At 38.6% G+C, this 243793-nt stretch overlaps 12 protein-coding genes and 1 long non-coding RNA gene across 24 annotated transcripts; 10 read left to right on the forward strand and 3 right to left on the reverse strand.

Annotated features, from left to right (window-relative positions):
* The first annotated feature begins 6583 nt into the window (after positions 1-6583).
* Positions 6584-20430, forward strand: spopla (speckle type BTB/POZ protein like a). The gene is made up of 12 exons (XM_061053751.1): positions 6584-6772; positions 8198-8278; positions 11381-11484; positions 13973-14094; positions 14393-14544; positions 14675-14802; positions 15962-16139; positions 16541-16596; positions 16715-16837; positions 18133-18275; positions 18376-18429; positions 18951-20430. Exons 3-12 carry the CDS (start codon positions 11407-11409, stop codon positions 19093-19095), a joined length of 1179 nt encoding a protein of 392 aa, XP_060909734.1. The 5' UTR covers positions 6584-6772; positions 8198-8278; positions 11381-11406; the 3' UTR covers positions 19096-20430.
* Positions 20431-21760: 1330 nt separating this feature from the next.
* On the reverse strand, positions 21761-38716 carry LOC132986999 (neurexophilin-2-like). Its single transcript, XM_061053756.1, has 3 exons — positions 38132-38716; positions 37860-38009; positions 21761-24463 (listed from the first exon to the last, which is right to left on the reverse strand). The coding sequence occupies exons 2-3, from the start codon at positions 37902-37904 to the stop codon at positions 23717-23719; spliced, it is 792 nt and encodes a 263-aa protein (XP_060909739.1). The 5' UTR covers positions 37905-38009; positions 38132-38716; the 3' UTR covers positions 21761-23716.
* A 2848-nt stretch (positions 38717-41564) lies between these two features.
* On the forward strand, positions 41565-46529 carry LOC132986983 (UDP-glucuronosyltransferase-like). Its single transcript, XM_061053726.1, has 5 exons — positions 41565-42481; positions 43363-43494; positions 43847-43934; positions 44077-44296; positions 45978-46529. Exons 1-5 carry the CDS (start codon positions 41621-41623, stop codon positions 46258-46260), a joined length of 1584 nt encoding a protein of 527 aa, XP_060909709.1. The 5' UTR covers positions 41565-41620; the 3' UTR covers positions 46261-46529.
* Positions 46530-46569: 40 nt separating this feature from the next.
* Positions 46570-46980, reverse strand: LOC132986984 (uncharacterized). Its single transcript, XR_009675571.1, has 2 exons — positions 46866-46980; positions 46570-46763 (listed from the first exon to the last, which is right to left on the reverse strand). It is a non-coding gene; the product is annotated as an uncharacterized LOC132986984 (long non-coding RNA).
* A 3094-nt stretch (positions 46981-50074) lies between these two features.
* Positions 50075-60449, forward strand: LOC132986986 (UDP-glucuronosyltransferase-like). Its single transcript, XM_061053728.1, has 5 exons — positions 50075-51027; positions 51923-52054; positions 52407-52494; positions 58539-58758; positions 59898-60449. The coding sequence occupies exons 1-5, from the start codon at positions 50167-50169 to the stop codon at positions 60178-60180; spliced, it is 1584 nt and encodes a 527-aa protein (XP_060909711.1). The 5' UTR covers positions 50075-50166; the 3' UTR covers positions 60181-60449.
* LOC132986985 (uncharacterized) lies at positions 54299-57180 on the forward strand. Its single transcript, XM_061053727.1, has 4 exons — positions 54299-55693; positions 56072-56280; positions 56385-56579; positions 56996-57180. The coding sequence occupies exons 1-3, from the start codon at positions 54312-54314 to the stop codon at positions 56408-56410; spliced, it is 1617 nt and encodes a 538-aa protein (XP_060909710.1). The 5' UTR covers positions 54299-54311; the 3' UTR covers positions 56411-56579; positions 56996-57180.
* A 359-nt stretch (positions 60450-60808) lies between the features above and the next one.
* On the forward strand, positions 60809-65864 carry LOC132986988 (granzyme B-like). The gene is given in 7 exon segments (XM_061053732.1): positions 60809-63687; positions 63926-64073; positions 64367-64505; positions 64750-64790; positions 64792-64993; positions 65139-65300; positions 65607-65864. Coding segments are annotated over 6 exon segments (735 nt in total). The 5' UTR covers positions 60809-63635; the 3' UTR covers positions 65292-65300; positions 65607-65864.
* rabl3 (RAB, member of RAS oncogene family-like 3) lies at positions 65040-72440 on the reverse strand. 2 transcript variants are annotated; one of them, XM_061053731.1, is made up of 9 exons: positions 72356-72440; positions 71971-72062; positions 68995-69124; positions 68796-68910; positions 68169-68319; positions 66475-66546; positions 65868-65906; positions 65607-65696; positions 65040-65300 (listed from the first exon to the last, which is right to left on the reverse strand). In XM_061053731.1, exons 1-8 carry the CDS (start codon positions 72399-72401, stop codon positions 65640-65642), a joined length of 702 nt encoding a protein of 233 aa, XP_060909714.1. In that variant the 5' UTR covers positions 72402-72440; the 3' UTR covers positions 65040-65300; positions 65607-65639. The 2 variants fall into 2 exon arrangements, with proteins under 2 accessions (XP_060909714.1, XP_060909712.1); XM_061053729.1 differs by having other exon boundaries at positions 68169-68322.
* Positions 72441-73466: 1026 nt separating this feature from the next.
* Positions 73467-81256, forward strand: gtf2e1 (general transcription factor IIE, polypeptide 1, alpha). The gene is made up of 5 exons (XM_061053733.1): positions 73467-73781; positions 73877-74034; positions 76603-76798; positions 77182-77408; positions 79298-81256. Exons 1-5 carry the CDS (start codon positions 73492-73494, stop codon positions 79750-79752), a joined length of 1326 nt encoding a protein of 441 aa, XP_060909716.1. The 5' UTR covers positions 73467-73491; the 3' UTR covers positions 79753-81256.
* Positions 81257-95563: 14307 nt separating this feature from the next.
* stxbp5l (syntaxin binding protein 5L) lies at positions 95564-205939 on the forward strand. 11 transcript variants are annotated; one of them, XM_061053737.1, is made up of 30 exons: positions 95564-96274; positions 115177-115274; positions 141850-141931; positions 145992-146092; positions 155355-155489; positions 159317-159380; positions 163539-163622; positions 167471-167594; positions 170087-170162; positions 170570-170724; positions 172303-172375; positions 172584-172731; positions 173082-173149; positions 173643-173683; positions 173774-173988; positions 174282-174457; positions 174876-175001; positions 177001-177152; positions 179639-179707; positions 180810-180875; positions 185153-185257; positions 189310-189363; positions 192032-192211; positions 197797-197898; positions 198986-199231; positions 201003-201366; positions 202731-202896; positions 203547-203658; positions 203861-204081; positions 204654-205939. In XM_061053737.1, the coding sequence occupies exons 1-30, from the start codon at positions 96107-96109 to the stop codon at positions 204693-204695; spliced, it is 3813 nt and encodes a 1270-aa protein (XP_060909720.1). In that variant the 5' UTR covers positions 95564-96106; the 3' UTR covers positions 204696-205939. The 11 variants fall into 11 exon arrangements, with proteins under 11 accessions (XP_060909720.1, XP_060909722.1, XP_060909725.1 ...); XM_061053739.1 differs by having other exon boundaries at positions 198989-199231; XM_061053742.1 differs by lacking the exon at positions 197797-197898.
* Positions 205940-208059: 2120 nt separating this feature from the next.
* Positions 208060-216619, forward strand: poglut2 (protein O-glucosyltransferase 2). Its single transcript, XM_061053734.1, has 11 exons — positions 208060-208207; positions 208352-208637; positions 209908-210113; positions 210244-210449; positions 211206-211283; positions 212563-212735; positions 213556-213793; positions 214218-214427; positions 214594-214683; positions 214963-215067; positions 216466-216619. The coding sequence occupies exons 2-11, from the start codon at positions 208441-208443 to the stop codon at positions 216481-216483; spliced, it is 1521 nt and encodes a 506-aa protein (XP_060909717.1). The 5' UTR covers positions 208060-208207; positions 208352-208440; the 3' UTR covers positions 216484-216619.
* Positions 216620-218145: 1526 nt separating this feature from the next.
* nepro (nucleolus and neural progenitor protein) lies at positions 218146-223518 on the forward strand. The gene is made up of 9 exons (XM_061053750.1): positions 218146-218299; positions 218442-218596; positions 218692-218780; positions 219533-219661; positions 219791-219868; positions 220076-220362; positions 221817-221875; positions 221973-222187; positions 223061-223518. The coding sequence occupies exons 1-9, from the start codon at positions 218215-218217 to the stop codon at positions 223398-223400; spliced, it is 1437 nt and encodes a 478-aa protein (XP_060909733.1). The 5' UTR covers positions 218146-218214; the 3' UTR covers positions 223401-223518.
* A 4944-nt stretch (positions 223519-228462) lies between these two features.
* On the forward strand, positions 228463-243007 carry ralba (v-ral simian leukemia viral oncogene homolog Ba (ras related)). The gene is made up of 5 exons (XM_061053735.1): positions 228463-228588; positions 238138-238345; positions 239968-240176; positions 241072-241249; positions 241338-243007. The coding sequence occupies exons 2-5, from the start codon at positions 238232-238234 to the stop codon at positions 241458-241460; spliced, it is 624 nt and encodes a 207-aa protein (XP_060909718.1). The 5' UTR covers positions 228463-228588; positions 238138-238231; the 3' UTR covers positions 241461-243007.
* The last annotated feature ends 786 nt before the right edge of the window (positions 243008-243793 follow it).

Here is a 243793-nt window from a genome sequence, read left to right on the forward strand (position 1 = left end):
ATGATGAATTTGATATTACTAGATCAAGAACAATACTTTTTTGTAAGCTTGTGCGTGAAATTGTCAGTGTTGCAAGACACAAGTGAACAGCTTGACTATGTACTTTTTTGCTGTGAAATATTACCTCCATGTTTCCTTAAAATAAAGAAGATATAGAATAAATACTCTTTGGAATAAGGGAGAAAGAACCATCATGTACAGAGCAGACATTTAGTTAACACTGATGCTGAAGAAGTGTGAAAACACCAGAAAGTGCGGAGTTAAGCAGTATCAAATAAAACCATGCTAGGATTCTCTCAAATTATCATGCTATGCTTTACGGCAATTCTTCTCTGCTTGTGTTCTAAATAATGACTTCACCTTTATATCAGTGTTATTTATGCAGGAACTGGATGAAAGGTGTGCACATTTCATAACAGTGTGATCTATACAAAATTGTGATGCAGACATGGGACACACTGGATGTCACAGGGATAAAAAATAGGGGGGGGGGGGGGGGGGGGTTATTTTCCACTTCCACTGTTTTTTCAATAAATCCTTACATTTTCAGCCAACCACTGATTAGTTTGGCAAGGGGATGTAGGTGACACAGTAGACAATGTTAATGACAGTTTATGTTGGGATTAGAACCAGGAATCATGTTTTAGGGCCATAGACAAATGAAAGATCAAATGATGCTGTGTTTCAGTGCTTATGTCATTGTTGTGGTGTATTATTTCTTATTTAATGATAAACACATGTAGACAGTAAAGGGCTTCTTTAAAATCACAATTTATGCCAACATCTAACCATTATCCACAGATAAAGCAGTCACATGGACACATTTCTTCAATGGAAAGGGTTTTATTAGAACAGATTTGAGTCATTCAAGATGTGTTTTGCATTAGGTTTTAATTTTATATGATTTTGATGAAAGTATAGTAAAAAAAAATCACTTTCTTTAAGACTACTGATAATTTGATGAATCCACCTTTCATCAACTATATCTGCTCAACATTTGGCCATTTCCATATATTTAATTACATAGATGTAATCATTTCAGAATAAATTTGACTCTTCTGGGGTTTTATAGCTTTCCATTGTTCAGCATTGTGATATAATTTCCAAGTGCTGAAAGTATGTTACTGATGTCAGTCCTAATATGTTCCTCAACATCTGTACCGCCATGTTCTATTAAGGTCACTGAGTCTCGTTTTATGACTGTAGCCCTTGTCTTTGTGTTCATGAGTTCTGTCTTTATCAGTCATCATCATTTAAGGCATTGAATACTTGTCAGGCCTTATATCACTGGTATTCTGAGATCCACTTAATTAGAACAGTATTGTAGGCTGAGACTGCCTCTGCCATTGTTGGAGGATATTCATGCAGTGGGCTACGGTGTTCATACTCGGGGACCATCTCAAACAGGACAGAGCAGGCATTCAGTGCTGTTCATTTCAAAGCAAAACATGCAACAGTCATATAAATCTGACTGAAGTTTTTTTTTAAAGATACAGTTCCACAGGTGCTTGAACCTGCTCCTCATCCAATTATTTATTGTTAGCATTTTATCTTTTATTAAATACAATTAAATGATCATTCCTGAGCCTTCCTTTTTTCAGAATTGTTGTTCCATCTTGTTTGTGGACACATAGAAGGAACCTTTTTTTCTCTGACCTTAAATTAAACCGATTTAAATTCCTGATAGGTATACCTGAATATCTGCAACTGGGATCTTATAATCCATCCCTTCTTCTTCAAGATGGCTCAGTGTATCATCACTGTGATATTAAAGATATTTGATGTGGGCTGCAGTTTCAAAATGTGACATTTTGCTGCTGTGTTTAAAATATATTTAACCAATCCCAACCTGGTTTACAGGCGTTTTGGTTTTTGTTGTGACTACACTGTATAAAAATTCACAGATTTTACTGTAATTTGTTAATTAATAGACTGACTGGTGCAGAGGAGCCAAATATCCTTTACTCAGCAGAACAGTGTCCATCCATCAGTAAAGGAATTATTTATCAAGCTTTAGGTAAGCCATTGTAGAGTATTGTTTGAGAGAATTGTGTGTTAGCCAGACAAGAAACCGAAAGAGGAGACAGCATGGCACCAAGAGTGAGCAGCAGCCAGAGTTTGATGTGTCTTGTAGCTACATTATATCAAGACTCTCTTTGTTTTTTCTCTCCTCTGAAGATGGACTACTATGCAGTAATATGCATATAAAAGCTGATAGTGAGCACAGCTCCCCCCTATTACTGATTGTTTGCATTTCTTCCCTTACATATAATGTAAATAGTCATATGACAATTCTACCTAAGCTATCATTGCTCCATATTGAAATCAACTCTTTTCCAATTGTTCAAATTTTAACAATAATTTAAAAGATGTATTTTTTTCTAGTGGTATTAACTTTATCATCATCAGCAGCATTTATTTGAATTGCACAAATCTTAAGGAAGGGAGACATCCTACGATAGACTGTGTATAAATATGGACAGAGGGGATCTGGCTGGTCAAACAACGCCTCACCTCTTCTTCTTACCAAAGCTCACATTAAACTTACCAATAAAATGGGAAAAAATTCCTCAGGTCAACAGTAAGGTCCACAGCAAAACAAGTTATTTTGTTAGATTAAAGGCTACACAGTTAAGGAAAGTTGAATGAATCTTGTGATAGTATATCTTAACGTTTCCTTGTTCTTCCTCCTTTTTTTTTACATTCCTCCTCAACTCTGCTTATCTGGTAAAGTCGGTGGAGGAGCAGCATCTGACAATCATGACATTAAAGGAAGAATATGCAACTTTTTGATCCAGCAGATGTCGCCCTAGAGCACCAGCATGAAACCAAAACAACTTGCGGTGCATTGTTGTGTTAGCATGCTAATGCTAGCGATCTTTATTATGCACATATCTTCACACTGCATGTAAATTTACCCGAAATGACCGTGATCTAGAAACGCAGTTAAGCAGTGAGTACAGTATGTTATTCTTCTTTTCTCTAGTCCCTCAATTAAACAACTTTTATACGCGAGGGGATGAGCCGGCTGGCCGTCCCGACGATGTAAACAAACTGAAGATAGGACTCGGAAAACTCAGAAAGCATCACAGACAGTGGGACTCGGGTGTTACACTCATTGTAGACAGTCATGACTCATTGTCAGTCATGAGTTATTTTCAGAGGATATACTTGATTTCTGCTACATTTAAGTGTGAAAAATTGCATATTCAGCCTTTAAAGTTCTTTTATGCATCAAATAACTACTAAACTCCTAGGAAAAAGTGAAAAATTTGATATAAGGTAAAATAAGGTGACATAGCTACTCTCTCCCTCAGTTGTGCTGCTTCCAGTGTAGCTTGTTTTAATTACTGTAAAGCTATTATCCAATCAGATTTCGCCCCTGTGTTGTCTCCAGGTTAAAAAAATGCCCTCTTGCCTTCAGAATTTAAGTGAATCCATTTGCATTTTAAGTAAATGAGGACAACATTGTTGTCATAGTCTTTGACCAATCATGTTTTGAATTTGACATACAGTATATGGGGTATACAATGAATCAAAGTGAAGGGAAATGGAACTCCACAACAAGCATATTGAATTATTCTAAAGAAAGAAAGAAGACTGGATGTTGTCTTTAAATAACAAGCAGTACATATCTCTATTAGCTTTAATAGTTTTCTGTCCATTTTTTAAAAAACTTATGCCATTGCTTCTGTGTTAATGATGTTTCATTGGTGGCATGTGTGTTTTAACGCAGCAGTTTGGCTAGAATGTGCAGAGGCTTGTTGAAATCTGTTTTGGGGGATTTTATGGAATTTTTCCCTTTGCTTGATTGTCATGGAGTAAATATGACTGGGTATTGGGATTTTTTTTCTTGTTACTCTGGTAATGACAGATTTTGGCTGTATGCGATGTCTGTTTGTGATGCAGCATCATGTCATGAATAAATAGTGATAGGACTTCATCCTTGATACTTTCTATATGTATTGTTATGGATCTGCAGTAAATGTATTTGTAGCCCTCACAGGTGTTTAGCCAAGTGGTACATCATGTTGATTCCCTTGTCAAAGTTACAGTGTCATTATGGGCATACCACTGTAAGCCAGAATGATATGAACAAATTACGACAACTATCAAGGATGAAGTCCCATCACTATTTATTCATGACATGATGCAGAAATCATGTTTGAGAAAAAAATGTTGACTTGTATTTTAATTTTGAAGTTGTACCCCGGTTCCATCTGTTAAAATGAAGGAGATTGGGTTTATGACCTAGGCCTACTGCAGTCAGTCATCAGGAGAAGCTCTAAATATTTTGGCTTCTCTTCTCTCCCCTCTTTAGTTGTCCATTCTAAGTGGGTTTTACAAGAGGATGAAAATGTTTCTTCAAGACTAACATTTAAAACAGTATCTCATTACCTATTTTGTGTCAAAGTATAAATATACACAGTGAACTGTACTTATGTACAAAAAGAAGGAAGTTAATTAAAATGATAACCCTTTTAAGGTTGGTAATATGGTTCTTTAAAGGTCCAATATACGAATAAGATATTTACTGAATTAAATCATAAAACTAGCTAATTGTATCATCAGACATTAAGGAAACATGCTATGTTGAAGTGCTGGCTTCTCTGTCAACAATGCAGCAGCCAGTATGTCCTCCTTCTGTGTTTCGGTTCCGATGCAGAATGGTTCGTTTTTGTTTAGACCAGAGAAGAAGGTGGCTACCCAACACGGCCATTTTATCCCTAAACCCTGGATTTACCTGGCGAACAGCAAACCAACAGGTGTTGCAGCGATTAAACTGGAAAAGCAAACCGGGTCAGATATAACTGATTTTACCCGATCTAAAAAGCCTCGGCATTTTTGGAATAAGCTCCATGACCAGAAACGTGGTACAAAGGATAAATACTTAAGATTCTTTTGGAGAATGGAGAGAGGTTGGAATGCAAAAAGGTTTCAAGATGCAGAGCTGACTAAACATGGAAGCTTCAGTTTCTGTGACATATGGGACTTGGCCAGAGGGGTGGTCAGGGATGGCATGGGCCACCCCTTTGAAATTGCCATGCTGGAAATGCTGTCTCACCATAACGTTCAGTATTTCAGAGATCTGGAGCTGAGGTGGGTTTTATTCCCGGGTTTTATAGCGCCCATCTGTAAATCATGTCAACTACACGCCTATGGATAACACATATTGTTTCAAAATCAAAATGTTTAAATTGTTTTTAAAAAATCAGTGATGTCAATAACTAATCATACTTATTTCGTTCATTGTACCAGGCTGTAAACATGTTATTTTATGCTGTAAAAATTGCTATTTTCCTGTTGTGTGTATGTGACTTTCAGTGTTCCTTGAGCCAGCTTCAAGCGGACACTCGACGTACTGCAGGATTTTGCACTTCAGTATTGCCTTCATTTTTCACAACTGGAGGTTGCCACTTGGTGCCACCCTGAAATCCAAATCGATGATTGGCTATTTAGCTAATCAGTGACTTAAAGGTACGATCTACTTCTGGCTGTATTCAACAGGCTTTTTTTGCTCTTTCCATAAAAATGACCAATTGTATGCAATTTTCTAAGTACTTTAAATTGTGGATTTTCACATAAATCTTTTTAGAGTCCCTAAAGAATCAAGCTACAAAGTTTTATATTTTGCAAGACAAAATATCTTTAGACTTAGACTTAGACTTAGACTTTCTTTATTGTCATTCAAACTTGTACTTTACAGTGCAGATAAGAACAAAATTTTGTTGCATTTGGCTTGTTGTAGTGCAGGATAAAAAACAGCAGCAAGTATTTACATAGAAAAATAAGGTGCAGATATAAATAGATATAAAAAGAAAAGCTATGAGTAAAATTACTATACAGATAAATATATTGCACGTTTGTGATGTATGTTATATTGTATTTTACAGTCCAGTGAGGTAGTCCTGTGTGGGGGTTTGAGGGGGAATGGAGGGATTATAAACATTAGTTGGGATAGAAAGGGTAAAACCTTTTTTAATTCATTTGCTTGTGTGCACTCAAACTCCATGACAACCCTACATACTTACGTCCATGCTTCAGGTGAGCCACCACAGTCAAAAAAAAAAAAGTCTGGACACGCCCCTGCATGATGGCAACCTGCCTGCACTGACTCTAGGGAGGAGGAGGCGGGGGGAGACGCTCTCTCCAATGTTTTGAATTTAGACTACAGTACCCATTTTAAACGCTAGGGTGTCAGAGTTACATATTGTTCATTTAATGTTCAAGTAGAAAACGGACAAACTGTCTGCTTTGTGTAGGGTAGTGTCTAATAAACAAACCACCACATTTAATGCATGTCATTATGTATATCTATGCCTAAAAGTGCAATTCCCCACTGAATATAGATGAGGAACCTTTGCGTTTTTGAAAGATTTTGTTAATTTGGGTAGGGTAATGTTTGGATAAAAGAAACAAAAGTATCATCAGAAAGTCATACTACACGCCACTTATTAATTATAATTGTCGCATTTAAGTTTATTATAATTTTGCATCACCAGTAGCTGTTGCAGCATGATTTTATTTGTTGAAATGAAAGCTGGATGTTGTCGAAATTTCACGCATGCGCATTTGATATATTTTTTTTAGCCTGTTTAAGCTACCAGCTTGCTAGACAGATGTAAGCTAGCAGCGATAAATATTAAACAAAGAAAACCCTGGGAAAAGAGATTGTGTGGAAACGAGTTCAGAGTGACAGAGGGTGACAGGAGCGACTTTGACACGAAGCTTTATGCGTTATTCGATATATATGGAAGAATGAAATTGAAAGGTACGCCGTCACCATGTCTTTTTCAAACTTTTTTGTGAGCTGTCAGTGCTGAGATTAGCTTTTTTGCTAGATGCTAGTTAGCCGCCGTTGTCTTCCCCACTGCCAAAACGTGAGCACTACCGCTAGCTGTCTTAGCATCCTGTAGGCCCTTTGTTTTACACAGGCTAATGCAGGTTTGACACACCACCTTATCTCTTTAACATTTAATATCATAAAGGTAGTTTAATTGAAAAAGACGAGGCACGTAACTAATGTAAAAAAAGCCTGTTTACGATATTATGTAAACTGATTTGGCACCATGTATGTGTTAGCTGCATTTGCGGTGTAAGCCTGAAGTTATCATTATTGTGGCTAGTGAGAACAAATGTTAGCTTCAGTAACGTATTGGAAAATAAACTTGGAAAGATTTAGCGCAATCCAGTTCATCTTCTTGGTTTAAATATCTCACATTTCAAAATAAGAAAGAGCACTTTGAAGTGAAGTCGCACTGTGAGGTTTGTTGATAGTTTCTTACTAACGCTGAGCACTTGATTATTTGTGTGTATTGTTTTTTTTATCATCTTGAAAGGTAGCTGAATCACACAGTCAAACCTAGAGGAGCACACAGGCTAAGTGGGATGTTCAGCTTCTCAAAAAGTTGTTTTACTTTCAACTATTTCAAACCAGGTGTGTGCCAGCATGGAAAGTATAATTCCTGATGAATCTTGAGGCAAAGGTGTCAGCTGGTGAAACAATTATTCATCAATTTAAGTTAGCAGACTGGTTTATAGGCCGACCAGCATGTTTCACATGCATTATAAGAAGGTTTTACATTTAATATGTTCTGTACTATAGGCCTACACCACCAATGTTGTCTGACACTCAAATTACTGAACTCTAATTGACGCCTTAAATTTTTAATAATTTAGCTTTGTGAAGGGCAAACTTTTCTTTAATTTCCAAATGTGTGTTTGATAGTTGTGGCTTACTTTACTTTACTTTTAGAATTGTTCAGATACTGCATCACTGTGGTACAACACTGCCTCTCTTCTCTGCTGTTTACATTAGTTGCTGCTATTTATCATACCATCATCACTTTAATCACTTGTCACTTTATCTTGTCATTCTCTGCAAATACTGTCTCAATTCCCCCTAGTTAACTTCATCATTAATTTTGTACTTGTATATACCCCCTGTTTTTATTTTTATTTATCTTATCTATTCTGTTTAATGTGTATTTTCGAGCTTTCTTGTCCGTGCTGCTGTAACGCCCGAATTTCCCCTCTGGGGATCAATAAAGTACTATCCTATCCTATAACATTTCATACCCTTTCCAGAGAAAATTGTTACTGCTCAAGTTTATGGCAATAATTGTAGTTGTGCTTTTAGATATGATCAGATACATTTTCAAATCCTCATGTCTGTTGTTGTTTTTTTTTTTTGCAGAATGGAACATGAAGATCGGGTCATGGGGGATCCTGTGATAACTTAGAAAACTGCATCGTTGTTCTGTCAAACATTCAAGAGGTAATGAAAAAAAGATTTGAATTTTCCGTGCTTGTGATTCAGGTTTAACGTTGATCTTTTCTAGCTCAAGGTGTCAGTGCTTTGCCTTTCCTGGTCCTGGCCCATTGCATTCAGCCCCTGGTGAGCCGAGCAAAGTGTGCAATTTTTTTTAGCCTGAGCCCTTCCTAATCAAAACCGTCACCACCCTCTTGGAGTTGTGCTCTCTATGATGGGTATGTTGAGAGACAAAAATCTGTTAAAATATGAGCAGGTGTTTCAGTGCGGTTAAAGAACTATAAATTCACCCCCCTGCTATACTAGTACCCCCCCTAATCTGATATCAATCAATGCACACTGCTTAATGTTAATACTGCAAAAACTTTCAACCTCATGTATTTTAATCTATTGGTTACATAATTACATATTCTATTGTTGTGTTTATTTCAGCATTTTTTTGCACTGCTCACTACTGCACTATTGTCTATTTTAGTCTTTGCTTTAGTCTTTCGTTTTTGCTTATTTTGCGGTTTCCGGTAATATTAAATGTTGTACTTTTGTACATAGAGAGCACAGTTCCCCAAAGTCAAATTCCTTGTGTGTGTAAGCGTACCTGGCCAATAAAGCTGATTGTCATTGCTGAGTCTGGTTGCTCAGTCGTGTGACATGGTGACACATAAGGGTTTTAGCCTATTACTGGGACTTTCTTAAGCCTGGTTTATACTTCTGTGTCGAATCTACGCCCTATCTATACCGCTAAGAGCTACGCTGTGAGTGATACATACTTATACAAAAATGTCAAAAAGGCACACGCATCCGAGAAAGTTCAAGAACTGGATCCTGGACAAAAAACATCCAAAGATAGAAAAAGTGCTGAGTCCGCACACCAGACGCTGCTCCAATGAAATTGAATTTAATGGAAAAATCACGTGTTACATTTCTGGCCTCGCTCTTCATCAGACATGTCTGGTGTGTGGACTCACTACTTTTCTATCAATACATACTCATACTCTGCCTACAAACTCTAGTTTGGTGGTGTAAAAGATTTCTGTGCTTGTTAAATCGCTGGCTTTTCGTTTCGCCAAATTCTCTGCTAGTTTATGGACAGGAAACCATGGCGACTGAAACTGAGCATATTATTTTGGAGTTGGAGCTGATACATATGGAGCAGCAGTTGATGATACTGTCTTGAAGAGTTCCCCCTTCATAAATCAGGCTTAATTGTCAACATGGCAATCACTATGTACCCATTTGCCTACTTTATTTGCAACATGTGTCTCCATGATTTGAGAGATTCGATATGAAACCACTTCAATTGTTAAGATGCCATAAACTCGAACTTCATAATACACTTTAGATACTTTCCTAAATTGCATGCCACATTGAAAAAAGCCAAAGTTAGCAAGATAGGTTGAAAGTGTAATGCTGAAAGGAGTGTGTTTTACAAATATTGTGATGTCAATTTTTATTAGTGCTTTAATAATTCCACAAAACTCCTGAAAACTACTTAAGTTTTCACCATGAGCTGCATGTGTGAACACAGCCACCTTTTTCTCCTGCCATCCCCCTAGTATTTTTTCTGAATGAGCTGATGTGAGAACACAGCAGGATATTATCATTGGGAATTCACCTTGAGGGATGCAGTGGTGACATTTATTCCTTGGGATTAGTGCACGACCAGTTGCATGCACACGGTTAGTATGATCTCTGCATGTAATTAAACTGCTGCGTAACATTTTCTGTTGGCCAGTTTGTTCTTCTCCGCTCTTCTGTTGATATTGTGATTCTGTCAAAGTACACAAAGCATTGATATAATAAGGCAAATATGCTGTGTATAACCTCATATAGCAGATTCTGTTGCTTCGTCCACCACTTCCGCGTCATTCTTTTTACTTCATGTCTTGTCTCAGGGGACCCCCTGCCCCCTCTTCCCTTAAATCAGGATAGTCTACTGCAGTGGTTCTCAAACTATGGTATGCCGGTGGTATGCGGGCTCCCTGTGGTGGTACGCAAAGAAATCTCCACAATATTTTAGAAAAAAACGTTCAGCATAAAACATTTTTTGTTGTTGTCATACTCTTATCTGTTATCTGTCTTGTATCTATTGGGTTGTATTTATATCAAATGTGTTTCCCCCTCTAAATTAATCTAGTTTTTGCAACAAACGACTTTAATCTGCTCAATTTATTCCCGCGCGCACAGACATAAACAACAACAGGAGTACGCCTCGCGTTTTGAAAAGTTCCACTCGATATTCCGTTATAGTTCAGTACTGAAACAACAGCAAGCAGCTGTAGGCCTACATTAACAGATATTCTGTTATTTATTGGTGATCAGCTGCAAGCAGCTGTACATTTAAATTTTTTAAACAGAGCCAGGAGAAGCTTCTGTTGTGATGCATTTACAAGAGTGTACGGACAGTCGCTCACCCTCTCTCTCTCTCTTGCACTGAAGCTGATGTGATTCTGCTTTATTTTGCTGTCTTAACTATGCGCAGCAGTCGAGAAGGATTTTTTTTAAAGGGAGTTTTACTATGTTGAACGCAGAGCCTTATAGTACAAAGGCTCTGGTTGCACGGAGCCTGCACTCTCTCTCCGCTCTCTCCCCAGGTCGGAAATATACTTGGGCCCAGGGATCGTATAGACTAAATATTTTCAAACAGGTTGTTGGTATGAAGTTGTCATTTTTATTGTGCTGCACTTTTTTTGATTTGGGCAAATGTCAGAGTTGTGCGAAAGTGCCAGTTCTAGCGCTAGCACTTAGTAGTCCTATAATGTGGCTGTCAGCAGTCAATAATAAATAATATTCTTTTTATGAATTAATTTGCCTCCTGCGTAAAATGTGTGTAGAGATAGGCCTACAGTGTATTTTAACATCTACCATAATGGTGGTACTTGGAGAGCCAAATATTTTTGGAGGTGGTACGCAGTCTAAAATGTTTGAGAACCACTGGTCTACTGCATTGAGGTGCGTGTGTGAACAACTAGATCAGGAGGATTTCAAGGGGAAGTCCTACAATTCTGTAGAAATTTTCAGGAGTGCATATGTGAAAATTGCGTATTGAATAATGTCACAAGGTGTGACTATATATATATTTATTGTAAAAAAAATGTGCTTTAACTACAGGAGTAAGTGGTACCCCAAAGCCAGTGATGTCCCGGGTACCCACCCCTCCTCCTCCTGGGGAGATGTCAAGTGGACCTGTGGCAGAGAGCTGGTGTTACACACAGGTAAGCTTATCACTGTATCCATTGAATTATAGTAAACAGGAAAGTGAACCAGTGTTTTTTCTGCATGCTAAACTTGGCGGCAGCTACCTCTGCCTAATTTTGTACCGACACCGGCCCTTGTCAAAGTCTGACAGGCGTGTACATGGAGTACAAAGAAATGATCAATTCACCTGGTGCTGTAATTGAAAAATGAACCGCAATTACAGCTATATGCCGATATAATGTCAGCTCTGTATGGTAAAGAATCCAGTGTGCCAGAAAACGCTCTGCGAAACAACAAAAGTAGAAGAGAAGTATCTATAGAGGAAGACTTGAAGAGTTTTTAGCAAGAGCCTCTGTGTGTTTCTTTCACTACGCTGCTGTACAGGCATGCCCTACACAAACATATGACTAGCACTGAACTGTCCCTATCAATGATTTTGTCCTTAAATTATAAACACCTACGCTGATCTCTGAATGCACCTTCAGCCTGCGGTCATTTGTTATAGACACGTGACCGCTAGAGACATCAAAATGGAGCAGATTTCCTAAACTTCACTGATGGACCTGAGAGACACACAGTGATGTCATGTGCCGTTTTCATTTTGTGTCTGCACTTCTGTTTGTAAGCACATGCTCTCAATTTAAAAACATTTTTTTTTTTTTTGGCTAATGAGTCACTCCCTGCTAAGGCTAGCTCTTTAACGCAGTAGAATGCCAAATAGAGCAACAAGAAATTCAGACAGCCTCACAGATGACTTGAGTAGATCCTGAAGTAAATTTACCAATTCATAAAAAGACTTTGAATCCATGTATCCAGAATCGTTTTGAATCGAAAATCGATTCTTAATCGAATCGTGACCCAAAGAATTTAGAAGATAAGAAGTTTCCTAGCCCTAAGTATCATAGAATGAATGTTGTGATAAACAGATAAAACTAGTTATTGCGACAAACAACATTCACACTGACAGCCATTTCCCACTCCATGCGAAACAGTCTGTCAGCGGAGCATGTTGCATGGAGTATGATCTACTTGCATGTAATTAAACTGCTGCATTATTTTCTGTTAGCCAGTATGTTCTTTGAACTGCCTTACAGTGCCGTTCACTCCCAATCTAGTCAATACTTGTATTTCCACAGCACGCTCTGCAGTCTGATTCTCCGTTGCATGCCAGCAGCACCAGAGCAGATAGTTTCTGACAGGATAGGAGTTATGGGAATGCACAGAGTGTCCGGTCATTTTCAAAATAAAACACATTTTACAGATGCCCGATCGTATATCCCATCACTTTATCAACGTTACATCAAAACAGGCACCAAACAAAAAACGGATCAACCACGAAAAGAGAAAGCAACATGTTGTTTCCATGTTGTCCCCTTTATTCCCGCGTGATCTTGTAGTTCTCCTGTGATCTTGAGAACCCATGTGTACAGCTGCAAATGGCTGTGTTCCACAGACAGATTCAGGATCAACAAGCCATGGAATCAGCTTAACATTTGAAAAACTGTTTTCCAATCCTGGGAATGGATAAAAAAAAGTAAAATGTTTGGTTATTTTTATTTAATACGGACAGTAATAATGTTGCAACATTTTGTAAGTTTTTTAATTTTCTTTAAATTTTGTATTATCATATTTTACTTTTCCCCCTTATTTTATAAATGTGTATATATGTGCATGTGTACACATATATATATATATATATATATATATATATTTTTTTTTTTTTCCTTAGAATTTATTTACCGTAATTGTGTGTCTTGGAAAAATGTTTAAAACTCAATAAACATATTGTTAAAAAAAAAAAAAAAAAAAGTCAAATGTCTGTAGTGGAGAAACTTGAAGACAAAAAGTCTCACTGCAGTTAAAATATAGAAAGTGAATAGGGTTAAAACCTGGCCGATTTATAATTTTGTAAGGTGTAAATACAGCTTAAGTGCTCATCACCAGACTCCATGTGAATGGTAACGCTTTAAATATGCTAGATTGAAATATTTGACATCCATTCAGGAAATACAAGAAATATATATATATATACATATATTTACAAATAATTGTGTAATTGAAGAAGGAACAAATCTCAAATTAAAACCTTATTAGAATAATTCCTAATGCTGTTTGTAAACATGTTTAGCCATGTGCACGGTTCATATGTACAAGGTAGGAAGGAACCACGACCACCTCATTTTGAGTCAGGAAAAAACCTGTGAAATAAGTTCAGTTTAAATAAACTGTAAAAGTCATACCAAACTCATATTTCTTTTTCTCTCATCGTACATGATGATCAATGTCTCCCCTACCTTTTATTTGAATTGGCGGTACGCTTAAATGAAGCTCGGTTATCATTGCCTTTATTTACTCGCACATTTGTTTTCCAAATTATGTTTTTCTGTATTGTATTGATGTAATCTAAATTTTACTGTAATTTAGGGTGGCCATGGTTATTTATTTTTACTGCATTTTAAAATTGTATCAAAAGATGTTCTTTGTGTTTCTTCTTCTTGTTCCAAGGTCAAAGTTGTGAAGTTTTCCTACATGTGGACCATAAACAATTTTAGCTTTTGCAGAGAAGAAATGGGGGAGGTGCTAAAGAGCTCAACCTTCTCCTCTGGCCCAAATGATAAGATGAAATGGTTAGTACACTAAAGCTAAACCTACTGTGGGATATCACATTTGGGCAAACTACTATGTATTTGCTTTTTGAATGTATATTTCTATTCAGTTTTCTCATCAAGTTCATGTCCTTGATTTTCCCAAAACACAAACATGACAGTCAGTAAAAAATCTGTATTCTTTTTTTTTTTTAATGTAAGAACTCTTTACATAACTACACAGTCGCTCTAAGCAAAGGGGAATTACAAGGCAATAATTACTGTATATCTCATATTTTGTTTTGTTACTGATGTTCAGTGTTATCTGTTCTCTTGCCAGGTGTCTGCGAGTCAATCCAAAGGGACTTGATGATGAAAGCAAAGATTATTTGTCATTGTATTTACTTCTTGTTAGTTGTCCAAAAAGTGAAGTCAGAGCAAAGTTCAAGTTTTCTTTGTTGAATGCTAAAAGAGAGGAGACAAAAGCGATGGGTGAGTACAAGCATAACACCAAGTTATACTTTGTGTATATTTGGTGTTCCTTTGATACCTCACCCTCTTTTTTTTTTTCTTCTAACTTGCAAAGAAATTAAGGAAACATCAAGACTTTTTTGTTTTACAGAAAGCCAAAGAGCATATAGATTTGTCCAAGGCAAAGACTGGGGCTTCAAAAAATTTATAAGGCGAGATTTCCTACTTGATGAAGCCAATGGACTCTTACCTGACGATAAGCTCACCCTGTTCTGTGAGGTAATATTCACCGTTTTTTTTTTGTTCAGCTTAACAAATCTAAATACAGAGCAACTTTGAATAGAATTGTGTTAGGAATGCCACTTCCATTGATTTCAAATGTTGAAAGTTGTGAAAATGACATCATGGTGTCTCTTTTCATTACAGTTGGCCTGGTGAAATATAGTCCTGTAGCTTTTTTCTTTCCATCTATATATATCCAATGGTATTGGAGTATATTGAAGTATGCATACAAAATAATTATTTGTTTAATATTGTTTACTTCGAATTATAAGTTGTATCTTGTGTCTTTATTGTTGACATGATCAGTCTACACCATGACTGTCACTTTATCTACTGACGTAGGGTCCGCATTTGCTTGAATTGACACATAACTCCAAGGAGGTGATATACTTCCTCTAACTGACACAGTTTACAATGAGACTGATTTTTTTTTTTTAAACAATTAAATAGAATAACTCACCCCAAAATGTTGCTAATAGTGACAAACTAATAAAGTGTCTGTACATTTTGTTGTACAGTCAATCAGCCAAGTAATGCCAGGAACAGACAGTCCCTAAAGATTTTACAATTCCAGGCAAAATACCATTTTGACACAAGAATTACATTTAATTTGAAGGCAAAATGCCTTTCTAATCTAATCAATTAGAGGCATATTTAATTTTCAATCAATCAAGGTTCATTAATATTTATATAGCAGCTTTTCGTTTTTAAAAATCAAATGCAAGTGCTTAACAGTGATTGAAAACAAGAGAAAGACGAAATAATGACAAAACGGTACGATTAAAATGGATTTAGAAGTAGAGAATAATGCACACAAAAACATGAAATTAAAACAAAAGATTTAGAGTAAAAAAAAAAGTTAAAGCATCCAAAATAACAAAATATAAATAGTTAAAATATAGAAAAAATGGAAAGATAAAGGCACTCAAAATAGTGGTAAAAATAAGTAATTAAATAATAATAAGATAAAGAGGTAAAAATAAAATAAAAAATATTTAAAGAGCATTGATATCAAAATAAAACTAACAATTAATGAAATGATAAAACCCTGCCTAAAAGCTAGACTGAATAGATATATTTAGAGTTTACGTTTTTGGATTTGTGTGGATGTTTAGCCTTGATAAGACTACTGAAGTGTCTCTTTTCTCCTTTACAGGTAAGCGTTGTCCAGGACTCTGTTAACATTTCAGGCCAGTCCAACATGAACATGCTGAAGGTACCAGAGTGTCAGCTGTCTGATGACTTGGGGAACCTGTGGGAGTGTTCGCGCTTCACAGACTGCAGCCTCTATGTGGGAGGGCAGGAGTTCAAAGCACACAAATCTATCCTTGCAGGTAAGACTATCGAGGTCCAAAAGCACGTTTATCTAGCAAAAGCCAGGAGAAAAGCAGCAATATGGTTCTAGCAAGACATTTTTATATCTTGTCTTTAACTGCAAGTGAAGGTCCTTGGCTATGACGGTTTTGTAATCCTGGCTTGATTTTAGCTGCCTTGTACTGCAGTAGACTTATCCACCCTACTGCTTCTCCTTGGCCCTGGTTGACCCAGATGACTTGAGGATCCAAGAGATTGATAGGCTGACTCTCCTCCACAGCTTGTCTCCATTAGACTTGGTGGCAGCTGCAGGGGTTATGGGGAAAAGCTGACACAGTGGCACCTGTACTGTCATAGTTCAATGCTGATGTGCTCACATTCTTAATATGGTCATCTTTTTCAATGTTTGTTTTTTTTACAGCAAGGTCTCCAGTCTTTAATGCAATGTTTGAACATGAAATGGAAGAGAGTAAAAAGGTAAGCAGTGTTTGTAACGTCTGCTTCTTATTATCAGCCATGTTGCTTAACATGGCACAGTGCTTAACTATCTATGGCTTGATCAAATCAAACAGGAATCTCTCTCCTTTCCTTTCAGAACCGTGTTGACATCAGTGATGTAGACCCCGATGTCTTTAAGGAAATGATGGGCTTTATATATACAGGAAAGGCCCCAAACCTGGAGAAGATGGCAGACAATTTGCTGGCAGCTGCAGATAAAGTGAGTACCAAAGTACTTCATATTTAAATGTGAGTATTATGAAGACCTCTATGCTTTAGTTTCTTATGAAAACAGAAAAATGTATCCCTCCTGTATCTCTGCTTTGTCAATCTCCATTTGCAATTTTTAGCTATGCGTCAATTAGTTCAATAAGTTCAACTGTTCTGTCGTTGAATGTTATCTGACATTATTGTTGTCATTATTTCCATTATTTCAATTTTAGGCTTAAGGTTCACCAAGATCATGTCCAGATAACGAGACATCTGGTCACTGAAACACTGAGAAACAAATCCTGAAACTGTTCTATAATAATATATATATATAATGTAATCTCATATAGTCATGTACAGTTGATATGATGTTACCATTACACTTGGGTCACTAGTTAGTTAGTTAATTAGGGGTGGTTGACTCAGTTGGTAGAGGCGGTCGTCTCTCAACCGGAAGGTCGAGGGTTCGATCCCCAGCTCCTGCAGCAACGTGTCCGATGTGTCCTTGAGCGAGACGCTTAACCCTGAATGAGTATGTATGAATGGGATTAGTTACTTCTGATGGTCCCACTACATAGCAACGTCTGCCATCAGTGGTTGAACGGGTAGAAGTGACATGCGGTGTAAAAGCGCTCGAGTAGTCAAAAGACTAGAAAAGCGCTTTACAAGATCAAGTCCATTACCATTTACCATATTTCTTCCCTTATCTTTCAATTGAATATACATGTTTTGTAGCATTATTTTAACGCTTGGATAAGTTACATTTATGGTCTCATTAGCTGTAAATTTGTGAAGCAATATATATTTAGAACCTGTGTAGGAAAATCCAACCACATATCATTAACATTTCATGTGTAGTGCAGAGGCATGTCGAGGCATGTCAGATCCAGGAAAGCACACAAACTCTGGTGACACTTGTCTGTAAAGTGACGTAGCTGGTGCTACTTGGCCATATGTTGTCATTGTCAAATATGACGTTTGGCATCATGTTGCCAAAACGTTTATGATTACTCTAATTTACTCTTTTTTCCTTAAAAGTAATGCAAATTACTGACTTAATTCATTTACAAGCTTATTTGTGAAACCCATTAGGTTAATCCTTTTTCATTTGTTGTGATATTGGATTTTCAACATATTGCAGGTGCATTTATTTCCCCCCAAAATGAGATGATCATTAAACCTTTTATCAGCACATCAGAATAGTTTCGACAAAACCTCAAACCAAATGGACCCACTTTGCATCAAGGTTGTAACCACAGTATTTTTCTTTATTTCATTTGTTTCATTTTCAACCCCCCACCCCAGTACGCTCTGGAGCGTTTAAAGGTCATGTGTGAAGAGGCCCTGTGCAACAGCCTTTCAGTGGAGAATGTGGCAGACACCCTCATCCTAGCAGACTTGCACAGTGCTGAGCAGCTCAAAGCACAAGCCATAGATTTTATCAACAGGCAAGTATCGAGAAAAAAAAAAAAACCTCTGGTGATAAATTCCTGCTGCCATTTCTGTTTACCAGCCCTGAATGCTTACCTTTTTATCTCCTTGCCATAGGTGCAGTGTCCTGAGACAGCTGGGCTGTAAAGATGGAAAGAACTGGAATAGCAAGTATGTAATTAGCTGATATGTGTGACACAAGATTAATAACACACTCTTATCTCTTCCCCCTTCCAGATGCATTAGAATTCATTGTTTTAGCCCAGGCAGACAGAGTGTTTTTTGCCTTTCAGTTTGAAGCGTCATATCTTTGTATCCAAGTTATTAATAGACTCGTACCTGGATAAACCCTGGAAATGGAATATTTGTTGAATTTAAAAAAAGGAAAGGAGTGGTCACTATTGTAAGTTAACCCCCAGATGATTTAGTGTGTTGTTACAGGGCCACTTGAAATGTTGACAACATTTCAACTCGTTTGTGCGTTTATATTCAAAATGTGAAAATGCTTTAATTCTACAATAATTTTAACCTATGGACAGAAAGCACTAATGGCCCTTTTCAGATGTTTTATGCAACTGGCAAATCAAGTTTCCCTTCTTTGCTTTGTCATTACAATCTCATTTATGTTTATAGGTTTTTAATGTGCTTATTCTCATGTCTTGACTGTAACTTCATTTTAACTGTGCTTACAGTCATGCTACAGACATAATGGAGACTGCAGGCTGGAAGTCAATGATCCAATCCCATCCTCACTTGGTAGCAGAGGCCTTCCGTGCCCTGGCTTCAGCACAATGCCCACCCTTTGGACTTCCCAGGAAACGTCTAAAACAGTCCTGACTGCCTGACTTCACACCAGAGATTTACTGGAGGTGTGAAGCATGGGTTTACAAAGGAAGGACTAGTGTGGGTACCACTCTTATTTCAACCAAAACTGAACACACTTGAATAATAAAGAGTGGGGCTTTCTGGCCAAGTGTTGGGAGGCTGGCAATTGGACGACTGACATCAGTGGATTGGGAAAAAATTGGTAAAATTGGTGTTGCTTGCTTGCTTTGCTGCCCTGCCCTAACTGAATTCTGGTCAGCCGGGTAGCAAGTCAAGCTATCTGCTACTGTTTTTTTCCTATATTTTGAAAATGGCCTTAATATATCTGCCATTGCTCTGGAGCTGCTCTAGAGTACTTTGTCTATTTTACTCTGTGCCTACCTTGTCACAAAGACCAGGCCACCTCCAGGTTGCACTAGTTCCCATGAATAGACATTTTGATATGGAGTTCTATAGGAACATAACAAAGGTTTAACTGAATGGGAAATATTATATATTTGTAATGTTTAGCCCATTTTGTGACTAGACATTAAAAGCATGAACACTTTCAGTGCAAGGTCAGTTCTTTACACTTTTTAAAAGATGTGTATGCCCCATATTGATGGCACCATTTCTATGTAAATGACAGTTGAACTATCAGCAGAAGACCAGTGTACAAGAGAGTCTGTTCTATTGCATATTTGTGGGGAAAATTGTATTCTGCCATTATAAAGACCCAGTGTCAATCCTTATAATACATGTAAGAAGGAAAGTGTCCACACTTTTACCCTAACATATAAAAAAAACATTGGAAGTATATGGAAGTATTTAGTCTCCCATTTGAATGACATATTCCAGATCATACGTCTGTGAACCGTTATAGATACAATTTTGAGAACCTCTGTCCTTAGTATTGCCAACTTTCTAATAGTATATATTCTCAATATATTGTGGTTAACAAAAAGTGGAGAAGAGACTAATGCATGGTCATGTTATTGTCACTGAAAGTGTCCAAGTACAAATTATGTGTTTAACTTTTTTTCTGCAATTATCTGACATTTGTGCAGAATTAAATGAATTGAGTATGTGCAAAATTCCTCTAACATGCTTGGATATATTTTTAGGATGCTGAGCATCACTTCCACTGGCAATGTTATTCCGTGTTTGACTGGGGGGTTGTCATGTTATTCAGTCTGTCTCGTATGTAGTGTGGTGTGACCAACACTTCAGAGAATTTTGTAAATTAAAAATGAAGTAGTAATCATTTTTACATGATATTACTTATCATTCAGCGTGTTTGAAGCAAAAAATGAAGTTGTTGTCTGCAAGAATGCCTGCATTAACCCATTAAACCATTTTCCAGCTGTCTGAAGCAGCCTAGGTTTGTTTTATTGATATTTTTTTTACAGTTTCTTCTCATGTCATGTGAATTGACATGGATTTCAGTTAAGTGTTTTTCTTTTTTTCTCTCCTGTTTTTTTAGACATTTCTATTTAAGGCACAAAAGCACGACTATGAGCAGAATAAAATGTGCTTAAACTGTGTTGGCATACTAAAATATAGAATGTTGAACCATTTTCAGCTCATGAAAGATACTTTTGCTCGCAGTAAGAGCTCTAATTAAAGTATGCAAGACTGCTCTTTGCAGCTGCAAAAATGTCTTCATCAGAGGCTTTCTGATCCATGTCTGCCCCTTTTAGCATAGACCCAAGGAAAAGACCTGATACTATCAATGCTTAAGGACGCCTCTGCAAATCCTTATCTTTGTCCCTCCCGTCTCTCTACTTACTGTAATGCTTGAAAAAGAAGAAGATGCCAATAGACATACTAAGAGCATCAAAATCATAGTCTGTCCAAAGATCAAAACAATTTAGATTTTAAAAAGTGGACAACGGTCGAGAACTACACTTATCTACATATACACAGCCTGGGTCTTTCAAAACACATTTTATGCCTTGGAAAACCAAATTAACAAATACAGGCTGTATTCCAATGTTTCCCAGAATGCATTTTAACACTGAACTGTCAGGAACTTATATATTAAACCACGGCATATGTATATGTGTGTTAAGATAAATTAAAGGCATTGTTAGGTTACGTAAATGTAACATGTCTTGACATTGTGGTTTGTTTAGGTGGGAGATTTAAATAGTGTTTCAGTTTTTCCAATTTAATAGTTTTTAAAAAAGCAAGAAGACCGTTTATAGTTGACGTAACAAATTGTTATCCTGCTTATCTACAATGTCACTTAAGCTCATGTACGAAGGCTGATGGTAATTTTATGTGGTTCAGATCAAAATGTATAAAACATTGAATTGTTGTCTGAATTTTAGTGTTTATAATGGGAAGCCTCCCCGTTGAAAATCATGGTAAGTTTAAACATTTCTCACAGTTTGTCAAGGATCCGGTTATGTGCAGCAGCAGACCTTCAGGACTTGATGCCTGTAGAGTGGGTGCCTCACCCTGATCAGATAAGAGTAATGGAAGCGAAAGAAAAGACCCCTGTCACTGATGGCCACAGCAAATGGATGTGCTCCCTAAGGTGTACCTCTGGTATCCATGCCTGTGGACATAGATTTATTGCCCATTATAAAAGTATCTCTTGAAAAGTTGTTTATCCCATTGAGAAGTCCTTACATGAAACAAACAAGATCACTGAGAGACTGGATGAGACTCACTGTGACAATATGCTTTGAGCCAGGTTTGAATAAAGTTTAATGCCATAAAAACCTAAATTGATCTTTACAATTTCATCTTAACAAAATGAACCCTAAATGTATTAAAACGTCCCAGAATGTCTAACTTGTACAATGGACACAGACGCATTGCTCTTTCTTTTTTAACAGGGAAAACTTAGTTTATCAAGCAGGAAATCAAAATAAATCAAATCTGCATTGATTACAAATATGTAAATAAAACAATATATCACCTTAAGCAGTAAAGTATGACAGGTATTTACATGATATCGCTTAACAAACACCAAAAATAAGATACATTTTACTTCTTGATATATCATTCTCTGGAAATGTGTGGATAAATCGACATTGTATAGCAAGTAAAAAGGTCAAGATTTAGAGTTACACGTTAATACACAGCAATTGCACAAATGAGGAGAACTAAAACATCAACCTAGATCACCTTGAATTTAGTAAGTACCTTATCATACACCTTTTGATTTGTTTAATTTGATGGTTGTTTACAGCTGATGGGATAAGACATGAGGTACAGTATTAAGGTAACAATGATGGAAATGATTGGCACATGACCTAACCCCCCACATGACACTATTTTTGTGTCTTGATGATTTTCATTTGAAAATTGGATAGCTGAGTCAAAGCACATTTCATTATTGATGTTGTCCAACTTTTCAGTCAGTTCACTTTAGTCTGCTGTGAAATCTTGAAAGGTTTATTACTTTCAAAACAAGTCCTGCTTCCCATTAATATTCCAGACCAATTCTTTAGTGTTCTCCTTTTTTTCCTTTATTTTGTTTATTTCACTTTTTCTACTTTTGGTTCCTTTACCCTTGCTCTAAACTAAATCATATGGAAGGTAATGTTAGCACTGGTGGCAGGACCGGTAAAAAGTGCTGATAATTGTCTTCCACACTCACTAAATCTTAGTCTTGCAATTATCACTTTCCCCCTGCCTCTCCTGACATATTAATCCACTGCTCTTCTGTTCAGTCCGCTGATGCCTCAAAGTGCATCCTGCAAACACGGATGTTGGATTTCCTACCGGTTAAGCATACACATCCTGTGATTGCAGCAAAAAAAAAAAAAAAAAAAAAAACACATTTAAAGAGTAAAAAGACAGGAGTCGGGTTGCACATATTTTGTGTAATGATTTACGATCCTTTGCCTTTGGATTAGATGTGCTTGAGCAATAATTTGTCATGGGCATATAATCTATCAACTCACTCCATTAACATCCCTATAAGAGATAGATAAGGAAAACACATTTACAGCCATATTAATTGTTCTGAGACATTTGGGAAGGGGGGGGGGGGAACATTGATGAGACTAATCTTAAAAAGCTCTCCTGCCTATGTCTGTACAAATGGATGTTAATTTATTTCAAAAGCAATGAAGAGATTCTTTTGATCTATAAGTGAAAATGTAGCAACACTTCAATGGGTTATATATCATTTCAACACCAAAGTGAACAACAATTGTATTGTGTTTGTATTGTAACTATTGTCATGATTTCAAGTCTTGTCATATTTTATCCCATAACTGACTTTTTAAATGAGCTGAGGAAATTGTTTGAAAAAGTAGAAGCCAATTATGTTCTCTTCCACTTGGGAGACAGCTTGCCTATGGTCTAGCCTTGGAGAAAACATCTGGACAACATGCTAATTACACCAGTGGTTTAAGGAGAACATGTGGTGTTGTGATGTGGAGGAGTCATCCAGGGTTGGTAGCAATCTCTGAATCCCAAGTCAACCCCTAAAACCGAGTCCCTCAACACCTAACTATCCCAAGGGTTAAATCTGTATATCTGTCCGCAGTATGTTCAAAAGTTTGTAACAATGCATCCAAATCTCTCCAGAGCATGTCTCACTTATTTAGGTGTTTTGGGACAAAGAGATTAAAGGTTGACGTTGACATATTTGAATCAAACTAAAAGTGAATGCACACTTACAACAGCTAGATCATCCTGTGGAGGAGTAAGGTGTGTCACTATGGTAGTTGTAGTCAGGGCATACCTTCTGCACCAATTTATAGTCTACACTGTAAAAGGCTATATAGATGCATATGACTTTGAAGGGTTTTGAGCACAACCAGGACACATGGCTCTGCGTCTGCTCCTGGTAGCACACCTTGGATGAGTCAAAGTTGCACAGGGCAGTCTTCTTATTGCGGTCCGTCTTCTCATACTCAATGCGACAGTTGAATGATTTGGTGTCTTTTGTCTCCAGCGTGGACTGCTGGGCAATCTCAAACTCTACAACCTTTGATGGCGGCACCAGGCTGACTGACACATTCCCCAAGCCAGTGGAGTTGTGGCGAAAGTAAACGCTAAAAGTCCCATTCCCATGGTCCACGATCTTCCCTGTAATCAGCAGGTTGAGTTTTACAGTCTTGATGTTTGAGTGGAAATCCCCCCACCCAAACATCTTTTTGAACTTGCCGGTCTTGACGATGGGCCTGCGTTTAGTTCTAGCCTGTGCACCCTGAACATCTGTCTGGTTAGATAACCAGTCCCAGAAGTCCTCCATGTTCTGTAAATATGTGATTTCCCTCATGTTGCTTTTGAACCCAGGGGAGCCCTTGGCAAACAAACGCAGAGGATTGAGGATTCGTGGACTGGCCCCTGTGGGAGAAATCTTCTGCACATTATCGCTGTCTCCCCACTCAATAAGCTCTGAGGCTCCTCCATGTGCTTTCCTGCATGTGACCTTTGGAGAAGGCAGAGGAAAGAAAACATTCAGTGAAATAAAACATTCCAGAAATCTTTATTATCCATACCCAAAACATTTTTGGCATTATAATTCCTATGATTATTAGGAACATTGAGTGTCTGGTGTCAGAGGACAATAATGGACTAGTGCAAGTAATGCATGTTGTATTTTTATTCTTGCTTGTTGAAGAAAGTAAAATGCTATGGAGTTTAGATTGGGAGTAAAACATTTCAGTTTTTTATTGTGTGTTCACAAAACTAAACTAAACTAAAATAATAGGTAAAATGTCCTTAGTTTACATCTCTGACACAAGCATACTGAGTGAGAATACTGAGTTACAATTTGTCTCAGGCAAGTCACATTCAATTTTGAATCAGCTTAATGACTGTGGAAAGTTCACTATAAGGTCATGTATAAAGAATGTGCATGAGATCTTTCCTCTGATCCATTTACGATACAGACACAAAATAACTAAAATATATTTGATTCCGTTAAACCACGGGCCTGTCATTTTAAATGTCAGCTATTGGATTGATCTAAAAATCTATTATTGTAAGGAATCTATTGTGTGTGTGATGACTTGAGAGTTGTTGCAGGCATGTCCAGTATTGTCTTTGGCATAACATAAGAGCCATCTAAAAATGAAATGAACGGTGTAAGATGGTGAAAAGACACTAAATTAAGACAGAACCATTAGTTAGGACTTTTCTTTTTTCAGGTAGAAGTCCTCTTGCTCTATCATTTTATGATACGACTCATCTCTCGTCAAAAGCTGTTTGTGCAAATGTGACCAGGAAACAGCAAAGTGAAAAAAAAAGGAATGCTTAACTTAGAAGGGAAATCTTTTTAGATACACTCATCAGCTTAACTTACATTTACATAAAATGCTTCTAATATGTTGAGACGACTTGTCAGATTACATGACTATGTAAATCCCTTGTATTTAACATGTGAGTTGGTTTCACATCGTTTTATTCTTGAATGCACCATGCATATGAACTTTAGCTTGAAATGGATCCCAATAATGACACCGGCTTCTACTTCGAATTGTGCACTAAGTGGTGATCCAGACGCGGCAATAAACTGTGATCTGCCCTCGAACCTCAAAGCCTTTAGCTTTAGGAGTGATTCCTGGTCCATTTCAGATAAAGCTTTAATAATTCACGGCAATAAGCTAAGCTAGTTTTATTAGTAATTAGTAGTGCCGGCTTTCCTTAGGCCTGGTTACAGGGATCTCTGAGAGAAGCAGATGTTGAAAGCACTAAGCAGCGGCTGTTTGAATTCTCACTGAGCTGCAGTATTTCCAGATTAATTATAATTTCGCTTTAAGCCTAACTGAGGCACATGTGAACAAGGCTAACAAACCAGGTCTGGCTGCTCCAATTTGTTTTTCCACAGTCACATTTCTATGAACCTTTCGACATAAAAGTGCTGCATATGTCTTCCCCTGTCAACTGAGTAGCTTTCAATTGAAGCTTTTCTTTACTATGATTGTGTCCCAGGCAGTAGTTTTACCTTGAAGTTGATCAGGATAAGGTAATGGCTTAGTTATTTGGATCATTGTGAATTCCATGTGTCTCCCACTGACAGTGCATCCAGCCCATTCATCAGCCATTAAAAAGCTCAATTAAGATTGTCACTCCCTGTTAATGTGGATGAATGAGACCACACTGTAAAAATGTCTTTCCATGTAGCTAATCACATCTACATTCATTTCATCTAGCCAGTATTCCCTCAGTGATACTTCCACTTAATAATACCTCTTTGAGCTCAGATGATTATTTGATTTGACTCTTACATTACAATAACAGGGGATGCTGAACATCAAATCTGTACCAACAGTACCATTTGTCTCTGCAGTGAACAAAGAAGATGTGGCACTTGTCTTCCCTACATACCGGGTTGTTAAATCCATTACACATTTTGTGTCATGCAGCACAGCTTCAGAGGTAAAACAAAATTTTGTATTTCAGTGTTACTCTCAGGTGAGCTTTGTATGGGATGATTATAATGGAAATGAGAGAAGAGTTTAAGTATGATGAGCAACTGGGGAAATTGCTGTGACAACAAGGGGATCAGCAGAGGGATATCTAATACTTAAATGCCCCAAGAGAGATGAGGCATTGGGAACTTGAAAGCTTGCACTGACACCGGCTTTGGTTTTTTGTTTTTTTTCCCCTCTCTGTCTCGCTGCGCACACAAGGCAGCAATACACACACACATACACTCCTTGTTCATACAGGCAGAAGTGGTGTCTCTTTAAAACAGACTTAAGGAAGCTGAGTTTTTGTACAACAAGAAGCTGGAAAAAGAGGCAAGGTCTAATGAAGGAGAATCCACAAAAGCTTAATTAAGATTTCTTAATCTGTGCTGCTATGCTAGAGGCATTGCGGGGCAACTTGAAACAAGACATTATTATGATAATAACTGCAGAATTAACAGAGCGGAAAACACCAGACCTCATTTCCCCGGCATCAGGTAGAGAAGAATAGTACTAGGGCAGGCAGTAAACATAAAGGTGGTGACTATAAATGCTGTCTGTAGTCTTAATAGTATAATCCACCGCAGTAATAACAAACACAGTGAGGTTGGACTGACACAAGATTCTTAATATTTAAAAAAGAAAATATATGTTTAAGCTGCTTATGGCAAGTGTTTCCAGTTAATTTACATGATCTTCAAATGACATGCTTTAAACACAATTATTATTATTTTTTTACCACCATTAAAATCTCAACCATGCATTATAAACACTCCTCAGTTGACAATATATCAACTTTAGTAAATTGTTGTTGCTTACACTCAAGAGTTGCACAACTGGGATATTTAGAACATTTGTTACTTCTAAGGCATAGAAAATCTAGATGAACCACTGAATAAAAGAAAACAAAGTACTATACTGAGCAACTAGGGAGACATTTCGGACTAGCGTAGTTTCTGGAAGACTGATACCCCATAACAAATTTAATTTAATTGTAAAATTCATTCACATTTTTCAGAAAATGTCAAACTTTTTTCATAAATTAAACATGATATAAAAAACGTTTAAGAACAGTATTTGGGTCCTGATTTAGTATTTGCGTATGAGAGCACTCCACAAATACTAGATCTATATGTGAGTAGTGTTGATGTGAACCGTCAGCTTTAGTTTGTCACAGATATATCTGTAACAGTTTTAATATCTTTAAGTTGCAGTAAAGAAAAGACTGGATTTCAAATTAAATATCTTAGCCAAAATGCTTCATAAAAATAAAATAGGATAGATATAGAACATTATTACTTTGTTATTTTATTTGTTTTATTAAACATGTTCAGCTGATGTATCAATGTAACATTTTTGCTCCTACATATATTATTGGTTCCATCGGCATTGGTTGAAGCAATAAGATAAATGGAACAACGAGCTTCCACAACATTATAACCTACTCACACTTAGCTTGGTCCTCCTAATTTCAGAGAGGAAAATTCATTTGTTATTTTTGAGGGATATCTGGGTTAACAACATTCCTAGGCTTCTATCTTGCTTTATCTTTCCTCTGTCATGATGCTTTTGATGTCTTGCGTGAAGCACTTTGAATTGCCTTGTTGTTGAAATGTGCTATATACATAAACTTGCCTTGCCTTGCCTTACTTACTGTGAGTTGCACTACATTTTATTGTCACATTATTTTACTCATTACTAATTCACAGCTGAATAAAACTATCTCTGTGCACCTCTGCTGTAGGATTAACTACAAAATATTGTTAGTGCAAAAGTACTTTCTTAACTTTTATCACAAACTAGCTTGAAGAAAACCTGTTAAAGCTGAACGAAATCTTCTTCAAAATGAACTATTTAAGTTATTGTTTCAGCTTTGATGTAAAACATTTTCTTGTTTTGCGTGTCTAAAGCTATAATTTGCAGTTCATAAGATTTTAATTTTTATAGTAATGATATGTAATAAAGCTATTTAGGCTAAATAAAGAAAAAAGAAAAACTGAACAAAGCTGCTAAGTTAAATGACTATCTGTAAAGACTCCTTCTTTATGCCACCCATTCTGTAATTTGATTTGATGTATGTCAATCAATGGTATCCTGAGAATTGAGCTTGAGCATGCTCCACTCAGAGTCAGGATCCGTCTTGACATCTATCTGTAATAAGCGCTTTCAGAGCCCGTTGCCTGCTTGTCCCGTGGGTAGACATATCTTTTAGAGGGCTGACGTAAAGGTAATTGCCTGGGTGACCAGAACTAGCCTCCAGAAAGTTATTAAGAAGCAAGTGACATCTGGCTTCTAGATCATCTGAAGAGATGCCGTAAAAGTGCATTGGTAGTTAGCAGCCGGAGACATTGTGCTCAGCTATGATGGGTTCCAGGCTTCAGGCAAGGCAAGAGTGTTGTTCTGATGGCAGCGAAGGAATCTCTATCATCCTTTTCTTGAGAGTCTCTGTGTCATCCTCATTACCATGTTTCCTGTATCAGTGAGCTAAAATAATAGTTTTTTAGATTTCCATAGTTGATTTTTCCCCCCTGTACATAAGGTCAGAATTTGGCTCTTCGGAAAATTGGATTCAGACCTTTCCCTCACAAAAAACAAAATGGGCAATTAACCTGCTCATTAGTGCAAGCAGAGCAGTTCCAATGATGCACTCTACTGTTTTTCATGGATTTATCTGTGCAAATTGACCCCACTTTGGTGGTGCAATTCATTTCTCTGCTAATTTTCTGTAACTGAAGCTTCATTAACTTGATGCGCTTCTGAGTACTAAAAATCTGGACAGCTAATGGAAATTACACAGGCTTGACCACTGCCTACTTCCTAGCATTATTGCAACACAGGACCAGACCATATTAGAGCTGCTCAGCTAGTATGATTAGCAGTAAACCACAGAGCTGCTGTCGCAGAGCTTGATTGACTGCAGCCTCTTACTTTCAAGCGTTCAACATGACAAGCGGCTTCACTCGCATTCGTAGCCCGCAATCCCTTTGCCCTGCATTCTTCCCCAGCCATCTTCCTCCTGATGTTACAGGGCATATCATTTGTAATGATTCACACCCTGAACCGGTTCCAGGACAGAAGGCCCTTGAGGCGTTTAAGCAGCCCAGAGACAGAGTCTACACTCTGCTGAAAAATAGATTGGTGCTCTGATCGCTGGAACAGCCTCACGCTCCAGAGCCATCACTTTTAATCAGAGGCCGTCCAGGGAAACACATGGCAGGTGCTTCACAATGTGGTGGATCGTAACAGAAAATCCACACCGGGGGCCCCTTACCAATCACAGACAGCTACAGCTCATGTGTACGTGTGTGTGTGAGTGTGTGTGTGTGTGTTTTTGTGCATGTAGCATATCTACTCGGCTCCAGTATAATCCTTAAGGCCATTAACACCTGACCTCTGTGAAATGAAACAGCAGCCTCTAATATCTTAACACTCCTACTTAAGACGCTCTCCATCAAATGAATTTGTGACTTGATTCATATACTTGGTCTAACTTGCGCTGATATTAAAAGCAGCCAGTATTAAATGCCTGGTAAACCTTGTGCCCATAAGGTCTAGATAGACAGATTTTCACATTAAAGTACATGATAAGATCATGTCAATAATAAACATGTCAACATTCACAAGCTTAAAAACTCATCCTGTTGATACCTCTTTACATTTAGAGCCGAACCGCCTTAGACTGTCTAAACATTTTGTACAGGTGTTGATGGTGTGAGGAAAAGGAAAGACAAGTTTAAAGTGCTGCAGATATTTTCATGACGACAATCACAGTTTTATCACCTTGTCTGCATCTCTGCAGGATATCACTTCTAAATGTTGACAGATGTGCTGGAGGAAACCTGCGACACATCACCATAATGAGGTAGAATGTGTAAGTAGGCTAGCACTATCAAATTACACAATTAGAAAGAGAAGCGGGAAAGCTTCTATCAAAAATGCAATAATTGGGGCCCTAGTTTATCCCAGTCAGTATAGGCTGTCCTCGATGGAACGGCCACAGGCTCAGCCGCCGCATATCTACCTCACTCTCCCTTTCCACATTTCCTGTCCCTCCTCAGCTGTCCTATCAATAAAGACTAAAAAAAAAAAAAAAAAAAAAGCAGTAACTGTGAAAGGATGTTTTCATACTTTAGATTAAATGTTCTTATTATGTAAACCAGATTAAAAACAATAAAAAATGTATCAAGTTGCAAGTATTACGTAAACTGTGACTGTCCAAAATTGCAACAGTGTGCTGCTGTATCATGCCTCTTCAGTTATGTCTGCCTTCTTCTGTTTATTAGGGTAGAGAGTGAAATGTTGTGTTCAGGTGTGCTGTCAATCATCATCATATAACATGAATGCAGAAGAACACAAGGGCTGCAGTATTACTCATTCCCCTTCCCACTGCGAGGAAAAACATGGACCAAGTAAAGCCTAAGGTGTGCTTTCTTTTTGTGCTGTGAAATGAAAGGAGGCAATTGTTAATATTAGAACCTGCTACTGATCATTTTCTACTCATTGCTTCATTAGACATGCTTGAAGTCTTTAGTTTTCATAAAAAAACGTGAGGCGTTTTACGTTTTCTCTCTTTTTGTGAACAGAGAGAGCACCAACGAACACACCTACTTCCCTATTTAAGAAGTTCAAAACATGCAGCCAACTTGTGTTTTCTATTAATATCCTTTTATCATACAAGTCCAATTTCATCCTGACTCAAAAATATCCCAACAAACAAGCTGTCAAAGTTCAAATGTATGTCACCCATGATAAACCAAAATACATGATGTGTAGGAGCCCTTTAACATTTCCTGGATATTGCCAGCAAATGCAAAATAATGTATATAATGAACACCTTTATTATTATTTTTTTTTTTTCCTTTTTCGGTTACTCGCACAGTCTTTTCGTTGTTTTTCTTCCTATCAACGGCTCCGCCACACATCATTTTTTTTTTGGGACATCTTGAGTTTTCTATATGTGTCAGTGTTTTTGCATGACTTTTTACTGATTAACAGGAACAGAAATAAACTAAACTGCACCGCAAACAATTATTCACAGTTACTTCTACTGCAGTGTGGAAGCTGCCAACACAGAAATATAGAGATGCATACATTTCCTCTAATAAATGTGTAAATTACAGAATATCAAACCCTACAATGCCATACCAAATAGAACCTTGTGCTATTGTTCACAATCACAAACTGCAAACTTCAGCTAGAAATCATTTTGAAGGCCAATAACAGACAAATCTTTGAAGCTGTTCTACTTAACTGCTGACTACACATTGATTTGTTGTTGTTTTTCAGATAATGACGGAGTAACTGAGGCTTGTGAATACACTTTAATTCACAACTGTGTTGCAAATTTTTGCCATTATTCAATAGATCCATTGTTGTTGCTGTAAAATGTAAATTCTATTTTTTAAGGACAACTATTTATTTTAAAGTTGCAATAAAATAATAATAATAATAATAATAATAATAATAATAATAATAATAATAATAAAGGCTCAAATCTGCACCACCGTATTAAACCTGCACAGCTATAAATAAAGATTTCCATTTTCATTTAGTGTGCAAATCAGTTCAAATGTCTCCCTCTTGACCAGGTCTCATGCTAAACTGTATCATTTTGGGAACATTTACAGTGGATCAAATGACTGAAAGTGATAGAAAAATTACAATAATGTTTCATTTCATTAAGAGGCCCGTCTTGTGAATTAACGGCAGGAGATTTGATGTTCACCTACAACAGTGTTGGAGACGCCCATAGGGTGAGAGTGAGATGTTCGGAACTATGACTCAGAGGAGAAATTTCATATAGAGTACAGCGATGGTGTCAGGTATTCAGCGTTAGATCCCACTAGGAGAGAAGGAGGAGAGCGAAGGGAGGCTCTGTGGCGAGAGCCTCCAGGTAATCGGCATACTTGTGTTATCTCAGCACCTGCCACAAGTGACAGCAGCAAAGCCCTGAACACTTCACATTTAGGCAGGCGTTACCTTTCAACGCATCATCAGTTTCATAATCCCCTTACATGGTCAAAGTGCCAACTCCTGTACCGGCTCCTGACACCTGCAACACACCTCTGTATGTGTGATAGCAGGGATTCAGGCGGATAATACCATGAAGCACATTGGATTGAATGTAATTATCATTTTCTTGACCACTTTTTGACACTTCTACTTACAGTACAACAGTACGAACAGGCTTGTGAAACTCCTCGACTTAAACATGTTGTTCTAAAATGAAATGTAAGGGATGTGGTTTGAGTTTTTCCGCCTGCGTCTCACAAAGACATAATCTACTATGTGTTTCTGAGGGAGCTTTTTTTTTTGTGTGACAACTTCAATTAGTCTTTTTCTTAGCTTCAAATCCATTCTGGAAATGACATGGGTGCTTCATTCAAAAATGTTTTGTGCTTGATTTGCTCAAAGGTACATCCACCAAATTTTGACAGAACAACTGTTTCTATTTTGAAAGCAGATTGTGCCTTGGCTGATTTCACAAAAACAGCTCCCTTTGAAGAAGAAACAAGAGCAGTAAAGACGTTGCTTCCTTTCTTTCTGAGTACCTCTGAAGACAGGTACTTCACAAGAAATATACAAAGACAGAGGGGCGCTGACAGTGCTTTGTTAGGGCAGGAAATGACAAGCTGAACAGAAAGGCCTCAAAGCCCACAGGAAAATGAGAGTGCAAAACTGAGAATAATCAGAAAGGAGATTTAGTGTACTTGTTCTAAAGCTGTCACACATTGCCTTTAAAAGAAAAGGAAAACAGTTTTAATTAAAGAGGTCAATCATTTACCTAAGCTGTGACAAAGTGGGCTCCAAAGTAATTAAGAACTTCATATGTCAGTGTTTTGGAAATACACGTTCAAAGGCAGAAACTCTGCTAATTTGACAAACAGAATGTTGGTTTATGCTATGAGACACGTCGTGTCCTGACATATGTGAAGAAATCACAGCTGTACAGCAACAAGACAACTGTTCCAATCATCTGAAAAGATTTCGACAGAAACCTGTCCTTGACTAAACCTAAAACTTTGTATTTTATTATGAAGCAGAGCAGCAGCTATGCAGACAGTAAAAGAGACACTAAACAGGGAGGCTGTGCATCAGAGAGCGCTGGATGGTTCTGACCCTGCAGAGTGGTGATGAAAAAGCTATAAGGTATAGCGGAGCCTCCATGTCTAACATCGCCTAAGGCTGCACGTCGCTCCATAAAAATTCATAGCTGTGGACCAAGATCAGCAAACTCAAAATTATATTAAACTGAATGTTTCCTGCAACAAAGATGCCAAACTGGGTGCTCCTCGGGATTCTCACCTCATCCAAACATGACTTGTCTTAAATCTAAAAGGGTTCATTGGAAGCCAGATTATGAGTCATTTCGATGCAAAAGGCAGTTGTCTCGCACTTATCTTGTAATTATTCTTCGTCATTTCGAGACCTTAGCCCTGGATTAATTGCCTTAGCACGCACAATTATGATTGGAGAAGGAATAGGTTGCAGGGCTTCACACTGTCAATACAACCCTGCAGTGCTCCGAGCTACATTTTAGGGATATGGCAGCCAGAAATTACAACCTTTTTTTCAGAGGTTCGAGACAACATATAGGCTGAGGACCGCAAATGTCACAGACAGTATTGTTTATGAGGGATTATCTAGTCAAGCCCTCTGGCTAGAAAGATTGCGGCCACTCTATGAGCACAGATACACATCAGCACCATGTAAGCTCCAAAAAGATTCCTGCAGGCAGCACGGACAAGGCCCCTTCACTCTGTCAATGCATGTTTAATCAATCCCACAGAAATTTCTCTATGGCCTTCCTGACATTTTCTCCCATATTTTTCTCATTCCGCAACAAATTTCTGTGGTGTTTTTTTTTTTTTTTTTGAAGACTTAAGTTCCACTCTTTTTTTTTCTCTATTTCTAACAAGGCAAATCCTGGAAGAGGTTGATGTGAAGACCAGGCAGAGCAGGGATGTGAAGAATATAAACACAATTTTTTTATTGTCCAGAGGGAAAAAGGGGGGTACAGGGGGTTGGGCGGCGGGGTCTGTAAAAGAGACGAGGACCTTATCACAGCCCAGCAGCTCTGTAATTCGCCACCATGATAAAGTGGCAGCGCGGAAAACCTTACAAGGCTGGCACAATCCAAAGACGGATTAGGTTTTTCTGACATAAGCTTCCTGAAAAACTAATCAATCAGCCCATGCAGTATTATCAGAAGCGTGAGATTAAAGAGCTGCTCCTAATCCTCCCACTGTACATTTTATTACACTTCCCAATGTTAGCTGCCTTTAAATATACAATAAATAAATAATAAAACCAAACCTAATTGAGCATGGGGAAGGGGAAATGGGTTAAAGAGCCCTTAGAGAGGGAATTTATGTGGAATTTGTGTTTTGTTATGAAGAAAGGGATAAAACTGTTGTCCTTGCCAGGACCCCTTTTGACTTTGAATAGAGCCTTACTGTCTCACTCCAGCACTGCAAAGAAGAAATGCAAGCAGGCAAAATGCTCCTGCAGATTTCTAAAATAATGTTGGTCTCAAAAACTGTATCAAAGCTCTTACTTTATTGCTCTAGTAATTTCATTCTTTAATTGATGCACAAACAGATAATTCATCAAGTGACTAGATGTTTATAAATTAATAAATAACTGTTGAAATGAATGCTAAATCCTTTGAGAAATGACTTGTAATCCCCTAAATCAGTGCACATCACAGTTGCAGAGCTGAACTTCAAACATGAAACGGAACCAGAGGACAAGCTTACTGGTAAACAGCTAAGCTTTGTCTCTTTAATGCGTCACACCCATCTATCAACATGCTGGCTCCATCCCTGCTCAGTCCGACCTGTGGCGGTACTTATAGATGCTGAAGAGGCTGCTATACATTTAACACAACATCTGACCCTCTTGGCATAGGCCGTCTAGATGACTTAACATACCCACTTAGCTCTCACCTCAGAGATAGGAAATGATCCCTTAATTGACTTTGTCAATGTCTTCTCACGCTTAATTCCAAACAGTACAACAACAACAACAAAAACCACTCACTGCATGCAATCTGTGGAAGAGAAGCAGAGCAGGACAAACAGGGAGCATGGCTCAAGTATGTTTTATCTTCATCTACATTGTTCTGCTGTCATCGCAGAGAGGATAACTGCAGCAGATGTCATGGGTAAGAAATGGATTCTCCCAGGATGGCTTTGACCCTCTTATTTGTCCCTGGGGTATGGCACAGATGCTGGACTGGGGTTACACTGCTTGATTCATGTTCTGGGTAATTTCTGTATGGATGTGTATAAAGGCGCAAAGTGAAGAAAAGCATTTTTTTCTTTTGGGTTTGTTGAGTTGGATAATTTGGCTACATGTGAGAATTAAGACTATATATTTAAACTGAAAATCTACAAATATGTATTTCAGTAAAAGGGGATTCGTATGGCTCAGATGTGTGATGCGATCATGTAATATCATCAAATATAATCTAGCCTTGCGACTTTGCTGCATGTCATGTATCCCTATCTTTACATTATCTACTCATAGAAAAGTGTTCTATGAAGCGGACATGTAAAAATAAATTAAAGACTTTCTGCAGTTCAATAAGTTTTTTTGCATATTTCACGCTTTCAGTAATCGTTGTCCTAGTATTTAAGCATTTTTCACACTTAGGGGCAGGGGGGTGAGGGAATATTGATAAGGGTTAATATGTCCCTGGTCAGACAGTGGTGAGTCTGCTAGGAGGGAAGCCACAAAGGCATAGCAAAAGGGCCTCTCCAGGGAGGCAGCCTCTCTCTCCTCCTCTCTCTCTGGAGGCAGAGCTCCCAGAAGGCTTAAGGCTGATTACAACAGCAGCCGGAGCAGACAGCTCTTTGCTGCTGCATCTGCATAGTTCAGGGCTGTCCACAAAGAAGCACCATTTGAGAACAGCACAGATATAAAAAAAAAAAAATAATTTAATCAAATCTAATCTTCAGGTCTGATCACAATAACAGTTTGTGAAGTGAGAATGATCAAGATAAAACATATCCCCTCCCTTTAAAGAACATCAGTAACTGTTGAGAAAAAGCAGGAAAAGACCTTTAAATTTCCCGAAAGATTATGTTCCTTTGAGAGCTTATTCATGCAATAAAAACAGAATTACTTTAAAATAAGATTACGCGCAGAAGCTTAAGACAATCGGTCTCTGGTAAATACTTAATAATTCCCTGCGCATTCACAGGGACTTGTGATTTCATGAAACTGTAAAAGTTATTAAGGAGGAGCAAAGCCTTCAAATACATGCACATTCAGTTTTTTCCTGTTTTTCTCCATTTTCTTCCTTTTTGAACCCTGGCCCCATTTTGGCATATAAGAAAAACCCTTCCCAGGGTCAAACGTCTACCATGGAGGTCTAATCTTGCCTAGGCCAAGAAGCAAAATAAAAAGCATAATAAAGCACAAATATCTATGAACTACAGCTGAAAAAATCAAGGGGAATTAAGAATTGTTGTTTTTCTGAGGCTTAAAGGGAAAGAAGAAAGATATGAAAACCGTTCATAACCAAACCCCACATGAAAAGAAACATTGAAGACAGTCCGGCATACTGATAGATACTAATTCAAAGATTCATAGAAATAACAATTTAAAATCATATTAAACCCCCTCCTAATGATTTAACTGTTGATGTTTGATAATGAGAATTATACATATTAACTTGGAAGATAGGCCTATTTGTACATGTTGTAATACAAATGTGTTCTGTATCCAAATCTTTCTGAGAAAAACGTCAACCAAAGGATGGTGAATGGATGAGAAAACAGCTACATGTGCCTTCATACAATATGGCAGATGACACATTCACGGTATTTTTTAAGTTAAATCCAATCATTTTGCTGATTATTTTCTTAATAAACCTTATTTAGGCTGGAAATTGAAAAGTATCAACATCATTCAAGAGTTGATAGGGCATCCTTTTAAAAACGTAAAATTGTAAAGCAATTTAACATCTAAATGTTGCCTATCTTATTCATGTATTTGGGTAATTATAACAAAACAAGATTATCCAGACTAAGCGAGTTCATGACGGCCAACAAGTGTGTTAATGATGACTGTGTCAAATGAAATTTCATGCAAGGAATTTAATAAATTGTGATGATTGACATCATGTGGTGGATGATGTAGCTATATTATTTTTTGACTTAGATGATGTATAAATCATTAGTATACACACTAACATAACTCATACATTTATACAATATACAACATATATAATACAACAAAATGGAATAAGAAATAAAGACTGTCTGATTATGGGGCCAGCGAGATTATAAGAATAAAGGCTGCTATAAAACTGTATCTAAGTTTCCTTTAAAGCCTTTTGGCCACGGGCATCTTTCTACATATGTAATCTAAGATCTGTTCTCATTTAATAATCTCACACCTTACCTGGTGCAGGACGAAAAGAAACAGGAATGTTTGCACAGCTCTCATCTTCAGTGACTTGTCGACTTATTCAAAAAGAGCAGCGCTTAAATCCTCTCTGCGAGATTTGGAGAGGGACGGACGAAGATGCCGCTGAAGCATTGCTGGGATCACCTGCAAAATAATTGGTAATACGTACAATTTTAAGTCACTTGAAAGCCCCTTGTTTAACCCGACAGCAGCTTAGTAAGACACATTCAAATCGTATTTGTAGGAGAGAAAAAAGTGGTTCTTACCGCTTTTCAAATGTAATACCTCAGTTGGTCAGTTAAGGCGGTTGGGATCATCCTTGTTCAACCCACTTTGGGAAAATCATTAAAAAAAAAAGATCCTCTCAAAGGTCTTCTGGGATCTTGTTTGAATTCTCCCCGAGTAGATGGGACACTTTGGAGATCTTTACAAACAAAGTAAAACGGCTACATTCAGTGACTCCGTTAAAAAAAAAGACTTCTTCTGTAAGTTGCGAATCAAACCAAAGCGAAATAAAGTGATAACTATGTCCCCCTGTTCAATCCCGAGCAGTTGTGTTAAAGCACTGACAATGTTCTCACACAGCAAAAGCAAACGAGCCCGTATCCCAGCGATGGAGCCGCGGTCAGTCAGACAGCAGTTTGCTCGCTGTGCGCTCACTTCAGCTCTACTCGATTTCAGTGCGCAAAATCCTCTGCTGCGCGTCTGGAGACTCCTAGGTCCATGCGCATCCTTGCTGAGAATCAGACCGAAGATCTATCGTTGGAGTCTTTCCCTATCTGTCTAGAGGACAAATACAATGCTTGATGGCACTGTAAGCAGTTTTTTGTAGAGTTACACTTCCACGTTTTAACCCTTTCGACGTAGTTTCATTTGAGCACTAAACGTTTTCAGTCTTTTTTTTTTTTTGGGGGGGGGGGGGGGGGGGGGGCGGTGAGGATTGTAAGCAAAGCCTAAAGCCTTTATTCAGTCACCTCAGACTAAACATTGCAATGATAAATCAAGCTCTTGAATGTTCGTATAAAACTGATAAAACTTGAGTATTTTTGATCATTATTTCATGCTACACAAAATTGACCTCCAACTTTGCAACACAACCATTTCGAGAGGACAGTTTTGAATCTTGCCGGTTAGGAACAAAAACGTGAGGGATCTTTCTACATTTCAGGTATCAGTCATGTCCACACAGTGCAGACAGCAAAAGGTCAAACGTTTGTGCTCATGACAACAACATTTACTAATGTGTAAAAGGCTGGAATTTAGGGATCTGCGTGACCATGGCACCACCATGTGGTTACAGAGGTACATCTAATGTGTGCAGACAAAATGTTTTGCCAGCTCATGCTTTTAAACCTGTGTATCTGGCAGATATTTAAATAATCAGATTCTGAGCTGATGAATAGAAAACTGAAATATATCATGTTTCATGGATTTATGATGAAGTCCAGCAATTTAAGAGTTTTTTTTTTAACTAAGGCATTTAGCTGTTTCTGTATAAAATCAGATTATGCAAAACACACATACATCCTTTATGTCTGTCATCTTGGAGTTGGCAAAAATATAATTTTTCATATTACAGGTATGATTAATAACACCTGATTATTACCACACACATTAACATACCCACTAGATTTTAAAGCCTTCATACTTTGTTTTCAGTGCAATATGGGGTCACTTGTTAGTGTCACCCGGACCCTCTCACTTTACAGGGTATATATTCATTGAAGGCTGATTGCAACATTTCAGCAGGGGGGACTGTGGTGGTAATCCAAATGATTCTCCAAATAGGATTATCAGCAAAATGTCCCCGTAAGCAACTTGCCCAGATTTAATCTGATGTGTTCAAGTAAAAGCGGGTGAAAGATATCTGAGAGAACGCACAGTCATGCTTATCATCACATTTCTACAATGTATAAATGTAGAAACCACACTTTTTGTAACCCTATTCTTTTGTCTCAGCATGACTCTGCAGATACTTTTTATGGTAAAATTGGTCACACGGTTTATGACTGACATTAGATTAACCCTGAACTCTGATCCCTGATATTGTGCTGCTAACAATTTATGAAGTGCACTTCACCTGTATAAAGATAAATGTTGCTTGATAGCATTGTGTAACGGATTAATTTGTATTTGTCTATAGATAACCTTGATAGTATTAATCAGGGTTTTTAAGACTCCATAAAAGAATCAGTAAACTAGTGAAATGCATTCAACTGGATTTACACTTCAAAATCTGAGATAAAAAAAATGGTGGAAATCCCCACACACATCTGTATAACACCATCAAATTGATAGAGAAAGACAATATTCATAGTTTAACAGATCATAATATATGCTGTGGTCAGAGCTTAAATGTGAAATGGTACACCTTCGTGTACAGACAGATGATCCTCAGGTTGGCTTTGGATGGTACAATAAAGCAATAGAAAATACCCACATTAGGGGGCTTTATGACTTTTGCACCACCATCTGGTTAAAACGTATAATCACTTTATAGTTTGCAGCAACAACAAAACTTCACTTACACTAGAGATTTGCATGGAATGCTCTTTTTGCTCTATTTATCTGAAATCATTATTTTTGGGGTTGTTTTGTTTTTTTGGTTGTGCCGATAGACAACTTGGTGTGTCTGATCCGTCTGCTTTTTGGGGTGGCTGTGTCCCAGTGCTAGAGTTGGTTGTCTCTCAAACGGAAGGTCAGGGTCCTTTGTAAAAGTAGCAGGCAACACTTCAGTCATTGTACAGACCTTTCAGATATCATGATTGGGAATCTCATTGGGTGGGGGGTGGAGGGGGTGCAAGGTAAGATCAAACCCCCATCCTTCTGTTTGAGATCTGATCATGAACCAACTTTGAAACAACCATAATCAATATTTTAATCATATCCTAGTGTCAAATAACAATGTGTAAAAGGGGCCACTAGTTCTGATGAATTTCAAAGAATACTTAAGGTTCTGCAGACACTATGAACTGGATACGGGTGTAACAGACAGGAGTAGTCTGGTAATGAAGGCAGTACAAGCCCCTGCAATTTCGACAGGCATCTGGAACTATTTAGAAGTTAAATTCCACAAACTGCATTGTTGCTCTGATTCTATCACTTCTCAGGAGGAGGCCTTGCGTGTCTTATTACGGCTTGCGTGAGGAGGTCAAAAGAGCACACACGCGATGGACCCATTAATCATGCTTGTGCCTGCCTTTCGATGGATTGAGAGACAGAACATTCAAAGTAAACAGGGAAGACTTTGTACAAATAAGTAAGCTGCAAACACATGTAACCAAAATTACATGCAAGTCATACTGACCACTAGAGTCCATTGCTACGGATAGGAAATTACAGTTGTTACAGAAAATAGGAATTACATGATTTATAAAAAAAAATGGAAAAAGAAAAACAGCTTTCCTTTTGTTTGATATTTGACTTTTTAATTTTTTACAATGAAATTGGATAAACATACTGTATGGACAATGCTGCAACTATTTATGTCTTATAAGAGTAAAACTAAACACTTATGTAGCTAAAGTTGCATTTTGTTATATGTATGGAATGCATATTAATACACTTAAACAAATGTGGTAAAAACTAAAAAACACCATCTTCCGGTGGTTACATAATAGCCGGACAGCAAAGGCAGTGACTTCCTAAAGAATTTACACACAGTCCCTCCCCCAAACAAACACATAAAGCTGCTTCTTCACAACCACTACCACAAGCTCTGACAGCAAGCCAGCTTGCAGAATAACAAGGAAGAAATGAGCGTCGGGGTGTGGTTTCCTACTCTAGGGCTGCTGGCCTGGCTGTGCTGCCTCAGTCTGGGGCCCGTTCAGGGGGGGAAGGTGCTGGTTTTGCCTGTTGATGGAAGCCACTGGCTTAGCATGAAGATACTGGTGAAAGAGCTCAACCAGAGGGGGCATGAGGTCTTGGTGCTGGTGCCGGACAGCAGCCTGTTGATCCACAGCTCAGAGAGCTTCAAGACTGAGGTTTACCCAGTGTCCTTTACCAAAGCTGACCTGGATGGACGATTCAAACAGCTGACGGATGGACTATTTCTCAAGCCACCACAAATGACAGACATGTTCCTCAATGTACAGCGTTTGGTCAGCTTTACATCATTACAGGTGGAGGGTTGTGAGAGTTTGCTGAACAACCAGCCTTTGATGAGTCGGCTGAGGGTAGGGGGCTTTGATCTTGTGCTTACTGACCCCTTCCTTCCCTGCGGCCCCATCCTGGCTCATCTCCTTTCCATTCCAGCTGTTTATTTCATGCGTGAACTTCCATGTGGACTGGATACAAAGGCAAACCAATGCCCCTCTCCTCCCTCCTACGTTCCTGCAGCCTTCTCTGGCAATACAAACATCATGACCTTCCCACAAAGAGTCAAAAACATGCTCATGTCTGGTCTGGAGTCCTACATGTGCAGAATAATCTACAGCAACTTTGACGATCTAGTCAGCAGGCATTTAGAAGAAAAGATGACCTACAAGGAACTTATTAGTTATGGCGCTATATGGCTTCACAGATATGACTTCATGTTTGAATGGCCTAAACCTATCATGCCAAACATTGCTTTTATTGGAGGTATCAATTGTGCAAAGAAAGCTCCTCTGCCAGCGGTGAGTAGTAAAAATGTATGCCAGAGTAAACATCTGTGATCACTTAAGACAAATCACTCATACTCACTCTGTGTTGAGTCAGGCTAAGAGCAGGCTCACACATGCAAATCTTATGACAAATTATTATTATTATCTGGTTCACTTTCATTCTATATGAGTGAAGAAGATAAAACATTCACATTTAATGGCAAATAAATCATGAATCATCACTTAACATAGTAATTGAATTTGGTTAACTCTGACCTGCAAAGTTTCAACCAACTTCAAATGAGTGTGTGGAAGTAAGAAACCTAAAGATGCTACTTTATACTTTTAATTTAAAAACTGACAATGATAGGGATCACTCAAAGAACATGTCAAACAAGGTATTTTAGTAAACATTACATCATTGTTTTGGTTTCACAGCCCCCCTCATCACTTTTACAAATAGGATTTTGAAACTGTTTACAGTACAAAATGCTTTGGAATAGTAAGCAACCACTTCATGAAAATCATAGATCATAACTGCTAATATGCTATTTATTTCAGTTAATTCTCCAAGATTAAAACTTTGACAACAATTGTGTTTTGAACTACATTAACATAAAAAGCAACGTCAGATTATAAATAAGGAACTTCCAGGATAACAATTTTTTTTATAGAATAGAATTACTTTATTGATCCCAAACTGGGAAATTGTGTTTTTTACGTCATTTGTTGATGTAGGTCTAACAATATATTAGGAAAACAAATGTGTGGCAACAGCTTTACAATAGAAGAGAACTTAAAAATATGCTGGCGGGTATTGAACTGTGTCCACTAGATATTGTATGGAATGAACATAAATCCATAAACATTATGAGCTGAGTTTTTTAATGTCATTTTTCTGTGTTTCCCTGCAGGAAATAAAGGAGTTTGTGGATGGCTCTGGAGACGACGGGTTCATTGTCTTTACCTTAGGCTCAATGGTGTCCAACATGCCAGAGGAGACAGCAAAACAGTTCTTTGAGGCCTTCCGGCAACTGCCTCAAAGGGTAACGACAAACTAAAAAGATTCACCTCATAGATTCAATCAAACAGCCTCAGTCTAACCAGTCAATGTTGACTTTGCTAACTTTTGTTAGACTTCTATTTACACTCTTCAAATAAAACACTCAAGGCAAACACAGATTGGCAAGAGAGTTTTCCACACTCAGCATAAACTAAAGTCCTAATCAGTTTTAACCATAGGACTTTGTTCCCTGTCCTACCTTGTTGTAAGTCTGCAGAATCCTCTTTTCATTGCAAAAAGAGTTCACACATAACATGTTACAAATATTAAAAGTTGTTATTAATGTTATGTTAAGTTAGTATTAGTTATATTGACAGTTATTATTTATGATTCAGGTATTGTGGAGACACACTGGAGTCCCACCTAAGGATGCACCCAAGAATGTCAAACTTATGAAGTGGTTACCTCAGAATGACCTCCTAGGTAAGCAATCTTTTATCCAGACAGATGTGTTAGGAGCATACATAAATCACAACATTCAGACTAATTCAAGTTGATTCTAACAAATGTACCTGCAACGGGCGTGCCGTTGCATGGATCTTTAATTGTGTCTACTCCTTCTCAGCCCATCCCAAAGCCAAAGTCTTCATCACTCATGGAGGAACCCATGGCATCTATGAAAGCATCTGTAATGCAGTGCCCATGTTGATGTTTCCACTGTTCGGGGACCAGGGTGACAATGTAAACCGCATGGTGGCGCACGGTGTTGCAGAGAGACTTGGTATTTATGACGTGACCACTGAAAAACTATTGGCTGCCCTAAAGAACATCATCCGTGACAAAAGGTAAGATCATAAAATGTTAATGCACAGGAACATATTGTTTTGCCCTGAGCTTTTCTGTAACATATTGAGTGAATTTCCATCCCCAGTTATTCAACACACCAATCATCTGTAATCCTGAATTTTTTTACAACCCTGTTAACAAGCCGTCAGCATTCCTCTCCCTCTTTTCTTGGCACTTGTCAACCCATTAAAGATCATTTGAATAACTGAATCTGTCGACAGAACTGTATGCACATGTGCACCTGATAAATGAAGTGGCCCCAAATGCAGAAAAACAAAATATTTCTATAATGAAAAGACAACTCCACATTAAACATTTAAGAACCCAATGAACCAACATTATTTGGAAAAAACACAATGCCCTAATTTCTTTATATTTGATTATTACTTCATTCTTCTTAAAAAAAAGTATTTGTTTGACTCACACACTTCTGCTCACACCTCTTATCTGGGCCATGTGGGTGTATTTAAAGGGCCCATATTATGCTTTTTCTGGTTTTATATGCTCTTTAGTGTGTTTTCCAAGTGTCCTGTGCATGTTTAGGCACATCTATTTGCAAAAATTCAAAGTCTGCGGAAACGGGGCTTCTCCTACGTCCTCCTGTTAGCCGCAGCATTAGCTGCATGTAACGCTTGGTTCTAGCCCCCCTCGAAAAAAAAAATGTCAGTGTGACGTCTTGTCAGTGTGAGATCACTGATCTAAGCCCATTGGCTCGTTGTCCCGTTAACTTCTGTGGCACGCCCACGATATGCCATAGCCTGCGGTAGCACAGTAGTGCTAAGGTGCTAATGTTTTTGGTCCCCGGCCCTCGGAGCCAGAGTGGCTGAGCGACTGACCAATTACAGCAGAGCCGACAGGCTGACCAATCAGATCAGACTTGGCACACGTGGGGACTCTGAACATGGGCACTTCAGAGCCTTAGAGAGAGAGTCAGAAGCGAGCCGGTGCATGAAAACATTAACTTTTTTTCGAATTTTAGCTATTTTGAACATACTTTAGCAGGTACATAGATTAAATATACGAACCCCAAAAAGGGCATAATATGGGCTGTTAAAGAGGTGAACTGTAAAGTTTCATCAAACAAAGAAAAGCTGTGTTTACATTCAGTGTATTTTAAGAAAATAGTTGACTTTAGAGTTAAAAATATGTTGCATGCATTTCCTTTAACATTTACAAAGTTGTTTTTTAAATGTTTTAAATTCCACTGTGGTAATACCCTAGTGTGCTTTCTAGGGTCACTTATTTATTGCTATGTTGTTTTATTATTGCTCTGTTTGCTAACAGGCTATCATCATCAACTATCAATCTGCAGAGTAGCTTGAAACTATGCACATGTTTGGGACTGTTGACATATGGACCACTAGCACCCTCTATTGTTTGAAAACTCCAGAGACCACCCTTTGACTATAAGGCAACTTACACATTCATTAGGCTCAGTGGTTCATGGAGTCTGGTTACCTCATAATTCTTACAAAACTCCATCCATCGTTGACCTGCAAGATGGCTAGAAATGTCTAATGAAATGCCCTGTAAAGCAATACAAATCCTTTAAAATGGCCAATTATGAAAACCTTTGTTTCATCTTTTTAATTTTAAATTTATAAGACTTTACTGTTTTAGTATTGTTGTAGTTTAAATGTTTCAGAGCATCTTTTAATCATTATATCCCCATCTCTGCAGTTACAAAGAGAAGATAGTGAAGATGTCTGAGATACACCTGGACCGTCCCGTTCAGCCTCTGGAGCTTGCTGTTTTCTGGACAGAATTTGTCATGCGACACAAAGGAGCCTCACATCTAAGAGTTGCTGCACATGAATTGAACTGGATTCAATACCATTGCTTGGATGTCATCGGCTTTTTACTTATGATTCTCGTTACTGTTCTGTGGGTAACGCTCAAATGCTGCAAGTTCTGCTTTAGAAAGTGTTGCAGAAGGGAGAGTGCAAAGAAGAAGAAACAGTAGAGGTTTTGTAATTCAACTTTCACACTTTTTTTTTTAATTCTGTAATGAAGCAAACAATGAATGTTAAAACTTGACAATAGCTTTTCACTCTGGTGTACTGTATTGTGACGGTCACTGTGATTGTACAGAATGGTTTAAATGTGTCTATATGTGCATTGTACTGGTGCATTACCTTTTTCAGGTTGTCTATAACATATATGTAACATAATGCCAAAAGCCACCCTCTGTTAAAATAACTTTCAAACACACTTTTAAACATGTGCAATTGATTGGAGTTTTAATTTTTGTGGTGTCAGATTTATGTCTGAATTGAGATTTATTTCTCTCTGTTGTATCAGCTGAATGTAAAGGGTCTATGTATCCTTATTGTATTTAATTTGGTTGGCTGGGGCAGCTATTATTTTCCATAATTATTGTATTAATACGATGATTCACTTATATAGATATATGATTTTAAAAAAGTGAGACATAAACCCTCAATCGTGCAAGCTGTGAAAAAATGCCTTTTTTTTGTTGTAGAGCCATACAGATGACGTCTAAGACCAAAGTAAAAATTCACATCAAATCAAAGAATCTCTGCAAGACAGGGGTTATCTTTCCCAAACACAGAGTCCAGTGGCACATTGTTAGGAAAGTGGGAAAACATCTGTAAGACACGGCAGTCATGCTTATCATCACATTTCTACAATGTATAAATGTAGAAACCACACTTTTTGTAACCCTATTCTTTTGTCTCAGCATAACTCTGCAGATACTTTTTATGGTAAAATTGGTCACACGGTTTATGACTGACATTAGATTAACCCTGAACTCTGATCCCTGATATTGTGCTGCTAACAATTTATGAAGTGCACTTCACCTGTATAAAGATAAATGTTGCTTGATAGTATTGTGTAACGGATTCACTTGTATTTGTCTATAGTATTAATCAGGGTTTTTAAGACTCCATAAAAGAATCAGTAAACTAGTGAAATGCATTTAACTGGATTTACACTTCAAAATCTGAGATAAAAAAAATGGTGGAAATCCACACACACATCTGTATAACACCATCAAATTGATAGAGAAAGACAATATTCATAGTTTAACAGATCATAATATATGCTGTGGTCAGAGCTTAAATGTGAAATGGTACACCTTCCTGTACAGACAGATGATCCTCAGGTTTGCTTTGGATGGTACAATAAAGCAATAGAAAATACCCACATTAGTGGGCTTTATGACTTTTGCACCACCATCTGGTTAAAAAGTATAATCACTTTATAGTTTGCAGCAACAACAAAACTTCACTTACACTAGAGATTTGCATGGAATGCTCTCTTTGCTGTATGAACACCTGGAAAAACAAAAAACAAATATCCATTTCTATTTATCTGAATTTATTATTTTTGGGGTTGTTTTGTTTTTTTGGTTGTGCCGATAGACAACTTGGTGTGTCTGATCCGTCTGCTTTTTGGGGTGGCTGTGTCCCAGTGCTAGAGTTGGTTATCTCTCAAACGGAAGGTCACGGGTTCGATCCCCAGCTCCTGCAGTCACATGTCGAAGGGTCCTTGGGCAAGACATTGAACCCCAGATTGCGCCCGCATCCGGAGCATATGAATGTGTATGATAGGATTAGTCAATACTTATAGACACTTTACATTGCAGCTTCTGCCATCCGTGTGTGAGTGTGAATGGATAGGTGTGACCTGCCGTGTAAAAAGTGTTTCGAGAAGACTAGAAAAGCGCTATACAAGCTCCATTTCCTTGTCTATAACTGACTCACCCCAGCTTTACTAAAAACTCTAAAAACTGTTTTCTCAGCTTTTATGAGTAGGTTAAAATGTCAGTCTTGTTGAGCTTGTTGTTGTTTTATTGACAGCCTGTCTATGACTGACACATGATACTTTGTTGTTTGTAGCTTAAAATGTTCATTAAATGTGATCTGGCTCAAACTGATGGCATAAAAAATGGCAAGACTTCCTACACTTGAAGTCAAAATTATTTTTTAAATATAGCCTGTAGTTTAATAATGCAGCACCTTTTTAACCATCCTTTGTAAAAGTAGCAGGCAACACTTCAGTCATTGTACAGACCTTTCAGATATCATGATTGGGAATTATTATATTTTAGGATAACATGGATGCATGAATTGTATTCTTCATTTTTGTTGTTGTTGTTTTAATATTTATTTTTATTTTATTTATTATTTTTATTCATCAATTATTATTGATTGATATGTATGTATGTATAGGTTTGTGTGGATATATGTATGTATGTAACTGGGAACATGCGTGGGGTGGGGGGGGGGGGGGGTGTGGGTGAGTGGGAACTTACAGGTAGGCTTGGGAACACATAGCCTCTGAATAATATATGTTTAGAGTTTTTCCTTGTAATTTTTTCCCATTGCCTGTTTCTGTTTTAATTAAAAAAAAAAAAAAAACATTCAATAAAAAAGAGAATAAAAAAAAAAAAATGATTGGGAATCTCATTGGGTGGGGGGTGGAGGGGGTGCAAGGTAAGGTAAGGTTCTGCAGACACTATGAACTGGATATGGGTGTAACAGACAGGAGTAGTCTGGTAATGAAGGCAGTACAAGCCCCTGCAATTTCTCTAGATAGTCGACAGGCGTCTGGAACTATTTAGAAGTTAAATTCCACAAACTGCATTGTTGCTCCGATTCTATCATTTCTCAGGAGGAGGGCTTGGGTGTCTTATTACGGCTTGCTTTGCATGCCACTAGTTTCTTTACAATGGTAATGTTTGTGTGTGTTGTCAGACTACAGTGGGAGATAAAGGAGGTCAAAAGAGGACACACGCAATGGACCCATTAATCTTGCATGTGTCTGCCTTTCGAGGGATTGAGAGACAGAACATTCAAAGTAAACAGGGAAGACTTTGCACCAATAAGTAAGCTGTAAACACATGTAACCAAAATTACATGCAAGTGTTGTGGATTTTTCTGTTGGTTATAAAATATCTCAATTCAAAGTCTTTTGTCTTTGTGTATTTTATTGCATATAGTAAAACGTTCTTTTGCAAAAGGGGTAATCAGCTACAAAAGTAACATCAGTCACAAGTGCATCAAAGATTCCCGGGGCAGTCCAGGTTGCAGAGCATATTTATACTTTCACAGGGTGTAGGTATTTTGCATATACATGAGTGATACATCGTCATTGGTTTCAGCTTGCCCTAGTGACTACGCCTTCTGCTAGTTTGCCTGGTGATTTAGCTATGCAAGCTTCTTTCTATAAGGCACATGGTACAGAAGAACACCAACAGAAACTCCTTTGTCAGGAGGGCACTGATTTAGGGTCATGCTGTACCCAGATCCTGAGGAGTGTTCCTGTTGGAGATACAGACCAAGGCCATACAGAGAAACAGTTTTTCATTGCTAAATGATGCACGAACATCCTAATCTTTTAAGGTCAAATGAAGGCAACAGACAGATAGTATTTTTCCACTACACAAGTCATACTGACCACTAGAGTCCATTGCTACGGATAGGAAATTACAGTTGTTACAGAAAATAGGAATTACATGATTTTAAAAAAAAAATGGAAAAAAAAAAACAGCTTTCCTTTTGTTTGATATTTGACTTTTTTATTTTTTACAATGAAATTGGATAAACATACTGTATGGACAATGCTGCAACTATTTATGTCTTATAAGAGTAAAACTAAACACTTATGTAGCTAAAGTTGCATTTTGTTATATGTATGGAATGCATATTAATACACTTAAACAAATGGTAAAAACTAAAAAACACCATCTTCCGGTGGTTACATAATAGCCGGACAGCAAAGGCAGTGACTTCCTTAGAATTTACACACAGTCCCTCCCCCAAACAAACACATAAAGCTGCTTCTTCACAACCACTACCACAAGCTCTAACAGCAAGCCAGCTTGCAGAACAACAAGGAAGAAATGAGCGTCGGGGTGTGGTTTCCTACTCTAGGGCTGCTGGCCTGGCTGTGCTGCCTCAGTCTGGGGCCCGTTCAGGGGGGGAAGGTGCTGGTTTTGCCTGTTGATGGAAGCCGCTGGCTTAGCATGAAGATACTGGTGAAAGAGCTCAACCAGAGGGGGCATGAGGTCTTGGTGCTGGTGCCGGACAGCAGCCTGTTGATCCACAGCTCAGAGAGCTTCAAGACTGAGGTTTACCCAGTGTCCTTTACCAAAGCTGACCTGGATGGACGATTCAAACAGCTGACGGATGGAATATTTCTCAAGCCACCACAAATGACAGACATGTTCCTCAATGTACAGCGTTTGGTCAGCTTTACATCATTACAGGTGGAGGGTTGTGAGAGTTTGCTGAACAACCAGCCTTTGATGAGTCGGCTGAGGGTAGGGGGCTTTGATCTTGTGCTTACTGACCCCTTCCTTCCCTGCGGCCCCATCCTGGCTCAACTCCTTTCCATTCCAGCTGTTTATTTCCTGGGTGAACTTCCATGTGGACTGGATACAAAGGCAAACCAATGCCCCTCTCCTCCCTCCTACGTTCCTGCAGCCTTCTCTGGCAATACAAACATCATGACCTTCCCACAAAGAGTCAAAAACATGCTCATGTCTGGTCTGGAGTCCTACATGTGCAGAATAATCTACAACAACTTTGACGATCTAGTCAGCAGGCATTTAGAAGAAAAGATGACCTACAAGGAACTTATTAGTTATGGCGCTATATGGCTTCACAGATATGACGCCCCATTTGAATGGCCTAAACCTATCATGCCAAACATGGCTTTTATTGGAGGTATCAATTGTGCAAAGAAGGCTCCTCTGCCAGCGGTGAGTAGTAAGAATGTATGCCAGAGTAAACATCTGTGATCACTTAAGACAAATCACTCATACTCACTCTGTGTTGAGTCAGGCTAAGAGCAGGCTCACACATGCAAATCTTATGACAAATTATTATTATTATCTGGTTCACTTTCATTCTATATGAGTGGAGAAGATAAAACATTCACATTTAATGGCAAATAAATCATGAATCATCACTTAACATAGTAATTGAATTTGGTTAACTCTGACCTGCAAAGTTTCAACCAACTTCAAATGAGTGTGTGGAAGTAAGAAACCTAAAGATGCTACTTTATACTTTTAATTTAAAAACTGACAATGATAGGGATCACTCAAAGAACATGTCAAACAAGGTATTTTAGTAAACATTACATCATTGTTTTGGTTTCACAGCCCCCCTCATCACTTTTACAAATAGGATTTTGAAACTGTTTACAGTACAAAATGCTTTGGAATAGTAAGCAACCACTTCATGAAAATCATAGATCATAACTGCTAATATGCTATTTATTTCAGTTAATTCTCCAAGATTAAAACTTTGACAACAATTGTGTTTTGAACTACATTAACATAAAAAGCAACATCAGATTATAAATAAGGAACTTCCAGGATAACAATTTTTTTTTATACAATAGATTTACTTTATTGATCCCAAACTGGGAAATTGTGTTTTTTACGTCATTTGTTGATGTAGGTCTAACAATATATTAGGAAAACAAATGTGTGGCAACAGCTTTACAATAGAAGTGCGGCAATAGCTGCAACTTAAAAATATGCTGGCGGGTATTGAACTGTGTCCACTAGATATTGTATGGAATGAACATAAATCCATAAACATTATGAGCTGAGTTTTTTAATGTCATTTTTCTGTGTTTCCCTGCAGGAAATAAAGGAGTTTGTGGATGGCTCTGGAGACGACGGGTTCATTGTCTTTACCTTAGGCTCAATGGTGTCCAACATGCCAGAGGAGACAGCTAAACAGTTCTTTGAGGCCTTCCGGCAACTGCCTCAAAGGGTAACGACAAATTAAAAAGATTCACCTCATAGATTCAATCAAACAGCCTTAGTCTAACCAGTCAATGTTGACTTTGCTAACTTTTGTTAGACTTCTATTTACACTCTTCAAATAAAACACTCAAGGCAAACACAGACTGGCAAGAGAGTTTTCCACACTCAGCATAAACTAAAGTCCTAATCAGTTTTAACCATAGGACTTTGTTCCCTGTCCTACCTTGTTGTAAGTCTGCAAAATTCTCTTTTCATTGCAAAAAGAGTTTACACATAACATGTTACAAATATTAAAAGTTGTTATTAATGTTATGTTAAGTTAGTATTAGTTATATTGACGGTTATTATTTATGATTCAGGTATTGTGGAGATACACTGGAGTCCCACCTAAGGATGCACCCAAGAATGTCAAACTTATGAAGTGGTTACCTCAGAATGACCTCCTAGGTAAGCAATCTTTTATCCAGACAGATGTGTTAGGAGTAGGGGTGTAACGGTACACAAAAATTTCGGTTCAGTACGGTTCCAAGTTTCGAAGCTTCGGTTCGGTACATTTTCGGTACAGTAAAGGGACCTGATGCAACACTTTTTTTTTCTTTATTAGGAACACTTAGAATTTCCCTTTTACAAATTGGGCTAAGTGCAGCATCGACAGGTCAGACTTGTATACCTGCTCAGGTTACTTTTTAATAACATTTGAAATTAAACATTGTAAAAAAATAAAAAGTAAACTTATGCTGCATCCTTCAACCAAAAGAGTCTCCAATAAATAAAAGATATGAATGAAATAAAATATTTTAGAATGAAATGGAGTAATTTATTTAGCCGATATGTAAAAATATTTCTTTTAAATTACACTGACACTTTTTAGTTCATGAAGGCAACTGTTTTTTGAATGCCCTTTGAGCACATAATAAATCTAATCACATCTGGGACAGTATAGTTTCATCGCAGAACTATTAATATTTCCCTCTGTCGATATAAGAACTTTAACGGCATTTGTTATGGCTTTGGCCCGTTCAGAATTACTAGCAAAAGGCTGTCTGTTGGGGAGGGAGGGTGTTCATTCTATCATGCTGCATGTTCTCTTTCAACATTCGTTTCGGTATCTCACTATGGGACACGCCCCTCGAGCTGTCCCCAGAAGCAATATTACATTACGCCAGTCTTGACTGGCAGACAGACGTGACTTCCTCCTCCTCTTATAAAAGCACAATGTAACGTCACTTCTCCTCGCTCCTAGAAGCAACCTCTCAGACGGCAAGTGTAGCTGACGGACTAGCTAAACTGTTCACAGAGCGAGTTAACCCCTCGGCCGCCGACCACTACCTTTAAGCTGCACAAGCCAACTGAGCTAGTAGCTGGTCTGTTCCCAAACAGCAGCTGCCACAGTTAGCCACCATACTAACTACCACAGTTAGCCACCATACTAACGGCTTCTCGCTTCTCAGCTTTTATTGACGGAGCATTCCTGACTTGGAGCTTAAACTTTTTTCTCACCATGGAAAAGGGCAAGCTGCCGGCCAGGCTGTGTACATGTGGTAACAAAACAAGATAGCGGGGGCAGACACCCACTCTGTATGCAGTGCGTGCCTCGGGCTGCAACACGCCCAGGACGCACTGACACCCCAGGCTACTTGTGAACATTGTGCTCGTTTTTCACTGAAAACTCGCCGACGCAGGCTGGCACGCCAAGCTAGCCTGTCGACCGAGGATCCTATGATGGGGGTGTCTGCGCCACCACATCAGGAGATTTCAGAGAGCTCCCAGGGTGACGCCATCCCTCTGGGCACTACCACTAGCTGGGGCGAGCAGCTCGACGCCGTAGCCCCGTTAGCCACCCTGATGATCTTGAAGCAAGCCAGAGGGCAGAGCAGGAAGACGTCGAGGTTAGATACTCCGACTCCGGAGAAGAGTCCCTTAGCCTTGGTTCTGACAAAGACGATGAGGACTATGCGGAATCTTTCATTACCTCACCGGCTGAGGTTTGTGCGTGCAACGGCCCTCCAAACCCGACTGCCAGCACTGACCTGCACGAAGCCCGCAAGAGAGCGGCTGCAAAGCTGGGCATTGCGTGGCCTGAAGTCTTCGCCGAGACCACCACGTCTCGCTACGTGGGAAAAAGGCTGCCTAAGGTTAAACTCTCTGCCAGGCAGGTGCTCCCGATCATTCTGGAGTGCCTGGAGGAGGCTACCCGGTCCTGGAGCAACCCCTTGACCGCTAAAAACCCCGTCCAGGGAGGGTCAGCGCTGGACTGGGCCGATATGGAAGAAAGAGGTTTCTCACACCTTCCTCCGGTCGAGCCTCTGTTAGCGGCTTACCTCCACCCTTCACAGAAGTCCACCATGACTTCTGCGAGCCCCTCCCTGCCTTCTAAAGCCGATTGTTTCCAATCTTCACTGACTGAGAAAGGCTATAAGGCAGTGGCGATGTCGGTGAGGGCCCTGAACGCATCGTCGCTTCTCCTAGCCTACCAGGCGGAGTTAGAGGACAACAATGGCAACCTCACCCTCGCCCTGTGGGACGAATTGTGCGTGGTTACGGACCTCTGCCTGCGTCTTCACAGGTGCGCTGTACAGACCTCTGGGAGCGCTATGGCCCTGATGGTCTCTCAGGAGAGAGCGAGATGGCTCAACCTGTCCAGCCTCTCTCACAAGGAGAAGACCCAGCTTCTCGATGTGCCTGTGGACCCGAAAGGCTTATTTGGCCCAGCGGTAGCCATCATGCAAAAACGCTGCGAGGAAAGTAAAAGGGAGGGCGAAGCACTGCAGCTGTGTCTGCCCAGAAAAGTGCCACCCTCCCAAATTCCTGCAGCACGGCAGACGTTTGCCCAGGCAGTAGCGAGACCAGCTTACCGCATTCCCAAACGCCAGCCTCAGCCTCAGACAAGCGGCCGAAGCCAGAGCATACCGCCTGAGCTAAAGGGTGCTTGGGCTAAGAAGCCCTTCGCTGCCAGTGTGACGCTAAGGGACCAGGTGAGTGGCCCGGTGACTCTGGGGGCAAAGAAGAAGCGACGTGCTACCTTACGCGGTGTCGGACAGGTGGGACAGCGGGCTCAGCCAGACGCTCGCCCCGTCCCACTCAGAAAATGTTCTGTTCCAAAAAATGTTTGGAGTGGCATGTTCCAGGCCCTTCAAGAGGTGCGCAGAAGCCATGACGGCTCTCACAGTTTGCAGCTGTATGAAGAGGAGGAAGGTCGGACCTGCAGGGAGCACCGAGCTCAGCAGTGGCGTGTGTGTGGTGTGTCAGATTGGGTATTAAAGACTGTAACCAAAGGCTACAGGCTCCAGTTTGCATGCACTCCACCCCGTTTCAACGGGATACTGCAGTCGTCTGCACATGGAGAAAAAGCTCAGGTTTTGCAGGAGGAAATTGCCTCCCTGCTAAACAAAGGGGCTATTCAGAAAGTACCGTTAGAACAGTGTCAGAACGGATTCTATTCAAGGTATTTTCTAGTTCCGAAAAAGGGGGGAGGTCTGCGGCCGATATTAGATCTGCGCACTCTGAACGAGTACATGAGGAAGTACAAGTTCAGGATCCTGATGTACACAGCTCTACTGCGCTTCGTGCATCATGGAGACTGGTTTGCTTCAATAGATCTAAAGGACGCCTATTTCCATATCCACTTATATCCCCCTCACAGAAAGTATCTAAGATTCTCTTTCCGTGGCATAACGTACGAATACCGGGTGCTCCCATTCAGACTTTCTCTGAGCCCGTGGATATTCGTAAAATGTACCGAGGCGGCTATTGCACCCCTGAGGGAAAAGGCAATGCGCCTTGCAACATACATAGACGACTGGCTTCTGGCGGCACAGTCTCCCCGGCAGACTCAGGCACAGATCAGACTGCTCACGTCACATCTGGCAGTCCTGGGTTTTACAATAAACCGGGAAAAGAGTGTTTTGTCCCCAACTCAAAACATCACATTCATAGGCTTGTCGCTGGACTCAGCCACACTAAAAGCACGCCTATCTGTGGAAAGGGTGAAAGCCTTTCAGGCTTGTCTGGCACTTTTTCACAGAGGGGCGATGCTAAAATTCAAACTTTGTCTCAGGCTGCTGGGATTGATGGCGTCGGCACTAACTGTCATCTCTCTCGGCCGCCTACACGAGACCATTTCAGCAGTGGGTTGCGTCGCTAAGATTGAGCCCCACGCACCACTGCCATCGCCAAGTGTTGATCTCCTTGGCGCTGCGCCCTTGGAGACGCACGCCTTTTCTGACTACAGGCGTTTCCATGGGAACGATCCTAACAAGAAAAGTTGTTACCACGGATGCCTCCCGTACGGGCTGGGGAGCCACGCACGAGGGCAGGATTGTGAACGGCATATGGAGCTCGCAGATGCAGATGTTTCATATAAACTACCTGGAACTCCAGGCTGTCTTTCTGGCTGTGAAACATTTTCTGCCCCTTCTAAGAGGGCAGAATGTTTTAGTCATGACGGACAACACCACAGTGGTGGCATATATAAACAGACAAGGGGGACTGCGCTCACGTCATCTGCACACATCAGCAAGCAGACTGATTTTGTGGAGCAGCGCTTGCCTGTTGTCTTTGTAAGCTACCCATGTGCCGGGAATATTGAACAGAGGTGCGGCTCTAATGTCCAGAGGCAATCCTCGCTACAAGGACTGGAAGCTCCATAGCGAAGTAGTGGCCCAGGTATGGACGATGTACGGTCGAGCGGAGATAGACCTCTTTGCATCAGAGGAAAACGCTCAGTGCCCGCTGTTTTATTCCCTGACCGGTCAACATGCTCCGATGGGACTGGATGCTTTAGCGCACGAGTGGCCGCATGTCCTTCTGTACGCTTTTCCCCCATTAGAGCTGATCACTCCTACTCTCGCCAAAAGCGTAATTGCAACCATTTAGGGCGCCAGAGCATCATTTACACGTTGTGCTTATGATGGCAAATGGCGTGCGTTTGATGACTGGTGCGTAAAAGCCGGGGTGGTTGCCTTCCAGAGTTCGGTGTCGGATGTTTTGACATTCCTTCAAGGGCTGCTGGATAAGGGCTTGGCCTTCTCCACTGTCAAAGTGTATTTAGCCGCGATATCGGCTTGTCACATAGGCTTTGGGGATGAAACGGCAGGTCAACATCCTCTCATATGTCAATTTATGAAAGGAGTGCGACACCTTAAGCCGGTGTCTAGAAACTTGACTGCTCCCTGGGATTTATCCTTGGTGCACTGTCTCACCCACCTTTTGAGCCGTTGCAACAGGTAGAGCTGAAATTACTCTCCTTCAAAACGGCCTTTTTACTCGCACTGGCCTCGGCGAAACGTGAGTGATATCCATGCGCTGTCGGTAAATCCGTCATGCATGCAGTTTCAAATGGGGGATTCCAAGGTTTTATTGAAACCTAATCCCGCTTTTGTGCCAGTAAGGGCATACAGGCCCCGGCGGGTCTGCGGGCTCATTCTACTCGTGGTATGGCCACGTCATGGGCACTCTTTCAGGGTGTAACTGTTGAGGAGATTTGTGCGGCTGACAGCTGGGCAACGCCTCACACTTTCTCCAGATTCTACAAGCTTGATGTGACTGCACGCACACTGTCTCATTCAGTGCTGAGCGTAAGTGCGCATAATATACTTGTTTAACTACCTTTTAACGGTCTTCGAGGTAAGCCTGTCTGGCAATATGGGAGTCTCTATATCCCATAGTGAGATACCGAAACAAATGTTGAAAGAGAATTTTAGGTTAAGAAATTAACACCGGTTCTCTGAAACATGAGTGAGGTATCTCACCAGACCACCCTCCTTGCGTGGAGCGAGGAAGAGGTGTGTTTACCAAGACAGAAGAAGTGATGTTACGTCGGGCTTTTATAAGAGGAGGAAGTCCCTCCTCTGGAGAGCAGACATCACGTCTGTCTGCCAGTCAAGACTGGCGTAATGTAATATTGCTTCTGGGGACAGCTCGAGGGGCGTGTCCCATAGTGAGATACCTCACTCATGTTTCAGAGAACCGGGGTTAATTTCTTAACCTAAAGTTATGCTCCCACACAGACGTGTCTCCCCCTTCCCTTTCAGCGTTGCTGGAGCGGGATCATCGCTGAAAATGAAAACGAAACTTAAGGCCGGCCAGTCAGTCCGTAAAAAGAACTCCATCCCGGTTATATGAAACTGTCCAAACCGACAGGACTCGAGGAACTAGTAATCTGCAGTTTGCACAGTTTATGTTTGAACTTTTTAACAAGTTACTAACTAAAAGGTGTGTCCCATACCAGCGGCCGCAGCCTTCCTCCACCCTGAGGTGTGCTCCCGCTTTGCGGTCCGTGTGGGAACACAGATTAAAGCACTTCTGATCCGCACGTACTCGGATCGGTCCCTGTACCGAAACGGTCCGGTCTGAGTATGTGTACCTTTACACCCCTAGTTAGGAGCATACATAAATCACAACATTCAGACTAATTCAAGTTGATTCTAACAAATGTAGCTGCAACGGGCGTGCCGTTGCATGGATCTTTAATTGTGTCTACTCCTTCTCAGCCCATCCCAAAGCCAAAGTCTTCATCACTCATGGAGGAAGCCATGGCATCAATGAGGGCATCTGTAATGCAGTGCCCATGTTGATGTTTCCACTGTTCGGGGACCAGGGTGACAATGTAAACCGCATGGTGGCGCACGGTGTTGCAGAGAGACTTGGTATTTATGACGTGACCACTGAAAAACTATTGGCTGCCCTAAAGAACATCATCCGTGACAAAAGGTAAGATCATAAAATGTTAATGCACAGGAACATATTGTTTTGCCCTGAGCTTTTCTGTAACATATTGAGTGAATTTCCATCCCCAGTTATTCAACACACCAATCATCTGTAATCCTGAATTTTTTTACATCCCTGTTAACAAGCCGTCAGCATTCCTCTCCCTCTTTTCTTGGCACTTGTCAACCCATTAAAGATCATTTGAATAACTGAATCTGTCGACAGAACTGTATGCACATGTGCACCTGATAAATGAAGTGGCCCCAAATGCAAAAAAAATATTTCTATAATGAAAAGACAACTCCACATTAAACATTTAAGAACCCAATGAACCAACATTATTTGGAAAAAAAAACAATGCCCTAATTTCTTTATATTTGATTATTACTTCATTCTTCTTAAAAAAAAGTATTTGTTTGACTCACACACTTCTGCTCACACCTCTTATCTGGGCCATGTGGGTGTATTTAAACTGTGCTTGATTCACTTCATCAGTTTCAATATTAACACTGTTAAAGAGGTGAACTGTAAAGTTTCATCAAACAAACAAAAGCTGTGTTTACATTCAGTGTATTTTAAGAAAATAGTTGACTTTAGAGTTAAAAATATGTTGCATGCATTTCCTTTAACATTTACAAAGTTGTTTTTTAAATGTTTTAAATTCCACTGTGGTAATACCCTAGTGTGCTTTCTAGGGTCACTTATTTATTGCTATGTTGTTTTATTATTGCTCTGTTTGCTAACAGGCTATCATCATCAACTATCAATCTGCAGAGTAGCTTGAAACTATGCACATGTTTGGGACTATTGACATATGGACCACTAGCACCCTCTATTGTTTGAAAACTCCAGAGACCACCCTTTGAATATAAGGCAACTTACACATTCATTAGGCTCAGTGGTTCATGGAGTCTGGTTACCTCATAATTCTTACAAAACTCCATCCATCGTTGACCTGCAAGATGGCTAGAAATGTCTAATGAAATGCCCTGTAAAGCAGTACAAATCCTTTAAAATGGCCAATTATGAAAACCTTTGTTTCATCTTTTTAATTTTAAATTTTTAAGACTTTACTGTTTTAGTATTGTTGTAGTTTAAATGTTTCAGAGCATCTTTTAATCATTATATCCCCATCTCTGCAGTTACAAAGAGAAGATAGTGAAGATGTCTGAGATACACCTGGACCGTCCCGTTCAGCCTCTGGAGCTTGCTGTTTTCTGGACAGAATTTGTCATGCGACACAAAGGAGCCTCACATCTAAGAGTTGCTGCACATGAATTGAACTGGATTCAATACCATTGCTTGGATGTCATCGGCTTTTTACTTATGATTCTCGTTACTGTTCTGTGGGTAACGCTCAAATGCTGCAAGTTCTGCTTTAGAAAGTGTTGCAGAAGGGAGAGTGCAAAGAAGAAGAAACAGTAGAGGTTTTGTAATTCAACTTTCACACTTTTTTTTAAAATTCTGTAATGAAGCAAACAATGAATGTTAAAACTTGACAATAGCTTTTCACTCTGGTGTACTGTATTGTGACAGTCACTGTGATTGTACAGAATGGTTTAAATGTGTCTATATGTGCATTGTACTGGTGCATTACCTTTTTCAGGTTGTCTATAACATATATGTAACATAATGCCAAAAGCCACCCTCTGTTAAAATAACTTTCAAACACACTTTTAAACATGTGCAATTGATTGGAGTTTACATTTTTGTGGTGTGTCAGATTTATGTCTGATTGAGATTTATTTCTCTCTGTTGTATCAGCTGAATGTAAAGGGTCTATGTATCCTTATTGTATTTAATTTGGTTGGCTGGGGCAGCTATTATTTTCCATAATTATTGTATTAATACGATGATTCACTTATATAGATATATGATTTTAAAAAAGTGAGACATAAACCCTCAATCGTGCAAGCTGTGAAAAAATGCCTTTTTTTTGTTGTAGAGCCATACAGATGACGTCTAAGACCAAAGTAAAAATTCACATCAAATCAAAGAATCTCTGCAAGACAGGGGTTGACAGGACAGGGGTGGGACATTGTTAGGAAAGTGGGAAAACATCTGTAAGACATGGCAGTGAAAACAACTCAGGTTATGCGAGCAAGTTTTTTAGAAGAGCAAAACGTAGGAATGGAGCTTTAGTTGCAGCCCACTAATTGATATGAAAACATTACAGAAAATAAGTTACAGATAATAGCCCCGCAAAGGTAGCTGTCATAGCCAGGCATGTTTCTGCCGACTATTAACTAAAGAGTAATTCTTTAGAGAAATACTGAAAGAAAACGGTAAACAAAAGTCCTCACAGCAGCTTTAATTGATACATTCAGATTTGTTGCCCTGACATTAAACCATTATTCCATTCGATTATTTGTTTTATATTATTAAGAAATGAACTAAACCAAGCTCTGCACATTTTAACATGATATAATATTGTGTTGTTTTTAATCAACAGAGTTTAACTAACTTACAGTTCTATAACATCTATGTTCTTCTTCTTCATTTATTTGACTGAGGATTTCACACCAGTGGAACAGTTAGCGTCACAAGAGGTTTCCTAAGGTCAGGCAAGTTATAACTGAGGGTAAGATTCCAGGGATTACATCATCTGTTTGATGTTATCACCACCCTCCAAAGAGGAGGGCGTTGTTTTTCTCATAGGTCTGGCTTTGCACGCCATCACTCTCTCTACAATGGTTTTTGGTTCAGGTGTACGTGTAGAATGAGAAGGAGGTGGAGAAGTGGAACAGGGAACAGCCAAAGTAAACAAAGAGCATTTTGCACTCGTCAGTGCACATTGTAAACGGCACTAAAGCAGATTAAGTATGACTTGCAAGTCTTACGAACAAGAAAAAAAAGATTGTGAAGGAGAAATTAGAGCATGGCAGTAATAAAATGACTAAAGAGAATAAAGAAAATATTTTGTAAAACATGGGCTTCATTCATGTTGCATTATGTTACAAGTACAAATATTTAAATAATCTAGTAAGTATGGAATATAACCCTTAAGTGGAGAGAAATATGTAGTTTCCGACTTCATTGGACCTTGCCACAAATTCCCCTGCCAGGTTGGCAATTTTTATTCTTGTTACAGAGGAGTGATGTCTACGGGGAAAACTCAGGGGGGGCTCATTGCATTTAAAGAGACACACACACCAAAACGGAGCGTTCTGAGAGAGCTGGTTTATACAGGGTCACAAACCTCCTCTGGTCAAAATATAACATGAATCAAGCACCAAAGCACAGCACAGATGTTTCATTTAGAGCACAGGGGACTGTTTGAAACGGTGGAAAAGGGGGATAATATGTCCTCTTTAAAGCAAGCAGGCTTGCAGAACAATAAAGATAAAGTCAGCTTGTAGTAAGGAGATATTATCTGGATTGTATCCCCTCTATGGGGGAACGGTAACACTGAACAAATCAAATGCTACAGATATGAGCAAAGTAAAAAAAGAAGAAGCAGTTGCTAGTCCTATGAAGTGAAGCTAAATAAAATGCTGCTGCACTTTAGTGTTGGCAGGCTGAGCTCACAGTAAAATGGTGTGATGTCTTTAATGACTCAGGTGTCAACCACAACCACAGGTGTGGTAAGTGAATGAAGACTGACTGGAAAACAGTGCTCTTACTGCAAATGCATTTTGTACTTTTACATATTAATGAAAAGTATACCAATACTTGTGTAATAAATAAATGTTTATTTGTACGTATATAAAGGAATAGGTTATGTCATCAGAATCTAATCCAAGCCTTACATTCGGAGCAATTTGTGGCTAAGAATCTTTTCCTGGAACACTGTTTTGTTAACAAGGTCCAGCTGGTGCAATTGTTTCGTTTTATAAAATGAACTTTTAGCTCATTTGACCCATCTCATACTCTGTTTCAACATCCAAAAACATTTTAGTAGATGGCATTTTTTTAGTCTTCAATTTTCTATTCTTTTTAAAGGTGCACTACGGAGATTTGGTAGTGAAATTTGTGTGAAACAATTCTATGCTATATTTTCTGAACTAAATACACAAACTTTATTCAAAGGAAAAAATAAGTTCCTGAACACTGTTTGGAGCTAAAAAGCTACCAGGAGAGTTACAGTTTCACTGTTGTGGACCCCCCACCATAACTTCTCATGAAGCATTTTATATTCAATTCAGTGTTCCAGGGACCAAATTTTCCTCTGAGGACAGTTTGTGTATACAGTTATGAAATAAACCACAGAATCTGTACACTTCTCCAACTTTCACATTTCTCTACCAAAACTACATAGTGCACCTTTAAAATATTCTAATATATATTGTACCGTGGAACTATTATATCGCTACATCACTAGTTGTAGAGAATCAAGACCAGAGGACCAAATCTTTCTCAGTTTGTCTTTTTTTAAAACAGAGGACACCAAATAACCTTTCATTTTTGACTTAAGAGACCCACAGTACAGGTACAGAAGAACTTACAAAGACAATTAACATGATCCAATAAACATTACCTAACTCAAATACATGAAAACAGCACCAATTGAAATGCTATTTGCTGTGCAGCACAGCACAGGGGACATTTTTCCACACTAAATGTGTTTTAAGAAAAAGGCTATTGCTTTGTCTCCTTTCTACACATTGAGTGGTCATGAATACCATCCAGTCCTTTTTTAAAAAAAAATTTGGCCTAGAATGTAAAAACACAGTACAGTATCCTACATTTAGATAATTTATCATTTAACAATAAACATGTTCCAAATAAATAACAAGTATCTCTTACATGCTACAGAAAAAAAAAGGTGTGATTTCCCCCTTCGCTTGACTTGGATTCCTGCCCACCTAGTTTCCGTTAAGCTACAAAAGGTTGTAGATAGAGTGCTACTTGCAAGATAGTTCATCCTTTGTTCAGCAACCATGAAAATCACATACTGCATTTTAAGTTTCTTCCAGCTGCTCTCCCTAACTGGTAAGATGAGAACAAATTTATTTCAAATTCATTGCATTAAAAGATAGGACAATATAATATAATATATAATGTATATTTTTGCAGTTTTATTCTTCTATTTTGAAATAGCCTGTGTAGATTAGTTTGAAATAAACATCTCTACATGGTGCTCTGATTCTGAAGAACAGTAATACTCATTTGTTTGTTGATAAATTGTTTTTTGTAATGTGTAGATATTTACCTTCTCTCCTCATGTTAGGCTCTTCTGAGAGTGGAATAGTAGGTGGTAGGGTTGCAAAACCTCATTCTAGACCCTACATGGCATCTCTCCAAGTCGATGAAGATCATAAATGTGGTGGGATACTCATTCGGGAGGACTTTGTTCTAACTGCAGCACACTGCAAACAGTGAGTTTATTTTGTGTCCATGAAGCATCACATCTTCTTGATGTTTATTTGAAACAAAGTAAACGTATATTCACGTTACTGCCTTCATGCCTTTTGGAAAGAACATTCATTTAAATAGCTTTTACCTAAACTAAACTAATTCTAAAATGGTGTACATTTATCATAAGTTTGTTAGTTTCCTAACATTGTTAAATTGCACCTTTTTTGTCATTAAATTAAGTCCATTTTAAAGTGTTGAGTGATAATTAGTATTGTTGTGTTTATCTAAATATGATCTTTTCCATGTATGTCAGATCGGATCACATGACAGTAGTACTTGGAGCACATGATATAAACAAGAGAGAGAAAAGTCAGCAACGGATTCAAGTGGCCGAGTTCTATCCACACCAGAGATTTATTGGAGAGTATGACTATGACATCATGTTACTCAAGGTAAACTAAAGCAGAGTATATTTAATATCAAAACGTACATAAAAAATGTCTCATGTAAAGCTGCACAATGCAACACCTTTGCACCAAACCTCACTGGGTGAGAGTGTGGAGATGAAAGGCTTTTTTTCTAAACCCCATGGAAAGTTTTTATGGATTAGTTAGATCAAGAAATACTCTTTAAAAAAACTGATAGAAGAAGATACTAACTTCTGTAATTTCAGGATGTCTCGTTTCTCTTTTGCAGTTAAAACACAGTGCCACTCTGAACAAGTACGTAAATGTCATCAGACGAAATCCTGGCCAACATTAACTGTGCTGTTGCTGGATGGGGCTATACAGAACCAGATGGACATCCCTCAAACGTACTGAAGGAGACCAAGGAAAAGATGCAATTCCCCTTTGAGTGCAAGAAAATTTGGGCTGATTTCTTCAATAGTCACCACATGATATGCACTAAATTTGACAAAAAGAAAGGAGGGATTTGCCAGGTAATCAAACAATGTTAGAAAAGATCAGACCTTTAGAATCCAACCGTTATATTTCAAAGAATACATCAAAACTGTTTCCTCTTTATTTATGACAAACAAGTTTATTTGCCATTTTTCTGACTAGTATTTCTGTTGCCTTTTTCAGGGGGATTCAGGGGGACCACTTATCTGCAAGAACAAACTTCAGGGTATGACTATTTTCACCTCAAGAGGTGATTGTAATAATCCCAAGTATCCTCATGTCTTCAACAAAATCCAGTTTTTTCTTCCCTGGATTGAGAAACGGATCACTGGATAGTTGAACGTGGCAAGAGCTTCTTTTGCGATGCTGAGCATATTGCCCTTTCTTGGTTATTAAAGGAGCAATATGTAATAGTGCGCAGTATGTACTTTTGCCTTTCATTCTCTTTAAATCTTCATTTCTCAATTTTGCTTTGCTCCTCTCTTTATGCTTTATGGATATGTTTTAATGCACAAAGTTCATTCTTAATATAAAAAGGATGGATTTTTCAGAACATTCGCATATAGAAGAAATATGAGTTAAGAACGAGTGTGCAGTATAAGTGAGCATCAGTTATGTTGGTAAATGAGATGGTTTAGTTTAGGTGTTATAGCTCATAAAGGTTATAGTTTCAGACCACAGAGGTCAGTCATAATGCAAACTTTTGAAGTTGAACCGCTTCCTGTCTGTGAAACCCGTCATCTGCGGAGAAAGTGAAAGTAATGTGTTTAAAGGAACATTTTAAATTTAAAGCCAAGTACTAGCTACTAACAATGTCATAATGTATTGAAGTTAAAATATCTATCCATCAAAAATATGAATGTCATTGTTTTTTGTTTTACAAGTGAAATAAAGATGAGATGAAATACACACCTGACTGGGATCTCTTGTGAAATATCTCTTTTCTATCACCTGTTAAGAGACAGGATGGATTGTTTTAAAGTACAAAATCCACATTCCCTATAGTAAATTAAAAGAGGAAACTTTGTAAGATTAAAAAGATTAAAAATAAAACAACAAGCTGTTGTAAATGAAATAACCCCAGGCTATGAAGTAAACAGGAAATTACACAATTGCTTCAGTTCCGTTTAACAAGTTCTTCATTTACTGTGTCAAAGGACTGAATTACATTTACTCTAGAGTTTTTTAATGTTACATATAACACTTTGATTTTTAACACAATATGAAAACCTAATGATTCAGAAAAAATGATTCATTTTACCGTCGGATATTACTAAACATTTCTTGGTAGAAGGAGGCTCATGTCATTAGTCGATTCACACCAGAGAAGTGGAAGTATAATGTATAAGTGTAAAGTGTGTGTGTGTGTGTGTGTGTGTGTGTGTGTGTGGGTGGGGTCATTGTTGCCTAACCAACCAGTCAATGTATATTTCCACAATATCTCTTTTTGTTCTACCAGTCAAAAAGAGGCTGACAATTGATTAAGTTCAAATCACATTACAGATCAAGAAGTTCTTACCTTGTCAAAGAACCTGCTCAGCTTCACAGCATTGGACGTTCCTGCAGCCAGGTATCTCGGGTTGGTGCAGTCCTGCAAAAACAAAACAGTACCTCAGCAATGAACCTCAGATAAAGTCAGCCTTTATTCTACTTAAACCAAACAACTCTCTGTGTTTATTTTGATTTTGATCATTTAAGAGTTCTGATGACTTGATCAGCCATGCTCTATCTTGAATACCACCGCAAGGTGCCATGGAAGACTGATTTTTTTTTTTTAAAAAGGGGAATTTTAAAGTTATAATACATTTCTTCAATTAGATTTTTTGTGTGCCAGATTTTAAACAGATGTTTGATTGAACCTCTGTATGAAACTCAATGACAAACCTTTTTAAATATATATTTTTGAGAATTAAGCAAACCGACACATTACAAATATGTCCCAAGAATTTTATATACATCATATTAAAACAATATAAATAACTTGATCAGTCTGACATGACGATGATTATTTCAATAGGAGAACATATCACATGAGACTCTGTCCGTTGTATAAATAAACAAGTTAGAAACGTTTTTTTATTTGATTTTTTTTGTCTCAAACATAAAATTGAAACTTCATATTTTCATCTCAAATTTGGATGCTTTGTCATGCCACTTCGGCAATTTATTGACTTCTGGAGAACTATTGGACTTAATCCCTAACCTGAAAGGCACGTTACTCTTTTTACTACCCCACCTGACTTGCCTTGACCTGGAATGTGGCATTTCTCCCAGTTGACAGTGGTTCTGCAAATGTTGTTGTGCAACAATTGGTAAGCGATGTGACTATCACATTAATGATCACTGTTCATGTGACGAGTTGAGCAGTCACAGTTGATTATGTTTCACGTGAAACTTTGATCCTTTCTTAAAGCCTAACCATGTGTGTTTGGTGCTGTGACATAACCAAATAGATTTATTGTCCACATCGAAACTGCAGCAGAAAGACAGTCCTTTTGTTGTTCGGACCTACAATTAATGAACACAGCTTTTTAATTTGAATTTTTTGAACATTTAAAACCATTGTGATGATGGACAGTTAAGACCTGTCATTGATCATAGCTCCTCAGAGTTTGCTGCTTGCTCCTATGTGGAGACATAGGAACTTTAAGAGCATAATACTGTAATGTGATGTGTAATACTAAGGTGCTATTCCAGGATGGCACCAGCTGGAAGCCATGTTGCCTGTCCAGTTGAAGGTATTGTCAAAGAGTTTTGTGTTGTCTTTATTGTATTTGCACCTTTCTAAAAAAACAGAAACAGAACTAGAGTTCAGTCCAAATTAGAAGAAACAACACAGCTCGGCTTGACTAGAATGAACAAAATGAAAACAAGCATTTTGGAAGATTATTGTAGTAGCTTGAAGAGAACATATCATGCTATCAGTCATGAAGATAATTTTATAATGGCAAACGAATCTGGACCATATTTTTAAGTTTGTACTGGCTCAATCAGTAACAGCTGTTTTTGGTTTTCTGAATGGCCGGTCATTTATCAATCAATCAATCAGTTACCATTACCTATAATGTAGACATTTTAAATAGGTTTAGTACTTTTGACATGTTAAATCACAAAAACAAAAGCCTATTATTTTTCAATTCTTAAAAGATCTTATGTTAACAAAAAAAATAAAGCCAATAAGTGGATGAATTTAGAAAGAACACGTTGACTTACAAGATTAATCTCCTCTGCATTGAAGTCTTCGGACAGGAAGGCGGTCCGAGTGAGAACTTCATTGCGTTTGGTCTCTGGGATCTGGTCAAACTTTGTTCCAATCAGCAGCAAAGGAACTGGGTTCTCAGCAAACTGTTCTCTATCATAGTCACTGCTGGGAGAAACCATAATTACCGGTATTTACTACTGAGAAGATAAAGATACATATATCATTTCACACTGACAACTTTGTTAGTATGCATATTGTGCGCTTTCAAAACAAATAAAACCAATTTAAATTTATTCTATTTGATACGGACAATACGTTTTAACATAGTTCCAATACAGAGCATGAAAGTGATATGTTTCACAGAGCGTTTATAGCTTTTACTTATTTTGAACTTTTGTCCCATGTTGCGCCTTACAGCTATAATAACATATAGATAACATTCAGTCACATAAAACCATATCAACACAACAGTTATTAAGATACAAAATAATAAACAAACCAAAACTTAACACTACACTACACACAAAATACATCAAGCTAAAAATAAATGAATGGAGCTCTAGTCTGCTTTTAGACAGTACTTAAACTTTGTTGTGAAGCATTTTATATCTGGAATTCATTTTAAGACATCAACTTACCCATTTGACACGATCACTCCGGTTGGAGACGAATCCTTGTTTAATGCTTCTAGTGACCAACGGTAGAGATTCTGAGAGGACTTCTTATTGGTTAAATCATGTACCAACATTATTCCTGAAAAGGGGAAAAACATGTTACCATATGTCACAACTGAATAACAGAGATCCTAAGGTTTTAAGATTTGATTTATTTATTCACCATTTACTGAATTGTAAAAGACGGCTCTGGTGCTTTTGACACTGCTAGCAATCCCAACAGATCCTCCAACATCCCAGAGTTCAATGTAGTAGGTCTTCTCCTCCGGGGTTCCCTCTTTGTAGTCTTGGACCTGCAGGTAAAAAAAGTGATTCGATCTTTTCAATGAGTTTAAATCTCTAAGCATTTGAAATATGTGCGTTACGGACTGATTTATATCGTCAACATTTTCTGAAGTATGGTACATACAGTATGTATCAGAACGGCATGCAGTCTAGAGCTACTTGTACTTTACAACAATTTTACTTTTTGAAATTTAGATTAGGTCTGTCAAATGATTCATTCTTTGAATTTCAATAATTAATTGCGATCAATAACTCACATTTTTAAAATGTCTTTATTTGCATTTAAAAACCCATTTAGGTCCATTTTTAAAAGTTTAAAGTAACTTATTACTTTAATAGATACAAACCTTGTTACTCCTGAACTTTTATTATAGATTGAAAGATTCAGTTACACAAGAAGAAGAAGAAGAAGAAGAAGATGAGTTGAACCCCAACAATGAGTTGGGGTTTAAGTGACCTTATGTTTATTGAAGGGATCACAAGATTGTTCAGGATCATATCACATATTGTATCGAGGCCTTAAATAAAAACTAAACTTTTGATTTAATCTGTAAGAATGTATTTACACACTCAAACACAGATTGACTCTACCCCTATCTATGATCGGCAGAATAATTTATATAAAAATGGTGTCTCTACTAAAAAAATATTTTTTCCCCAAAATTTTCCATTTGGATCCCAATTGTTAAAAAAAAAAAAAAAGAAAAACTAGACACAAATCTTAGACTCGTTTGAGGTTAAAAGTTTAAACTGTGAAAAAAGCACTTTTTTAGGCCCACTAAGGACGGTGGCCTGAGTCTTCCCATATTAAAATATTACTATTTGGTCATTAATACTAGGTCACTGGCATACAGGCAATGGGGTTCTACAGAACATCAATGACTCAATTCTGCCACCCTCTGGCTAAAACTGGAGCTTACGTCCTTAATAAAACCATATACCATATCCTTTCTTTACGCCAATCTTTCATCTGCTGGTATATCAGTTTTGTTTGTCTTAGTCAAATGAAACATTTTTTTCGAAATCACTGGTATTTCAGTTTAAACCAGTTTGTCATAACCATGTCTCTACTCCAACGTTTTGGGGGGCTAAAGGGCTGAAGTGCATAAATGATTTCATTTAAACAACAAGCTTACATCCTTTGGTCAATTTAGTTTAAAGTATAATCTACTTCACTCCAATTTTCTCAGTAGAAGCAACTAAGGCACTTTTTCATAGAAAACATTCCTGATTTTGTTTCCACTGGTACGAGACACACTCTTTTAGAAATGCTTTCTCTCTCACCAGGGAGTTAAAAAGCTCATCACCAAATTTGTGATTTACTTCTCAGAATCTGTAACTGCTTGGAGAAGGTTTAGGAAAGAGACATCAATGCAGAGATGTGCGATAATCTATAGAGGACTGCACTTCCCGTAATCATAGTTGTATAATATAGCAGACATAGGTAAATTCAGTTCAAAGTGATTCTAACCTTACGCTGTCATTATTCCAAAGTCATGCTTCATATTTTGTATCCTTTTGTGTCTCCAGTAAATGTAAATCAAATTGTGATGGCATTTATTTTGGGACTATCCTTTCATTTATATGGTCTGGTTAAGAACTTTTTGTTGTTTTGAAAGGATAACATTGTCACACACCAACAGGGATAGCTGTGGCTGGTAGAGACGGTTGTCTCTGAGAGAACTTTGATCCACAGCTCCTGCATGTCAAAGCTTCCTAGGGCAAGACACTGAACCACAATCGCTACCTCAGCAGCATATGAATCTGAATAAATGGGGTAAGTTAATACTGATGGACCTGTGTCGTCCCAACCGCCGCCTGACGCCCAGCCACCTGCAGCGGACTGTGTTGTCCCCCACAACCATCGCCGTCCTCGTTCATGCACGGCCTGCTCCGACCCTACCTTAGGGGCAAGGAAGTGTGGACAATGTGAAGGCGAGGAATAGAAATCCTGCCTGCATATTATCCCATATTCTCAAGATAACACTTATACGCTATATAAATAATGATTGATTGATGGACCCTTTACACAGAGGCCTCTGCTTTGTGTATATGTGACCTACGGTGTAAAAAGCACTTTGATCCCTGGCCAATGCAACAGCATTTGCTTTCTTTTCAGGAGTTACAGTTGAGTTGCTTTTCTGCATGCATGAAACTATTGTTCCCTGCGATGTCCAGGCATTTAACTGGTCACAACATGCCTTTGAATCTTCCACAATATTGAGCGGCCTTGTAGTCAGTTGCCACCCATCCAGCAAGCACCGTAGTTAACTTCTTCGTTCAGGTTTCTTCCACGTCTGTGGTGATTTGCGCACATCCAAACAGTGCTCTGCTGGCTTTGGTGATGCAGTTGCGCGCTGACATCTGTCTGACTGACTGCGTCTGTATGCACAGCTCGTAAGTCGAAGCTCAAACTCAAAGTACTACAGTGACATGTTTGTGTCCTAGGTTTTTTTTTGACTTGTTAACTGAGCTTTCTGGGAGTTCAGTAGGCACAAAATGAGCCATCAGCCATTTAACTGTGCGTTGATGTTGTTATTACTCATCACTGCTTAATTACAGGGCCCCAAAAGGGATAAAATACCACGATTACATTTCTGATTCTTATACCGCTACATGACCCTAATCCTATCCCAATCAACTACTACCTTACTGAAACATACTGATCCTTAACTGAAGAGGTTTTAAACTGGATAAGAAGACACAATATAATACTGCTGCATCTTTACGACCAACAAAAGACAGAGAATGTCTGTAATTGTTGTACTTTGGTAGTTGTCCTTTAACCTGAGCAAAAGATTTGTTGAACCAGTTATTGTTCATGCATTTCATAAAATGTGTTCAATCTACTCACCCGAACATCCACGGAGCAACCCACAGTCCATGACGGATTTAATAACACCTGGTTCTGACAGAGCAGGTGGACCAAGGAAGACTTGCCAACCCCTACAAAAAGACAAGAAATGTGGGTTGATGATTGACAATGAGATGGTCGTTCACTTCTATATGATATGAAGCACTAAGAAGTAATGTTGAACGCAAATGCATCACATAAAGCTGTCCAATGTCAAAGTTATACAGTAATACATGAACACACAATTGGAAAATAGTCGAATGACAAAGGCTTTGACCACTAATTAACATACAATTGAGAGCACGCCGAACGGTATTTGTCTCTAAAATTCACTTCTAGCTTTACAAATAAGCAGACATATTCATTAACAGTGTACTTAGCTTACCGGAATCTCCTAAAACTAACACTTTCACCCTGTCAAGAGAAGCCATTTTACGGACAAGAAGTATACCGGAAGTAAACAAAGAAAAGCCCGCCTCCTTACAACTTATTTTGATTTTGATTGGTTCAGAAAAGCCCGCCTTCTTACAACTTATTTCGATTTTGATTGGTTCAGAAAAGCCCGCCTTCTTACAACTTATTTCGATTTTGATTGGTTCAGAAAAAATATAATTTAATTCACGAAGCAGAACACAAAAATTACAATCTATTAAAACTAACTTTGCTTTTAGTGGCTTATGGGTTGTTTCTACAGCTCAGCCAATGTATTCTTATCAAACCTTTGTAGCGTGATTCGTATATTAACTGCTTGGGGAAATAAGGGAAATTAAAAGCCGGAGGGTGGCAGTAATGCAAGTACTTGGATGAATCCTTTCCAAATCTTCATCGTAGAAGAAGAAAAAGAAGAAACAGGAAATAATAGACGCGAGGTTGTGATTTATTTCCGGGGGTTGTATTCTCAAACGCGATGCAGTATGCTAGTTTACATAGCAGTGTGAAGAAGCAGAAGTTTAAGTGTTAAGTGAGCTTTATCTTTTATTCGTTTGGACTAAAATGACATAAGAAAGCACTGGTTTCTCTTTCGTATCGGTGGAACATAAAGTTAAAAAGTATCAGGTAGGTTTACGTTGCCATGCCGACGGGTTTTCTGCAAACATAGAGAAACTATAAATCTAACTTACTAATTACTTTGTGGTACCTTCCAAAACAATGCAATACAAACATAACCTGTATATTCTCTAATAAAAAGGAGCAGAAAATATAACAATATAACAATAACAAGAATCATAAATGAAATACTGTAGCTACAGGCCAACACATTTATTACCATTCAGACACAAAACAGAAGCCTCATTAACACATATCATTATTTTCCACAACATACTGGCTTTAATTATTCTTTTAAATCTAAAGTTTAAAAATGTCTATTTAAAATGCATGATAACCCTTCAGCATTATCTCAGTATTCATTCTACTAAGGTATCTTTTTGTTCCCTAACAATGTGTCTGTGTCTTTAAATGCCCGTGGTGTCTCACATCTTTTTTCACAGGACTTTTCCCTCTTCCTCTCCAGAGCAGACCATGATAGAACCAGAACTACTGACCGAGGTCCCGGCAGCACTTAAACGGCTTGCCAAGCAGGTTGTGAGGGGTTTCTATGGAGTTGAACACGCCTTGGCTCTTGACGTGCTCATCCGAAATCCCTGTGTGCGAGAAGAGGACATGCTGGAGCTGCTCAAGTTTGATCGTAAACAGTTGCGCTCGGTTCTAAACACCCTGAAGTCTGACAAATTTGTGAAGTGCCGCATGAGAGTGGAGACAGCCCCTGATGGCAAGACAACAAGGCACAACTACTACTTCATCAACTACAGGTACGTTTCTATTTTGTTTGGATTTAATGGTGTACTCAACACATCTCTTCACTATGTTGTATACAACAGTGCTTCTACCGTGCATATTCTTTTAGGTTGCTGGTAAACGTGGTCAAGTATAAATTGGATCACATGCGACGGCGCATTGAGACGGATGAGCGGGACTCCACCAATCGTGCCTCCTTCAGGTGCCCCTGCTGCCACTCCACCTTCACTGACCTAGAAGCCAACCAGCTGTTTGATCCTATGACTGGTAAATATTGACCAAAATGACATGTAGCAAACTAGTAATGATACCCTCTAACGCAGGGGTTCCCAAACGTTTCAGGTCGTGACCCCCAAAATAAGGGTGACAGAAACTGGGGACCCCCCCCACTGTTCTTAAAGGTGGTTAGTTAGGTATATAACGTAGCGACAGCCACGCACACACTAATAAACCTATCCAAAAACTAGGAACACAAACTAATAAAACAATAAAAATGTACACATTCATTTCACTTAATGATACTGTCTTATATGACATTAGACTACTTTTTGTATATTTACAAAAATGGGTGAACATATATACTTATGCACTTTTAAATGATTTTTTATTTTTTATGGAAGGCATCTCGCGACCCCCCTCTTGGTGGCTGGCGACCCCCCTGAGGGTCCGGACCCCCACTTCGGGAACCACTGCTCTAACGTGTCTGAATTAACTGAATCCTGGCATGATTGTTCACATTTCAGCAAAGAATATGCAGTTTACTTATCTGTGCAAGCATACATCGGCAAAATCTCAAAATGCAAAATCTGTAGGCAGCAGTGAGTTCTAGTGTCCACGTGGGATGTGCAGAGTTAGTTTGCTAAACGTTTGAATGCCTTACCTTCGCTGGTTGGCACCAGTAATACTAGTCGATCAAACTAATTGTTAATATTTTAATTGATGTAGGCCCACAATGCGTGTTAAATGTTGTGATAAAGAAGTAACACAACCACCTGGCACCAGCCAAGACTGTGGCTCAAAAATCTTGGCTGTTGCTCCAAGAAACTGTTGTTGTCAGACTACAGACAATCTGTTGTGAAATAAATTGGTTACAACATAAGTTATATCTATAACTTTTGTTTACTGACCATTTCACTGATCGAAATGTCTTCATGAGATTTTGAATGACTTACTGACCTCTTAGGAGAACAAGAAACAAACTGCAGAACTCCTGCCAGTTATTTAAGAAGTCCCTTTCATTTGCTTGACATTACCCTGAAAGCCAGTGGCTTAATAATAACATTGGGTTATATATGTCACTATTGGTCAAATCTAGTTGGAGTCAAGAGATAACAACTGAGCCCGACATCGTCTTTACAAACACACACGGACTCAACATTTTTAGTTATTTGAGAATCAAGTATACCTTACACAAATATTGATTTTTACCATATTTAAGTTTATCTTTGCATGTTTTTTTTTTGCTGCTTTCTTGTTTCTTGTTTCTCACTTACGAGATGACAGTGGTCAGATTTAGTTTCTAATAAGGGTGTGGAGTGTTGGAATTATGAACTGACTCTTTTTTTTTTTTTTTTATAAATACTTTTTATTTGATAGTTTTGAAGAAAAATAACATAAACTGTCAGAATGAGCATAGATCTACATATAAGTGCATCATCTATACAGGCATGGATAAATATTTCTGTTAGCTCATTCTATGACAGAAGAGAAGAGTGAGCAAAAAGGAAGGAAAAAATAAAAAAAGAATAAAATAGAAAAAGAGCAAAAGAACAACAGAGCATATTAACTTATCAAAAAGAATAAATAAAAAATGAAAAACAAAACAATAAAAAAAGCGGGCCTTGGATTGTTCTACTCTAATAGAATTTAAGATATATATATTTTTGTCTGTGTTCTTCACCACCTGCTTGTGGCTTAAGTTCAATGCTCAGGTATACGCAAAACTTTGCTCTTTGTTGATCTTCGTTTCGCCCCTATATTAAATCTGTGTCTGTTAACATCTTCCATCGTAACTCAAAGACGTCACCTAGATTCCTTATCCTATGTGTAATTCTCTCCATATTATAAACATCCTTAATTGTTTCTTTCCATTTAATTATTTGTGGTGGGGTTGGTTTAAGCCAGTTTTTAGTTATCTGTTTGATCGCCGTTATTCTTAAAATTCTATAGAGGTATTTATCTGAACCGGCTCTTAATGAAACTGTGACTTCTTCTGCTTGTGGCTACGCCTCCCTTGGACAGCAACAACAGCCATTTGGCTTCACAGCTGTTCAGGTGCAGTATAGCAGGTATGCTGTTGGAAGACAAGACATCAACTACTCAGGGCTTGATACAATAGCTAATCATGTTCGGGTTTCTGTAGTGCTGAAGTGCATTTCAAGTTCAATAAAAATTGCCAACAACAGACAAATATACTCAAATTGGTTTTCCATTTATTATATTATTTATCAATCACTCTGATGATTCCCTGCCAGCCTCGACTGGCGGCTGATTTTACATACTGTGAGTTTGAGGAAGAACCAACATGAACCAACATATCTATACATCTGACACACCGTGATAAAAAGGGGAAAGGAATCATTGGCAGTGAACTGGTTAGCTATAATACCAGTAACTGTGGGGTTAGTGGAAAAGTTATCATCTTTTTGCCAATCACTTCCATGCTAGATATTTGATAATGTGATGGTTTTACTGATCCATTCATAAACTCCCAACGGCTGGCAGACTCATCCGTTCCATCATGATAACTTCAGACTTGACATTTTCAGTGTGGATAACAAAATGTCTGAAGTTGAACCTCTCCGTAGATTTTTAAATCTTCTCTACAACCAATAGGTACATTTCGCTGCACGTTCTGCCAGACCGAGGTAGAAGAGGATGAGTCTGTTTGTCCTGATGCGAGGACACAAGTGGCACGCTTCAATGAGCAGATTGAACCCATCTATGCACTACTACGTGAGACCGAAGATGTTAACTTGTCCCATGACTTGTTGGAGCCCGAGCCTTCTGAGATCCCTGCCCTCAAACAGAGGTAAGCTTCTGAGAGAATTCCACAAATTACAACACTCTTCCTCCACAGTCAGCATCACATACAGTACAGCTTCCCTTAAGTGTGTGACAGAAATTAGGAGATCTATTCTGTAAACAGTAGTAGTAATTAATGGCCTTGGTGATATTGTTTAATTCTCAAAACTTTCTGTGTGCAATGCCATGTCTTTTCTCTTTAGTCACAGTAGGAGTTTAAACTTTTTAAAATTTTTATTTAACCAGGAAAGAAACTCATTGAGATTAAAAGTCTCTTTTTCAAGAGTGTCCTAACCAGAACATAAAAAAATCTGATATTGTTTGAAACTTACGCCAGCTGCTGCTGCTGTTGATGATCTTTTGAGGGTAATGATTTTGTCTTTCCACCAGCCGTGAACGTTCTGCGGCATCAGCGAGTGGGCCACACCGCGAAGCCTGGTCAAACAAAGGCTCGTCATACGCTGACATGTACACCCAGAACGTGGTTATCAGCATGGAGGAGCAGCAGGAACAGCAGAAGCAGGCTAATGAGGGCAAGGCTCCCAAAGAAAGGCCCGTCTGGTTGACTGAGAGCACTGTGCAGGGTGCTTACAGCGAGCCTGACCACCTCAAAAACAGTAAGTGGTTACTAACTAGTGCTACATGATTTGGTGAATATTGTTGACAATATTTTTGAAAGTGATATAATATATTATAAGCGCGTACATGCAATAATTTACAGACCAAGCATTTTTTTATGTCCAAAATAATAAATTCTGTTTTTGTTTTACATTCATTTCAGTACATTGAATTTAGAAAGATATTATGTTCAGTTGGATCAGATCACGGATTAAAGTCAAAGATCATTTTATCAAATCAGGAAATTGAGAAATAATTAATTGTTCGCCTTTATTTATTAGACAGAGTAGTAGGGCCCTGGCTAAAAGTATGGTCAATGACGCATTCAAAAGTGGCAAAAACTACTGTTACTAACCCACAGGGTTGTTTCCTAAAGCAAGTCAAAATGCCAAACTTCACAGCAGAAAAAACATTATTACCTGCTGACCCCCATAGTCCCTGGAAGTGGTTAAAACATTTAATGTTGCGCACAGCTGGGCACACTATTATGCCTATCCAAATAGAGGCATTAGAACAGCCCAATATTTTATTTTAGTAATTTATTGCAGGAAACGCTAGAAGCAGAACACCTGTTATCTCTTGATCTACTTTTTTGTTTATGTTTTTACAATAATGGACACAATGTTTTGATTTATATATGGTTTTTTGGAAGGACTCTCACGACCCCCCAGGGGGTCCCGACCCCCACTTTGGGAACCACTGGTCTAAACATCACCTGAGCTTATTTAGGTTACTCAATGTAACCTTTTTGTTGAGATGCACTGATTGCAATATCCTTGGCCAATTTCAGATTTGTACCTGTTCTGACCTGCAGATGCTGATTTTTGTCCAAACAGATTTTCTTTCTTTAAATCACTAAAATAACAGCAAAAACAAATGATTTTAAAAACTTTCCTGCAATGTAAATTAACTTTATATTCACAATAAAACAGTCTGTTTATTACAGCTACTCCACCTTTGTAAATAACACTTTGATTTGCATTCAGTTTTCACATTCTAGAAAAGTTCAACAGCCATAATTCAAAATCTTAAGCCTGAAGTTTTAAATGTAACTCTTGAATAAATCAAATGATATGAACAGAGAAGTTTACTGCTTCACTCTCTTCAGCTGAAGGAATGATCACTTACAGAGTCTGACCTGTCTGCCTATCTTTTCACTGCCATGGTAATCACTGTTTGTGGTTGTAAATGGTTTTAATACCATATCTGATATCTTTGCTGTAAAGTGATTCTTCTCAAATCAGGTTAAAAACAATTTAATAATTCCGGTCCCATGCCGATCTATCAGACGCCTTTTAGCAGTCTAAAGTGTAACACAAACATTGAACAAACAAGCTTGCTGTGAGGTCTATATTTTTATTTTATGGAGCAAATCTTAAGTATTTTTTTTAATGTATATGTATCATCAGTCTAATAATTCCTTTACGAGCTGAAAAGGAGCTAGATGTAATCGACCACATAGTAATTCAAGTTTTACAGTTGGAGGACCTATGCCCAATTTTCTCTGCTGAGTATTCTTGTACTTTTGGATCTTAAGAAAACATGATGTGGCTGCCAAACGCCAAAATGTATACCTAAATATGACTGTACTTAAACCAGTTTGAACAAGCTGTCAAAGGTTTCTTTGGCTTTTTCAACTTTACTTTTCATTATGTCCCCTAAGCTTCACAAAAGAAATACTTTATCTACTGATTGGCTTCCTATCTAAGGTAGCTAGGTAGCATTAGCTTGTGATTATGGGATAAGCAAGAGTTGAGTGTCACAAATGGCACAACATTAGGTAAAGAACAACAAGCTCTTGAAGCAGCCTACAGTCAAGAAGTCGTCATCTATCAATTCTTTTCCATTTCAAAATATTTATTGATATGTTTTTGGTTTTTTTTGACAGGTGGAGACATAGTACACAAACCCATGGATGGAGAAGCCGGTCTTGGGATTGGTCAGGCAGATGAGAATGAGGAAGTCATGCGTGCTTTGCTCATCCATGAGAAAAGGGGTGCGGCAGCAGCAGGTGGAGGTGGAGCGAGCGTCGCTACCAGGGGACTCACCTCCGCCACAGGAAATGCTAGTGACTCTGACAGTGACACCAGTGAATCAGACGATGGCTCTCCCTCAGCTCCTCCCACCACCACAGCTGCTCATAGTCGGGCTGACGAGGACGACGAAGAGGACGACGGGGAGTTTGAAGAGGTGGGGGACGAGCCCATGGTGACGGTGGGGGGCCGACCGTTCTCATACCGAGAGGTCAGCCAGAGGCCAGAGCTAGTGGAGCAGATGTCTGCACAAGAGAAGGAGGCCTACATTGAAATGGGAAGAAACCTCTTCCAGGATATGTACTTCTGAACACATTTACACACATAACATAGATAGTAGATTTGATGAATTGGCTTTAAATTCACTGGTAATATCTGAGGACATATTTGTACACAGTACAAAAACAAAACGTGCTTTTTTTACAGTATACATTATACTTTTCATTACAAAACCAAGGGCATGCTTTGACAGTGTTCAATAACTGATCATACCTTTTAGTATTCTCTCAGTATTTTTCTCTTTTTGTCAACAGACCAAAAGTAGATGACGAGCTTCACTTTGTGTGAAAGTTGCTGTCAGTTTTATTTTTGTTACAGCTATAAAAGGCCATCTGGACCAAGTGTGAACATATGGTTAGCTAACTTTTGTGACGTGTGGGGCAAAATGCATTGTTTTTTGTTTTTTTTGTAGCTACAGAGAGGAGACAAATTCATCAGCGAGCAGAAAACTGTTTTTTTGGCTTACAATGTAAGCGTTCACATTGTTAATTTCTGAGTCTGTTTTCAGTTTAGTTCATGGATTATGGAGGACTCATAGTTAAAGAACTTTAGTCTAGATAAGCCTACAATTTGAGCTTGAATTTGAGAGAAAGTTTGGCTGAGTGACATAAAGATGTAAAAAAAAAAAAGATGTGGAAAATAAATTGTTCAGACATTTAAAATAAAGATTGAAGATCATCAAAGAAAATATTCAGAAATAAAGATGTTTAAAAGTGGAAAATGTGTTTGAAATCTTTAAAAGAAAAGAAGAAGATGCACTTAAACATTTTTTAGTTTGATGGGAGAGGGAGCTGTTTCCCCGCCTGCTTTTTATTCTTTTACCAATCACATCTATGCTAGATATTTGATAATGTGATGGTTTTACAGATCCATTCATAAACTCCCAAATGACTTGGAGTCATCTGTGCCATCATGATAACTTCAGACATGAGTGGGAGAAGGAAATAGTGCTGCTAATGTCGTCTCCAAGCAACAGTAAAATATCTAGCCCTTAAGCAAACCTTACCTGGCATACAACTGTTGACTTTAAACACCTCAAATACTAGCATTATTTTTTTTAATTGATTTCCTGATGAGGGCAGAGTGTATGTGTCACCTCTATGAATACTTGAGCAGTCACCACCACCAGCTGCAGACTGTGTCTCTTTTACTCAAACTGTGTGTGGCTGTTAGTGCTAGTGTTTATTTGAATGAGATGCTTTTTGCAATGAAGACAATTTGCCTTTAGAGTGGTCAATTTCCCCCCAAATGACTGCATAACGGCTGAGCCACTCAGACACACAGAAGCAGTTTACTCTCTAGTGCTGTTAGGGCTGCATTAAAACCTTTGTGTGTGTTTTTGAATTAGACGGTCTCTAGTTGACTGATTTGCACAAGTTCAGTGGGTGTAAACGCCAAACAATCCTTTTGTGAATCAGGACCTAGGCTTTTAGAAAGCAAAATGTTTGGCTGCAGAGGAGCTGACAGACACTCTATTCAAACATTAATGTGGATCACTTGTGCCGTTTGACAAATAGCATAAAAACTGTATTTAAGCCCTGATCTCTCAGGGAATGTCTCTACATCAAAGTGTGCCACATTTCTCTCTGATAACATGTGCAGGGAGAGCATGTTTCCCATCTCTCATCCCAGACAAACCAGAACATCAGAACTTTGTCTCATTTATGTTGTACTGTAGCAATGCTAAAAACCGCCTGCTGCTCCCAATCCAGACCTTTAGCGCTCACTGCTTTCATTTGATAACTTGTGAAAATGCAATGTCCTTTAAGACTGAAGGTTATACTCAGATTAAATATTGTAACGAGTGACAAGGTGTCCAATATTAATAAAGTGGAGTAAAAGTATAATTTCTTAAAATAAAATGTCAATCCAAGTAATATTTACCTCATTTAAGGTCAAATAGTCTGCATTTTATCTCTGATAATGTCAGTTTCCTGAATTCAGCAGTGCATCAACTATTCACCTAAAAAACTTAATGATTTAAATGGTATCCTTTTAATTCTTCATAACTGAATCAGAGGGGCAGGCAATCTAATTTGAATCGGTCTTGGGCACGGTACGGATCGCCTAGTGTTAGACTTCTTTATTGTCATTCAAATTGTACCTTACAGCGCAGATAAGAACCAAATTTGGTGCAAACAAATAGGTATGAAAAGAAACTGTATAAAATACTATAAAAGATATCAAATAGTTAGTGCTCCCTCAAAGGGACATTTTCATAGGATATACTTGGATATACTAAAATGTTGCGCGCTCTTCCTTTAAGTCCTTGTATGGATGTGGTCTGGATCATGTACTTCATAAACATTATTTATACTTTGGACCACTAAACATTAGGCTTGTCCTGATAACAGGATAAAACAGGAATTACCATTTTGCATTTTATGGCCATGATCGTCTCCTGGTCATGTTATATTCAGGTGAAAATGTCAAGCTCTGCTGAGTTGCTTGGTGTGTTTGACAGCTGTGGGGTAGCCATATAAGCACATACATTCCTTTTAAGTTAGAGGATGGACACCTGTAGGGCAGAGCCTTAAAGGTCAGGATGAAAACAGGACCTGGCCTCATTAAAACATCCCCCATGCTTCAGGATAGCTCAATTAAAAACCTAACCTCTCGCTGTGCCATTGATCTTCCATGGCAAGCCTGAGTATGGGGAGATAGGCTGGGTCACAGCAAGGGCGAACAGAACTCAGAAGGGAATCCACAAAGCTTTTAAAAAATCATGGGACCTTAAAAACAGATATAGCATGGTGCGGGTGGATGCTGAAGTCTGAATACATCTGTGATTTCTTAATCACTATGTTTGTATTCCATGTTTTAATGTCTATTTATTTGAAAAACAAAATCTTCATGCGTGTTTGCTATTTAATTTGTGAAATAAAAAACAATATTATAACAGCGAGGGAATTAAGGTTTACAGGAGCAAACTGAATTGTACTGGGAAAGAAATTGAACTAGTTTTGGTATAACGCTTTAGGCATATAGCTGTGTGTGTGTGTGTATGTAACTGTGTGTGAATACATGTGGGTGGAGTCTCAGAGGGGGCAAGTTGTAATGACTGATGCCTTGCCTGAGGAGATTACATTATGGATTGATTACTTTGAGGTAGCACTGTCGCTCTCCCCTCATTAAAGCCCGAAGATTAACAACTTAATGATTGATCCTACTTGTCTGTCTATCATTCTGTCTGCAATTCTCTTTCATCACCTACTTTAACATCTTTGTGCTCTTAAGAAGCTGCATTTAATCTATCTCTTTTTTGTATTCATTTATCTTTATGTGTGTTGGGCAAAATAAGACGCATTATTAATAGTTTCCATTGTAACTGGGGGGGACACTGCAGATCCCACAGGACTGATTGCAAATATCTTGTAATATACATTACAATATATTGTTTAAAGGACCTTATTGATTTGAACACTGACTCAACAGAGTTAAATGGTAAATGGACTTTCTAGTCTTCTGACAACTCAAAGCGCTTTTACACCGCATGTCACACCCACACATTCACACACTGATGGCAGATGTACTGAGACCATCAGAAGTAACTAATCCCATTCATACACATTCAAACGCCACCAAAGAAGCAGCGGGAGCATTTCGGGGTTAAGTGTCTTGCCCAAGGACACATCGGACATGTTGCTGCAGGATCTGGGGATCGAAAGATCGACGACGACTCTACCAACTGAGCCACAGCTGCCCCGAGTTGAAGGTTCTGGTGTTGGTTTTTTAGAGTCGAAACTATGTGAAGGTTAGACTACATAATGTTGAAGGCAAATATCATTAAATGTTTCCAATGTTGTAGTTACAGATGTATTCATACTAGGATCAGATACCATTTTGTGTTATTCAGAGAGTTTGACAAGCGAAAAAGAGCAATTTCTAAACTACATACCCACCAGCTTTACTTCCCAAATGAGTATTTTGGTGCCTCAGAATACATTGCAGTGTAGTATACGTTTTAAATGTTATGTTCATAAATAGTGTTTTATATTTTTAACAATCATTAAAATAACATATAAGATATTTGATATTGTCCCTTTATTATAGAAAGCAAAATGAGTAAGTCATTCAGACTGAGTGGGGACTATTATTATTTTAATTTATTTATTAAGGACCAACAAATTAACACGACAACAACATACAGACACATTACAACAAAACAAAAAACAACAGCAGATTAACAACAGCAGTTTTCACAACCAGTAGAGCTAAATAAAATCATTCATATTCTATTCAATTGTATTTGATGTTCCTACACACATTACACTGAACCATTCCTCTTTTAGAAATATTGCCAATGGGGACCATTCCCTTACAAAAACCTCAAGAGTACCTCTGAGTACATGAGATAATCTCTCCAAAGGCAAGATGGACATCAGTATTTCATACCACATTGAGATATCAGGAGGATCTTCGTCTAACCATTTCTGTAACACTGTGAGGCGTGCAGCATACAAAGTAACGCTAAGAATGTACCGGTGCCTACGGTCACAGAAGTCCAGTCCAAGAACAAAATGATGAGGATTTAAAGGAATATAACGCCCAAATATTTTCTTTATCTCATTTTGGACCGAGAGCCAGAATTCTGTGATTTTAGGACACGACCGCATAAGATGACCATGAGTGCCACAACTACTTTTGCTTTTCCGACATAATGATGAGCACGTAGGGTCATATTTACATCTGATAGCCGGGGTCACGTGCAGTCTGTGGATGATCTTATATTGAGTCTCATAGGATTTGTTCGAACATGTAATCTTTTTTGCATTTAGTAAAATCTCTCTCCACATCTCATCATCGAGATGGTACCCAAAATCTTCAACCCAGGAAGCTCTGCTACTGATAGTAGGGATGTTGATAAACATTTGATCATATAAAAAAGTTTTTTTGTTTAAAGACGACGCTTTTAATAATATATTTTCCAGCTGAGTCATATACAATACAGTATTATGTGCTGGATTTGATATAACTCCTAAATTGTAGATAACGAAAAAACTGTGTTTGAGAAAGATCAAATTCATTCATGAGCTGGGAGAAAGATTTTAGAGTCCCATATTTGTGAAATACCAGCACTCTTCCATGTTTTCAGCAAGACTGTACAAAATCAGGATTACATGAAATAGGAGCCAAAATAGAGTATTGAGTCACAATCCCAAAATGCAAACGCACACGCTTCCACGTTTTCAAGGTGTTTCTGACAATAAAAGTATCTTTCATTCCTTGTAGACTTATTGCATTGTTTATGAATGGCATATCGCAAAGGGCGGCTTCACATCCAGTATTTTCTAAATCCAGAAATGTAGAATTGGCATCATTTTTTATCCATTCAGTAATGTATGTCATTCGTGAAGCCCAGTGGTAGTACATCACATTTGACTATTATTATGATTCAAAGACTTTCCGTGTGAAGTTGTTTTTCAGCCTCATCGGAGAGCTATGTTTTCCATCCGTGAGAGTAAAATCACTGTGGAAAATAATGGGTTTAGAAACGTTCACAGAATGATCCACCTTTCAAGGTGTCATGAGTTACTCGTTTAGTTTGTATTCATTTGTGATTCAGTTGTCATACCCTGTTTGTATTGTAATATATTCCTGAGTTAAGTCTTTAGTGTTTCCTTTTTTATTTTGCAGTTAATAATAATAATAATAATAATAATAATAATAATAATAATAATGAATAAGACATATAGAGCGCTTTTTTAAATACGAAATAGGAGGTTTGCGTCAGAAGACCTGAGAGTGTGCCAGTGGAGGAGCTCAGACAGGTAGGGGGGAGCCGGGCTATGTAGGGTTTTGTATGTGAGGATGAGGAGTTTGAAGTGGATACGCTGGGGGATGGGGAGCCAGTGGAGGTTATGAAGGACGGGGGGTGATGTGGTCTCGGGTGTTGGAGTGCGTGAGAAGACGAGCAGCGGAGTTCTCGATTGTATTGAAGCTTCGTATTGAGTGTTCTGGATGGTGAACTGTGGAGGAGACTGTTGCAGTAGTCTAGTCTAGAAGTGATGAATCCGTGGGTGAGGGTCTTAGCAGCTGAAAAAGAGAGGGATGGGCGGAGGCGGGCGATGTTTCTGAGGTGGAAAAAGGATGTTTTGGGTTTGGGTCGAAGGAGAGGGTTTGGTCAAAGATGACACCAAGTTCACGGATGTGGGGGGAAGGGAGCACTGTGGAGCCATCGATGGTGAGGGAGAAATTGTTGGTGGATTTAATGATGGATTTAGGGCCGATGATCATGACTTCTGATTTCTCGTATAGGTCTTGGTCTTTGCGTGTCATGGCTTGGTTAACTTCCTGCTCTTACATGGTATTATTCCTCAGTGTAGTCTTAAGGGTTTCCTGTTTATTTCGTAGTTCTTGACACATTTTTTATTCTCTCTACTGTAGTATTATTTTCTAGTCCCTACCTTTGTGTTTTTCCCATTGACTGTAATTATTAATGGACAAAGCCTGAGTGAAGTCATCCGTCTGTTACTGCAGGGGGCTCATCCATGACTGTCGCCATGCTGGAAACTTTCAATCAACCTAACCACAGGCTTAAAGCTGGAGCTGAACATTACATCGTTATCAATAAATTCAGCCCCTTTGTGTGTGCCGGTGAAGACATAAGCAAACCAGACCGATTTTGTTCTTTGAACCAGGATTTACACTTGTTCATTTCTGCTGCTGTTTTTTTTTTTTTTGGCTGGGTGTGTGATTTCCAGTACTTCCGCAGCCAGCTTCAAGGGGACACTCGACAAACTGCAGCATTTTGCACATCCCCATCAGCGTCATTTAGTCACTCTGGAGGTTGCCGCTTAAGTGAGACAGCATGGTGACAGCCATTGATGGGACTCAAAAGCCCCCTACAGTAATAAATGAGTGACATCACTTAGGCTTCTCCGATTTTTATTTACAGTCCAGGGCTGAGAAGCAGAATGTTACGTGCCGTAGTTTTGTGTTTGTGTTTTCTCTCTCTCCTGTGTGTGCTCCCCAGGTTTTGCTCCTCAGCCTCAGAGTGCCCAGCCACACCTGTGGCTAATTACTAATCAGGAGCAAAACTAGAACGAGCAGGAGAGGAGGCTGCCAGTGAGTAATTTTTCTACCTTTGTGCTTGGCTTTGACGTCAAGAACCTGTGATCCTTCTGTGGAAGGATTGTGTTCCGATTAAGACCTTATTGTTATATCTTGATTGTTAGTTTTGAATAGTGTGTAAGATTGATTGGCTTCTCTTTTGTTTGGTGTTTTTTAGAAGAAGTTTGTTTTGTGTTGCACCTTTTGCTTTAGTTTGTTAATAAATCCCTTTTAACTTTGCTTATATTTAGTTCCTATTTCTTTTCCCTGGGTTTTAATTTATTGTTACTCCCCTCATCGCCTAGCCATCTTGGGGAACGTAACACAGAACTAGAGCCATGGTTGCTAACTTGGAAGATTCTAGTCTTGCCGACCGTCCACTGCTTGTTGACAAACCAGATGCATGGAGTAATTGGCAAAAAAATATGGCATTATTTCTACTCGAAGCGCTTTTACACTGCAGGTCACACCCGTTCATAGCCACTCTAGTCAATGCTCCTGTTTCCACAGCAAGAGCTGCGGTCCTTCTGCTGAGCGTGCCAGCAGCACTACTACCCTCTGCTTTGTTTCAAATACGCTGCAAGTCTTTTTCCTACAGAGCCCGCTGCAAGCACGCGTCAAGGTAGACTAAATAACCAAGTTGGGCAGGGCGCGCGCCGTCCAATGGAGCAAAACCATGGCGCTGACGTAAATAAAAATCCTCAAGAAATGAAGACAGGGAACTGAATGTTGTGTATGTTGAAAGCAGATCCGAAATGAGATGCTACAGCTGTTGGCTGTGTTGGCCTTTCAAAGTAAACATGAGAAACATCCATTCTTATTTGAAAATGTTTAACCTTTTGTGAAAGCATTTCACAGACAATTTTAAATCAGCAGCCTATCACCCTGTTTATGAGTCACCACACATTTCTATTACTTTCACCAGCCAAGCATATCATGGTTCTCTGAGGAGGTGTTTCTGTGTGTCTAGCACACATTACAGCCGTTTTTACACCTGCTAGTGTCTTTCCTCAATAATTGCTTATTCAGCTTAATAAAGTGTCATTTTCACTATTTTTACTACCTACCCAAGTAAAACACAGCCCTGTTTACACCCGGTATCAACATGCCCGCTGTGTAGCTGTATCAGACGTTGACAGCCTAAAGTATCTATTCCCTTTATGCACTTCATGTCTGCATCACATTTTGTTTTAAAGATTTATTTTGGGGCTTTTTGTGTCTTTATTGTAAAGATAGGACAGTGGATAGAGTAGGAAACCAAGGAAAGAGAGCGGGGACTGACGTGCAGGAGAGGAGCCACGGGTTTGATTCAAACCAAGGCCGCCCGCTTGGAGGACTGCGCCTCCATACATGGGACGCACGCACTAACCACTGCGCCAACAGTTCATTTGCAAAAAGAGCAGGAAACTGAGCTCCAATCACAGGTGGCCTCTGGAGATGCATTTGGAGTCATGTGATCTGTCCAGATGCTAACAGTTGTGTTTAGCGTTGTCCACTTGGGATTGGATCAGCCAGTCCACTTTCCTAATACCAGGTCTAACCAGGCTCATAGATGTCTGTGTATGCTGCAAAAACATCAATGAAGACATTTATTAAACAACTACAGTTGCATCTGCACAGTAAGCCCCTGAGAGTAGACTATTGACTTTAAGACCAATAGCATGACCTTCTAGGACCTTTGTTCATGCCCTTCTCCATGGGGAACTGTGACAGAGTCAGAAACTCTTACTGATTAGAATTTTTTTAGAGTGATTGTCACCCCTTCTCACAAGCTCTTAGGAAACCTTTAAAAATTGTGTGCGATCCATTCCCCATATTAGGCTGTAATGTTGATTGAATAAGATTACCTTAAAGTGTTGCAAAACAGTGTTGACAGCTTATATTGTAAAGAAAGCAGAGGATCATGTTTCCATAACTGTAGACATAGACTTAAACTGGTTCATGACTTTTATTAGCTTGGACCGAAGAAACGAAGTGCTGTTGCACCATATTGCTTATTTGCTTCTCCTGCCACTATCAAAATTAACTTTGCAATCTGTCTGAGACCCAGGGTGAAAAACAATACGTTTCTTATACTGAGGTTAATGTATCATAAATGTTTTCAAGATAAATAATCACAGTGGAATTTGATGATTTCCTTTACAGCATCCTTTGTTTTTTTAACCAATTGAGCGAAGAACAAATCCACTGAAGTGGTTCATATTGGAGAAAGTATACGAGTTGGAAAGTATACTCCAGTGCCACAGTTTTTTTAAATGAGAGTTTTTAGTTGCTAGTCTCAAAGGGTAACATGATTGATTTTTCGCAACAAAATAACCCATAATAAATCAATATTAGATTATCAGAGCTTCCTATTATTCATGAACACAGTCTCTAGACGATTGAATTTAAATACAAAAATACACATACAAAAAAAAAATAGTCTAGTCTAGCAAAAATTTCAAAACTCCTACTACTGGATTGAGCGTAATTTATTGTAAAGGTATGTCTCTGCAAATTGCACATTCGGTTCACCAAAACAATTTGATTAGACTCAAAAGCAAAAAATGAGGCGGCCTCCATTGAACTTTCAGGACTATTGCTGTTTGGCCATTAGCTGTATGGCAATTGGGTTGCCTTTTAGTTTTTTTTCTATGCAATGTCAACTGCTTTCATCCTCCACTCAATCACATATTGACTGAAGAATTACCCAGCTGTTTATCATGACATTGTTGCAGACATTTCCGTGTATCACAGGATTGCTAGCTGCCTTTAAGATTTTTTATTGAATTACTGTTGATTTTTCATTAGTTTAATCCCAAATGTAATTTAATTGGTTTACCTTTTCAGACCAATTGTCTTAATTACTTAATGTGAGACAGCTGGTGGTCAGTGCTCAGGTCAGTAATTCATTGTTCTTCTTAATGAAGAGACTGTGATGCAGACACATTTGACAAAATCTTTCTCTATATGTTTAGGCCTCCTCCACATTACATGTTTGTAGTTTTAACCAAAACTTTTTGAAAAAAATGTTCATTGTGGATACATAGGAAAATTAACACTGTAATACAGTTTGTGGAAAAATTTGAATTTTGACGAACAAAACACTGAATATTTTTGTCATGAAACAAGAAAGAGATGAGGATATGATAGTGACCTTTTTTGTGTACGCAAATATTATCACTTGAGTTGGTGGATACCACAAAGAAATGGCTTTATGTCCTTGGGCTCAGTGTGACTTTCTTTTTCTTCCACTAAAGGTTTATCTTTGCTTGGGGGTGCTGACTAATGAAATGAGTTGTTACGTAAGAGATCATGTAAAGTGAGCTGGTTGTTATCATGGAGAGGAACTAATACGTTTGTATTAATATTCATACAAAATAAAGACTCATTACAGTGTGTCACACATGCAGTGTGGTAGGTCTGATAGTGGTGGTCGCTTGAGTGTCTTGTTGATCTGCTTTTCCTTGCAGTGTAAATTGACGTGTAGGTTGAAGTGTTAATGATCACAATGTGCTCACGTGTTGGTTTCTATGGTGCTCTGCGATAGAATCTCCCTGTAGTAAGTACCTTGTTTACTTATTGCTCCCTCAAATACATATATATATATATATATATATTTGTTCTGGAGTATGTCTGTGTAGGTTCTCAGTCACCCAGGTCTTTGGATCAAGTTTGATCCAAAGGCAACTGGACTGGTTGAAGATCTTGAAGACATTTCAGGAGAGGTGAAATGTCTTCAAGATCTTCAACCAGTCCAGTTGCCTTTGGATCAAGCTTCGAGTTCTGGAGTAGCTATTTATAAATGTTGTTCAATAAAAATATTTCTTAAACTTACTTCTCTCCATTCTCTCAGGTTCTACAAAGCTATTTTTGTGAATTGAATGCACGTCTCCTGCTCTCCTTGAACCTATAGAAAGTAGAGACCTATCATAGGTGCATCATATAGACTTTAGATCTAGACTCTATAATACTGTGTCTGGCTACATAATGTTTGGCAAACATTAAATGCAACTTTATTCACTATATTTACCTGCCTTTTCACACTAGTGTATACATGATAAATGTATCAGATTCCCATTGCTACATTGCATTAACTCACGTACTGTAATATCTTCAATTCATCACAACGTAACACATCACATCGAATGTAAGAACTCCTAGTTCCCAGATAAAGAAAACAAACAATCTATGAATGATATTTAGAAGTTCTGCTTATGGATGTTAAAAATAACACACAAAACAGATGCACCAAAATATTAGTACTGGATCAAATAATGCTGTAGTCGGAGAAGGGGGCAAACAGATGATGGCAAAAAATGTGCTTTTAATCAAGTATGAGGCCAAAACAGAAAACATTTAGCAGTCATATCCACGTCAAAAAATTTTGCGAAAATGTTTTGGCCTAAGATTTTATTAAAAGCACATTTTTTGCCTTCATCAAAAATGCCCACTGAATGACCACGGGGGTTCAGTCTACTGAAACCCCCTACTCTAAAATCTGCACTCCATACTGAACTGTGGCTTTGGGAAAGGGCCTCTGTGTTTCTTCTCCTCTGTGCCGCTTCATTGTCGGATGTCATTCAAAACAATGAAAGGGGTTGTATAGGTGGACGTATTACACTACAGCAGTTTTCAGTGCTATGCTAAAATGTAAATATATTGTATGCTTATGAATACAATCATTTGCTTTATGAACAAACAGCCAATCACTGTTTAACTACTTTGCATTTAGCCACACCAGGACATTTAAACTCATGCATGGAGGTTAAGACATCAATAATTTAAACCCCCAGTCTGTGATCCACATGAAAAACAAAGGTCAACCCTTTGCACCATCAAAAATTCAAAATACAAAACTAACCTATCTTTCTCTCTTAAAATCAATCAATCATGATTTGTATTGCGCCAATCATAACAAATGTTATCTCGAGACGCTTTACAAGAAGCAGGTAAAAGACCTCTTTGTTGTTTAATATTACTAAAGAGCAGGTAAAAGACCTCTTTGTTATTTAATATTACTAAAGAGCAGGTAAAACCCTTACTCTTTGTAATGTTAAGAAAGAAAATTGACGTACATTTGAATACATTGATAAATGCTTAGGAACAGGTTCATGTTAGTTCAAATAAAACTTAATTACCAATTGTAAATCACAGGTCCTTAAAGGCATACTTCACCCGTTGAAACATGACCGGCCTGTCGGCAGCAGCCATCTCGCCGCTATATTTATATTTTTTCGCCATTATCAGCTTTCTCCATATAGCCTGTTAGCATAGCTTCCAAGGAATGTGGCGGATGTTAAGTTTTGATTCTGGGAGTGAGTTCCCACCCACTGTGATTGGTCTGTAGCTTCAGTGGTCGAAAGTATGAGGAACTAGCGTTGTAGTTTCACCCTGCTAACCACAACAGCTTCCAATGACGCAAAATGATGATTTTTGCGTCATTGGAGGCTCCTTTTCAGACTTAGAAATACAAAGATTTCCCATCTCAGGGGAAAATGAGGTGGCGGGACGCACGACCATTCAAAAATACTACCAGGTTTCTAATGATACAAAGCTTAATGCAAATGGGTGAAGTATCCCTTTAAACATGAGTTATCTTTGGAAGTACATCAGGGCAACTGGGGCCTCCCCCTTGAGGTGAATGTGCCACTAGTCATGTCTGTATGATCAAAGATTTTTGAGTTAATGAAACACTCAAGTAGTTTAGATAATGTTTATTGGTGATGAAAGATTACAGATTGCTGCAAGTTAGGGGAGAGGCGACTATGGAGAAGGATCCATTGCCCATGGCTGACATTAGAGGAAAAGATGCTGCAAGACGGGAGAGGCAGGAGAAGGCTGGATTACCAAGGGCTTTACAAGTGTAGAAAATGATTTATCATTGCGTTTTCGATAAAAAGGTTTGATGCTCTTTTCTAAAAGATACTCACTGGATATGTTTTCTTTCTTAATGGAGGATTTTTAGTGATATGCATGGATCCCATATCTGTTGATTTCCTATTTGTTGATGACTTGATTTTATCTGAAAACTGAGACGATGTTGTTGCCTATAATGGTTCCACCTTAACAATGCCATGATTATTAAAACAATGAAGGTTGTTTGGTTGATCAGTCGGTTTGTGCACTTACCGTCAAACTTCTGTTAGGTCCATGGGGCTTACTTGAAAGGATGCTAATGATTGAGAGATATGGATAGATTTCAGAGGTAAACTTGTTCTAAATTAAAGTAATTAGTTTGCAGAATCACACTGTATTGAATATCTTCTCTGTGATTACAGGTTACAATGCTTAAATAGCTCACATATCGAATGACACACCTGGCATGTGGGGTACCTTAAGGTAGCTGCTTAGGGCCCCTATTGTTTTCAGTTTTATGATCTTCCTTTTGTCTTAGAAAAGGCTCAGATCGCTATGTACGTGGATGACTAAACAATTTATGCAGCTGCTTCATCAATAAGTGAACTGAAAAACATTTTACATAAAGACTTAAAATGAATGTTAGAATGGATAAAAAACAATAAATTGATTCCCAATGTTGATAAAACAAAGTCCATTGTATCAGTTACAAGCTGAGCTAACACTGAAATTGAATGTAAATAATATACCTATTGAACAAGTACAAGAGAAAAAACTTTTAAGCATAACCTTGGACCACAAACGTTCATGGTCTACAGTTTGATAACATTGTGAGCAAAATGGGAAGTTGTTAATTTTTTGCCTCCAGATGTCAGTAGACAAGTTCTAAATGTTTAGGTTCTGTCGCAGCTTGATTATTGTTTTGTAATTTGGTCTACTTTTTCAATAAAATACATAAAAAAATTACAAGTGGCTAAAAATAAAGCAGCCCGTTGTCTTTACGGTGGTCTTACAGAACTCACAAGTGACATGTATGACCACCTACGCATTATTACATTTTCTCAGAAATATAATTGTGACACAATTACCAAAGGTATTATATGAAAGATTATACCCTCAGTTTGCTCCACATAATTATCAAACAAGATTTGCATCAGAAAAAAGGTTTTTACTTCCAAAAGTGAAAACGGGTGTAATACAAAGAGCAGTCCTGTACAGAGCCATGGTTGGGTGGAATGCTTTGCCAGTGAGTTTCACTCAAGAGAGTAACAAAGATCAGTTTAAAATGTTGTTAAAACAGTATCTTCAAGTTTGTAATCAATCATTATAAACAATAACTCTGTGAGTAAACTACATTATTGAGTATAAAATAAGGTGTACTTGGGATAAAAGTAAAACATGCCTTCTAGGCAAAGTGTGAAATGAATTGAATTTCCCTTTACTTGGAATTATTGTCTGTAAATAGGACGGATAGCTATAAAGGTCACTCAGACAATGATTTATGTTTATCAAAATGGTATAGGTGAATCTGTGTTTTATATGATTTGTATGTATGAAGGAAAATGCACAGACGATGATTTTGTGTTCTTTTGCGGAATGTCTGTGAAATCGATGGATTTATTTTCTTTCTCTTCTGTATGGACTTTAATTCTAGAGGAGCTGGTCTTGCTGTTTGTCTTTGTTTGTTAAATCCTGCCTGCATATTATCCCGTATGCTTTTATGTAAAGCGTCTTGAGATAACACTTGTTATGAATTGGTGCTATACAAATAAGGATTGATTGATTGATTGATTATGTTGTACTTTGTATAAGTGTGCATGACTGTATGTGTGTTGGACCCCAGGAAGAATAGCCGATGCCTATGCTGGTGCTAATTGGGATCAAAGAAGGAAGAAAGTGTGCAGTGATGAGCTTCAACATATATTGAGGTTTCATGGGTTAAAACTTCTAACAGAGCATTAATGTGCGATGACTCTCTTAGGTATCATTTTAATGTAGACCTTGTTTGCAGTTAATTACACCTGTACAACAATTCAACTGTGTCTTTCCCTACAATTAAAGTAAGAACTATACCGAGGGAAAAATGACTGCTTTTCAAGCCAGGGATTTTCATGATCTTCTCAACTAAATATGATTTTAAATCTCCCCAACTGTAGAACAGCACTTAAACACTTTTATAAATGTTTGATATTATAAAGCCTATTTTCTCGATGTGTTAAATTGTCTTAACATGAAAACCTGTGATTAAATGAATAGGTGTATTTTTCCGCATTGATAAAGAACCTAAAAAAAAATAAACGATATGGGGTGATATCTAAGTCATTTTTTTTTTTTGCAAGAGCCTGCTCTTAGACTGAAGTGTTAGAAGTGTTTTGTTACTGTAGCTCTATACATCGCTGATGGATTAATTCATATTAAATGAATGTTTATTTCGTTTTAGGCAATTTTTTCCTTAATTGAAATGTCCCAGGCACCCTTTCCTTCCTGATTCCGTAACTTCAATTTAAAGCTTTCACGCAATTACTGGTGAGGGAGGGCGGGAGGAGAGAAGGAAAGAGAGAGAGAGAGAGAGAGAGAGAGAGAGATAGATAGAGGTGGGAGGGGGGCGGGACTTGCTGGTTACGGTTTTTCAGCACCGCGGACAGCTCCCATCGACTGTATATGGACTGCAGGGAAGCGACGCCAAAACCCAGGTGGATGATAAAAAACGATTCAACAAACCACAGATGAAGCTCCGGCTAGTATTGCCAACGCACACCTTCCTTTTTATTCCCAATTGAATCTCTTTTTCTCGTTTTACGGCCTGACTGTGGAGTCCAACGGGGTTTAACTGCATTGCCTCTGCGTCTTGTGTTTTACTCTCCTTCTCTCCTCTACTGGCAACGACAGTGCTTTGAAAGTGTTTTTTTGGGGGGTGAGGGGTGGCTCGGGGTGGGGAAGGGTGGATTGACCTGCAAACATAATTTAATTCTGACTACTTCCTTACAACTGATACTATTAAGCATCACTGATCGCTTATGCCTGGCTATTTTAAGGCGTTATATTTTGTGGATGTTCCGTTATGATGTCCAAGCAAAAAAGGAAGTTGAGTAGTTTCCCTGGGCTTCTGTGCATGTCCTGATATTTAAAAAAAAAAGGCGACCTGCATATGCACCATTGGCTGCAATCCTAAAATCAGAGTATCTAAGACGCATTCTTACTTTTTTGCCTGTTGTGGAAAACGGCAAAGAGAAAAATGAGGAGCCTCTATGACTTTTCCAATTGCACCTAAGAGAGAGACACAGAGAGCGGACCGTCTTACCCTGCCTCTACTGCAGGAAACGATTTTTCTTTCCTCCTTGTGAGCTCCATGAACGAATTTGGATCTTGCATCTTAAAGGACAGCGGGAACTCTGGATAAACTGAAAAAAAAAAAAAGAGGGGAGAGTGGTCTTCATTCACTTAACCACTCACCAGGAAAGAATATATAGGCCTATTGAAAAACACGATAGAAAATGAGGAAGTTTCGCAAAGTGTTGGACGGCTTGACTACCTCCTCCCCGGCATCGACTCTCGGGTCCCCATCGTGCGGCAGCGGGGCCGGGACTCCCACAGCGGCGCCAACTCCTAAAGAAATCGATGTCCAAGAGACTCTACAGTCGGAAAACTTTCAGCTTTGTAAGGTGGGTAGATAAAGAGCTTTGTTCAGCGTTCGGTGGACACCGTCCTAGAATACGGACAGAGGTCCAGCCTGTAACACCATGTTACACATTTAAGTCTGACTTTCTATCATCATCATGTGCACACATTATGGGCTTGTAGTCATCATTAATTGATAGTGATTGTTGATGATAATGAGAAAAGACTGGAAAGTTTGATTTGGAGTGAGTTGAGCAACTGCGCTAGATTCGATGGCCTGCTGTATTCTGTTTGTGTTTAAAGTTCAGCACCACAGACAGCTCATCGTTTCCTCACTTCTCAACACTGGGGGCTATTTAAAACGCAACAGCAGAGAGCAGCATGTGAAGTCTCTGTGGATATGGTCTGTCAGGGCAGTGGCTGCAATAAATCCTGATTATTAGTAAAGCCGCTGCTGATGAACGTGCACGGTGAGATACAAATGCAATGTGTTATTGTCAGGGCTACACTCCAGGTCCCACCACTTTATGTAGTGCAGCTATATAGGCTAAAGGCGCCTCGTCATCAGCTTGTTGTATTGGCTGCAGTAGCCTAGCTTACACACATGTGATACAAACAACCCAAAAGGAAGTCAATGAATAGCAGTCTCCTGGTTGCATCAGCAAGTAGTCGCGATTGGTGTAGGGGAGATGATATAACTGGTGTCCCTCCCTTGCATAAAAGAGAGTGCACAATAAGCCAGCAGAGGGACCCTGCAGTAGCCACTGTCCTAGCTTATGTCCTTTTCATGTAGCATAGGAAGAATGATTAAAGTGTGTAGAAATGTGGATTAGGCATTTTGGGGGATTTATTCACCTTCATTAAAGACGTGAATTTTGGATGATACTGTAGATTTTTATTTGAGAATCTCTCGGGGAAAATTAGTTTCTCTATATGTCTGGGCAGAGTGACACTGGCGGTGGTGCTTCTGGGGGAGGTGGTGGTAGGGGGTGGGGTATGATTCAGAAGCTCAAAAGAATGCTGCAGAGCACCCTCGGCAGGCTGGCAGTCACGCAGGCAGGCAGGCAGGCAGGCAGGCAGGCAGGCAGGAAACTAGGGAGAGAGTAGAAAATGCTAGATAAGAACAAAATGCCTTCTCCCACAGCTTTTTCTCCTTATGGCTTAATGCACGGTTGTTATTAAAGACCTGAATCAAACAAGGCACTCATGCAAAGGCCACTATCACCATTAACTTCTCTAATCTCGGTCAGTGCAGCTCAGGTTACAGAATAAAGTCTGTATTTGAAGTGATGCAATGAGTGTGAAAAAGAGTCCGCCCTGGTTATTGTCTCTCTCATACAAGGACTCTGTTTTCACTTGTAATGCTGAACTAAATGTGAAGATCTTCAGAACTTTAATACCTACACTGGACCATTTACATTGTGTGTTTACATTTATATATAATGTACTGGGTTCAATTTTAGTTCAGGTTCAAAGAAAAACATGTAAATCAAACAAAAATGTCCCCAAACTGGTCGGTTTATTCAAAAACACATGCGTTTGTATAAGAACAGCAAAGAGGAAAAACATGACCTGTAATTATTTTTAGTGCCCCAAATATTGATTGGTCTTTCAAACAGGGACATAAATCTGATAGCACATGTAGTATATGTGGGAGGGATTGGCATCTTGGCTTCTTCAAAGTTAGTCATGACTTCTTTCCTCATCTTGCAGTGTGGGAGGATGCAAAAACTTTGTTTTGATTATACAGTATTTTTGTAGTGAAAAGTGCTGTACCACCCAAGAGATTGTTTGCCATTTTAAGTTATTTTGTTGTTGAATTTTTGCATATATTGGATAAGACAGCTGAAGAGAGACAGGAATTGCTAACGGAACGAGTGGGGAATGGCATGAAGCAATGTGGAGGTCGGATTCAAACCCATGGACACTGTGATGAAGACTGTAGCCTCTGTACGTGGGGCGCAAGCTCTAACCACTAAGCATGGGGTGCCCCAACACCCAAGAGATTCTGAAACAAGTTTTTATAAAATAACCTTGGCTCAGGAAAAGAAAGGGGAATGGAACAAAGTCGGGTGACAGGCAAAAAGGGTTAAAAGAATGGGAGAGAGATAATCATCACATGAATTGGATTAATAGAAAATCCCACTTTACACTACTCACAATACAGAAACCAATTGTTTCTGTTATGTTATTTTATGTTAATATTTATTTTGTGTAACTAAATAAAAGTAAAGACTCTTGACTGGTACAACTCTTCACCACATATGAAGTACCTCTGACTATGTAATTTTTGTGTTGGTGCAGTGGTTCTCAAACTGTGGGGCACGACCCCCAGGGTGTGCGTGGCTTGGTTGGCAGGGGTGTGTACAAAGGCGTGGCAAGGGGTGGTCTGGCCCCCCGTTGAAATCTGATTCAGGTGCCACTCCAAAGTCACAATGTATGTTTGGCTATTTGCCTTATCAGAGTCGGGATTTAGGTTATATCAACTAGTTAGTCTGTGATACTAAAGGCTTCTGTGTCTTTCTTTACATTTCAAACAACTTTTTAATACTAAAGATTGAATTGAGAAGACTTGAATATTTCCACTCTGTTATGTTACTTTTTAAAACAAAAAATAATACAAATAAATAGTAAAAAAAAATAAACATTGAAAAGAAATAAAAAAGAAAGTAAAAGATATAATTCCAGTCATCTTTTATACAGTTATCTTTTTTGACATATTGTAAATATTCTAATAGAAGTAGTTAGAGTAGATATGATTAGTGTAGATAGAAAGCGTTAATTCTTGTTATGCCTTTGGGGGCGTTTGCACGTCATGGTAAAATAAATGTTCAGAATCTTAAAGGTATTTTGATAAAGTTCAACTCTGCCCTCTAAGTCACAATTTTGTTTAAGTGGAGGGCATGGAGATTTACCCCCTAATGATAGAAAGAGTTTTAGAAAGACTGTGTAAATGTAATGGTCTGAAGGGTAAAACAGACAGAAGGCAGGAGGCTTGATGATGGTTGATTTGACGTATTTCACATTCCTCTAGATTTACATTTAAAGAAAAGACAGCTCTTCTATTTTTTAACAGTTCTTTAAAACACATGAAATGGTATAATAATACTAATTTGCTTAATGTTGTAGGGTGTAGTTTTTTCTTGTCAAACCCTAAAACAGAAGTGGTCCGGACAAAAAACAAACAAAGAGAGACATACAATGGGAAAGGAGTAGAGAAAACTCAATAAACAAATAAGATTATCAGTAGTGGGAAACAAATAATTTGCCTTTAATATGGGATGAAATCCCTTTGAGTGCTGGTGTAATGGACAGACTTGTTTAGGGCTGACAGGGATGCCACAAATATTTTTTGTTTTTGAGGATTTTGTGGGCTAATTCAGCGATGATTTGGATTTTTTGATTTTTTTTGTTGTTGTTAGCTTTTTACAAGAAAAAAAACATACAAGAACATGATCATAAAAAACTAGGTGACTGAAAAAAGTCAAATATAATTCTGTTGTAACATGCTGAATCAGGATTTGGCATATACAGCTAAACAATGAATATATTCTATATTATAAGTTGTGGGATAATTTGGGTTATGTACCCATACAAAGGTGAGAACACATTCAACCCAACATTATTCCACCATGAGCAAAACACCAAGCGACATATAGCAAGCAACAGTGGAAAGGAAAAACGTAATTTTAACCGGCAGAAACCTTGAGCTGAAGCAGACCTTGAACAGCCATAATCAGGGACTGTGTTGGAAGAGGGTTTTTCAGAAGAAAGAGATGGAAAGAGACAAATTAACAGAGCAACAACAACAACAAATACAACAACAACAATAATAGCTCATACAGACTTATGGATAAAGTAACAATAATAATGGTTCAAGTATGTGTAATATAAGCAGGGACCACATTATGCTAATAGACTGATCAAAATCCAATAGTTAGCACAGTTTCAAACAGTGGTTGTGAGTACATTTCAAAATGTCCAGCTGTATGTTAAGAGAGTATTAACCATTAGAAAATGATTTAAGGGTAATTATTAATATTTTCATGAGTAAATGTTGTACTGAAAAGAAATCAGATTTTGTTTGTTTATGCTTGACTTGTAGAGGTTAGGTGCATATTGTAAATATTAATGTACCAATCCTGAGTGATGTCACCCAGTTGTTACTGAAGGGAACTTTGGAAGCCCCTCGGTGGCGGTCGCAATGTTAGAAATCGTGTCTCAACCTGACTTTCAGTCAACCTAACGACAGGCTAAGAGATAAGCTGAATATTTCTGATGTGAATACTGGCCTTTTGAATGGGGTGTGTATGTGACTTCAGGGTCTCTCGGAGCCAGAATCAAGCAGACACTTGACAAACTGCAGTTTTTGTATTTAACAGATTTGGCTTCATTTGGAATTTTTCAAGGTTGACGCTTAGTTAGGAGATTGCAATGTCCCCACCTCTGTTCTCTGACAGTATGATGAATGGGCTTTAAAAAATGACATCATCTCCCTCCCTCAGCAGAGAGCCCACGTGCTCTCTATTGGTATGATGACTCAGTGGGTTTTGCTTCCAGTTACTCTCACATTACCATGTGTCAACTTGCTGTCAGTAGCCACAGTGTGGGATCAATTAAGGGGGAGTTGATGTCAGGCTGACAAGCAAGGGTGAGGGAAAAGTAATGGGAGATGAGAGTTGAACAATACACTGCATACAAGTGAGGAAACGAAAAACCCATTTCTAAGAAGTGGAGAGTGTATGTCTGCCTTCAGTATGCAGTATCAATTCTACAAAAGATCACCTAAGAAAGCGTTACAGTTTGTTTAAGAAGTATAATAATATATATTTAATAAGACATTTATATGAAAGAACAACATCATCTATAACAAAATATGAGGTTAGAATGAATGTTTTGACTCTTTACATTAGTTAAATAGCCAAAGTGTGTGTTCAAGAAAGACAAATAGCCACCTCTTGATTTTGTGTGGGCTTACAAAATCCTTCGTCCATTCTGTCCGTAGGTGACAGCAGCCCGCCTGCTCACCTCATGCTGTGGAAATATAATGGAGCAAAGCTTCACAAACAGCCTTTCATTTGGCAAACATTTCCATGACTTCACTGTCATACAGTCTGTTTCAATTTTGAGATGCAATCGTTTTCCTTCTATTAGTTTTTGTTTTACGTGTAAAGTAGACCATCCAGTCGATGTAGTTTGCTATTCAAATGATAACCACTCAAGGCAAATTTCAAGGCCTCATCTATAATGCATAATTTTTTATTGCTTGTGTTTCCATGGCTACCAATTTTTTTCAAGACCAAGGAGAAAGTAGACTGCGGAAGTCAATCATGTCAAATCCAGTGTTGAAAAAACAACAACAAAAATAGGTTTTCACTGTATATGAAAGGTAATTTATGCTTAAAGAAATCTCACCAGCATATTTTATTATTCCAATCTGTAACTTTTGACCATCAATTGGCTAGGGTTCAGAAATATCTACACACAGTTCCCAGTTTTTTTTTTTTTTTTACATTTTTGTGAGTACTCTGGTAAAATATGAACAATACAATAATACAATGCAGATAAAACATTTCAGTGCATCAGTAAGAGTGCTAAATTGAACATGTTCAGGGGAAACAATCCAACAGACAGACACATGGTTTCTCCTTTGCCTTTATGTGTGTTTCTTGGATCACTTTGCTCTTAAGAGCTTCACAAACCTTCTCTACCTTATATCTTTTAACCCTCCTATTATCGTTTCAATCACTCAGACCTCATTCAGTGTTTGATGCCTACATCAACATTTTTTATTTTTTGTTTCATATAAATGACTTTTTCTAATTTAACAGAGGCAACTGGGTATACTTAAGATTGACATGATTATATGTTGGCAACATCCTGTACACATTGTTTTTGAATTGTCAAAAAGTTAGTTGAACCGTATTAAAATCCAGTTGTAACTGGGAGAGTGTTTGGTCTGGGGTAGGTGCTGAGCAGTACATGACAGTACCGTCAGCCTAAAAAAGGGGAAATTTGCATTAGAGACATTTTGATAAACGTTATTGATAAAAAGAATGAACAGCATTGGCTCCAGGACACACACTGTTATCTATCTGTAAGGTAGGTGATCAGTCTGTGATCAGTCTGTGATCAGTCAGTACTGTATAGTCCATTGTGTCAAATGGCTTAGAAAGATCTATAAAGAGGGATGCACAATGCTGTTTCATATCAATACATTCAATGAATATGTAATGAATTAAGAAATGTAAGAGCTGCTGATGTAGTGCTGTGTTTTTTCCTAAAACCAGATTAAAAATCAGATAATCGTTTTTTGAGTTAATAAAATTCCTTTAGCTGATCACGAACCAGAGATTTAAGAACCTTGGCCAGCACAGATAATTTTGAAATGGGCCTGTAGTTATATAAAACAGTGGGGTCTCCTCCTTTAAATGGAACAAAGCCTGGTTTTGAGATTTGAGGAATGACATAAGTGATCAGGGAAAGATTAAAAAAAAATGTCAAAGGTGCCTCACGTGCCTTTGATGACAGAAAAAGTGACAAACTATCACTAATATGGAATGTAAATGCACAAGTCGGTTCAGCAATTAACCTTGACTTTCAATCCAGGCCCCCATGTGAGTGAAATAATGTCTGGTTGCTTTTTTGTTTGTACTGACCCTATAGACAATCCATACTAAGTAAACCTGCCGAATAAGGGATAAACAATTTGGCTGCATGTGATGCACAATCCAGATACTTTTTAAATATGCAGGTGGTCTCTGGTGTAACCCTTGAATTACTAAATCAAAGTCGCCATGAAACTGAACTTCCAGAGTATGTCATGATGTATTGGGGACAGTATAGAATGACTCACAAGATAGAAGGCAAATAATCTTAGGATGAATTTGATTGGACCGTAAGCCTCAACATAGCTTTTTAATTAGTTGAAAATTAGTAAACTCCCTATAGTGCAGGATGAGTCATCAGAGATTGGACATGTTCTACAGAGAGAGATACAGTTACCATGATGTAAAAGTACTCAGATAATGCTTTATTGAAATATATTTGGCAGATAAAAGCAGAAACAAATTTAACAAAGGACCGCCTTATAATATAATACACAACAAAGACCTCTCTTGAGATGTGAGACTATATGGTGATTTGCATATTTTTCCATAATCACATATTAGGTAATCTGGATGATTTAGGGGGTGGTGGTTCATGATGATTGAAATTATTTAAAGGGTGTATTTAGAAGCCATAACTTTATTTAAATGTTGATAAAAATAGAAATGATTTATAAGAAACACAGTCATTTGAGGAATTTTTATTTATTGAACTATCACATCTTTTTGAAAATCCATTGAAATTTCCCCAACAGATGCTGTAGGAGCAGATTTTCATTATGTAGTGTTAGTGTATAGGATCTCACAGGGTGATTGACGGTTACCTTTGTTACCGGTCAGGTGTTCCACCCGGAGGGGAAAACTGTTTTTTGACTGCTAAGCAGTGGCACGCAAGAGTTACAAGCGAGTGTTTTTTTGGTATCGAGATATGGACATGTTGAGCCAAATGGTCGCAAATAAATGAATGGCATGATCAGCAATGACATTTGACTTTGACTTTCATTCATCCGACAAGGTAACGTTAACGCGTCAATAAGTAAAAGATGCAGTGCCTCAGTAGCTTAAAGTGTCAGCTTAGCCTCTACAGGTGCCTTGTCCCCATATTTCAAACAGGAAACAGTGTTTCAGCATTATTTCTGTTCATTCCTTTTCAGTAGAAGAAGGTCGAAAGGTAGTGATCATTAAAATCCTTTTTTGCGGCAATTGAGCAAGTGTGCGGGCCTATCTTCTCTCTCAGTTTTGTTATTTTTGCACTGCCCTGCACCTACGTGATGTGTAACTACCTCTTTTTCTATTCCTTTTCAGTATCCATAAAAAATAAACAAGACAAGTTTTTTTTTTTTATAGTTGGACACATTAATACCTGGTAGAAAACACCTGCTATATTTTACAATCAAAACATGTGTTTAATCTCATTTATTTCACCACAATATACAGTAATTAAGCAAGTTTAAAGCTTTCAGTTTTGAGCCGAATGTTTTCCAATATTTATATAGTTTGAGAGTCAAGAGAAAGCTCTTTACCACGATACCCTCCATGTCTTGTTTAAGTAAATAAAAAAAGAAAAATACATACATTTGTGAAATTGATCATTAATCAAAAATTCCAATTGTATTTTCATTTTCATTTCATTGTCATTATTTGAATCTATAATGACAAATACAATGTGTTTTAATATCTTATCCTTATACTACTATTCAAAACATTCAAACAGAATAGAAGTAAACGTGGATTATAAAAACAACAAATCTTTGATCAGATTTTCTATTTGATTCTACAGGGGAAGAGAGTGAATATATTGTCCGATCCTACTGTTTCTATCAAGCATAAGGAAAGATGTTAATATCATGACTGATTCACTTATATGGCTGTTGGATAAAAGGTTAAACCACACATGGCTGGTTTCTGACCCCACGGCTGCATGAAAGCATATCAATCCCCCCCCGAGTACAATCAAAAGAAGCAGCTCCTCCACACACACACACACACTCACACACACACACACACACACACACACACACACACACACACACACACACACACACACACACACACACACACACACACACACACACACACAGAAGTACTGTAGGCTTTCCACTTATATAATTACAATTATGCATATATGGCTATTAAGCCCACGCTTCAAATCTGAAGCTAACATACTTCAAATCTGACCCCTACAGGATACGTATCAAATGCTCCTAAATGAGAAATGACTGTATAATGATCCTACCTGAGTGATATGTATGTTGACAAAAGATACTTTATTTCTTGTCAAGAAAAATATATATGAGCAAATAAACAATGATACCGTAAATATATGCAATACAACTTCATAAGCAATCACAGAAACAACAAACAGACCCAGGTATTGGTAGCTTTATAACATTTTCATCTGTAATTGTCTTACAAATGAGCTGACTCAGCAGAGAGGGACACTTGTTTAGTCGCATTCATCCTTTAACGTAACATAGGCTCTTTCAGTACATTCTCACTCTGTAAACGTTTGTGTACTATTCTGTGAGTGAAGGTGTGTGTGTATATATGTGTGTGTGTGTATATGTGTGTGTGTGTTTGTGCTATGCATCAAACATACCAACAAACATTATTATATCAGCACTAGTCTGTGAATGAAAGTTGTTTTAATTAGCATGCTAAAGAATCACACCCTTGTATTGTTACATCACTTTGCAAAAAGGAAAAACAAAAGGTTTATATATCAAAAGATAACACTGCCTGCCACACAATAACCTATTCATCAATTCCTGTGGTAGTTCAGACAGACTGTCAATAATTCTACATCCTTAGAATAAAATCCCTGCACATATTTTCTTGCTAAATCTACCTTGTTCTTATATCTTTTAAAAACTATTAATTAAAGGCTATTTTATCTAAACAGGCAATGCAATTCCCATTTCTCCCCACGCATTTCATTTGTTTTAACAAATTAAAAACACACCAAATAGCTTTCGTATTCTAGCTGTGTTAGAAAGTGCCTTGGTTGTTCAGATCACAAAGTGATTTAGTTACTCCTAGCTCATATCAGCATGAATATAACTTTTTTTGTTTTGCAAAGCAGCCGTGTAAAACCAACTGCAGACTAATGCACATCACCTGCCCAGAATCAAACTGCAGTCGATTTGATAAAAACAATGGAATATATTACATGTTAGTGTTTCATGAAATAAAGTACAAACAGAAGTGACTGTAAGAAAACTTGTACCAATCAAATATCTCAAGCAGTACTTCAAAAGTAGTCTTTTTTATCATTGGAATTGAAGATTGTATACTTTTTGAGAAAGAAAAATATACTGAACTGTCTTTGAGGTCCTTGGGTAAACCTGTTTGTAACCAAAACAAAAAAAAATGATACACCTCCCCCTTCCCCATCTGAGTTGCATCTTTTTGTATTTTTTGGGCCACTCCTGACTAGATGGAAGGAATTTTTGAGCAACCTTAAAATATCTTCCTTCAAACACTGGTGGGGGAGGCCTTCTATGTCTTTGGCTGTCTGAATGGTGCTGTGACTGTGTGAAATGGAATAGATGAATGTGACGGGAATGTTCCACTTCTCCATACACTACTAGCTGTCACACTTACAGTTAGCCCGAGGGAGAAGGAGCACGCTTTGTATGCAACACAGTGCACACATAAAGATAAACTGTCAATAAAATATGTTCATGGAGTATTAAAGAAGGACACACGTTTCTTCATGCACATAAACACATCTTAGTGTTTAACCAGTAAGCTGAGAGTGCCGTTTATGTACATAGAGCAGTTAAAACACTGTTTAGGGGAGGGCCCTTTGAACTGACCTCTGGTTAACACATTAATACTATTAGTATGAACATCTACGTGGGTAAAACATTAGCAGCTGACAGGTACAGTTGTACCTTTCTGAAACAGTCATTGAGTAATTAAAATGGGCATCCAAAATGTAACAGCATAAAAACAGGGTTTGTGGTTCGGGAGGTCATTTCAGGATAAACTCTGTGTTTTCAGTACGACCGAGGCGGCTCACTTCTTACGGGAGTAGATTGCCATATTAACCTGTGCTGAACTTGCTCCGGAGCAGGCTATGTTCAGGTTAAGAGCTCAATTTTGTATGCACAAAACACTGCTTATTGACCAACCTGATCTATTGATGGTAAAGACCGAATAATGACATCACAACATTTCATTCATATACAATGTGTTGGTTCATGTGGGAGAATTCACAAGCTAACTGGCAAGTTACAGTAGGCTCCACATTTATACTATAATGATGAACACATTAATCCACCACTTAATACAATCATAAAAGGTTAATTATGCTGTAATGAGCCAATCTGTATAATAGGAGATTTTACTTATTGTAAAAAACCTTATATTCATGCCCATAGTATAGCACCATTATTCTTAGAAGATTTTGAATGGACTTTTACTTTCAAACACTGTATAGTATTATTCCTTTTAGTTCAAATGATCTGGGTCCCTTTTCACCCCTGAGGTTTAAATAACCTTAAAACGAAATGTTATCTGAATAAAAACAACCTACCTCTTACATTTGGGCGGCTGTGGCTCAGTTGGTAGAGTCATCGCCTCAGGGTTCAATCCCCAGCTGGGCAACATGTCCAATGTGTCCTTGGGCAAGACACTTAACCCGAACTGCTCCTGCTGCTTTGGTGGCGGTGTTTGAATGGGATTAGTTACTTCTGATGGATGATACTACATAGCAATCACTACCATCAGTGTGTGAATGGTTGTGAATGTGTAGGTGTGACATGCAGTGTAAGAGCACTTTGAGTAGTCGGAAGAGCTATACAAGCTCAAGTCCATTTACCATTTAATTAACCCTTTTTTATTTAAAGAAGGAAGGAGTGTCTTCGTGACCTGTTTAACATGTGAAATATTTATATATAAATATATTGTTTCTTTTTCTATTAATGTTCTATAGTGGTTAATAATATGTGACATAGGGTGTAGGTAGAAAAATAGTTTTAATAAAATATTGTACAACATGATAGTGATACACAAAACCAAGAAACTATTCTGTTAGATTTCTAAATGGGAGTGAGATGCCTTAAATTAAGGCACAATTAAAAGCAGACACATCTTAGTACTTAGAAGTAGCTGCAACCAGATGTGCTGCTACCTTCATAGCTCCCACAGTGTTTTCCAAACTGCCCATTTCAGCATGTTGCTGCACATATGCACCACCCGTGTCATGTGCTTTCAGTAGGTTTGACATTGTCTCAGGCGTTCTGCCTTAACACCACATTACCCACTTACATTGATTCTATAGGAGGAATAGCGACGCAGCAAGTGACCTGCCAGGTACGGTTTATTCTCACACATCATATATACTTTCTGCCCAATCATGTCCATGTATCCCCTGCTGCAACAAGTGCCATATGTTCCTCCAGCAATACTTTATCAGGATGCTTGTTTCTTGTCTGTTCTTCTATGGATAGTACTGCAAGGAAGCAAGACAATTGCATACTAGACCGATATGACTTAATGCTTGACAATTCCATAAATGTTACAATAGTGTTGTAACATTAACCTTGTGAAATGTCTCAAGGGTATAAACATTACATTATAATCCAATCTATCATTTTTTTATAAAAGTTAGTAAAAAATGTAGGCTGACACTTGCAAAAAACAATTATTAGATGATGACCACTCCCCTTTTAACATTAAAACCTATGTCACCGTATGTTTAGATGGGGGGGGGGATGCTTTTCAGCCAATAGTCGTTTCTGACATCGTCAATATCTTTTGAAAAATATTCAACCATGTCCATCGTTCCAACATTTCTCTTTCAATTTCCTTTTCCTTTTTTTCAGCTGTGTACACACATACTCTAACTCTGCATTATTCAACACATGTGAGCGCTTTCCCCTCAAACTGTACATCTCAAATGGACTCTTCATCCATTACCCTATTTATTCTTGCACTGTGTGAGCACAGCCTTTCCCTGTGAAATTGTTGTGTAGATAAATGTATCCAAGCACTATCGAGGTCAAGCCTTTTTGGTATGCTCGGTGTATTACCATTTTCCCAGCTTAACAGTATCTACTGATGGCCTTCATTGGTCTTACCAGGTGTTATATTGAAGGGCCAAAACCAGTGAAAATACTTTTAAGCGATTGTTTGCAGATGAACAACCTCACCTCTAGCTCTGTTAGCTATTAAATATAAAAAAAACACTTCAAGTTGTTTCTGATATTCTCAGTGTCTCTGTGCAGATGCAAAATCTCTTGTTCTCTTGTTTTTCTTGTTAGATTTCTTGTCAATATATTTGCTAATATTGAAAACTAGGTAAGTGCAATCTTACTAGCTTTTCAGGCAGCATAAATTATTAATTGCACAGTTATTTTTGTACTTTTTACGGTAACAATATTATATCATGGTATTGCAGTATTAAAAAGGATCGTGAATATAAATGTACTACCCCTTTCTTCCCCTAAAACAAGCCTTCAATGCAATACTCAACTCGTTTCTGCGAATGAGACCAGGGAAAGATCTTTTTTTTAAAACACTGTGCGTTCAGATCTCACAAGTTTGTAACTGTATCCATGTGGTTGTAAGGGCCTTTCTCCCCTGCAGAGTTATGTTAGTCTGCTGCTTAAAACACCACTTTTCCTGATATGACTCTTTCATAATTAAAGCGTTTCAACAGCTAATAAAGAAGGGAAAGATTTGTCAGAAATAGAATGCGTCTTTGTCATGTAAGCTTTAACCGAGCTACAAATAGCATACATTTTAAAATCACCTTCAGCACATTAGTCTTAACCCGACTCCTTTCACCATGAATCACAGCCACAGTTTACTTCTTTAATCATCTTGGATTTAAGACGAGCGGGAGACATCAGTTGAAACACACCTTTAAGCAGGTAGACCTGTAAACAGTAAATGGACTTGAGCTTGTATAGCTCTTTTCTAGTCTTCTGACTACTTAAAGCACTTTTACACCACATGTCACACCTACACATTCACACACTGATGGTAGAGGCTGCTGAGTAAAAGTGACCATCAGAAGTAACTAATCCCATTCATACACATGCCGCCGACGAAGCAGTGGGAGCAACTTGGGGTTAAGTGTCTTGCTCAAGGACTCATGGGGCATGTTGCTGCAGGAGCTGGGGATCGAACCCCCGACCTATTTCACACTTGCAGAAGTCTCCTGAAAAACTCAACTCGCAAACAGACACATTTATCTCAGGAGACCCCCCTGAAGTTATTTTCAGGAGTGCAGATGTGAAAACGGTTCAACTGGGCCAACATAGCCATGTTAAACCACAGCCCGAGAGGCATTGCAGGCTAGCACACTTACTTAATGTTGCTGTTGATTGCAGGAAATTGGAGAGGGCAGAATACAAGTTTAACTGATTGCTGTGTCGCAATTCACTTTTATTATAAACACTTGACACCCCCTCTAACACGAAGAGGAGGCAAACTACAAAAGTATCTGCAAATGAAAAAAATCCACGATCTTTTATTTACTGCAACACGCCAGTGTTAAATATTAGCTTTTTGAAGAGAAAAAGACTAGTGTGAGCACATCAAAGCAAAGTGCATACAGGTGCAGGATAAAAAAATCAGAAACAGAAAAAAAGGACTGCACACTGTTCAGCTCCCAGTGAACATTTATGTTTGAGTACATGTAACAAGTACTTTAATTATATTGGAATTTATTTAGATTAAATGTAGTATTTCAGTGTCGAACTGTGTTTGGGGACACAGAAGCAAAATGCACAATTTGCTGTTAGTGGTAGACATGGGTACTGCTTGCTATTTTTAGAACAAGGGGTCTAGACCAACTCTGCAGTTGAATGCTCATTGGAGTGAGAGCCTGCTGTGTGGCAAGAGGTGGTATTAGTCTTTGGGGGTTGGAGATGTATGTGTGTTGTTACCTAAATGAACATCAGGCTTGTGTGTAGTTGTGTATGGGAGGAGGCGTAACATCTCAACAGAGGAGGAGGAGGAGGAGGAGGAGGAGGAGGAGGAGGATGGAGAGTGAAGTTGATGTAATGCAGCCTCTGGCAGCCATAACGCAGGTCCTTTGCAGCAGGTCACCAGTTGCTGCATGGTTGGCTGGGTTTCTGAGTGTACATTATGCTGCTTCAACGTAATAAATATACATTCAGTAGTTCCTTTTGTGTTTGCTTTCAAGCTGGTTTTGACAAGGAACTCATCACAATACGTCGGTAAACTACCTAATCCGACTTAAAAGGTTTAATGACTGAAGGAATGATAACAGACAGACAGACAGACAGACAGACAGACAGACAGACACACACACAGACAGACAGACAGACAGGAGGAACCTCGTCACATGTATGAGCATAAAGCTACTACATTTAAGACAGGCATATTGAAAGAGGGAGAAAATGTCTTTATGGCTTCTGCCCTTAAATATATATATGAGCAGCATCATAAATTCACCAGTACGTGTCTTTCTGATACACTTCATGGATTCCTTGTATCTGTATGTGTGTAGCAGTTCTGCCGTATCCCAGCAACCGTGCACTACAGTTGTGCGACATAACCTACAGGCGCATCGAGGCAAGTCCTGGCCAAGTTCTTTCATATGTGTGTGCATGGCTAGTTCATATGAATAATATAAGTATGAATGTGTGAGTGACTCACTTTTTTACTTATGTAATGTCAGAATCCTTTGCTGTTGCAGATGGATTGGTGAATTAAACCCCTTCTTTTGATCTGTGTCAAAGTCAAAGAAGTGAATTAGGGTTTCAGTTAGAAGCATTTTTTCAGTATTTCAGGCACGCTTTGATACAAAGGTCAAACATTTGTTGCATACAAATTGAATAATAACTTGAAGTAATATGGAATGTGTCTTCCTTCTGTTTCCGGCTGTCTTGTTCTTCAGATCTGAGATCAAACTATTTTATTTCAATTATACGGTGTGCATCCTTTGATGATGTCAGCATTCTCTGAATGAGTAATATCATCCATAATATCTGATTTTAGTTTATCATTTCCACTACTACTTCTTATAAATATAATTATTAAGTTTGTGTTTTACTTCTGGCAGAACTTTCAGAACATGATGTTTTTATATTGTAATTCAGGCCTTCCATCATTTCACAATCATGTGTGTGCACATGGCCTTAGCAGCACATGACATTCATCTACAAACAATTTTGCAGTTTCAGAAAAAACTTTTTTAAGAGCAAAAGAAATCTCAGGAAGACATAGTTGGAAGAGGTGAATCAGGTCCAATGATCTCAGTGCTATTGCCTGTCAGTAATAAATAAACATACACACTTACAAGCCTCTGGCTATGCCACTTTTCTATTGTAAGGGTCCAAAATTATTTTTTTTGTCCAACAATTTTAATTTCTTATCAAGGTCACTTCTGTAAAATCTATGGTGTTGCTGTTAAAAAAAAAAAGCCAATCTTACCACTACTATAGCACCGCCACTTAACAAATATTCGTATCACTGTATTCCCATTCCTTGGTCTATGTTTTGGACAGTTGTTGAAATTCGTTGGGTCTATATTGTTACAGTTAAATGCCTTCAGGCTGCAATGAATGCACTATAGTAAGAAAGTTTAATAAAACATCTGCATCAGCAAAACATTAAAAGCAACACAAGTAAAGGCTGATCATTTGGACACATGTTTAATCCCTCACATGTTTCATTTTCATAATAATTGTCAATAATCAACAACCCCGTATAGATAAAGATATGATCCATTCAGACCAAAGCTGTTTTTATTGAACCAGGCTATACATATGTCTATTTTTTGCTGTTGAAATGTGCATGTTTACATGGTGCTAATGGGATTTCAGGTAAAATTTACAGCTAGCCTCAAGCGGAATCTAAAGGAACTGAGGTTGCTGCTTCACATTTGATTAAAAACAGACATTTAATTAAAAAAAATATTTAAGGCCATCACCAGTGAATATAAGAATGATCTGTGCATAGTCATATTTACATAATACAAGCAATTTACTTTTTTCTACAGTTAGAATATCTATCTGCAAACTATGTCACAATCTTGTATTTCACTTAACACTTCCTGTATCCATTTCAAAACTCTTCCTTAACTTTATAAAAGTGAAATTTACAATTTACAAGGACATTTAATAAAAGCATTTTTTTGGCCATTACCAGTGAATAAAACTCAATATAAGGTGATTTGGCTGGCAGTAGCAGCTCTGCAGCTTATAACTCTGACTCACTCACTTTCTTTGTGGACATCCCGACTGTTTGAGCCGAAGCAGTTCAGAGAGGCAGCTTTCATGCAAAGGCAAAGGTAGGCAGCGTGTCCTTGGCATTAGGAGGCAATGTTTGCGTGTTAACCAGTGCAAGGGGAAACAACCTGACTGAGTGCTATTAGTCCTGACAGAGGCTTTAGGGGATGAGTATGACGTCTGTCTTATCCAAGTTATGAAATTGGAGCCAAAGTTGAATTTATTCAGAATGGTAAAAAATAAATCTCTTCTCTGGTCAAACTTTTGTTCTGCATCCAGCAGTGTAACAACCCCAGAGGTGTTGGTGACAGAAATTACATATGACACGGGCGGCTGGTCAACAGAAGGCACTTCATATTTTTACTCCCCCTATACAGCACAGTTACTTTTGACAGCTCAAACCTTCTGTAGATATTCCTGTTCTATTTCAAATAAAACCTTCAACTGAAGCTTTAACTTGCCATGGTGAGTGTTTTACAAGACCACAATAACAGCAGATGTGTGATTTTAACGAACATCTTAATGTTTTAAGCATCAAAGTTTTAACTGACAGTTGCAGTCAGTTCTTCTGGAAAGAGTTTTTAGTTCCCATTTAATTAAAAATTCACATGCACATTTTTTTTTTTGATCACTTAAGAAGCTTTTTGAAGTTTAATCAAATTCATTCTAACCTTATGTAACCTTATGTCCACCCTGTCTTGTGATTGGTTCTATTGAGTTTCAGCTGGAAATACATCATGACACAGCAGTTACATATTTTGGAAGTGCTTCTTCTTGGGGGCACAGATTATCTGTGGCCTCTACTTGGAGATGAAAATATGTTGTGACAAATGAAGATTCACCCAAGACAATAAGGATTTTAGGTCGAACTAAAAGTTCTGACTGTAATCATTTCATACCTCGAGGGGTTTTCCATAAAATGCGCTTTCTTACTGTTAAAAGCCACAACACCATCACCAGTTCAGACAGTAGTTTTTTCAGTCTTTAACCTGAATGTTTGAATGTTCAAAGTTATCTACGTTACCATAAAGCTACTTTGTGCAGTGCTTTACCAGTTTATTCACCCTGTCAATTTGTTTAGAAGGAGAATCAAACTAACAGCCTTTAAAACATGCAATTAATATTTGTGCACATTCAGGAAAGTTTATTATTAGCTATCATTTAATGCATCAAAGACCAATGTTTTAAAGCAGTGGTGTCCAAACTTTTTTTCCTGCGGGCCAAAATTGTCGCGTTAGAATCGCTCGCGGGCCACAGGTTTTGTTTTTTTAAATATAGTTGAAAAAACATTAAGGCTTTGTAGATCAGAATCAAAAGGCTCGCTAAAGAAACCCTTTAATAAAAGGAAATCAAATATTTAGATTTCTTCGTTCTACTTTATTTGTTTTTTTCTCAGAATCAAGCCTGTGACGTGGTTCATTTTTTTGGAAAAGCTTTCTGCATTTAGCTCAGGTCATTAAATGGTTAAACAACAGTCCGCTTGTTTGCAAAAACTTTGCATATTTTTTTTTCATAGTTTACAAAAAAATGACATACATGTTACTGAACATTTTCTATTTTAGGAATATTGTTCAGACCTTGTTAACATGAAAAAGAAAAAGAAGATAATGTGCCAATCTTAATCAAGGCCTCGGGCCAAAATCTTCTGATTCTTCATTTGATGTCACGGGCCGCAAAAAATCCCCTCAAGGGCCGCAAATGGCCCTCAGGCCGCACTTTGGACACCCCTGTTTTAAAGGGAACATTGTGAACAAGTATTAAATGAACACAGAGTGGAGAGAGGAGGTAAGGAGGAGATGGACACTGTTGAGATGGAGGTGGCTGAGGAGGGTCGCAGCGATCAAACTGAAGGGACAGACTGACTGCCAAAGAGAGGACAACAGATTCTAAAATATGACAGCAGCAGGATGATTGGTCTATAGAGGTCATTGTAGAATCTGGTTAGTTAATGTCCCAAATCTGCTGCTCACCTGAACAGGTAGACACAGGGAGAGGAAGAGAGGGAGTAACATGAATCAATAATGACTGATGAATGTATGTATGAATGAGTATGAAACATGTCTTCCTGTACTTACGCTGAGCATTATTAACCTCTGATCCTAAAATTGTTTTCCCTTTTCCTTGCAGACTGTGCGTCATGGATTCCCCAACCAACCCACAGCTTTGGCCTTTGACCCTGTGCAGAAGCTACTTGCCATTGGCTCCAGATCAGGAGGTGTAAGGATGTATCCTTTTTTAATCTTATGTGCTCACTTCCTCCCTTCACTTATCCAGGAACACATTTCCAAACGTATACCTTCATAAATACAATTTTTCATTATTTGACATTCAAAACACACAAACATTACAAATCAATTGTCAATATTAATTATATTGACATTACATTGTCAAAAATATAAATAGTGTTGAAATAATAATTGGCATCATTTTGCTGAATCCTATCCCAATTTAATATTTTAAACTGTTCAGTATAATTAAGATAACATGAAATCAACATTTATTGTTATAGGATTTTTTTTTCAATACTCAGGGAATTCATCGCACACAAATTAGAATAAGTACTACGACTTAAAGATTCACATGTTAAACAATGACTTAAACTAGTATCCGGACTAATGACAATATTGTTCACAGGAACAGTGTGTTCCCTATCTCCTTCGATACACACCTGTGGAAATGCTACAGTGTGTCTCCCGACCAGGGGCCATCCCCCCCCCCCCCGTTAGCCACGGATCATCCCTCTTTTTGCCCTGTCAATTTGTGTTGCTCGGCTGTCATGTCGCAGACTCAGAACTGTCCATCCAACAGCCCCATCCCCTGGGTTACCCGGTCACAGGGATGAGAGAGGACGTGCGAGTGCAACCAAGGTAGGAACATTACACTGCCATAAACAAACACCCAGTGTTTCCAGTCTGCCTTAAGGGAACCTCGGCCAGAAGCGGCATACAATTATTGATGCTGCATCAGCTACACTGCTTGTCCGGCTGGGGCATTAAATACAAATCAAGAGAGATTTCTATGTTGGAAGAAAAATATAAGCCTAAATGTTGAAGACGGTTGTGCATGATGGCAAAAAGAGACCTGAATGTGACTTGATAACATAATTAACATGGACAAGTTTCTAATACGTTTTCTCTTAATACATACATTTCTCTAGTTATATCTTGCGTTGTCAACTTTGCACCAGAGCTGAGATTTCACTTAGATGGAAAACCCTTGAGTTTCTTAAGAAATTGTACTGACATGCTTCACATACCTTTCTCTGCAATCTTGCAACCCCCATTGCACACACTGAACACACGTCTTTATCTTGCTTTTCTCACACTCTCCTCGTTTCTGATTTATTGTATTCAATTCAGCCTCACTCTGTCTTTAACAACCTTTCTGAATGTTTTTTCTTTTCTTTTCAAGCTTTCAAACATCTGGCTGACATCTTTTGGATTGTCTGTGTTTTTTCTTCTTCTTTGCTTAAAGCTTATCTTCTCTTTGTGTTCCCCTTTGTAGCTGTGTTAATTCAGTATTCAATGATATCCTTTGAAAAAATGTCTGATACCTATTCATTAGGATTACAATAGTAACTCCTGCTCTTAGGTTTCCGTCTGCATCAATCCAAGTGTAAGTCCTGCAGACATGACCAATATTGGCTAATTTACAGATCCAACACATTTTTTGTCATCACTTGTATACTTATATTTTTTTTGTCAAAAATAGTTCCTTTTTTTGTCTGTAAATGACAAGACGTATGTTCTTGTCAAGAAACCTTTATGTATCTATTTTATTTAATTCCACTGTTGATTGCCTGTGTAGGATCGATGTTGTGCCTGTCCTTTGAAGGTGCCAAGTGTGGTGTGTGGGCCTCCATGCCTTTCTGGGTCATAGTACAGTGTGTACATAAAGAAGGGTGATCAATATATCTGCGTTTCCATGGAGTCGGGTTACTTTACAAGAAAACATCTTGTTCTCTTCTGCACATGTATGTTACTGGAAAGCGAGGGTTGTTTTTTAGCCTAGGGCTGTGTTTTTATAATCATAATAACCTATATACCAGCTACATTTGCGGTAATTAAGGGATAAATGTGAATACAGAGGATATGCAAGATATAAATAATCCTTGATACGGGATTCCTCATCTCAGCCATATCTACATATTGCATGCTTTCTGCTTTCCAAACTTACAAGAAAATAATACTCAAGAGTATTTATATCTACTTCAACGTTGTCACAGTTTTGAGGTTTTTTGTGTGGAAGTAAGACACAAGTATTCAAAGGACATTACGACACAAAAGTTCACTATCACATAGAGTACATCACAAGTTTAAGACAGGCTCATGACTTTAATAATATTACAATTACTTGGATTACATTCACAATTAACAGACAATTAATCCAGGGTTAGAGCCTGTGGTCTGCCAATACTCGTGCAATTCAAATATTAGTAGAATGGAAGGCCAATGAAGATAAAAAAGAAAATACCTGCGTGTCTTTTATTCTGAGCCTCTATCTTTTTAGGAATATATAGACATCGCCAGCATGCTAGTTTATATTTTGTCTGTTATTTCCGTTCAGAATATGCTCCTCTCACTCTCCTCTCTGCATGTGCATGGCATGAACGTATATTCCCTCGACAGGCTGAAGTGAACATGTACTAAATAAAGGTTTTATCTCTGATTCTCACTGCTGTGGGCAGGTTAAGGAGAATAAACATTAACTCACTCTTTAATCCCACAAGTTAAAAAAAAACCTCATAGACACGGCCTGCAATACGAGTTATTTTATTCATTATTAATTAATTAATATTATAATTGTATTTGTTTGTATGGTGAACATCTTATGATATGTTTCAGGATCAAAGCAGTGGTTTGCCAAAATGTCCACAACAAAATGAAGGACAAATGACAATATGGCTTCTTAATTAAATAAGAGATTATGTGTGAGAATTTACGTCATCGACGTCTGCTTTAAAAAGCAAATACACTGAAGTTCCACTAGCATTTGCCATCAGTTGCAGTAAGTGATTTTACAATGTTATCAATGAGTGTAACAGTAATGTTACATTTTTTAAATTAAGTTATCAGATAAGATAAGATCAAAAAAGATATTATCTCTTGCTCAAACGTTTCCTTTCTTTATACCTAAATCCCAGCTCCTGCACATTTCACCTGTTCCTATTTAAGCACATTTTTATTCTGTGCCGTGAACTACAGTTGTTTTTGTGTTATTTGCATTTCAGAGATATCTACCATTTTCATCGCACTTTTAGTAATGGCTATTTATACAAACTTTTGGGGTCAAGAAAGAGTCACATTAACATATAATCTCAAGTGTTGAGGAATGTACTATTGATGCCTCTAGAGTGTTTATTATCACATATTTATTGTCAAAAGCTGAGGCAACCAAAGGAGGACAGGCTTGCTCTGGTGAGTGGTGCATAGAGACGATGTCATCAGGGTTGGCGCAGTGGGTTGGCAATGAGGCTCTCTGCAGTGGGCCCCTGGGACACTCCTCTCGGTGCTAGAGGCGAGATGATCAGAATATGCTGAGATTAGGTTTATTGAGAGCAAATATAACGGGGAAAGAGCATGACTATTGTGTATATTTTTGTGTGTGGTAGTGCAATTATGTGCTTGTGTGTGTACACAGGTTCGTCTGTTTTGCTTCTTTTTTTCTGTGCCTTTGTCCTTCATTTTTTTAAATATGAGAAATTGATCCAATAATATCTTTATTGCTCTTATACTGATGTAAAATAAGTTATGACATACTCAACATTACACTTGGTGCTGCGTTAAAAGAACCTAATTTGCATTTTCTCTTAGATATCAACACTCATTCAGTAGACTTGGCTGAAGCTGACATAACACGTCTTCCTCTCTTCCTCTCGCTTTAGTCCTCATTGCCATAGCCGGGGGTTCAAATCTGACCTCTCTCCTCACAACATTTCCTGTCTCTCTTTAACTATCCTTTCTAATAGTGGCAAAAAGGCCCCCAAAAAATAGATTGTCTCACTGTCCTGACTAATCAAGATAAGATATAGACTGCAGCTTTACCTTCCAGAATGATTCTCTAATCAGCTACATGTTATTCAATGACCAGCTGCAAGCAATATGTCATCTAACTTAGCCATTGGAGCCTGAGAGGACAAATGGAGTTGGTCACTCTGTGCAAACACATATTACTTCCCATTATGATTAACTGAGTCTTATTGTGTTTGTCAAATAATACAATTAGATGGACATCAATTAAGCATTCATTGTTGTCACACTGCATCACTGGAAATGTGAGGCCTGCAAAAGACTGATTATTTTTTGCCAACAACAGCTCAGCTGCAACAGAAGATGGTCCCACATCATAATTTGTACAGTAAATTATGCTCTGTTTACATCATTTCTGTCACCACAGATATTGGCAGATGCACGCAACACAATCAAAAGAAAACACAGAAGTCTTGCCTAGCAAGCCTGTTCTTGATTTGGGGATTAACATCACACTATTAGTCATTTACAACAATCTCTGTTTTTTATTCATGCTGCTTAGGAAAGAATCAGGTGTGTGGTGAGGTGTGTTCCTATCTTGATGACTGAGAAATTGACAACACCCAAGACCACCCAAAACGTGGTCAAAAGTTCAAATTCTATTGTGCTATTTAGAGGACACGTCACAAAGACGGGCACATATTCCTAGCAGACTTCCAGTCTGCCAGTTAGAAACACAGAGACGCACAGCAGCACTCTAACTGATTGGTTAAATATAATTTTGCATTTGCTGATAAATTCATATTGAGCTTTTATGTCAAAGTAAGAGGAAACGCTAAATGCTACCTCTTTTATGCCTGCTACACCTCGGAGAATCCTCCTCAAGCTGCACTCCACCAAGAACTCCAGATGACCTTCACCAAGCTCTCCTTATGTGCTCTCACTCTGCAGCATATGATCACTCTGATGACAATCTGTCTGTTACATGCAGAGAACATACAGAAGCACAAACACCATGCAACAGAGAGTTGGATTTATTATAATTCTTGTAATGACAATAAACCCCACAGATATTCATACAGAGTGTCCCCTGTCCATAACCAACGCCTTAAAGAATACAGGAATAAGAATACAGATTCCAGCAGGGGAAATACGAACATTCATGTTTACAGACTCTTTATGTTGTTGAGCCCACAGAACATTCATGTTCAATCCTGTCAACATATCTGAGGATTATAAAAATTATGTTCTGAGGATTATGATAATGAATGAGGATAAGTTAATGTTCCCGAATGCGGAAATGTCTCTCTTAATTTGGAAAGGCACTGATCGTTTCTGATATTGTGGAAATTCCTTAGGGAAATACAACCTCAGTGAAGTGTCCTGTGTGTTTCCTGTGTGTTCAGGTTAGGGTTTGAAATGTCTGACCTTACCTGCCACTGGGGCTGGTGGATTAAAAAATACCTGCCACTCTGCTGGCTGGTAACACACAATCTGCAGCATAATAGAATGATGTTTAACATCACAATTAAGGGTCGTAGTATTCAAGTAATGGGCTATTTTATGAAGGGAAATGTTGCAACTATCTAAGAAAATAATGACGTGCTCTTTGCCTGGCTCATGTGCAGAAAAAGACGAGGACAAAATGTTAGATCCTGAATGTTTTCATGCTATTAAAGACTGTTGATAAGTACTTTCACAGCTGTTGTTTCACCATCATATTGGCCAGAGGTGTATTTGCTAATGAGCTGAATCCACTAACTGGCAGCTTTGGTGTTTAAGTGGTTTCATTTATTCTTCGGTCACTCCCCCTTTTAATAAGTCTTCTTCTCATTTCTGAGTTCCATTAACACTGTTATTGATGGTTGGGCTGGTAGTCCACTTATTTCTTCCTTCTACATAAAAAAAATCCTATCTCAAGTTACATTCAAAGGAGGAAGGAAGCATCCAATAACTTTTGCTACTCTGCAATTTGTCGGTCTCTGCCACAATAGATTTATCCTTTCCTTTTATGAAATTCATAACTTTTTGGCCTTAACAACTGTTAGATTGCAGTAAGATGAAATGAGTTATCTGTAGTGAAATAGAGGTAAAACTGACATTTTAGTCATGCTTCTGATAACCTCCACTCAACAGTCATGCAGAACCTTGGTTCCCTTTTCTCATCCTCTCGGTCTAGTCTGCTTAATCTTTCATTGACATTTATTGGTTTGAGTTTTATGCTGGCATGCAGATCTGATCATGTCTCATTTTCCAAAGAAACATAGCCAATACATACCCTCTTACCACAGTTCAACAGATGGTTATATATATCATGCGTTTTTGTCGCTTTGCTTTGGCTTCTCTTCGTTTCAGAATTCATTTTTATGTTGGAATGATCACTTTTAGAGCCCTGAATGTTTGTGAAGGACCTCTTTAACCCCCACACTGCAAGGTGGGGTCTTTTGTCCTCTTCCATGATTTGTCTAATGGCTGACACATGGAACAAAAGGAGATTACTCCTTCCAGCTGGTAGCTCATATGCCAAAGAAACATCTCCCAAAAGCTTGAGATTTTTCAAGTCTGTACAAAAGGCTTTAAACTGCTCAGATGGGCAATGTTTTTTTTTCTTACGTCCCTTATTTGTTACATTTGTAGTTTTTCAACTGGGTGTCTTTGTGCATTGTATCTTTAAATTCCTTGTCTGTGACTGGTGACTTTGAAAGGTTCAACGTAAATGTTACATGAATTAGTTGTGTCCATAGCTTACATCTCTACATGTATTCACAAAATCTGGAGGAACCATAAATTGCTTTAAACTGCCCCCACCCCCCCCCCCCCCACACACACACACACACCTCTAAGACCATCACTAATGGGTTAATGGTGAAGCAGGATGTGATCATGCATCTGTCTAGTACCTACAAGCAAAAACACACACCCACTTCATGTGACACAAGTAGTTCATTAAACAATGCAACAATAATGTGATGATGTATCAGCATATCATATGCTGCAGATGGCACAGAGACAATAATATACCTGATACAAACCATGAGGAATTTAAACTGGTAAACATCAAAAGAGCAGTGGGAGATATTTAACATACTCTGTATGTCTTGAGGCATGTTTTTGAGGTAAAAGCACCATACTGTAAATCACATGTCATCTGACAAAACATTCAACACAAAGTGAGTCATTGTTTCATAAGTTAGTTGTGAGTCATATGTTTTATTAAAAAACGATGGAGAGTATTGCAATACATAAGTGGATACTCTGTAGAGAATGATGCAGGCAGGCCTACCTTTTGTCATCACCTACTTTAAATAAGCTGTTATTCATTGTTGGACTTTAAGTCGTTTGATGTGTTTGATATTAGATCTTGCTCTTGAAAAGTGTAAATTGTGAATTTACTGCCCTTTTTGCTTGGAGTGAAGAAGTTCTCTATGCTCTCACTATACAATGGTCTAAGTGATTGTTTACATGCAGCTCATCTTTGCATCCATTTCTTCCCCATCCCCCTGGTTAGCAGTCTTTGCTCTTTGGTCCTATGCCCACTCTTGTAGAGATGGTGAGGTAGTTGAGGAATGAAAGGTCAGCTGCCTATTTATAGCAGCACTGAGAAATGTTCAGGAGATGCCACTGGTATACATTCATACTCCATCAACTGCTCAGTAAATTACAAAGTGTAGACAATATACTTCAGCTACATTATTATTCAGCCTTATTTTTCTATCTGTTTTTAAATGCGATGCAAAGAACATAGGCTTTTAACACCATTGGTGGACATTATTCACGGACCTTTACCGATCATGGATGGAGAACAACACAGTCAAAAACAAATTGTGTGTTTATTCTGAAGTACTTTAAAATGTATGATGTTCTTCTTACATCTCTTAATAATTAACTGAGCTACTACAAATCGTATTCTGGATAACTCAATGATCCCTATTATTTTCTAAAACTCACTGTACTGTTCAAAAATAGTTTTTATTGTATTTTTGTTAAATCACTGTTGAAAATATTATAAATACAAATTAAGGCTGTCAAACGGTTAAATTATTTAACCGCGATTCATTTATAAATGCCAAAAGTTAATTGCAGGTATGCACATTTTTAATCGAATGTTTGAAATTAATTTTTTTTGCACTTAAAATATATATATATATATATATATATATATATATATATATTTTTCATTTTTGTGCAGTCTTAAGCTGAGTGTGCTGTACTTGCTGTTTGAACTCAACTGCTTTTATTTTGAAATAAAATAAGGATCTTCTGGTAGACCAGCGGTTAAGATGAAGAAGATAGGCCCACACACTTGTTCCAATGCCACAAACAACGTTTTTTTATTAAGGTCTTCTTCAAATTATCACCTGAAGAAGACCTCTGGTCGAAACGTTGTGTGCATCTACGTGATGTGCGTCGAACTACCTCCTTTTTCTAAGATGTAAACTTAACCATGGAAAGGAACTTGTTATGGATCAAAAACTAACTGAAAACAGCGAAAAGGAACTGTAAAATAGTGACATTTTTGATGTCATCAGGTGGAAACTACTTTTGACAGAGCTGTCTAGAATTGTATTTTCATGAGACATTCAAAGAGGCAGCAGTTTTATTCTTGGGACTGCAGGGAGACACTGCGGAGGCTTATCCACGACGCCTGAAGGGACAAATTAGCATGCAATTAATCGTGATGAAGACAAATTAATGTTTTAATTTTAGACCTTAAATAATCACGATAAACTAGTTAGTGCTCACAGCCCTAATACGAATAATGAAGGTTCAACCTTTTTAGTTTTTCTCTCTAAAAGTGCCTTTTTTCAGAAGAGAGGATATTACTTAGACACATTGGGAAGCTCACCGTTATTGTTATCTGATTACCGGTTGCTTTTCTTTAGATCACGAAGGTGACTAAAAGCTTCTATGATTACTGAGCTGTGGATGACAGTAAAAGGTCAGAAAAAGCAGTGGAAATGGCAGAGTCACAGATAAAGAGATAACTGATGGACTTACTGTAAAATCCCCATAAAACAGCTACCAGAGAGCTATTTGATACACATTTATGTATTTTCTGGAAAAAACAGTAGGCTAGGGAGATGTGGCTATAACCCCTATTTCACACAGGCAGAGTGTTCCATGACAGCTGTGGGAGGTCTCAAGACCTGTGCAGGCCTAAAACTCCAGCTGTGACCGACACCAAGCTCTTCGCAGTACTGTCACTGCACTATATGATGGAGTGCGTAAACCTTTAAGAAAATTGTTTATATAACATCTATAAACATTATTTGGGTGGTCATTATGAAGTTGGAACAAGATATTGTAATTGTCAATTGCAACTTTAAAATAGCCATTCAAATTTTTTTTTATAGATGCTTTACAAAATATTTATTAACCATTAACAACGTGTTACAAATATCTGGTCAATGTATCTTTGTAATGTTTATAGATGTTCTATAAACGAGCTCTTAAAGGTTTTACAAGTCATTTGGTAATCTTTAACAAACACTACATATAGTGTATCAAATGGTATAATGTGTGCAACAATAAACTGTTAACATAAATGATAGCTTATTGTGATGTTTAGGCTTGTGGACTTGTGTTAATAACAATGCATTATATTTGTAAGTAAAGTGTTGCTGAGTGTTACTTAACCACCCTCTGGCCGATGAGGCTCTGCACACTCTCATGTATCAACATACAAACAAACGAAAATTAAAAGTCTTCTGAATTTATCTTGAGAAATATTACACTAGTGACTAATGATTGTATTAACATCCTAGAAAATGTATAAGAGGAACATGAAAAAGGCTATACACATCAAATGTGCCACCTTTTATTTTGTGCACTGGTCCATATTTAGATTTGAGCCATCATTATCCTATTATAACAGGTGGGCGCCTTGAGTGTGTAGAAAATACAGTCAAGGCACCCATACATAGAAACAGACTTTAACAAAGGTATGATAAAAGGTAAAGTCAACGACATATAGCTCTTCCTGTTCCAAGGCATCCAATGCAAAGCTCAAGGTGCGACACAAATCAATGCTCTGCACCAGCAAAGTAGAATATTCCTTACCACACTGAATGAATGCCTCCCCTCTTCAGATGATTTAATCAGGCCGGAGATCCATCTGCAGTCGGTAATTGGAGTGAGGCACATTGTCAAGCTGCAATTATACACGCCAGATCTACATTCGTGCTACCAGCACCAGACTGTTGCAAAACATCAACACACACAGCTGTGCCCTTGTCCACATCACTTTGATCGTGTCTTCAGCATTGCATTAGAAAGAAGTGGTGGGAGAATGACACATTGTAAACAATAATTCAATTCAATGGGAGAATGGTTGTTACTGCGTCGCTGTACAGTGTGTTGTTCAACCACATCTGAAAGCAAAACTGTTTATACATTTTTTTTTTAAAAAGATAGATGTTGGGACAACACTCTCTCTTGGCAGCTATTTGAAATGTAGCACTTGTTTGCGCATGTTTTTTTAAGCTTCTCTACTTTCTGTCAAACATCTTTAGAGTATAATGCCCTCGATGTAATGTCTGCGCAATGGAATGCATTACACTTGATTGCCCTTCAAGTTTCATGCCTTGATTTACAAAATAGATGTTGGCACAGTGTGGTCAGATTCCTCTGCTGTCCACTCTGATTGTGTTTGATGAACCTTTTTTAATCTATTTAGACACCCACACAGTAAGCCCCGAGGATTCAAATTACTCAACTGCCTCATTTTTAATTACCCAACACAATATGTATTACATATCACTGTAGACTAAAATAGTATTTTAGCCAATATGCATTCTTATCATTCTAATGTGACAGGTTTTATGTTTGGTTTGTCTCTATCTTACACAATCACTTTTACCGCATTTTTATGACAGTGGGAAGAATGAATACTAGACCTGGGTTTTACCGGAAGGCGGCCAATGGTATATGTAATGTTTAAGTCTTTAACTAAACCAGACAACGTCTCTTTGAATGATATGATTTCTCATATTGGGACTTGTGTTTTCTCACTGCGACACTGAGAATGCGTTTGCATGCATGCATACTGATCATGGTCTAGCCACTTTGTTGCCACGTGGAGACACATGACATAAAGCGTAGCACACTTCATTTGAAGCAGGGAAAGCATAAGGAGAGAACTAGTGAAGAAGGAAAGGAATGAAAGATGTGGGTGTATTCCCCCAGGATATTTTGAGGGCTAACCACTTAATTTCCTGCAATCAGATGAATGAAGTGTTTTTTTCAGATCAAATATATGTTTACATCACTGAAAATGGTCCGATCTGTGATACATCAATGTGAACACAGAAAAGCGATATGATTAACATCAGCACATTTTCAGTGGCATGAAAGAAAACAAAAGATAAAGAGAGAGTAAAAACACAGCAACACCAGAGTCAAGACCTGGATGAAACAAAGTTGATGAAGACTTGTAAATGAATCAGTAGAAAACAGTTATAGTCTTTTGCAGTGTTTAAGTCAGGTTATTCCAACTGAAAATATTTGCGGACCTTGTGAGTGACAAGGAAGAAAACCTCAGTCAAGTCAAGTTATTGACACACACTCAAACCATACAATAATGTTGTTTGTAACCGCTGTAATGATGAGAATACGGAATATGTATACTTGAATGAGCACAGTGCAAGTGTTAAGATCATCATCACACAATTGAAAGGTAAGATGGTGCTGCGTTATCTTATTAATTGAACCTGTCTATCACCAAAGCAACAGACCCTAGCTAAAGGGGTTTACCAATGCCAGCTGCCTCCCATGTTCATTTGATTCACCTCATTGCCTGTGCCTTGAGCACTCAGCTACTGATTATCCAGACGTTTTGTCTAGACATCTGCTAGTAACTTCAAAATGACTGTTGCTTTTGTTTTTCTGTTTTTTTTTCTTCTCTATGAGAAGACTGTTTGTTAGTTGATCTAGCGTTGACACAAAGTGCAAGAAAAGGACGGGGGTTTTTGCCTTGTCATCTTTGTATGGGGGGGGGGGAAGAGTGGGCAGCATTTGCTTCTGCTGTCTGCTCCGCCTCAAGGTCTAATGCACAAAGCATAAAGCTGTAATGGTATTCAGGCGAAAAGCAGTCCTAAAATGTTCCTGCTCCATGCAGTTTGCTTTTGTGTTGCGTCTGAATGTGGAGAGGAAATGTTTGCACCTTGATTCTACACACAGCTGCTTCACCATGCTGACGGAGCACTTTTGTCCACAAAAAGATGATAAACTAGGGGGGGGGGGGACCGGGAACATTTTTCAAGTTAGATGTGAGGCCAGACTTGAGAAGTGCTTTGCGAATTAGACATTGGCGTTTTGACTCATTTGCACAGTTTTACAAGTTACAAAATGTACCTGTGCAATACGCTTTGTGCATCAGACCCAGAGTGTATAGAAGCATATTTCTTTAAATATTTGATTGCTCAAAATTGTATTGTGGTTTGTGGTTTGTCAGGTTATGATGTTGGCTTGCTCCTGAACGTAGAAAACGTTCACTTCATTTCTCAGGACATTTGTCAAGACCATATTTTCTGTGAGGCATACATCTGTGTAGACTGTAGATACATTAGATCATGTTGTGATTTCTATAATATCTCCTGATTTACGCAATAGGTGCTCAGGGCTTGGCTGTGAAGGAGGGAGATTTAGATAGAATGTCAGAAGAGGTGGGTTAAAAAAAAAGAAGAGACAAACAGAGGTGCAGTTGGGGCAGAGTGTTTTGAAAAGCAAAAGAATGAAAAGAAAAAGAATGAATTGTGTGTGCTCATAGCACAGGAGTAAAACAAGAACACACACACACACATGCACACATACATTTTTTTTTTCTTTTTGCAGCAATCATCTGATTTCTGGTCAAAGATTATTTTTTTAATTTGTGCATCATTCTGTGAATAAGAATATGGATTCCTACTGTAAAGGACATAAAGTACATAGAAAATAAATATAAGTATTATCTCTCTCACACACACACACACACACACACACACACACACACACACTATTATACAAACTATACATACTGTATTATTATCAATTACATGTTTGCTTTAGGAATCAAATTGTAACATATTGTATTTGTTAGTGTCAGCAGAATATTGTCAGCAGTGGTGTGTTAATTTTATGGTCTGAAAACAAACGTGTTCTTCAGGCAATAGTTTTCCTTGTACCTGTTTGAAAGTATTCTGTTTTGTCTCACTTTCTCTACTTTTCTTTAGACATTCCTATTCCCTTGTTTCCCTCACTTCAAATAGGATTTTGTTGGTCTCTGGGAGTTCTAAACATGTAGTTTCTGGGGTGAACGAGTCATACCTCTGTGCAATAGCACTCTAATCTTTTCAGATATACTGCCTACAGCTTTACAGAGACTGTAACACACAGAAACGGTTTAAAGCCTGTTGTGTTTATGTTGTAACCAAGCACACATTTCAAACATGTATTATGTGTACACTCTTGTTTGCCTGCAAGTGACACGAAAAGCGAGAGAGGGTTTGGAAGGGGTGTTGTAGGCCCTTTTGATGCACGCCTCCAAGTGTAAACAGTCGATTGGTGTAGGTGTATGTGTGCGAACTCAAGGGTGAACGCAAAGATGCTGCAAGAAGAAGAGAGGAGAAAGCATGGAAAAGAGATAGGTTCTTGGCAGTGTTGTAAAATCGGGCTGATTTATCTTCCCATGATGTGACTCACCATTTACCAACCATACAGTTTGTTTGCATATCAAAGCAGTGACTCAAAACAAAGAGAAGAGGGGGGCAATACAAATGCAATGAATAAATCTTCTTGTATTTATAAAAGAATGTACAAAGTAGGGCATCAACTTTTGACCATTAAGACTGCTGAAAGCAGGGCTGAACAAAATAATATTGAGAGAGCCAAAGAAGTGTTTTTAGATATGAAAATAATGGTTTATTTAGATGATCTCTGATTCTCTCATCAAAAGCCGTAGTATAAAATTGGATGTAGTCTCAGTGACATCACCCATTGGTTTGAAGCCCATTTATTACCATATTGGAAATGCTGAATAATACATGCTTTCTTCAACCTCGTTACAGGCAGTGCTTAATTTGTAAACACTGAGGTCCAGAAGCAAAGTGTGCTGTTCCGGCGCGGCAGGAGGAAACTAAGTCTCAAGTCTCTCCACCTCTGTTCGTAATTGCACACTTTCACTTATCTGTATGAGCTCACTCCCTTTCAGATGTTGTTCTGCAGTTATTGAAATAATAATCAACTAAAACTCACAAAATCTAGGATAACATCTAGTTGCTGCTCTGTCTGACAGGATGATCAAACGTCTTTGTTTTCTTTGATCATGTTGAAAACCTCTCTGCGACACTTCGGCTTGTGTGCTACGATATAAAAGCTCTGACCAGCTGGGAGCTGTAGGCCTATCACTCCGCAGAATGTATAGCAATTAGTGCCGTCAGTGTGTGAATGTGTAGGTGTGACCTGCGGTGTAAAAGCGCTTTGAGTTGTCAGAAGACGAGAAAAGCGCAGAACAAGCTCAAGTCCATTCACCATTTGCTATATTTCATGATGAAGGATTTAAAAATGATAATCAAACACTTAAACATAGTGAGTTCGCTTCTCTGCATTTGAATCTAAAGCATTTTTATCTTAATGCACAAAGCAAAAATAGAATCCACAACATGGCTCCATGGCCACATGACATGTTACGGATGCATGTTCCTGCACATTGCTGCTTCTACACATCAACAATGTATATTACCCATGCATTTGGTGCAGCTGTTTTATATTTGTACATCAACATTTTATAAACGGCAATAAGAGGCCCCTAAGCAGTGTTTTGTAGGGTATTAAAGGCGTGCATTAATTTTCTGCTTTTTGAACACTGAGGCAGAATAAGGATTATGGATGTGTTACCCAATATTATCCTCTAAAACCTTGCATAAGCTCTTGTAATACCTTAGCACATCACAAAAGTTTCTGCATGAAATGTATGCACCATTTGCAACATGTTTTACACTTCGTCTCTGCCTAGATGTGGAGGCACTCGTACGGTCAGACAGGCAGGCTGAGAGGGGATGCAGGGTGTAATAAAGCCTTTAGGCAGCTGAATCGATATAGCTCTATCTGTTGTCAATTTGCACCTTAGCTGGTGAGAGCAGTGGAGCTCTTTCTCTCAATTGAGTTCAATATGGCTGCTTTGGCTCTGCTGTACGTGTCTTTCTTATGTGTGATTGCAGGTCACTTCCAAGTGGCACAACATGTATGCTGGCACTCTTGGTCACAGCAGGGCGTTTTAAATTGAAGTTGAAACTACAGTATAGTGAAGCTAATTTTAAGCTGGCAGGTTGAGCATGCCTGACATATTTAAGAAGTTGTTTCCAAAGGTGGGAAGCATATATGCCAAAGGCTAGCTTTTGATACACAGAAAGCTTCTGGAGTGATATAAGAAATGTTCTAATGTGCTCCACTTGATGTCTGACTTGATGTTGTTGAGCTCTCGAGCAGCAGCACTCTGAATGACCTGCCGCTGTCTCATTGATTTTATTCTAAACCCTGTGTAGACATTTATTTACAAGCTGGCTAAAACATGTAGTATGATTGTTTCCCTTTGTTGTTCAGACAATATCAGTGAGAGACTTTGAAAGCTGAGCAGATGTGGGTATATAGTCCATGTGAATAATGAAGGAGAGAATATGTAAATGTTGTGCTATAAATCTGTTTTCTTTCTTTCTTTCAGCGATTGTCAAAATTGTCAAAATCACGTTTGATATCACCTCAAAGATTTAGGAACCTATCGTATGCTCACCGCAAAGCGTGACTTTCCCATTTTCTCACCCAGCACCACCCTTGTGTAAATGCGAATGGACTTGCGCCCAAGTTAGCGCTTGGTCTTAAAATGAGATACCGTTAGGCACACAGGTGGCACGTACCTATCTTGAGAACGTACAAATCTATGCCTTAAACCCCATAACAGCTGGTCTAAAGTCTGTGGTGCAGTACGTTCCTGTTATTAAGAGGGCACATAGAAAGGTGGACACACATACATGAGTTCACAATGGAGTTCCACTGTGCCCATTAAACACACAGATAAGGTCAGCAGCAAGCACACTGCTCAGTTAAAGATAATATTTTGCACTCCATTCAAATGGAGTTCTTATTAATAGGAAAGAGGCCTGAGAGAAGTGCTCGTCCATGCACGCAGAAGCACATACACTCTAAAGCTCTCACGCAACAGTTAGATTTTATGATCATTTTTATAACTATGAGTGCCATTGACATCAAAGCACACAGATATTAATACAGAGCAGTCCAGTGTTTGTATGTAGGCTGTGTATGCATGTATGTATGTACAGTGTTTCCCCTAGCATTATATAATAATTATATTAGGGGGTGGCCTGACCCCCCCCCCCCGCTGTAAACCTAGGGGAAACACTGTGTGTATGTATGTATGTATGTATGTATGTACATATGTATGTGTGTATGCATGTATGTATGTATGTATGTGTATATATATATGTAGTCTGACTAAAGCACTAAAGCAATGTTCTTTATTTACCTACTGAACAGAAAAGTAACCCTGCTTTTATATTTAGGTTTATTTCTTTAGCACTTCATGTGGCACTATCAGGGTTAAAGCTAAAGGAATGATGCTGAAATAGGCTGACACATTTCTGAATTGGATTACAAAGATTTCATAATAGTTTGATCTCATGTACTGCTGATCCTCCAGTAGTCTGTTGTTATAGCGATCTAAACCCATAATTTTATGCATTCATTGATTTTTTTTATTGTTTGGGATCGCTGTCATCCCTGCATTTGGCAGCTGCAGCTGTGTTGAGTCTGAGCCTTGATTATGTGATTAACTTGACTTTGTTTGTGAAATAGTTTAGTCTGCTTTTCATAAGCACAATATGTTGCTCTATTGCTAGTACAGCAGTCCATGTTTGTGAATGCTCATATGCACCCTCGCTACCTCTTTTATGTAAACATGAAATATGGCTGTAGAAATACTGGGTTGACATACAAGGATGATGACCACCGTCATCTGTACCGCTATAGCTCAGTAGTCGTCTCTCAACCAGAAGGTCGAGGGTTAGATCTCCAGCTCCTGCAGCAACATGTCCGATGTGTCCTCGGGCAAGACATTTAACCCCCGAATTGCTCCCATTGCTTCGTTGGCGGCGTCACTACATAGCAACCTCTGCCATCAGTGTGTGAATGGGTGTGAATGGGTAGGTGTGTAATGCTGTGTAAAAGCGCTTTGAGTAGTCAGAAGACTAGAAAAGTGCTACACAAGATCAAGTCCATTAACCATTTACCGTCCTAAGATGACTCGACAACCCCTTTGTGGTTCTTAGTTTCAAAAGTCAGAAGGTACCACCACAGAGTAGATCTGCCAGAATATGAGATGACTTTCTAGAAATGTATGTAAAGTGAAGATCTGGCTACATCCTTATCTGCCAGTGCCAGTTTTTATTGTCAGCAGGTAAATTAGATATATCCCAGACAAGAGTAAGACCTGCCTTAAACTACTCAAAAAAGGGAATTCATTGCTAACTGGATGTTATCACTAACCAATGCCATTTTTAAAAGTGTAAAGGAAATAAAGGGTCTCGAAAGGATTGGACAAATACCAACATATACTTCAGCTTCAGACATTTACTTTGTCAGTATGTGTTATGAGCAGAAAACTGAATGGGATCCTAGTTTATCTATACATTTGTTTTAAATTTGAATGTATGTCTAATACAAATAGGTACTATAGGATACATAAAGGGAACGATTGAGGAGACAGAGAGTGGATAAAATGCAAGAACGACACACTCAACCAAGTTAGCCAATGGTGGGCCCTTTAAATTTGATAGAATCTATGAAAGTAAGTGAGTCATATATCAACTACAGCATCACCTGCATGTGATCAAAGCAATCTCACAGCGATTTTCTGTTTTGGAACTGTCAGCCAACTCTGTTTGTGAGCAAACATTGTAGAGTTCAAAAGCACAGTACTGTATACAGCAGACAGCCAGCCAGCCACCTACCTACCCACACATAGACTAAAACAGACAAACACACTCAGAGCAGTATCTCAGGTCCTGTAGTCACCAGTGGCAGCAGGTTTTCTATGAAGGTAAAAGTGTTGCACAGGGCAACAGCTTGTAGACTTGATGGGAGAGCTTGAAGAATAAGATGCAAGAACTTTAACAAAAATCTAAACTTGTGTGTATACATTTTCACTTGTATGAAATATTCACACGTGAGATGAATGTAGCTTGGAGAAAATGGTGAACTTGTTGAAAAGTCAAGGAAAAACATTCACAAATGTGTAGATTGATGATAACAGGAAAACCATGACATAAATACAACTTTTTACTTGAGTCAATTTTCCATTCTAAATACTCTTTGATTACAACAACTCAATCTTTCACTGCAACTCCACAAATGTGCTCTCTCACGTCACAAATTGTCAAATATGCGCTCCTTGACTTTTGCAACACTTTGTGCTATGGTCATAGCAAAACTGATTTTTAGTAGCAGTAGAGCTCCTTCCCCTTGTCTTGTTCTCTCCACATTTAACAGGTTGCTGTTATGAGCTTGTGGCATGCATGATAAAAATGGGGAGCTCTGACACCAGGAATTCTACAAAATCAACTTCACAGATAAATTGACCAGTGAAATCATTCTTCATGGTCAAGGCAATCAATCAAACCATTAAATGAAATGAACAAATCAGTCGAAGAAATCAAGCAATCACATAAATGAATCAAATAAGCAAATTAAGTCATTAGAATCAACAACACTGATGAAATAAATAAATTATATACTGTAATTAAAATAATTGAAATAATCCATTGAATCAGTCAGTAAAATCCATGAAATCAATCTAACGAGTTGATGAAATCATTAAATCATTTAAGCCCCAGTGCGGACCAAATTATAGAAGTTGGTCTGGTTGCTGGAGAGATGCCAGGTCACTTCCTGAGACATGTTGAGATGCTCAGCCACAAAACCCCCAACAGCTCTGGTGCGGTCCCTGTGTAGCAGTGTGTCACACCCTCACTCTGACATCTCCATTAATGCATGTCCATAGGTCCTGTTTGTGCATGTGTTTTTTGGGCCTGAGTGTTTGAGAAGCTTGTCTCTCAATATCAGCTTTTCCTCAGGGATTAATTATGTAAAAATAAAAAGTAAATAATGATAAGAGCCAGCGCTCACATTGGGATCAATTCAAAAGCACACACTGATTTTGAGGATCAAGATTGCACTTAATTATCAGCACATTGAAAGATAAATAAATGAAGCTATAATTCTGTTGTTTACTGTTGAAAAATACATTTGTGACATAGCTTCACTTTGGTTATCGTTGCTCCAGAGGAGGACCATTAGTAAGAGTCAAGTCAAGTCATCTTTATTTATAAAGCACATTAAATATGACAAGCATAGACTCAATGTGCTTTAAAATCAAAGTAGATAGCATACATGATATCAACATTATACAATAAAAAGAAGAAATATTCCCCTAACTGAAAAGTCTGCTACTGGCTGACAACTAAATAAATAAATAATGTTTTATGTTAATCACCAGTCTAACCTTATGTTGAGAAAGGTTTATAAAGAAAAAGATAAACTTTATTGATCCTCCATTGGGGGACATTTTTGCCAGAGTTTTCTCATTAAATACATATATAAAAAAAAAGGTACGCTATCCCATGAGACACACACACACACGCACACACGCGCACGCACGCACACGCACAGAAGGGCACAGACTTTCACTCTTCAACACTGCACATGGGAAATGATCATCACATGCTCCATGTGTCATTACACTAATCAAAGTGTTAAATTGGACTTAAAACACTTCTCAAGCCGTCATATCACACCACTTATCCATACGGTGTTTAAAATGATGTGAAATGATTTTCTCAATGAATTATTATTCCTCCTTAATCACATTAGTGTGATACGGCAGGTACTCTTGGAAATAAGTCATCTTGCAATATTAGTGCTTTGATTCATATTAAATCAGCTTAATGTAAAGTGTAAATGTTAGACTAGTGTCCTTCCCCCATCAAATCTTCCATTCACTTTGTTTTTACAATAAGACATACGGGGATGTGGAATTGTCAGCACATCTGGTTACATCAGAGAAGTCTAGTACAGTTTGTTATTCAACCATCAGAGACTGTAAGTACACTTGACAATGCAAATTACACTTGACTGACAACATTGTTCCGCCACAAAGATCGAGCATGTTGGTCTTTAATGAAATCTGTTTTTTGTTAGTCTGGTCCCGTATTGACTCAAGATTAATATGAAATTACTTTCCTGACCTTATCATCGGTCCCTAGCGACTGTTTTCTATCCAACTTCTTGTCTCTTGCGTCAAATGTCACCAACAAGTCGGTGACTCATTTCATATGACTCATTTGGTGCCACCACAGTAACTAAATAAGACAAGAAGGTGTTGGAGGGTCATTTTTAGCCGCTTGATCGTCGTTATCAACGTCATCACATTTAGCTTTTGTATATTTGACAAGCGTTTCAGCAGAGCTGTGGGCTGGAATATGTTTTGTATTTTGGTAGTGAGGACTTCTTTATACTAGAAGAGAAAATATTAATGTATTCACAGCTGGGAATGAACGGTGCTTTTGGTTGGATACAACACAAATAACTTTATTTAACTTCAAGAAAAAGTGTAGAAAAAGCTTCACTTGCAATAATTACTGGTAATAAGAAATTATTTTTAAGTGTACCATTGAGTCTGTTTTTTTTTTTTTTTTTTTAAATAAACCCTGGATCAACACTTCAAGCTGTCTCAAATAACCACTGTGGATGGCAGATTAAGAATTGAAGAAACTGCATAGTGGTTTTGCAGAATTAGTCCTAGTATGGTTAGGTCTGTTATTGTACTTAAAATTTAAATATATGACCCCATGCTATTTGTTGTATGGAAATGACAACGCTCCAACACTAAACCTGTAACTTATAAGATAGAGTAATGTTTTGTACTTGAATAATAATTTTACTTCTCACTAAAATACTCAGGGTCCAACAAATGCAGGGAAGCAGTTAAAGAGGGAGTAGTAGCAGACCGTACCATTGTCTGAAGGGAGCTCACATATTGAAAACAAGTGCAGCTTTTTAGGAATGTAAAGAGAAACCTAAACCACAAACTAAAGTACTATAGGAGAGAAAATCTCAGCAGAAGACAGAGTGTTAATAGTACAAAATAAATCCCATTTTCCCCTTACGTCGTCTTCATATGTCCCTCAAAGGGCTTTGTTATAAACTGATATTTGAAAGTCTTCTTACGCTCTACTTTATCTTTAACTATGTTTTAATCTTTGGTTTGCCTGGATTGTAAAGTTGTTGGGGTAAGAATTTCCCCTTGGGGACAATAAAGTCTAAACAGACTGGGCACATGATCCAGAAAACATAGTTCGACTCACCTTACTGTCGAGCTGTCAGAACTGAAAGAGGTTTGATATTAAGCTCAGTGCAAAATGAAAAAAATAAATTAGAAAACAACGCATCACGGCACAAAAGCGAGAAGTATCTGCAAGTGTATAGGCTTACAGAATACAGCACAATGTTCACCCTTGGACAGTGCATTGTTCAGCATCATCTGCTACATGGCTCCCTCTGGGAAAATAATCAACCAGTGACGCTCTCCCAACAGAACAATCTGGAACAAACAGACCAGCACGCTCTGTTCTAACATAGGAACATGTTTAGAAGCATTGTAACATTACTGATTGTAAGTCCACATCAAAATCGGGATTTTAGTGTGGCTGTTCGGCACGGGTGGTGAGCGAAAAAGATGTCAGGAAGCAGAAATCAATGCAAAATAAGGTGGTTGATTTATTAACCAAAAATAGCACAAATCAACAAAACAAAAGTCCCAGGTAATCTAATAAAACAACTAAATTGCCTAAACTGAAAGAAACCACAGCCTCACAGCAAGCTGCCACTAACAAACATTTTCCCCCCAGACTCTGGCTGAGTCTGGCTTTACACAAGAAAACCCAACTGGCCTCACTCTGTCCAATTAAGCTCAGGTGATTTCACTCAGCCTAATCACTCTGCAAGCCAGTGTAGGGAAGGTGGAGGCAGGTGAACGGTATGGGAGAACCTTCACTCACCCACATCACTCTGCAAGCTGCAGTCAGTGTAGGGAAGGTGGGGGGCAGGTGAACGGTATGGGAGAACCTTCACTCACCCACATCACTCTGCAAGCTGCAGTCAGTGTAGGGAAGGTGCGGGGCAGGTGAATGGTATGGGAGAACCTTCACTCACCCACATCACTCTGCAAGCTGCAGTCAGTGTAGGGAAGGTGCGGGGCAGGTGAACGGTATGGGAGAACCTTTTCACAAGCATGGGGTGCGTTCGAATTGTCCCTCCTATCTCCTTTCACTATCCACTTTACCTTAACCCCGGAAGCATTTAAGTGGCGGCCATGATAAGAGTCGTTCGAATTCTCTAAAAGTTAAGGAAAGGTGGGTCAGTGCTTCCTTTATAACCTCCTTTAGCTTAGGATACACCGGACCATCCTTTACGAAAGGAGATGAGATATGCCGCCCCACAATTCCTTGCGGCCGCAACATTTAAAGCAAGTCGCGCATCCGACTGTTCACGGAAATGAACGATGATCGTAAAGTGACACAGATCAAGGGATAAAAAGATGAGAGACATTTTTATCCAGATGATGTTTTATTCAACATATTTAATTCACTTAAGAATGCTTTGTGCAGTTGTACATTTGTATGCTTCAAACATTATGTGCAGGTTATATCTTACATAAATGTAATAATTCATTTCATACAATCATATTTATTTTGATGTTGATTTATGAGCAGACAGGAAGCTGATGGTTTCACTTTTCTTACTTGTAGCCTGGTAGTCTATATTGCTTTTATTTCAATCCCAACCTTGTGGTGATTAGGATTATTTCACCGGCAAGAAGGCACAGGGGAAAGTTTTTTTGATGCGTTTTTTGTAGTCCATTTTCGGAACATTGTCGCTTCAACACGGCAGACTCACGTCATTAACCTCCGCCGGCCCGTCGCATTTAATGACGTCGCCTAGTGGAAAATGCGGTCGGATTGTCAGAGCAACGAGATCGCCTTTCCCTAAGTCCTTTATGAATTCTCCTAACACCTTTCCTTGACCTCATGGCGTTTTCACGGGGTTAAGGTGAAGTGGATAGTGAAAGGAGATAGGAGGGACAATTCGAATGCACCCATGTTTTGCACAATTTTTCAATAACACAAAAGGAGCCATTTTAAATGCCTGTCACAGCGGTCTTTTCAAGGTTTTGGGACCAATCAGGAAACAGGTGTGTTTCAAACTATAAACAAAATAACTCATCAAGTGTTTTTAATCCAATAAAAATCAGAACTTCCATTGTTTCTGATGAATGCGTGCTGTGAAAATCATAATCCTTTCTATTTGTAGTTGTAATGTTCCTACAAACAAACATTCCTAAGTAAAGGTACAAGTCGATAATTTCCACTCTGTGCGTGGGAATGTTCTATTCCTCTCATTACGCACACATCCAAGCGTACCCACTGTTCATAAATTAGGAGCCACGCTTTAATTGTCAGGTTGATGAGCTGAGTGGAAACAGGTGTCCCTCATCTGCTGCGGTGGGAGAAGCCCTGCCACACACTAACCTGCAAGAGAAAGAGAACAAGAGGGGGAAGGGGGAGAAGGAGAGAGAACAAACACACAAAAAAAAGCTACAACAAAGCCAATACAGAATCATCACACATGTTGTTTTTCATAATATGAATAGATAAGATACAATTAGAACGGATTATTTTTTTAAATTATTTTTCAAACACACTCTACTGTGACTTTTTTAATCAACACTTCTTCTCCAGATTAGTTTGAATGTGTATTGCTTTATGTTTTTGCAGGAGGTAAAAGCTTCATAATGGTGAGGGCCTATCCCCCCCCCCCCCCCCCCCCCCCCCCCCCCCCCCCCCCTCCAGAACCAACAAAAACATTTGCCATATTTTCAAACCAATGTATCATGGGTGTTATCTCCCCTGCTGAAAAAAACACACTGTTGATTGGAGTCTATTATTTGCAGGCAGCATATGATAAGCTGGTGATAATTTATTGAAAACTAGAATTGTTGTGGCCATCTTAGCAATTGAAGTATACAGGTGTTGATATCATACAGCAAATGCAGCAAATGCAAACTCTACACCTTCATCACATCTCACTAAGCTCATCATGTTTTGGTTTGTGAGGAAAAAAGGACCCTAGTTTTCCTGTAACTCATTTTATTTTTCATTTAAATTTCAGTACATTTATTGGCTGTCTCATATTGTTTTTTTTTTAAAAAAAAGCTGAAATAATCAAATACAAAAGGCAGATCCAGCCGTCTCTTATGGGAATTCTCTCCTGTCAGCACGACAGGGTTTTCTCATGAATGTATGTAGATGACTTCAACTTCACATCAGCTTTGTGTTTGCAGCATCTTATATGTTTTGATGTCGTGCAGAGTGTGCTGTGAATTTCAATAGGAGGTGTACAAAGACTTGCCTGTCAGGGAGAGAAAGATCATCACTGACAGAGAAATGATTTATGCCTGTCACAGACCATTCTTTTTAAAGTCAGCTCTTGAATCACACACATGCACAAACACGCACACATGCACATCTGTTCTCCCAGAGTGACTGGACATGGAGACAGTGATTACATTATAACCCCCAAGGTTATCAGTGGCCACAGGGCTGAATTACTGATCTTAGCCTTCCATAAACAATGACTGTGAAGACTATGCACACAACATGGTTGAATTTGCAGTAAATCTTAAACTTTGTAGAACACTCACAAATAGTCACGACTGCCTTGTTTAACCTGAAGTCCCCATTAAATGAAAAATGCATTTCCCTAGTTTTAATCCAGCCTTCTAGTGTTAAATGTTCATGTATCTGCCAAATATCAATAAATCTTTATCTGAATATTTTTGCACCATTTAAAAAGCTTTGTGGAAGCTAACAAGCCAATCAAATCATCCCAACCTTTTTTTTTTTTTTTTTTACTTCTCCTTTGCCTGGTGATTCTGCAGCAGGTAAAAACATTCTCTCTCTAACCTCCCACTCTCCACTGTTACTCATGTTGTTTTTTTCCTTAAAGCTAAATACATATTTTGTTCTCCCTGATTTTTTTTTTCTATTTCTGCACTAGCACTGCCACTCAGCTAAACATATTTGATTGTTGCTTATTAATGTTACACAATGAACTTGCCCCTCGTTGTTTGCAGGTTGTGGGTAGCACTGAGGTTGACTGAGGTGTACAGAAATCCCTTCAGGGAGACGGTGAAGGTACAGGAGCCACATCATAGGACTTTGAAATGTAAATGCACGAAATGGATCTGTAAGTCACAGTCAAATATTCTATTAAATGAAATGAGGCAGAATTCAAAATGAAGTTAAGCTTCATTCCCCCAGATTGTTTAAGACAAAAATGGAAATGGTGTCTTGCCATGATATTTTACTACAACTACAATGAAAACAAGTAACAGTTTTCATTGTGACACACAGGTGTGTTACACAGAAGTCTTTTTTAAGCTTGTGTATGTGGTAGGATGTGTGAAAAATAACACTGCAGGACTTGACATCTTTTTTTATTATAACCTACACATGTTATAATGTTACTATTTTATTTAATAGATGATTCTTTCCAATTAGGGGATCTACATCTGATACGATGTTACAATTTCATTCAGCAAACGTGTGGACTCTACTTTTTATATTTCTTTCTGACAAGACTTCAAGTGTTGGCCTCCTGAAAGTAGCCTGAGGCTATGTTTGTTGGACAGCACTACCAAGACAGGGCTTCAGGTTGGAAATCTATCACAGACATACAGTATTATCAGTTCTGTGAACTAGTATGCTATTTGTTTGACTTGTTTCATATTCTGTTGACTTATGAACCACTGCATGATGCTGGCTCTGGATAGGTTATATTAACCTCGACTTACGGTAATAATTTCTTCTCTACCTTCGGCTCCCAATAGATAAGGGATGTCTATCTTAAACTAATGAAATAATACAACTGTCTGAACAAAATTCTTACCTAAATAATGTTAAAATTGTGGTTTAAGTTAAACCTATTTTAGGTTTGTGAAATAGTCTGAACCTGTTAAAAGTTTAATGAAATTACAAAATTGCATATTAACACCAGAAACAGCAGAATGACATCAAACATCAAGAGATGTATGAGCAAAGCCTTTGCAATATGAAGTAGAAAGTAAGGCATACACAGACTGTGCCCCTCACCTGTGCTTTCACGGAGGATTTCAAAACTTCCCGGGGGTTTGGGAGTGAGGCACAGCAAGGGGCATGTCAGTAATCATCAAACATCACAAAGCACCTGTTTTTTTCCAAATCCACTCATCCCCTATAACCGGATTTGACATTGCACCACCTGCGTGCTTATGCCCAGCCAGTGGCACAAATCACTGTTCTGCTATTTCATCTTTGTTGCCACCACAGTTGGTGCAGGTACATCCTATGATCCAGGTTCATTCTTTTGAGTTTAATCAGTCGAACACAAGACCACAGCCAATGTCCAGATGTAGCAACTGCAGTAGGTGAAAGAACAAGCCTATATAGTATTACTACAATCCTTTGTCTGATCAAAGTATTTCAGGAAAAGTTGATGATAATAATGTCAATCATTATCCCAAGGCCAATCTTAAATTATTGTGACAGTCTTTCAAGTGTTGATGGATTTTTTTTTCTTTCCCAGTTATTGTAATTCACAATCAATGCTTTCTAGACCTGCTCTGTTTTGCCTATGTTCATTTCTCACACAACTATACTACACTTCCTTGACTCTGTGATGTCATCAGACTGGGACGACCTGGGGTGGATTGCTACTGTCAACATGACAGTGGAGCAGCTGTTCTTCAGCTACAGTTCCTCATCAATGAGGTAAGCTTGATGTTTACACTGCTTATGTAAAGCTTCCTTGTCACAATATAGAGATCAGAAGTCCACATTACATCCAGTGATCAACAACCAGTAACCAGTAATGCGTCCAATCCTTGAATGCAAATGTATTCACGGTGTGGGCCCCAATGTTCTTTTTAAGATAAAAATATAATTAGAAACACTGGATGGAGTGGGGTTTTAAGCCCACTGGCTCCTCATATTTCTCGGCCCCTAAATGGTATGTATTAGTTGAGATAAGGTAGCGAGGCCCAAGAATGGTGTTTTTTTTTTTAAATATGCATGTGTGTGTAAGTGTGTGTGTCTGTGCCATATAGCCACACTTTTGTTTGTGTATTTGATTATACCTTTAAAACAATGTGTATTCCTTAACATTTAATGCATTTTCATGGATTATTTTTTACTTTAAAGTCCACATGAAATGAAAAATACATTTTCCTGGTTTTAATCCAGCAATTCTGATAGCATATTTCAATAAAGCATTACCTTAGTATTATTTGAATTGTTTCATCCCGTTTGAGTTGGAAATGTGTTAAAACCAGGATAGGATAGGATAGGATAGGATTTATCCTTTATCCTATCTTTATTGATCCCCCGAGGGGAAATTCAGGCGTTACAGCAGCACAGACAAGAAAGCTCAAAAATACACATTAAACAGAATAGATAAGATAAATAAAAATAAAAATAAAAATAAAAACGGGGTATATACAAGTACAAAATGAATTATGAATAACTGGGGGGAATTGAGAATTGAGGCAGTATTTGCATAGAATGACAAGATAAAGTGACAAGTGATGATTAAAGTGACTTGGTATGATAAAATAGCAGCAAGTAATGTAAACAGCAGAGAAGAGAGGCAGTGTTGTACCACAGTAATGCAGAGTACATGAGGAGTACTGAGGATTGGATACTCTCAAAGTTTAGATTCATGGGGAATTCATTATCATCTGGACGAAATCTCATTTAATATTGTCTTCAAAATATTTTTTTTCTCTTAATTTTCTGAGCAGAATCAAAAAGAATTGAGTCTGTGTCAGTGGATGGTATACAAGGGCTAATTAATGTGTTTGTTTGCCTATTCTGAGTTCATTATTTTTCCTCAATGAATAATACATCTGAGGCTGTGCGTGGGGGGTTGGGGGGCGGGGGGTTAATTTTGTGTCAGATGAGGTTGGATTGGGAGGGGTGACTGCAAAGGTAAGAAGGATTGTTTTTTTCTGTATACTCAAAGGTGGATTATAGCATCCACAGGAGCTCTACAAGGATGTTTATTTCAAAACAAGACACAGAGTATTTACCTTATTGTATTCACTGTATTAAAGAGAGGAAAATAGTTTGGTTTTATGTGTAGACTGACTTTACATAAATCAGACTTCAGTTACATGCAAATGGAGAAAAGAACATGAGAAATTACTACAATAAATTACTTTGGTTTAAAGGAGCGAGGCCACAGGTCGATGCCGAAAATAATCACAGCTATTCTGAACTTCAGTACGTCTCCACCTAACATGTGATATTGCTATTATACATCAGTTACAAGAGAAGTAACATCAACAAGAAGGAATTATTTTCTCTACCAGATCACCTTTTTCCATAACTAGATTTGACTGTGTCCAAACACCCTATACATTCTTACTAGTAGAGTAAGTAGAGTCTGTCTTTCAACTAGAAGGTCGGGGGTTTGATACCCAGTTCCTGCAGTCAAATGTCGAAGTGTCCTCGGCCACCTGAACCCAAAATTTCTCCTGCTGCTGCATTGGCAGCACATTAACATGTATGAATAGATTGGTTAATACTGACGGACAATTTACATTGCAGCCTCTGCCATCAGTGTGTGTATGTGGTGTGAATGGATAAGTGAGACCTGCTGTGTAGAAAAGTGTTATATCGCGTCAGTTTGACTTTGTTTATGTCTACAGGTTACCACACACCAGCTACTTTGAATTACGTCCATTTGTTTATAATTTTTTATTAAAAATGCTAAAATGTATCAATGCCACGTAATCAATGTTCAGAGCACCTGGCTGAGGTGGAGTGAAACACAGAGTAAAAAGTCCCAGTGATGTACTCTGTGTCCCCACCCGTTGAATGCTTCATGTCTAAAAAGTTGAATTCCTCAGTACTAGGTTTTGTATAAACTGCATTAATGGTGTTCTAGTCCAGTGTTTCTCTGCTGTCCGAGCCTCAGGACCCACCAACACCTCCTAAATAAGAAATCCTGACCCAAATCTTCAGAAACTTTCTCAACCACTGAGTTTTAGTTGATGAAAAATTGACCTCAGATGGAAAAACATGTGACAGAAAAAAGAGACAAAACTAAAACAAACCTTTTTTCAAGGACATCATAGACTATTTGCAACATTTTTCCAGGCCAGAAAGAGAGGGTCTCCTCTTTCTGCTCCCAACCCCCCAGTTGAGAATCACTCCTCTTATATTCATTCCTCCTTACTAGTATCTAGATGAATTTTTGTGACAACAGCATATAAATAATACGCATTAGGGTTATTATTAACTGTTCTCTGAAAAGAGGAATATGGCCCTTATTAATAGAGAGCATTACTTTTTTGTCACGTCCATAGAATGATACATTTCTATTAAGAAATGACTAAATCAATTTGAGTAGTATCCCTTCCAATGAGTTATTTTCAGCTTTAAATCATACTTCCTGTTGTGCCACAGGTAGATAGGACAAAGAGAAGCAGCAGCAGAAGGACAGATGGAATAGATGTTTCCACCACAAGGCAGGGGCACATCATTACCCTTTGACATGACCACAAATGGCTTGCGGTGGATTACTTAATTAGCTCACTGAGCTGATGAACCAGCACGAGGCTAATTATCTTAACTATGGATTTGTTCCTTAAATGAAATGGTCACGTTTTTTCCAAGTGCTTTTTAAAACTCGTTCTTTGAAACATACAGTATGAGATGTTTAGTCAGGTAGCTACTGCTCAACAAGTAAACCAAAAGTACACGCTTTTTTGTAATTAAAGAAGAAAAAGAAATGTAAGCTTATCCATGCCACAGTTTTTGAATAAAACATAAATGTCCCTCCAGATATTCTCTAAATGTTTTCATGTGCAATTTCCTCTTGGCCCTTTTGACTGTCGTTTTACCCAAGCTGTGTAATGTGATTGCTTCAGGTCCCCTTGCCTTTGTTGCCTTCAAGACATCAAGATAATTATACCATAATAGAGGTGTTGACCTGACTCTCACCCTGCCTGTGTCTCACTTTTTTTTCTTTGCGTCTGGTTTGATTTCTTCATTAGCTGCTGCTTCACCTTCTTTCACTCTTTTGGATGATAGAAAGAAACTCTACGTGTATAGAAATGAATCTTCTTCTTTCTTTGAGAATTGTATATCACATAATGTTAATAACAGATATGACAGATTATTGTGCAAGAGAGGATATGTAATACCAGTAATTATTTGCTGTATTATTGATATTATAATTATGAACTGACAATATGATGAACTATGAATTAACTTTCTTTATATAGTGTGGAAAATATATCTCTTCTTCTGCGCTTCACAGGCTGGGGAAAAATTCACCACTTTAGTTGGCTTAGAAAATCAGACCTCTGTGCATTCATGTTTGTTTTAAAGGGATCATGAGGATATCTCTCAGATGCATATCTGCACTTATATCCTGAACAAAAGAGTAAACAGGGAAAGCTCCAAATTATTCAATATCAGCTATTCCTGATTCCTATTTCAAAAGAAGGTCATCCCAACAGTCAATGGCAATACAGAGGCAATTTTTTACAACTCGAGTGATTTCTTCAGATCAAGATCGCAAGTAACTGTTTGAACAATCACGACATGGTTGTATGTTCCATTTTGTTTCATTTGAGTAATTTGAACTTGTACTTGTAACAGTTTGCTTGAATTAAGTATGTCTTTGATGCCTCACAGCTGGGCTCACAGTCTAATCAATCATGACTGTGGGTCTTGGGTTAAATCTAAAAGGCAAGGTGTTCCTTGCATCTGTGAGTTTAGTACTGACAATGATTTAGTACTGACATTTATTTTTCGTCTGTAGGGGGCACTGGTCACGGCCTGCGCAGATGACACACTCCATTTGTGGAATCTCCGTCAGAGACGGCCAGCTATTCTTCATTCGCTCAAATTCAACAGAGAGAGGTAAGAATAAATGTCACTAGTTATACACAATTCACACTTCTCTGCACTGTTGACAGCCCTGTATGTTTTGTTTTGCACATAAGATCTTTCAATACAACTAAAATCCACAATTGTGTATTCAACTTTAAGTTGAAGTGCTTTGAGATAAAAACAGACCTGTTTACAGCCTCTAATGGCAAGGGGAGGGGATGATATATGTTTAACAAATATAAAACTCATGGAGTTTTTTCTCAAAGCACTGATTCCACTAGCCAGTGTCCTACATGAAGAAGACCCCTCCTTGCACCAAGTCCCAGACCATCCAGCATTTGGCTGCTGGTCCATCTCTCAGCTGCAATGTCAGCAGTGGTCAGAGTTCTCCCACCATGAATTTTTACAAAATCAATTAAATCTGGCAGAAAGTTAAGCTACCCTGTCCTTCTTCTGCCTTTGACCTTGTTACACACCTTCTAATTAACTTGAAAAGGAGTATCGGCTGCCAGGAAGCTCTCTCTTCTCCCTCATCGTATAAACCCTTCTGCCTTGTGTGACACCCTTCACAATTACCATTACAGAGACATGAGTTTGCAGATATTATTCAGCAGCTGAAACTGTCTCCATTGACCTGTTGCCATCTTAACTTATGTGAGATATAAGGTTTAACATGGTCTCTAAAAAGGTGTTGGAGAGGTTTAACAAGAGTTTGCTAATGCTACCCAATATGCCTGGTCAGAAAGGTAAATGGTAAATGGACTTCAGCTTGTATAGCGCTTTGCTGCACTTTGAAACCGCACGTCAAACCTACCCATTCACACCCTGATGGCGGAGGCTGTTATGTAAAGTGACCATCAGAATTAACAAATACCATTTATACTGCACAATGACACATCGGACATGTTGCTGCAGGAGTTTGGGATCGAACCCCGACCTTCCAGAGAGACGACCAACTGGGCTTAGTCACCCCTGGTCAAAAGAGTTTAGTATAATACTTATCATTACAGCTCATATGGTACCAGGAGCCATGTCATTGTTCACTTTATTTTTGGGTTTTGGCAGATGTACCCGAGTTTGCCTGAGTTTATCAACAGAAAAATGATAAATAGCCTGCACTGTCTGCCTCTCTGGTCTTCTGACCAATCAAAGCACTCCACATGTCACCACAACACCACAATTGATTGCGGAGGGTCATCACGTTCTTATTCTCATAGTCGATAAAAGACACTCAAAGACAGTGGTGTAGCCTTTGGTAGATTTTTGGGGGGTTCAATATCTAACCCAGTGAGCAACCTGAAGGAGCTGAGTGTTAAAATACAGAAGCTCTGGGTGGTGGGTCTCCTGAGCCACAGCAGTTAGTCAGACAAATCCTCTCTTTGAACCCCCTCACTCTGTCACAGCCTCTCCAATGGTTCAATCTGACATCCCTGAAGGGTACTTGAGGTCAAAGGAGATGTTGTTGCGGCTATGTTGCTTTTCCCTGATGGCTTCTCCTTTGACACCATTTGATGCATTGGTACATAAGTGCTCAACGGGATGGTAAAAAACATGACCACTGCAGGATGCTTACCCACTAGTTATGTGAGGAGAAAGTCCTAGTGAGTGGGACTTAAGTTGAGAGGACTCTTTTGTTTGATTGTGCCGTACATGTTCTTAACCATCAGGCTCATGCCTCCAATAAATCACATGTGGTAACAACACACCCCTTTAACAGCCACTTGAATATACCTTCTGTAATAATGGCCAAGAGAGCTGAAAATGCTCTTCATAGCAACCGAAATGGAAGTAGGTTGAGGTTGATAAAAAACAGTAAAAAATCAAAGTTAGTAACTCTCATGCAAAGTAAACCAGATAAATTTGTTCACTTAGTGGGGGAGATACTAACAAACAAAACCTAATGCATTGGAGAAGGTGACACATGCTGTAAATTCTGCTGTGTCAGAGGAGAAAACACTTTGAAAACTCAAGAGAAATGCATTTTATATGAAACTTAGTGTGCGCACTGCGCAGTGCACGGGTTGCCAAATCTTCAAAGGACAAAATGAGCCATGGTACTTTTTTCAAATGCCTGTCAATGAGGGCCAAGGACTCCAATGCTTGATTGGACACTTTCCCTCCTTTTCTCCCCTTGGAAAAACCCTTTGGGGCCACTGACCTTACACAGTAGTAAATCACAATAAAAACAGCATCTTTGGTTATCGCAATACTGTCTGGACATACTAAGAATATCAGTGTTCGGCCTGGGTGTGTACATTACAGTTGTTTAATGTTTTCTTAACAATGAGCATTTAGAGCAAGTTTAACTCTGCTCTCTACACTGTAATATTTTGATAGGACCCACCAGGAGCTAGTATTGGTTACAGCTGCAAGGGAAACTGTCCTCTCAACAGAAAGAAACCTACTGTAGGTGAGCAACCAACTGCCTTTGGGTTGGGTTAAAAAATAAAAAAAGAAGACAGAGAGATAGATGCATTAAGATAGAGTCAAACAGACAGACAGAGAAAGATGTACAGAAAAGCAATAACAACTGAAAGCAATAAATACAAGATTTTAAATTAAAATTAGATAATAACACACATACAACTGTAGTATACAACTGTAGTTTTGTAGTATGTAGCTACTACATTTAAACAGGCATTGTGGACACACAATGTTCTGTTCGTGTATCAGAGAACTTCAAGCTCAAAAGATATGATGGTCCCTGACCATTCAGGGCTGGTGGGTAAGGAGCATATTTTTGAATTATATTAATGTAGAGTACTTGAAATATATCATATAAAACTTGTTTTTTTTCTTCAAGAGTATGTCATTCAGCAGCACTGTGGACAAGCTAAAGGGTCTTAAGAGTATCAAGGGGACATGGACAGGGATTGCAATAATACAGCCTAGAACTAACACATGTATGTAGCAGTTTTTTGCATCTTTTAAATAAAGAATATGCCTGATTTATAGGATGTTGAGAAGGCAAGATGGGGTCCTTGAAACTGTTTTTATGTTAGAGCTGAAAAACCAACCTTACCAACGAGGGCTCCTAGTTTTCTTACAGTGATGCTTCAGGGTCTGGTAATACAATACAAGAAATATGTTACATTAGATTATATGCTTCTTGTGTTAAAGGACAATCATACCCATTGCAGTTTAAAGTGCAGTGTTTGATGGGGTAGAATACTAAATCATACTGTGATAATTACGAGAAAAATGTTTTTTTTCGCCAACTGTACAAGTTAAATTCATCATCATGGAAAGGAGGATTAACAAAAATTACACACTGTAATGAATTAGATGAAAAATATTGTGCATTGAAAGAGCTTATGGAGCATGTTCTCCCAACAAAGTGTTCTTTGAAATAAAAAACTGGGTCACGCACATTTTGCTTGCCTTTATAATTCAAGGCCATTTGGCATACTGAGACAAAAACAGAAAAAGAAAAAGAATAATGCCCTCCATGCATGCTTTGGCAAAATAAAGAAGAAAAGAAAGCCTTACAGATCAACAGGCACATGAATATGTTTTGTTGTTGTTGAAAAGACCTTGGATTTTCTGGCTTCTTTGATTCTCATTGATTCCAACCGTTTCAAATGTACAGTATATGTACTGAAATATTCTGTATTTTTTCCATGGTGCCAAACTGTTTATCAATGCTTTGAGGGGTTTTGTGAAAATGAAGGTACATTGTCAAAATATATATGATACTCATTAAGAAAAGGAAAGTTGGATAAATATTGGTGCGGAATGTCGTGCGTTAAAGCAGCAGCTTCTTGGACATTAAACATTAAAGACATTAAAGACATTAAACCCCAGGTTGCTCCCACTGCTGTGTCATCAGCGTGTGAATGTGAATGAATGGATTAGTTTATACTGATGGACACATCCTCTGCCATCAGTGTGTGAATGGGTATGTGGGACCTCCAGTATAAAAAGCGCTTTGAGTATAGTCAGAAGTCTAGCAAAGCACTATACAAGCTCAACTCCATTTACCATTTATTTTCTATTAAGGAAATGTGCTTACATAAAGTATTTTGGGTAAATTAATTTGAACAAATAAGAATTAAAAGTAGAAGAAAACGTGTTACAACTGCTTAACTGCCGCCCCATGTGAAGGTCAAAAGGAGTGAGAAAGGGAGATCGGTCTTAAAATAAGAAGTGTTCAGGTGAATTCAGTCTGACAAGGAGTGCAACCAACGACCAGTCAATGCTGAATAAAGGGAAAATTGTAGATGAAAAAGAAAAGTAGATGAAAAGGGAAGTGGTGAAAGATAACAAAACAATGATACTTACTACAAATAAATGTATATTGTACTTGGGAATTTGGTGTTGCACAAGCCATGTTGTCAAAGAGAACATTAAACGATTGGTTCTGATGGAGTTAAGTGCTCCTATATGTTTGCTAGAATGTGATGAGCTGATTCAAGTTGTGTTAGTATGACCCATAGTTAAACCTTTTTCTTATACAAGAGAATACATTATTAGCCCCCCCCCCCCCGAATATTGTTATCTCCCCAAGCCCCTTAAATCCTTATTGAATTATCTGTCATCTCATTTGTCTTCTATCTAATAATCCTGCTGCCTACTGTTTGTAGGGTGAGAGCCCAATAATCCTGCCACATCAACATGGTAATTAGGATAGACAGGAGTGACTTATTAGTTCTGATCTTTCCTCCCTGTTTTGGGTGATTATAAAATGATAGATGCTATGCCAGAGCAAATATTGTTTAAGCAGCCTGGATGCCTGGAAATCGACCTTTTCAAGATTTTGTACACCTTGTCTCTTTCCCTATCATGACTAATTCAGTTCAAAAGTCTGGTAATGGCCACCATGCATCTAAGGGAACTATTTCCACTGGCAAAATACTTAATTACTCATTTCAGTCCAGTGTGCTACTTTTTAGTCAATCTGCATCGGCAGACGGCAAAGAACTAGTGGCGTCGGCGTACAGTGCTTTTTGTCTTGGCCAAAAAGTTTCACTAGAACACACCGCAAAGACTGCAGCTGACGGCCAACCACCACGTACGTTCTGCTCTCATGCGTGAGAGGAAATACCTCTCCATGCCAGCAGGCAGCGGTAGTCTGTAATTGTCATTCTAAAAAGGGGAAGAGAAAAAGAGAGACTGATGCGTTCTATGTCGTATTTGCAAAATAATATATGGTTAATGGACTGCTTTATTTGGACTATAGGCTTTTCTAGTCTCCAGACCACTTAAAGTGCCGTACAATACATTTTACATTCACAATTTCACCCACATACATATACTGATGGCAGAGGCTGCTAAAAAAAGTGCCAGGATGCCCTTCAGCCCCAATCAAAGCATATCCGCATGCTTTTATGAAGCAATGGTGATGCCATCTGGAGCCATGTTGGGTTCAGTGTCTTGCCAAGAGCGTAACAACATGTAGACTGTTGGGCTTGAGGATCATACCACCAATCTACAATTAGAGAATGACCCGCTTTTCATCTGAGCCAATTGACCTTAAATTCCACTAGCTGGCGATTTTTTTCCAAAGGGTTGGGACTTTTTAGCCTGACCTGCAATCCTCTCCCTCTGTACATTAAGTTAACCCATGGTCACCTATTCTGCTCATGGCTACTTTCTTTTTTGGCACCAGCATCTGTAGCAATGATGCTGCTTTTTTAAAAAGGGATACTCATAGTTTTGGAGGATATCTAGCAGGTGAACCTTGCATACTGCATGAACGGATATTAGCCTATCAAATATTCTGAAAATGTATTCTCCTGTCATTCCTAAGGCATTAAAAACATACATGTATTTTGTCACAGTCCTAGGTGTTAGCATAACATTGCAGCCTTGCCTTCTTACCAGACAAAAGTACAATTACAGGATTAAGAAATTTCAAGCTAACTGTCTCAATGGTGACCTTCAATTTGCGAAACTCACGCACACTTGCTTTTACTGTTTCACCATGAAAACTGCTATTTAAGTTCAGTGCGAAACTGAAAGTCAAGTTGATGTACAAATGAATCCACAAACTACCCAAATTGCAATGGTTTAACCACATTTACATGATGTAAGAAATCAAATAGTTAGGTTAAGTTTTGGTGCCAAAACTACTTGGTTGGATTTTGGAAAAGACTGAGTTAACAGTCACCAGGCTCAATTTTAAGAAAAAGGTTTAAACACAGAACATGGAAAAAAAACCTGACAGTATCCAGGACTATCTGTACTTGATGCACTCTGATTCATTTATTTTTTCACCTTTGAAAACTTTTAAAAGAGTAGTAGTGAAAATTTGGTGGACCGGTGTATCCCGAAGTACACATGATGTGAACAAGCCACTCTATACTGTTACAGAACACATAAAAAGTTCAGGCTTCCACTGGTAGTTGTTCTGAAGGGCTCTTTAAATGAATATTTATACCAGTTAAGAGCAAGCTTACGGGCTGAGTGCAAAAGTTCTCACGAGAGACGCAGAGGTGGACCATGAAGGGTATAATGTGTAAATGCTGTTACAAAAGGTGCTGCTTTGCTGAGGAAAATAGATTTTTTACTTTCCTGCCCTGTACTTAATTAAACCCCGATTAAGAATGAGCCAGCCGTGATAATGGCAGCTTATCAGTCTCTGATTGTGTTACACACACACACACACACACACACACACACACACACACATATACACACACACACACACACACACACACACACACGGCAATGGCACAGCCTTTGAGAAAAAGTCCTCTAAATTGTACATGACTACATTCTGCAAATAGAGAATTTAGAAGATAGTGAAAAAGTAGGAGGAGAATGTGGTTGAACCACTTAAGGGCTGCCTTTTATGCACAGACTGGGAGGTGTTGCCCAGTGGGAGCAGTGTTGAGGAAGCAACTGATGAGGTCCCTCACTATTATCACCTTCTGCGATGAAATTATTGTCCCCACTAAAACTTTAAAGGTATTCCCTAACAATAAGCCCTGGATCTCAAATGACCTGAAAACAACTCTGAATTAAAAGAAAAAAACATTCAAATCAGGAAATAGGACTGAGTCCAAAAACAAAATAAATAAATTGAACAAACGAATTAAAATAGCCCAAAGACTAAACGAGAGAGTTGAGAAGCTGGTCTATGAAGGCAAATCCAGGAATAATGCGAGGCGTTAAAACACTGGCTGGCCTCCCTCAACAGCAATTCAGCAACCACTTATGTTGTGACAAAAGACTGTGTCAATATGACAGACAGTTTGAACCAATTCTACTGCAGGTTTGACCAGTCTGACTACTCATGGGAGCAAGAGGAGCTAATAGCTGAACCTACTACGCTCACATGCAAACCTGGAGTTGCAGCAGGTGGAGGTAGAACATATACTAATAATAATAAAACAAAAAAAGGACCTGATCAGATCTGTGGCAGTTTGCTGAAGGCCTGCTGCAGCCAGCTGGCTGGTGTTTTTCTGCAATCTCTTCAACCACTCCCTGGCAGAACACTCAGTCCCATCAATCTGGAAATCAGCAATTGTCCGTCCAGTAGCCAAAAAGAGCTATCCCACCTATAACAATGACTAAGAACCTGTGGCACGTTGGTTATGAAAGGCTTTGGGAAGCTTGATCATTTCCCTCAAGCGGATGCTGTATGTTGTTCCCAAGAGTCCAGTGCAGAATAAGAAAAAGCAGATTTTCCCAGTTCCAAACTGACTTCAGGAACATTCAACAGCAACCGCTTTGAGGAACGTGTTAATGCCCAGTTGAAAGATGTATGAGTTCTGTTAAGTATGAGGGTAATTGTTCTGTGAGAGCTTTACAAACAAAGACATGCCAGTGCATATCACATCTCTCTGTGAGAGAGGACCACTCAACCAAGATACAATGATGTGTATCATTGGCGTAACCGGTAATATATCTTACTACAGAATGGTAGACGGAGTATACCTGTGCAGGTCTGTGCTTTTTTTTGTAACGATATGGACCTATGGGTCTGAAATAAAGTATAAAGTAAAGTATACACACCTTGAGAAGCCCAAGTCATTTATCAGACTGGTCTTTGTGGACTTCTCAAGTTAATCTAACAATGTGCAAGTGGCAGTCAACTCGCAACCGGAAGGTCAGGGCTTTGATCCCCAGCTCCTGCAGCTACATGTTGATGTGGCCCTGGGCTAAACACTTAACCCCAAGTTGCTCCCTCTGTTGTGTCAGCGTGTGAATGTGTATGAATGGGATAAGTTAATAATGATGGACACTTTACATAGCAATGGGTGTAAAAGCACTTTGAGTAGTCAGACTAGAAAAGCGGGACACAGGCTCAAGTCCATTTATCGTTTACCATTCCCCACGTGATGGGTAGTGAACTGCTCCATTTGAAAGCAAACCTGCACCTGATCCTCCTGGCTCTCTCATGATTGACAGGAAGACACAAGAGAGTCCTAGTCAACAGTCACCTCAGTTCATCTAAGACAGTCCTAACAAGAGACCAGTACCAGTACTGTACACCCTTTACACAAATGACTGCAGGAGCACCAGTCGTACCATTAAATATGCTCATGCACACCAGCAGCTCAGACTGACAGTCACAGGCTTGTGGACATTTTTCCAGGGTTGTGCTGACAGAATTCTCTTGACCTCAACAACCCTAGGATTAAGGATGTGGTTGTTGACTTCTAGGATCCCCACTCTGTTAGAAAACAACCACCCTATAGAGAGAGTTGACTCATACAGATACAGTCTTACATTCATAGGAATCCAATATACAAGATCATAACAATAAGTATGAGTAAAATAATCTGACTGGAGCAGGAACCGCATCAGCATTAACAACAGAAGGACAACTCTGAAGGAAAAACATATAGCCTCAACCACTACACACACTCACCTTAATACAGTACAACATTCTACCCTCAGGCCACAGATACAGATCACTCAACTTAATGAGTAAGAGAGCCATGTCAAGGTTCATGCCCACATTCATCATACTCCAGAATGGCTGATTGATTTGTTTAATTATTTTCACACCATTCTTTTTAACATTTTAACAATATTATTCATAACTTTATGTTTTAAAAGTTTACTTATGAATGGTTATTCATTTTTCACCCATATTAGCATTTTTAGCATTATTTATTGTTCATGTGTCATGCATTACAAGCTTCACTCACTCAGCACTTTTGATTGCGCTATGGATGTTGTACGAGATATCTGTGTGTGTGTGTGGTTTGTTCTTGTGCTGTTATACATTGACAGACTCAGATCTAGTGAAGAACCTCCTCAAAACAAAAAGAAGCAGGGATCTCTTCGAAAGTGTTCATAATCAAACTCCCTTTCCTCCCTTTGTGTCTTTTTTCCCCAGGATCACGTTTTGCCACCTTCCCTTTCAGAGTAAATGGCTGTACGTTGGAACAGAGCGTGGAAACACACACATCGTCAACATAGAGTCCTTCATTTTGTCTGGATATGTCATCATGTGGAACAAGGCCATAGAACTGTAAGTTCCCCATGCGTACAAATACTCAATTTGACCAACAAAGTGCAAAAAATGATGAGAGATGACTTTTATTGTAACCATGGTGATGCTAATTGTGTGGATGGTGGTGGGACAGTAAATTGCTTGCTATAATTAAGTCCAAATTTTTTGGTTTCCCTGAATGTGATTTGAAAATGAACATATTGTTTTACAATGTCATGCCCTCTGATGTGAGATTAATAGGTTCATGACTTACCTATTCACACAATAACTGGGTTGTTTTTGAGTCCATCTTGTCCTAAAATGTTACTGGGATAGTACGGATAAGGTACTACTATGAGGTATTGATTGCGGGCCTATTCTCAACACTGGATAGTGGTCAGCAAGGCCCATGTTTGGAGAAGCCTGGGTACAGATATACAGGCTAACCCATAAGGATTTTCTGACATCCAGTTGAAGCAGTGAAAAAATTAAATCAATATAGCATTTACTTTAAATGATTTTGTTTTTTAATGTGAAACTTTTTAGAGTGGCTTCTTTCAAGACTATGACAACAGTTGATAATACACTCACAATGCATAGATATCTTATACAGCCCCACTCGTGGATTCACTTGTTATTGCAGATAAGAACTCACTCATGGTAATTATCAAGAGTAGGATTTTATTTCATTCAGTAAATCAGGCAATGTATGGTCTAAGATTTATTTTTCTTTTAAAGATTTTATTTTTTTCCTTTATTTATATGCTGAACTAATTGTCACCATTCAGGTTTATGAAGTTACCGGTTGGCATTAAGCATTCACAATGACCTATAAGGCCTAAAATGTAGGAGTTTAATGATTTATCATTGAGCAAAAGGCTTTATTTGTTTGTCTAAATGTGCTTTTTGTTTTCTCCAAGTGTTTACTCAGGTTTACTCAGTGGCTGACATGCAGCAGATTGAAAACTTAAAGTGCCATCAAACACACAAATGGCGCTTAGCTGAATTGTAAACCTGTTTGTTTCTTTCCGATTCACCCACCCACATGCGATTCTTCTGGTGTTACCCTGACAAGACCCCCGCTGCAGTGTCAGTCACAAGTCAGCCTCGAATCAGGCCATCTTTTTTCCATGTGACAGCCAAGAGTATACTGATGATCGTAACACTGACATGTTTGTGTGGGAGGGCTGTCATTGCCAAAGTCTAAGAGGCTAAGACAGTGGATCCAAATTTAACAGGACTAGTGATTTTCTCATCAGAGAGTTTGTTTATACCTCACCAATTTTATTTCCCTACCTATATGAAATAATTTTCTTCAGTCTTTAAAATAAGACCTTAAGGATTTATACTTTAGGTTTACTCCCCAGCATGTTTAAGTGTACAATCACTGACTGAGCAGCCATATTTGACATGGTAGGAAAGGGAGCACACATATATGTTATATATGTACAGAAATGAAAGCAAAAATCCACTGATTAACGTAACACTTACATTCTGCATCATTAAATATTAGGTGAGGATAAAATGTAAAGTGTATGTAATAGGGAAATAGAGGATCAATAGAGCACAATAGATCATCTCAACAAAATGTTATACTCTCTAAATTACTGTAGGTCTTGTTTATGTGTAATCTGTGATATATTTACTAGAATAGTTTCAATGTTTGCCTCAGGAGATTTTTGATTAAACATGAATAGTAATGACTGTTTTTCCAGGAGTGGAATGATAAGCTGTGTAGATCGTGAGTCATACAGTATTTGGTTTGTGTTTGTGTGTGTATGTGTGTGTGTGTGTGTGTGTGTGTGTGTGTGTGTGTGTGTGTGTGTGTGTGTGTGTGCAATCATTTCAAACAAATGCTCTGTTGAAATGTATCTGTTCTAGCTGCGACCAGAGCATCCAAACAGGGAGGGCTGGGCTGTCATTGAAATGTAAATGTGTTTGCAACATATTTAATGCTCTTCAAAATGAGATGTAAAAAATTAGATGCAGATAGAATTGGAAAACACAGCAGCTCAGAATCCAATCTGAACCACTTCATGGATTCCTGTGATGAACAGGATTGCGTCTACTCCTGGCATCATGTCAGCTGTAATCAACATTGGCATGTCTATTTCTGTTACTTAGATTTTAAAATAAGCTCTGAGCTTTTGTGGCCATTCTGGTCCAACATTTGTTATGAGTAATATGAATAAGCAGTCCAAAAGTGCATTTCAAAATCACTATCACAGCTGGCATTAATTTGAGTATTGCTGCTGTCTCTGGATCATAATACAAAGACCTTTTTTAGGAATCAGTATTTGATGCAAAGTGTTCAGCAAAGCAATTACTGAAACCCTATTCCCACTACTTTACAACTTACACGACCTAACTATAAAGTTTCTGTTGTCACCCTACTGTTACATTAGTGGTTGGCAATGTGTCATCAGATTCATGTCAACATTTTTTTTTTTCGCTTTTTGCAACAATGGTATTATATCACGGTATTACAGTAGTAAAAGGGATTATATGGACACTTATTCACACACTAAAACCCCCTTTCTCCTCTTCAAAGAAGCCTGTTTTATATATTTCTGCAAGATTTAACAAATTGCAATCACTATGAGATAATTATTACTATTATTTTACAATATATAGTTTTTGTTTGTTATGCATTTATTTGATAGGACAGCTGAAAAGAGACAGGAAATGTTGTAAAGAGAGAGTAGGTGATGACATGAAGCAAAGGGGCGAGGTTGAATTTGAACCCACAGCCGCTGCTGGAGGTAAAACACTCCTCTGTAAAGCACTTTGGTCAACCTTGGTGGTTTTAAATGTGCTACATAAATAAAGTTGACTTGACTTTGTCACTTCCTGTAGAAGAACCTGTCTCTAGCTTTTAGAAATGTTGGAGTTATTCTATTAAGCCTCAGAGTTTCTCAGGCAAACACTATTGATAAGTTTAGTCTTTATTTCAAAAGACTATGAGTCACTTTGTGTGGATTTGAAAGAGCGGCCTTGTCAGCTGAAAGGAAAACTTCAACAGGTGTCACAAAGTCAGTCAGCAACTTTCCTCTGTATACTGTACATATACGGGTGTGTGTGTGTGTGTGTGTGTGTGTGTGTGTGTGTGTGTGTGTGTGTGTGTGTGTGTGTGTGTGTGTGTGTGTGTGTGTGTGTGTGTGTGTGTGTGTGTGTGTGTGTGTGTGTGTGTGTGTCTCCACAGTATTACAGCTTACTTTAAGCAAAGGACATGTTTTCAATAGCAAGCCTTTTGCTTTTCATCTTAAATAAATTGGTAACTTCTTTCATTAATACTAATAAATGCATAAAAACTTGATGCTGTCCATGGTGCATTGTGTCTACATGTTTGTGTGTCTATGTGTGTGTGTTTGTGTGTGTGTTTGTGTGTGGTGTGTGATTGCTAATATAAAAAAGTTCAGAGGTAAAAAGCACACTGATGTTGACTAAGAAACTTTTTAATAGGTTTGTTTAAAACAACCGTGTACCTCTTCAGTAATTAGTGTTGTGCATTATGGATAGTGTAGGCTATTTGTCATTTTGGTATTGTTATTATTTCCTTATTTCTCTGCTGAGTAAAAATGTATTCTGAGCTTTTTTATTTATTCATTGTGTTTATTTCCCTCTGACAGCAGGAATTAATGGGTCTACATACAATGAATACATTTTTAGTGCCCATATATCAAGCCACATTGTGTTTACATGCTTTTGGCCTGAAAAGTCTGTTACCTACATGTTAATTGAAACCCTCTACTGATGGCTTTTGTTTACTCTCTGAATGTGTAATGGGCTACTGTACTTTACAGAATAAATCAACTCTTAATGCCTTCTTTTTCATCTCTCTCTTTTTTCTTTTCATCTTGTCACAGAGCAACTAAAACTCATCCAGGACCTGTGGTTCACTTGAGTGACAGCCCGAAGGATGAAGGCAAGGTGAGTAAGCAGATAAAGGAATTGGCGACACATCTTGGTTCTTAATCCCACTTTCAATGCTATGACGATCCAAAGAAGCCCTCTCTTTTTACATTAGTCCTTCAGACTTCACTCTGTCTTCCAGTATATTTATTCTTTCTATATTTAACCATTTACTGTACCTCAGACTATTTACCTGCCTTTTCTCATTTCATACTCCTCGGCCTGGCTTTCTTGCCAGCACACACAAAGAAAACCATTCACTCTACAGTGAACCTCTTCCATTGTTGCGCTCACATTCTTTGTCTTTCTATTGGCTTTTCATCTGGACACACAGAAGAAAAGGTGTTTGAGGGACTTGTAATATCCAATAAGGAGGGGTTTTCCAGGGTCAAGCTGCAGTCAAATTGAAAGGAAACGTGTCACATTGAGGTAGCTGTAAAAGAGGAGAGCCAGGCGGTAACAAGGTCATTGAAGAGCATATTGATTTTCCCAATAGATTTTCCTTCCTCTGAAACCCGACTTGACAAGCTGTGAAGACATAAAAACAAGGCATGAATTTAGAGATTTTGTCACACACTGCCTTCACTCACTGCATAAAAAACAAATGCTGCTTTAATGCTGCTTGCATGTCGCTTCACTAGCAAAGTAAGAACGTCACTTTTATGTTATGATGGCCATTTTCCTTTAAAGATGGGAGAGTTTACTATGCACGTGTATTTAATTCCCAAAACCTATTTCACACTCGTTGTTGTATTTAGTAGTTAGCCTACAGTTCCGGCTTTCTGATCATGAAGAATTAAAACTGAAGACTGGGAATAAAAATGATAAATTCATGAATTTCAATCATCACACTCCCCAAGAAGTATAGATATCATACACTATTTTAATCATTTTAATATAACTGTATAATCGAAGACATGCCCAGCCTTTCAAAATATCAGAAGTGTGGTCAAAAACTGGTTTTAAAAACAGTTAAACTCTAACTTGTTACCACAAAGTTTGAAATATCATACTTGTACGAACACATTAGTACAGTTTATGTGGATATCTTTGTCAGACATGTTACTACATGGCCTATGCATGCCTTGGAAAGCGAGCTGTGCATCATTACGATGATAAAAACTGATTGGAGCGGATCCCAAGTGACCTTGCCCAAACAGATTATCTTAACACTTCAAACAGCTAGTGCTCCACAAATACTTTTCGCCATATTTAATATTTCTTGGAAAGTGAGAATGTAAAATGCTGTTCTGCTGCCAAATGCTATGGCGGTCCACCAAGCCTTTATGCATGACCTCCCCCACAGAATGCATAGGTTAGGCAGGTTGATGAAGACAGTAGTTGGTCGAGACAGGCGTACTGGCAAAGGAGGATTCACAATATGTCAACTCTTGCTTAGCTGCATTGCAAGTACCCATTCCTTAAAGGAGGTGCAAGCAGTCACATTTAAGCAAATCTAGCAGAGGCAGATGGACATGACCGACCAACATATGTCAGAGGACCAGCGCCCTGCCACAAGGCATCAGAGGTTGTGTGCACCATCACTCCTACTGGTGCTGGAATTTCATTACTTTTGTACACCTGCTGAATCTTATCCAAAACTGCACAGTTTTAGATGATGTCACTGCTATAAATAAGGCACTCTTGAGTGTCAGACACCTATGCCCACCTTCTTCAGGGGCTTAAAAGGCTCATGTAGTAAGGCAGCCAGCATAAAACCTGAATTCCCAGGTCAAGATTGCCACCTTCCTACTGGGCCGAGTAGGAGGGGTGACATCAGCAGTATGATAACTGCCACCATGCCCTTAATTCCCTTAATTGGCATGCATGTACTCAGGTGAGTATAGCACTGTGAAGACACAGTTAAAACTAATGGATTGTCCAAAACAAACAGAAATATTGCATATTTAACCCCCAGCCGTTTGCTGTCCTCAGAAAAAATAGTCGAAGCACTTGTACACAGCATTTCACATTCACCCATTCATAGACACCTTGAGACACTGATGGCAGAGGCTGCTTTGTAAAGTCTCCATCAGTACTAACTGAACTAATGGGAACAATTCATGTGCCGCTGACTAGGCCACCAGGAGCAATTTAAAGTTCATTGTCTTGCCCAAACTTTGAACGACAAACTTTTGGATTGAGAGACATCTGACCCTACCTCTGATCCACCGACACCTCACAATGTATAAAAGTAATATACAATCATCAATTAAATCAGTCAGTGGAAATGGGATCCTTCTGCCCCGGGAAGAGGATGGTTATGAGATTAAATTGATTTTAAAAAATGATTCTGAAGTGAAAACGGATCCATATTAGCTTTATATGTCTAAAAGTCAGGAATATCATGATTTGTGGTTCACGTGGTATACTTTTTCTTGGTATACTTAGTCAACATGACTTTTGCAGGAGCAGGATATGAGGCAAAATCAACAGTAGAGTTCAAAATAAATACATGATTATTATTATTTTTTAGTCTAGTGATAGATAGATAGATAAAGAAACTCAAGCTCTTGTTGAGAAGTATCCTCGTGTTTGTATCTGATAAATCTGTGTGAACAAGATAATCTAAGTGAGAGAGTCAGCAAAAGAGACCAACATTTGCTCTGCAGCGTAAGGGTAGTGTATATGAGCTCTAGGTATAACTTAAGTCATCATTAGCTTGCAAGGCAATACTGATTGATGGTTCAACCTAAATTACATTTTTAGGGAGAGAGATTAGTGGCTATGAAAGCCCTCACCAGTTTTATAGTAACACAAATAAAATGTCACGGTTACATTTGAATAGCCAAGTGTAGCTGACATTGACTTTGGGATGTCTGCATTGGTTCATTCATTTGTTTGTTTTAATTATTTCATAGTCCATCTTGATAAAGACCACTGTTGATGTTCTTTGGCGTGTTAAAAGGCGGCTGCGGCTCAGCTGGTTGAGTCGTCGCCTCTCAACCAGAAGGTTGAGGGTTTGGTCCCCAGCTGGGCAACATGTCCGATGTTTCCTTGGACAAGACACTTAACCCCGAATTGCTTCAGCTGCTCCGGTGGCGGTGTATGAATGGGATTAGTTGCTTCTGATGGATGATACTACATAGCGATCACTACCATCAGTGTGTGAATGTGTAGGTGTGACCTGATGAAATAAAAGCGCTTTGAGTAGTCGGAAGACTAGAAGAGCACTATATAAGCTCAAATCCATTTACCAGTTATTGGGTGTGTGTCGGTCCGTGCTTTTATTTATTCCCATGTTTGCCTTCTTTTTAGTTATCAATTATTAAATTATTCACTTAAATCTGTGTATGTGATTCCATGATTATTGATTCTAGTCATTTGGCAACATAGTTGTGGTGTTTTGTAACAGTGCTGTTCTGAACAGTAACTATACAGCACTAAACTTATAAATTGAGAATCAAGAATATCTGTCTGGATCAAATGGTAATTCAAAATAGTATTTCAGATACGTATATATGCCAATGTCTGAAGGCTCATATGAGAGGAATTTCTCTTCTTGTTGCATGGTGTAATAATTGTATGTATTTATATGACATGTACTGCTACAAGCATACATTCATGTGTGGCCAATTCCTTAGTAACAAGGACAACAATCAACATTCATGGTTGTTCGTGATACTAATGTGAGGCTTTGAGCTCGCAAATTTTACGAGGCATTTTGTTTTTTCTTCCCTTCCATCTACCTCTGCTCTTGTGATTTGAGATGTCACACTGTCTCTCTAGTCCTCCACAGCTTCAAGACTGTGCTCCTAAAACATCACTCCCATCTCCTGTGACGTGTGATCCAATTGCGTACACTTTACTGAAATTTTGATTTGGAAGTCGTGTGTACATGTGTGACTTTTCATCTACAGTGTTTACATGTAAATGTGTCGCCGACATTGGTAAAAAGGCATGTTCAGGGTGTGTATGTTTGTGTGTGCATGTGCATGTGTGTGTGTGTGTGTGTGTGTGTGTGTGTGTGTGTGTGTGTGTGTGTGTGTGTGTCTAGGAGGAAGGTGAGGTAGGGAAAGTTTGTTTATGGGTGCAACAGACAAAATGACAGCATTACTGCAAAGTGTAATTATGCAAATGACATTTTTACAGTTGTTGTATGCTCGGCTCATCATCCCATTTAAGTTTCTAACAATAGCATTTATTTTTTATTTTCCTTTTCACTCTTCTATACAGCTACTTATAGGGTTTGAGAGTGGGACAATCGTACAATGGGACCTCCGGGGCAAGAAGGCCGACTTCAGAATCTACTACGATGAGGTGAGTCCCTACATGCACTCCTGCAAAGAGAAATGGAAAAACAAAAAAGAAACTTAGCAAAACTGCTATCAAGGAAAACCTATTTATTTATTAAAAAAAAAAAAGGTTTCCGCTTTTTTTGGCTTTTCTGGCAAATAAGGGAAATGTTTCTGTGGCTATAGTTTTTTCTTCGGGCATAATATTCTAATAAAAGAATATTCTGTTTGATGCCTGGTTTAGGCTACCTCAGTTGGGATAGCCTTGTTATAGCAACACAAAGTTAAAATACAAAATTAGATGAATAAAGAGTTGTGAAACATTATAAATGTCTTTATTTGTGCACATTTGATTATGCATGTTGAAGCAAGTGAACATTCATAAAACTGTTCTAATATGGACACCTTATGAAATACAAGATTCTGTTTTTTTTTTTTTTCTTTTGTTACCATTTCTAGGAAACTATTACAGATAGATTTCTTGAAAAACTTTTCAACTTTGAGGGCTGGTTGCTTGTAATGATCATGACTAAAATGTTACAAACTCTGATTAATGAAATGAAATATAGTCACTTAAGTGAGTATCTCCAGGAGATCTCAGATTCAGTAAAGATAGAAGCATAGATCAGTTCAGACAAAAAAGGAAGTTGTTCCATTTGAGCCTTAACATGTGACAAGTGATCGTTTTTGTCCAGCAATCACTTATCCTAAATATTGCCTGCATCTTAGATCTAAATGGAGGGCATTTCTTGTCTATGAGCAATGTCAATTTTTCTGTTTATCAGCACTGCATATGTTTCATTAAGTGCCGTATCCCCATGCCTGCCAGCCAAATCCATTCTGCTTATTAAACATAACCAGTAATCTGAGTATCCAGGCATGTTTCTTAAAGTCAAAGTTGATCTGACAGCTCGCAGTGTTATCGCCTAAAACATTTTCACCTTGTTGCACTTACCATCTGCAACAGGTACATCTCTCATCTCCTCTCCCATCTCCCTTGAAGAACAACATCCTGCTCGCATACATAATGTGGTTTCATGTGCACTGCCCCTTGCACAGCATGACGTTTCTGTCTTACACTTCTCCTGCAGGGAACAAAAACAACAACACCAAAAACACCAGTGCTCATCAACAGCTTCTCAAACTCTTATTGTTACAATCACAAGTTACTTTTTTGATGTGTTTGTTGCTCTGTCAGAAAATACACATAAAAAATGTACAAAAGCAATGCATTAAATTGACATGAAAACTTTATAAAAGTTATAACTTGTATTCAATATTTTCTATTTTTGTATTTTAAGCATAATGTGTATAATTCTTCAAAAAAAAATTGTGTTAATATCAATCTAAGCACAGTGACAACAAGCAGTCGTAGACTTAATCTGCCAATACCAGCGCACCGGTATTGGCAACAGGATCATCAGAGTATCATCAGCTGAATCATCAGTCCTGGCCAGCTAAGGCTAGAATGGAGGCACTATACTAAGCCAAAAATAGGCAATAACAGATGTTTAAAGATCATGTGTATCATTTTTTTTTTTTTTTTTTTTTACAATTGGAGAGCATTGCAGAAAGGAGAAAAGATTCAGGTTCGGCATGTCTCTGCTATTTGGGAAGGGATTGTAAGCTTACACAAAACTGTTCCAATCAACTACTGCTCATCTGGCAAAAAACCTCAGAGACAGGCATGAAGGGCCTCTGCCAAACCCTGGTTTCAGCCACAGCTATCACCTTAGAGCAGATACCCCAGGTAATCCATCCGAATTGATGGCCTGTGTAAAGAGCATGAGCCAGCAGAGGGATTTGAAGAACCATTACACCCCAGCCACAACAGCCTTGGATTCACCTTCAACAATTGTCAGGAAGCAGGAGACCTGGCCTGGCTTGACCTTGAAAAAATACCTAGGACTTTACACCATCACCTGCCATATGGGCACAAAATATGTACCGTACGGTCCATCAAACGAACAAGAAACAAAACCAAAGAAGGAGATTCCTATCCAGGCCTTAGTGATAGAGTCAGTCATCTCTAAAAATGGAACGTTGGGGGTTAGATCCCAGGCTCCTGTAGCCACATGTTGATTTGTCCTTTGGGCAAGAGACTTATCCCCAAATTACTCCTGCTGCTAAATGAGCTGCGTGTGAATGTGTATAAATTGATTATTTAATACTAATGGTCACATTAAATAGCAGGCTCTGCCATCAGGATGTGAATGGGTATGAATGAGTAGGTGTGACCTGTGTTGAACAAAGCACTTTGAAGTCGTCAGAAGACCAAAATAGGGCTATACAATCCATTTACTGCACTCTCTGTGCACCTAATTAAACTGCTGCGTTACGTTTTCTGTTCATCAGTATGTTATCTCCACTCTTTTGTTGATATTGTTGTTCCATTGAGCTACATGTACCATTGATATAAAGGCAATAGCAGTCCTCCTGAAATTATTTAGATATTTTCAGGAGTGCATATGTGAAAACAGCTTAAGTCAGATTAACAGACATGGAATAGGATGTGAAGACCTGAAGACCCCTAACTATGACTGCTATTCTACCAAAGCAAGCTACAAAGCTTCTCAAGGGCTCCTTCTTGGTTGCCAACACGAATTGCTTGAAGATTAACAATCTGCCAAAGTCCCGTACTGTGTTCATCATTTTCAAAAAAGGGTGGATAACTCCAGATGTGCATTGATTTAAGGAAGCTAAGTTCCATCTTGGAGTTGAGGCCTATGCCATGCCAAAAAACGAAGGCCTCCTGAAGAAGATCAGAGCTAACATTAAGATTAAGATTTACTTTTATTGATCCCGCAAGGGGAAATTCTGTTTTTACACTCTGCAAGTCATGCAGCACACACATAGGCTGAAGTATACACACATGCACAAACAGGATCCTATGAACATGCACTAATGGAGAGATGTCAGAGTGACGGAGCCGCCGCCGGCAGGCGCTCCTGAGCTGGTGGTGGGTAGGGGGTTTGGTGCCTTGCTCAAGGGCACCTCAGCAGTGTTCAGGAAGCGATCTGGCACCTCTCCAGCTACCAGACCAACTTCCATATTTGGTCCGCACCAGGACTTGAGCCGGCGACCCTCCGGTTCCCAACCCAAGTCCCTACAGACTGAGCTACTGCCGCCCCTAAAAAACATGTACATCACTACTCAATATTTTTGTCATGAATACTGCCAGGTGTCCTAGGAGGAGTCATGGTGGACATTCCATTCCACCACCAAATGTCAAGATCTACTAGCCAGTTTTCACTTTGACACATAGCACCATTCTGTTATACTGAGACCGATACTGATGGGCAGAGTCCAACAGAGGTTTTACAACTGCAGCTCAGCTAATCTCGAAGATGTGATGACTTTCAGCAATACATGGGAGGAGCATGGGGAAACATGTACCTGAACCACAAACTGCAGCCATTAAATGGGAGGTATCCAACTATAGTTTAAGAAGGCATGGCTATAAAGGGGTTGTAAAAGAGCATCAAATACTAATTTGTCAAATACTAACAGCTTTCTCGTCTCATGTTATCTCTCAGTCCACTCTCTTAGTTTCCACATTAGACAATTATTTTATTTTCAGGTAGCTTCTAATTGGCAACCTCTGGGAGGTGAAGGATGATGGCTGCCTCATCACTGACTTTGGGCAGCAAACATACATATACACATTGATATATTAAAATAGTGTCAAGTGGTACTTTTAAAGGTTTTTTTTGATACAAGAATTCATCAAAACCATGCCTTTTTCATTTATTGTTTACCATTGTTTACAAATCGAAGTAGAGATATCTGAAACATTTGAAACCAAAGAGCATTTTGACATATTGTATATATGACATGTTTGTAAAATCCATTCCCTCCGGCTCATTGGTACAGGCCATCCATTCAGCCAGCTGGCATCATGAAGGGAAGCAGTTCATGTGCAGTCACTCAGATGGCAGCCTGACGTTGTGGAACCTCAGAAACACCACCAAGCCATTCCAGGTCACTTTCCCTCATGGTGAGATGCACAGCCACAATTAACCCTTCTAAATTACTAAACAAAATACAACTCTTAATAATCTGAAGCTGGAAAAAGTGGGTCCATGTGTAGTTATACAGCATGGAGGAAAAGAATAATAAGGATAAACCTCCCATAAGTGTGGAAGTAGAATGTGCTTTGTCCCTCTTGGATGTATCAAATTTCATAAACATTGATTTGTACTGGATTTCACTTTATCTGTAAATGTAACCATCCCTCCCAGTCCAACCCTACTGTGCTTCGATGGCTAGGAAAGCCAATAGGACAAACAGGAGACTAGCAGGGAACCTTGATAACACAAACATAAGACTGTCAGCTACAGTATTTGTCGGGTAAATCCAGTTGTCAGCGTTGACTAAATGTTTCCACCCAGACCTCAAGCTTCAATTTATTTTAGTATTTTGAGTTGCATGTACATGGTAAATAAGAAGTATAAACATTGTGATTAGGGCGCCAACACTACCATTCTGGGTTAAAGAAGAGACTGTGTTTTGGGCTTAAATAATTCTTGAATATGGACTGCACAGGACAACAAGAGCATTCTCCTGTACTCCTGGTTAAAAATAACTTTGATTAAACAAGGCCTTCAAGGAATCATTTAACCCCATCTACAGCCAATCACAGCACAAAAGCACGAGCTAATTGCAGTACACTAAGGTTTAATAGGGCAGAACACTGAACCCTGACAGCATGAGTAGGACCCCTACGTGAAACAAGGGGGTCTTCACTCACCACAACAATCTGCTTGCTATACATTTTTCCACTTACCACACGGCTACCGAGTTAAGAATCAATCATTTGAACCAAATATTGATCTGGAAACGATTTCAATGATATACAATGTTTGTTTTTTTGCCAAACAAAAAGTCAATTGGAATCTTTGTCCATCCATATCACTGTTAAAATAAGCGTATCCTGTCTGTTAATACGTTAAACTTGACAGAATTGGAAGTGGTCTTGTCACTGTTGGACTCTGTTAACATTTTATTTTACATTCACCAGGCTTTAAAACATCACTGTATCCCATGCCAAGTTATATTATGTGTTAACTTCATGTGGATTTCTATGTCATAGCCTACAGGTTTTATGTCTCTTAATTTCTGTTTACCACTGTTTTCATCCCCTTTCTCTTTTTCCTTCAGTTACAGACCAACAGTAAATGAACCAGACCTTTTTTTCCTGTGGATTCATATGATTACAGTTTAAAGTATATAATAAGGATCTTTGATTTAAGCAATTAGGGTCTTTAAAGTCTATGATTAGAGTCGCGCCCCTTGCAACAACCTACATTCCATAGTAACATGTTTGTATTCTTAACAACAGTGTTATATGGAGGGAGAGCATACTATGCTATGCAAAGCTGGCCAATCAGAATCTAGCATTTAAAAATCAATTTACCAATGTAAAAATTTAAATAAAATATGCCCGTAAAACTTTGTCCCCCTCAGTTTAGAACTAACTAGTTCACAGATGTCAGGATTTTGTTTGATTTAACGAACCATTCAAACTCTCACTGATCTCTTCCTCTGACAAGTGGGTCTTTGTACCTGCAGGGCATCCTGACATTGTCAGATCTTTTTGTCAGCTTTCATCTCAGCAAAATCCACAAAGAAGAAAAACATGAGGGAAGGACATGGACAATTATTGTTCAAGACGGAGCAGTAGGGCTTCAGAAATTGGTTAAAATAGGTGTTAGTGTCTTGAGTTAACCCTTGTTATGAATTGGCGGTATACAAATAAAGATTTATTGATTGATTGATTGATTAAAACAAACAATAGAATATCCCAAGATTAGATTTTCCATTGTATCTTGGTAAAGTGATAATAAGGTTCTTTGTGATTATTATATCCCGAGAAATGTATTGGATCTAATCATTTTTTCTTGAAAACACTTCCCTCTGTGTTTACTTCTCTACTTATTGATATTTTCCACTAGTACTCCTACATGAACAGCCTTTTTGACACATAGGGCCTGATCCCCAAAAGGAAAGCGTAGCTTTACATATGCTATACCTCTGTAAATGAGAGAAAAAGATAACGTGTAGTCAACAAAGTACATGCAAATTTCACTGCCAAGCATACAGAGTCCTTGGTGCGCCTTTTCCATTTGCATGTATGTAAATTACAGAATATTCTAAAGTTCAGCACAAAATTGCCCCCTTCCTAATAAGCCTAGTTGCAAATACCGTCTAATTCACAAAGACCAGCTGTAATATAATATATGCAATTACCATGTAATTCACAAAGACCAGCGGTAATGCCACAATAGCGGTAGAGGTCCCACTGCCTTCCAGCTAAAATCTTTTGAACGTTATAACAATATTTGAAGAAAGTGTTTTGGTGTGGGCTAATCTATTGTCACACATAGGAGAAAATGAAATTTGGTCTTATCTCTTTCAGTTTCAATAGAACTAAGACCAGAAGTTAATAGTTAATGTCGTTCATTCTGTTTTCTATATCCTCTAATTCAGGAAAGATACAAAAGGATGGGAGGAAGGAATCATGTAAACCCATACTCAAAGTGGAGTATAAGACCACAAGGAACAGGTGTGTCCTTTTTAGCAAAAAGTCAGCTACAGAGTGGATGAAGTGTCTTTGTTAAGTTTAATAGTTGTTTATTTTGAGAATTGTGACATTAATTATTCAGTTATTTAATAATTTAGAGTAAAGTAGGACATGTATGACAACCCAAATGATATATTAATAAATGGCAAAAAGAAAAAGATTAATACTTACATGAAGATTTCATTGATGCAGCGATTAATTTTTTTGTTTTTGTTTATGTCAGTACTAATAGTAGCGTGCTTATAATTACATAGTTAGTCAAATTCAATTTTAAAGAAATGACTTATTAGTAGATTTATTAATTCATAATTGATTTGTGGCTGATGAATTTCATCCTCCAGCATTGATACAGAATAAGTATTCCTAAAGTCTTGTTGTCTCCACAACAGCGAGCCCTTTGTTATCTTCTCTGGGGGTCTCTCATATGACAAGGCAGGACGGCGGCCAACATTGACTATCATGCACGGCAAGGCTATCACTGTCCTGGAGATGGACTATCCCATTGTGGAGTTCATGGCACTCTGTGAGACTCCTTACATCAACGGTGAGTACATACAGAGACAATAAAAACAGTTTCATATGTATTTGGGATTTTGATTGATGGCAATGAAGGGATTGGTTTTATAATGGAAATATTATCGATGAGTTTTCTTCTGTCATGGCTATAGAGCAATAAAATATATTTATTTAGTGCATCTATTAACATCCAGGTCACACATTTAACCTTGTTTCCTTTCAAACTACACATAAGCCAATCTCAGGCTTTTATAAGACTCTTATTAATGGGGTAAGCTGTGGCTCGTTTGGTAGAGTCGTCGTCCCACTGGAAAGTTGGGGGGTCGATCCCCAGCTCCTGCAGCCACATGTCAGTTGTATCCTTGGGCAAGACACTTAACCCCAAAATGCTCCCACTGTCTCGTCGGCGGTGTATGAAAGGAATTAGTTACTTACTTTCTTCTGAAGGTCACTTTACATCGCAGCCTCTGACATCAGTGTGTAAATGGTTGTGAATGGGTAGGTGTGATCTGTGCTGGAAAAAGCAACTAGAGAAGCGCTTTACAAGCTCAAGTCTGTTTAACATTTAAGAAAACGAGTAAAATAACAAGTATTTGCTGCACAGAAGTTCTGCAGCAAATACACCAAAAATGTGTTTTGTGGTTAACTGGAAGTTTAATATTTTTAAATCTGCACAATTGAGGATTAAGGGCCCTAAGCCCAGTACACACACACATACACACACACACCCTTTAAATGACTTAACGAAGGATTCCAGCAGAGAAATTAAGTAAATAAATGTATTTTGATGTTGAGCAAACACGACATCACTTAACACAGATCATGTCCAAACCTGACAGCGTGTCTGGAGATTTTATTAATTAATGAGGATACGCTTTTGTGACTCAAGCTGAAATATTCACCTTGTCTTTCTGATCCCTTTTGATGTTGTGGGACTAATTCAGTGAAGTATAACTTAATTTCTCCATCAAAATATTTAATATGTGTGTTCTGAGTTTTCAGGGGCAGACTGAAAGATAGAGTTATTAAATTAGCCAGCCAGAGTTTGGTCTATCTTGGAATAAAAACTGAAATCCGCCTCATAAATAGCAACGCACCAGCCTGATGGCGCATCTGGCTCGTAAAAGGAATGATATCTGACACTCTGATTGGTCTGGTTCATGTTACACCCAAAACACAGCTATGTATAATATAGCCACATAATCCATCCTGTTTGCGCTCTGTGCCTGGCTCTGTGCCCTGAACGTGAACTGTGTTAATACCAGCATATATCGGGACGCGCCCCAAATCGCCATGCGCCACATGCCACATTTAGACCACACGCTTCATGCAGTCAAAATACAGAGCCCCATGTCTTCAAAAGGGGAGAAAGTGTCAAGACTTAGTTTTTCAGTAGCTGTAACTGACTCCTTGATTCAAATAAACTCAATACAAAATACTAACATGTCAAATAAAAACAGAAACTTCCATTTTTTTCTGTATTGCAACAAAAGGGACTGTAAATAAATTACAAGTTAAAATGTTAAAAAGTTAAAATGCTGTTTGTGTGACACTCAAAAAAAGTACAGTTTAAACATCATCTTCAGTTTGGCTTTTTATTTCACAGAGGTCCAGGAGCCTTACGCAGTGGTGGTGCTTTTGGAGAAAGACTTAATCGTGGTGGATCTGACACAGAACAGGTATGTGGTTTAGGTAAACAACATCATTACAGTTTGTCGTTTTACACAGGCTGATATTACATGTTATTCCATTACGGGAGAACACTACTTGTAATGTATTACCTTTCTATAAGCCAAACACAGTCAACAACAAAATAACTTTCCCTTTGAATGTTTAGCTATAGTGGCTTTAGTCATACATAGTATATCATGATCTTCTGTTTTTCAGCTTTCCTATCTTTGAGAACCCTTACCCCATGGACATCCATGAGTCTCCAGTTACCTGCACAGCCTATTTTGCAGATTGCCCGCCAGATATTATCCCCATTCTCTACTCTATAGGAGCTAAACACAAGAAAACAGGTTACAGCCATAAGGTAAGAAAAAAAGATATGAGATAATATACACTAATTTGTATCTGCCGCTTGTGCTGGTGATGTTTGGATAGTAATTGTACTGTAGTCACAGTGTGAGCAGAAACACCTTTAAGTCACTACTATCCTGTGGATAAATATTAGAAAAAAAATATTACTGCTAAAAAATTGCAGAAAATTGTGTGAATCATTCACATGTGAGTCATTGTAGCCGTTACAGTTCAGTAAAAAGAGAATATGACACCTGTGCTTTGAAGAAAAAAAGTCTTAGCAACAGGTTCAAGATAGAGAAAAACAAAAGATGATTCAATCAAGTTTTTAGATAATCACTAATCTGTCTATTCCTATATTAGGAGTGGCCAATCAGCGGCGGAACATGGACGTTAGGCTCCCACACGTACCCAGAGATCATTATCACAGGGTAAGCCATGCTGCTTTCAAGGGATTAAAAGAGATGATAACCTGTTCTGAATCATGCCCACTGGGTGGTGTCTGCTTTGAGGCAACACTGAGCTTGCAGCAGCAGGCCGGCGATATGAGGCCAATTGTATAATGTGCTTTTTTTTCCTGTGCTACAGCTTTAAAAGCGTCACTCTTTTTTTCCACAAAGTAGAATGCTAATGTCCGAACTAATTTGGAAAAAAGTATCAGACACTCAACATGCATACTCAAAGTCAGAGATTATCCATCCATCCATCCATCCATCCATCCATCCATCCATCCATCCATCCATCAATCCATTTATCTGTAGATCAGAAGAAATACGGTTGAATTGAAATAAAGCTTTTATGTTTCTTACAGTTGTCATTTTTGATTAACATCTGTTACTTCCCTCAACGTCCTGTTCCATTAATTTGGGAATTTAGCACACTAAATCCCTGAATCACCAAATACCTTTCTTTCTCTATGTCCAGCCATGCTGATGGTACAATAAAGTTTTGGGATGCATCGGCAAGTAAGTATGCTTACTGCAAATAAAAGGATTTTTTTTTTTTTTTTTTGCATTTACAACATTGTGACCAAAACTACCAACTTATCTTAACAGTCACACTACAGATGTTGTATAAGCTGAAGACCTCCAAAGTGTTTGAAAAGCCAAAGCCAGGGGAGGGCCGGGCCGCAGAGTTGGTAGAGGAAGACCCCTTTGCTGTTCAGATGGTCAGCTGGTGCCCCCAAAGTCGTATGTTCTGCGTGGTCGGCATCTCAGCCCACATCATCCTGTATCACTTCAGCAAATATGAGGCCAACACTCAGATAGAAGTGAGTAAGACGACAATCCAAGGAGTGACATCTTGGTGATTTGATACAAGTGCAAATACCTGTTACATGTGTAATTCTTACCACCATCTACAGATATGTGCAGCGATGTCCTCTTTAGAGGAAGATAGAATGTAAATCCTTCTTCTACTGTGTCTGCATCTGCACAAGACTTTTACAGTTGAACGTTTACTTTATCAGTTGCGTTGTTTCAGAAACAAAATATAGTCACTGTGACAACTTGACTGTTACAAATGATATATTTATCAATATTGAATTGCCTGTGTCATCCTTAGTCACTGGAGGTCCGTCTACAATGTGAGTCTGAGGATGTCATCTCTCCATCGGAGAATGAGAACGATCCATGCTTCTCAGAGTCCGGCTCACATTCACCCCAAGCCCACCATCAACAGTCAGTGAGCCCCGTCAGTGGGACAACCGAGGGTAACAAACACAGCATCCCCTGCCTTAAGTAAGATCCCTTTATTAAAGTATTTCTGCAACATATAACATACCACATGTGATTTCATAAATCCCTTATAGTGTGCCAGGAATTGCTTATGAAGTCAATACTGTAATCTACAATAAACTAAATTAGTGTTGTTTGTAACTGAACAGAATAGTTGTTTTAGAAAGACAGGGAAAAAAATCGCTCTAGATTAGTTCAGTTCTTCAATCCAACAGCATCTGAAGCTGGCGTTTAATTTAAAGTTTAAAAGTAAAAATGAAGTGCTTACAAAAATGTTTAGCATATTTTCAACTCGGTTGCAGCTCTATCTTTAATTTCCATGTATACCAACTTTGAATATATTGGAGGCAACATGTCAAATACTTTATTGCTAAGCATCTATTTCTACTGCACGCATATTACACAGGTCTGTCTGTTTCAGGGTGAAAGACAGGATGGTTCGGGTCCCTCCTGGTTACCAGGCAGAGCTGGTCATCCAGCTGCAGGGGATAGATGGAGAACCTCCTCAGCAGATCACCAGCCTGGACATCAACTCAGCCTATGGCCTGTAAGTCTCCAGATGCATGGCAAGTCCAACTGTCTGACAGCTTGTCTTCCTTAATATTGGTTGACTACTCATTTTTATATCTAGATTAGGAATATTGAAAAGGTTTTTTTTATAAAGCCTGTATCAATTATATTATTATAGAATTGTTGTTGGAAGTAAAACCGATAGTAAAAGTGTACACCTGAGTGACCAGAACGTTTTTTTTAACCATAGATTAAGTGTATCTGCTGTTTTACAACATGCAGTTAACTAGATAGATTTTTTTGTTAAAGCTGTAATGGAGGTTGCATGTTGGTGGTCCAAATAGTTGCAAGACCGGACAGTTTGACCGATGTGCAAACTTAACCCTCTGTAGAATCTCTCTAGACAACAACTCTTAAGTGCACACGGCATGATTTCTGTATGCATAGTCTGCATCTATCTGTGTGTCTATGTGTCTATGGTGACTTGTCTTTCGGTTTATGTTGAGTTCTTGGAGAATCTTGGCACTGTGAACTTGAACATTCGTTTTGAATAGTAAAACTAAATGATCTAACTCTAACTCTACTTTGATGAAACAAAAATTATTAACATTATTTCCCAAACCAGTAAACAATGGGAAAGTTACCCTACTGCACCATCTTCTTGTTTTAAACATCCAGGAACCCTGGTTGGCAAATGTCAGAAGACAAGACTGAATTGTACTTTATTGTTTAATGAAATATCTATAAAAATATCATGAACACACAAAAATGATTGACAAGCAAGAGGTAGTGCATTATTATTATTTAGTGAATTTATCCTTTATAGAATGTATGCTCAGTGTAAGCATTGTTACTATGAATGCTTGCAGTTAATAAACAGGGTTAGTGAAACGTTTTCTGTATAGATTTTAGGTGACTTACAGTATTTGCCAGCAAATCAAAATAAACCAAAACCTTTTTGTTGTTTTTTTTTTGGTTGAATTGTTTAGTCTCATGAAATATAAATGCTCTCTGTTAGATGATGCCTGTGATGCCGCTGCTTGTAACTTCATCTTCTGCACTGGCTCCTCAGTTAGCTAGATCAATTTTCATATTTCACTCTTTCAATGGGGTGTTCTCTGTTTGTCCTTCAGTGAGGTCAGTGCACTCAGGGACTGACCTTCTCGTGGACAAAAGGCAGAAAAAATAGGTTTCACGAAATCACGCAAAAAAAATTTGAGAATAGGAATCAAGCACACAAGAAGTAGCGATCAAACATTTGTTTTTTTCTACAACCCTTTCCTTTTTTTTCCTGGGATAAATTACTGTATTGTGTTACTCTCCTGCGGGGTGGGTAAGTGCTGCCAAGGCTGGCTATGTGTAAGAGTGATCTGTTTTCAATAGTCATGTTTGTGGTATTGTCATATTTGATAGCATAAAGTGAAGGATAAAATGGACCTTTTGAACGCATGGTAGAACTTTATAATGATATTGCATTTGCCATCTGAATGTGGCATGTAAACAGAAGAGCAATGATAGGCGGTTGAGTGACATGAGTTCAACTTATTTCATAACTGATTAATTGCCGAAGTGATACAGTAGGTCATTAAAAGGGTTCCTTGATATGAATCTAGTTTCATTTTGTAGCTTTTGAAATGTTTTTTTTTTTTTACAAGTGAGAGACTACATTTATTCAACTTGTTTCCCGTGATCAGTTGAGTTTGAGGCTCCAGAGCAATTATATCTCTGGATGGTATTTATATTCTAGACAGCAGCAGTCGCAGTGTGAGAAAAGTCAGGGTTTTGGTGACAATGTAATTACAGAAAAATGTTAAAAGTTAATTTGGCTGTGTTTGATAGTGCTACATGTTCCACCTTTAATGTCATTGAGATTAACCTGGAGAAATAAATCTGCCAGTTGTGTCAACTGAAAAACACTCTTTGTCCTGCAAATGTCTGTGTGTGTGTGTGTGTGTGTGTGCGTGTGTGTGTGCGTGTGTGTGTGTGTGTGTTTGCATGTGCACGTGCCTCTTGCCGTTTTTCTTTTGCTTGTCCAGTTTGGCGTTTGGGAACTGTAATGGCCTAGCGGTGGTGGACTACTTGCAGAAAACTGTCCTGTTGTGTATGTCGACACTGGATCTGTACGGAGCCGCCGACCCCTACCAGCGTCTCACCCGCTCCCCACGCAGGCACAGACAGTCCACCTCAGGTAGCACACACACACACACACACTCCTCTTGGATCTTGCCACATAAACACATGCAAATACACAACTACAGCACAGCCACACAATAATCTGTCGATACTGTGACCATTACGTCCAGCCTATCATCTAATTTCTATCTCCTGTCCTCTAAACCTGTAGCTCTCCTGTTTACTTCTTCCTGTTTATTATACCTTCTCAGGCTCAGTTATTTATTTCAAGGTTAGACGGATCAATAATGCAAATGAGATCTATTTGCAATCAATGGTATGAAATTATGATGAAGTTGGTCTATTCTTCTTTAGAAATTATTCAGTATCTCTACCTGCAAGCCCTTTACTAGTTCAGTTTGATCAAGTAAAGGGCTTCCCTAGGTCTCACACAAAGGACAACATGATATCTATTATCATTCTTTTGATTATTCTAGTTTTAGTGGTGGACAGTAGCTTAGATTACTTTTTAACTACTACTATATATATAGTTAGTAACACTTTAAATTAGGTCCCAATATTCACCATTAACTGGTTGCTTATTAGCATTTTGATTATTTACATACTGGCTGCTTAGCAGTCAATGTTAAGCGCTTATTAGTACCTTATTCTACAAACCATAGTCTATAGCTAATAGGTCAACAATACCCTCCTTATTACTGCTAATTGAAAGTTAGTTATAGGAAGCTATTGAACATGAATTATAATCTTAATATGCTTTGTTTATAATGGCCCTTAAAATGTAGAAGTAAGCCAAAGCATATTAAGACAATTTATCTTCATTATACTGTAAGTACTTTTTTACTGGTTCTATGTAGGCTATAGCATTTTGCAGAAAGTTTTGTCCATCAGCAATTCAAATCCAAAACGTAGGTATTGAATTGTAAAACACGATCAGTACTTTTTTCTCTTCTCTCTTTGCCATTTATCTCTGACACGATTACATAACAAAACCCTGTCCAACACCGTATGACTGTCACACATCTGCACTATGATATGAAGTGCATGTTCACAGGCTGTATGTCTTTCCATGTTTGCATTTTTATGCATGTTGTCACTTAAAATCTGTCCTTATCGATTTTTGGCCCTGCTTGAGCATTCATTTAAGGTCGATATCCACGGAGGTCTCCTATTTCCTGACTCCCTTTCTCAGCATCTGATTTTGACTGGTGATGATGTCTGAGACTGAAAGATAAGACTATTAGAAAAGCCTTCCTTATTTCATACACTGACCTCTGGTTTTAATGCGTTTTAGTTACAGGGGTTTAAAAAATGAGATATCCAGCGTCCTTTAAGAAAATTCAAAGTTCAAGCTTTCTTATGAAATAATTCCACCTGTGTAGCTAAATAAAATCCTGTAATGGTCTTTAGGACTCGTGTAAAGGTGAAAATCCAGGCTTTGTCGCTGTCTCTTGCCTAGGTGATTTTATTGACCGCCACAGTACTTACTTGCTGTACCAAACTTCCTCGTGTTAAAGTCTGTCTATTTTGGGACTTTAAAATCAATTTGGAGGTGGAAGAATAAACAAAAGCATCAGACTCTGGCCTTTCTCTAAACCCCAGGTGGTGGTGTTTTGGTCTTGAGCAGTTGCTGGAGTTAACAGTGTAGACAAATCTCAAAGGACACTATGAACAGGGCGAGCAAAATACATGAGACTTGTTAAACTAAATTCAATCTTTAACAGCTGACCTCTAGTCCGACTTTTTAGAACCTGTAGTCTTCTGTCCTTCCTTCAACATTTTTAGCTGTTGTCACCACACATATATCTATGTGAATACTATATTTATGTCAGTCAAACATTACTAAACATACACTAAATTATTGGAGATTAATCCTAGCCAGAACATGCCAGGACATTGCTAAATATATACAAGAAAAAATGCCATGTAAATGAATAATTATTTGTAAACTTGATTTGTTATTAATGATATACTGCCGGCTAACAAACTCGTTGACTTCTGAACTTACAAATCACATCACAGCAGTAGACGGTATAACTTGATGTCCTCTTCTTAAATTAACACAGTTGCTGCTTGCTCACACTTCTTTTTTTTCACCCTAAGCCTGTGTGTTCTTCTCTCCCCCATCCTTCCCTTCTGCTCCCCCTCTCCCCCCCCCCTTCTTATAACATCATCACTCTGTTTCTCCTTCTACTTAACATTCAACCCTTTACCTTTCAATTGATTTGTTTTTTCCTCATCTTGTGCTTTCTACTGTCTTCTTCTTCTGTGCCATCCCTTTGTACATACTGTATACCTTTCTGCCACCTTTCTCTCTTTTCAACATTCCTTCCTCTCTCATGTCTCGCTGCTCTAAATCTGAACATACTCTTCTTTCTCTTTTATTCCTGGCCTCCATCATTTCCACCACTCCGCCTTTCAATCTCCTCCTCCTCCTCTTTCTCCTCCTCCTCCTCTTCCTCCTCCTCCTCCTCTTCTTCCTCCTCCCACCTTTTCGTGACTCTGTGGCTGCTGATGTGGGCATGTGGGCCTGCCTGACAGAGTTTTGCATGCGCGGCCTGTCTAACTTTTATTCAGATTCAAAGAAAAGGATCCGTACATCCTATCAGAGTAAGTTGGGCCCTCCTAAAGAGGTGTGTGGGTGGGGGAGGGGGAGGATGCAGTGTTTTGGTGAAAACACAGGGTTGGAGGAGATGGTTGCCATAGGGACTGGTAATGAATGATGTGGACTGAAAGCAAAGGGACACACCAAGGAGATGATTTGAATACAATGGGTGTTTTCATGTCTGTATTTTACAACCTTACCAGAACAACCCTATTCCAGTCATGTCCAACGGTATGTCCTTTGCAGACAGAGAGCCACTCCTTTGAGCCTGTTCGTAAGGGCAGTTATAAATATTATATGATCCATGTGATGTATATTTTAACAGAAGCAAAGTTAGTGGGGTAAATAAAGCCCTAATAATCTACTGGGCCTAGTAGAACAAATCAACATGCTTTTAATCAAAAAAACGAAGAGATTTTGAATTGTTTATAAAAATAACATCCATTGTCTTTAATCATCTAAAAATGTAATGATAATAATTGAGGGGAAATTTACATAAAGTAATTTTGCTTGAAACATTTATTGAAAATAAATGATTACATTTATAGATTTTTTTTTTATGACTGTGAGGATTCAGTTGGTCTGTTAATGTTGCCTTATTAATAGGATTAGCCATACCAGAATTTGTGGTCGTTATTAGAGAGGAAAAGGTCTGGTTTCTCGTTCTGGCCTGTGCTTGGTGCATGCTAACAGTTTGTGTTTATTCTTATTTGTATGTTGATTGTTGAAAATCACAAGATTTGCACTACTAAGTGATTAGTAATCTGGCTGGAATATGAAAAAAAAAAAAAAAACATTTTATTTATTTATAACTGACAGTAGTGCAGGTCGCAGTAGGGATCAGCCACTCTTTCTCTTCAGAGACGAATAGATGCAGGGTTGCATTAACTGGGGAAAGTGGGAAAAGCTTAAAAGCTGGGAATTGAAAATGCAATTAAGAGACAAATCATTGGTACCCTGTACTCTAAACTCTTTGTTGGGGCTTTGCGTGGCTGAAGTCACCTATGTTTACTTACTATCTGTATGACTGACAAGCTCAAAAAGATCAGACTAATCGTGTGTTCCCTTTTTTTCCCCCTTCTTCTGGGCTGCATTTGGCTGCGACAGGCCTTACTGAACTCTCTGACAACCAGCAATCCTTTGACATGGAGAGAAGCAAGTCACCCACCTCAGGTAACCTCCTGACACAGACAAACACTCGCTGCTAAGCTGACCTTTCCCTGTATGGAAATGTATTTTTTTCACTGTGATGCCTTGCTGTATAGCCCTTGTGTTTTGAAACAAGCTACAGAATTCAGCTTGTGAACACCAGAGCATCTTTCGCCTGATGGCACTGGCAGCTGTTTGAAATGGTAATATTCAGTGTGGTCATATGGACATGTTACGTTCTGAAATATGTGCTGACTACTCTTCCAGTTGAAAGTTGACGAAGAGCCTATGTGATAGATAGTTGTCAGAGGGTTTGATTGCATTGTATTTCAGTTATTACAATGTAGTTATTACAAAGATGAACTAGAGAAAAGTCTTCTCTTTTCATGTTTTCTATCTCTTTCTTCATCCCTCTCTGACTTCTTTGTTTTTCCAACATGGCTCATGTTCTGAGAGAAACACAGTGAAAGATAAAGAAAGCATATGGAGCGTGCCCAAACACATGTTTACTCTAAACCAATGTGTATACAACAGTTTGAACATGATGACAACATGTTGAAATAACCAGCATAATTTTTTTTTTTAATTTCAAGCTTTAAAAGGACATCTAGAGAGAATAGTTCCTACAGCTGGTGAAATATTTATTTATATCATTCATAATATATTATAATAAGCTCCAGCACACAGCTGTTAGTTGAAAATGCTGGGATGTTCAGTGCTTGACTTGTATTAGATGCTACTGAATTTGTAATGGGTAGTGATTCCTTTAAAGAAGAGTGCTGTGTGATGAAGCATTATTTGTCTTAAAGGATATGTTAAATACATAATGTTGTCACTTTGGGGTATAGGATTTCACTTTAGAGATACAGTATCATGGTAGATATGATGGTGGAAAGCTGGGTGAAAGAGATAAATATGACAGTACAGTGACTCATGATGAATACTATGGATCACAGGATAATGTTAAAGGTCTGCGGGTAATAGGTAAAGGTCGGATATGACGGGCGTGGTAATACGATATTTTCAGCGTGTTGTGATGTGTTGTTGGAAGACAGACAGAAGAAGAGTGAATCTGTGATGGGAGAATGTGGGAGATTGTGGCCTGTGTGAAAATCACATCACTTCATCTCAGCAATTTCAGAACATAAAGGTCAAATGGTTGAAGGTGCCAGCATGCAAATCCTTTGCTGTAGACACTGTAAAAAAAAAGAAGAGGTGTGGTCTAGGCTCTGTGTGCTTTATAAGCTTTATTTTTTCACAACAATTAGTTTTAAACCAACTAGATTTACTGATGGTATTTCTTAAACATCACAAAAGGGATATACCGTAAAATCCAGAATATAAGTAGCACTGATATACAGTATATGACGTGGCCTGTTCAGAGGGAAAAAAAGGTGTAAACTGTCCTCCTGCATGGTGATTTTCACTGTGTTCAGCAATGTCCACAAATTGGAGTTTCTGTGCAGCTCTGTAGCTCTTTTAGTACCATCTGTTTACACTTTGGGAAGTTTTGTATGGAACCAGATTTATGTCAAATCTAGAGAGAGCAATTCAACGTATCCATGAGCAAATTATATTGTTTCACTCGCACAGATATAAACCGCCACACACACAATAAAAAATATTTGCGCAACAACCTTGCACACAAATGCACCAACGGAGAGCTACAATGGCAGCTGCAAGGGTGAAATAATACACAGGTGAGGGCAAAGTTCTGCTTATAGCTGAGCAAAGACTTTTGACAAGTAGACCAAGGCGGGCTCTGCCCCTGCAACACCATCAGGCCCACATAACCGGACTCATTCAACTTTGATGAGCAGTGTTGTTCCATTCTAACAATGAGGTCAAAAAGCTTGGTTTTATCATCAAGCCAATGAAACAGCCAATTAAATGGCAAAGCAAATATTTTACCCTCAGATTTCCCTCTGTGGTCTGGCCATGATTTTGTTTTTATACAAAAAACCTGAAAGTGACTTGACGAATATTTCTATGAAATTGGGGATTTGGCCACGTTGTGAGTCCTTGTTATTGGTATATGGTAAATGGACTTAGACTTGTATAGTCCTTTTCTTATGCTTTGGTCACCTACCTGTTCACACCCATTCAAACACTGATGGCAGAGGTTGCTATGTAAATGGTCACATTCATATGCCGCCGACGAAGCAATTTGGGGTCAAGTGTCTTGCCCAAGGACACATCGACATGTGGCTTCAGGGGCTGGGGATCGAACCCCCAATCAGATTGAGGGACGACCAACTCTACTACTAAACCACATATGCCGCTATTACTCCAGCTGCACTTTTTACTCTTCATTTGAGACGCATTTGAATACTGGTTTAAATACCAATAACGTGTTTTTTTTAATGTCTCTAGTTCATGTTTGTTTGTCTCCGGGTTGAGATGGTATTGAGCTTTCATTTTTGTGAGCTTTGCTTTTTAACCCTTGTAAAGAAAGCATATTAAGAACAGAATTTACAGAACCAGAACAAGATGTTATTTGCTGGCTTTGTCAGGGAAGTATTTCACTCTTGGTCAGTGGATGAGGGCATGGTCAGCATGTCCCATAACAAGCCTGCCATGATTTGTGAATAGCCAGATGAAAACCAAAGGAAACCCAAAGGAAAACCAAAGGGTACACAGCTCAACAGTGTTGTACACAAGTGTCTGATGTACTTGAACATTTACCCAGACAGGAGAGGCAGATTTTAGGACCTGTTACTAATTAGGGAGTACATTGTCAGAGTTAATGCCTGCTATCAAGATTTCAGTTCTACAGCAGCCTGTTGTGCGTAACACTGGTATCCTGGGTTAGCACATTCCTTTCAAAGGTGTTAAATACAGACACTGTCACAATCACCGCAATATTTGCCAGGCTTGGTAAATCGCAATGCGTGTACTAACTTCAGTTCTTTGCATTTTCTCCTCCTAGTATTTTGCACACTAGAGTAGAAACGCCCCATATTGCATATTGATTCAGGCAAACGTGCTAAATGGACAATGCGTGTTGTTTTGATCATATGAAAGACGCAATCCTCACTGCGTGCCGTTAGTAGATCAGATAGCAAATTTTTTGCTGGTGGTATCAAGTTTGCACACGTTTTAAGACACGTAAACCTTTAGTAAATCAGGCCCCAGGTGTATTGTTCCTAGAGGGCCACATGCAGACTGAAGACAGCTTATTAATGAAGTCAGCCATCACCCTGATTCATCCCGGATGTCAATAGCTGCAGGTGTCTTTCTCTCCTCTGTTTCCTGTGTTTTTCTTCAGTTCTCACAAGACCAGGTAATTGGTCCTTATCCTTCATGAAAGCAATTCCTTCCCATTGTCTTCTATTTTAAGTCACAGTTCATTATTTTTGGTTCAGGGTTACCTGCAACATTTTCTCTCTGAGCCGTATGCCACATGTGGCATTGCACAGCACCAGTCATGAGATGGGCTAACAAGCTGAGATGCCAGTGCTTGGTGCCTGACCCAGTGGGTTATTTTTAGCAAAGAGCATGCCAGGAGAGAAAGGGAGGAGATGATGGCTGAAACTTGAAACAATGGGCTGAACTAATGCTACCTACTCAGCTCACGGCTGTTTTTGTAAAGCTGTAGATCAGCCTACCGATAGTACTTCAGCCAAGCCTGCCTCCTAAAAATACCATGTATTACTCAATAAAACATATGCATACTTAATAAACCATTAAAGCTAAATCATGAATATTGAAGTGCTGCACTGGAAGTACTGGTTCCTGGTCAGTAGTTCTTGGAATCATCCATGCAAACATTGGGTAAGAAGGAGAATTATGATATAATGGTGCTTAACATTTACCATCATTATTCATTTTTTTATATATATTTATTGTTGTTCAATTTTAGTATTTTATCCATCCCCCCATTGTCTTACACTTATCTGTGGGTATCTCACAGTGGCAGCGGACTATTTGAGTTAGCCCAGATGCCCCTCACTCCAGTATAGTATTTCAGTGCTGCTTGTATTTGTAGGCTGTCACTGCCGAAAGCTCATGAAGAAGGTTTAGTTCAAGGTGAAGGACGACTTGTAAAGCGAAAGCTTTGCTTTCCTCTTCTGCTCTATCTTCACCTCAGTCCACCTACATTACTGCTAATATGCACTTGTGTTTGTGCCAACAATACCGACACAGCTTCCACTTTGGTTATACAGGGACCCTTATGGCTTCTTATGAACAATTTTGTTTATTACCTCAAATGTTTCCCTTCCTCGCCAGTTCACACACTGTGTTATGTGTCTCTCACCTGTTTCCCTGAAAAATCTGTTCTGTTGGATCTCCTGTTCCAGTTCATTACCCAACCTCCCTTCACAATGACCCACGCATCCTGCCAGAGCCTGTGGCCAGTCTGAGAGCCAGCCACTGCAGTCCAGTCTTTTACTTACTGGACAATGGTAAGATGGGGGGGGTGACTCATAAAACTCAGCCTCTTCATGGACATCTGCTTGTGGTTTGTTACTGTATGGCAATAATGCAACAACATAGGTACATGGGTTGACTGTTGTCTTGGACAGGTGATTGGGTCAATGTTGCACCTGCATGCTAAATCCGCTTCCGCTCTGTGGGCAACACTAACAGGAGAACACCATACCTACACTCATGCATTTGCACAGCAACAGAAATGGAGAACTTTTGTTAGGGAATCAAATACATTTCACATCCCTTAGAAAAGCTGGCTATTGCCTGCTACTCTTTTTTGTTAGCTTCCTTGTTTCTCAAAGTTTGATAAAAGAGTAGAAAAACCTTGGCCAAATGAATATGTTTATTAAAACTAACTTTTCTGATAAATTTCCTTTCATTTGGCTGGCTGAATGAAAATCTAAATTAGGTGCAGGATTCATCTACCTGGCTTGATAAAAACAATTTTAAACCAATAACTGGCTAACAGCTTGATGTGAAATTGTATAAAGGGAAAGTTCAAAGAAAGAAAGTTCTTGATTTCCATTCTGTTTGTTAGGATTTAGCTATAACAGGACTTTAGCGCAAAGGGACTTAGGCATTCTAAATTCTGATCAAAGAAGAGATAACTGTGAGTATGTTAGAATACATGAAATGTATTTCATTTTTCATGTGGCGTTCATCAAAAGATAATATCCGCCCAGTCATCTATAATGAGTAACAAAAGAGTGAGTCATCAGCTAAGTTGCTTGCCGTGTAAACAAGCTGAGAGGGGCTGTGTTTGGAGGAGCAGTGTCTTTGTTGCTGCTTTGTCAATGTGTTCCATGCTTTTGTATGTGCGACCGCTGGTGGTGCGTTATCTCTCTGCCCCAGCTTCAGGGTTGGTAGACATTTGGGTGTTTGTTGTATGTGCCAGAAGAGGGCTTTGGACATGGTCCCCTCATCATTCTGCAATGTTGCAAAGAAGGAGAGCTTTGGTTGAGAACATGACCGTAGTCTAACCGAACTTCTCCTCCTAAGTTGTCACTGCCTCTAGTGCTTCATTTGACATTAACCATTGTGTGCTTAAAAAGGTAACATGCTACTTTACTAGAATGTGGACCATGGATTTGTGTCTTTGTTATGGTGTGTCAATAAACCTGCAGTCTCATCTTGTTTGTAGTTAGGCATAATGTTCATTACTGTCTCATCTCTAACTAACTGCATGGTACCCACTGCGTGGTCTGCTGTAGTACTTCCTGTATGTGACTTCAGCTTGCCTGGTACCAGCGATTTGGACAGATTTTTTTCCAGCAACAACCCCATTTGTTACCTCAAAACTGTGTTCTATAATTCGATCACACAAGGTTTTCAACCAAGAACTGGGGGGAAAATTTGAACTTTGATCTTTTTTCCTACACTAGCTGTGGGTCTTAACATCAAACAGTGGACAAGGATACTTGAAATTATTATCAGACATTCAAGAAAGCTACCAACTTTTATTTCATACCTACTTCTATCACCACCACCATGTTGACATTTGTGGTTCAACTTTAGATTGAATTGAATTTATTTTATTTGATAGGGACGGTGCGATTGAACATAGTTTCAATATTCAAAATTCAGCTTCAAATGTGTTTTCATGAACCCACAGGTATTGATTGTCTACCATGTTTGCCAATGGAGAAACCAACCAACCAATCCATCCATCCACCCATCCATTAACGTTTCACGTCTGGAGTCTGGCTTGAGCCCATCCCAGCTGTCAATGATAGAAGAGGACGGGTAGAAGCGAACGTAGAAATCCAAAATTATCCAACGATAGCAAAGCCCTAGGCTGCACTAAACTGGAAAACTGACATTGTGATAACTTTCATTTATGTGGTATATATTGCAATATAAAAATCATATATAGAATCAAACCTACAAATGCGACATTTGTTATGTAAAAGTTGTCAAATTTGTTAAATCTTTTTATTTTTGAATTAAAGGATCTTTTCTTCCAACAATAAAAACTCCACTCCTACTTGTAAACGCTTGGTTAAGCCCTCTGACAGCAGCTCTGACACAGGCATAGAAAGTAGCGAAAGAAATGTATACAGAGAACAGTGGAGTGATATATTTCTTAAACGCTTTACAAATATATGCGTCACAGTCAATTTTGTCATCAAGCATAGCCAAAGCTTTTTAGATGTATGTTAACTAGCATGTCCAGCCTTGTAACAGTAACTGTCTGAGATAAGAGCTCACTGTATTGTGCTGTCTGTGACTCTCACAACACTAAACTGTATGTGCGCTGAAGGAGTAGTATTTAAAGCAAATAATTCACGACATGTACCGCTCCATTAACAGCCTGGGTCAGCTAAGCACTGGTAACAGGAGCACGCTCGCCCAGCTGCAAATGAGCAGCTTGGCTCATTTCACTTTAAAAAAAGACAGCTTTTAGACAGTTCAGGAAAAAAAAAATTCAAATAAAAAAAAGATATCAAATGCAAATGCAAATAATGAATTTCAAACATGCGATCAAAAATAGTATTAATTGCGATTTACCATTGAAATTCAGCAATTAATTGCAATCAAAAAAATTATCGTTCGACAGCCCAAAGACTCAAACTCAAGATGTTGCATAACTGACAAATGTTACCTTATTTATTCAGTAAGCATGCAGGAAGAAGGGGGCCACAGATGCAAAAGAATGATCCTCAGTGTTTTGTTCAGTATTGTTCATATTGAATATAAAAATCCCTTATGAATCTCAGATCATCTCAACCTTTTTTATATTTAATGTGTGATAAACGCTGATGAAAAGCAGAGGACCAGAGTAACATCTGTGTGTTACAGGTTTATTATGAGAATATTTTACCTGTCATTAACACTGCTCATATTATGTGGTTCTGGCCCCAGCTGTTACCACAGCTTAGTATGACACACACACACACGCGCACACACACACACACACACACATGTGCGCACACAGTTCATAAATTATCTCATTTGCGTTGAAAGGCCTCTACTGTTGGATGATAATAAGAATTATATTTTCTTTAATACTATTGGACTTTTAAACCCTCATTTCCTATTAGAATAAGTGAAAATGTTTTTTTCCAATGGCGCTTGATGCTTGAATTTTGATAGTTGCCTAATAGTTGCAAGTAAATCTCAGTTGATATTAAACACTCCAGGAAGTCCTGTGTCCTTTTCAGTCTTTGTCTTTCATGTCAGGATTTGCACACAGGTCAGTTTTTTCCACATTAAACAAAACATTTCATGGTCACACTATTTTCCTTTAGTGGTCAAATCAAATCTCATGTAAACACCATCATGTGTCTTCATACAATACAAAGAAACAATGAAATATTGCCTTCTTTTTAAGGGGAAACCAGAGTCATAACATCTCAAGTTTGACCTTTGCAGTTCTATACTTACTGCAAAAATGCTTGCAAAATGTTTTAATATGTTATTTTACGTTATTTATATTCAGTGTCCCACTGTGGAGTATTTATATATTGGCACCCTGTGGTGTCACCTTGTTTATCTGTGCTTCCATGTCAGCCCAGGCTGAGTAATATCCGATCTTATTGTGACATTTTAGCAGAGCAAATTTAGTCAAAACAGATTTCTTTCAGCAAGACACCTTTCAAAATGTAGAAATGTGTGCTGCTGAGAACTTGTTGCAGCCCAATGACAGTAACCTTTAGTTGAGAGATATTGTATGCTCTCTACTTAGAAAGGCTTATTAATTGAATTGTGTGAACGTTTTTTCACACTGGTTCAGTATAGACCGGTTCAGTATCAAAATAATTGAATCTTGTAAAATGTTCTGGCCTGGGAAAACAATGGAGCATGCATTTAAAAGTATGCCTGCCATGTGCAATTGCACCAATCTGCATGTTGCTGTTCTAAGTAGCCTAATTTCCCGTTTTGTTCAAGTCATATATTTGCACCTTGGTTTATCTGTGACCAAGATCACATCTACTAATTTCTCTATGATTTACCTTTCATTTATTTATTTATTTATTTTCTTTTGAAGGGATTAACTGGTGCTTTGTTTCCTATTCTTTTGTTTCAGTAAAGGGACCTGGCAGAAAGTTAAGTCTGCCGACAGATCTTAAGACTGATCTTGGTACGGTAGGCGAAAGCCAGCAGTTTTCACTGATTTCCTTTGAGTCATTTAGTTCCTGCTTTTAAAATGTTTTCCAGGATTTATGTTGCTTTTAGAAGTTTTACTCTCACTCAGACCTTCTTCTTTCAGTTTTCTCGTCACTCTCTCCTCCTGTTCTGCAAGCCCATGAGACTGTTGGTGTAAAGTTTTTGTCCATTTTTCCCCTTATTGTATTTTTATTTGATTTAAATCTTCCGTATTCGTTTCTCTTACATTTTGCAAGTGTTTAAAGGTGATTTCAAACTCATTCCCATATTTAAATTTGAGACTTTCTATCGCTTTTTCCTGATTGGACCATCTTCTGATTTTACTCAACCTTTCCTCCATTGACAGCCTTTCTCTACACTGATTAGATCACTTGCTCCGTCTCCAGTCTTTCTCCATTCTTTCCATCGACTGGATCTGCGTTACTTACACTAAGCCTTTCCCCATTCTCCACCAACTTACTGTCAAACACATCACAATCTCAGGTTTCCCTCAGCTCTGCTTACATTGCCACATATGCTTTCTCTTCAACACAAAATGTGCTAGTGACCATTGTTTTTGTGACTGTCTTTTTCATTTCACAGGTTTGAAGAAATGTTCTGTCAACTCTGCATATTTTATTTAAGGAAATGTGAAGACATTTACTGAAAGAAAAGACCTATGATAATAATAATGTTGATGCCTCATCACATTTGGTACAATAACAAAAAATGAAGGTCCTCCATTTTCATGGGGTTCAGACATGCCAATGAAGAGTCAATATGATAAAGGCTGTGGGGTAGAAGGGTATGAATTCATGTTTTACCTTAATACCTGATATATAAACTTCTTGTGATGACAACAAAATATTTCTCCACAAACACACAAGATAAAAAAGTATTTATCTGCCATCGGCGCGTGTGCATGGGTTTGTGCGTTTGTGTATATCAATCAATGGACGAAGGAGGTGACGTGTTCAAAGTATATTAAAGTGCCAGTCTTTCTGCTTTTTACCAGTTCCTTTCTGAATATTCAACTTAATCTAAATTTGCTGCCTCACAGAAAGATATACTTGGTGTTGTCTGGGCTCTGGGTTTGGTTAAACCACTATCACCCAAAACTGGTCTGCCCTATTGAACCTTTACATGTTTTGCACATGGCCAAGGTGGAGCCCCCGAAGTTAATCATATTCACTTCCAATCATTTGTGCATCAACTACGGACGACTTGACTTCATATGACTGAAGCAGTGCAAAATATTAAGAGGAAAGGGACAAGGAAAAACAAGGTAATGCTGTCTGGGGTTACTTAACAGCACATTTATAATAAAATAAACTCATAAGTTTCTACTTTGGATCATATTTTTAAAAAACAACAATAGAGAAAGCTTAGGTGAGATCCTACACAATCTTTAATTGCCATCGAGAAAACTGTTTTTTTTTAACTAATTCCATAAGAAAATGGAGAGCTTGCAAGCTGCTAATTGTGAATACACATTTGGTGGTACCTTAATTAAACAAGTTAATAAGTTCCCTTGAAAGGGTTAGCAGAGTGCGTGAGACATTTCTTTCAGTGTCTCCTTTAAAAGCAAGGGAAAGACATTACATGGTGTTTACAGCAATTAATAGAACTGAATCAAAAAAGCATTCAAACAACGTGGGTCCTGTTTGTCAGGGGAATAAGGACGTAGCATTTGTTTTAAAGCATTCTATGAAGAAGTCCTGAAGTGCAGATTGAGTAACCAACCATTGCACTTTTTGGAAGTTACAAACTATTACATTTCATAAGAAACACCTAAAAAACAACTTTGTGGCCAATGTTGGTCATGTAACTAACTCATGTAACTATTGTGTACGTTTCAAGCAGCTCAAGTCATATGTGATAAAATAAACTTCTTAATTGAATTCTTTAACTTTAAATAATGTAAAGTTTTCAAAAACCTCATCCGCTTCATCATCAGCTTTAGTTCTGGAAAGTTGAAGTTGTATCTGTCTCAACAGTCTGTAGTTCACGTACTCTCTTGGATTATGTTGTGGTGAAAGAAAAGAAGTTCTCAGATTTGTCACATTGTTTTTCTCTACCTTTGATCGCCACCTGTAGTCATTTACCGTTATGTCATGTGGCCTGTGGTTGAAAAAACAAGTTTTGCAATAGGCAGAATATTAAGGTGAGATGAATCCAGAATACTTTTCACATATCGTTCTTGGCACTGACTTGATAAAAGGTGCACTTATAGTCTTTTTGTATTTCTGCCTCTGTTTTCCCAGCATCTCGATCTCCTCCCTGCTGGTTCTTACTCTGATCACTCTTCAAACCTTTTTTCACTCACTCTTGCTTTCCCTTCTTCCTTGCTACCATCTCTCTTGTTGACAATCTAATTTCTAACACCAGCTTGATCCTATAACACTACATATACATCCATCTTCACAGGTCATATAGTATATAAAACGTACTATACTAGAAAAAACACAACATTTGAGTTAAGTGTGCATAAAGCCTGCATTTTTAAAGGTTAACAAAATCACAGATAGTTTGGGAAGAGTCAATATATTTCATTGTGTAAAATTCCAAAAAAGGAAGATGTGACTTTGGAAGATGGATAATTATATGTTTGAAAGATTTTTTCCCTCTTTCTATTGTTTGCTAATGCTTTGCCATTGTTACAGATCATGTCAATGGACATTGCACTAGCCCCACATCCCAGCCCTGCTCGGCGGGGAAGCCTCGAGCTCAGATGGGTGCCGAGGGGCCACGGCTTACACGCAGAGGCCCCGGCCGACCACCCTTCCGCAAGGCCCAGTCCGCTGCTTGCATGGAGATCTCTTTGCCTGTGTCCCACACTGAAGGTGTGTGCTTGTACCCCCAACCCCCAACCCCCATTTCTTAACCTCTTACATAATGACATACCCTACCTCCCAACATGTGCATGTCATCTCCTCATTCTCTGGGGTAAGTGAACTAATTAAGGCCTTAAATGTGGTTAACAGAAAGCAAGCGCATGTTCCGCAAGTTAACAGCAAATCACCTGCTTGCATGCTTCAGTTACCAGGACTGGGCAACAGAGAATGGTTTGCAGATACACTCTTCAAAAACATCTTAAAACTAACTGTTCCATATACCCCTTCTCCAAACGCTCATTGCAAAGTCAGACGTTAGCAGCTAGAAGTGGACGCTGCCGGTCCGTCAAGCTTTGGATTTCATTTTAAAGCAGACTGCATGGTGCTCATTACAAAATGTAAATCAAATGATTGGTTGTTTGCAGCCGATTGGATCTGCCAGCAGCTATCGTCATTTTAGTCAAATGCATTGCTAAAGAAATTAACGAAAAAAGTGGATAGACTATTACTGCAAGCGGTTCACAACGACAGCAGGTTAGTTGGTTCTTGAGCTTTGTCAGCTTAAGCCAGGCCTACTTTGAACACATAACAGGGCAGTCACTGGAAGAATGGAATATATGAAACCTTAAATGCAGCAGTAATGTGTTTTCTATGAATGTCACAGTATGTTTCCCCCGACCAGGTAAAGTTCTCTGTCTTTCCTCTGTAAAATGTATTTGGCATGCTCAGTAATAGATTTAGAATGGATTGGGTATTTTATAAATAGGTAACAGAAAGCACGAGGAGCCGCTAGTCCATGTATTCACACTGGGAGAAGATATGAATAAGTAATACAAGAAAACCGTTCAAGTATGATGTGGCTCTGGCTCTTGACATCGACAATCTGACATTTATTTTCTTCCATTTGAACTCCTTCAAATCACACCACGCCATCTGAAATTGTATTTACTCACCAGACTGTGTTCTTGTGTGTGTCTGTTGTGTGTACATGCTCCTTTGTGTCTGATAGAAATGTGTGTGTCTGTGGGGAGCGTGAATATGTTCCTGTCTACGTGTGGGCCAACAGGTGCTTTAGCTTGTGCACGTCTGCGTTAACAAAAATGGTTCACAGTTTGAAGATTTGATTTCCATTCCGAAAATACACGATTCCTACATCACAAGTGACAGCCAAACAAACAAAAAAAAAATAAAGATTCTGTTGTCAGATGAGGACTTAAATTATACTCCCAGCATGGCAATTTAAGATATTGACTTCAGAACTGTCACAAACAAATAGCTTCTGTCAGAACATTTAACATTAAACTGCATGCTGCTAATGAAATCTTGCACTTAGTCTGCCACCGCCAGGCAGCAGACATCAACACACCAATGAGAGGAAAACAGCTCTCTGACAAAAAGGAGACATACCACTCTGATTTATTTAACATGACTCCTGATGTCATGTTCGACGTGTTATTTCTGTCCCCCTGCACTTCCAACCAGAAATTCTCTAGCTCTCTGCCCAAAATCTCCAGCTTAACTTTGCTGTACTTTTGACTTAAATTCACATGGATGGGTGATGTTCTGAGGGAGGTGGGAATAACAGTAAGGATGCCAGGCACTGGCCTTAGAGGCAAAAGTAGCTAATTTATAAAAAGGGACAGAAATGATGATTGGCCCTGGAGGCTGAGAAGCTGATAAGCACTGCAGTGCTCTGATTCAAAATGTGCTGTGTGAAATACTTTGCTACCTCAGGCTGGTCTCTTACTTTTCCCATGTTCTGTCAAAGTCTTCATGATTATCAAATTATAGACTTCACTATCAACCTATGCTGAATCAGAAACCAGTTTACTACCAGCACTGCAACGCCTTCATAAAGTGTGATGCTTCATACAAATATGAATATTTGTGCCCGAGGAGATCAGAAATTACTGGTTGTGTAGGTTCTACTTCTCCTTGAAAAAAAAATCTGTTACTATGTTGGATTTCATGAACTACCATGGAGTGCTTGTGGGTTACACGTCTCCTTCCAGGCGTTGTCTGGCCCTCTTCCCTCCTCCCTGCAGGAACGCTGCATTGAAAATGCACTCCACTGTTCCTCACTGAATCAATACAGAACATTCATTTTCCTTTATTTTCTTTGGCACAGCCCAATCATAAATTGTGCATAAAAGACTCTCTTCAAGCATGAAATGATGTAGTTAAACTACCCAAACATGTGTGTAAAAAGTGCTTTCACAAAGAATCTATGTTCAACCAGGTGTAAACAGGCCTTTGTCAAAACAGGACAGGCTACTGTCTCTGTGGGAGAATCAACTCTGGATCTGTTCTCAAAATGTCACAGTAACTGCATCACCCATGCACACACGTCACACAACAACAGCACACAGTTGTTCAGGTCATTGCTGTTGAAAGTAAGAACATGTTCTTACATGATATTCTCTTCGCATCTTTGTGATGCTAGTAAAGGTTTTGGGTTATAAACGTTTTTTGTTTAGTTCACAGCCATTTTTAACTTCGTGCCTGATTTTTTTTTAAATAAACAAGTAAGGTGCAGCTGTTGTGTTGCAGTTGACCTTTTTACACCAGTTCTGCAATTAGATTCATGCTGCCATCTCTATTACCCTCATTATACCACAGTGACCTGGAGCGAGAGGAAGGCAGGCTTTCATTAGCATAGACTTAATGTTTTATTAAAGCCGCTGCCTGGGCCACAGCAATACTCTCAATCTAAGTCTTTTACATGGTTGATTTCATGCATTTATAGCCTCTGAAATTATCAATAAGAAACCGATTGATAGAAATATCCAGCTTCTGGATGTTGTTAATTTTTTAGTATTTAGTTGGCATGAACAATAAGTAAAGAGGTATACGATCTGACACCATAAGTGGCCTTGTACTAGACTATAATAACAAGGACAAGTCCAAATGTAACTGAATCCAGATTATTTTTTTAACAGACAACCATTTAAAAAAGAGAATTCAAGAAAAAAAACATTTTTTTCAAGGCAGACTATGTCAGAATGTAACAAGAGTTGAGAGAAAGACACCTGTATGAGAGAGTCTGTCTGACACTTAAGACGCATGTCATTCTCATCTCATGTCTGGCTGTCTTAGTGGGAGACTGTTCTTTTCTGCCTTCACGTCTTAAATAACCACATGATGGTGCAGTGGAAGGCGCTGTCGCCTCACAGAGAGGAGGTTCCTGGTTTAAATCCCTGTCTGACAGGAGTCTTTCTGTGTGTGGAGTCTGCATGTTCTCCCCGTGCATGCTGGATTCTCTCCAGGTACACCCCCCCCCCTCCCCCCGCAGTCCAAAGCTCATGCTCGTTAGGTTAACTGCTGACTCTACATTGCCTGTCTCAGCCCTATGTCAGCTCTGTGATTGACTGGTGACAAGTCCAGGCTGTACCCTGCTTTTTGCTTAACGACAGCCACGACCCGATCTGGAAAATCAGTGTGGATAATGGATGGATGGATGTTATCACTTAACATTGCTAACATTGGTAGTTTCCAGATAGACACTGTGACATCTGGGCCCTTTCTCTTTTGAGGGAAGTCCATTTCTGTACAGAAAAAAAAACAGTTCGACCATTTAAATCCTGAACATGTCTTTCACAGACATACTGTGATTCAATCCACAATACTGTGTTAAAACTCATTTTTGAAGTCGATGTATTTTCAATTCTGGACACACCACCATTTGACCAAAATGTCAATTTGGCGCACATGCTATTAACACTGAGGCAACTTTATTTTAAGTTCTCTGAGCTCACCAACAGCAGTCTTCTTTTTTCAGCAAACCTTTGCCTGTTCTCTATCTGTCGCCTACCTTTTTGTTTATCAGGCGCGCTGGGTTACCACAGTGAAGAACCAGCAGGATCACTGGAATAATTAAAGGTCAACAAGCAGTGCGAGAGATGGGGCAGATGCTAATGAGGTCTGCATGCCAGGAAAAGACTCAGGGGAGGCCAGACTCAATGCACAGTAAACATTACCGTAACTCTCAAGAGGATAGACAGCGCATCAATAAATATTAAAGATATGTGGTGGGAGACTGTTCAGTGTGCCTGCGCGTTTGATCAAAATATGGTGAGGTTTTTAGACATGGCAAAATCCATAAAATAGTTTGGGATTCTAGATAGATAGATAGATACTTTATTGATCCCGAGGGAAATTCAAATTAAATTTTTTTTTAAAAATTCAAATTCTTCATGTCAATTTGTTTATTCATTTAGACTGAGAGATGGTTGATGCTGGACCATTTTAATTTATAATAATTTTTTACAGAATTAAATAGAATTGCAAATTCCAAAATGAAAGGACTGTGTATTGTATTCAATATTTAAAGTGTTACTTGAACAGGGCCAGAGCTAGAGCATCAATGTTACAATTCCCTTAGCAGATGCTTTTATCCAAAGTGACGTACATCATAGAGTGGGTACAACACTAATCCATTCATACACCACCACAGTAGCAGTGAGAGCAATGCAGGGTTAAGTGTCTTGCCCAAGGACACATCAGACAGCTGGGGATTGAACCCTCAGCCTTTCGGTTGAGAGGCGACGACTCTACCAACTGAGCCACAGCTGCCCCATCAGCTGATTGTATTCAGATCAAAGATTCATTGATTCAAAATCAAGCACCCCAACGCACCCTAGAAAAGCAACATGATGAATCGATTTATATTTATTCATTGTCCTTAAACATTTTGACGTAGTTATTTGTGGTACATACTGTAGATAAAGAGTTTAGTGTAGTCTGCCAGGTGTCTGTCCATCTGTCTTCCTCGGCTCTGTGCAGGTCTACATGCACGCACAACTCTGTACGTCTCCTTGCTGTCGATGGCCTGGGTCCCTTGTTCCTTCCCTCACACTGCTTCGCCTTCGCCTGCCCCTCGCTCTCTCTCTCTCAGGGCTCTCCGGGGCTCACTGTGTCCTGCCAGAGTACCACTGTGCCTGACTTTCATTAGCCAGAACCCCACGGTCTCTCTTACACAGCACAAACACACCCTAGTGTCACAGGGCAAAGTGATCGGCTGGTACCCAGACTCAAAGCGACAGACTACTTTGTCAATGTGGCTGGAAGCCTAAAGCAATGTTTATGTCAATATGTTTATGTCAGTATATGTTTTTACATCTGCAGCTGTACAAAAGCACTAACAAAATGTTGACAATTGTCTTGTTGTTGTCTTGTAGTTGTGCTATACAGTTTCCACACTGGAGTGCATGAAGGGATGCTTCTGTCTGGTCATTAATAACAAAAGAAGAGTATAAACCTGCCACTACCAACAGAGTTTAGTTGCATTCTTGGTTCTAAAAAGTAGTTCAGAGAGTGATTAGAGCTTGTGTTGCCACCAGAAACATAGACGAGCTGCCTTCTTTCAGTCTCCCTCTCCTTTTTTTTCCTGCCTCTGCTTGTATTTGAAAACAATCTCTCCACACTCAGGTGCATATTTTTCTCTCTCTCTCTCTCTCTCTCTCTCTCTCTCTCCCCCTCCGTCACTCTGTGCGTCTCGTCTGTGTTTTTGGGCCGGGTGGCTGCACTCGTTTGTGTGTCTCTTTGGGCATTGGTGTGGTGTCTTATATGGGGTTCGTGTTGTGGGGCTCGAGTAGGTTATGCATCGAGGAGGGCAATGCTTCAGCAGTTACATGGAGTCACTATGTACTCCCATGATGAGCACCACACCGGCGCCCCCTACTGCTGGAGTGAGAAAGGTAAGAGGGCTTCGGCCACGGACAAATCAACTGCTGTCCTGCTGATTATGCGTTCTTCTGTACATCTGTCAGTCAGTATGTCATTCCGTCCTGTGGCCCTATTTCAGCAAGAACATGCTCAGAAGTTCTTTCACTTGTCCTGAGGAATGGAATGGGGCGATGTACAGTGTAATATATGTTTTAATGGCAGCACTATATCATCCGAGAATGCCTTAAATGAAGGCATTATTTAGGACTATACAAATATTTGTTTGATAAATGCCTCGTCAATTGCACATTCAACTTCAGTCAGTTAATTTTACTCTGAAATGAGTACACTGAGCCGTCTACCCATCAGCGTGCACTGCACTCTTTATTAACGTTAGACTTGGAATGCAGTACTGCACACTGCCAGGCTCTAAATAATTCAAAAAGGCAGCAATACAGAAATACTTTTATGATGGGGGTTTTGAGTACACAAAGGGGGACTTGAATGAGTAGCACTCAACAGAGTTGAAGGAGTTTTATGATTTAGTGCAACTGCAAGTGTGTGCATGTGTGTTTTTTTTTTTGTCTGCCTTAATGTGTGTGTCCTCATGAGTGTGTGTGTGTGTGTGTGTGTGTGTGTGTGTGTGTGTGTGTGTGTGTGTGTGTGTGTGTGTGGGTTTGTTTTTTTTATGGCTGAGTACATGCAGTGTATCTGAGTGTGTAAAAAGGCCACTGGAAAGAATATTTTCACTCACAACATGTACTCTCAATAACAGACAGAACAATGTGTGTGTGTCTGTGTGTGTGTGTGTGTGTGTGTGTGTGTGTGTGTGTGTGTAGGTTTCGTATGAAAATATGTTAGTCCAGTTTTTTCTGTTGTTATAATGGATAATTTTGCATTTCAGTGTTTAACATCTTTTCAGTGGAATTATCCTTTTTGGTCCATGCAAATTGTAGACCGACCATATCTGTACATGAGATCATTTATTGTCTGCTCTCTTTGTCTTGACTTGTTCTCCCATACACCAAGTCCTCCTTGTCTGTCACATTGATGTTCCCTTCCTTCCACCTCTTTCAACAATTTCTGCCTGTTCCGTGCTTCTGTGTTTGGCGGTGGCAGCAGCAGAGAGCCGTGAAAACTCCTTCAGCCGTTCGCGCAGTTCCAGCGTGTCCAGCATCGACAGGGACACCAAAGAAGCTGTCACCACACTGCAGTTCGGGGAATCCTACGGCCGTAAGAGTGACGCCCTTACCACCCCATGTCTGTGGGTGGGCACCAGTCTCGGCATTGCCCTGGTCATCCCAATGTCTATTCCCACCGACCAGGAGGAGCGGATGGAGGAGCCTGTGACCTTTGGCCCCAGCGGTAAGTCCCTATGAGACATTATTACAGATACTATACTATCCCTGTAGTCTTATATAGTGAGAGCAGCATCATGGAACAGCAATGTAACATTAGTAACGTTATATACAAACCAATAAAGCAATTAAAACAATAATCCAGTACTAGTATAGCATAGCAGACCAATATTCTAATAAGCATCATACCCACAATGATTGATAGAATGGCAATAAGGCAATACAGTGATTGTACAATAAGAAGTAATAGTGATTGTCAAGGAAGTGAAACAAAAAAAAATGGCATTTTCACATTTGGATATTAAAATATCAACATTTGTCCCAACTCACAATGGTGAATGAAGTGCACTTATATAACACCTTTCTGGTCATCTGAAGGTTTAACACTAATGCCACATTCAACCATTCATCAACACAGTCAGTCATACACTGATGTCAGAGCCTGCAAGCAAGCTTCCATTCAAGGTGACAACCTGCACATCAAAATCTAATCTAACCCGTCATCTCCTTAGCCACAACTGCACCAGTTGAAATCAGTGCAAAATAGCTGTATTATGTTGATGTTATGATTATGACTTTTTTTTTAGTGTTTAATTCAAATGTCACTACATATGATAAAAAATAAGACCAAAATATTAACCAATCAAAGGCTGCAGAGGCTTGAACAAATGTTTTATTGTGACCGAAATCATTCTGATCACAGACTTTATGTTCACTTTTTACGTGTTATGTGCGTTAATGTTATGCCCATTCATATTGAATTGGAACAACATGAAACATGCACAAGAGTAGTGAATACATCATGCATTCATTTTACTCGCAGTGACCTTTAAGCACTAAGTTTTTATTATTATTTTAATTTCAGTCATCTAACCTTTTGAAGTTGATATGGCTATTAAGAAAACCACACTAATTAACCTATTTGTAGTCATGTGCTTGACTACTGGAGAAATGCAGACACAATATTCAAAGGTGTGTCTCCTGTCTCCCTGAGGTACTGTAGAGTGGATTTATCTTTCCAGTGGATGCTGAAAACAGCTGCCTTCTTGTGTGTAATAGTTATCCTTTTGTAATTATTCACCGTTCTGTTTCACTTTGATATGATCTATCCATTTTACACTAATGATTTAGAGTACAGTCACTTTGAAAAGTCACAAGTTGGGTACATAAAGAATAGTTTTCCTCTCGTATGCTTGACACCAAACACTCTCTCAGACAATTGATGAATGCAATGTTAATGCACGGCAAGCATCCTTATATAAGAGCAGGTGGTTTCCTTAAAAAGTTGTTTCAGCAACATCTGAAAGCTCTATTTCTTACTTATATTTAAGGGCTCCAAATTCTTGTTTGTCTGAAAAGGAAGGAAATAAACTTTTAGTGCTTGCCCTCCTACGGAAACATAGACACTCAAACATGCATAAGCAATTAAGAAACGCAGCTGTGTGCGGAAAAGGGTCTCTTATTCAGAGCAAAAACATCAATACACCCAGAAATCTTTTCTGAGGCAGCAGTTTTGATGTGACTATATGAACCTTTGTGATATTTTGACATCATTGAGCAAGCATACAGATTCTCAGTCTTTCTTACCCTTTACACATATTGTGTTACATTATCACTATCACAGAATCAGAATAAAAAAGAAACCATCATAAATCACTTTGCAGACCTGTTTGAAAAGCTTAGAAGATTCCACTTGCATGGTGAAGATGCTTTGTTAAAAGACTCAGTTTTTCATTCCTTTCCTTTTCCCACTGCTAACTCTACCCAAAAAATCCTAGGAGCAGTCCTGATGCTGAAGGGCTCAGTGTTACGCTTGAGCTTCTTAGACTGCTCGGGCACCCTCATTCAGAGCCCCTATGAGGTTTGGCGGGACATCAATGCAGCTGAGGACCCTGACCGGCCGCGGAAACGCAAGCTGGTCCACTTTTCCCCTTCATCCTCCCAGGAAACCTACGCAGACGGACACCTGGCAGTGGTTTGCTCTGAGAGGCAGGCCAAAGTATTCTTGATGCCCTCGCAGTCTTGCCTCTTTGTCCACAACATCACGGAGTCATCCTTTGTACTGCGAGCAGATGTGGTATCTGTGTGTAACAGCGTGTGCCTGGCCTGCTTCTGTGCTAACGGTCATGTCATGACCCTCAGGTAAAACTTCAAGCACTCATCTATTTTCAAAGGTTCCTTTCTTTGTGTTGAAGTCCTTCACCCTGATGCTTTCAGGTGTAAATTAATTATAACTTACTGTATATATTGCTTTTCTAGTCTTCTGACAGCACTTTCATACTACATTTCACATTTCCCCAGTCACACCACATTTACATATTGATGACAGGGGATGCTATGTAAAGTGCCCATCAGTAATGACTAACTCCATTCATGCACAGTCACACATCACTGGCTATGCCACCAGGAGCAATTTGGGGTTCAGTGTATTGTTTCCGTTGAGAGACAGCTGACTGTACTGAGCCACAGCCATCTTGATTAATCGTGCAATGGGGCTGCACAATTAATCATTACAATTACTGCACAGTCATTTAGATCCCATCCTTGGCCTTGAAAATTAATTAGACCCACTTCAGTTGACTGTTTGAATAGTGCTGTTTAATAATTGGTATTACATTTAGAACACAATATCTAACTGGTCTCCGTCTCTTTAAAACACCTCTGGCAATGGAAATATTCTTTCGATTCATCCATCGTTATCTTTATAGCAGAGGTCAAAAAGCTCCAGCAACGCTTGTAGTACGAAGATCAACTTTATTAACAAATTAGACCGACGCGTTTCGGCTCGTGGCCTTCATCAGGGTCATCAAGAAACAGATTGCAAACATCATTTTAATAGGGTATAGGTACGAAATTGAAAGAAAGGTACACAAATTCCAAAAGGTAAAGACAACCAATCAAATACATCCAAATGTATGTATTTCAGCCAATAAACCTGCACAAAAATCATTTAGAATGCTCCAAACAAACAGAGTAAGAAGAGTATAGAACATTTTTAATATATTTTTTATTATCTTGTAGGATTATTTTTATTAAAAAACATATATATATATATATATATATATGTTTTTTTTAATCCCCTGGTGTACCGGTAATTGTTTTGTGACAAAAGCATACATGTGGATGTATTAGATTGGTTGTCTTTACCTTTTCTGTACCTTTCTTTCAATTTCTTACCTACTCTATTAAAATGATGTTTGCAATCTGTTTCTTGATGACCCTGATGATGGCCACGAGCCCGAAACGCAACGGTCTAATTTGTTAATAAAGTTAATCTTCATAGTGTCGCTGGAGCTCTTTGACCTCTTCTAAGCCTTTCGCACCCTGCTTCTTCATCTTTATAGCACAACTATTTTGTCTTATATGTGCATTAGAGGGATGTTTTGAGGCACTTGTTTAGTAATGTTCACAGTAGTGGCAAAACTTTGCCCTGATGTGAGCGACTGTGTGTACTTTGCAGGGTCTAACTTGTCTTCAATTGTCAATTTTTCTGTCTCTGCTCACAGTTTGCCCAGTCTCAGACCGTTGATGGATGTAAATTACCTGCCACTAACAGACATGCGCATTGCACGAACCTTTTGCTTCACAAACGGGGGGCAGGCACTATATCTAAGCTCCCCAACAGAGATCCAGAGAATAACATACAGCCAGGAGATGTGTGACAATCTGCAGGTTAGTCAGTGCATTCTATCTATCTATCTATCTATGTATACGTTTAGCCTTTTAAAAAAAGGGTTGGGGGCACTTAATAAGCAGGTGTCAACATTCACACCTTTGGTCTATTGGAGTTGATTGTCACACTTGTCATGTATGATTTGATCACCACTTAGTCTGCTGTGTGGATATTGTTATAGTGTGTATGTAACTGTATGCAGGTTGTGTGCGTGTGTTTTTGAGTTTGTGTGTGTGTGTATGGAGGGCGTGTGTGTGTGTGTGTGTCTGTCAATAAAGACATGGGCTTATTGTACAAGCTGTCGCTGCACTCTCACTTGTGTGAATGAAAAGTCATCAGTGGAGCTTCTGTTATGATGCTGCTATTGTGCTACTTCCTGGCAACAGTGAAAAACATAATCTGATCTGTTTCTCTCAAGTTTTTGATGGAAACCTGTTACTTTAATATATGTCAAACCGCATTAAGACCAACATTATCATACATTGTGCTGTGGTGGTCTTTACAAAGGTAAGAGGAAATGAAGTGAACTTGGCCTTTTCAACCCACCCAGTCAGTGATGACCATTAAATGATTCACTTTCAACAATGCTTCTTACTATACCTACAACAAAACTGCTTCTAATATTTTTTTTCATTTACATTCATTTCAGGATATGCTGGGAGAGCTATTTATACCGATAGAAACACCAGAAGTCCAGAACAGAGGCTTTCTGAAGGGATTCTTTGGAGGGAATGCTACGACCTTTGACAGAGAGGAGCTCTGTGTGTTTTTGTCTTCTTCCTTATTCTCTTAATAATAGGTTTCATGTTGTAATGTATGTTACAATTAAATCTAAAAATAATCAAAGTCTGGAAGGCACTAATGGGAAACAATGTATCAAAGTCACATTATTAACCCAGTTTTGATTGTTGTAATGTTTCTTATCATGTTCTCTGTCCTTTTTTTGCGGATGTTTTTTTACAGTTGGTGAGGCATCAGCTGGAAAAGCCTCTCGCAGTCTGGCCCAACACATCCCTGGTCAGGCAGGGATGGAGGGCATGAAAGTGGCAGCTGGTGGAGTGGTGGGAGAGCTGGCTCGGGCGCGAATCGCTCTGGATGAGAGAGGCCAAAGGCTCGGAGAGCTGGAGGAACGAACTGCCCTAATGATGACCAGCGCTGAATCCTTCTCAAAGCATGCTCATGAGGTAAAGGCAAAATAAGCATTAATGAACAAACGGTGAAGTGAAGACCAAATTTGTAATAACGGGTTAGGACCTAATGCTTACATGTTTAATCATTTTAGTTAAGATGTCTTTAATAGTAGAGAATAATACTTGAAGTAGGTTAAACTTATTATATAAAGAAAGCATTTCTTGAAATACACATTTAAAAAATGCATGAACAATTTTTTGTCTTGGGAATATTACAGATTTTTCAGTCACTAAAGTTCATCAAATCAGTTCAGAATGAAATCTTAATTTAATAAAAAAAGATCAATTTATCTCTCAAGTCTTAACTGTTCATAATACAGTAATGTAAATCACATAAATGTATTCTGCCATGTCCCATTACTGATTAAGATCTAATGGTGGTGCCAGTTCTCTGCCATACTTTCATCCATTTACTAGAAATACCTTCGTAATGTTCAGAAATGCTGAATACAACTGCTTTAAAGCAAACTTTTGAAATGGATCTTGTTGTTTGTTGTACATAAAGTGAATTAGTGATAACTTGTTTTTTCTTTACTATTAACATTAAGTGACTTTTTATCTTATAGCTGATGCTCAAGTGCAAGGACAAGAAGTGGTACCAGTTCTAATGGCCAGACAGAAGGATGAGGCATCCCTGGGTCTGCTTGGGAAATGTATGCCACGACTTTCACTCTACAAATGAGAGCACTTAAAAGAGAGACTCGAGAGTGACTTAGTCTTCACGGCTCCTGGACTGGCTCTGTGTTGGTGCGGTCACCTTGCCATTGGACGTGGTCGCGCTAGTTCCTTGTCCTGACATGTTGTGATAAGTAGAGAAACAGAATGGCGGTCATAATAGGGCGGATGATAGAGGCGGAAATATCTGATGGGTCTGTTGGTTGTGTGTGTGGATGTGTGTGTGTGTGTGTGTGTGTGTGTGTGTGTGTGTGTGTGTGTGTGTGTGTGTGTGTTGTTTTTCTGGACCTCACTGTGTAGATAATCACAAGTAAAGAAATCAATAAGAAATGCATGAAACAAAGTGGATGACTATTAAAAATATTCAACTGCCATATCAAAAAGCAGCATGCTACTTTAACATGGATACAAACTAAAACCCTTTTGTTTAATCTGTAAGCTTACAACAGAGACTATGAAAATATATTTATATTTTTTGAAATTTTGACAAAAAAAAAAACTATATATGAAAAGGGAAATGTATAGCTGCATTGCTATTAAGCCAAAACTTGTTCCTTTGCCTTTTTTTTTTTTTATCATTCATGCATTATGGTTCATTTTAATTTCTTCTTGGTCTCAGTAAATATTCAATCTCACCACAATATAGAGTCAGTACACATATTAAGCTTTCTCTACAATCACTTAGAATGACAACACTACTATGGTTTGACTAATGCTACTACATGGTTCTTACCAATTACTCTGGGCTGCACAGTGCAAACACAAATAATAAGTAGTTTAGACACTTTTCTCTGCACAGTCTAATCACTCTTATTTCATTTCCCTTATCGGCTGCTGCTACTTACAAAAGCATTAAATGATGAGAAATATCTTCCTTCCCAACAACAGCTGTAGGGAAACAAGAGAGCAGATTGTTGTCAAATGTATGCAAATGCAGACAGAGTTTAGAGCGCGTTATAATCAGAGTGTTTACATCCACAGAAGTTAACGAACCTATGTACTATTTATGTGCCATACAAAGAAGATGAGTCACTGCACTCGCTGCAAACTTACAAAGAGCTAATTTCTTTTAATCATCATTAATTTTCCTTTTGATCCAAACGTATGACGCAGTACTTGGAGCTGGCAATAGAGGGCATTATTAAAGTCAAAGTTCGTCCTCTTAATTAAAAGTATTTGAGAGCTTTTTTTTTTGTTGTTGTTTCTGGTTAACCCTTGGAGTCCCTGGCTGCCTGTCAGATTAGCAAGTTAATTGAGCTAATGTGGGTTGTAAATGTGCGTGAGGGAAGTGAGGAGTGCCACAAATGTTTAACCAGACTACGTCGCTACCAAAGCAATCAGAATGAGTGACACGCTCCCATCTCTTCTCCACCTCTGTCTTAAAGGACTTCTGTTTCGTGTGTCTTCACTCTTTTGACCTGAAGGGGTCCTCTATTCATGATCACAAATAATGTCGTTTTTCACTGTATGCATGTTGGGGAATACATAGGGGAGATGGAAGCACCTCCGTTAAATTGCCAACAATTCCTCCGGGTTTCAAGAGAAAAAAAATAAACAGTGTTTTCAGTAATGTTCTGTTATGAGTCAGTGAAGAAACGATGTACATGTGCAACAATTTCAACTGAAAGCAAAATGTGTTCCTTTTTGTTCAATATTGTTCTTGATGACTATGATCTCCTCTTGTCACAGTCCTATATTGATGGTAACAGCCTCTTAACTGGTGGCTATTGTTTGTTAAAAAGCAAATGTTCCATGATACATGGTTGTGTATCATGTTGTGATTGTGTTTTTCATGTCAATGGGTAGCCAAGTGGCACTGGCAAACAGTATTTACTGAGGAGGATATTTTGTACTTGTGCATTTGTTTGTATTATGAATGGATCTCAGAATATTGCTGATATCTATCCCTCAAAATTCAGACTGTTCACACACATTAGCGTGAACACATAGGAAGCAATTCGCCTTGATCATGCAGAAATCAATACCAATAACATATGGACTGCAACGTGTACACTCAAAACCTTAAAAATTACAAGTTGATGTTCTGCATTGATAGTTATTTCCGCCTACTTCCCGTCAGCCATTCCTGAGGCCAAAAGGTCTACTGGACCTTTTAACTTTACACCAAGATCACTTCCTAAATTCCTAAAGTGGAGACAGTTCAAGATTTAATTCAACAAGGTGTCTTAACATGTCAAAAAAAAATCTATGCTGTACCGTCAATGAGGTTTGTGTTCAGTGCAGTTATTTAAGTGGCAGAGCAAGAAAATAAATGAATAAAAAAATATACCAAAAGAAAATGATAAAAAAAAAAAAAAATTGGACTTCTACTTACAGGGTGTTTTGTTATTACGTTTTTTGGTTCGTATGTTTTCGGTTTTTCTATTGGATGTACAGTTTAATCATGGGAGAAAGATGAAACAAAAAAAAAGAAAAAAAAAAGACGAAAACATACTTGGGATATTTTTCTCTGTATATGTTGTACCTGTTTCTGCTGGTACTGTATCTGGTATTCTGGCTCTGTCTCAATCACTGGAACTCTGTAGTTCTTCACACTGTAGTATCCTGAAAAAGCATTTTTCTGGTTTCTCTCTGATGGCAGCAAAGTTTGTCTTATATAAATGGATTCTCTCACTTTCTGTTCTTATATATATTATACCAGTGTAATAGAATTTACTTGAAAAAAGAACTGAAAATATGTTGATGCAAAACTGAAATAAACATTGATTGATGTACAACAGACGTGAGAATTTATTTACTGGCGCCTAATCCGAGTTAGTTGCTGATGATTTTTGCTTACATGAAGTACGGGGTGGTGTTTCATGCTGGGCTACAGAGGATAATTTACAATCATTACATCAGCAGTTCTCCATTTCTTTAGTAAGAAGCACCCAGGGAATGAAGCTTCCTCTCACTGGGCAGCCTTGACATTGCTCTATGGTTTTATCTTACAAAACATTATGTTGCTATTTTTTACACACATATTGTCAGCAAATCAGACAAAAAAAATATTAAAATATAAAAGTTTTCTTCTCTTTATGTGTCTTGGACTTTGCATCACGAACTCATTTTTACGGCGAATTATGTTTCTTATAATTTCTTCTTCATTTTCTTATAATATTTTAGATATCACAAACTTTGCAAGCTCAAGTTGTTTGGTAGGCTACTCAATTTTAAATGGTAGCAATAAAGTTAATTTGAAAAAGAAAAAAAAAATAAACAGTGCCATAGCTTTAACTTCCGCATTTCTGTGCAATCAAATTCAGATCAGATGAGGACCCGACTGCGCATTTAACCAATCCAGCCGCGGCTCAAGGAAGGGGTGACCAATCATATCGCGTTATCGCACGGGCTTGTCCCGCCCCACTATTCATTCAGCAGACAGTTTACTAAACTGCAGCTGTACTACCTTAACTACATAACGGAAACTTGCAGATGACTTAAGGTGTGACAATATCACATTAGTAGGCCAGAAAGAAGCGATTTACAATGCCACATCTGGACAGTATTACTCCAAATAGGAACAGTGAAAAGTAACATTAAAACCTTGCTAACGTCACCGACCTTTTTCTCATTCTTTTGACATTAGAGCATCTTTAATCCAACAATGAGATGCTTGGACAGTGAACCTCTGTAGGAACTCACGGCTAACATTAAAGGCGAGTCGACGCTGGGGAAATGATGTCTCTTCGACTTGTTTTGTGGTTGCTGCTGAACTTCTGTCTGGATCTGCTCAGACATGAAGTGTCGGGGGCTCAGGCAGCCTCAGTACCCAGTGCTGCAAAAACTATGGTATGGGGACCTGGATTGGAGGCAAACATAGTCCTACCAGCTCGATTTTTCTTTATACAGGCGGTGGACAGCTCGGGGAGAAAGTAAGTCTTCGCTATTGTTGTAACAAATACAAATACTTTTTTTTTTTTTTTGTCGTGCAAGAATCCGTGCAATGCATTTGGAAAGTAATGCTGCTTTCAAGTGCTCCACGTAGCGTCCTACTTTTGGGTGGCCAAGATAGGTACGTTTGTGCAAAGGAAGTTATGCACTTTTTTTTTTTTATAAACAGAAAACATTTCGCAACTAAGTGGTTTTTCGTTATTGCCAGAATTTAAGACTTACAAAAAAAAAACTACAAAACGTGTTAAAAAGTTTCATTTAATCTCTAAATGTGAGAGCAAGTTTCCAATAAGTAGATACATACCAGTGAGGTATTGTGGTAAGATGTAGGCTACTACATTATCTTTTGTGTTTGCTTTTTTATAAAAAAATAACTGAAATGAAATTTAAGATTGTGTTAAGCCTGAAAGCCCAGATGTCTGTTTTTTTTTTTATTAGGGATGATCTTTTGAAATGTAACACAATCCCTTTTCAAATGAAATTGTTACAAAATAAATTATTTCATATGTGATTCCTCATGATTGTTTTTTTTTCCGTTAAAAGTGAGAATTTACATTTTTTTTTATCCTTGGCTTTTTTGAGGCAGGGATATTTATTGTTACCTAAATACCTGATGAGTGTGTCACTGCAGAGAAAGGAAAATGTAGTGAATGTTCCCAGCATGTTGAAATTTTAAACTGATCAATGGAGCATGAGCAGACGTGAAAGTTTGTGCCCCAGGGAGAAGACGCAGACAACCTGAAATAACCCCTTACATCAAAAAAAGCTCCCATGGGCCCAATGAAGGCAACCTAGCCTATGTTACTCAGTGGGTGTCACTTTCACACATCTCAACACAGATATCAGTTTCCCACTTTGTCCCCAAACAAGAAAAGTCATTGTTGTTGTCTGCTCCAGATACAAGGAGAAACAGAATCATATTATTCTGGGAGGTTACATTCAAATGTTAGCTTTGTTGCAGGTTAATATATTAGTTGAAAAGTAAAACAATGTCACACAAACAAGGCAACAAACATTTTTATAGCAACATTATAGCAAATATTTTGTAAGCAATGCATCTATTAAAATATGCTAAATGCTTCCTCTGTAATCTAATTTCACTAGAGCAAATTATTAATTTAATATTTCATGCATTGTTTCGAACTACCAATCCTATGATGACTTCACTCAATGCAGTATTTGACTTATGTGCATTTTTCCAACTTTGTTCTCTCCTACATAGAAGTGTATTTGTGTTTTTTTTTCTCACAGTTTCACAACTTCACCTGGTGAGAAGACCTTCGAGGTAAAGATGGTCTCTCCTGCAGAGCCGTTTGTCAGGATATGGATCCAGGTTCTGGATCGTAATGACGGCTCCTTCCTGGTCCGCTACAGAATGTATGCCACCTATTCAGACCTGCAGATCAACATCCTGCTTAAGAACAAGCATGTTGCCAAGTCGCCATTTATTCTCAAAGGTAAATCACAAATCAATCTGTCAGCAAACAACCACAGGTGTTTTTTTTCTGTCTCCATGAACTGAAAAAGATGGCACATATAAAAAAAAAATAAAGATTTTAAGTGTGATTCTGTGTTTTTCCTCCACAGGCCGAAGCTGCCACGAGGGCTGTGACTGTCCCCAGCCCAGTGGGTCTGTATGGGAGGAACATATGCACTGCTCTCAGTCCTTCCCACAGATGGACAGAGACCTGGCTCATTATGCAAGTGTCGACCCAGATCGCAATGCAGAGGAGATCCCGCAACGTTTTGGACAGAGACAAAGCCTCTGTCACTACACTGTCAAAGACAACAAGGTACCTCACACCAACATAACCAAGTTTACCAAAAAAAAAACAAAGTTAGCAAGAAGAATTCCAGCCCAATCACAAATATATAACACAAATTTAAGACTCATCCCACAGCTAATGTAACAACAAACTGTTTTTATAGTTTTAGCATAAACCATGAATGTGATGGAAGTCAAGAAACAGTAAAAAAAAATCCCCAGTTTTTCCTGTCAAATTCCAGCACTACTCAAGGCTTATGTACTAATAAAGGGTAATGTTTCTTTAGTTTGAAGAGTAATAAGGACCATGTAATAATGCAAAGTGGGTCAGGACAGCCTGGAGCTATGTGACACACCTGTAAGAACAGTCTAGCAACCAGGTGTTCAAGGATATAAACCTCTCAAAAAAAACACTCTAAACGTCAGTCCAGGTTCCTGTAAAAGTGATATGAGTAAGACCCTATTGTTAAAGTTGTACTTTTCCCAGGGCACATCCACGCAATGTTTCTGTTGTCAGTGATTTACACTTCATTGCAGTTTGCACATCATGTGTTGAGGCAAGTTGAGTGTCCATTTATTAATACGGTAAGTGAAGTGCAAAAAGAAATCACAAAGTAGTTTATCTTCTAACTATGAACTGCTGATTAAACTCGCGTATGAGCTTCCCAAAGCGTTTGACTTCATCGGTTGGTGTTCATCGGTGAATGGAATTTGCAGTCAATCATCAGATTTTGATTCCTGAACTTCTAAATACTGTTTTGACCCCGATCTTTGCTCTCTTTAGGTCTATGTTCAAACGTTTGGAGAGCATGTAGGTTTCAGAATCTTTATGGATGCCATCCTGCTGTCGCTCACCCGGAAGGTAAATCACTGTGTAGAATCACATTTCCCCTTTGTATTTCCAAATGACACAATGGTGACCCAGGGATGAAAGCCCCTGCAGTTCTAGAAAGACCCGACATTTACTCTTGATTTGGCTATTAAGGATTTTGCCACTTAAGAATGTATTTATTTCAATTATGGCAATAAAAGTGTTACCTTTAAAAATGTTGTGCGAATCATACCTGTCAAGGAGATTGTAATTAAATGGTTGCAAATGTCTTCAAAGCTCTGCACGCTAGGTGTCAATTGGAATCTCAAGGGGTGTACTGTTTGTGACACTTCTTCCATCACCCAGAATTGTACATCTGCAAGAGAGTGATGACAAAGTTAACTATTTGTGAGGCAGGGAATCTGCTAGTTTTCCATATATCCTCTTAGATAAATGGAGTAAGCAGGGATTCAAGACTGAACAAGCAATGAAAAGATTGATGACACTGATAGCTGATAGACTTAAAGAGGACATATCATCCCCCTTCTCCACCTTTTCAAACAGTCCCCTGTGGTCTAAATGAAACATCTGTGCTGTGCTTTGGTCAAAATATAACATGAATCAAGCACCAGAGGAGGTTTGTGACCCTGTATAAACCAGCTCTCTCAGAACGCTCCGTTATGGTGCGTGTGTCTCTTTAAATGCAATGAGCCCCGCATTAGTTTTCCTAGTAGACATCACTCCTTCGCTAGCGAGAAAGAAAATGGCTGACCTGCTCAAATGTTTCGCTTTAGGCTGTGGGTCGAGTCCATGGGTGGAGATATCAGGGGAGGGGAGGGGATTTTTTTTTACTAGAATCCCACCGTGACATCACAAGGAGAACAAATTGGAAACGGATCATTTTTCTCTGTGTTGTAAGACTTATGCAGACCACAAACAAAGGACTGGATGGGTTTATTTCACATTTTGTGGGTCGGTAGACACTCAGGTTACCCAAATATGTGTTCAAAATCACTGTAGAAGTGGATTATTCCCAATATGTCTCCTTTAACACAGACAGAACACATATATATACGGGAAATTTACCTGTAATTTCAGACAGGACTGGGGTCATTACTTACCTGTAATTTGAGATATCACCATAGATGTTGACATCAAGGATGAAACAGATTGTTACTTCATGGTACTAGTGATAAGATGTCTCCCTCACCAGAGAAACAAATGGACTGAATATGAAGAAGTAAGCAACAGTTGCCCGAAGTGCTATGTTCAACTTTTAAATGGTTAGCGGCTGCATTTTAATATGAATTCCCTGTCCACTGCTGTCCAGGTACAGCTCCCTGACGTGGAGTTCTTTGTAAACCTTGGTGACTGGCCGCTTGAGAAGAGGAAATCCACTGAGAAAATTCATCCTATCTTTTCCTGGTGTGGCTCCAACAGTACCAGAGATATTGTCATGCCCACCTATGACCTGACTGAGTCGGTCCTTGAGACCATGGGAAGGTAAGGCCGTGAATCTGTAGCATAAACATATTGAGAGATTTTGGATTAAGGGAAATATTTTCTTTACGTGTGCATGCTAAATGTTTCTAAGTTTGCATAGGCATAAGCAATATTATGTATTCTGTACAAGAGCTGACACCACTATACCTGGTAAACCTCTGTGATTTTTTTGTGAGTATCGACTTCTCACTGCCTGGAGGTTAGGTGACTCAGAAAAGCTTGTATGTTGTTTATGAGCAGAGGATGGGAGCTGTAGTCAGCTTGGAGACATGCAGTCCCGTTTTAGCAGGATTTGATATCAGTGCACCGAGACACTGTCACTGTGCAGACTGAATAATGGGGACTGAAATAAACCGGTGTTGGGATGCTCATTACTTGCTCAGTTTCTTCATGCATTTTCATGCGGTGAAAGATAGACAATTGTGTGACGACAAAAAAAGTTTTGCAAGCAAATATCTTCTTTTGCTTCTAGGTCGAGCAAGAAAACGTTCCTCGTTATCACGTATCATAAACCTGTGTACCCAGTCTTCTCTTTAGATGCTGCTTTACAAAAATCTGTTTTATTCACTGCAACAATAACAAGTAAAGAGACATCAAAGGGTGATACGGTTCAAATGTTAAGGGCCAATAGCAAAGCCAATTGTATTAAGTAAATAAGTTCCTGGATAAAATATGTGCATGACCCTAAGGCTTTAGTTACTGTCTAAATGTCCAAATACATCTTTGTGTATCCATGACTTTGACAGAATCATTTGAACCTTCATTTAGATAAATCCTTCGCTTGTGAAACTTGACAACCCATATTCCATCTAATCAACAGAGTAAGTCTGGACATGATGTCAGTGCAGTCCAATACTGGGCCACTGTGGCCAGAGAAGAATGCCACAGCTTTCTGGAGAGGCCGGGACAGTCGTCAGGAGCGTTTGGAGCTGGTCAAGCTTTCCAGGGCTCATCCCGACATGATAGATGCCGCCTTTACCAACTTCTTCTTCTTCAAACATGATGAGAGCCTCTATGGGCCGCTGGTCAAACATGTTTCTTTCTTTGACTTCTTTAAGGTGAGCGTGCTTCAGCAAGGCTGCTTTGTTATTGGATGTATTCATAAATAGTCTGTGTATTGGATACTCGTAGAGTCTATTAGCATTAGCATGTGATTGTAAGTAGATTCCAGCGCTACCAGAACAAGGGAGACTTGAGACTTAACTATACTGCTGTAGTTTTTCTTTTTTAAACATAATTCAGACAAGAGGTACAGACAAGATGAGTGTACCCAACTTCTTTAGAACAAACGAGCAGGTAGCCTACAAGTGAACTAGTGGCTCGAGAAAGGTAGTTTCCTCAGGATTTGATTGGCTCCCCTAGTGTTTATGAAAAAACGTCACCAATGAGGCGCCCCTGCAGCTACGTCTGCCGAGCGTCTGCAATGATAATTCTTTTCTAACCAATGACTCATAACCTGGCTATTTTTAATCCCATCGCCAGTACAAGTACCAAATAAACATTGACGGCACAGTGGCAGCGTATCGACTGCCGTACCTGTTGGCTGGAGACAGCGTGGTCTTAAAGCAAGACTCCAGTTATTACGAGCACTTCTACAATGAACTTCGACCGTGGGAGCACTACATCCCAATCAAAGCAGACCTCAGCGACCTGCTGGAAAAGATCGAGTGGGCTCGCGACCACGATGAAGAGGTGATGATGATCGATGGTTGGAAAAAGTTCTTTGGTGTGATTCTGTTCAGTAGATTATTATCGCTCAGTTAGATGTTGTACATTTTCTTGTTTATGTGTTCCTGTGAGAAGGAGGAGGACAAAAGGTTGCATTGATTGCCCTGGTAAAAATGTTCCTGTCTTTCAGGTGAAGAAAATTGCTCTAGCTGGTCAGCAGTTTGCCCGCCATCATCTAATGGGGGACAGTATTTTTTGTTACTACTACAAACTTTTGAAGGTAATATTTGTACAGTTTTAAAATCTTATAAATCACTTTATTGAAAAGCTCAATGTTCTACCCAGATAATTAAAGTCAGTACTTACCCTGCTCCCTCCTGGGGATGGGGCTGGAGTCAGAATCATATACATTTGCACTATCTGGCCTTATCTTTGTCTCTGAGTCAAATGGTTGCACATAATAATGGAATGTGTCTGTTCTGATTGAATCATTGGATTCAGGATGTCTTTCCCCTGCCTGCGTTGGCCGCTTTTTTTAAGTTCAGTATTCTTCTTTTAGGAGTATGCCAAACTTCAGGTCACAACTCCAAAGGTTCGAGAAGGCATGGAGCTAGTAGAGCAGCCCACTGATGACCTGTTCCCATGTTCCTGCCACAGGACGAGGGTAAGAGGCACGGTTAAGTTCCTGTTCCTGTTGTTTCAAATGTCCTCAGCTTACGGGCAAACACCACCAACATGGTGCTGACACGATTAGCTTCTATCCTAACTGATACCAAAAGCTGTTTGCTTTTCTGTCCCTAAATCACAAGCTGGCATTGTTTTGCAAAGACACTTAACACGACTCCGATGAATTGCTGCCTCCCCTAGCGGCTATCCTGGTACAGTACAAGCTTTTTGAACCTAGGTCTGATTACATGTTCAAGTGACAAAACCATGTCCATCAAAAGAGTTCAGCATGTATCCAGTGAAGCTTATAAAGACTTACAGGTGGAGAAATAGAACTCAAAAGGAAAAATTGACACTATAAATCTAGAATCTCATATGGATACAGCGATAACAAGAATATATTTGCAGATCTGCACCTGCCATTTTTCTGTAAGGATTAGTTTGACACATTTCTAATTCAGAACCACAGTACAGTTGTCAACTAAAAACCCAGAACTGCACAATGTGCATTGACCTTATACATATTGAAGGAGCAATATCCCACAGTGGGCCTCCACTAGCACCAAAGTAACTAGATTCAAGTTTGTTCCTTTCTGAGTCTTTTCACTACTACAGTTTGAGTTCTTAAAGTAGGATTTGTTATTTTCAATTGTCCTCATAGGCATTGATAAAGACAAATATTTTCGTTATCTGCCCTGAATCGATATGTCTGATAATCCAAAGATAATTAAAAAGGAGATTGTATGATTGAAAACATGCAACAGTGCAAAAGGACTTCATGAAGGGCAAATCTGTCACAGAACATACCAGAACAGCCATCATCTGTGTGAAGTACATTACAGTAAAACTTTTAATTAGCATGAATTATGATTCATTTAAAAAAAAAAAAAAATGTTGAAATGATTTTTATGTTTTAACTTTTTTTACTGTTCAGCCTCGAGGCAGTCCATTTTACTCTGCAGAGTGTGGCTCCCTCTGGTGTATGAATGGTGTAATTACAAATGCCATAATGAATTCAAGTTGAAGTATACGTTCACATATTATAAGGCTTGTAAATTCCACACGTGCACTCAGTTAGTCTAGCTGGTTGGGTTTCTGATGACAGTGAGGGGCAGATGATACTATGCTGGCACATGATGTCGTCTGGTAGTGTTTAAGGGTGCCACAGAGTTTAACTAAGTGAAAAAAACTGATGGATATGTGGGAGATCCAAGTCTGACTGAAACAACCATTTATCTATGTAATACTAAAATTGAATTGGAATGTGCAATGGTTGCAGCTTGTATATGTCTGTTAATATTACATATTGTTTATTATTTCAGTTTATGATTTCAATTTTTTTTGACACATTGACCTTCATCTGATACTTACATGAGCCTTCTGTTTTGTTTTCCAGTCAAAGGATGAACTTTGATGACCTAACATCCAGCTACAGAGAAATCCTTCACATCTCATATACTGCCAAAGAATTTTAAAAGTGTAAAAGAAAAAGTATGAATGTCATCAATATTACATTTTCTTTTTTGAAAGAAATAAATATTTTTTATATGTGTAAAGTGATTTTTTTGACATTGTACAAGTACCAAAAACAAACCACATGCTTTCAGCAGTTTGATACAGAATGATTGCATCCTGAGAAAACAAATGAGGTTATTCAAGCTTAGATCTCTATTTTAATCCTGTTTTGTCAACATTTCATCTGCTAGAGTGGCCCTGAAAGAGACAAACAGACCCTGCCAGCTCTCAGGCTGCTGCTGAGAAGCGTCCAGAATTGTTTTTCCTACAGTGATCCCCAGCAATGCCATTGTTCACTTGTTTTCTTTTGTTGTTGTATATTGAGGTAATCTTTTTGTGAAGCTGTGAAGTTGCTTCAAGGAGCTTGAAGTTCCTCCTCTGGGATTTCAGAAAGGAAAAGTGTTTTTGTGTAACCAGACTTGGACACTGATTACAATGTACACACTTGTGATGTTTGCTGTATAATAGATCAAATACAAAGAATAGCTTTTTTCACATATTTTGTAAGGATGTCATTTAGTGTTCTGATACACTTGTCAATGTCAATACCATAGACCAGGGATGGGCAATTTTGGTCACAACAAGGGCCACATTCATTTAATTCTCACTGTCAGAGGGCCAAATTGTGGTATACAAAAACGATTACAGTCAATTATGTCTCAAATTTAACTCAACATATACCAGTGATCAAATATTATTATGGACATATTTCTGGTTTTCATGGCAGATTTTGTCATGTTTTCTTCATGTTTCCAATGAATTGATATGTAAACATTGACCTGAGGGCCACGTTGAGGGTTGATGGGGGGCCGCCAGTTGGCCACCCCTGCCACAGACTGTTAATAATAAGGTGAACACCTGGTTCTTGTAGAACTTAACAGTATCTTATACTTGCAGGTTCCTTTGTTGCTATGGAAACTGAACCCAGGGCTGTCTTGTGAGTCGATGTGAAACCGAATACCTGATCCGTGAAGATCAGTTTTATCTCAGAGCTTGTTAAAGTAAAAAAATGTGTGACTTGTAAAAAGAACACTTTTTTTTCACTTTCTTGTATGTTGATAAAACAATGTGTAAAAGAGAATTATAGAAAAGATGACAGAACTGAAACAATAATTATATTGTTTGTGTGACTTAAAGCCCATAACTTGATTTTTAACACAACTGTTTTTGATGTAGTTTAAACGCGAACTACGTTTTCCTTTTACTCAAATGAGTGGCTTGTCTCTAGAAAGTAATCGTAGCTGTTCAAAATTCTGGCTTATTATTTAGTTTAAACCTTTTACTCTTTCTCAACCAAACACGTCTTTTAGGTTACCTAAACCTAAACAACTAGTCTTGTGGATTGAGCTAAATAACATTACGCTTGGTTTTACTGAGGATGCACAACATCTTGTATACCTTTCTGAGATATCTGAAAGAAAGCAAGACTTCAACAATTAAAAAAAAAAAAAAAAAAAGACATGGCTGAATTCAGAACGATATTCTTTGTTTTTGTTTGGTTTGCTTTGGACATATTAGCTGCTAACTCCAACACGGTAGGTGGCGGTAAAACCACAGCCACGTTTGACAGACAACAGAAGAAAGGACTTCCGGTTTTGTATTATTATTATTAGTACAGTATACAGGACGCATGGCTGCTGAACTCTGGAACAGGGTTAACATCCCCTTTCCTTGTGCTATTTCTTGTGTCCGTATACATTTCCGCTCAAACATAGGTACGTTTTTATGCCGCAAATAAACTACATGTTGACTTTGTATGTGATGTTTGTGTCAAAGCTGTGCGCGTGTGACCCACGTGTGAAAGTGTCTAACTTACCTGAAGAGTTGTGATTTTGTTCACCGCTGTTGTTGCTTCAGATACAAACATCAAGACCTTGTTGGTGGAAAACGAGAAAGTTCTCAGGCTGATTGGGAGTGAGATCCTCCAGACGGAGATACGAGTTCTCTATGAGCTTCTGTATGTCCTGAATAACAGTTTTAGAGGCAACAAGACGTTCAAAGGTTTACAGCAGGTACGTAACTGTGTAGGAGCCAGATGAAGCAAGTCCGCAGTCATTGATGCATGTGTGCAAAAGCATGTAACAGCCTTTTGGCTCGTCTGTCTCAGGTGGAACAATGCATAAACAGGCTGAAGAAGATGAATCTCGATGTTGCTCTAAAGGAGCTGAGAGAGCTGTGTCCCAATAAAATTCAAAGGTAAGTGGAAAGGTTGGCATGTGATGTGTTTTTTTTTGGCACATATAAGCCAACAACAAATATGGGCTTATGGTAAAAGTGACTATGATTAAATGCATTAAGGTAAACCAAACAAAACACTGTTCGCTTGCTCACGCTTTACATTGAGAGCACCAGAACAATAACATATAGAATGAACTCGGGCTCAGATGTTCCACATTATGTAATTTCATATTTAAGGATTTTGTATCTCAGATGAACACACGCTTAAGACAAAAACTCCTTTAAAACAACAAAGATAGAAGTAAGTAGTGTTCATAGCGCAAGGGGAAGTATAGTTAGATAAAAGCACTTCAAAAAGTACTTAACATTGGCTACAACTTGTGAGGATCAATGAGCCAAATCATCTGGATGGCTATCATGTTTGGGGCTCAGTGGTAGAGAGGGTTGTCTCGCAACCAGAAGAAGTTTGGGGGGGGGTTCCATCCCCCTGCTCCTGCAACCACATGCCGAACTGTCATTGGGCAAGACACTGAACCCTGAATTGCTCCCACTGCGTCAGCTGTGTATGAATGTGTTCAAATTGAATGAGTTAATGCAGGTCGCCACCTCTGCTATCATTTTGTGAATTAGTTGGGTGTGATTTGTGGTTTAAAAAAAAACGCTTTGAGTAGTCGGAAGACTAGAAAAGCGCCATTTAACATTTCTCTACTTCAGATGTACTGTATTTATCTTCATATTTAATCTAATGAAATGTGTTTTTTTGAGTTTAGAAAACTTGGCGTCAAAGTTGGTGAGTGTGATGTTCCCAGTCAACCCAGGCTGGAGTGGCTCTGCCTCAAAGTACTGGGAGCTGCCAAGCTGATGAGCCGCACATTGAGCCGCTGCAGCAGAGCTTTCTCGTATCCTTTTTTTTTTTTTTTTTCAGAAACATGAACTGTTTCACATATTTACTGCTCGTTCTGTTTTATTATATTTTACTCTGACTATATAGATGTCCATGTGTTGTCCTTAAGAAACATCTCCTTCAGACTCTCAAAACAGCAGATGAAATGGGAAGAGTTTGTGGTCTTGAATGTTGTGATAAGCAGCATGCTGAGTCGTCTCTGGTGAGTGCTCTTCTCAATTGCAATTTTTTTTTTTTAAAGCAAAGAAATGCAAACATATGCAGGTTTAAAATGACTCAACGGTAAAAGGAAATGTATGCGTTTACCCTCAAATTGCAATATGGAGAGAAATCTGCATTTGAAATAGTTGAATTGGTGTTTCTCCAGAAATGTATTCAGCAGGCTAAGTCTCCCTTCCTACCTGAACAGGGTGATGTTCCGGGGGGTTCTGTGTTGCCTGTCCGCTCTGTATCAGCAGCTCCTGGGGCTCCTGAAAGAAGTAGCCAAAGCCCAGCCCATGCCCTTCCTCACAGACTTCACACTGCCTGTAGATGTGGCTCTCTTCCTGGGTTCCTCGGATGCTGCTTTACTGGCTAAGCGATCAACACATGACGCCAAAGTCAAAGAGCGGAAGAAGAAAATGTCTTCTGTTTTATTCAAGAACCAGGGACAGACAAAGAAGGTTAAAGAAGACTTGGGAGAGGCTGTTGAAAGAGGTATGGATCTGTTTAATTGTTGTAGATTTTGTACAAAGCCTTCTTTTTTCTTATTTTTTGTAATAACTCTACATGGATATTCATTTTGTAAGTGAAAACTCTTGTTTAGGTTGAGTCCATCATTAAGGGGATTTTCCCAAATACTTATAATTTCACAATAAATTCTTCACACAAGTCTTGAAGGTCACATATTATACTCCCTTTCAATGGGAAACTGTATTTTGCATAATGTTTGACCTTTTAAAGGAAGAATGAGCAACATTTTACACATAAATTCAGCAGAAATCAAGAATATCCTGTGTAAATGTCTCTCTGAGTCATGGCTGTCTACAATGAGTGACAAGCAAGAGTCCCGCCAGCTGAAGGCTACTGTTGAAATCCTTTTTATTAATCCTCGAGGGGAAACTCGGGTTTACACTCAAGTTATTTATAGGGACATGCTTCTCACACACATAGGCCCGAATCACACACAAGCACAGACAGGACCTGTGGACATGCATTGGTGGAGAGAGCAGCCAGCTGACTGCTGTACCTCTCCAGCTACCAGACCAACTTCCATATTATGATCCGCACCGGGACTTGAATCAGCGACCCTCAGGTTCCCAACTCAAGTCCCTACAGACTGAACTAGTGCCGCCCCCTGGCTACTGGCCGTGTTTACATCAACTTTACATGGACAGGACGGCTTTGCGTATAAAAGCTGTTTTTAGTCAAGCACTAGAAAAAAGAAGAATAACATAACCTACTTACTGCTTATTTGCATCTCGCAGGGGTCTCCAACAGGTAGCTCGGGAGCTACTGGTAGCTCGCGGGCAGGTTTTCAGTAGCTCGCCTATAGGTTGACCGACTGTGTTAAAAATAAAAATAAAAATCTGACGACGATAAATGCACCTCTTCCCACTATTCATATATTTGGCCCATTAAAAACAAGTATGAAGTACTAATGTTTTCTTGGACATTGATGTGAATTTAAGGTTATTGACAAGCATTGGCTTATTGCAATTGTATGTACAAACAGTAGCTTAATTCAGCTGAGCTGTGTAAATAAATGCAAGCGATTTGATGCAAGTAGCCCTTGGCCACTTTAATGTTTTGAAAGTAGCTCTCAGATGAAAAAAGGTTGGAGACCCCTGGCATGTCAAATAAGAGTTTTTAGATCACTGTCATTCCGTGTCGATTTATGTGCAACATTAAGCTATGAGTTAACCAAAGTGTTCTAACATTAGCCTGCTAAGGCAATTGCCTGTGGCCTGCTGCTAACGCTTAATGGCGCTTAAATATGGTGCTTTCTAATTCATGACTACTATGTGCAAACGCGAGTGCCAGTTTAATGCTGGTGATCAAGGGCCACATCTCTTCCTTTAAATGATTTGATAATACTTGTGAAAAAGAGTTCTGCATTTTCTCTCTAAATCATTTTACACAATGTACTGCAATATCATTTTCTGTTTCAGGTTCAGTCCTTGACACTGACATGAAGTCTTTTCTCAAGGTTTATAGTAACTACACAAAGGTATGTGAGAACCAAGTCCAATACTTATTATTGACAGATTATCTATTATGTTGCTGTCAAATCATTCTGTTATGATCCAATCATATTGTTTCTGCAGGGCGAGTCCTCTGGACAAAAAACACAAAAAGCGGAAAGGAAACAGAAGTTCAAGAAACAGGTGAGAGAGGCGACCACCTTCACAGACATGGAGAAGTGTCTAGAAGAAATGACCCAGTGGTGCGAATCCCAAAGGATGAAAAAGGAAAAATTCCTCTTAAGCTTCCTGAATTTAAAATGCCACAGGATGAAATGCCTGGAGGCAGCAGGCTACAAGTAAGTGCAACACTACAGTTAATACACTCAGTGGCTACTTTGTTAGAAGCAGCGGTGCATTCAATACAATAACACTGAATTCATCAACAACTTTTCACAGGTGAGCTTTGTGTTGACTTCGCCAAAAACATAATTAAAGGTCACATATTATTCTCCTTTTCAACAAGTTTCAAGTCACAGAGCTCCCAGAAACATACCCGTCAAGTGTCGCCACTCTGTTGGTGTTTATTTAAGTATGCTTATAAACCCCTCTGTTTCAGCCCTGCTCAGAACAGGCTGTTTCTGTGTCTGTACCTTTAAATGCAAAGGGATGGGCTCTGGCTTTCTTGCACCATGCCAAATTGTTTACGGTGAGAAAGCAGACTCAGAGGGCAGAACAAACATCTAGCTGTGGGAGTGTCACCCACCTGGGGGAGGGGCTACTGCCCTTTGTGATGTCATTCAGGGAAAATCACAAAACTGCCTTTTTTAGCACACATTTTCTGAGAAGTAGAGCAGGCGAAAGACAGAGAGGATGGACTTTTTTCATGATTGGGAGGTTTGTTGACAGGTTAGGGACACATATTAGAGTTAGAAAACCAAGGTAAAGTGTGTTTTGCACAATATGTGATCTTTAAAGGTCAGATTTATATCATAAATTAAAAGAAAATGGAAACTGTTTACATCCCAGCATCTTGCTGTGTTTGATCCCTCCATCTTTGTCTACTTGTTTCCTTTGATGGTGAGATGGATGCAGAGCTGGTTGTTTTTGTCTGTGTGGTTGGGCTCAACAGCTGTTTTTGTTTTATTCCGAGTTTTCTCTGAAGTTTATATTTGAAATCCTTCATGTGCCTTGACCTGCAATGAATATGTATTTTATCCATCCTTCCCTAGTGTGCAGAAAAGGTTCAAGACCTTCAGAAAGGAAGCTTGCTGGGCTTCTTCACCTCAAGGTTCAGTGCCAAAGTCCTGTTGCTCTTCTGCTGCGATGAGGAGAGGCCCTCGCCTGAGAACTCCTTTTCATTTCCTAAGGAGTCGACTGAAGTCTGCAGCTGTAAGAACTGGTATGAAAACAAAATGCTCCAAGAGGAAAGGAGAAAGGACTGAGCTACCAGAGTCTGGACTTTCAGGAGACAATCTTAAGAGCAGGACAGCATATGAGCAGATAGCTCATACCAAAGAACCAGACCACAATGATGACATAGATGATATATTTGCCGCTGTTGGTTTATGAGACTTTTGAATTTGCCACGTTCAAAGAAATAAATCCTAGTAGCTGCTGAAGTCATTATACAACTCATTGGTCTGGTCTGCAAAGGATAGTTGGATTGAATGTGTAATGCAAACTGATAAATGAACATCGGAGGAGCAGCTGAATTTAAAGGACAGTTTGTTTGACAGTTTTCTTATTTACTTTGTCTGAATTCTCAAATGAGAATTACTTTTTTTCAAAATGTTACATTAAAAACTGAACAGTTTGTTTTTCTTAACGGATTAGAACTTTCTTATTCTTTAAGACAAGGTGCATCTTTTGCTCAATGTCATGTTTTAGTGCATAAGTGCAACAGATGAAGTATAATTGTGTCTAAATTTGCACAATAAGCAATTTTACAGGCTCTGATCAGAATGGATCAGTTGATTCTCAGTGACATTGTTAAACTCTTCACAACCTCTAAACTTTCTATCATCATTTGAGCCGTCACAAAATGGTCCATTCAGTTTAAAATCAGTCAGATATGCATGTATAGTTCATAAATATCTATAAGAGGATGTTTGTGCTTCTTAATTGGTAAATGAGCAGCCAGCTGACAGTAATGAACCAGGAAGTACATGGGTGTCATTTTCAGTTTACTACTTCACATGAAAGACCAAAGGGTGAATTTTCTGTACATGTAACACATTATAACATGAACAGATTTACTGCATACAGGTTCCCTTCTATATGTGTACTGCTATATTGTCCAGTATGGATTTTTTATGTTGAAATCTGAATCTAAAAGCTTTGGTATGATACAGAATAAAGAAGCATTCAGCTAGTCCAGAAAGAATAGTATAAAACAATGAGCAGTCAGTGTCGACAAAAATGTTGAAGAGTTAAGAGATTTCCAGGTTTGACTGTCATGGTGACAGAAATATCAAAAGGACGAGGTAAGACCTGAACATTTTGACCAGTACGGCTCACATAACGACAAAACTTTTCTCTGAGATTCTTTGAACAATTAACTGACACAACTCAGTTTTAAAACAAGGATGAAATGTTTTGGTTGATTATTGACCTTTTGCATGTCTATATGAATAATTGTGCAAGTTGTATTTATAGTTTAGGGAATGTTAAAACTGTTTTGAAAAATATAACTATATATATATATATATATATATATATATATATATATATTCAATTCAATTCAAAAAACTTTATTTGTCCCCGAGGGGCAATTCAAATAATATATATATATATATATTATAGTTGTGTTTAGAATCAGTTTCACCTCTGACAACATAAAGAACACAGTAGGGATGTCAGGATGAAACACACTCTCTAGGACAGAAAGAAAGCAAGAACAATGTAAATGATTATGGTGGCAAATGAAGAGATTAACCCCAGATTTCAAATGATCTATGTACACATTCTAATTTGTCAATGTAAACCGCCTTGGTTGTGATAATTAACATTTGGCAATGCCATTTGACATTTCTAGATACCAAAGTAGGCAATTTGATGATTTTCAAAAGCTTGAATCCTGAACTTATCTATTGGTCCATTGTTTGGTTAATCTAACAAAGATTCAAATATCTTTGGGGGGTTTTGGTTTGAATATTCAGGATATTAAAGCATTTAAAAAATATCTTCAGAGGAAGTCAATCCTGAACATTTCGTGCTACAGCTGGTGATGCCCTGTGTCTCAGAATGTCCGGAGCATTGCTTAAACCTATTTGGCACAGAATAACTCTCATAGCTGTCATTTAATTCAAACGTTTTAAACATGTCTGAACAGCAACAACTATCTAAAGATGTGCTTGAAATGTCCTACATTTCCTACGCTTGAAAATCTACACTATGATTCCCCCCCATGCAAAACAGTTTATACTCAATATCTTTAACCATTCATAGACTCTCAATGGCAGAACTAAATGTATATCTATTTGGGATTAAAACGTAGACTCTGGTCCAAAGGAGGATTAAGGTTCTTAAAAAATATATGAGGCTGTTCAAACTACTTATTTAACAGTTTATGAAGGTTTCATTTCGGAGTGAATTTTATCAACTTGGATTATTTTTAAGACAAGGATCAGTATAAGAACATTATAACTTCTTATGCACAATGGAACACAATATTTCTAATAACCCAATCACTGCATGTATGTCAACTCAAATAGACAAATGCTTTCAGTGCTACATACCTACTTTCCAAAAGTTTTTGCTTCTTAGTTGATGTGTCAAAATGAGAAACTGAATGCCTCTAGCTCCATCTGCTGGGGCAAATGAATGAATGCACTTCATAATTAGTTCCAGGCTGCTGATTGTTCTCAGAATATGGAATGAATCACCACAAAATGTTCAATACAACAGTACTTTTTTCCCCTCTCACAGTGCCTGCCTGAGATAAGCAATGATCTCACATCAGCCCTGCTTAACTTGTAAAAATGACTGAACATCTGTGATTTCAGCGCATTTCATCTGGGATTCATCTGCTCCCTTAAGCTTTTTTTCCCCTGCAGAGATGGAAAAGAGCAGAGGAAAAGGCATCAATTATTTGCAGTCTGCATAAATGACCCCGTAGGAAGTCAGACCTTTTTTTCACCTCCACGAATTTGTCACGAGTGTGCTAAATGTGATCAGAATACACATTTTCTTTTTCATGGAAGATACTACTTGATGAGCAGAGATGGGGGATATCCATGCCAGTAAAACGTTGGTACACAAAAATGTTAGAATAACATAATGATGCAAGAATAACTTTAAAAACCTAAGGATGTAATATAGCATGACATGGGTGTAATTTAGAGATTCAGCATTTATGTCACTTGTGATCTTTAACCTTAACCGTAAGTAGTACACTGACGGAATGTTTAGAGGGAAACAGACCATTACCAATAAGCATTATAGATCGATAGATAGAATCTTTATTATCATTGTATACAAGGACACAACGAAACTTCGTTAGCAGCAGTCTTAAACAGCAGCGTTTACAAAAACAACAACAACAAAAATGTATTTGTGGTGATATGAGAGAGAAGTATGCAAAAAGTGGTCAGAGCAATTGCTGTTCAGTGAATGAATGATAATAATAATAATAAATAAATAGACAGTTGTGGTGACTGAAAGAATATATACAGTTATTATTTTTGCAGTGACTGGTTAATTAAACAAATATAAATATAGAGATATAGTGCAAATAAGTGAAGTTATTGTGCAGTGAAAGAGTATATACAGTTATTATTGTGCAGTGACTGAATGAATGAATAAATAGACAGTTAAAGTTGAAGTGCAGTGACTGAGTAAATAAATAGACAATTATAAAGCAGTGAATTACAAAGTTATTGCACAAGTAATATTGAACAGTTAGCAGCAGTTGGGTAATTATTGCACATTGTATTCCTGTCTTGTTGGGGGGAGGGGGGTGTTTATGGGTTGAGGAGTTTGTCCACAGCTCTGGGATAGAAGCTGTTTTTTAGTCTGTTTGTCCGTGTGCGGATGGTCCTGAGTCTGCCTGAGGGAAGGGTGGTGAACATACAGTGTCCGGGGTGAGATGTGTCTCTCCGGATGTTTGAGGCTCGCTTTGTGGAGACGGGGCGAGTGGGTGTCTCTGAGGGATGGGAGAGGGGAGCCAACAATCCACTGAGCTGTTTAGAGGATCCGCTGAAGATTCTTCTTTTCTGCTGCAGTGCAGCTCGAGTACCAGACAGCACAGCCGTACGTCAGGATGCTCTCGATTGTGCAGCAGTAAAAGTTCTTCAGCAGATCGCGAGGAAGTCTGTTGCGCCTCAGGGTCCTCAGGAAAAAAAGAGGCGTTGCCGTGCCGTCTTTATCAGGTGTGCTGTGTTGAGGCTCCAGCTTGGGTCCTCTGAGATGTGCACTCCCAGGAACTTAAAACTGGAGACACGTTCCACCTCTTCCAGGTTTTTTGTGCAGACTGTTGTGTTTTTTTTTTTTTTTTTTTCCTGTAGTCAATTATTATCTCCTTGGTTATTACAATGTTTAATGTTGAAATATTACATTCAGTAATCACAGCAAAGCCTTCTGTAAAAACAAATGTACAGCAAAGACACATTATAGTCCCAAAAAAAGATTTGCAATTGCCTCACCTTTTCTGCTGTACACTTTAAAGGGACTGCAGCCTTATCTCACAGGGGCTTGAGCCATGTCTGCTGCCTGAAAGTGGGTAAACCATTTACTGTGGGATACTTTCTCTGGCCACGTCCTTTAAGAGGTTTTTGATAACATAAAATATGAAGGGGCATAAAAATAGGTGGTTCCACATTGTCAAGTCCATTGGTATAACTGTGTATTGTTTGTTTGGACGTGTGGTTCTTTAGTGTTTCTTAAAAAGTTGTGGCCTATTGGCATTAGACTAGAAAAAAGATAAAGAAACACAAATCTGAACTTGCAATATTCCATTCTTAAATCAATCATCTTCTCACTACTAAAAGAGGAAAACAAATATAGACTAGCAAACAATAATTACTGGGAATAGCAGGTATGGTATGACCCGGAATTATTGATTGTCATAATTTATGCCTATAGTTCAAATCAATCACATTATTATACTCACAGAGACAAAAGGAGGAAACAACTTGTTTCAAACAAGGGCTATATTAAGTCAACCGAACTCTTCCCATGGGGGCAAATGAGTGTCAGAAGCTCATATAGTTTGATGTATTATTAAGCAAACTAATGTCAGTGTTGAATCCAGAAACACATTAATTGTTTTGTCTATCCCAACGTCAGTGCCACTTTGGGCATTTTGGAATTATTGGAAGAAAAAACAAATGTTTGGGCCAATAAAAACATGTAGGCCTACTTATTTTTCAGTTTTGTAATGTGAATAATTTTGTATTAATTTCTGTAATTTAAAGGGAATATGCTGCCTGGGACTATAGGGGGAAACAAATCATGAAAAGGGGCTGCAAATGTTTTAATACTAGTTTATATTATGATTCTTTCCGCTCTTAACTCTATGTGGAAAGTCCGCCTTTGCATTTTTTCAATTCTATTTGTCAATGGCTTTGGTCAAAATCATAACACCAGAACAAACGAGCGATGATGATATCACATCCTGTCATCTGCTGTTTTTACATCCGGAAGGTGGGGCTTTATTGCAGGAGCGGTTTGTGTTTGGAAAACCAATGTGTCGACACACTCTCCTAATGCAGTCATCAAGATAACATCAGCTGACGGCAGAAATAATCATCCTGCTTTGGTACGTCTCTATACTCTTGTTATATGTGTGTAAATAGTTCGTGTGTTTTTTTGTATTAGGCCTCAGGAGAGTTTTATAGTACCACACCTGTTTTAGGAAGGACGAGCGACCGATGGACCGAGAACGGGAACTGCTGTACGAAAAATGTGTGCAAATAATGCCCTCATTCATCTTTGAGTTGAACAAATGAATGTATTTTAATGTCGTATTTAGTTTCAAAGCATGTTGTCTTGAATGATTATGTTCAATTGGTGTTCTATAACCCTTCAAAATGAACGTCTTTAGCTGCCTTACACTGGGTAAGTTATCTTTAGCCTAGCTAAGTTACCAGTCTCCGTTGTTTTGGCTTTTTGATGTGAACAAAGTAAGCAGCAATTTCTGTGCACACTTAAGAACGAAGGACGCGAACAAATGTGTTTATTATCTCCATGTGACTACACCGTGGTGCTGTAGCGTTACATTGTTTGACAAACGGGATAGTCGTAGTGTTATAGCTACCAAAGTCCGTGTTTATATTCGCTTTTGTATTGATGTTGAGCTGCCGTCAGACAACAGCAGCTGTGACGTCAGCTTGTAAACTCAAGTTATAGCTGATTAGTTACATTACTGACTTCAGGTTGCAGTTACATTTTTTTTCAAGTTAATATAACTTTCCTGATTAGGTTATTTTTTTTAAAATTAACTGTTGTAACTTAGACTACATTCCTGTTAATAATTAGTCACATTAGATTCTGCTGATAAGTTTTCCCCTTAAGGAGATGACACACCCAAACTGGCTCATGGTTTCCCCCAGGCTAAGTTCGTGTAACTGTCCGGTAAAATAGATGAACACATTGTTTTCCATCCATACAGGCTACTTGTTAATTATCTAGGTATGACTATGTGTCATCAACTTCGCTCTCTATACTCAGTGAAGACCCTTTTAGTTTTTACTAGTAGGCTACCACTGAGAATAGTTTAAAGGAGATTAGTCCGTGCAATGTTTGGGAACTACTATTGTCCACTTAAAGTTCAGCAAAATGTAGAAACCCTTCTCCGCCCAGAGGTTTGGAAGACGTTGCACACGGTTAGTAATTGGTGAACATTGGAGGGTAATGAGAGTTTAATTATAGAATCGGGATATTTTGAATTAATCATTGTCGTTCAATGCCTAAATGACCGGATCAATAATAATCGGTAAGGTCCCCACAATTCCAAGCCTAGAATCTCATTTAGCATGTCCCCTGGTTAAGTTTGTTGGGTTAAACCAGTGATTGAATTCCAAGTCAGCCAGTCAGCAAGAATGACTGCATACTCATTATCAAGTGAGCCACTGTCAGCCTTTCTGCTGAGTCCAAAACAATCTGTTTATGTTCAGGGCAACAAATTCAGGGGATGTTTGGCAGTCCTTCAGGACTGCTCCGGCAGTTTTCCATGAACTTTTTCTCTGCAAGCAAAGATCAGAAAAATGCCCCAAAGCCTCTGTTTCAGGTGATGGACTACCAACAGGGTTAATAATTAAGAACTACATTTGTATGCTATTGGACAGAAACCGAGCCTTTAATAGAACAGAAGTGTTTAAAGTTAGTTTGAACCATAAACTTAACAAGAGATTGGATTAAATTGTTTTATCACAGAATAAAGTTTGCAGAGTATTCAACCACTGGCCATTCAGGGATCATTTCTCCTGGGAAAGCAAGATAAGGAGAGGGAACACAGGGATAGCTAAACCAAAACTTTCTCTTCTCTGATACACAACATGATGCTTTCAACATCCAGAAATGTGTGTTTAAGTAGTCACAGACATTCTGTTCTTGGTTCCTTGGCTGCATACTGTGGCAGTGGTTGGTTTGCATTCAGAGCATTATGAGTTGCACTCTGTCTATTACTGCAAACAATAACACCACTGTATTGTGACACATTTTCAGAATGTTCCTGTTTTCTTCATAGTTATAGATTCATAGCAAGCATATGACATCAGAGGTTGAGAAAGGTCTTGTGAATGAGACTGAACCGGCCATGCATTCCTCTTTTCTCTGCTGAGACCGTCTGGATGGTTTTCCCAGTTGTGTGTCCCTCAAAGCACATTCTTTTTTGCTGTGCTCCCCCCGCCCCTTAAGTTTCCCTCCCTGCTATTGAAAATATGAAAATGTATTTTCAGCAAGTCTTACATTTTCTCATTTTAAAACCCGGTTGGCTGATATCAAAGAGCTCTCTGTATTTCTGATCATTTTCAGTTGAGTTCCCCCCTGGCAGTCAGAAAAACATCTGCTAATGATGATGGCAAGAGGAGACATTTTTTACTTTGTTTTGAAAATAAATTATTCTGTTCAGAAGAAAGGAATGTCGATAAATATCCACCAAGCCGCCATCAATTCTGTGCTCCTGTCAAGTAGGAGGAAGATAGGTCAATATTTTATCTGATTGTCACAAAATAATTGAATGAAATTGGGATTGAGAGGTTTATTTCCATTGACCAGTATTATTTCAATCCTTGGTCACAAACATTTACAATGCAAGTTATATAAAATCATAAAAATAATCCCTAAATATTTATTTTTTCATGAGGGGGAACACAACTTCCATGGCCAAGGGCCCCCCAAAAATTTTACTTTCAAATGTCTTCAGTGTAAAAAGATGTTATCAGCACCGGCTGCTACAAAACGCCTCAACTTAAGATCTTGTGTTACGTCAAGAAAAGTAAATATAGGTTTTTAAAAAAAAAAAACTAATAATAATTATTTGGAGGACTAATTTGTATGATTTCCTAGCAATATAAAAAAGATATTGCAGACAGAATCACACTCATCTAAGGGAGCTCTAATCAGCATATAAAACATTAAAACTACTGATGGAAAGATTTTTCAAAGCAGATATTTAGATGAAAACACAGGAAAGTATCAATGCTGGAATTGATAAAGATTCAGCTCCTTAAGGAGTCTCGATAATAGTAACAATGTCGAAAAAAATGAACTTTCCTAATCCTATTGATGTACCTAACTTATTGTTAGGGAAATGCACTTAAGTATTTTTTTCCGTTTATTTTTTGGCTTTTCATGCATTTATTTTGAGAGGACAGAGGAAACAGTAGGAACTCAGGGAGAGAGAGTGGAGAATGACATGTGGGAAGGAGTCTTAGCCCGGTCGGACTCCCAATCGCCTGGAGATCTATTGCCTCCGTACATACAACAGGCCATTAGCGCCCCACCAAAGTTATTTTCACGGTATTGAATTCGACCCCTTCTAGGCATCATAGCAGCAGTAATAGAGACATACAGTTCATGTTTTTATTACTTCCCTCGGCACCTTCTACTTCTTTAAATTTACATGTATCAGTGTCTTTGTGCATCATTATGTTTCAAGGCCCATTAGCTTGCTGTGTGTTTCTGAAACATTGCTATTTTTGTGATCCCGGAGGGGAGTCAGGAATTTAGTTTTCTTTTACCCACTGAGAAACTTGCTGGCTGATGGCGAAGAGATGACCTGTAGTTTACCAGTACCAAACCGCTTCCCAGTCCCAGAGTGTGTGAATCGGACAACTAAGCTTAGTTCTATTTGGTTTCATGGTTTTACTTTAACAAATTCATACCCCACACGTGAACCTTTAATTTAATGTTTTGTACAATTCTTTTTTATATTCATAACCTCATAAGAACAATGAATAAAATACAACTAACTCCAGTTGCCAGAACAAAACACCATACAAACATGTCACACGACCAATTCTGTTACATGATTGTCTTATTCTTTTATTTTGCATTCCTCCAATAGTTCATTACTCCCCATTATTTAAACTGCAAGATCCTGTAACAGTGTATAAATATGTTAGTGAACTTATGCTGAGATTTAAAGTCTTCTTTTTATATAGCCTTAGTCAAATGAGAAAAACTGAATGTTTGGATAAAGTTGTCAGGGACAGCTGCAACAATATAAAAAAAAAAAAAAAAAAAATTGTGCTTGACTACTGGAGAAATGCAGACACAATATTCAAAGGTGATTTAGACCTAACCAAAAAGCTTTGCATCACTGTTTCATCCTGAAGTAATTGAATTGCTCCATTAAGTACAGGTCTATAAAGTGGTGTGATGTTTTGCCCCAATCATTGCGACGGAAAACAAAAGTGCACCACATTTTCACCTCTTTACAAACGAGCGAAAAAGAAATGTATGTGAAAAAGCAGCCCAGTCTTGGTGGCTGAAGTAGGAAGGATTGGACCACCAAGGGGATTTAGTTTCCTGTTGCCCAGTTGAATCAAAGGCGTCTCTGTACACTACCATGGCTAAGGGTTCTTAGTATGCGTTGTGGAGTGCTTCTTGAACATGTCTCTCTTGCTTCAGTATACTATCTTTTCAAAATGATCTAAATCAGCTCTTGATCTCCATTGGCAGGAACTTCTCTACTGAACACTTTTATGGTTGCCTTAGCTGTGATCTACAGAACACATTTTGCATTGCATGTTGGTCTGTGATAAACAAAACAATAGGATCATGAACTCCATCTGGTGTGAGTTACAGAAGACTCATTCTTACACACACCTCATGACTGAGATGACTCGTCTTGGTTATTTGTTGTTCTCCACACAGTGAGCTAAGTGATAAAGACAAGTTTAGCATGTTGTTAAAGCCTGGTGGTTAGTAACCTCTTTACATTACATTCACTTTATTATTTTGTATCTGTGTGCTGTTCTATCCTTTGGTGCTACTTGCTGCTGGAATCTGAATTTCCTGAGGTAAACTTCCCAAGGGATTAATGAAGTTCCTATCTATCTATCTATTAGCTGGCATTCTAATAAGAAATTTGATCAGATCATAAGACTGTAAAAAAAACCTCAGATGTGGTCTTAGTGAAGCCAGTGGGGGAAAGCATTGTTTTCTAATGGCCATTTGGGGATGACTCCATTGATTGCAAATATTATTATTGTTAGTTAACTAAGACAAATGAGCCATTTTCACAACAAGTTAATTCTTAATCACCAATAGATGATTCTACAGGCCATAATACCTTATTATTGAACTGTCAACCAGAATAGAGGTGGGGGGTTGCATCATCAAATTATCTTTTAAATAATCTTTTCATCATAATACAAACTGTGTGTGTACTAATAAAAGTTATATTCCTATTATAGAGTGCAAGTTTACAGCAGGGCTGGGTATTTCCTACTACCTCACGATATGATCCATATCACAATACAGAGCCCACGATACAATGTGTATCAGACTACATATTGAGTTTAGAGAATGACCATGTCCTACACAAAGTTCCCTATAACAACTGTTCTGTATTATAGAGAATAACAGCACATGCATCATATTTTGTTTATAATCCCTCTGCTATTAATAAATGCAAATACAACATTCTATCATTTTTAAACTGACAGCCCTCTCTATTGTCTCACACTTTTTTTTAAAAGCAACAATAATATTCTTGTTTAACACGACGATGAGTTCACTTGTATTTGCAAAAGTGTCTTTTTGCCTTACACCTGCATGTACAGTAACTCAGGCAGTCTGTACTGAATTGACGAGTGGGGGTTACAGATAGCGTGGCTCACACTCACTAGGTTGCTGCTGCCTGAAGCCTTCTGTATAAATTATGCTGTAAGGGCGCACGTCTTAACTAATGAAGCATGTGATTGCTTTTGTGATCTTCCAAGTCTGTTTAGAAGTTGAGGGAAATTTTGACTTGAAAGCATTGTTTAGGGTTGGCTGGCATCGCACACACTGGTACTGTGTAGCACGCCAACCTGTTGTTGCTAGTGGCCCCTCAGGGTTGTGTCTTGTCATGTGTAGATAGAGGTTGTTTGTGATGCTGCAGTATTAACCTTGTTATGCATAGATTGCACGAGTCCAACTTCCTGGTTTTTGCAAAAATCTGCCGTATCTTTGCTTTTAAATTTAGCTGGCAGTGGATACGTTTCTCATCCATGCTTGTTTGGTTTGTATTGAAAAGTACACCGCATCATGTGGTGTGGCTTTACTTCCATAACAAAATTTGCAGCTATATCAAATCTACAATCGACAATATATTGCCATATATATTAACGTTTGAGGCACAGCCTACTTTATACACAGACTTCAAACCTCTATCAGTTCAGGAAAGGCTCTGATGAGGGGATGCACTTTATGCTTGATGCATACAAATTGGTCAGACTTCTCGAAAAAAGCAGTAATGGAAAATGAAAATCTTTACAAAAGTTGCAAGTTTTCTTTAATGTCAAAGAACTACAAAAAATGTAACATGCTTTGGTAAGTTTTGATTTGCCATGTTTTTACGTTACATGTCTTATAAAATGGGTACTGCACATCTGTGGATTTATAGTTCACAAACGAATGAGTAACATCATGCTGGTTACATCTGTTTCTTTATACATTCCCTGGATTAGACACAGCGTTTTGCTGGTGCATCAGTGAGGGAGTTGTGTTGTTGGCAGGGGAACTATCAAGTGAGGATCTGTTTAGATAATACTTAACAGTATTAGAGGGTATGGAGTGAAAAAACATGATTAGTAAGATGAATTTCACCACAATTTCCTCCCCTAGAATGAACTTGTGACCCTTATCTTCTGTTGGATATTCACCAAGCCCCAGTGCAACACCAGTGTTTGTATTGATCCACACCCACACCAGGCCAATGCAGAATATTTCAGTTGAACCAGTTGACAAGAAGTGATGATGAGAGAAACAGCCAGACTGAGATAATCTCCTTTTCAGATCTTTGGAATTTGAAGGATTTTTATTTGGGCAGAAAAGCCCCTGCTTTCTTGATCAGATAAGAAAGAAATCCCCTAGACCCTGTGACCTCTGGCATCCATCAAGTTCTCTGAATCAACAGCTCAGATTTATTGGAATCACTCATTCACTCATTGCATTTCTCACTGAGTTGGAATATAGCCATCTTAGATTTTGGACTTCCATTATCCCACTTCATAGGAGTTTCTGTTTATCATAAATGTGTATCAGTCCCAAGGCAAGGTTGATAGAAATGTAATTATTTTCCCCAAGATTTAAGATTTACTTTATTGATCCCCGCAAGGGGAAATTTCAGTTTTTACACTCTGTAAGTCATGAACACACACATGCAGAAACAGGATCCTATGGACATGCACTAATGGAGAGAAGCCAGAGTGGTGGGGAGGGGGTTCGGTGCCTTGCTCAAGGGCACCTCGGCAGTGCTCAGGAGGTGATCTGGCACCTCTCCAGCTACCAGACCAACTACCATATTTGGTCCACACCGGGACTTGAACCGGCGACCCTCCGGTTCCCAAGTCTCTACAGACTGAGCTACTGCAGCCCAAAGTCTATGAATGAATGGTTTTCAGATTATTAAAAAAAAATCTGGTACCAAATATAATGCCTTTAGCTCATTCCCTTTCTTAGTAAAAGTCTTAAAAACAGATATTATGATGTAGCTATGTGACACTTTAGATTTCTAATAAACTTGCCCCAAGAGCGTTTTTGTCAAATTTGGTGAAATTAATCCAAAAGGTTGTGAGGTACAAGTTTTGGGCATTTGAAGCATCCCATGGAAGTTTGCCTGAAATCAATTTGGTAGGCATATTACCAACATGTTCTGAATATGTCCACAAACATACATGATGATTGGCTTAATAATAATAATAATAATAATAATAATAATAAATTGGTTTTATGTAGCGCGCTTCTGGATCCTCAAAGACGCTTTGGCTTAATGGTCTTCAAGATGTACCGGTAATAGAATCTGTCTCAGTCCTACAAAACCGCAATTATGTTACAAGGCATTGTTGAGTCCAATACCAATTCTCATTTGAGCCTGTTGAAGCATTCACCGCTAATTCTTGCAATGATAGACCCATCCAGGCAAAGTACTGTGTTTTCGAGGAGTCTCTTATGTGTAGCTTTGGGATCTGTTTGTATACATGACCACAGGGAAGAACTTAAAAAGTAACTTCAATGGATATGTGCTGACTTTGGCATTGGTTCGTGTGTATATCCTTCCCATGAGAACTTTCACTGACCAATTACTGATAACAAAGACAGGAAGAGCACAGGTCAGGCTTTACTTCCTGGTTACAGAGAGAGGAACCATGATGCCACATCCTCTGTACCGATAACTGTCACACTATAGCTGGCATACTGAAGTGCAGGTCATTTCGATGCAAACCACATTTCCCACCCTGCTTTCAAACAATGAAAGGAAATGTTGCAGTGGATGCTGGTATTGACTGTTACACTCTAATGATGAAACCATCCATGTGTAAATCCTCTTTCGCCTGTACGCAGTGTGTGTACATTTTACTAACGGTATGATTTTTTTTCTATGAAAAACGTTCTGTTCCTGAGTTGCGGTCTATGGCTGCGTCCACTCATCAATATCATGATGCAAATATGTATAGATATATACAGGTAGTATATGAGTGTTTCCTGCAGTGCTTAATAGTCAAGGCAGCCGTCTTTAACAACTCAAGCCCTTCACCTTAACTACTGTTGAGGAAAAATGATTGAAATCCTCCTGCATCTCTATGCGACATTCAACAGAAGCTCCAGATGCTGTCTTACCCTTTTTCACACAAAACAATCAACCAACGTCATGTTAGAAAAAATGCCTGACCTTCTCTGGTGGTGGTGATGTCTTTGTCTACCAAATAATATCACAGCGTAATGCGTACCTGCCCTTGTTAGTTATTATTGTAAATTGTACTATATATTTTAGCACTAATAAACAAACTATTCCAAGCTGTTCACAATGCTTTCTCTCCCCCCCCCCCCCCCACACACACACACCACTTCTCACCTCTCACTGATAACCAGCTTTCTCACCACTTCCTCTTTTTTATCCCATTTACAGTAAGTAATATGGTGTAGTCTACACTAGATATACAGTCATATAATGCGTTTATAAATGTTTGTAAAATGCAGATTTTAAAGATTACGTGCTCTCTCTAGGCAAGTAATAACCAAATTGGCACATTCAGTCTGTTGTCCTGTCAATATATGGCTACTAATGGCAGAAGAATGACTTGATTTGTGATCTGCTGCTGGCTTACAATCATTTCCTGTCTAGGATGTGCAAGCTGAGACAAGACAAGCATTTACCCTGAATCCAATTTGCTCTTTTGAAGCGTCTGACAGCTACAGAAGGTATTGGAGTCAAATGAAAACAATTAACTTTGAGCTTTCACCCTCTTAGGACGAGGTCCATATAGTTGAGATAGATGGCAAATAGTGTCCTCCTCCTTTTTATGGAGGTTAGCACATGATGCCCTTTTTTTAATGCATTCCTAAATGCACTCTTGCAGTAGAGAATGGTGGCTTCATTACAACTAATCAGCTGCTGCAATGACATTTTGATAGTGTACTTAAAAGAATCTTGGATTCATGAGTAGGCAATTTGGCACTTTAATGTGAAGGGTGGGGGGGTTAGGATTCAAGATTTGTTGGAACAGAGCCTAGTGACTTGGCACAACAAGTCACTGTCATAGTGGAAATCTGTTAAGTAACCACTGCCGTCTGTCCCTGCATTTGTCCACACACGTTTTTCTCTCAGAGTTTATTCACTGTTGATTCTGACAGTTGTCCATTTTGTAATTCACAGGTTGTGTGTTTGAGTGTCTGAGCACAGGGAAGTATATGCGTGGGTGTGTGAAAGTGAGTGTGTGTGTGAAAGTGACAACTAGAAGAATCCAACGATGACTACTAGTAAAAGCAAAAACCAGAGCTCTCTGACACTGCACAAGGTGATCATGGTGGGAAGTGGAGGCGTGGGGAAGTCGGCCCTCACACTGCAGTTCATGTACGATGAGGTGAGTTAACACATCCGTATACATAACTTAATACCTCTTTTGATTCAAGATGACCAGATAGCAGACAGAGAAGTACTGGCTGCCTACCGCTTTTACTCAAAACTGTTCACACTTTGATTCTTTCTCCACAGTCCTATAACCACCATAACCCTAACCCATGTTTGTTTTTATTGTGCTTTCTAAATCAGGGCTTCCTTTGAAAGCTTTTAATATAAAGTCTCCTTTTCAGTTATTCGCCAACGTTAAGCTTTAAATGTAAGCAAGGGCAAGAAGTGTTCAGTTCAAAAAGAGTTCATGAAACAGTACAGCTGCTACCTGTTACAAAAAAGGAACTTCATTGTAGCGAACACAACTGGAGCTCCTACATCACAGATGCAATACTCACCAGGGATGAACAATATTTGAAAAAACTGACATTGGGAAAAAATATATATTTCTGCAATATACAAATGTTGCAATTTTATTTTTCTGACAGATAAATGCAATGTCCTTTTATATACATCAATTACAATTTCTACCAAACAACCATGCTTTTAAATGCTTTCTTTATGTAGGTTTTTGATTACATATCTTAACCCCCTCCTCCTTGAAGCACACACTGGTCTCCAGCCCTCTGACAGCATCATCTCTGACACACATGTGGAAGTAGAGACAAGATGTGGAGAGAGAATTTTGTTATCTACACGACATCAACCATTCACCACAGAGCAGATCGAGCGCGACAGGAAGTCACCAAAACAACATTAAATTACCCGGTTTATTTTCAGAATAAAACACGATTGGAAACACGATTGGGAACATTGACCCATTGTGTGTTTGTTGTTGTGTTTATAAAGGTTTTATACCACATACATCGTATTATCTCGTGCTGTCACGCTTGATTCAGTAATTATGGAGCTGACATGCAATGCACACGTATCTGGTGGAAGTTCTGGCTAAAAGTTAACAATCAGCGCCAAATATCCTCCATTAATGGTCCTTAACCATCCGTAAATGTGGCCACGGCATTATTGAGCTGATGCCGCTGATAGCGGGAATAAACTCGTTTTTAAACCACCTAGAGTAAAGGAGCGCCTGCGTCATGCTGAGTGTGTGATGGCATGTGTATCGACATTGTGCCTACATTTTACAAGCAGGGGGAAGACGGTCTCTGCATGCACACACTTCAGTTCTGTGACCACTGATGGTGATCTCAGACAGACTTTTATTGTAAAATGAAAAAGAAGAACATTTGAGTTTTGACCAAGAAGTGGCAGCATGACAGGCTTCAGGTCACATGATTGGCATCACATATATATCATTCAGTCTAAATACTCACTTACTGCTTGTATAGGGATTCTTGTATAAAGGATGAATTTCTTAAGTCCACTGTTTACCTGACTACAGATAACGCTATGCTGTGACAGCAGACATAACATTTAGGGCAGAGACAGTCATGGTTCGGCTCTGCTCACAATCCGTACACATCCCTGTTGTCAATGGCATGGCTAGGAAATGTAAACATTATGAATGAAGCCGACTCCACAAAGTTGCTCATGCTTCACTAAAGCTTTATTCATGTGAATACAACGTGTCTCATGTTTTACACTTTATAATCTCAAAACCGTATTTTGTATCACCAGTTTGTGGAGGACTATGAGCCCACCAAGGCAGACAGCTACAGAAAGAAGGTGGTGCTGGATGGTGAGGAGGTCCAGATAGATATTCTGGATACAGCCGGCCAGGAGGACTATGCTGCCATCAGGGACAACTATTTTCGAAGCGGCGAGGGCTTCTTGTTGGTCTTCTCTATTACAGAGCACGAGTCCTTCACTGCAACTGTTGAGTTCAGGTACTCTACGCTGCCTACATCTATGTCTTTTTTGTGTGTGTGTGTGTGTGTGGGAATGTAAACTTATTGATGATGAGCCTATGGGAGCTTTGACTTGTAAGGTTATTCACAGCTTCCACTTGATTTCACACGCTTATGGAACAGCAAGAAAGACTCCCTACCGCTGTACGCTTCTGAGAAGTTACTGGTCTCAGTTACCACCTACATGTTTTCATCAATTTTTGAATGTGATGCACAAACCGATTAGGAGACAAGACTGTGTTTTGCTTCTACAGAATTCAATCTGAGAAAACGAAAAACACTGTCAAGGACGTTGTCGTTTGTAACGATTGAACGAGTGTCCCGTGTGCTCTATAAGTGACCAAAACTCACAGTTTATCTTGATATCTCGGAAAATCAATTAATCAAGTAGTTATGGAAAATGAAAAAGCCTGTACTGTGTGCAGTGTTTTCAAAGTGACCGCGATGCTGTGAATTGGTCTGAACATGTTGCCCATTACAATGTTGTTATATTCTTATCTTTTTAGCAACAATGACGCCTAAAGATTCTGCAGATTAAATATGTTGCTGTCATGTTAGATATCCCAAAATCAACTACTCTCACTTACTTTCAGCCTATTAATCTCAAACATTCAATGTTGTTCATTCAGAAATGGCTCTGCCACTTTTAAAAATCAACCGACTTATTTCAGACTCCTGTGAATGACACCCAGTCCAACCGCCATAACATACTCTTAATGTTCTGTTCATCAAGACTGTCACATTATATTGACATATTCTGAATGTTTAAACCCAACTGTTAAATCATGTCTGAAGTATGTAGAAGATACTCGTTTACAGAAGTACACCTGGTGAAAATAAAAAAATAAATAAAGCATTTGTTTTCTGTTTGAAGGGAACAGATCTTGCGGGTGAAGGCAGAGGAGGATAAGATCCCTCTCCTCCTGGTAGGGAACAAATCAGACTTGGAGGAGCGGAGGCAGGTATCTGTTGACGAGGCCCGAGGGAAGGCTGAGGAGTGGGGGGTCCAGTATGTAGAGACATCAGCCAAAACCAGAGCCAACGTTGACAAGGTATACCAACACACACTCGCTGTGCTTTGTTCACTACTGTAAACGGATGTATTTCTCTCAATTGACTCCTTGATTGTTTTCTCTTCAGGTATTCTTTGATCTAATGCGGGAAGTACGAGGCAAGAAAATGTCTGAAAACAAAGATAAAAACGGAAAAGGAAAGAACAAGAAGAATAAAAAGAGCTTCAAAGAAAGATGCTGTTTACTTTGAACCCGTCATAGACCTTTATAACCCACAGAACATCTGTCAAGTTGTGAAACCGAACTAAGCATCCTTGCCATTGTAATTTGGATGAAATTTGCAAATTTTTTACATCTTGTTATAGTTTAGTATTTAGAGCAATCTAAACCACCATTTTTAATGTTTAACCAGTTGTTAGTGGCTGTTTATCTGGAAGTTAACCACTGATGAGACTGATGGCAGTGCTTGATTGGCTTACAGTTACTGCCTCTGACACTTTGCTGTGTAAGCCATTCTCCACTGCTTAGCTCAGCAATTATACTGCCTTTGACTTTCATTGTGTTTTAACGGGAGAGTTTTTGAGTCTCTGTTAATAAAACAGAGCTCCTGTTTTTTTTTAATGTTCTTATTCTTAGCTTGCATTATTCTCCACTCTCTTAGTACAGTACAGACCCCTTGAATCCAATTATGATATTCATCTACTTTCCAGGAACTCTAATGCTGCTGTCTGTCATATTTGCAATCATTTTATGAGAAGCTGTTCATCAGAGATGTTTGCGTCTGTCATTGATGTGTCAAAGCTCTGACTCTGAAGACCTTTATGAGTTCAGGGCAATGTCTGTTAAAAAACAGGAGCTTGAAATATCCTTTTGAGCCCTCAAGGCTGCTGCTGTTTTTTTGTGCTTTTTTTTTTTTAGTTTATTTTCTGACCATATCAGACAATCGGTGCAATCCGAGGGCTTGCTGCCAAACAGGGTTTTTGATTCCACTGTTATCAGGCCTTACAGGATTACAAGAAATCAATCGAGAGTTGATTTTCTATTTTTCAGGAGTATATTCTTAACTCTAGTATATTCTTGACTCTAAATAAAAAAAAGAACCCATAATTCATGTCCAGGTCATTCATGAACTTGTCATGTAGATAGTTTACATCTGTTAAATATGTTGAGTCTGTGAAGAGAAAGTTGTGTTAATGTGGTAATTAATATTGAGTTGTCAATAAGCAGTGACTGTAACAAAGAGACTGTTTTGCTTAATGGTGTTCTGCCATGTCTTTGTAGCCTCAGATGCCCTCATGTTTCACTGCGTCTCAGATGTGGACAATCCAGGAGGCCATTTTTCTTTTTTTGTCAATGATTGCATTATAATCGCAATATCTTCCCCTTTTTTTTCTCTTTTTTTTATATACCATGCACTACAGTACATTGCCGATGCCTAAGATGTTAGTTTAATTCTTAGTGGGGCGATGCCAGAGGTCTTTCAACATTTTGTGCCAACAAATAAACTAAATTCTAACTATGTTTGTGGATGAACAGTGTGTGTAAAATAAATGAGTATGTGAATTTACAAGAACATCCTACTACCTTTCCTTGTCTGTGTGAATGAAGCTTTGATTAGGGCGCCAACTACTTAGCTGTTTTGTAATGGAGTGCTACAGTAAACAAGATTATTCTACCACTGCCGGAAACCATTTTATTTTGTACCGTCTCCTCTTGTTTTCTTTCACTTCTTACTGCTGTGAGTTTGCTTTTCTCTCTGCAGTGACTGTGCTCCTAAATAAATATTGTTTTCTTAAATACTCAGCATTTATTTCTTGTGTGTGTTACTGTGGATTGTTTGTCTGTGGATTGGATTGTTTGATTGTTTGATTATGGAATAAAGGGGATATAAAGAAAAATATTTTTGATATATGAAATAAATTAAAAGAATATAACCTCTTACAGTTTGAATATGGAAGTCTGAATTTACTGAATTCAGGTCTATAACCAAGAAAATACAGCAGAAATTATGCTCATAGAATTTTGTTAATAATATGTTGAAAATTGGTTTGAATATACTTAAAATAGACTGAATGTTTAGGTACAGGACATGGAACCTGAGAACAATGATAGATTCTGATGTCATATGGGAACTGGTGCCACCTTGTGCTTTTCTATGTGTAGTAGTATAATGTATGAAGAGGCCACAAGACCTCTGTGTGATCAGCAGGGATTTGAGAATAGGGATAATAGACATAGCTTATAAATAAATGACAGGCATGTTGTTTTGTGAAATAACTATATTTTATACATTTTATTATCCTTGGCAACCACAATTTCATTTAAGTGCTGATAATCAAAGTTCATAACAGTAAGTAACAGACAGCACATTGCTGACAATCACACTCCATCTTTAGATTAATACAACATTTTGCTGATAATGTGAAAAGAAATGAATCGTTTCTGATGACAATGTTTCCCTTTCAAAAAACTTTTTTCATATTTTTTAAGTAGGACTTAAAAGAGCAACAACTTGTCACAGAAGAGATGGGTGCAGCCTGGGAGCAATGGGTAGAGTATCAGATATTGTTTTTTCAAAATTTT

This window comes from Labrus mixtus, chromosome 13, assembly GCF_963584025.1.
Source record: "Labrus mixtus chromosome 13, fLabMix1.1, whole genome shotgun sequence".
Classification (NCBI taxonomy): Eukaryota; Metazoa; Chordata; class Actinopteri; order Labriformes; family Labridae; genus Labrus; species Labrus mixtus.

Bases quoted from the DNA above. Each gene is read 5' to 3' on its own strand.
- gtf2e1 (XM_061053733.1), top strand. From the start codon at position 73,492: ATGATAGAACCAGAACTACTGACCGAGGTCCCGGCAGCACTTAAACGG. The intron at 74,035-76,602 runs GTAAATATTGAC...TACAACCAATAG, and splicing joins GCTGTTTGATCCTATGACTG to GTACATTTCGCTGCACGTTC. The intron at 76,799-77,181 runs GTAAGCTTCTGA...TCTTTCCACCAG, and splicing joins ATCCCTGCCCTCAAACAGAG to CCGTGAACGTTCTGCGGCAT.
- stxbp5l (XM_061053737.1), top strand. From the start codon at position 96,107: ATGAGGAAGTTTCGCAAAGTGTTGGACGGCTTGACTACCTCCTCCCCG. The intron at 155,490-159,316 runs GTAAGTTCCCCA...ATCTTGTCACAG, and splicing joins TGGAACAAGGCCATAGAACT to AGCAACTAAAACTCATCCAG. The intron at 201,367-202,730 runs GTAAAACTTCAA...CTCTGCTCACAG, and splicing joins GGTCATGTCATGACCCTCAG to TTTGCCCAGTCTCAGACCGT.
- LOC132986985 (XM_061053727.1), top strand. From the start codon at position 54,312: ATGGAAGAAAGAGGTTTCTCACACCTTCCTCCGGTCGAGCCTCTGTTA. The intron at 55,694-56,071 runs GTATCTAAGATT...ACTTTTTCACAG, and splicing joins TTATATCCCCCTCACAGAAA to AGGGGCGATGCTAAAATTCA. The intron at 56,281-56,384 runs GTTTCCATGGGA...CGGCATATGGAG, and splicing joins CGCCTTTTCTGACTACAGGC to CTCGCAGATGCAGATGTTTC.
- rabl3 (XM_061053729.1), bottom strand. From the start codon at position 72,401: ATGGCTTCTCTTGACAGGGTGAAAGTGTTAGTTTTAGGAGATTCCG. The intron at 72,063-72,355 runs GTAAGCTAAGTA...GTCTTTTTGTAG, and splicing joins GTTAGTTTTAGGAGATTCCG to GGGTTGGCAAGTCTTCCTTG. The intron at 65,907-66,474 runs GTAAGAACTTCT...GTCTCTTAACAG, and splicing joins TGAGCAGGTTCTTTGACAAG to GTGATAGAAAAGAGATATTT.
- spopla (XM_061053751.1), top strand. From the start codon at position 11,407: ATGTCCCGGGTACCCACCCCTCCTCCTCCTGGGGAGATGTCAAGTGGA. The intron at 16,140-16,540 runs GTAAGACTATCG...TTTTTTTTACAG, and splicing joins ACACAAATCTATCCTTGCAG to CAAGGTCTCCAGTCTTTAAT. The intron at 18,276-18,375 runs GCAAGTATCGAG...TCCTTGCCATAG, and splicing joins GCCATAGATTTTATCAACAG to GTGCAGTGTCCTGAGACAGC.
- poglut2 (XM_061053734.1), top strand. From the start codon at position 208,441: ATGATGTCTCTTCGACTTGTTTTGTGGTTGCTGCTGAACTTCTGTCTG. The intron at 212,736-213,555 runs GTAAGGCCGTGA...TCTAATCAACAG, and splicing joins GTCCTTGAGACCATGGGAAG to AGTAAGTCTGGACATGATGT. The intron at 214,684-214,962 runs GTAATATTTGTA...TTCTTCTTTTAG, and splicing joins ACTACTACAAACTTTTGAAG to GAGTATGCCAAACTTCAGGT.
- LOC132986986 (XM_061053728.1), top strand. From the start codon at position 50,167: ATGAGCGTCGGGGTGTGGTTTCCTACTCTAGGGCTGCTGGCCTGGCTG. The intron at 51,028-51,922 runs GTGAGTAGTAAG...GTTTCCCTGCAG, and splicing joins AGAAGGCTCCTCTGCCAGCG to GAAATAAAGGAGTTTGTGGA. The intron at 52,495-58,538 runs GTAAGCAATCTT...ACTCCTTCTCAG, and splicing joins ACCTCAGAATGACCTCCTAG to CCCATCCCAAAGCCAAAGTC.
- nepro (XM_061053750.1), top strand. From the start codon at position 218,215: ATGGCTGCTGAACTCTGGAACAGGGTTAACATCCCCTTTCCTTGTGCT. The intron at 218,300-218,441 runs GTACGTTTTTAT...TTGTTGCTTCAG, and splicing joins ACATTTCCGCTCAAACATAG to ATACAAACATCAAGACCTTG. The intron at 220,363-221,816 runs GTATGGATCTGT...TTTCTGTTTCAG, and splicing joins GGGAGAGGCTGTTGAAAGAG to GTTCAGTCCTTGACACTGAC.
- LOC132986999 (XM_061053756.1), bottom strand. From the start codon at position 37,904: ATGAGAGCTGTGCAAACATTCCTGTTTCTTTTCGTCCTGCACCAG. The intron at 24,464-37,859 runs GTAAGGTGTGAG...CCTTCTCCAAAG, and splicing joins TTCTTTTCGTCCTGCACCAG to GTCACATGCAGGAAAGCACA.
- ralba (XM_061053735.1), top strand. From the start codon at position 238,232: ATGACTACTAGTAAAAGCAAAAACCAGAGCTCTCTGACACTGCACAAG. The intron at 238,346-239,967 runs GTGAGTTAACAC...TTGTATCACCAG, and splicing joins TGCAGTTCATGTACGATGAG to TTTGTGGAGGACTATGAGCC. The intron at 241,250-241,337 runs GTATACCAACAC...TTTTCTCTTCAG, and splicing joins CCAGAGCCAACGTTGACAAG to GTATTCTTTGATCTAATGCG.
- LOC132986983 (XM_061053726.1), top strand. From the start codon at position 41,621: ATGAGCGTCGGGGTGTGGTTTCCTACTCTAGGGCTGCTGGCCTGGCTG. The intron at 42,482-43,362 runs GTGAGTAGTAAA...GTTTCCCTGCAG, and splicing joins AGAAAGCTCCTCTGCCAGCG to GAAATAAAGGAGTTTGTGGA. The intron at 44,297-45,977 runs GTAAGATCATAA...CCATCTCTGCAG, and splicing joins AACATCATCCGTGACAAAAG to TTACAAAGAGAAGATAGTGA.